Below are 247,541 nucleotides of genomic sequence, written 5' to 3'. Positions count from 1 at the left end.
GTGCAACCAGGACCATGCAACCCGTATGTGATATTAATACATTAGAGTGGAAATCGCAGCCGTCTGAAACCCAAACATTTAAACCTTCTAAGTCACTTATTCAGTAAGGTTTCATTCTTTAAAAATGTAGCATATAAATTCCTCTCCATACACTCAGGAAAGCAAATTAAAAAAAAAAAAAAGAGCACACAATTAGGGGACAAGTAGAAGTATAAAAGAAAGATGGGCTATTCAAGTCACTTTTTCACCCAAAGAACATAACAGGGCGACTTCCTAAGTTGATCTTACTCCCCAGGTATTTCTTTTTTTTTTTTTTTTTTTTTTGCAGTACGCGGGCCTGTTACTGTTGTGGCCTCTCCCGTTGCGGAGCACAGGCTCCGGACGCGCAGGGTCAGCGGCCATGGCTCACGGGCCCAGACGCTCTGCGGCATGTGGGATCTTCCCGGACCGGGGCACGAACCCGTGTCCCCTGCATCGGCAGGTGGACTCTCAACCACTGCGCCACCAGGGAAGCCCCCCACCCCAGGTATTTCTTATAATGTCTTTTTAAATTTATTTTATTTTTTTTCCCATGCAACTTAGCCCCATAAAACCAAGCCAAATGATTCATCTGGGATTCAATGGGAAAAAAAGCGATGTGTTTCCTTATTAGAGGAAAATGTTCTGGTGGACTCACTTGCTAATGCTTTGTCGCTACATTGTATGTTAGGAGTGATTTAAAGTCTTGTCAAGGGTAACTTTCACCCTCCCTGCTGACATTGGGACCACTGTCCCTTGTAAATCGTTAACCATCTACAGAGTCATCCTGTCCTGGATTTATGATCTTGAGAAAGACATTTACCTTCTTGGATATTAATTTCCTTATCTGCTAGAGGAGATAAGTGATCTTTTGGGTACCTTTTAGTGCTAACATTCTGTGATGCTAGGTTATACAGTTCAATGCAGGGAATGTATATAAAAACATTTTGCTCAATGAAAAATTACATAGTTGCATATTCTTATTCTCAGAGCCACTACCACCTCTTCTTACCTCATTCCCCAACCAGAGATTGAACCCATGCCCCCTGCAGTGGAAGCATGGAGTCTAAACCACTGGACAGCCAGGGAAGCCCTCTTGTGTCCTCTTCTTAAAAGGACACTCCAGTCACTGTCCTAGGGCCCACCTAATGGCCTCATCTTAACTTGATTACATTTGCAAAACCCCAATATCTGAATGTCACATGCCCAGGTTCCAGGAATTGGAGTTGAACCTGTAATTTGGAGGCTGCCATTCAGTCCATGTCGCACTAAGGCGGTGCCCCGGCAGTGGTCCTGGCCAGTAGGCCATGCAGCAGAGAGCAGGGGGAGAGGGGCAGGTGTTCCTGGGTCCAACCCCCCGGGGCCAAATCCTTGCTCTACCCGATTCCAGCCGGCAGGCCTGGCTGAGAGCCTGTGCCTCAGTTCCCCCATCTGTATAATGGGAACACTTAACAGCACCTGCTTCATGGGGCTGGGGGAGACTTGGAACAGTGCTGGTGAGCAGTCGCCTTGGTGCAGGTGTCTGTTCTGATGACCCCAGCCGCCTGGCACGGGCAGGGGACTCAGCACCTGAGGACACAGGGGCAGGGCGGGGAGTGGGTAACCTGCCCTTCAGTTCCTGCTCCCCAAGGCTTACCTCTCCTCCAAGGGCTCAGCCTGCATCCTGCCCCAGGTGATATCTGGTCCCTGGCAGCCCCAGGCCCTGGTGCTCAGTGGGGCCTGCACACTGAGTACGGGGCCACTCGGAGCCGCCCTTTGAGGGGCCAGAAGGGCTGACTCCTGGGTCTGCTTGTGGCCCAGACGCCACCTGGAGAAAGCAGGCCGGACCTGGGATGGTGGAGTCCACCTGTCCACACCTGTGGTCGTCCACGCCCCCTGGCCTGTCCCCTTCAGGGCTCTTACGGGTCTGGAGAAAGGCCCCTTTTGGGAGGTTGTGAATGATCTAAAACTCCTCTCTGTGCACATGTCCCTTTGTGGGCTCCTGCCATCATTTGGGTCCAGTCACCTCCTCTGAGGGGCCTTCCTTGAATATCCTGCCGCTGCCACCCCCGTGCTTATTACCATCAGGGCACCACTGCCAGCTTTCTTGACCACGGGCACTTGACGGGGAGCATGTTGATCCCCACCTCCTGCCCCATCCCCACCACTAGAAGGAGTGTATCAGGGAGGCTTCCAGGAGGAAGTGGTGTCCCAGCTGACACCTGAGAACCAGCAGGAGAGGCCAGGAGGGGAGCATAGCACATTCCAGGACCTGCAAATAGCTCAGGGTGGCTCACGGCCCTAACGATAGCACGTGGGAGCCCCGTCAGGAGGTGAGCCTGGGCAGGTGCCCCCAAGGTGATGCCTGGGCCAGGCTGCACGCCACGTCTTCATCTGCCCGTGGGCATGATGGGCGGGTGCCAGGCTCAGAGTGACGCCAGCATTGCCATCGCAAGCCCCCTCCCTGGGTCTGACGTCTTCTCGGTTCTCAGGCCCTGATTCCCAGATTCCCCAATGGAAACGGGAATAGGAGTCCCCTGCAGCTGGCCTCGTGCGGAGCGGCTCCTGGGAAGCTGCACCACGTTCTATTCGTATCTGCTTTGAAATCAGGCAACAGTCCTCGCCTGCCTGCAGTCTGACTATATTTTCCTGCCACCCCCCCCCATTATAATCACAAGTGGATTTGTTTAAATGAGGCATTAAGTCATATTAAACGTGTTTGTCTGTTCAAGAGGCTGAAGGTACAAGGGTGGAGGTCCTGTTGGTTTCCTGGGGCCGTCACGACGAAGTGCGCTAAACCACACAGCTTGAACAACAGAAATGTGTTCTCTCCCAGCTCTGGAGAGTCGCGTCTGAAATCGAGTTGTAGGTAGGCCCCGCCCCCACCCCGGAGGCTATAGAGGAGAATCTCTCCTGCCTCTTCCAGATTCTGGGGGCTCCAGGTGTCCCCGGGCTCGTGGCCGCGTCCCTCCAGCCTCTGCCTCTGTCCTCACGTGGCCTGTCCCCGTGGCTGTCTCCTCTTCTTTCAAAGATACCGTTCATATTGGAGTTAGAGCCCACCCTACTCCAGTGGGATCTCATCTTAAGTAATTACATTTGCGAAGAGCCTCCTGTTTCCAGATTAGCTCACACTGTGGACTTCTGGGTGGACGTGGATTTGCGGGGTTGCATTGTTCAGTCCAGTACAACAGGGCAGCTGCTGCAGGTGTCCTTGAGTTTCTGGAGCCTCTACACGATGTGAAGGCTGAGGGGCTTGGGGGGTGGCCTCCCACTGCCCACCTCCCACTCAGGGATCTGCCCTCACCCTCCCAGGCCCCGGCAGCGTCCCCAGGGACCCGGGGCGAGTCGCCCGCCCTCCGGCAGCAGACCCACTGGCTGCCTGCGCTTCCTGCCTTGCCATATCAGCTTTAAAAACCCACTCCCAGGGGACTTCCCTGGCAACCCAGTGGTTAAGACTATGCGCTTCCACTGCAGGGAGTCCGGGTTCGATTCCTTGTTGGGGAACTAAGATCCCGCATGCTATGGGCCAAAAAAAAAAAAAAAAAGAAAGAAAAAACCACTCTCAGCATGTGGGGCCTTGTGTCTTTTTTTGTTGTTTTGGCTACTGTTCCCTGACCAGGGATTGAACCTGCGCCCCCTGCATTGGAAGGGCAGAGTCTTAACCACTGGAACACCAGGGAAGTCCCTCAAGACACGTTCATTCTGACAAACACCCAGGCTTTGCTGACACCGGAGCCTTGCAGTGGCGTCTCTTGCTCTGTGGGCGCGATCCTTTCTGACTACCCACTGACAGCAGAAGCACCAGCAAACGGATCTCCACTGGGCTGGTTCCTCCTCAACCAGGAGGGTCCCAGCTCTTCACGGGCTAAGGCCACCCTCGTGCCCTTGGCTGGAGGTCACAGCCCGTCCTCCTGCTGCCCCATCCTCCACGCTGCCCGCCAGCACACTGGTGGCATTCTGCTGCCCAGCGTCCTTCCGTGATCCCTGCTGCCCCCAGTGAACTCAGAACGGGGCAGGCACAGCGGGCGTCAGTTCGTTGAAAAGTCCCCAGATGTGCTAAGTAAGACCAGGGCTGAGAGGTGCTGGGATTAGAACTCCAAGGCCCCTGGCCACCTCGTGGCTTTCGTTTTCCCACCGTCGTAACTTTGACGCCACCGGGCTCTGAGCTCACGCACACCTGTTAACAGCCCCTCTACGCAGGTCCCCAGCCTGGCTCGCCCTCTGGCCATGGGGAACTCAGGGGGTTACCCTCCAGGGGTGGCCCTGCCCTCGGTTTCTGCTCCTTGTTCGGCCTGAGCTCCCCCCAGACTGAGCTCAGGAGGACGGGCGCCCCGTCTTCCTTCCCACCTGGAGACTGTGCCTCATCTCGGGGCCACTGAATGCTGGCAAGGCCTTGGCTGAGCAATGTCCCACCTCCAGAGGAGGAAATAGAGATGGGCTGGATGACTCCCTCAGCCCCCCAGCTCAAAAACGGCTAGCCCACAACCAACCTGGCCCTGGAGGGGCCCTGCCCCTCGCCTCTCGTGGGCACTGCTCAATGAGTAACCCCCGGGGCTGGCAGAAGAGAGGGAGCCCGGGGCCCCAGAAGCACCCGACATCCCTCCCCAGGGCGGTGGCCCCCAGGTCATGATGCTCTAATGACAAGGACACATGGAGACAGGAGGAAGAAGCAGATGACATCAGAAAATAGCCACCATCTATTCCGTGCGGAGAGGGCCGCTATCTGTAAACTCAGAAGGAAGGTGTCGGGAGCCTATCCCCAAACTGTTACAGGCTCGCTCTAGATGGCCTTAAGGGGACACTCCGTCGTTACTTTAGTCTGGTAATCTTCTGCATGATTCGATTTTTAAATCGTGAACCTGTGATTTTTTTAATAATGAAAACATGAAAGATTTCTCTTTGGGGAGAAGCACGAAGACAATTTTGGCTCTTACCGCTGGAAAGAGGTTTCATGCACACACGCAGAAGAAACTTTTTACAGGTGAACTGACATTTTACAAGTTAAAGGAGTTTTCCACCCCATCTTGTTCCAGAAGGTTCTGCTGCAGCCTGTAACGGTGCAAAGGCCGAATGCAAAGGGGACAGTGAGGACGTTCCTGACCAGGAGCCCCCAGGCCACCCCTTGCAGGTGTCGCGACCCACCCCGGTCGTCCACTAAAGACGAGAGGGTTTCCTGGCGGCATGTTTTAAGCAACACTTGATCACGAAGAGTCTGGAACACAGGAAGGTAGAGAGGATGACCTGGGGCACAGGTAGACGCCGGCCACTCAGGTGTGACCAGAAGCATCTGTATTAATTTGCTTCATGAGTTTTCTTTGTTGAAGACTCAATTCCCACGCCACGTTGTCCCAAACCAAGGACATGTGTGGACACAACCGGCACGATCGCACGAACGAAATTCACCAGATTCCTTAGCAGCACACTACGCCCATGCGCACGTGTCCCCAAACATCTCTGTGGCCGGCTTGTTCAAAGCTATCAAGGTTCATACACGGGAGGTGGTGGTTTTGTTTCTCGAATCTCTCCCGAGTCCCGAGGAGGGCGCCGCCTCCTCGATGAGTCTGCCTGCCTCTCTGTGGCACCTGCCGCCTGTGTCTCGGTCCCCAGTACTGCCGGTGAGCAGGAAGTGAAACGGACAGTCCCTCCTCCAGGTGGGGCCCCCGACCAGAGGCAGGGGCATGACCCTGGGACCTGGAGGAAACGCAGAACCTCCAGCTCCACCCAGATCCGAGCCAGGGTCTGTGATTTAACAAGGTCCCGGGCAGCACGGCTAAAAGCTTCGTTCAGTACCTACTCCGTGTTCTTAGTGGAAAGACTCCTCTGTGCAGGTGAGGCCGGGCTCCCCCCTGCAGGCCACCCCTCAGGTCCACATGTCCCTCTCGGGGGATGCTGAGACTGAGTGCTGGGGAGAGGGGGTGATGGGCAGAGCTCCGAGCTGTAAGGTGACAGGCGTACCTTTCCCGGTCCCCTGTGACCGACAAGCCACCTGTGAGGGGACGCTTTGGCGTCATGAAAAGTCGGCTCCCAACTTTCAGCAGGGGTCTCGGCGTCCACTGCCAGCCCTGGCTGGAGTCGGGGCTGCACTCGGGGCCCCAGAACAGAGGCGTTCCAACTGTCCTGTTTCGTCCACTTCTACTCGCTGGCACTGCTGCCCCCTTCAGTAGGGACATTGGTGGCTCTGAAATAGTTTCCATGGAGGGTGGGAGACGTTTAATCCTGCCACCTTTTTTTTCTGGCCACGCCACACAGCTTGCGGGATCTTAATTCCCCGACCAGGGACTGAACCCAGGGCCATGGCAGCGACAGCACAGAGTCCTAACCACTGGACCGCCAGGCAAGTCCCAATCCTGCCACTTATAAATAACTAAGTCTGTGGACCAGGTGTCACCTCCAGTGGTGACCAGTTCTTATGTCTTGGTCTTCTTTGCTTTTGAGAATAAGTGTGGATGCCTGGATTTCAATGACCCCTTCTTTTCAGGGCTCCAGTTTTCGCAGACTCAGCCGGGAGAAGCTCCTGAGGCTTTTTACTTTGAAATCATGAAAGGTTCCCGGGAAGCTGCAGCAGAGGGGTCCCTGTACCCTTCACATGGTTTCCTGACAGCTCCATCTTGCCAAAGATGAACCCTGGGACACCAGCCCTGGTGTCACGTGGCCACGGGCATAGAGTCCTCAGCCACCACTGCGGTCGAAGGGTGAAGGGTCCGGACTGTCCCTAGTCGGCCCCCACCCAGCCCCTGGCACCGCTACGCCGCTCTCTCTGGTTCTGTCCTCTCGAGTCATCTCACTGGAATCTCACTGCGTGTGACCCTCTGCCCCGATGCTCTGGAGACTCTCCTGGCTGCTGTGTGTGTTCCTGGTCTGTCCCGTGTCCTTCTGACACAACCCCTCCGTCTGGGACGCTTCCCCTCAGGGTACCGGGATGCCCTGGGCCTCCACGTGCGCTCGCCCTCGGCCTGGAATTGGCCGCTTCTCCCAGGAGAGGGGATGGCACTCAGAGCCTGGAAGCTGGCCCTGGGGGTGCTCGTGGCCACCGGGGTGGTCCCCTCTCAGCCTGCATGGCGGGAAATACCTACTGTTTACAAGTCAAGCGTCAGTTCCTCCGTTGTCTCCTCCGTTCGTGTTTAACAGCACGTGATCCTCTGGCGCTTTTCCTCACGATGGATGAATGCGGGGCTGCTGATGTCGAGGCACGTGTCCACTGCCCACACAGAGCGGAGGGTGATGACCACGCCAGCACCATGCCCAGCGACACGACAATGGAACCAAGTTTGACTTCTCTGCACGGCTTTGGCCTCAGGACACACCCTCCAAAAGATGTGCGGCGAAGCGGCAGGTTCTCAAACCAACCAAAGGGGCCCTTTTCTCACCGGTTTGATTTGCGGTTTTGCGGCAGGTGGCGCTTCCCTAAACAGCTGCCGCCCTTTCCGGCTCCTGCCACTGCCGTCACAGGGAGGGGCCTGCAGGTGGGCCCTGGGGCAGCCTCCCCTCAGGGAGGATGGAGGGGGTCCGCGTGACCTCTGAGGTTAGATCCCAAAGGGCACGTGGTGCCCAACTCTCCTGGGACCCGCAGAGGCTGCCGACCTGGAGGCCACAGCCCAGCATCCCCCGTCCAGGACCCGGGCATGAGCACGCAGACCCCCCGCCCTCTGACCGCACCCGGTGTGGGGCCCTGACTCAGACCCGCCCAGAGGAGCCGGTCAACCTGGAACCCCCAGGGTCAATAATAAGCTCGTTGTCACTTCAGGCACTAAATGCTGGGGTGACTTGTTAGGCAGGTAACTGCCCTGGGTTTGCTCCACTTCGTTTTGGGGCCTTTTTTCTTACTGGCTTATTTTTTTTAACGTAGAACATTTACAAGGTTCAAAAGTCGAACATATGCAGGGCCTGTCCTCGTGGGGTCACAGCTGTCGTGCTCCACGTGTGGCTGGGTGGGTGGGAGCCCCCCAGAGCAGCCGGCACCGGCCAGCAGGCTGCTCCCCGCCTGCTCTGGGGGTGATGCTCCTACGAGCAGGCCGCGGGGATGAAGGGTGAGCGTGGCCACCACTGGACAGTGCCAACCCCGACCCCAGCCCCCTGCCTCGCCATCGCCGCGAGCGAGACCTGGATGTCGTCTCCCAGCCCTGAGGGCTCCATCGCCGGTTCTCGTGGATCTGACCTGGCCCCGCGCTTCTGCAGGTGGAGCCGGTTCCGGCTCGCTGCCACCCTGCTCCATCCAGGCCTGGAGCTCAGGTGGGGATTCTCAGCCCCAGGAGTAAGAATGCGAGAGCAGGCTGGTGAGGACACGCTCGCCTGGCTGGGACCTGGGGACATCGCTGCCCTGTGCTGCTGAGATCCCCCCTCCTCCCATCTCATCGCCAGCCGTGCTGAGCCGGCCCGCCCGCCCGCAGAATCGCTGCGGAGACAGGGCGCCGAGCTGACCCAGCAGGACCCGGGCACCCGGCCGAGCAGCCTTTGTGCGAGGCGCCAGCGGGCTCTGCCAGCTTGAGCCTGTCTTTTTCCTACTCAAATGCCTCCTAATGCGCCTACACACCAGAGATTAGCCGATAGCCATCTGCACGGGGGCAGGGGCGGGGGGGGACAGTCCTCAGCTGCAGCCGCTCAGTGGCCTGAGCTCCCGTGTCGTGACCTGCTGACCACGCAGCCCGGCCGGGCCCCCTCGTGTGCTGACCATGCAGGGTGACGGCAGACAGAGCCCGGCCTCGCGTTGGGAAGACTTTATTGCTGACGTTTCAGAGCCGGAGGTGGCCCAGCCCTCTCCGGACAGAACCCTTAACTTAGGCCCCGAGGGCGGGCGGCAGAGTCCCCGGGGCGGGGAGCTGGTGCCCCCGGGGCGGTGTGGAGCCTCGGCCCCACCTTCACGGGATGCTTCCATTCTGAACCAGCTGCAGGTATTCCTGGTGCAGCTTTTCCTGGGCCTCGAAGAGCTTCTTCAGCTTCTTGGCCTGCCCTTTGCTCAGCTCTTTGCCTTCCGTGTCGTGTGTGGGCAGACCCTGAAAGGCGAGAGCACGGGCGGTCACCGCCCACCGACCAGGCCAGTCCGCCTGCCCGGCATCCACTCCCCGCCACGCTCTGGACCCAGCGCACTGCTCCGAGGTGCCCGTGCTAGCCTCTGGGAAGCGACCATCCTGGGGTGCCCCCCTGCCTGAGGGGTGAGGGGCACCGTTCCCCACCAGGTCGACATGGTTCTGATACGAGCAAATACGTACAAGACCAGTGAGGGAGGCCTGAGGGTCTCGAGGCCAAGCAGCCATGAGTAGCCACGCTGAAGAGCCCCTGGAGCAATGGGCACATCTGTGCCATGGCCCTTCTGGATTGTCTGTGGGGTGAGTCCCTGCAAATCCATCAACCGGCCCAGGCCACAACACCCGGCACCAGAGCCGCTGGGCCGCGGTGAGGGAGGGGCGGCCCTGGGTACTGGGCTGCACGTGCTGGACCTGAAACAGCCCCACATAAGCCCGCCTTCCTGCAAACAGCACCCTGGACAGAGAATCTTCTCAGCCAAGTTTGAAAACCCCTGTCATCCCAATTTAATGGTCTAACAACGTTCTGAAAAGAAAGAAAGGATTTCTTACATTTTCATCGAACTTGGAATACTTGTCGCTTTCTGACAAGAACATCTCGCTGGGCGGAACCTTCATCTTGGCCAGCCTTGCCGCCTGGAACACAGACATGGGGTCGCTGCTCCGAGCCCGCGTGGGGACCCATGCCCGTGACCCATGCCCGTGACCCATGCCCGTGACCCATGCCCGTGACCCCGTGTCGGCTCCCACCCCAGCCCCCAGGTTCAGGGAGCGACGGCTGGGCAGAGGGAAGTGAAAGGAGGGAGCCAGGTGTTTTCTGCAGGAACAGGGGTACGGCCGTGCACGCAGCACAGCAGGATCAAGGCCACAGAAGCCGTCCTGGAGCTCGCGGCCACGTCTGTCCCTGCCCAGGGCTCCCGGCCTCCCTGGGGCACTGTATGAGGGGCCACCGCTGGGGACAGAGGCAGAGGGGGCGCCCGGCTGGGCCCCAAGGAGGCACAGGGGGTAGGGCATGGGGTCAAAGTGCGTTTCCGCCAGCAGCCCGCCCCTGAGCAGACGTTACTTCCTGCTCTTGTCTCTTCCTGGCGGCCTCCTCTTTCTTCCTTCTCTTTTCTTCTTCAGCCTGGGGGACAGCAAACGCCCCGTGAGCTGGAGCTGCCCAGGCCCCTCTTGGGTGGGAGAGGGACAGGACAAGCTCCCTGCCGTCCCCCCGCCCATCCCTGTGAGCTGGGCTCTGACCCAGCCCTGCTCTCGACACGGGGCGGTGACTGGACACCATGCGTGAGGTCACCTGCAGCACAACCAACATGAAGAAAGGACCAGACCTGCCCGGCAGCAGGGGGGCTGCGGTCGGGTGCGGGACCAGGGACAGCACGGCGAGGGCCAACCCTGAGGGGCCCAGGCACCTGGGGAGGGCGGGAGGGGGGCTGGCTGGAGGAGACGGGTGGGAGCCAGAGCCCACTTCCCACCAGGCAGGCAGCGTCCGGGCAGGAGGCAGGGAGGGAGGGCCTGGGGGCTGGGCTGGGCGCCCGTGAGGAGGGGCCCGAGGCTGCCTCGGGAGGTTTGGGCTCGGGCCACCATGTGGACGGCGTGTGCCCCGGACAGGAAGGAGGAACGGGTTTGGGGAACGAAGGTCACGCGTTCCCTCTTGGACGTCTTGGGTTTCGGGTGCTTCCTGGCCAAGCGGAGCCCTCAGGTAGGCGGCTGGACACAGGAGTCTGGGCCAGAGAGGACTCGGCGGTCACAGGCACACAGGTGGCAGAGGGGCCCTGGGACGGGGTGAGGTCACCTGGGTGGGGGGACGCCAGAGAGGCGGGAAATGCAGGCAGTGCAGTGGGGGAAGCAAAGGGAGGGTCCCAGAGAGCAGGGGTCAAGGGCGGGGCCGCCCCAGGATGCGCCTTGTCACCGGAGAACCTGAGCAGAGCAGGAGGGGCTGAGGGTGGACGGAGGAAGAGGGACCCGGCACGGAGCTTGGGAGGTGGGAAGACGGGTGCCGAGGGCTTTTGCTTTTCCACTTAGAGACCAGAGGTGCTTATCCCGCTGGGGGAGCAGAAGACAGCCTACGAGGCCGTGGTCCCAGGCGCCTCCACACACGGGGGTTGGGGTGGGATTCCCTCGACTGGAAACTCGAGCTACCAGGGGGAAGGTGTATGGCAAATCCCTCCCGCGAAGGCCTTACGGCCAGTGAAGACATGGGCAGGGGTGACCGATCCAAGTTCACTGCCCCGTCTTTACGCCCTGGGCCGCCTGGGGGGAGAGCGGGAGTGAGCCCCACGTCACCTCCGGGGAAGGGCCAGGGCGGCCCACACGCTGCGGTGTCCAAGGATGGGGAGAACCCGACCCAGGGGACGTGACGCCAGCGGGGGTGACCGAACGGGATGGAAGCGGGGGGAGGGGCCGAGAAGGGCCTGGACTGGGGTCAAAGCCCAGCTCCCGGAACCTCACACCAGCCTGACTCCAGCCAGACCTTCCCCGGCACCCGGGCTCCTTAATTCTCAAGCTCGGCCCCTCCTGGCGTCCACACCAGCGTCCCCGGCGCCCAGCGAAGCCCCGGGCCAGCCTCGCCGCTCTTCTCCCTGACCACCCACCCACCCGTCAGTTCTCCTTGTGGACACCTGTCGAGGCCCCTTCCCAGCCTCCCAAACTCCTCTCCCTGGGGTTTCTTCTTAAGGCCTCTCGGGCCCCGCACCCAGCGAGCTGTGCCCAGCAGATCTGACAGGCACTGCGTCTGTTCCTGCCTCTCTCTTTCTATGGGACGTTGAGGTCCCCGAGAGCAGGGACTGTCCCACTTCACGGAGTCCCTGGCTCAGCCGTGCTCACGGAGGTGTAGTAACATCTGAGGCGTGAGAAGGACGGTGCTGGGGGCGGGAGTGGGTGGAGGTGTGACTGTGACACATTCAACCCCAGGGACAGGGAGACACCACTTCAGGTGAGGGCGAGGTATGACCACACCTGTCAGCTTCGCAGTTTCCCAGAGGTGACAAGTCTTCCCTTGTACCCCGGGTCCTTCATCAGAAGCTGGATCTTGTTGTTGTTGTTGTTAGAAAATTGCCAAGTAGTTACCTATCTAGTCTTTTTACTAAGAGTATAAATGCCAACTCCTAAAGATGAAGTATAAAAACTCCAGTGATATTTACTTTTTCAATAAACACCCAGCTCAGGGAGTTCCCTGGTGGCGCAGTGGTTGAGAATCCGCCTGCCAGTGCAGGGGACACGGGTTCGAGCCCTGGTCCGGGAAGATCCCACATGCCACGGAGCAACTAAGCCAGTGCGCCACAACTACTGAGCCTGCGCTCTAGAGCCCACGAGCCACAACTACTGAACCCCGCGCGCCTAGAGCCCGTGCTCCGCAACAAGAGAAGCCACTGCAATGAGAAGCCCACGCACCACAACGAAGAGCAGCCCCCGCTTGCTGCAACTAGAGAAAAGCCAGCGTGCAGCAATGAAGACCAAACGCAGACAATAAAAAAAAAAAAATAAGAAGAAGAACAACTTAAAACAAAAACCAAAACACCCAGCTCAGGTCACTGCGGTTTTACTCACCCTTTTCTTCTCTTCTCTCTCTCTCAGTAAGGTATCTCTGTCCACCAACTTGACCACAGTGGGCAGTCCTGAAAGGCCAACAGCCGTGAGACGAGGCCGAGCCCAGCGCTGCCCACACCACTCCCGCCCACGGGGCCCCCGAGAGAAGCCGGGGCCTCCTTCCTGCTCGCATAGGTCAAATGTTAATTGTGCTGTGGGGAGGCCTTGCTGCTCAAGACCGAGCACCCAGGAGTCATAAAATAAGACATTCATCTGAGTGTTTAAAATCCAATAATTTTCCATGCAGCCCAAACTCCCACCAAGTCGAAACACAAGCTGTGAAACTTGCTGACGATCCACATGACACAGGCTGCCTCCCACGTGACAGGCCATGAGAAAAGGCGGCCAGTGGCCCCGCAAAAACAGGGCCGCCGGGCAGTCAGGCCGCAGGAGAGGAGGTGCTGGCAGTGATGCCCACGAAGGTACAACTACAGGTCCCCCAGGACCACACATCACGGGGGGTTCACCACGTAAAAGGCGGAGCGTCCTCGGACCCGTCCCGGAGTTCTTCCTCTCAAAAGCAATCTCCACCCTGTGTCCCTCCCCTGACCCGGTGTCACGCCCAGAGGACCCACCTTCATGGTCTTCAAACCGCACCCCCAGCTCAGGCAGGATGTCGTCCCGCAAGGCATCGCTGAGCTGCAGGACCTCGGGGACTGTGGACAGAGGAAGCGGTTCGGTCCACTGGGCCCGGAAACGCCCGGGCCCCACGGAAGAGCACCCCCCTGTGCCTCTGGAGGGGCCGGGCTATTCCACTGGCCACAGATGCAGGAGAAGCCGAGACACAGAGGTCGCGGCCACTGGTGAGCCCAGAGCAGCCCCTGGACCCGTGGCCTGTGCACCGGCTCAGGGTCCTGCTCAGAGGCGGGCACTGACCGCAGAGGTGCACGGACTGGGGAGAGCCCTGCGGGCGGCAGGCCCAGGGGCACTAGGATTCTGCTGCACAGGAATGAGCTCCCCGGTCACTCGGGAAGGCGCCTGGGAGCGCCGAGCCCCCGCGGCCCTGGCAAGGCGATCCTGAGAGAGGCGGCCGCGTCCCACCGTCCAGGGCCCCGGCCCAGCAAGGGATCAGAAGGGGTCAAAGGCCTGGGGGTGGGACCAACACCCCACCTCGGTGACACTCTGCCTTGGGCACTGGCGCTCCTGGCCAGCCTCGCCCCCGCCGAGGGAAGTGGTCGCCCAGAGCAGGGCTTGAACGGGCAGCGGCCCGGGGAGCCTGGCCGGCCCACTGGCTTTGAAGTGCCTCTTCCAGGAGAGATGGCACACACGCAGCAGCCAGAGTGGGCAGAGCTGAGCAGACGGCTGGCGTGGCCTCTGGGCCTGACGGGACGGGCCCTTCAAGTCTGGACAGTGTTAACCTCTGCACCACCTGGTTAGGGCCGGTGAAGGCCCACGAGCTCGGGGGAGCCTGGGAGAGTCCTGTAACGGCCATCACGGACGGCGCCCTGGGTGTCTGATGCCCAGCCAGACCAGGGAGAGGCCAGCCCGTTTGTACTTGGGCTTGAAGAGTCCATATGGGCTCAAGCCCAACTAAACACGTTCATGCAGACGTCAGGAGAGGCTCACCCGGACATTCCAGCTCTGAGACCCTGACCTCAGGGTGAAGCAGATTCAGCTCCGGGCTAAGAACTGGGCCAGTGGGAACTCCAGCTGGCGCCAGCAAAGCAGACCCCTCCCGCCCTGCGCTGTCCCTCCCCGCAGCACTGACCACGGCCCACGTGGTCACTCACTCACCTGTCCTGTCTCCACTGTGTCCCCAGAACCCGAGGTGCTCCCACAGCACTGTGCAGGTGCCCCGCAAGTCCACTCACGGGTGAATGAATGAACGGACGATGCCCCACACATCTCAGGGGATGCCCGAGCCCCGGCCACACGTGCGAGACGCACAGTCTCCCGCTTCCCAGCGCCAGTCAAGGAAAAGCCCCGTTCCAGCCCCGCAGCAGGGCTGGTGGGACGAGGCCCTTTGTATCTGGTCCCTCCCCTCATTCTGCCCCTCGGGGCCCCTTGCTCAGACGGGTCCCCCCAGAGCCCTGAGGAGACCCCAGGGCACCGGCCCAGGCAAGTGCCCAACGGATGCTTGCTCACCGTAACGGGAAGGGAAGCAGGCTGGCCCTGCCATCATTGCCACCAACTCCCCTCCACACCCTCAGGCCCAACCCCGCCTCCCCGCCATACCCCCAGGGGAGGGACACCCCTCCCTGGGGCCCCTCAGGCGCCATCCTCTAGGTGGCCTCCACAAGGCTGAGAGAGCGACCCTCACCTCCATCTGAGACCTGCTCTGGTCCACGGAGCTCAAACTTGGCCCCGGGATTTCCTTCCAAACCTTTTTCTCACTTTAGGAGCCGGCTTTCTCTTCCAGCCTCTCCCAACTTACATTTCTGAAGAGGGTCTAGTGCCCACCATAAAGAAAGAGCTCCTACAGCTCAATAAGACAAATGACCCAAGTAAAAATGAGCAAAGGGGGACTTCCCTGATGGTGCAGTGGTTAGGAATCCGCCTGCCAATGCAGGTGACACGGGTTCGAGCCCTGGTCTGGGAAGATCCCACATGACGCAGAGCAACTAAGTCCGCGTGCCACAGCTACTGAAGCCCACACACCTAGAGCCCGTGCTCCGCAGCAAGAGAAGCCACCGCAATGAGAAGCCCGCGCACCACAACGAAGAGCAGCCCCCGCTCGCCGCAACTAGAGAAAGCCCGTGCACAGCAACAAATACCCAAAAAACGCAGCCAAAAATAAATAAATAAAAATAAATAGATTTATTTTAAAAAATTATTAAAAAAAAAAAAAAAAAAAACGAGCAAAGGGCCTGAATAGACAACTCTCCAAAGGAGAGGTTCAGACGGCCAAGCAGCTCGTTGTCACTACTCGTCAGGGAAAATGCAAATCAAAGCCGCAATGAGATTCCCCTTCACACCCACCAGGACGGCTATTAACAATAACAGAAAATAAAAGGGGCTGACAAGGATGTGGAGAAATCGGAACCCTCGCGCGCACCGCTGGTGGGAACACATAATGGTTCAGCCACCATGCAAAACACTTTGGTGGGTCTTGAAAAAGTTAAACACAGAATTACCGTGTAATCCCACAATTCCTCTCCTAAGTGTGTACCCAAAACAACTAAAGCAGGGACCCAATCTGATGCTTACACATGCATGTTCACAGCAGCCCTGTTCACCAAAGGTGCAAACACCCATCAACGGCTGAATGGATCCATGGAAGCGGTACACGTATCTGGTGATCACTCTGCCCTAAAAACATGAAGCACCGCCACGTGCTACAGTGTGGACAACCCCGAAAACATTCTGCTGAGAAGCCAGAGAAAAGAGGTCACACTGTGTGACTCCATTTATGTGAAATGCCCAGAACAGGTCAACCCAGAGACAGAACACAGGTCGGTGGCTGCCAGGGGCTGGGGCAGGGGGCGTGACCCTGGAGGGTGGAAACATGCTGGGACCAGGAGACGGTGGCTGCACAACACTGGGAAGGCACTCAGCGCCACTGAAGGGTTCACTTTAAAACGGCCAGGCTTACGTTACACGAGTTCACTTCAATAAGTTATTTCTGTTTAAAGGAAAACCCCAGTTGGATATTTTCGAGGAATTCAATAAACCAACTCTTAAACATATGGAACAAAGGTCTCAGAACAGCTAATGCAACCTTAAAAGAGCACAGACGGGGAGCTTGCCTCCAGGGTGGGGTGCGGGGAGAAGCCCGTACATGGAGACAGAAGATGCCGTCCCCCACCCCGCCCACCTGCCATGCCAGCAGGAGTGAAGCCAAGGCTCTTGGGGTCTTCCCAATGCTGTGCAAATCCGGGTCTGAAGTTGCGGCTACTGAATCTGGGGCTGGGATGGAACCTCATGCAAGGCCCAGACAGGAGCGGAGGCTGCCCCGTGGAGAAGAGGCACTGGGACAGCAGTGGGGATGGGCGGATCTGTGTGGACTGGCTCCCAGTGGTGGGTGCACAGAGACGGGGCAGCCGGTGGCTGGCAGGGCCCCTTCTGGAAGGAAGCAGCTGCACCACCACGACGGAGCCCAGCAAAGGAAAACAGGTTTCCCTGGACGTGGGCCAAGGCGGCGACTTTCCCAGGGCACCTGGCAAAGCGTGCTAGCCCCGGGAACCTCACAGCCCTGCAGACGCCAAGGGGCTCTGACTCCAGGCTCTAGAAGGGAAAGAGCGTGTCTCTGTGTGGCCATCTGCTGGATGCCCCTGCCAGCACCTCCCCGTACCCTGCAACTGCGGTCCGCACCCTTCCCCGTGTGTACTGTCCATAGAGCCACAAGGCTCAGGGCGGGGCAGCCTGCATCCATCAGGGCTGGTTACTGTGGGGCGGGGCTGTGACACGGGAGTGGAAAACAGATGGGCAGTGAGCAGGGAGACCTTGTCAGGCGCAGGCTTGGAGATGCTACAAAAGGAGACGGGCTCCACCCACAGATGAACGGATGAGCAAAATATGGTCCATCCACACAATGGAATGTTACTCAGCCTTAAAAAGCAAGAGAGAGGCTTCCCTGGAAGAGCACAGTGGTTAAGAATCCGCCTGCCATTGCAGGGGACACAGGTTCAAGTCCTGGTCCGGGAAGATCCCACATGCCGCAGAGCAACTAAGCCCGCATGCCACAACTACTGAGCCTGCACTCTAGAGCCCGTGAGCCACAACTACCGAGCCCGCGTGCAACAACTACCGAAGCCCGCGCGCCTAGAGCCCGTGCTCTGCAACAAGAGAAGCCACCGCAGTGAGAAGCCTGCGCACCGCAACGAAGAGCAGCCCCCGCTCGCCTCAACTAGAGAAAGCCCGCGTGCAGCAACCAAGACCCAGTGCAGCCAAAAATAAATAAATAATTTTTTTTTTTAAGAAAAGGAAGGGAATCCCGACCCAAGCTACAACGTGGATGAACCTTGAGGACGTTACGCTCAGTGAAATAAGCGAGACGTAGAAGGACACATGCTGTCTGATTCCACTCACATGAGGTCCCTGGAGAAGTCACATCCAGAGAGACAGAAAGTAGACGGTGGGGATGAGGGGTTGCGGGAGTGGAGGGGAGTGCGTGTTTAACGGGGACAGATGTTTGGGAAGATGGAAAGTTCTAGAGATGGATGGGGGTGATGGTTCAAAACAATGTGAATTACTTAAGGCCACTGAACTTTACACTTAGAAATGGCTGAGGTGGAAACTCCTACATTGTGTACATCTAACCACAATAAAAGAACGACGACAGCTAATGGCTACCATCTCTCCAGTGACGCCCTGCCGGTCTCCCATTCTGACCGTGTGCCTGTCCCGGCCCTTCTAACTTCTTCCCAATTTCCCAAGCCTCTCCTGGTCACACACCCACACTCCACATCCCTGCTGGCCAGGCCTGAGCTCTCTGGCCAAATGGACTGTGGGCACTAAAGGAGAAACTGCTTCTTTCTTCTCTGTCAGTAGAGCCCCCCTGCTCTGCTGGCCCTGGGACAGGCCCCGGCCAGCTCCCGCCCCACCCCGGGGCCTGCCCACTCCCCACTGAGGCATAGCTCCCCTGGAGGCTCCCTGACCGCCTATCTGGCCTCTGCCGGCTCCACCCTTGGGAGGCCCCACCCGGATGAGCTCCAGGTGTGACTTCTCATCACACAGGGGACTGGGGGGGGGGGCACAGCACACCAGGCGACGACAGTGGGGGTCTGCCCCGACCCCCACGTGACCCCAGGCGAGGCCTCTACCTTCCAGGGGCTTCGCTGCCCACCTCTGTCCAATCACGAACATTAAAGAAGCAACGTGAGGACAGCAGCTGGACCAGGCCCGGAACCTCGCAAGGTCAGTTTTAGCCGTGGTGGTCATTTGTGAGTCCAGACCACCACAGTAAGAAGCAGACTGCCTGACTGAGGCCACTCACCGCCCGCTTAACAACTGCTCAAAACTGGCCCCAAAGACAACACGTTTGATCCCAGCTCATCCCAAGTCCCCAGGGCCGCTGGCGAGGCCCCGAGCAGAACCTAGAACTGTCCCCAGCAGAGGCTGTGCAGTCACCACGGAGCCTCTGCAGGGCAGGGACAAGGACACCTCCAGTCCTCACCCTGCGGACGCCCTAGAGAGCAGAACCAAGTCACCACAAACAAAAGAGGTGAGGAAACGCTGGCCCCTCAGTGTCCCCAGGCTCTGCTCGGCTGCCCTGACCGTAGGGGCACTTGGTCTAGACGTCTGCGTGGCTACCAGGACTTGACTGGGGCGGGGGGGGGGGGGGTCCCTGGATCTCGTGATCAGAGGCCAGGACTTGACTGGGGCGGGGGGGTCCCTGGATCTCGTGATCAGAGGCCAAGACTTGACTGGGGCGGGGGGCGGTCCCTGGATCTAGTGATCAGAGGCCAGGACTTGACTGGGGCGGGGGGGGGGGGGTTCCTGGATCTCGTGATCAGAGGCCAGGGACGCTGCTCATCGCCTACAGCACCCAGGACAACGTGCAGCAGAGGATCGGCCAGGCGTGCCCAGGCCACGGAGCGCGTGACGGCCTCACCTCTGTGCTCACGGGCGACCCTTCGCACTCCTTCCCGGAACTCCGACAACACCTGCAGGTACGGCATGACTGTGGGCTCGAGCTGCGGAGAGAACATTTTGGGTCACCGAGAGACCAGCCACCCTCGTGTTTATGAAGGACAGAGCCCAGTACACGCGCCGCAGGGCAGGGCTGCCAAGGGACGTGTGGCTGGCGGACGCCCCGTTGTGACCCGCGTCCAGGGTGCGCGTGCCCATCCCCGACGGTCGGCTCATGGACGCGGGGGCGTCCCGCGTGGCGGCGCGGACAGCACAGTAAGAGCGTCCCCTTCCCCCCAGCGAACTGAGTCCTGTGGGCGGCCCCGCCCAGTGGCTCACAGGAGCCCCTTTGTCTCAGGCAGACACACGGCTGTTAAAAGCCTGTCCGTAAGGTGACACTGAGCGTTCCCAGGAGGGATGGTTTTCTGAGGCTGAGGCCGTTCCTCCTGGGCTGGGGCCTCCCTTCCACCGGGGCCGGCACCACAGAGCCCGGCCGTGCTTGGGTCCGACCTGAGGCCACACACACGCCTGTGTACCATCAACTGTCTGCTGTCCACACGCACCCTCACGTCTGCGCAACACTGAACCACCCGCGGTGACTCAGAGGTGGCTGTGGGACGCAAAGCCCACTGGAAAAGGAAAACCCAAGAGGGCGAATCCAAACCAGAGAAATAACAATTTTATGGAAAACCTTTTTTGTTACATCTACCATATTTTTCCACTAGACTTTTGAGCAAGGTCTCTGTGCCTCCATGCAGCTCAGTGACCAAAATCCCAACGATCAAATGCAAAGGCTAGTGAGGCCACCAAGCCCTCAGTACGGCCTAAGCCACTTCAGGCCCAATCTTGCGCGTGGGCTGAGGACACGCCTACCCACCCACACACGTACACGGCCGCAGGGGAGCCTCGCTGCGGGGAGCTGGCCAGCGTGCCTGAGGTCGGCCTGGAGGAGGGTCTCAGGCCAGCACCCCCAGCGGCCCAGCTGACTACACTACCCGAGCACACGCTGTAGACCGCTCAGTACTAGGTGGTTCAAGACCTGCTCCTAAAACCATGCAGGTCTGGAAGTAAAGCCGTGAACTCTGGAAGGCGTGACTTCGGGCCTGTCCTTCGGCCCAGCCGGCACCCACCACGCTTCTCGGGGCCGCTTATTCCAGGCAGCTGTCTTCAAAGGGCGGGTGGAGGAGGCTTGGGGGCCAGAAACACCAGGCATCCGATGCTGGACGCATTTTTTTATTTTTTATTTTTGTGGTACGCGGGCCTCTCACCGCCGCGGAGGCTCAGCGGCCATGGCTCACGGGCCCAGCCGCTCCATGGCACGTGGGATCCTCCCGGACCGGGGCACGAACTCACGCCCCCTGCATCGGCAGGTGGACCCTCAACCACTGCGCCACCAGGGAAGCCCTGGACACATTTTTTTAAAGCTCAAAGGCAGACTTCCTTCCAAGGTGTTTCTAGTGTGTGTTTCTCCTTAAAGATAATACACGTCTAGTATTGCTTACACGAGAAAACAAAGCAACCGCGTGGGTTTCCTTCCTAAAAAGCACCAAGTACCACAGCAACAGCCACTTCCAAGGCTGACAAGGGGCCCGGGGACAGGGTCTGGCATTCTGTTTCCTGGGGTGCAAGTCAGCTCCTGGGGAAACACCCCTAAACTCCGTCCGCAGGAGAGAGTGCCTCACGCCGTCCCTCACTGGGTAACAGGACTTTTAAAAGGTTTTGCCTTTTTACTTTGGACTTGACCCGTTACGTGTAAGCATTTATATGTGCCTTCTAACCAAATACTTAAAGAGCGTTCCCAACCAGGGGAGGAGGGCGAGCGCGTCTCAGATGAACCTGAGTGTGTGCCTGTCCTACGTGATGTTCCTCCCGCAGCAGAAACCGTGTGTCTGCCCGGATGCCAAGTTCGAAGGAGACACCAACAACCACTGGCGAGTTTTCTCACTTGCACGGACCCACTGGACAGACGGTTCCACATGTTGTCTGCCTACAGGTGCACGCACACCGGGAAACGCGGGCGTGGGACTCCTGACGCCCTATGGCCGTAGTGATGCCCATGGCCGTGGTGATGCCCCGTGGCCATGGCTCAGATGCTTGGGGGCTGAGGACCGTCCCGTGCAGCCTGGTCTCCTGGGACCGAGCTCACAAAGACAACACAGCTGGTGGTGAGGACGGGGGCGGACTGTGCCCAACTCCCCAGCCAGGCCGAGACTCGGCCACGTAGGGCTCAGGCTGGAGGGCCCAGGGCAGGATGGGACCTACTGCTGGTCTCAGACGCCCCAGGAGGGAACACCAAATTGGCGGGGCGGCCAGCAGGGAGCTTCTCTGGGCCCAGGTGTGCTTTACTCACATTGAGGCTGGTTCCAGGTCCTCCAACGGGGAAACCCAGGGAGCTTTCCTCTTCTATGGCCCCGAAGATCTAGGGAAGAAAAGAGGCATGCAGGACAGGAGGTCCTGAGAGGTGGGAGGCGGGGACCGGTCCTCGAAACACGCCGCTGCGCCCGGGAGGGGTGGGCCGAAGTGCCGACGGCCTTGCCGGGTGGGGAGAGATGGAAACCTAGGCCTGGGTGCCCCTGCACCTGACCCAGGACGAGGTCTGGCTCCCGCTGCCCTTCCGGCCCCTTCCCAGCCTGAGCCGCTGGACCACAGAGCCCCCTGAAGAGGACCCAGGACTTGTCAGCACGAAGTGGGCGTGGTGAACAACATGTTAGGGCCACTCGTGGGAGAAAGTCCTTGTGCTTTTCAAACCTCCAGACAGGAGGGAAAAAGCAGAGGCAAAGAGGCGAAATTGCTCGGAGCGAGGGCAGGGGCGGGGGGCTTGCTGTCTCGGGCACAGGCGTGGCAGGACCTGAGAACAGAGCGGCGCGGCTCCCGTGACCCGCGGGCCCGCACTGGCACGGTCGCAGGGGGCTCACCTTCAGCATGTGCGTGAGGTACCGGGCGATGCTCTCCAGCAGGGCGCGGTTGGGCCTCCTCCTGGCGGCCTTCCGCGCTGCCATGTAGTGGTTGCACTGGCCGACCAGAGCCCGCATCTCCTCCAGGACGGTGCGCGTGTCGACGTTATCACAGAGCGCCTCGTGAACCGCGGCCTTCTTGTCGTAAAAGCTGAACGGGAAGCGGAAGAGGAAGGCGGGGGGCGTCAGACAGACGACCTTCCCGGGGCGGCCCGTTCTGAGCGTGGCTCTGCACGAGTGGGAGGGACGGCGCCACTAGCCTCCCCACTGGCGGGCGTGCTGCGGGGACCGCCCGTGGGCCCCAGAGAGAAGGCGCCGCCTCACCTCTTGTTCAGCTCTGTTTCCTTGTCTTCCCACTTCTCAAACTGACCGGCTACCTCAACGGGGGCTCGGAGGAGGTCTTTCACGTTTAAGAAAAACTCCTAAAATATGAAAATTCCTTTTAAGAGCATTCAGACCTTTCCATCCCAGAGAAACCTGGGAAAGAGCCGTTCTACTGACGTGCCTCCACTGCAGGTGCGATCTGAACGTCACACAGGTGTAGGAAGGGAAGGGAAAGGTTTTCCTTTGAGACAAGTGGGTCCGGTTTCAGCCTTGGGGGCCCGAGGTGCAGCCAGCGGGTGGGGCTGAATGAGAGGCGCCACACGTGACATGAGGTGTCTTGGGAAGGTGGCGCGGAGCTGGCCTCCCCCCAGAGCTTAGTGCCCTTGGCCACGTCCCGTTCCCTCTGGGGGACATGGGGAGCAGGCACCACCTCCCCCTGTGCTGGCCCAGAGCTGCCTCGGGGAGGCGGGACCCACGTTCAGGAGCTTCTCGTACTGCAGCGCCGACTCCATGGTGTTGGCCGAGTAGTCCAGCGCGTCCTTCCACGAGTGCATGAGGAAGGCCAGGCGCAGCTGCCGGGCTGGGGAGAGAGGCGCGGGGCTCCTTACCTCCCGAGCAGCTCCAACCCCGTGCCTCCGACAACAGAAGCGTCCAGGCCTCTTTACCTGAGTGCCTCTTCAGCGCGTCTTTAATGGTGATGAAGTTCTTGAGCGACTTGGACATCTTGCAGCCGGCGATGGTCAGGTGGCCCGTGTGCAGGAAGTACCTGACCCAGCAGTCGTTTTCAAAGTAGGCCTGAGTGGACAGGGCGGGCGCGGGGGTCAGGGGCGCCGCTGCGGGCCGGACAGAGGGTGCCGGCCGCTTTCTGGGCACCTGACGCGCAGAAGGAGTGCCGCCCAGCGTGAATCCGGGCCTGTGCTGCCAAGGGCCAGGCTGCTCACACGCGAGCCGGACTAAGTAATGCGGTTCAGAGCCCCTGACGTGGAGGCCAGGCTCTGCTGGGGAGCACCTCGCCGCCCCCCGTGTGTGCCCAGGAAGGCGACCTCGCCCCTACCTCCGACTGCGCCAGCTCATTGTCATGGTGGGGGAAGCGGAGGTCGAAGCCCCCTCCGTGAAGGTCCATTGAGGCTCCGAGGAGGGTGCCTGCCATGGCCGAGCACTCGATGTGCCACCCTGGACGCCCCTAGGGACCCAAACGTGGTGAGCGCCCTGACCGCCCCCTGTGACGGGCCGGGACTCGCTCCCCTGTCCACGACCCTCAGAACCCCTGAGCTCTATGGGAACGAGGGTCAAGTCCCGCACACGAAAAGATGAATAGGGCCCCAGGCTATAAAAGTCACAACAAGCTTCGCGAAGGCCAAGGAATCTCCCGCTCCCGACACCTCTTCCCACAGCTCTGGGCCACCAGGACTGTTGTCACAGGGGATGTCGGAGGGCAGATCCGTCCCCTAGTACCCCGGGTCAGAGACTGTTGGGACAGAGGGGCCTCCGAGGCGGTCCAGTGCCACCACCCCAGCCATGCAGCGGAAGACGCAAGTCCCAGGAAGGCAGGGAGGTGACGGCCCCAGGCCCGGGGCCCCATCCCGGGTGCTCACCTTTCCCCAGGGGCACGGCCAGGATGGCTCCCCGGGCTTGGAGGCCTTCCAGAGGGCGAAGTCGCTGGGGGACCGCTTCTCACTCAGGCGCTCGGCCGAGACGCTCAGGTCGCCTGCGGACACAGGGGAGGCGGGTACTCGGTGGATGGAATTGTCTCGGTCCAGGGACGATTCAGGTACTTGTTTGTTAACTTGGTCAAGCACTCCTTCAAGTTGACTGTGACCAGATTTTGGAGTTGCCCAGGGTCTAGATACAAAGCCCTAACCGCAAGCTCAGAAGCCACGGCCTCACAAGCCGGCGTCCAAGGGCAACGACCCCCGGACCTGGACCCGCACCCCCTGCCTCCACTGCCGCCCCACCTCGGCCCCTCGTCTAGGACAACGACAGCGCCTGGCCCAGAGTGTGAGGCGCTGTTCTCATGGGCTGCCTCGGGGACCCGGGCTCTTGTAGGCGGGATCTTGTACTAACACCCGGCGGGCCTCTTGGCTGTGGTTCTGCGGGGCGTAAGGGCGACCAGGCTGCTGTGTGTGGCGCCCCCAGCCTGAAGGTGGCAAATCAGGACACTCACTGGGCCTCCCGTGTCCACACAGGGCAGCTGCGGGAAGGAGGCTATGGACCAGTCTAACCCCAAGAGCGAACGGGAGCACTGCTCCCTGGGCCAAGTTCCGTTTCCTTGGAAGACCCTCCCCCTCTCCCTCCCCACACCCACTGAACGCAGATGAAGCCAGCCAGAACGGGAATCCACGGCCCCACGGGAGACGTCCCCAGACCATGTGCTGGGGCCACGGACACATCAGCCTCCTGAAAATGAACACCCACCGGTCAGCCCAGCCTGCAGGCGGAGCATCCCTGAGTGGGGAGGCAGTGGGGGCTGCCTGCTGGGTGATGGGGCCTGCCCGGCACTCAGGCCCTAGAGGGCCTCACCAGGGCGCCTGCTGGAAAACTCCAGAACAGGAATGACTCTCATTCTCCTGTCCAGGCTGCAAACGCAGGATGACTGGAAAAAGGCCACTTTGGGAGGGACACAGTGCAGACGGAGGCACTGCTGAACACAAAGACTGTGACGGTGAAACAGGCACTAAACGCAGAATACTTGGAAAACACGACCAAGAACCAGGAAAAGGTGCCACAGTTGGAAACGCAGGGGTAACTGCTATTAACATGTTGTTGGAAACGCAGGGGTAACTGCTATTAACATGTCGCTGGAAACGCAGGGGTAACTGCTATTAACATGTCGTTGGAAACGTAAGGGTAACTGCTATTAACATGTTGTTGGAAACGCAGGGGTAACTGCTATTAACATGTTGTTGGAAACGCAGGGGTAACTGCTATTAACATGTTGGTGTCTTGACTTGTGGGTTTGTGGGTTTTTAATCCATGTAAGAAGGACATAGACACATCCAGCAAACAGGACAAGCGCCACCCTGGTCTTGTATCTATTTTCTCACCGTGCGCATTTTAACCACGGCGTCGGCGACGGCAGTTACTCAAAAACGTAATCTGACCTGGCGCCGGGACCTTCTCTTTTACCCACCCTTTACCGGACAGATAACATACCTTGAGGTTTTAAACTTTTCTTTATAATGAACATGGTTACTCATGAATGTATCTAACTTTAAAAATTAACTTTGAAAAATTCTGTAACAGAGGATCTGCTGTCTCACGCGCCCTCCCTCCACTCTGCATTTGACACAAACGTCACTACCTGGTAACGCTTGCTATTCGCTCCTGATTCTGTACGGAAGAGAGAGAAACCACACGATCCCTCTGCTTCCCCCTCCTGGTGTCATTCCTGGTCCCCTGACGTGGCTCTCCCACCGTGAGCGCCATGATCTGAGTGGTCCGCCTCCGATGCCTGGCCCTGCTCAGCGGCCGTGAGTCTGAAACGCCGTTGGGTCGGATGGTCACGCTGTTAAACTAACTTGGTCTGTCTTTCCTCCATGTTTCTGTGTCGTCCTGTTTTAAGTTCTGATATCTCTTTAGAACAGAGCCCTTGAGGTAAAGATACTTGATCAAAACGTACGAACATCGTACAGTCGTACGTTGACGGCACTGTAACCTGTACAGTAAAGCTGCCTTTGTGTCCTGACAAAGACTCCTGACTCTGTCTAAGGCCTGAAGTCTGGGGAGACTCTGTCAGCAACCCAGGACTTCAGTTCAGTCCTGGACAGTGTCTCCTCCAACCGCAGCCCGGAAATTCACAAGTCTGCCTGGCCGCTGACCACGCAACGGCATACAGACAGAAGTTTACCACCCACTAGACCCTCTAATTGTTTAATATCTTCTACAACGTCTAATACATCACATCTTTACAGCTACCTGTCCATTTATCGTCACATTTGAAAATCTGGACATAAGGCTGGTATATACTTATGCTCTAAGTATACCTAATGGTGAAATTTAAATAAGGACAGGGACTTTGCCAGTGGTGCAGTGGTTAAGAATCCGCCTGCCAATGCAAGGGACACGGGTTCAAGCCCTGGTCCAGGAAGATCCCACATGCCACAGAGCAACTAAGCCCATGCGCCACAACTACTGAGCCTGCGCGCCACAACCACTGAAGCGCACGTGCCTAGAGCCCGTGCTCCGCAATAAGAGAAGCTACCACACCGCAACAAAAAATAGTCCCCGCTCGCTGCAACTAGAGAAAGCCCACGCACAGCAACAAAGACCCAACACAGTCAAAGGAAAAAAAAAAAAAAAAAGAACATCCTTTATCTTAAAAAATAAATAAATAAATGTAAGGACGATAAAAGCGAAAACTGTACCCGTGGTTAAAAAAAGATGAACATATTTATGGCCAAAGTGCATCCCAGAAACGCTGGTGGATAAACAGCGTGTGTCCGGCAGTGTGAGAGCAGCCCCTGCACTGCTCCCCCCGATACACTGAGGGGGTGAAAGTAAACACTTATGAAAGACAAGTAGAATCCCGCCTGGCCCAGAAAAGGCACTGTGTCTCTGTTTAAAATGTTTGGATCAAGATGGGCCCGGGGCTGTCGTTATACATGGTCACACTCTCTGCGCTGAGAACACAGCCGCTCTGAGCTGCTGCCCGAGCTTCTCACGGCAGGACAGCTCTGCCCACAGCCACAGTCTGGACTTCCAGATAAGGACCGGGCTTCAGTTCCCACCTTCCTTTTCCCACAGCCGCCTTACAAGTAACAGCTGCTCGCTCCTGCCCTGGGATGGGGGACTGCCCTTCCCCGCCCAGTGCCCACCTCCGGCCCTCCTCGTGGGATCGGTAAGTAAACAATCTTATGTCTACTCCCTCACTGGGGGTACTGCACGCCTTCGACCACAGCACCCTGGGGTTTTCCCTCCGCAGGCTCCCCGCTGCCCCGCGTGGTTCAGCACCATCTGATTCCTCTCCACACACCCGCCTGGGTGCCCAGCACAGCCCACCCGACCCTTGGGTGCTCTGGGTGCCGAGAGACCAGCAAAGTCCAGCCCCATGGCCGAGGCCCCGAGGTCTGTGCGCTTCTCAGGATGGCACTGCAGCCACTCACTCTTCTGTTTCTTAAGTAATAATACATTTCAGGGGCTTAGTGCACAGAGCTCCTAAAATCCGTTTAGGTGAAAAACCACGGTCCCCGTGAACCTAGGTGACCCCGATCGTGTGCGGTGAGGCCGCGGCTCCACTTGGCTCTGACTTCGAGCCGGTCCGTTTACCTTCCCCCTCCTGCAGGGCTTTCTGATCCCCGACGGCCTCAGGCACCAGCTTCCCGTAGCAGTGTCCCTCACTGTTGGCAAACTTCACCGTGTCGAAGTAGACGGACCCGTTTGAAACGTAGCTGGAAAACAAAGCCATTGGGGGAGGTGTGATGAGGGGCGCGCGGGCCGGCCTGGACACCCGCAGGCCGTTGGGGCATCTGCTCCAGCTGCGAGCCTCCCCTGGTTCAGCCACGCTGCAGGGAGGCCAGGAGGCTGTTCAAACAGAGCTGCTGTGTGGGCTGAGAGGGGCCGGGACAGGGACTCCACACTCCCTGACAGCCTGTCCCTCCGCCCTGCCACCCTTGCCTCTGTCTACACGCCACCACCTGCCCGGCCCGCCAGGCTCTGCCTCCTGGGAGCGTGGGGATTACTCCAGGCCGGGATGCCCTGTCTCCTCTCACCGTGGCCCTGCCCATGTCACTCAGCTTGGCAGTCTGGAGTTGCCCCACGGTGACCGTGTGACGGGTGGGGGTGGCGGTGGTGGTGGTGCAAGGAGCTGTTGTCCTTTCGCGAGAACCCACGGCCTGGTCCCTGTGCCAGGCACTTCCTGCTGCTCCGAGGCCCCCGCCCGCCTCACCTCGCGCGAGGGGGATCGCAGCTCTCCTGGGCGGGGGCCTGGCATCAGCACACAGACGCCTGGCCCCCGTCCACAGGTCCACTTGCTGCCTGTTTCTGAAAACGCTGACTCAGAGACATGAAAAGCGTTCCACGCAGGCAGATGGTGAGGACGGTAACCTGGGGCCAAATCCCGGCCCGGCAAGGATAAAGGCCACCCGCCTTGGGACCCGACACGAGGAAGACTCTGAGTGCCCACACCATGTGGCCTGCGTCTCCAAAGACCTGGAGGTGCCCAGGGCAACAGCGTGCTGCTTTGGGGACCTGGTGACGCGTGGCCTTAACTGGGAGCTTCCCAGTGGACCAGGGGCCAGGTGGTACCTACAGCATCTCTCACTGTGGTCCCCAGGGCAGGCCACGGGCCTGGGCAGAGGTGCTGGCCAGCCCCTTGGGTGGGGGTGGCCCCAGGTCCTGGACTAGGCCCCAAGCTGTATGACCAAACCTGCCGGGGGCTTCGGGGACAGGCTGGGTGTAGCCAGCACCACCCTCCTGCTTCCCCTTCCTGCCTGGAACAAAGACATGGCCTCCGTACAGCTAAATGGTTGTTTGAACAGCCGCCACTACCAAGGAAAACCCAGAGGGTTCTCTTACAAAACAACTGGGAAGCTGAGAACCAAGTGGCACAGAGGAAAGCGGCTGCCGATAAGGCGAAGTTACGGCTCGACCGTGTACTCCAGATCACACGCTGGAGCCCCGACCCCTAGCACCTCGCAGTCTGACTGTATTTGGAAAGAGGGTCTTTACAGAGGGAATCAAGTTAAAATGAGGCCATTAGGGTGGGGTCCTAATCCAGTACGACCAGTGTCCTTATAAGAGGAGATCGGGACACAAAGGGAGGGACGAGCGGCACGTGTGCACGCACAAGGAACCCCTGGAGCTGTGCACTGACTCTTCTGTGGTTTGAGCTGCCTGCCGCGTGGTGCTTTGTAACGGCAGCCCCAGGGCACCACCACCCTGAGCAGCAAAACCGTGCACTTCCCTGCCCCTGGTCTGGAGCCAGAGGAGAGCCGCTCTCCCTGGAAAACCTGCCTGGAATGCTGCGCAGCCCCGAGCAGGGCCCCAAGCTCACCCATAACCGTTGTCCACAATCTTCCGGACGAAGTCCACGATCTCCGGCACGTACTCACTAACGCGGGTTAGGACATCTGGAGGGAGGACCTGGGGACAATGACAAAGTCCTGGTTCAAGGGCAGCTGCAGCACTGCTGGCGCCCAGAAGCCCCCTCACCCCCCACCCCACGCTCATCTTTAACTGAATTTACTTGCAAAGCGAAATGGTCTGGATCCCACAAGGCCTTCTGGTCATGGGGGATCCTCAGCCCAAGACAGCAAGGTCAAGACAGTCGGCGACACTTACGTTCAGGGCTTCCATATCTTTGTGGAACTCCGCTTCCCAGAACTTGGGCAGTTTGGAGAAAATAGAATTGTCGCTCACTTCACTGCCATGCATGGAATCCAGCCAGTCAGAAAGCAGGTCCTTTGCTTCTTCCAACAGCACCTGAAGAAACAGAAACAACATCCTCACACACATGCAAGTTTCACGGGCTCACAGCTGGCGCGGTCAATCCGTGTCGCTCAAGGCCTCGGATGCACAAGACGCGGCCCCAACCCAAGAGACCACGGCGCTCCCACGGATGGCCTGGCGGTTAAGAGGCCGGAGTGTTCAGAGCGCTGACCATGTCGCCGGAGGGTCAGGGTGGGCTTGGGGAGGCCCAGCGGTGCAGTGGGGCTGCCTGGGGCAGGGTGGGAGAGCACGTGGTGTGGTCACCCACAGCCTGGACACTTGAGTGCTCGAGGGGAGGGTCACAACAGGAGGTGGAGCCACGTCCCGGTGGGAAGTCTCCAAGGCCACGCCGCCCTGCCGGCCACATGCCATTGACCAAAGGCCCCGTGTTACGACCACAATGGTGCAGCATGGGTACGAGTCGCGTCCTGTCGCCGCAGCACTCACGCCACACGCAGGAACGTCCATCTGAGACATGATGTGACAGCATCAGGGCTGCATCCGGAGTCCTGAAGGCCAGGGGGACCTGGAGCTCTGCCCTGGAGGAATCTAGTGTTTTTGCTCATTAACCGGAGCCGACAGACGTGGGGACAGGCAGGCGGTCTGCGGTCCACTGGCAGGGGCGGAGGCAAAGACCAAAGGGTGGAGGGAGAGGGCGCAGGGAAGCTGGGCGTGGAAGCGGTGGCAAGGGTACCCCCTGTGGCAGCTCCCAGACAGAACAGAGCCGCTCATGTGCTGCTGCGCTGGAGGGCAGCAGGGGAAACCTCCCAGGACCAGGCTGGTGCCCAGGGGCAGAGCCTGCCCCATGCGGAGGGGCAGAAAGCCCACCCCCGCCCTCGGGATCGACACAGATCATGACCAAGCAGAAGAACGAGATTCCAATCAAACAAACTTCTAGATAATTCTTGGGTTTCCAAACAAGAAATCAAAATGGAAATAAAAAACCGTTCAGAAGCAAATAATGTCAAAATACGTGGAAGTAGCAAAAATGATACTTAGAGGAAAATTTATGGCCTCAAATGCTTAAACCAGAAAATGAGCTGAAGTCCTGAGCTGCCACTCTGTCCCGACAACGAGCGAAAGGCTGCGCAACTACTCCTCTTAGATCCGTAAGGGAAAGAGGCCCAGGGCAAACTGCCGCCCCTTGAACTGCAGAGAGACGGGCAGGTACAGAGAACCGCCATTTACCGGGGCAGAAAGCGCCTGGGACCCAGTGATGGGCAGGGAGGCCGGAACTGAAACTGACCACCCGCTGGAGGCTCGGTGTGGACGAGTCTGAGATCAAAACTCCAGGGCGACCCAGCCTTTGGGGCCCCACAAATTTGTGAGATTTACCTCTAGGCGCCCTGACGGTTACTCACAGTAAATACTGGAGAAGAATGCCCTCGTGCTTCCAGCAGGGGGAGAGGAAAAGGAACTGCCGGGAAACACGACGACGGCTTCTGTCCCGAACGAGACCGCCCTCGGGAGGAGCCAGCTAACCAGAGCCGGAGCTGCCGGGGTTCTGGCAGAGCCTAACTGACCTGCGGGAGGAAAACGTCCACCTCCAGGCCCCCCCCATCCTGCCCCACCTAAGGGGGAGGGGAGGAGAAACCCAGAAACACCTGTGATGTTCACAGGCCACGGGCACAGGCCACTGAAGGACTGAGACCCATCACAAGACCACAGAGGGCGTCCTCCCCACACCTCGCCACACGACTACTGACAGCAGCTCCTTCTACCCAGTACATCATGTACTAACTATCATGGAAACAAATCACAAGGCGAACCGAAAGCCGGAACGCCACTTTTCTGAAAAGACAGAGAGAGCAACAGGACCAGACGTGGCAGGGATCCTGGGATTATCAGACCAGGGATTTAAAACAACCGTGACCGATATGCTAAGGGCCCTAGTGGACAAAGCAGGCAGCGCGAAGCCAGGTGGGGAATGTAAGCAGAGAGACGGAAATCCCAAGACAGGACCAAACAGAGATGCTAGAGGGGAAAGCACCGAAATGGAAATGAAGAACGTCTCCGATGGGCCTGACTGGACGTGACTGAGGAAGGAGTCTCAGCCTGAGGAGATCTCAGTAGCAGCCTCCAAAACTGAAAACCAAAAAGCCTTTGTTCTCAGAGGCTGACAAAAAATAACACAACAGAGATCTCACTTGTCGCGACTAAGACTCGGCGCAGCCAAAATAAATACATAAATAAATAAGTAAATAAATATTAAGGGTTTCCCTGGTGGCGCAGCGGTTGAGAGTCTGCCTGCCGATGCAGGGGACACGGGTTCGTGCCCCAGTCCGGGAAGATCCCACATGCCACGGAGCAACTAAGCCCATGTGCCACAACTACTGAGCCTGCGCTCTAGAGCCTGCGAGCCACAACTACCGAGCCCGCGCACCACAACTACTGAAGCCCTCGCACCTAGAGCCCACGCACTGCAACGAAGAGTAGCCCCCACTCGCTGCAACTAGAGAAAGCCTGTGCGCAGCAACAAAGATCCAATGCAGCCAATAAACTTATTTTAATAAAGTCACAACCACAATACCCATTTAAAAAAAAAATATAGAAACAGATATATACTGAACCATAAAATCTGAAAAAGAGATATATAACTGAATCACTTTGCTGTACACCTAGAGCTAACACAATACTGTAAATTAACTTTACATTAATTGAAAAAAAAATGGTTAGGGACTTCCCCGGTAGTGCAGTGGTTAAGAATCCGCCTGACAATGCAGGGGATGTGGGTTCGATCCCTGGTCTGAGATCCCACATGCCGCAGAGCAACTAAGCCTGTGAGCCACAACTACTGAGTCTGCACTCTACAGCCTGCGAGCCACAACTACTGAGCCCACGCGCCACAAATACTGAAGCCCGCACACTCTAGGGCCCACGTGCCACAACTACTGAGCCTGCGCACCTAGAGCCCGTGCTCCGCAACAAGAGAAGCCACTGCAGTGACAAGCCCATGCACCACAGCCAAGAGTAGCCCCTACTAGCCGCAACTAGAGAAAGCCTGCGTGCAGCAACGAAGACCCAACACAGCCGAAAAAATAGTGATAATAAAAATAAAGATAAATAAAGTTAGCTTGTTGCCAATTAAAAAAAATTCAAAGTAAGCAGAAGAAAGGATATAATAAAAAATTAAAGCAGAGGGACTTCCCTGGTGGGCCAGTGGTTAAGACTCCGCGCTCCCAATGCAGGGCGCCCGTGTTCGATCCCTGGTCAGGGAACTAGATCTCACGTGCGTGTAGCAACCAAGAGTTCGCATGCACAACTAAGGAGCTCACGTGCTGCAACTAAGGAGCCAGCGAGCTGCAACCAAGGAGCCCTTGAACTGTAACTAAGGAGACTGCCTGCTGCAACTAAGACCCAGTGCAACCACACAAATAAATAAATATTTTTTTAAATTAAAGCAGAAACCAGGAAATTAATAGAGAAAATCAACAAAACCAAATGCTGGTTCTTTGAAAAGATCAATAAAATTGATGAGCCAAGTTAAGAAAAAAAGAGGACATAAATACTAATATCAGAAATGAAAGAGGGGACATCACTACAGATCCCATGGAAGTTAAAAGAAGAATAAAGGAATATTATAAACAACTCTGTGCCCCTAAATTTGATAACCTGAAGGGACCAATTCTTTGAAAGACATAATCTGCCAAAACTCACACGACATGATACAGAGAATCTGAATAAGCCTGTATCTATTAAAGAGATTAAATCAATAACTAATAACTTTCCAAAATAGAAAGCACCAGGCCCAGATGGATTCACTGCTGAATTCTGCCAACACTTAAGGAAAAAATTATACTAATTTTCTACAGTTTCTTTCAGAGGACAGAAGCAAAGAGAATACTTCCCAGTTCCTTCTCGGAGGACAGCATTACCCTAATACCTAAACCAGACGAAGACATTCCAAGAAAACCACAGATCAATATCTCTCGTGGGGGCTTCCCTGGTGGCGCAGTGGTTGAGAGTCAGCCTGCCGACGCAGGGGACATGGGTTCGTGCCCCAGTCCGGGAAGATCCCACATGCCACGGAGCGGCTGGGCCCGTGAGCCATGGCCGCTGAGCCTGCGCGTCCGGAGCCTGTGCTCCACAACGGGAGAGGCCACAACAGTGAGAGGCCCGCGTGCCGCAAAAAAAAAAAAAAAAAAAAAAAATCTCTCATGAATACAGATGCAAAATCCTTAACAAAATATTACCACATTGAATCCACAAAAGTATAAAAAGAATTATACGCCACAACCAAGTGAAATTTATCACAAGTATGTAAGGCTGGTTCTACTTTATAAAATCAATTCATGTAAATCATCACATCAACAGACTAAAAAAGAAAAACCACAAGGTCATACTAACAGATGCAGAAAAAGCATCTGACAAAATGCAACACCCATTCATGATAAAAACTCTCAGTAAATGAATAGAGGGGAACTTCCTCAACTTAATAAACAAACAAACAAAAAACAGCTACAAAAAGCCTACAGCTAACATCAGACTTAGCGGTGAGAAATCGGAAGCTTTTCCACTAAGATGAGGTATAATGCGAGAATGTCCCCTCTCTCCAGTCCTTTCCAGCATCATACTGGAAGTCCTTGCTAACGCAATAAGGCAAGAAAAGGGCAAAAAAAGAGGAGTATACAGGATTATAAGCCCATCGTAAGCTGAAAATATCATTAAGCTGAAAGTGCATTTAATACACCTCATCTACCCAACATCATAGCTTAGCCCAGCCTGCCTTAAATGTGCTCAGAATACATTAGCCTACAGTTGGGAAAAACCATCTAACACCAATCCTATTTTATAATTAAGTGTTGAAATATCTCATGTAATGTATTGAATACTGTTCTGAAAGTGAAAAACAAATGGTTGTCTGGGCACAGTGTAATTGTAAGTGTGTCAGTTGTTCACGCTGGCGATCTGAGGCTCACTGATGGTGCCCCGCATCCCGAGAGAGTACTGGACTGCATATCGCTAGCCCAGGAGAAGATCAAAATTCAAAGTATGGTTTATACTGACTGTTTATTGCTTTTGCACCATCGTAAAGCCAAAAAATCCTAAGTCAAATTGTCAGAGGTCGGGGACCGTCTGTATATTGACTGGGAAAGAAGACAAAACTACAGGCCAGGAAATAAGAAGTGGAATTTGAAATTAAAACCACAATACCATTTACATCAGCATCCGAAATGAAATACATATGTGTCTTACAAAATACGTACACGATCTACATGAGGAAAACTACAAAACTCTGATGAAAGAAATGGAGAGACATTTCATGTTTGGGGATAGGAAGGTTTAATACTGTTGAGGTGTCAGTTCCTCCCAACTTGATTTGTAGATTCCATTCAATCCTAATCAAAATCCTATCGAGTTATCTTATGGATATTGACAAACTGATTCTAAAGTGTACATGGAGGGACTTCCCTGGTGGTCCAGTGGCTAAGACTCCACGCTCCCAACGCAGGGGGCCCGGGTTTGATTCCTGGCTGGGGAACTAGATCCCACATGCATGCCGCACCTAAAAGATCATACATGCCACGTCCAAGACCTGGCGCAGCCAAATAAATAAATAGATAAATATTTTTTTAAAAAAAGTGTATATGGAGAGGAGGCAAAAGACCCAGAATAGCCAACACAATATTGAAGGAGAACAAAGGTGGAGGACTGACACTCCCCGACTTCAAGACTTACTGTAAAGCTACCGTAATCAAGACAGTGTGGCGTTGGTGAAAGAACAGACAAACAGAGCAATGGAACAGAACAGAGTCCAGAAACAGACTCATATAAATATAGCCAACTGTTCTTTGACAAAGGAGCAAAGGAGCAAAAACAGTTTCCAACAAACTGTGCTTAACAACTGGGCATCACATGCAAAAACCATGAATCTAGACCAAGACCTTACGCACTTCAAAGATGACCTTGGCTTTGACAATGACTTCTTCCACACAATACCAAATGCATGATCCATGAAAGAAAAGAATTGATAAGCTGGACTTTATCACCATTAAAAACTTCTGCTCTGGGAAAGACACTGTCAAGAGAATGAAAAGACAAGCCACATACCGGAAGAAAATATTTGCAAAAGACACATCTGATAAAGGACTGTTATCCAAAATATACAAAGAGCTCTCAAAACTCAATAAGAAAACAACCTGATTAAAAAAAAGTCCAAAGACATTAACAGACACCTCACCAAAGAAGACATAAAGATGGCAAATAAATATCAAGAGATGCTCCACATCGTGTGGCATCAGGGAAATGCAAATTAAAACGAGATACTCCGTACATTATTTCAATGGCCAAAATCTGCAACACTGACAACACCAAAGGCTAGTGAGGATCTGGACCAACGGGAACTCTCATCCGCCACTGGTGGGAGTGGAAAATGGTGCAGCCACTTTGGGGGACAGTTTGGCGGTTTCTTCAACAATTAGGGGCTTCCCTGGTGGCGCAGTGGTTGAGGGTCCGCCTGCTGATGCAGGGGACACGGGTTCGTGCCCTGGTATGGGAGGATCCCACGTGCCGCGGAGCGGCTGGGCCCGGGAGCCATGGCCGCTGAGCCTGTGCGTCCGGAGCCTGTGCTCCGCAACGGGAGAGGCCACAGCAGTGAGAGGCCCGCGTACCGCAAAAAAAAAAAATTAAACCTACTCTCACCACATGATCCAGCAGTTACGCTCCTTGGTATTCACCCAAAAGAGGTGAAAACTTGTGTCCACACAAAAACCTGCACATGGATGTTTACAGAAGCTTTATGCCTAATTGCTAAAACTTGGAAGCAGCCAAGATGCCCTTCAGTGGGTGAGTGCGTAGATACACTGTGGTCCGTCCAGACAATGAACTAACCTTCAGTGCTACAGAGAAGTGAGCTATCAGGCCATGAAAGGACACGGAGGAACCTCAAATTCACATTACTAAGTGAAAGAAGCCAATCTGAGCAGGGCACATACTGCATGACTCCAACTCTGTGATATTCAGAAAAGGCAAAACTATGAAGACGGTAAAAGGATCAGTGGTTACCAGGTGTTGGGGTGAAGGAGGGATGAACAGGCGAAGCACAGAGGATTTTTAGGGCAGGGAAACTACTGTGTGGAAGACTCTAAGGGCAGATACGTATCACTATACATTTGTCCAAACCCACAGAATGTACACCACCAAGACAGAACCCTAATGTAAACTATTGTGTGGGTGATGACAACGTGTCAGTGTAGTTTCCCCAGTTGTAACAAACATACGGCTCTGGGGGGGGGGGATGCTGACAGTGGGCGTGGCTCTGTGTGTATGGGGGTGGGGTGGGGGGTACACAGGAAACCTTTATTTATCAAAACACGAAACCTGTTTTGCTATGAACCTAAAACTGCTCTAAAACGATAAACTCTTTAAAAAAATTTTTTTTGAAATAGAATAGAGAGGATCAACACATTCAAAGGTGGAGCTCTGAAATGATCCTTCAATATATAATATTGAAGGGCTTCCCTGGTGGCACAGTGGTTGAGAATCCGCCTGCCAATGCAGGGGACATGGGTTCGAGCCCCGGTCTGGGAAGATCCCACATGCCCCGGAGCAACTAAGCCCGTGCGCCACAACTACTGAGCCTGCGTTCTAGAGCCCGCGAGCCACACTACTTTGCCCATGTGCCACAACTACGAAGCCCACGTGCCTAGAGCCCATGCTCCGCAACAAGACAAGCCACCGCAATGAGAAGCCTGCGCACTGCGATGAAGAGCAGCCCCCTCTCGCCGCAACTAGAGAAAGCCCACGCACAGCAACGAAGACCCAACACGGCCATAAGTAAATAAATAAATAAATAAATAAAGCCCCAGCAGTATCTTGTATGGGACTCGACAAGCAAGGAGCATTCAAAACATACCTGGAGGGACTTCCCTGACAGTCCAGCGGTAAAGAATCCGCCTTACAACGTAGGGGATGTGGGTTCAATCCCTGGTCAGGGAAGTAAGATCCCACATGCCACAGGGCAACTAAGCCCGCGAGCCACAACTACTGAGCCCACACACCCGGGAGCCAGCGCGCCACAACTAGAGAGAGAAAACCAGCATGCCACAGCTAGAGAAGCCCACGTGCGGCAACGAAAGATCCCGCGTGCTGCAACTAAGACCCGACGCAGCCAAAAATAAATTAAATAAATAAATATTTAAAAAAGAAAACCATACCTGGAGAACAAAAACAAGGTGAGGCTTCCTACCTCTCCAGGCATTGGTGACAGACGCAGTGAGACTCACACAGAGTGGCTAACCTGATCTATGGAACAGAACTGAGACACGACACACGACAGAAAGGGGCTAGGAAAGGGGGGCCTCCCGTATCTGTGTGGGGGAGAGGGGATTGGATCTCTACTCACATGACTTACAAAAACTAATTCTGGGGGATCAAAGACTTAAATGTGAACTGTACAACTTTAAAATCCTCAGAAGAAAATACTGAGGAATATATTCACGTTTCAGGGCAAGAAAGATTTCTTAAGACACAAAACTGCCAAGTATAAAAGGGAAAACAGATAAAGTTGAATACATTAAAACTAAGACCCTCTGTTATTAAAAGGAAGTGAAAAGAAGAGCCACAAATTAGGAGAAGGTGCTTGCAACACATTTAAATGAGAAAGGATTAGTGTCTAGGGAAAACCTAAGGATGCTTACAAACCAGTAAGAAGACAAACAGCCCAGTGGAAAACGGGGCAGAAGATGCATGTGCAGAATTATAGCCAGCAAGTGAACATGTGAAAAGATACTCAGTCTCAGGAGAAGCTGGAGAAATGCAAGTTCAAACCACAGTAATTACCACTTTACAGTATACGTTCCATTGATAAAAAGGAACGAATCCAGCAACACAAAGTGCTGGTGTATAGGCAAATTAACAGGACACTGGCAGCATGTTAGTAGGAGGATACATTTACATGTAAGACATCTGGTCCATAAGACGTTTGGTCCACACCAAAAAGCCTTTGAAGTGTGGTCCTATCTAAAACCATTTGGCATGGACCAGATATAACCATGGACGTTTTGGATGGGACCAAATTTCAAGGACCTCTTGGCACGGACCAAATGTCCTGCAAAGTCAGGAAAACAGAAAAGCACAGGGGTTGACAAGGTTGTGAGGACACTGGAACCCCTGTGCACTATGGAAAACAGCACGGCAGTGCCTCAGAATATTAAAAGTTGAGCTGGCGTACAACCTGCTTTTGGGGGTATACCCACAGAAGAATTAAAAGCAGGGACTCGAACAGATACTTGCACACCCATGTTTATAGCAGCATGATTCACAAGAGACAACGCAAACGTTCACCAAAGGATGACAGGACACACAAAACGTGGTCCACCCACATCACGGAACAGTACTCAGTCTTAAGGAGAGGACATTCTGACACAGGCTACAGCGTGGCTGAACCTCGAGGACAGTTTGCCGAGTGAAATAAGCCAGTCACAAAAGGACAAACACGGTGTGACCCCACTTGTGTGAGGTCCCTGGAGGAGCCAGATTCATGGGGGCAGGAAGCAGACGTGGGGCCCAGGCTGGGGGAGGGGAGGGGAGTGAGCGTTCCATGGGGACAGAGCATCCGTTTCGGAAGATGAAAGAACTTCTGGAGATGGACGGTGGTGACGTTTACGCAACCATGTGAACACATGTACTTAAAAATGGTTCAAGTGGTGAACTGTATGTTACGCGTACTTTACCACAATTTTAACAAAAAGGACCTCACTGGAATCGTTGGGAAGAGAATTCCCAGCGTCACTGCTGGTAACACGGAAACGTAACCAGCTTCTCAGGAGAAGAAATAAACGGCTGGGCCCGAGGCGTCCACTGCAGGGAGGGCGGGACCTCGTGTGGCCCGTCTCAGAAGCACGCCAGCGGGATAGCCCTCGTCCCCAAGACCCCGTGCGCCTGACTCCTCACGAAGCTCAGGACAAGCACACCAAGCATCCTGCCCCGCGAGGCCCCAGAAGAGGGGGGCCCTGCAGGCGGCCACCCCCTTACACGTCCGCGCCCTCGGCCGCAGCCTCCCTGGTTGCGTCCTTCCCGCGGTTCTGCAAGCGGCCAGCAGGGGCGCCGGCGCAGAGGAGAAGGGCCGTCGGGACCGGAGGAAGGCCGGGCACCCGGAGCCCGCCCTCAGGGGCGGAAGGCCGCCGCGGGGAAGGCTCAAGCCCAGCGGGTCCCCGCGGCCCCGGAGCTCAGGCCCACCGGCATCTGTCGCTCCGCCTGCCCCAGGTGCTGCCAGTGCCAACGCTGGACAGAGTCCCCGGCGAGTGGGAAGCACCTTGAGGAGCCCGCTCCGCCCCGAGAGCGCCTGCTGTTTCCCTGAAGGCAGTGGGGCAAAGGCGAGGGGCCGGCGGGACCCACCTCAGCCTCACCTGCACGCGGCCGTCCAGCTCCTCCCCCGCCAGGCCGCGCCGCGCCGGCTCCTCCAGCGGCTCCGCCGCCAGCCTCACGGCGCGCTCCAGGCGCTCCAGCATCTGCCTCTTGTCGGGATCCGAGGTCTCGCGTAACTTTGCTGAAAACGGCTGCGAGCGTGAGGAGAGGCCACAGCTGTTATGCCCGCTCAGCAGAACCCCGTGTGCAGAGGTGACTCCACGCACGAGGCCAGTTCTGCCCACTGCCCGTGGCGACCCAGAGGTCTGTGTCTGTGGAGTGTCACCCCAGAGGGACCCTGGCCTGCGGCCCAGGCTGTCCTGCGCTGCCTCGTCTGAGTGAGCCGGGCTTGGCAGCGTCCTAAGGCTGTGCCCGGGGCCACGCGGGTGTCACCTGCCACCACGAAGGCACCACCGCCCAGTGGGCCCCCCTCGTCCGCCTAGAGGATTGCTAAGCCCTAATTTTATTCCTACATTTTTCTTCCAGAGATACATGAAAAGCACAACAACAATCGTTACTGCAATTACTAAAGATAACAATGATGGAAAAGAAGAAAATGCCTTTTCCTGACCTCACTGTCTGACACCATCAGTTGTAATACTGTTTATTCAAAACAAAAATATTAAATTGGAAAGAACTAATTTCTTCAAATAATTCCAGAAATTTCCAGCACCACCCATTTGAGAAGCTTAGCACAGCTTCTGCGTCTTGGTCACACGCGTGTCATCTGCTCGTGAGCTCCACGTGGAAGATTCACAAGTCGGCGCAGATCGCCGCGACCGGTTCTGAGGTTCTCCCGTAAGCGGCAGCAACGGTCACCCACCCCCACCCCCCGCCCCACCCGTGTGCGTCCGTCCTGGCGGCTTCCCCCGTGGGCCAGGGGAGCACTGCGACCGAGACATCATGACCCTACACGTTATGAAGCGCGCTGAGGACAACCCCTGCGCTTGGGACGGGGACGTGGGGACGTGGGGACGTAGGGACCCAGGAGCGGCCGGGGGCCCACCTGCAGGGCAGCGTGCACGTCCTCCAGGAGCTGCACTGCCTGGGGCTGCTTCTCCCGATACCGCTCAAACAAGTAGTTCTGCCGGGCCCTCTTGATGATCTGCGAGCAGAGGAGGGCAATGGGGTCAGCTCGGCACCTGCCGGGTCCCTGTGCAGAGTGCCGGGCGGTGCCTGAGCTCACACCCACACACACCGCCCCGCCACCGACGCTGGAACTGTCCGAACATGTTGAGCCAGGCCCGGCCTCCCCGCAGCGCCAGACACTATAGCACGTGCCTTCCCTGGAGCACCGGGTGTTATTACATTTCCCCAGGTTTCCCAACAGCATCCAAACAGCTGAACACAGGACATCATCATCTGCATAAACCGTGATACAAGTCCCAGAGGGGATTCAAACAGCATGTGTTGGGCTGAGGGCACTCAAGCCCACGTTACTTTATTAACTTACCCAAAGTCATTTCTTCCCTCGTACCGTCCACTGTATTTAAAATTTAACCTTGAAAACTCCCTTTACCTTATCATCAATGTCTGTGATGTTCATGCAATAAAAGACGTCAAATTTGAAGTAATCTCTCAGCACTCTTCTCAAGATATCGAAGGAGATGTAGGACCTAGGACAATAAAAAGACAAACCTTTCCACACAGCACATCACGCACATCACCTTGGCTCTGCAGTTAAAACACATACAAGGAAAAAGATCCCCCGCATTTCCCCCCAAAACCGCTACTCTCATGCCCACCCCACTCGTGACTGCGGGGCAGGGGGCACTGCACACTGGCCACGGGTGTGGGTGTCAGGGATCCCAGCACCGGGCACCCCCCACCCCCACCTCCAGAGCCTCGGATGAGGAGGAACTGCCAGGCACACGGAGGAAAGTATCTGGTCAGAGTCCAGGAGAGTGATAACATCGGGGCTGTGGGCTTTTTCTTTCTGGTTATCTGGTCTCTCTAGTTTTTCTACAGTGAATATGTAGTACTGACGGAATAAAATTTTTCTTCTTAAAAATAAGAGGAAAGGCTGGGCGTTGCGCTTCCTCTCAGAGCTTGGGTCCCTGTAGCGGCGCCCAGGTGCAGCCCTACCTGGCGTGCCCCATGTGGGAGGCGTCGTAGACGGTGGGCCCGCAGCAGTACCACGTCACCCTCCGCCCGTCTTGAGGTACAAACACGTCCTTGGTTGGAAATGAAGGAATGACCGTCACAAAGGATGCAGGAGGCACCGTGCAGGACCACAGCCGCCAGAGACAAATGGTTCCTACACATTCCACGAGGACTGCTTAGCTTTACGGGAAAGTCACGGTCATCTGGGATGGGGGCAGGCCCCTTCCTCCCTGGGATCCCACTCGGGGACGCAAGCTGGGGGTCAAGGAGACGGACGCTCCTGCTTTTGCTGCTCTTCCGTTCATCAAGCACTGCTGCGAGCCAGGCCCCGTGCTGAGCGCAGGGACTGCCCTGCCTTTGCCCCCAGGAACGACGTGAGCAGGGATGCTTCCTTTCAGATGCCCAGGGGTCCGCAATCCCAGAGGAGCCGGCCTAGAGAGCAAGGCCTCCCGCCGACGGCCCGATGGTCTCAGACCAGTTCAGGGGCCGCTGTCACCAATTAAGTCCATGAGGGGGACCCCGTCTCCCATCTGCTCAGGGTGCTTGCTGATGGCAATCCAATGAGCCCTCGGCCGGAGTCCTTTTCAAAATCTCTGGAGCCACTGGCCCTGCTGAGCGGCCCCAGCCGATACTGCCCTCGTCCCCACACCTGCTGGGCCCCCGACAGCAACAGGCCCTGCTTGGCTGGCACTGGGACACCAGCTGCCACCACAGGTCCCCTGCAAGAGCACGCTGGCTCCTGGCCTGGCTCAGAGCAGCCACGAGCATCTACACTCGGGCCTGGCCCCGAGCACAGCCAGAGCCAGAGCGCCAACGGGCAGGCCCCTTGAGGCGTGCCAGGTGTGCTTCTGAGGACAGTCCTGCCCCGGCCACACAGAAGACGCTCGCTAGCTAAGAGCTGCCGCCCCTGCCCCCAGGGCCCCCCTACCTTCCTCCGGGTCAGGCTGTTGTACAGGCGGAGCTGGCACGGCTCGGACCCGGCTGGAGGAGACCACGGGGGCTGCGTGCGCCGGCCTCTGCCTGCCAGGGAGAGAGCACAGCTGGGTCACCCGCGGGACAAGGGGAAAGCGGACCCTGAGAGCGTCACCCGCGTCCAGCGCTCGTGCCCCCTCTCTGCCTGCTCACGTCTGAGTGGCGGCGCATCCCACAGTCCCAACCCCACGGGGCGGGAGAAGGCCCATTACACCCAGCCTCCCCTCCACCGGCTCCAAGCATGAGGCGCCCGACCCAGCCTGAGGGCGCACGGGAGGCGCGGGCCCTGCACACGGGCCGGCCGCATGCCTGGACCGCAACGCAGCTGGCCACCCCCTCAGGAGGACGGGCTCCGTGGAGGCTTCCCAGGACGTGGGCCACCTCCGGGCGCAGAAGCCAGGTCAGGACGGAAACAGCTGCGGGCCAGTGGCCGGCTCCCCGCGCAGTTCCTGTCCCCGACCCGGGCGACATGTAGGCTCCCGGACACGGTGCTGATGCCGGCACTCATGGCTCCACATGGGCCCCGGAGGCCTTTGGGAGCAGCTCCGGGTCCTCCCCACGCCCTCACGGAGCTGAGCCTCTCCAATCACAGTCCCCCGGCAGCCCCACCTCCTCCTCCTCCAGCCCCACCCCCTGCCCCTGCTGCTCATGCGCACACGCCTCCCGCTGGGTGAAGGGCAGGCCTTACACAGCCTGCGCCCCAAGAGCCTGGCGGGGTGCAGCTCCGTCCCTGGGCCGGAAAGAGCCACCAAGCTGAGTCTTCACAGGCCCTGGGCATCTGGTGACCTTCCAGCTACCCCCAAGGCACTGCTCCTGCACCCAGAACCCAGCTGTGCTCTGCAGCCCTCTCCTGGCGCCAGCGCGGGCTGCACACCGCCTGCACACCTGAGGGCACAGGTGCCCACTCTCGGCACCACCCCCAACCCCGACCCCTGCCTCTGTGTCTGCAAAGCGATTCTCCCTCCTCCCGGCACAGAATCCACGTCCAGCGTGGCCACCAGGCAACCACCTGCTGCTCCCTACTGAGGGTCACGGAGCACTCAGCCCTGGGCCTGGCCACGTGCCACCCAGAGGATGCACGTAACTGACCGGTGAAGGGGGTGGGAGGTGGCTGTGTGTGTGTGTGTACATGTGTACAGGCAGGCAGAGAGCGGCAGACGGGGAGGGGGACAGACAGCGCTATCCAGCAGCTCCTGACCCCAGGGAGCGCCAGCAAACCCCCAGGTGGCCAAGCCCAAGTCCCCCTGACACTTCGAATGCCTCCTGAGGTCAGGCGTGGTCTAAGGGTTCACTGTAAACGCAGCAAACGATTCGATGACGCTCCACCTGCCCCTTTATGACTCCATCAACCCCTCCCCTTGCTTAGATGCTGCGGCTCCCAACACAAAGACAGAGCTGCCACCTGGGACAACAGGGGACGCCGGCGAGAGCTGCCCACACACTGATGTGAGCCTGACGACCCCCGTGCTTGCCCTGAGCCAGGGGCCGGGGTGGGGGGCTCGGGGTCTGGGGGAACGAAGGCTCATCTGAAAAGACGGCAGTGACAGGACACAGCTGAGGGTGCAGCCAGGGAGCCCGGCCAGCGGGACACTGTCCAGGACACCGGGTCACACCTGGGTTTTCTTGCTCCCCGAAGCGTGGCTACAGCCACACAGCCGGTGACAGTTCAAGGCAACCAGCACACACGACCCCCATCTGCCACAGGGGAGAATCGGGAGGTTACCTCGGTTTACCAAGAAGGACGCTTCACCAGAGCCCCTCCGCGGTCCCCTGCCCGACAACGGCACTGACAGCACCCTCCCCACCCCGACACAGACTCCTGAGGCGGCTGCCCTTCCTCTGGTTTGTGCGAAACACTGTGCATGCCTTTGCTCGCTAGCACCCCCAGTCCTGCCCTGGCTCTGCCCCAGGCACGTGGCTGCTGTGGGGAAATGAACTCCTGACCTTTGACAACATAACCTGCACGTGCCGCTCAGGGACGCCCTGAGAACGAGGCTCTAGGCAGGGAGGGTGCCGAGGGGAGATGGAGGGAGATGCACCAGCCAGGTCCCCAGTCCCCTGGGCGCAGCGCGCACCTCAGCCTCGGAGGAGGGGCAGCAGAGAGGTTCACATCCCTGAAGACCCCACCCAGCCGCAGACAGACCCACGCTCCGGGGGACTTAACACGCCTTCTTCAGTGAAGGGCAGGCCCTGAAGATCCTTCCCAGGAGGGCGGGTAGGGGGGTGAGGGGGGCCCAGTGGCAGAGGGCGCCCCGGGAGGAGGAGCCGTCTGGACTGAGCCCCGCTCTGGGCGAGGGGCACTCCAGACACAGAGCACAGCAGGGCTGAAACCCTGAGCACAGTGGACCCTCCCTGCTGGGGCCGCAGAGAGGAGGCAACAAGATGGGGAGGGGGTGAGACAAGGAACAGAGAGGTGGGGAAGGGGCTTAGGCAGAGCCCTGGTCCACCTCCTGTGTCTGAGTGGCTCCCCGGGGCTGCTGAGGCCCGTGGCCACGGCAAGAGGCACAGGGACCTAGGCTGGGCCAGCGCAGAGGACGGTGACAAGCCAGTTGTGGGCATGTCGGTGCTGAGATGTCCAGCTGGGGGTCTCAAACAGGAGTGGGACATGGAGGGAAGGCCGGCGGGGCACTGTGGATCGAGGGGCTGGGAGAGGGGGCACTCCCGCCCAGGACAGGCTGGAGAGATGTCTGAGACGGGCCAGCAATGCGGGGAGGCGGACGCTCGGCCACTGGCATCCAGGACGCGGCCTAGGACACCGGCTCTGGGGGTTCTGGGCACCAGCCCATCCGCCGTCCCCGGCCACTCAGGGTCCCTGCCGGCCCCCGGGAGGCATTGGTGACGGGGGACTTGGAAATGGAAGGAGGTGAATAGTCCTGTTGGCGCTGTCCAGGTGCCTCCCTCACCGCCCTGGTGAACCTGCAGGCCCCCCGACTGGCAGGGCAGAGACCCGCCTTTCCTTCACGTGTGTCTGCATCACTCTCCCCACAAGTTCCCCGGACGGAACACCAGACAGGCCGTGCCGAGGCCGTGCCCCCAACCCACCCTGACTTCCACCCCCAGAGGCCGTGCCTCGGGAGGGGGGACCTGGGGGACAAGCTGACAACTGAGCCCTGCCACCGCAGACACCCCTGGGTCACCGCCTGGAAGCACGGGGAGGAGACGCTCTACACAGCAAGGCTCCCACCTATGCCGGGGAAGGGGTGTCTGCTGCAGGATCACCGAGAAAACCAAAACACACCCCACGCTTGGAGAAACGACATCCCACCTCTGCCCCGTTACAGAGGGGGACCCAGCAGAGACCAGGCAGAGGTGCAGAAGCTGGGAAACGGTCCAAATGTCCCAGCCGAAGGGATCTGGAAAAGGCCCCCGCAGGCTGCCCAGCCCAGCAGGGACGACTCAGACGGCACTGGACCCCTCTCGCTGCTTGGGTGCGTACTCGAAGCCCCCCCGGGGGGGCCGAGCCGCTTGAGGGCACTGGCGATTATGGGAGAAGCACCTCGATTCACCGGAGGAGAGAGACCACCCAGGAACCATGCGCCCCAGAGACTTTCCAGAATCGCCCCTGAAATAACAGGGTCCAGACACATCACACCGACAGGTGGGGGCCAGAGCTGCAAGACTGGTCTTATCTCAAAGCCCAGAAACGCCTTCTCTCTGGTCTCCAAAGAGTTCATGTCCATGAATACTTCCTTAAGATCCAATAATTCTAAATCTGGTGGACACACACCCTGCAATCTTAGGGAAAGAATAAAGGAAAAGAAGCCAATCAAATCCGAGCCAGGTCGGGAGTGAGCTGACGGCCAAGGCGGCCCTGAGAGGGGCACAGGCCTTCCGCCCTCCCAGAGGCTCTGCTACAGCAGCTGCCGGAGTCGTGATCCTTGGGGGCTGACCTCTCGGCGTTTTGTCCTCATCTCCCCTCGGGGGGCGCCGGCAGGCCCCCCAGTCTGCTTGCTTGAGTGCGGGGACAAGTGCCAGCCCCGCGGGCTCCCCCGTGGGCGCCTCGCACCCTCAGGGCCCTGACCTCAGAGGGAGGTCACACTCGTGGGCTCCCCTAGCCCACGAGTGTGAACAGAACTTCGAGGGGAGGTTTTCACGGCCGGGGAGCCGCTCTGCTACTCACTTGCTTGGAGCCCACAGGGCGGGGCTGGGGCGCGGGGGCTGCCCAGGATCGCGGCCACGTGCCTGAACCACCGAGCCACGTGGAAGAGCTGCGCGTCGGCAGGAGGGCCTGAGAGCTGCCTGAACGCGTCCACGTCCGCCTGGGACAGGGAGAAGCCCTGGACATAGCTACGCGTGCTCAGGTGCTCGTTCAGGGCCCGCACCCTGGCTGCCTCGTCACTAATGCTCAGGACGGACCTGTAGTCGGGAGCTGCAAAGACAGAGGCACACGCGTCAGTGGGGCTGGAGGCCTGGGTGAGTCCAGAGAATGGGGTCCCAGGGTCACCCTTCTGGCTGGGAAATGTCCAGAACGGGCGGGTGCCCAGGGCTGGGGGATGGAGTGGGGAGTGACTGCCAGTGGGTTCCCATCTGGGGACGAAAATGTTTTAGAACTAGAAAGAGCGGGTGGTCGCACAACACTGTGAAGGTTCTAAACGCACTGAACTGTGCACTTTAAAATGGTTAGTTTCGTCGTTGGTGATTTTCACCTCAATTAAAGAGAAACGCACACGCACACACCCTTTTGTGCACTGGGTGCTGGGAGGGCAGGTGCTGACCCGTCCCTGGGTGGGCGATGGGTGGCGCCTAAGAACTGCAGAGCTCTCCAAACCCGGCACCAGTGAGGCTTCTAGCAGCCAAGGCCCAGCTCCTGGGAGGACCACGGCCCCGCCCCCGGAAATGCCTGCCAGAGGGGGCCAACCGTCCAGCCAGCACCTGGCACAAGCCTGCCCCCCTTCAGGGACCTGAGGCCACTCCTCTGCCTTGGAATCCTCAGGAAGGACGTGGGAGGACAGAAGTCCAGCCCGAGCGAGGACCAGGCAGCAGGCACAGCCGGCAGACGGCACTGATTCCACTGAGCCCCTCCTCCCCCCCTGCTGCCCGAGACCCTCACCTCCTCCCTACGTCCCCGATCACTGCTCCAACTACCCTGCGGATGCGTTCATCACCTGCTGGCTGGGGGGGCGCAGTAGGAGATCGGGGGGAGGGGCGCAGACCAGTCCCTGAAGCTGCAGGAGGGAGCCTGGTCCCCTAGTCCACGAGTGTGAACAGGGCCCAGCGCCTGTTCCCTTCCACACAGACACACCCTGAGCCCCGGAGTCGGCTCCGAGTGGGAGAGCACAAGCCCGGTTTCTCACTCTCCCTGGGAACGGGGCAGACACCCTGACACCGCAGCCCTTCGCGGCCAGCTGCCTGACACCACGAGATCCCTGGGTCACCGTGCTGGAGCCAGAGTGGGATGGCTCCGAGCGGGGAGGAGATATGGGCCGACACCGGCCAGGCCTGGCACAGAAACAGGAACTTCGCCCCGACCAAGCCCACAGGACGCCTGCAAACAGACAGCAGAGCACACGTGTGGGGAAGCAGCTGTGCACACGAGACCCTCCTGCACCGTCTCCACCGTGGGAAACCCTTCCGTCAGGGCCTACCTGGAGCTGCCTTCCTGGGCACGGGGGTGAGACGGAAGGAGCCAACAGAAGGGCCAAAGCCGGCAGCATCTCCGGACGTCCTCAGGTGCCCCACGGAGGGGCTGCGACCATCCAGGGCCCAGCCTCCCGGAGGCTGGCTTCTCGGGGACCTCCTGAATCCCGACCTCTTCATCCCCAGGACAGGCATGGGCACCAGGGAAACGTCTTCCCTGGGCTCTCAAGCCCAGGCTTTCCAGGAAGACCGGCATGCTTGCCTGCCCACCGCACCGCGGGGGCGCCAGCCCAGGGTGGCCCTGAGGCGCACGGCTAGGAATACCCTTCTGCCCGTTACAGAATACCGTCAGAGCACCCCGCGCCATGCCCTTGGGTACTGCAGGCCTCCACCTTTAAACGTACCCGGAACCCAGCCCTCTCACCCCAACTGCCATGGCAGGTCCAGCCCTCCTCTCGCCTGGCCCCCGGGATGCAGGCGCCCCTGCTGGTATCCGGGCTTCACAGGACACCGTGGCCAGAGTGGCCCATGCTCCTTCTCTAGACCCCCCGTCCCACCAAGAGTGGTCCTCGCGCCGGCCAGGAGGGCCACCACACCCTTCTGACCTCAGCTCCCGCCCCCGCCCCTCATGCCCCCTGCCCTGCCTGCCTGGAAGCCTCCCCCAGACACAGCCAGCCTCCCTCCCTTCCTCGGGGCTCCACGGGTGTCCCCTTTTCTGTTGGGTCCTCCCGGGCACTGTTCCAAGTGAGCCCCCGCCCCCCGGGGCCCCGACCCCTTCCTGCTTTATTTCTCCACAGCGCTTATTTCTAACACACACACTTCCCTGCTTTCTTTCCTTTACTGTCTGCCCCACCCCCCGGGATTTTATCCGATTCATGCACTCAGCATATGCTCAGCCTCTAGAACCAAGCCTGGAACGTTCTGAAGACACTCAGTGAATTTGCTGAACGAGTGGATGGGCGGCAGATGCACCTCGAAGTGCAGGCCTGCCCGCGGGAGGCCGGCATCACCTGTCACTCCAGGGCCTCGTAAGCCCCCTCCCGGGAAGCACCCGGCACCCAGACACCAGGGTGGGGACCCGGCTGAGTGTAAGAAGGCTTCTGACCCGTGGCGGGCTGCGCTGGGGCCCTGCTGCCCGAGGGCGCACACCTACAGGGGGCGCTGCTTTTGTTCCACACCTGACCTAGCAGGAGAAGCAGCTGCTTTCCACTCCAGTTCCTGGAAGTGTCGGAGGAAGCAAAGAGAGACACAGAGGCGGCCCCTCCCGCCCAAGGTGCCAGTGGGAAGCCTGGGGAACCCACGAGGGCCCTGGAGCAGCGCCAGCCAGCTCGCCTTCCTTCCCGGGAGCAGGTGGCTGGCTCTAGGGACCCAGCCTGAGGGCTCAGATCCCCTCTGAGACAGTGAAGGAAGGCCAGGCGGGCCCGTGCCCCCCACCCCTCTCTGACAGGACCGCTCTGTCCCACCCAGGGAGAAGGAAGCAGCACCTGCCGGGGCGGCCCTGGGCACCGGGAAACCTAACGCTACAGAAATTCCTTGGCACGGAGTCTTCCTTCCAGGGAACTTTACTGCACCTGGCACGGTTCCCTGGCAGCCCTGCCAGCCCGTCAGGAGTCGGCAAGCGTGCTCCTTTCTCGTGATGGAGAAAGTTCAGTTCACGAAAGCTAAGTCAGAGGACCTGCCAGAGGGTGGACAGAGCCGGGGCGGTGGGTGGGGGGACGCATCCCGGAGCGGGCCAGGCCATCCTTCGGCAGCTGGTCACCCGACACCGACCCTCCAAGCTCCCTCTGCCCGTCTCCGAGCATCCCTCTGGTGCAGCCATCTATGCCAGGACACAGGAGGGAGGGGAAGGAAGCCCCTCTCTGAGAAGCTGTGTGGTCTCCCAGCTCCCCCTGCCCCTTTACCCCCAGGACAGCACTGGACAGACAGACTTCCCTCACTCCGGAACTACTCCAGGGAACACAGACCCCCGGGAACTTGCCTGGCCTTGACGTCGGCTACCCTGGAGGAGTGCGCTCACAGGGCATTTTATTTCCCTCTCTTTTCTTCGCTGTGCACATTTTCTACAATAAGCGTATGTTACTTTTACAATGAGAAAAACACGTCAACCATTCTACCAACACGATGGCTTTAAAGCACTAATGAAGCAGTTCAGGGGACAAGGGCTCAGCGGGGTCTGCACCCCTCCCTCACCCGGCGGGCTCCTCTCAAGGGCAAATCAGGCTCACACAACACACGCCTGGTAAAGCTGGTGAGCGTTAGTGAAATCACACTTGTAAACTGTTTGAAATATGCCGGGCACACAGCCGGCGCCCGGCAGTTGCCATTACTCTTATTTTAATCGCTCCTGTGTTACTACTATTGAAACTGCCTGGAGGCGTTTACCCAGGGGTCACACACGCATTTAAAAAGCCCCGTCTGGAGCAGGGAGCCCGCAGGGCAGAGCGGGACAGTCATGGGGTCACCGTGGCAGCTGTGGCTAAGCGTGACTTGAGGAAACAAATTTAAAAATTGGTCAGCTTTCAAGTGGCCCTGGGTTTGGGCCAGACTGCGGTCTGGCTATCAGCCCGTGATGCCAAGATGAGAGGAGATGGTTCCCGAGCAGGGCGCCCACTGGCCACGCTGGCCCTCCCCAGGGAGCCCCACGCACACGCCACACCCACCGCCAGGTCCACCGCAGGTCCATCCAGAAATGCATCGCAGGACACACACCTTCTGACTGTGGGAAGGCCCTAAACGTGGACCGTGGTCTTCACAGTTTAGAAGACGCTTACTGAACTCGCACAAACGCAAGAACCAGCTAAGGAACCGAATTCACACCAAGCCGTCACCTCCCCTGGCCCCTTCCCGTCAGCATTCACACCTGCTGGACAGCAGTCCGCGGCCTGCTTTCTCCCACCCCCTCCTCCGCTCCAGCCAGGCTCCCGCTCAGTGAGGCTCCAGCGCAGTGGCAGCAGGGCCAGCTCCTGGAAGCACCCGTTCCAGGCCCACCTGAGACCTTTGGAATCGGAACCTGGGTGGGGCGGGTGCAGAGCTCAGGAGCCCCCAGGCGGCTTGCTGAAGCGCAGGCCCCTTCACCGCAGGTCTGCCCTCCTCCTAAGCTCCCAGGCCCAGCGCAGCGGGGGTCTGCACCCCTCCCGCACTTGCTGAAGGCCTCTCGGGTCCACACCTTGCAAGGCCCCGGCGGCACCCGGCCCTGTGGATCAGATCCTTTCTGCAAAGGCTCCTCCAGCTTCCCTGGCCCGCCTCTGCAGCTGCCCCTCCCCCGGGTCCCTCTTCAGGCCCACTTTTCTTTCCTGTGGGGCTTCCCAGCCTGCCCAGGTGGCTCTCAGAACGGGGACTGGAAAAGCCTTCTCAAACGAATGCATCCCCTCCTCACACGAATCTCATAAAGGAGAGAGGTGCATGCACCTGGCGGCAATGCCACCCACTCCCGGCACCCAGGACCTCCTCCCACAGGCCCTCTCTAGCGCCCCCTTCCGTCCTGAGCACCAGCCCTGGAGGCCCAGCGGTCACGTGTCCACAGGGTGCTCCCAAGCATCATGTCTCGCCCTCCAACTGGGGACAAGTCCGGGAACGGTACAGCCACCTTCCCCACTGGGTCTGAAGCTGGGTGGCTGTTTCTTTCATCCCACAGCAAACCCAGCACCTGCCCCGGTCCTCCCCAGACTGTCCACTTCTCACACCCACCACCGCCACGGGCCCAGGCCGCCGGTTACCACCGTCTTGGGTTCTTCCTGCTCTCCCTGCCTTGGTACACGCGGGGGAGGGGGCAGATATCTTGCCAGAACGCAAAGACAAGACCCAAATTCCGCAAATGTGCGCAAGGCCCTTGCAGACCTGGTCCTGTGGCCCATCTCCAGCCCCCTCCCCCCTCTGGCCTCAGGAACTTGCCGGAAAGCAGTGCTGCTGGCCCTCAGGTCTTAGTGCACGAGGTGCTCTCTGCCAGGACTCCCGCTCCTCTTTTTTCTCTAGGATCAGCTTCCAGCCTCTCTCGGGAGGCTCCCTACCTGCCCTGCAGCCAGGCCCTCCCTCAGGAGCAGAGCACAGGGGGCTCCCCAGACCCAGGCTCTCTGTCTCGGGGCTCCGGGGCTGGGCTTGGCCAGGAGGCTAATGCCCACAGCAGCGTCCGGACCTGCCCCAGCAGGGCCTCCGGCGTGATTCCCTGCACTCCGCCCTGCCCACAGGGCAGCTGGCAGAGGAGGACCCGGCCAAGTTTCTGGCAGATTGTGGGCCCTGAACCACCTCCGTAGACTCAGGCCACCCGGCAGCACACGCACTGGGGAGTGACCAAGAGAGGAATGGCCCATGCAACCTGGGGAGGCATTGGGCTTCTGGGCTCCGGCCACCCTGCCCCGCTGGACGGAAGGCCCAGGAAGGCCGAGACGCTCCTCCAGGCATGCTGCATCTCCACGCCCAGCAGCGTCCGGCAGAGCCGGTGCCTGAAGCAGATCTACTGAATAAATAAAGTGACAGATCTATTTAAGGAAATTATTTTGAACCACTCGGGCAATTTCCCACAGAAACAGCAGATGTGAATCTTTCACGTGGGATTTTTAGGTCATGAGGACCATCGTGACCTGATGCCCTGAGGACACGCAGGTGATCAGACGGCACCACTGCCCGGGGACAGCAGTGTGGACACTGGGAACGGTTTAATCTCCCCCCGAGGACACTATCTCTCACAACTCTTAAGGCGTAAATACCAGGAGACTGTGGGTTCAGGGATGAGCAAATGTCTGTAGTCTATAAACATGTACGTTTCATTTTTTCTCTGGGAAACACAGGAAAGTGTTTCCTCCTCTGGTCTGCCTTGACGCCCTCTGGAATTGGGGTGCTTGCTGTTCATCTGAATAGAGTCATCAAAGGCAGCAAGGCAGCGCAGTCAACATCCCTGCTGCAGTCACACAGGCCCTGGCTAGCTGTGTGACCTTGGACAATCACTCAGCTTCTCTGAACCTCAGGATTCTCGCCTGCACAGGAAGATAAGGGCAGTATCGACCACAAAGGGCTGCTCTGAGGATTACAGGCCCCCCGCAGATGCATTTAGCACAGACTCATGCTAAGAAAAAAAGCTAGCTGCATTGTTATTACGAAGAACCTTTGAATTAAACTGCATAAAAAATTAAACTGCAAATCTGACCTAACACACAGCCACCAAAGTGGCCCGATCTGCAGGGCAAAGCCTCTGACACGTGCTCCATCCACCCCGGGGTCCTCGGGGATGAGACTCGTCTTTCTAAAAACACTGGGCCCTGGAACAGGCTGCACGTTCAAGCTACAAAGGAAAAGCTTTAACCCCAGTGGCAGGGAACCAAATGGACATTCTGAGCCAACTTAAGGAAGATGACCAGAAATGGGAAGAATATTCTAGACGAGGGTCTCCTTAAAAAGTCCGGAACGATGGTCACTTTCGATAAATCCAACCTTGAGAATGAAAAGCATTCAGAACCCGGAAACCAAGAATGTCTAGAACTCTGGTATCAATCTCCAGAAACAGGCCAGTTCTTACCAAGGCTCTGGAAACCTCAAGTTCCTAAGCGATTAAAAAACCAAAACCCCAAAATCAAATACGTCAGTTGTGTTCACAAATGAAGAAGGAAGGAAAGAAGGAAGGAAGACAGAAAAGAAACAAGCTCGGGCTCTCAACCCGGACACAGCCCCCATTTCATGCCAAGTGTTCTTCTCAACCCTTAACCTCTACCAGCCCCTTTAATGCCCACTACATCCTCCGAGCGGGGACGTGTTACCCTGCTGCGCGTGAGGAAGGGGCAGAGGTGGGCCCCCAGCCCGGCTCGCTCAGAAGACTGGGGTGTCAACCACGCTGCTATGTTACAGGAGTCCGGGTGCACTTCTGAGGGCCGAGGGCCGAGGCTCCAGGTGGGTAGAGATGGCGCTGGAATCCAGGCACACCTGTCGGGTGGAATGCGGGGCGCCCGGAAGGTGGGTACCACAGCAGCCCTGTCAGCAGGGGCCGCCCACGTCACTGGGTTACCCAGGTGGTCAGAGCTCCCGCCTGGAACCCCAGGAGCAAGAGGGATCACAGGGCTCCAGGAAGCCTGCACAGCCTAAACCCGTCAGCCCGGGGAATAAATACTACACACTCAGAGTTCTTCCTGAAGAAAGTCTGCTCCAGACGAGGGAATCCAGGGACAACCTCCGGTCTGTCTGGCACCTACAATCTCGCCTGAGGGAGGGGAGCAAGGGCCCAGCGCTCCCTGGAGTCTGCCTGTGGGCGGCGTGTCTACCGGCTGGCGACACGAGTGACTCTGGTGGGCAGAGCCAGAGCTGCTCACGGAACCTCGGAGGGGGCAATAAAGTGGGGCAATAACGCTGTGACCACGCAGGTCCCAATGGCCACTGTCTGCAGCCGCAGATGAAAGCCTTCGTTAAACCCCAAGCCCTTTCCTGTATGTCCGCGTACCCTGTTTCCTCGGCCTCATTTTCCTAAGTGCCAACCCGGGTGCTGCCCGGGCTGGGCGGAAACGAAAACCACCCTAGGGCTGTGCCTGTCCTCCAAAGTCCAGGGGACAGGAGGGGCGAGGTCCGGCCCAGGGACCGGCGGGGGAAACGCAGGGCCACGTCCTGGGGTCAAGGCGCAATGGAACCTGGAGGACCCAAGGAGGGAACCGAGTCTGGGGACGGGGTGGCCTCGGCAGTTCCGGGTCCGGAGTCGGGTCCCCGCGAGGTTGGAGGAGCGGGGCCTGCCGGGGGCGCCCGGGGGTCGCGCCCCGCCCTCTGCGCGCCCTCAGACCCGCCCCTCAGGGACCTGGCGCCCCCTCAGATCCCCGGTGGCCCCTCCGCCCCTCGGCCCGGGGTCGCCCCCGCTGGCCCGCCCGCCGCGCGCACTCACCGTGCTCCGCGGAGGAACCTGCCATCGTTGGAACGCCGCACTCGCGGCCGCGCCGACAGCTTCCCAGAATCTGACGCAACCACCGCCCCGGAAGTCCCGCCGGAGGCGGTGCGCCTTCCGGGACACGCCCAGTCGCTAGGCAACCGCCGCGGGCTCGAGACGCCGCAGGCCGGGGCATGCTGGGAGTTGTAGTTCCTACTGCGCTGCGGCCAGTGCCCTTGAGCAGGGGTGCCCAGCTCCCGGGTTGCGGACCGGTAGCGGTCCGCGGCCTGTTAGGAACCGGGCCGCACAGCAGGAAGTGAGAGGCGGAAGGGCGAAGCTTCATCTCCCGCTCCCCATCTCTCGCATTACCGCCTGAACCATCCGCCCACCCACCCACTTCCGTGGAAAAATTGTCTCCCAGGGTCCGGGGAGGGAGGACCAGTTGGAAGGAGGCTTAGAGGAGGGGATTGGGAATGGGTGGGAAGTGCATTCCATGCAGAGGGTACTGTCCTGCAAGTGATACCAACAGAGAGCATGCCACTGAGAAATTCAGCCTGACCGCAGGGCAGGCTGGAGCAGCCCTGGCGAGAGTTGGAGCCTGGGGCAAAGGCTAGGGCTGGCGCTTCTTGAAGCATCTTGTAAGCAAAGTCAGGAATGGCAGAGACCCAGCAGGCTTGACTGGATTTGTGCTGTAGACCTCTCATTCCAGCTGCTGTGTGGCGGTGGAGTGGATTAGGGAAAGCCAGGAGGAAAGCAAGACTTGGCAGGAAGCCTTTTCGATAGTCTGTAGGAGAGGAGACGGTGCCCTGGACCAGCAGGGTGAGCAGGCAGATCTGGGAGAGCCATGAGGGGCAGCAGATGCTGGGATGGGGTGGGGCGGGTGAGCGAGGTGAGGGCCGGGGATGACACCCACGTTTCAGTCCTGAGAGAGACTGGTGGTTATGGCATTTCCTTTAATAATGAACTTGAAGACACTTGGTGCTGGGTGGAAGAAAGCAGCTGGTTTGTCAGCATTTCCAAGGACTGATGATGTTTGGGGTGAGTGAGAAAGGGGGGCAGGGTGGAGCACACACTCTGTATGGACAGGGTTGTCATTCCCAGAGACAGAGGCCCCGGGGGGAATAACACAAACGAGGAGAAGAGGCTTCTCTGGCGTTTAATCCCCATTCTAGAGTCCCTCAGCCCACAGATCACATCCTCAGGGCCTGTGCCTTCCTCTGTGTAAGATACCATCTCCCAAGGACATCACACTCAAGCTTCTGCACACACAGGGAATGAAAAGAAACACTTAGGATGGAAATTTTATTAGGTAAAGAAAAAGTATAAAAGCAAGTATTGCTAAATTGTACAACTTTTTGGCAAAAGCGTATCTTTGGCATTAAAACTTTAACAGTTTAAGCTACTTTTCTAAAGAATTATGCTAAATGCAAAGAAAAAAATCTCATAACATTACATACCGTGTGATTCTAGTTATTTGACATTTTGAAATGGCAAAAATCATAGAAATAAAGACAAGTGAATACCAGAAGTTAATGCGGGAAGAAGGTGGATGCGGCTACACCTGAAACAAACACAACATTGTCAATCAACTGTACTCCAATATAAAATAAAGTTAAAAAAAAAAGATGCAACATTAAAAAAAAAAGGGCAACATGAGTGGTCCTTGTGATGATGGAAAGGTTGGGTATATTCACTGTGTCAGTGTCATTATCCTGTTTCCGTCTTGTAAATAAGTTCATTTCTATTATATTTTAGATAGCACATATGAGCGATATCATATGATATTTCTCTTTCTCTGTCTTACTTCACTCAGTATGACAATCTCTAGGTCCATCCACGTAGCTGCAAATGGCATTCTTTTTTATGGCTGAGTTAATATTCCATTGTATGTATACCACATCTTCTTTGTTCGTTCCTCTGTCGATGGACACTTAGGTTGCTTCCATGTCTTGGCTATTGTGAATAGTGCTGCTGTGAACATTGGGGTGCATGTATCTTTTGGAATTAGAGTTTTCTCCAGATGTATGCCCAGGAGTGGGATTGCTGGATCATATGGTAACTCTATTTTTAGTTTCTTAAGGAACCTCCATACTATTCTCCATAGTGGCTGCATCAATTTACATTCTCACCAACAGTGTAAGAGGATTCCCTTTTATCTACACGCTCTCAAGCATTTGTTATTTGTAGACTTCTTGATGACGACCATTCTGACCGGTGGGAGGTGATACGTCGTTGTAGTTCTGATTTGCATTTCTCTGATAATTAGTGATGTTGAGCATCTTTCCCTGTGCCTATTGGCCATCTGTTTGTATTCTTTGGAGAAATGTCTGTTTAGGTCTTCTGCCCATTTTTTGCTTTGTTTTGTTGTTTCTTCTGCCCAGTTTAAAAAATTTAATTTATTTTTTATATTGGAGTGTAGTTGATATACAACGCTGTGTTCGTTTCAGGTATACAGCTAAGTGATGCAGTTATACATATACATATAAGCATTCTTTTTCAGATTCTTTTCCCATAGAGGTTATCACAGAATACTGAGCAGAGCCTTCTGCCCATTTTTGATAGGGATAGTCTGGTCCCAGGGCCAGGTATGGACCAGCGTCTCTGACTACTCAGAGTGGCCTGTGGGTTGCCTGTCACCAACTTCCTTGTGCCTATTCATGGAGCACCTGCTCAATGCCACGCCCTGTCCCAGGTCATGCAGACGTCATGGTGACTCTGAGATCAAGGAGTTGGTGGGGGCAGAAGGACAACCACCAAACTCTCCTGGCCGCAGAGCCTAGGGAAATGCTCCGAGGAACGTGAGCCCATCCAGTGCAATCAGCCGTCCCCTGGGATCCCATCTCTGCCACACTGGCCACAGGCAGTGCCCCTGACGGAGAAGCACCTTTGCTTGTGGGCAGAGCTGATGTCCCCATTGGAAGTTTATACAGAATCCATTTGGATAAGGACCGCAGTTCCATCTGGGATTCATGAAGTTTCTGGTGGGATCAGAACTGGAAAAGAAGTTCAGATCCGGGCTTCCCTGGTGGCGCAGTGGCTGAGAGTCCGCCTGCCGATGCAGGGTACACGGGTTCGTGCCCCGGTCCGGGAAGATCCCACATGCCGCGGAGCGGCTGGGCCCGTGAGCCATGGCCGCTGGGCCTGCGCGTCCGGAGCCTGTGCTCTGCAACAGGAGAGGCCACAACAGTGAGAGGCCCGCGTACCGCAAAGAAAAGAAAAGAAAAAAAAAAAGAAGCTCAGACCCTACCCATCCAGGACACTGCGTAAAGTAACAGCCCTGTGTCAGAAAAGAGTTTATTGGGAGCGCTCTGCATGCACCTAAGATACCTTCTGCAACCAATTTGTTTATAATTTGCGAACATATCTGTAGCTCCATGTTGTGGAGGGCAGCCATGAGTTAAATACAGAAATGTCCCTCCCTAGCCCATTCCTCCGCCTGAGGAGCTCTTCCAGATTTCCTGGATGTTGGGGTTCCCATATCTCATCATTTTCTTCTAGTCCAGTAAACCCCATAACATCGTCCAGTTACTTTCTGGAACCTCATGTCTGAATTCACAATAGATCTTATTGATGGATGAAAACAATAAAAGCAAAAAGGGAGAGTTTGTTTACGTTCCTGGGAGGCCCGTGGAGCATCCTCTGTAACTCGGCTCCCAGGAGTGTGGCCCTAGAGGTGCTTCCACCTGCCCTGAGCCCACGACCTGGGAAGCCCTGCGCCAGCCCAGATGATCCCACAGAAGGGATCAGGCCCAGGGGCCAGGAGGCCAAGGTCTGGCCATGACCTGCTGTGTCTCTTGACACGTCTGTTGCTCATTCATTACTGGTGCCAATGAACCTGGGAGAAGGAACCCCAGGCAAGTCAGAAGCCCTGTGGATAAAGCATCTGCTGACGTCCGCCCTGCCCTGCCCCTCTCACATGCCACGCAGCCATGGGCTGTGAGGTGCTCCGGACGGGTGGGCCTCCTGGCGTCAGCGGGGGGACCAGGTTAGGCCTTGAGACCTGGGGCAAGTTTTGTAGCCTCTCTGAGCTTTGGATTGTCGTGTTTTAAATCTGTAAAATGGGGCAGCCTCCCAGAGCTGTTAGAATAAGATCATAAAAAGCACCTGGCACGCAGCATGTGCTCGATAAATCTTGCCTTTTTTGCCCCTAAGCCCGTAGCATCCCAGCCATGGGGACCCACTGATCTAGGGTTAGATAAGTATTCCCATCACCCACTCATACTTTCTCTTAAAAACAGGAATGTATAATAAAATTAAAACAACATCCAATCCTTCTTTATGAACCCCACAAAACTTATATCTGGCAAATATCTGTTTCTCTACTGTCATTGGTGAATGTGAAAAAGTGGATCTCAAGTCCACAGGAAAGTTCCCTAAGCTTCGGGTAGGCAGGTGGTCCCCCGTCTCAAAAATAAAGACGTTAGGCCTTAGCATTCATGTCAAAGAAGGAAGACTTTTAAAAAACATATATTTATTTATTTGGCCGCACCAGGTCTTAGTTGCGGCACACGGGATCTCTGTTGCAGCATGCGAGATCTTTAGTTGTGGCATGTGGGATCTATTTCCCCAGTAAGGGATCGAACCCAGGCCCCCTGCATTGGGAGCCACTGGACTATCAGGGAAGTCCCAACAAGGAAGATTTAGCCTAAACAAATAAACGAGAAAAATTTGTTAACAAAAATTTGTTAACAAAAAAAATGTTAACAAATAAAAAAAGAAAATGAAGAATTTAGACTGCTTACCAACACAGGAAACGTCCTTCAAAAACTACTTTTGTTCATATTCCTGCAGAGAGAAGAGAATGAAATGGTTCCAGGAGCAGAAACCTGTGCGGCCTCTTAGAGGAATTCTACGGAAATAGAACCAGAACCTGGTTTCTTGTGGGAGCTGTGGGTGGGGCCGGTGGGCCTCTATCAACATGATAAGACCCCTGAGTCAGCCCGTGGGGAGTCACCCCCACTCCATCCCCCCACGGGTAGCAGAGAGCTCACAGCCCAGCGTGTCCTCTGGGTCACGCTCCCCCAGGACACGGCCTGGGCGTGCGGGTGACACCGTGCCGTCACGGCTGCCCCTGCTTGGGCGGGCGGGGGTCCCTGATGCTCTGCATGTGCTCCTGACTCTTCCCAGACCCAGGCCCTGCTCCTTCCCCCCCGGGGGGTGCGGGTAACAGCTGAACAATGTCACCTGTCGGTGACCTGCTCTCTGGATAAGACAATGGAGAGGACACAGGTCTACAGACATGCACTGTGGACAAATATTAGGGACTTATCCACACAGCCTCCTAGTTCAGGGAAATCCGAGCATGGACGGGACACCAGACAGATGAAAGCTGACCACCCGTCTGAAGGAGCTGCCACGAGCACGGGGTTCTCCCTGGGTGAGGCCAGGCGTTCCTTGAGATGCCCGGGCCTGAGGCCAGGAGCCTGACCACGTGGTTCAAATCTCAGCTCTGCCTCTGCCCACGGCCGGCAAGGACTCACTGCTCTGTCCCATGGCTGGTAAAAAGGGTAAGAACAGCTGCCCTGTTACAGCACAGCCCCAGAGGGACACCCAGGGACCGGCACGTCACCCTGACCTGACCCTCGGCAGGGGCCCCAACTTCTGCATTTTATTCGTCTCAGGAGCCCTGGAGAATCCGACAAAAGTCACAGGCCGGCTCCCTGAAATGATGCATGAGGGCGCAGGACCCATGGAACCTACAGTCTCCGGACTTCTCAAGCCCCGTGGCTGTGCAAGGGTAGCCCAGGGGTCCATGATCTCCTCCCAGTCTCCCCTTTCTTCAACCCCTGACCTTGCCCTGCCTTAGGGTTGCTCGTCACTCAGCAACACTGGCCCTCCCGCAGGGCCACTTAGTGGGTGTCTGATCATTTGTCAAACCCCATTCAGGTGTCACCCACTCGGGAAAGCCCCCAGCAGCCCCACAGCGGAGGATAGGAACCGTCGCTTCCTGCTGTGCACGGCTGGACACGGCCCACCGGGGACAATCCCACCCATCTCGGGATCCATCCCACACCCTGCCCCTGCAGCCCCGTGTTCTCCAGATGCCAAGCCCGGCACCCAGGGGGTGCTTGGCCCAGCTCTGCTGACAGCGCAGGAGGCTTCAGGTCCAGCACCAGCGGGCTGTGCCTCGTCGGTCCTGCTGCTTCCCAGCCCTGGGGCCCAGCGAGGACACACGCTGAGCCTCTGCCCCCCCCCGGGTGCCATGGTCCCCTGGTTACCGAGTCCAAGCTCGTGCTGCTCACCGCACACAGGCCAATAAGTCAGACATGAGGTGTTGAGACAAGGAATACTTTATTCGGAAAGCCGGCAGACCGAGAAGATGGCAGACTTATGTCTCAAAATAACCACCTTATCGGAGTCTGGGTGCCATTTTCTTCTATAGAATCAGGGAAGTAAAGTAAAAAGGCAGAATAGAGAGGGAGAGGCGGTGGGGAAGTAAAGTAAAGAGGGCCGTCGGTCTTGCAAATCATCTCCTGGAATTGAGGAGGGGATGCATGAATTTCTTCTTTCTTGCAGCCATTCACAGGTGGGCGGGGTCAGATTGTCTCCCTGTGAGCTGAACAGAGGCACTTTAGTTTAATATTCAGGCAGGGGGGCAGGGTTCCCCGAGGCAGGCCGTTATCGATGATTATAGTAACAAAAGCAATGAAAAGCGAAGGCTAAAGTCAAAGAAGCAGATCCAACGTGGAGCCAGAATTGGCTCTTCCCTGCTACACCCTCAGACAGCAGGTAGGGTTGGGGAAGGTTATGGGTTGAACTGTGTCCCCGCAAAGGTTCTGAAGTCCTCCCAGTACCTGTGACTGTGACCGTATTTGGAAACAGCATTGTTGCTCACGATCAAGTTAAGATGAGGTCACTAGGGTGGCCTCTAATCCAATATGACTGGGGTCCTTATAAAAAGGGGAAATTTGGAGAGGGACTCACACACAGGGAGAAGGCCACGTGAAGATGAAGGCAGAGATGGGGGGATGCTCCTTCAAGCCAAGGGACCTCAGATTGCCGGAAACCACCAGAAGCTGGGAGAGGCCTGGACCAGCTTCTCCCTCACAGCCCTCGGCGGGAAGTGACCCTGCCGACACCTCGATCTCCAACTTCCAGCCTCCAGAACCATGAGACAATAAAAGTCTGATGTTTAAACACCCTCCTCCCTACCCCTGGGCTGTGAGACTTCGTTATATCAGCCTCAGGAAACTCAGACCTAAGAACTCTGCAAGAGCGCCACACACAGCCCTGCACTCAGCACTCAGCGAGCAGGGGCTTGGTCATCAGACCCTCCCAACGGTCCACTTACCAGCTCCAGGCTGTGGAGGGGAGGGGACACCTCTGCTTGGCCTGGGGGCCTCGGGAGCTTGAGTCTGTTGTAGTGTCTGCTCTGGGGCTGCTGGACTTCCTTTGGCCCCCAGCTCCTGTAGCCCAAGGATTTCCCCAGCGTCCTTGGAGGGTCCTGGGTGAGTCCTGGCCTCGGGCTCCAGGGCTGAGTCCTCTACCTCCAACATCGGCCTGGTCTCCACACCAGGGGCTGGTTGGCCCCTCTCAAGGTCCATGGGCATCTGCATCTCCTTGGGCTGGCTGCTTCTAGGCGACTAAAGAACAAAGTCATTTCTTCTGCTGACAGGAGCCTGCAGGACAGGCCCTTCCCAAGCCACTTTCAGGGAAAGAAATGCCAACTGTCTGATAGGTAAGCAAGGCCTGTGCAATTTTCGAGAGGAACACTGCACGGGGTCAGGTCCCTGCTCTGCCACCGACTCCTCGGGGGATCCCAAGAGAAGCCTGTGGTGGGTTGAATGGTGGGCACCCAAGGAGAGACCCACATCCTAATCCACAGTACTTGTGGATGGGACCTATTTAGAAATAGGGTCTCTTCAGCCGAGGTCATACTGGATAAGGGTGGGACCGGTATCCTATGACTAGTGCCCTTAAAAGGAGAGAGATTCAGAGACACACGGGGAGAGGCTGTGTGAAGACAGCAGAAATCGGAGTGACGCGCCCAAAAGCCAAGGAGCGCCAAGCACGTCCAGCCCCAACCAGGGGAAGCGAGGAAGCACCTGCCCCTAGAGCCCCGAGGGGACCAAACCCGCCAACCCCTTGATTTCGGATCTCTGGCCTCCAGAACTGTGGGACAGTAAGCTCGTAATGTTTGAAGCCCCCCGTCTATGGGGATCTGTCTCAGCAGCCCTGGGATACCAAAGAAAGCCTTTTGTCCCCTGTGCCTCAGCAGAATTTAAATCTTCCAGCACAGATGTCCCAGGGCTCTGCTAAGGTGGGCGCAGACACCACTGCACAGGCTAAATGTGGACGCAGCGGGGAAGGCCTGGGGCTGTCCCCCACCCCTCCACCTCCTGGGGCTTCACTGGACAAATCCCAGGGTGATACTTACAGGGCTGCCTGCCTCCTTTGGATTTTCTGCAAATCAAAAAGAAGAGAGAGAACAGAAAACAATTGATATTAACTATTACAGCGACTTCTGTGAGGAGAGGAAATGCCTCGAATTCACAGTCAAGAAAGTGGACTTATGTTTCCCAAAACCACAACCGACTGGAAAAACCACGCAGCTGGGAAAACACAGGAGGGGCACTTACTTGGTAAGCTTCCCCAGCACCCAGGGACCGCCTCCTCCAAGACCCCCTGGCTGGAGCTGCACCCGTCTCTCCTGGCTTCCCGGCCCCCGGTGCCCTGGACGCCTGTCCCCAGCAGCTGCCCTGCAATTTTGGTCTCAAGCCCTGCACATCGGGGAGCACGCCGCGGGCGGCTCCGAGCCCAGACACATGCAGGGCCCCCGAGATGGCAAGTGAGCAGAGCTGTGTTCAAACGACAGGCTCCCGTCGGGAACCACTGACCCCAGGCCCCCACTTCTGAGCTCCTGGTGCCCTTGCTGACCTGGTTCCCTCAAGGGTCAACGTGACTCTGCTTTACCTTTTCTTCTACAGTGGCAAATGATGAGGGACGCGGCGATGCAAAGGACCACAATCACAGCAAGGAGGATGCACACCCGCGTTCGGTTCCCTGCAAGGAGGCGAAACAGAGAATGCTGTCGCAGTGTCAGGCACGCTTACCCCATCCAAGTGACGCGCAGCTCTTGGGCGTGGTGGCAGCACCGCCATTCTCCAGGCCCCGAAGTGCTCTCTTGACGACTGTCGCCACGAACCTCCCCGGCAGGAGGCACGACAGGCTCCTCCTTCCTGCTCAGACAGGACCTGGGCTCAGAGGCCCTGGGCTGTTGCTCACATCCTTGGAAGCAGCAGGAGGTCTGACCGGCCAGCAGAGCAGCAAGAGGCCCTGGCATCCCGGGATGGGGCTCAGGTGTGAGTGGTCGCAGCTGCAGGATCTACTACCGGGTCAGCAGCAGGCAGAGCCTGGAGGAGGCTGGGAGGACGGAGGGGATGGCCAGTCCTCATGGCAGTAGGGCCGGGCCACGCTGGCCCAAGGGACAGGGCAGGGTCCACCCTGGGGAGACCTCTGGCGTGACCACTGGGGTGTCTCCGTCTCACCCTGCTGAGCTCCCAGCGCCGACAGGAGCCGTGGACACACAGACACGGGGGGCGGGGCGGGCCATCAGAGCCGTGGACGCTCAGCCACCCTGATGCCATCTGTCACCAAGGACAGAGGAGGAAGGAGCGAGTCTTTCCCGTGGTGCCACTGTTCTGCTAAAAGGCTCTTCTTTACTCTCTGATCAGGCCCTTCCTCATTCTGCCTTCTGTTTTGGTGTTATAATAGCCTTTAAAAGTGTTTGCGGGTTATAGAGGGAACCTACCTCAACATAATAAAGGCCATATATGAGAAACCCACAGCAAACATCATACTCAACGCTGAAAAGCTGAGAGCACTTCCTCTAAGATCAGGAAGGCGACAAGGATGCCCACTCTCGCCACTATTATTCAACAGAGTCTTGGAAGTCCTCACCACGGCAATCAGAGAAGAAAAGGAAATAAAAATTGGAAAAGAAGAAATAAAACTGTCACTGTTTGCAGGTGACACGATACTATACATAGAAAACCTTAAAGATGCCACCAGAAAACTACTAGAGCTCATCAATGAATTTGGTAAAGTTGCAGGATACAAAATAAATATACCGAAATCTCTTGCATTCCTATACACCAACAATGAAAGATCAGAAAGAGAAATCAAGGAAACAATCCCATTTACCATCACATCTAAAAGAATAAAGTACCTAGGGATAAGGAGGCAAAAGACCTGTATTCAGAAAACTATAAGATGCTGATGAAAGAAATCAAAGACGACACAAACAGATGGACAGACACAACATGTTCTTGGATTGGAAGAATCAATATTGTGAAAATGATTATACTACCCAAAGCAATCTACAGATTCAATGCAATCCCTATCAAATTACCAATGGCATTTTTCACAGAACTAGAACAAAAAATTTCACAATTTGTATGGAAACACAAAAGACCCCAAAGAGCCAAAGCAACCTTGAGAAAGAAAAACGGAGGTGGAGGAATCAGGCTCCCTGACTTCAGACTATACCACAAAGCTACAGTAATCAAGACAGTATGGTACTGGCACAAAAACAGAATTATAGATCAATGGAACAGGATTGAAAGTGCAGAGAAAAACCCATGCACCCATGGTCACCTAATCTATGGCAGAGGAGTCAAGAATATGCAATGGAGAAAAGACAGCCTCTTCAATAAGGGGTGCTGGGAAAACTGGACAGCTACATGTAAAAGAATGAAATTAGAACACTCCCTAACACCATACACAAAAATAAACTCAAAATGGATTAAAGACCTAAATGTAAGGCCAGACACTATAAAACCCTTAGAGGAAAACACAGGCAGAACACTCCTTGACGTAAGATCTTTTTTGAGCCACCTCCTACAGTAATGAAAATAAAAACAAAAATAAACAAATGGGACCTACTTAAACTGAAAAGCTTTTGCCCAGCAAAGGAAACCATAAACATAACAAGAAGACAACCCTCAGAATGGGAGAAAATATTTGTAAATGAATCATCAGACAAAGGATTAATCTCCAAAATATATAAACAGCCCATGCAGCTCAATATTAAAAAAAAAACAGCCCAGTCGAAAAATGGGTGGAAGATCTAAACAGACATTTCTCCAAAGAAGGCATACAGGTGGCTAAAAAGCATATGAAAAGATGCTCAACATCACTAATTATTAGAGTAATGCAAATCAGAACTACAGTGGGGTATCACCTCACACCAGTTAGAATGGGCATCATCAGAAAATCTACAAACAACAAGTGCTGGAGAGGGTGTGGAGAAGAGGGAACCCTCCTACACTGTTGGTGGGAACGTAAACTGGTACAGCCATATTGGAGAACAGTATGGAGGTTCCTTAAAAAACTAAAAATAGAACTACCATACGATCCAGCAAACTCATTCCTGGGCATATATCTGAAGAAAACCATAATTCAAAAAGATACATGCACCCCAGTGTTCGCTGCAGCACTAGTTACAATAGCCAGGGCATGGAAGCAACCTAAATGTCCATCAGCAGATGAATGGATAAAGAAGATGTGGTATATATACAATGGAACATTACTCAGCCATAAAAGAGAACGAAATAATGCCACTTGCAGCAACATGGATGGATTTAGAGATTGTCATACTGAGTGAAGTAAGTCAGACAGAGAAAGACAAATATCATATGATATCACTCATATGTGGAATCTAAAAAAAGGGTACAAATGAACTTATGTACAAAACAGAAACAGAGTTACAGATGCAGAAATCAAACTTATGGTTACCAGGGGTAAGGGGGGGAGGGATAAACTGGAAGATTGGGATTGACACATACACACTACTATACATAAAACAGATGACTAATAAGGACCTACTGTATAGCACAGGGAACTCTACTCAATACCCTGTAATGCCCTATATGGGAAAAAAGAGTGGATATATGTGTACGTATAACTGATTCACTCTGCTGTACACCTGAAACTAACACATTGTAAACCAACTGTGTTCCAGTAAAAATTTAAAGAAAAAAGGTCCTTGCATGTTATTTAAAACAGAAGGAAACTGACAAGCTGATTTTTAAGTCTCAGTGGATGTGCTGAGTCCAAGGGTGGCCTGACGACCCTGTGGAAGGAGGCAAGGGGGACTTCAGCTCCAATGGCAAGGCTGGCAGGAAAGTGGCACTGGCCCCAGAACAGACAAACAGGAAGCCCAGATGGACACGGCGCTCAGTTATGACCAAGTAACACTGAGGGCGGGGAAGGGATCGTCTTCAAAACACAAAACGGGGTAGTCGATATGTGCAGTGGGAAAACATACACTGAACCTAGACCCCTGCCTCACACCTCGCAAAACACCAATTCCAGGGTCGTGTAGAGTGAAAAAGAGAAAGGTAAGACCACGAAGCTGCTGGCAGATCACAGAGCAGAATACTTTCTCCGGGTGAGCAAAGATTTCTCACCCGGGAGAGGAAGAGTACCAAACATAGTGGAAAACAGCCACAAACTTGACCTCATTAAAATGAAGGACCTCTGTCCACAAGAGACCCCATAAAGCGAGTAAAAAGGCACCCTCGGGGGCAGAGGTGGGGGCAGAGGTGGCTGCAGATATCCGATACAAAGGGCTTGTATCCCAAGCTTATAAATAATTACCAATGTTTATAAATAATCATCAAAAATAAGAAAATGAAAACCCCAGACAACCGAGTGTAAAAATGGGCAAGACATCTTCAGGGACCTGGATGGACCTAGAGATGATCACATGAAGTGAAGTCAGTCAGGCAGAGAATGACACATACCGCATGAAATCTCTTATGTGTGGAATCTAAAAATATGACACAAATGAACATGTTTAGTAAACAGAGGCAGACTCACAGACGTAGAAAACAAACTGATGATTACCAAAGGGTAAGGGGGGATGAGGGGGGGATAAATTAGGAGTTTGGGATTAACAGATACACACTACTATATATAAAATAGACCAACAACAAGGTCCTACCGTATAGCACAGGGAACTATATTCAGTATCCTGGGATAAACCATAATGGAAAAGAATCTGAAAAGGAATATGTGTATGTATATATATATATAAAACTGAATCACTGCTGTACACCAGAAACTAACACAATATTGTAAATCAACTATACTTCAATAATAAAAAAAAGAATGGGGCTTCCCTGGTGGTGCAGTGGTTGAGAGTCTGCCTGCCGATGCAGGCGACGCGGGTTCGTGCCCCGGTCCGGGAGGATCCCACGTGCCGCAGAGCGGCTGGGCCCGTGAGCCATGGCCGCTGAGCCTGCGCGTCCGGAGCCTGTGCTCCGCAACGGGAGAGGCCACAGCAGTGAGAGGCCCGCGTACCGCAAAAAAAAAAAAAAAAAAAAAATAGTGCCTGAGCCGACACGGCCCCAACATGGGGACAAGGATGGCAGAGCCACCGCTTGTCCCCAAGGATTCTATTTGCTTACTCAAGACAGGAGTGTATGAACGGTGACCCATGGGCCAAGTCCTGTCCACTGCTATAAATAAAGTTTTATTCACACACAGCCAAGCAACATCAGCAGAGTTAAATTGTGACAACAGGGACCTTAGGGCCCACAGAGCCTCAACTTTTTACTTTTATGGATTTAAGAGACAGAATCAGACCTTACCAGCCTCTGGATGAATTTTTACGGCACAAACTGTATCCCTTGTGGCGTTGCAGGGTTGAAGGATGGTGCTGTCTTCACACCTGAGAGGAAGAATAAAGAAACCCTGAGCATTACTTCTCCCCGCCCAGGCCCAGCCCAAAGCATCCTTCTTAAAACCCACCCGTCAGGGGTTCGAGGGACCAGCCCCGGGTCCTGTGCTGCCCCACCAGGCTTCAGGCCATCAGTGTCTGGCATTTCCTGGGCTACCTGGCCCAAATTGGCTCAATGAGAATAAAGCTTGGGGATTCTCTGATATATAGGGGAGGGGCCTCCCTCTGCCTCTGCTCCCGGATAGAGATGTGCGTGGCTATGAGGACTGCACCTGCTGTAGCCATATCTCTACCAAGAGGGAACTCAGCCTAAAGACGAAGCTCATGGAGAAGGGGACAGGCAAGCAAGTCCAGAGAAGCCAGAGCCCTGATCAGACCGGACCCGAGGGCAGTCCTTACTCTGGACTTGTCCGGTTCCCAAGCCAACAGTTCAACATGGTCTGAGTTGTCTTCCCCAAAGCCCCCCCAAAATCTGCGCCCACTCGAAACCACAGAATGGGACCTTATTTGGAAATGCGGTCTCTGCAGATGTCATCGTGTTAAGATGAGGTCATACTGGATCAGGGTGGACCTGAATCAATGACCGGCGTCCTTAGAAGAAGGAAATTGTATGCAGGCAGAGAGAAGGCCACGTGAAGATGCAGATACGCAAAAGCACACAGGGAGAAGAGCATCTGGAGGTGGAAGCAGAGATTGAAGTGATGTGTCTACAAGCCAAGGAGCGCCAAGGACTGCCGGCAACACGGAAAGCTGAGGGAGCGAGGGAAATTCCTCCCTGGGAGTCTTCGGAGGGAGCACGGCTGCTGACACCTTGATTTCGGACTTCCGGTCTCCAGAACCGTGAAAGAATACATTTCTGCTGTTGATTAAAAGCCACCCACTTGTGCTTTGTTACAGCAGCCCCAGGAGACTCTTACCATGACAGTGGGCATCCCACCCTGCCTCAGGGCGTGGTACTGCCGTCCTCTCTGCCTGTGGTTTCCTTTGCCTGGAGCTTCCTCCCTCCCTCCCTCACGGGGCATCTGCTCTAGAGAGCTGTCTCTAGCATCCCCTCTGTCCCTCATGGGCTTGTCACTGTATAGGTGTTGGGATGGTCTCCACCATGGCTGGGGGCGCCAGGCCTGCCATAAGACCTGCAGGCCACGGCGGGGCTCATGATCACACCTGAAGGAAGGAAGGGAGGAAGGAAGGAGCATTGACTCCAGTCCAGGTGGAAACATCCAGGTGACTTGTCTGACTTAATTTCAGGACACCTCTGTGGGGCAGGTGCTACCATTAGCCCCATTCTACACATGGGAAAACGGAGGCTCCGGGAAGGGGACGGAAGAATAAGTGACCCGAAGCCAAACAGGCAGTAAATGGAGGAAGGGAACCCACGCCCAGGCCTGTTTGATCAGCTCACACACCCCAGGCCAACACCTTTTGCACCGGAAGCAGCTCTCTGTGCAGTCCATGGAGTCGCAGTAGAAGTGGCCCTGCTTGCACTGGCATAGCCGGTCGCTAGTTGGGAAGCATTCAGTCACCACCTCCTGATCTGCTGGAGGGAAGGCCGAGGGTCAGGCACAGGGGCCTGGACCCTGTCCTGCCCACGCCGGCCACGTCCAGGTTCGTAGTCAAAGCCTCAGAATCGTCACCCCCCTCCTTCCCCAGCAGGGATGGAGACAGGGACCAGCCAGACCTCATTCCCTGCATCCGGAGTGTCTGTGGAGGGGCCCGTGGGTGCCCCTGCAATCTGGGCTGGGGCACAGGGCCAACTGTTCAGAAACACCCCCAAATCATTCTGTCCATCTCGTTTGCCCCACAAAGATCAGAAGAGCACTACTCAGTGTGGACACTGAACGGTCTCTCCCAGCATCACTGGGGGATTCCGCCTTTCGCCTGTGACGGGCTCGCTCATGGGGCCACACCCCACATTTCACATCTACGGGGCTATTTCCACGGGGCCCACTGTCCACCCCCACGTGAATATCACACTGCTGAACTGTCTCTCTGTACAGAGTCCTAGTACTTGGGGGAGCCAGTGTGCTATCTTGTTTTCCTCCTTTAGGAAAGAAGGAAGTTGTTTTGGCAACTGTCAGCATAGCCAGTTTTATGAAATCTCCTATTGGGATAGTTTACTTTTTAAAAATAAAAATTGTATCTACTTAAGGTGTATGGCATGATAAGTTGATACATTCTGTTGGGATTTTCATTGGGAATGCACTAAACCTAAGAACCATTCCTGGGAAAACTGATACTTTTAAAACACTGAGGGAGTTCCCTATCAGTCCAGTGGTTAGGACGCAGCGCTGTCACTGCTGTGGCCCAGGTTCGGTTCCTGGTCAGGAACTAAGATTCTGCAAGTTACACCGTGCGGCCCAAAAAACCCCCCAACAAAACGTTGAGCCTTCCTGCTTACTACCTTGTGGTACTCCTCTCCGTATTTAGATGTCCTTAAATGTTGTTTGTTCACTTACACATTTATACATGCTTTGCTAGATTTATTCCAAAGAATCTTGTTTGTTTGGGGTTTTTTTGCTAATGGAAGTGGCATTTTTCAATTACATTTTAAAAAACAATGTCACTGATATACAGAGATTTGGAAGAACTTCTGTATATCATCCTTATACACAGCAACTCTGAAATCCTAATGACCTGTAGGTTGATTCTTTAGCCAATACATACAGCATCATGATAAAAACAAGCACTTTGGGGCTTCCCTGGTGGTGCAGTGGTTGAGAGTCCGCCTGCCGATGCAGGGGACGCGGGTTCGTGCCCCGGTCCGGGAAGATCCCACATGCCGCAGAGCGGCTGGGCCCATGAGCCATGGCCACTGAGCCTGCGCGTCCGGAGCCTGTGCTCCGTGACGGGAGAGGCCACAACAGTGAGAGGCCCGCGTATCGCAAAAAACAAAACCAAAAAAAAAACAAGCACTTTGTGATGTCTGCTCTAGCAGCCCCATCCCCGTGTTCCTCTGTGATAATTTCCTTTGGGGAGGTTCCCACAGGGCCAGTCGACAGGGGCACGTTGCCTGGACGGCAGCCCACTCACCCTCCCGGCACTGGGAACACGGCACGCAGCTGCTCTCCTTACTGGGGTGGGCCCGGAAGGTTCCAGACTCGCACTTCCTGCATTCTCCAACGCTGTGGTCCTGGTCTATGTATTTGCTGACGTAGTAGCCTGTGGCAGGTGGTACACGGAGGGGAGGTGGGTGTCCAGGGCTGTCCTGCTCTGCCGCAGACCCCGCCTGGTCTCTGAGGCCTCTGCATGAGGAGGTCCCAAGGCACCTGGAGGCCAGACGCCCTGCACAGTACCCACCCCTCTCCTCCCATCTCCTTGGAACATTCTGGACTGATCCGAGGCCACAGGTGTCCCAGAAACCGGGGACCTGAATTGCCCCTGGGCTTTTACTGATGACATGCAGTATGTGGGTGCTGGGCAGAGGTCACAAGATTTCATGTTGGACCAACTGTGTCCCTTTCTTTCCTACATGTGGTTCATGTAGGTGTGCGTGTGAATGCATGGATGTGTGTGTATAGATGTATGTAGTGTGTGTACTGGTGGGTGTGCACGTGTGTGTGTGGGGAGGATACGGGGCTGAGTGTCCAGGTTTTGGGTGTTTGGTCTCTGAACCTGGAGCCCCGGAAGGCACACTTTCCCGGGTAAAATGAGGCACGTGTGCAGGTGTGTGTGAGTAGACGATGCCCATGGTGATGGTACAGGTGTGTGGCTGGACCCTTACAAGAGGAGGCCATGAAGGGACTTTCATTGATCACGTGGGCACACCTGTCTGAGTGTGGATGGGGTGCGGGTGGGAAGGTGGGCGTGTCCAGCCTGGGCATGGGTCCTCACTTCTGTCCTCCAAGCCCTGCTGAACTCACCTCACCCATCTCAAAACAAGCACACACCACTCTGTTCACACGAGAGCCCCCAAGGTGGGTGCAGAGGTGGGGCACTGGGCAGCTGCCCAGGAGAGGCCCTCCCACCCACAGACAGCCAGGTACTCCCCACAGGCAGCCCCCAGCTCTGCTCGAAGGGACTGCGGCCTCCCTCCTCCCAGGCAGGGTCTGCCCCGGAAGGCTCTGGAAGTGGTCCCAGACTCACCAGCCGGGCAGAGTTTGCTGCAGCGGCGAAGGCTGGTAACCTCATACTCACCCGGGTTACACCGGGTCTCCCCGGTTGCCATGGTCACCTTCAATCAGAAAGAGGATATTGACATTATCAAAAGATGCCTCTGCTGCTGATGGAAGCAGACACCGAAACCCCTGAGCAAGGAGTGGCAGTCACCCCCCAACCTGGAGCACTGCCTCCCTCGTGGAAGTGGGCTTCCTCGGGGGAGCATCTCCGTGCTGTTCCACTCGCGATACAGAGCAGTATTATTTGGGGGGAATATGTTCTTCGGTTCCCAAATGCATGTGGATTTGTTGACTACTTAGATGGTAGGAGCCTATTTTATTTGCATGGCCAGAACTAGACCCTTTGTGGTAGTAAACCTTTGGAATTTAGTATTTGATTTTTTCTAGTCTATAGTTAATTGCTTCACCTGTTGCATATAGACTGTGTTAAGAAAGGATATTGTCTATGGGTTGGGAACGGGGATCTGAGTGTGTATGTGTACATCTTTGTATTATATATTTGAATGTACACACACACACACACACACACACTCAGCCCCCCGCAGCCCCGGCCCTCCGCAGTCCCGTCCCTCGCATGCCCCGCCCCTTCCACTGGGGCTCCCCGCGCTCAGTCACCAAGGATGTGCAGCGGGCTCGGCCCCGCCTGGGCCTTTGGGTGCAGGAAACTTCCCGTTGAGACCTGCTCCGGATGGGAACCCGGGTGCGGGATGTCCCGCCGCCCGCGTCATCCTCGCTCCGGACGCGCGCCCAGGCCACAGCCCCCTTCCCGTTCTCAGAGTCCTCCCTCCCCCGAGCCCCTCCGCCGCCGTCCCACCTGCGCCGCGAGCAGCAGCAGCACCGCCAGGACAGCGCGCGCCCGGGCCTCCATCGCGACGCCTCTCCGGACGAGCTGACAACTGCGGTCACACTTCCAAGCCTGGCTACCCGTCGACCCCCCGGGCCCCATTCACTGAGGAGTTTCTGACTTCACAGCCAATCGGAGGGGATCTTCTGACCAAAGTACCCAATCGGAGCGGACGGTCTTCCCCTCGCCCCACCCACGGGCTCCGCCTCCCAGTTGCCGCGCCTCCCAGCTGGAAGCGGTACTTTTCGCTTCTCCGAGTTCTCGTAGGTCGGCCACGCGGAGGAGACGCCTAGGACCGGTGGTCCTAGACTCGCGTTTCGGCCCTGCCCGTCCCTGGACCCCGCGCCTCCCGCCTCAGATGCCGAGGTCTTCAGCCCAGGCCGTCGCCGCGCCGGGGCCACCGATGGGCTTCGGGCTTCGGTGCCCCCGGGACGGCCATTCCCGGCCCTCCCCCCAAGTTTAACTTGTTGCCCAGTCGCTTCCGAGGGGGCGGGGGAGGGCAGGGTGTATGCACAGACCCCGCTGCAAAGGAAAGGACGGAGCGCCTCGCTTGCCGCGCCCCCCTCCCCAGCCCCTCCTGGGCGAGCACGCTGCCGACCGCCGGTCCCCCCTCACCCGCCCCTCCTGCGCCCTCGGCCCCAGATGCCCCAGGGGCTCCGACCTGGGCTCAGGTGGACGCCGCACACCGAGCGTCTGTCTCTCCCTCCCCGCCTCAGCCCACAGCATCTTTTGAGCTGCCCGCGGGAGCGACGTTGATGAGGGAGGCGGGTGAGGTGGATGAGAGGGATTCAAGGGGAGGAGACCCTTCCTTCGTGGGGAGAGCAGGATGCAGCCCAGGCACATCCACAGGGAGCTTCGCGCCCCTTCATCTCCTCAACCTCCTCCAACGTCCCCCGCCCCCACCCGGAATCCCGTACTCCAGGGGACCCGCTCAGCTGCTTGAGTCTCTCTGCCCTGTCTGGGACCCAGGTCGCTTCTGCTAGAAGTTCTTCCTACTAGAGGTTGCTGGCTGTTCACCCAAGGAGGTGACAAGGTGAGGTGACTGTCACTGTGTCCCCAGGAAGTGCATCTCCTCAGCCTCTCTCTTTGCTGCTCTGAGTCTCCTAGAGGGTGAGGTGGGGGCCCCGCACAGGCCCTCCTGAGCTTCCACTCTCCTAGTCCAGCTGCAACATCCTCTTCCCGCCCACATGCCCTGGGAGCCAAGCCAGGCACACTGTCAGTGGGGCGGGGAAATGGGTACTGAGTGGACGTGAGGGTGGGAGGCCCAGCTCTGGACCCTACATCATTCTAGATTTAACCACCAGCATCTGGACACCCAAGAGTTGGCTGATGGACCCTGAAACCACGTCCAGGTTTTTACTGCACGGAGGGGCTGCGTGATGCCCTTGCAGCCACCCCTCTGGGCATTGGCCACCTGTTCCCCTGGGACGATGCCCACCCAGCTTTCTTTTCCTCGTTATTTAGAGTAGTTCTTGGCCTACCAAGGACATAAAGAGAATTCTGGAGGAGATTCCGAGGCTGCAGGGGTCAGGGGTTGGAGGGGCTGGTGGATCAGGCTGCAGCAGGGTGGCCCCGTCTGGCTCTGAAGGGGTCAGGGTGCAAGATAGGTGGCCCAGGGCTTTGGGTCCAGAGCAGCCTGCCTCAGTAACAAGGTGCAGAATACTTCCACCTGGAAAGCACCCACCCTCAGCAGGGAGGGACAACCACGTGGGATCCAGAGCCAGTCTAGGGGGACTGCCCTCGATGCGGGATCCTGGGAGTCCCGTCTGCTTGGTGCAGGCGTGAGGGCTGGGATGGCAGTGCCCACCTGCCCCTTCCTCGGCTCCAGTCCAAGTCCATCCTGTCCTGTGGCCTCTCCCTCTGTGTCTTTCCTCCTTCATGTACTGTCAGGGCTGGGCTGCAGTCTCCCTGTACTGTGGTGCATGGGGTCTGCGGTCAGCTGTCCCCACCCTCCCCTTCAGGGGTATCCTGGGCTGTCCCAGAAAAGGGAGGCCCACTCACCTGGCCCTGGTGTTTGTGAGTACTGGCAATGGTGGCCACAGTGGAACTGAAGGGCTGGGCTGGGGGCAGCAGGGCAGGGAGGGGGCTGTTACTGTGGAGAAGGGACCAGGCCAAATGGGCTTGAGGGCCACCCTGGAGGCCCCGGTGGGCAGCGCCCCTCCCGTGTCCTCAGCTGGCTCAGCGGCTGTTTGACAGGACCCCAGCTTCCTGGCGCTGGCTCAGCAGGGTGGGCAGCTTCTAACTGCTCCCTGCAAACTGCACCCCCATCCTTCACGGACCTCCTCCCTCCATCCTCAGGGCCTCGGACCCTTCCCTGGGCCCCTCCAGCCCCAGACAGCTTCTGCTGGCATTGAGCTTCTCCCCTGAAAGACATCCCACCCCCACCAGTTTCCAGAAGTTCCCCAAGAAGACAACACACACAATATGTGTGTCTTGTTTATTTCAAGGGATGGAGCAAAGACATGTCCCCAAACTGGGGGAGGATAAGAACATGGGTACATAAACTGGACAATCAGCTCAGATGACACCGTCACAACATAGTTTAAGGCTCCGTGTGTATCTATATGTGCAGATGCTCACACACACACACACACACACACACACACACACACACACACACACACACACACACACACACCCTGGCATTTGACACAGGAATGGAGGCCAGACGCCAGGCGCTGTTTGCAGCCTGCCTAAAATATTGCGATTGCGTTTATTAAAAACGTGTGGGAGGAGAAGACCGTGCATCAGTCTGAGCAAAGTGTCCAACTCAGGCTCCGGGCCGGGGACGCTGTCCCCAGGCACGCCGTGCTCATGTGTGCCCGCCCCAGCTTGGCACGTCCTGGCTGAGGGAGGTGGGGCGGGTCCTGTAGGTATAGGAACTGGGCTCTGTCCAGACAGCACAAAGGCAGAATAAAGCCCCAAGCGCCCTCTCCGAAGCAGCCCACCCGTGGCCCCTCCAGGGCAATGTGGGCAGGGTCTCAGGAAGGGCTGGCCTGTGTGTCAGGCCCAAGGAGGGCCTGGGGTCCCGGCTTGCTCCTCAACGCCCCCACTCACCCCTGCTGGGGAACGACATCCAGAGACCTGCAGGCTCTCCTGCCCCTCCGCCATCAATCCCCTGAGGCTGACCAGGGAGGATGGGACGAGGTCACCAGGGGGTGCAGTGCACGACGAATGTGGCATTTGGCTTCAGCATTAAGGCCAGCGCCTCCCCGGGAGGACCCCGTGTGGCCCCCCAGGTCCCTCCTGCTGTTGTGCCGCCCTGGGCCCCTCTGTCCACAGAGGCCGTGCTCGCTGAGTCTCTGCCTCCACGGGGCTGGCTTAAAGTGCTAGGTGCCTGGGAGGGAGGCTGGGGCTGCCCGAGTTCTGCAGGCGATGCCCACGCCGTCCCCGAAGGGCTCTTATTTGAGGATGTAGTTAATGAGCAGCTGACACGCCAGGAACATGCAGAGCAGGAACCACGAGCGGGGACTGTGCAAGAGGCCTGGGGCTGGTGCCTGCCTGGCCTGTGCCGTGGAGCTCAGCACGGCCGAGAGATGCCTGGAATGATAGGGCACCGCAGTTCAGCTGGGGCCAGCCCAGGCAGGGTGGCACGTCCCTGCCCCGGGGTGCAAGGGGGGGAGGGACCCAGGGCCCAGTGGCTGCACTGCGCTTCCTGGGCACACATTCCGGGGGGGGGGGTCAAGGCTGGGGGAGCTGGGCCTCTTACATCCTCCCTCCCACCTCCATTGTTATGGGCTGAACTGTGTCCCCCAAAATCCTCTGTTGGAATCCTGACCCCCAGCGCCCCAGAATGCAACTGTATTTGGAGATGTGACCTTTAAAGAGGTGAATAAAGTAAAATGCGGCCACTAGGATGGGCCCTAATCCCGTAGGACTGCTGTCCTTATAAGAAGAGGAGGTCAGGACACAGACACACACAGAGGGACGACCCCGTGAGGACCAGGGAGAAGACGGCCGTCTACACGCCGAGGAGAGGCCTCAGGAGGAACCAGCCCTGCACTGATCTTGGACTGCCAGCCTCCAGGATTGGGAGAGGTAAATGTCTGTGGTTGAAGCTGCTTCCCTGTGGTACTCTGTATGGCAGCCCAGGAAACCCATAGCCCCGCCCTGGACTCTGACGTCAGTGTGTGTCTGGACCTCAGCAGAAGCTTCCGGCGGTTCTCCCAGCCACCCGCCTCGCAGCTAGTCTCCTCCTGTGGTGCTAGATGGCCACCCCGACACCCCCCCCCCGGCTCCCACGGCCTCTGGGCTCAGCTCCACCATCTCCGCCCCCTCACCTGACTCGCCCTTCTCCCGACAGCGGCCCACCTGTGGTGCCCTCTGCTCTCAGTGCTGGCCTCTGCTCTCCCCCTTTGCAGCTCCTCCCTGCCCACCTGCATCCTCCTCCAGGAAGCCCTCCCTGACCATGGAGACAGCATTCCTCTCCCTCTCTCAGCCCCACACAGCCTGCAGTGGAGTGGGGTGCTAAAACGGTGTGAAACGCCTCTATGCCGCATATGGGTGGGTCACAGGCATGAAATTCTAGGCTTCCGAGGGTGGCTCCGATGCTAACAGCTGGTTAAGTGCTCGCTGGGTGCCAGGCACAGAGCTCATCCCTCTGCTCCATCCTCTTCCCGCCCCAGGGCCACTGCTGTCACTCCAGTTCACAGATGGGGAGACTGAGGCAGGGACAGCCCGAGGTCCCACAGGCCGGGAGTCCTGCAGCCCTGCTGGAGCCGGGAGCCTGGCTCTGGGGCAGAGCTGGCAAGCAGGGCTCTGCCTCCTGGTGCCGGCAAATAGAGTGTGTTCCCAGTCTTCCCCGCGATGACTCACCCAGCTGTTCCCGAGGACCCACTATTCTTGGAGCTGGGGCCACCGCGGGGCGGTAGGAGGCATCCTCGGGGGAGCCGGTGCTGGCAGCACCTCCTTCCAGCTTGTCTGCTCCACCCGCCACAAGCACGGGCAGCCCTGCCCTGGTTCACCTGGACTCCATCAAGCCCCCGCCAGACCCAGCATCCTCCTTGCCAGCTCAGCCTGTTCACACGCCGCGTTCTGCCCTGCCCGCCCCTCGCAGAGGGCAGAACCCAGGAGGTCCCCTGTCCTCGCCCAGTAGCCAGACTGGCTGAAGTCCTGAGGGTTCTAGCCCAAGTGACAGTGCAGGTGAACGCCTGCCCTCACCCCCCGCCGGCTCTGGCTCTCCTGCTCTCTGACCCGGAGCCCCGGCTGGACCCCCGAGCATGGCCCACCTATGTAGCTCCTGCTGGGCCTCCCGGATGGACAGGATCCCCTCGTGCAGCAACTGCAGCCGCCACGCTTCCTTCCCACACCGAGGGCACGGGCTCTTGCAGCCTGGGACGCAGGACCCGGGGGACAAGGGAACACGGGGTGGGGGGGAGAAGTGAGGATGAGCGGGGATGTCTGGGGAGCCGGCAGGTGGGGTCGTGGGGCCGTGTCCCACCTCACAGGAGCCTTCAGGTGAAGCTAATAACACAGGGAGGTGGTGCCGAGGGATGTTTCCAGAGGGAACCCCGGGCTCCGCTGGCCTCTGATTCGCCCAGAGGCGGGGACCAAGCTGGGGAGACAGGCACGCCCTTGAGGGCAGGGGGCAGAGAGGCAGGAGCCAATCCGGAGAGTCACAGACAGATGGACAGGTCACAGCCCCGCCCCTCGCTCTGGCCCCGCCCCCTGAGTGCAGACGCGGGAGCCCTGCCCCCTCCCACACCCCCCTCTGCCCTTCGGCTTCTCTGTCCTCCCGCCCTGAAGCGGGCCTGGCCCAGGAGGGCTCACCGGGAGCGAAGTCACGGTCCTCCTCCTCGTCAGAGAGCTCTGGGCAGGACTCGGGCGTGGAGCCGCTGCTCTCGGTGGCCTGGCTGTGGCCAGACGGCTGGTCGCTGGCCTTGCGGAGCCGCCGGTCGGGGCCAGACCCCTGGAGGGAGATGGAGCGGCTGTGGCCGGGAGCTCACCCACACCCACCGCACCCTCGTGCGCCCGCCGTGCCCTCGGGGACCTGCTGGGGTGTCGCTGGCCTTGGGGACGTGGTGGTGGGCTTATGCCAGGGCAGCTCCGGAGGAGGTGGCCGGCGGAGGAGGGAACTGCTGGCTCTGGGTGCACAGAGGAGGTCTGGCCCTGCCTGGACTGGAGCCTCACTCCCCCCGGGCCTCAGGGTCCTCAGGGGTAATGCAGACTGCTGGCCCCTCTGCGGCGGCCTGGGGACCGTCACGAGGTCCTGCCCAGTACATGCGGAGATGATGGGGGTGGGGCCAGGGACCCGCTCAGTGTGTGAGCTGAGGGCTCCCCCATCATGGAGGGACCCCCAGGCTGGCCGGCCTCAAACAAACCCCCTGAGTACAGGAGTGGCCAGGTGACAGCAGGCCTGTGTCCAACAGACGGGCCCAGGATGGTGCCTGGACGCTCTGCATCAGGGCCCTGTGGCTCTGATGTGTATCAGCGATGGGGGTGGGGTCAGTGCTGGGGGGTGGGGTCAGCGATGGGAGGTGCAGACAGAGATGGAGGGTGGGGCAGTCCACCCAGGTGGACTTTGCTGCAGGGACAGGTTTTGGGGTTTGGTGGGGCCTGAGCCGACTGGAAAGGCTTAAGTGAAGGAGGACGATACAGAGGGGCATCAGGTGGACACGTGTGCGAGGGGCCGGGGCCATCTGGTCGAGGTCGAGGGGCCGCGGAATGTGGCGGAAGGGTGGGTGGGACACACATGGCTAGTGAGATATTGTGGCCCCTGTTTGCTGGGAAAATTGGGGCCCCTGGGCAAGATGGGGAGTCCTCCCCTCCCTGCCCCGGGTGGGCCGTGCCCCCCGGCCGTGTGCACAGTGGGTGCCTAGCTGGTGTAGCGTGTGCTGTTCCACACGTGGAACCTGCCCACGTGGTGGGGGCCACTCCAGGCTTCCCTCAAAAGGCATCTCTGTCTGGAGCTCTCCTTCCTCGTGTCTCCTGGAACCTCCCACCTGCCCTCGCCCGCGCCTCCCACCCTCTCTCCCACACTTTTGAGGCCCAGGCATCTGGGTAAATGTGCCGTCTCCTGCTCCTACTTGGGCGAGTCCCTGGACTGCCCAGAGCCTCCGTTTTTTCATCTGTGGAATGGGATAGCATGCTGCCCGCACCGCAGAGGGCGGCTCTGGGGGTTGATGGGCCAGGACCATACACCCTGGCACAGTGCCCTGAACACCAGGGTGCCCTGGGAACTGAGCGTCCTGCAAATCCAGGCGTCCAGGCCCCATGCTGGGCAGGGAAGGGCAGGACAGGGAGGCAGGGGGATGCCAGAGGAGACCCTGCTAGGACGTGGGTCAGAGTGTGCCAGGGTGGGGGACCCAGAGGAGGGGGGCCAGGCAGGTGGGTGTGAGGGTGGGCATGGGGCCACACCTGGAGGGACCCAGCAGGGGCCCTGGGGGTGGTGCTGACCTGGTGCCTGGGCCCCGGGCTGCCCAGGAAGGTGGTCTGGCCGGCCATGGTCTCCCGCTGCAGGGTGTGCAGGACCCCGTCTTGCTCAAACTGGGCAATGTCCTTCAGGGGGTCCCAGGGGCTGTGGCTGGAGGGTCCAGAGAGTGTCTGTTGGCAGGGGCGGTGGCCCTCGGAGTGAGGGGGCCCCAGCCCGGCCCAGCCCTCAGCCTCCCAGCAGGACCGGAGACCCCCAGGGGAGTGACCGTTGCCTGCACCTGTGTGCAGCCCCTGTGTGACCCTCCCTCCCCATCACCCAGGGCCAGGATGGTGGGGGTCTGCTACCCAGCCCACCGCGGGGCCCAGGCCGCTGTCTGCCAGCGCTCACTCCTCGTATCGGTAGCGCCACTCCTGAGTGGTGGGGTCCAGGTGGAACAGCTGTGGCGTCCAGGGCACCAGGTTCTGCTGGCGCTCTCGGGCCTGATGCCGCTGTGCCTCCTCCAGGGCAAACTTCTCCTGTGTGGCTTTGTGCTGGTCACCCTCGCTGATGGCCCTGGTGACGTGCTGCCAGAGCCTGCGAGCGGAGCACACGTTCTGAGCTGGGGGACCTGGGCAGTCCCGTCCCCTCACACTAGAGGGGAGCCTCAGAGCAACCTCCGCTTGATTGCCTCCAGTGACAGGGAGCTCACTGCCTCTCAGGGTGCCCGGGTCTCCTGGGCACTGTTGATTTACCCTGAGATGGTTCTTTCTTATGCTGGACGCACACCTGCCACCAGCAGGGCCCTCCCTGTGGACTGCAGGTCATCTGCCCTGGAGCCTGCTCTTCCCCAGGCCTCCCCTGCTCTCTCTCCAGCTGCCCACAGCTGGATGTGTCCTCTGCCCAGAAAGGTCCACTCAGGTCCATCCTCCCTGCCACAGACATCCAGGGGACGTGCACCCAGGAGACAGCAGCTGCCGGCCCGGCCACCCCAGCCGTGGTCAGGGGTCCTGCGGCGCCCGGGCCTTACCGCTCCGACTCCAGCTCTGTCTGCTCCTCCAAAGGCACCGTGTGCCGCTTCAGCCGCTGCCCGCGGACCTCCTCGCTGGGGTTCCAGAAGAGCTCGGCGCCTCCTCTGCCCTCCTCCTTGATGAACACTTCCCTGTCCTGCCCCAGACAGCCGGGCAGGTCAGAGGTACCGGCCGTGGCCTCTGCTGCCCCCGGGCCCACCCGCGCCTGCCCGGAGGCGGCCTCTCACCCAGTGTCCCGTGAGCCGCGCCAGGACCTCCTCGCCCGATGTGATCTTCCCGGAGATCTGGTTGATGCTCGTGCTGCCCCCGAAGAAGGGCTGTGGGGACACACCCGAGACGATGCCCTTACGACGCTGGTGAGGGCGGCAGCCACGGCCCCCTCGTGGAGCTGGGGAGGAGGGGCCCCTTCCTCATGGGTGAGTGGGAGGTGAGCTCCCAGCCCCAGTGCATGGGGGGCTGGCTGGGACGGGACTGAAGCTGGAGGTGGCCATGCTCGCCCACGGTCCAGCCTGAGCTCAAGGGTGCTGGGTCCCTGCCAGGGCTTTGTGCCCCGTGGTGGGGAAGGGGCCTGGGCCTGTCCTAGCTCTGCTGTGTGGCCTGTGGGAAGCCCCTTCCCCTCTCCGAGCCTCGCTGTGCTACAGGGAAGCCAGGAGCTGCTCGTCCATGTGCACCTGTCAGGAAACCATCCCTGGGGCACTGAGAGGGCAAGAGGGGGCCACCCAAGGCCTCGCCTCTCCCCGGCCCAAGCCCCACGCCCCCCAAGGCCCCTGGGTGGCCGAGGTGCTGCGGCCAGTGCTACCTTGAGCTTGAATTCCAGCTCAGCCTGGAAGTTGTTCTTCTCACACTCGACGGTCACTCTGCCGCCCAGCTCCATGGTCATGGTGCCGTAGAGAATGCCTGGAACACAGCCGCACTGAGGGGTCAGGGCCACCCCCTGGCCAGCCGAGTCCCCAGACCTCTGCTGAGTCCTGACCCAGCAACACTGAGCCGGGGAGGCCCCTGTCAGGGCTCGGAGGGCGAGACGGGAGCAGGGAGGGGGCAGGCGCTCTGGGGGCAGTGCTGCCAGGAGGGGGAGAATCTCGTTAGGTGAGCAGAGCCCGTGACCGGGCCTGATTCCGCAGTGACCAGCTCCCTGCAGCGAACGGGGTCTCTGGCCCCAGGGCCTTTGCTCATGCGAGTTGCTAAGTCTGGGAGACATCCCCACCCTTTACTAGGTCACCTCCTCCAGCAGCCCCTGTTCCAGGCTCCCAGGAGCCCCACTGCCCCCGGGAGACCCTTGTCAAGGCCTGTCACTCCGTTCCGCAGATCCTGCCCCGATGTAGGTGGCTGCATCTTCCCTGCTCACTGCTGCGCCCAGGACGGGCCCACGTGGTTTTCTTTTTTTTTTAACTTAATACATATATTTTTTAATTACTGAAGGAAAGCATGAGTCTTCTATTTCTGGTCTTACGGAGGGCTTACTCTAAAAGAAAAAAAGAAATGAGGGAAGGAAGGAAGGAAGGAGAAGGAAGAAAGAAAGGATCATTCTCACTTGAAAACACTTAGAGATGTGGGATAAAATAAGTCTTCCAAAAATTAAAAAAACAGACTTCCCTGGTGGCTCAGTGGTTAAGAATCCGCCTGCCAATGCAGGGGACATGGGTTTGAGCCCTGGTCCGGGAAGATCCCAGATGCTGCGGAGCAACGAAGCCCATGTGCCACAACTACTGAGCCTGCGCTCTAGAGCCCATGAGCCACAACTACTGAAGCCTGCGTGCCTAGAGGTCGTGCTCCACAACAAGAGAAGCCACCGCAGTGAGAAGCCCATGCACCGTAACCAAGAGTAGCCCCCGCTCACCGCAACTAGAGAAAGCCAGCGTGCCGCAACTAAAGAAAGCCAGCACGCAGCAACGAAGACCCAACGCAGCCAAAAATAAATAAATAAATAACTTTATTTAAAAAAAAAAAAGATTTAGCACTAATTAAAAAAAAATTTAAAAAGACAAGCTAATTGAAATCGCAAAAAGGCTGGAATCACCCCCAAATTCCCCTGTGCACAGGGTGGAAAAGCTACATGGAAGGGAGTCGGGCCTCTGAGCTGCTCTGGTGTCTCTCCAGGACACACTAACGCAGAGTCAGAGAAGCAGCTGCAGGGCCGCGTGTGCAGGGCCCGATTCTCTACTGCGGGGGGTGGGGGAGGAGGTCTGAGAGACCCTAGAACTGTCTATACCTTGTTATGTAGTTTTGACTTTGGAACCGGGTACATATTTCATTTACAAAATTATTTAAAAAACGAAGTTAAAAGAGCAATTCCTAAAAATCCAAAGTGAAATGAAACAAAAGACCAGAGTGGGCGTGATCCCAGAGGGGTATATCTGATGACCTTACAGATCCCAGAGGGATCCACTCAGGACAAGAAGCACAGACATCACAGCCCACGCTGCCTTCAGCCATCGCGGGGAGGGAGAGAGGGGGGAGGGGGGAGGGGGGAGGGGGGAGGGGGAGGGGGAGGGATGAATAGGGGAATTCATCTATTCAGATTTTTTAGGGTGGTGAAACTATTGTGATACTGTAGCGGTAGAAACATGCATTTGTCCAAATCCATATAATTATACAACACAAAGTGTGAACCCTAATGTAAACTATAGACTTAAGTTAATAATAATGTGTTAATATCAACTAACCAATTGTAGCAAATGTAGCATACCAATGCAAGATGTTAACACTAGGGGATCCGAGTGTGTGTGTGTGTGTGTGTGCCTGTCTGTGTGCATGTTGGGATGGGTGGGGTATATGGAACTCTCTGCACTTTCTGCTAAAGTTTTTGTAAACCTAAAAGCACTGTAAAAAAGAAAGTCTGTTAATTAAAAAATAAAAAAGAAATCCTATAACTGAATCACTTTGCTGTATACCAGAAATTAACACAACACTGTACAGGAAAAAAAAAAGAAATCCAAACCTTGAACTACTACAGTGAAATTGCAGAAAACCACAGACAAGAGACGATCTTAAAAGCAGCTACAGAGAAAAGCAGAACATGTAACAAACAGGCCAACAGATGATTGATCACCAACCACAATGGAAATTAGAAGGTGGTAACAAGCTTCCAAAGAGGACAGAAGGACAATCTGCCTGGAATTCCATACCCAGCTAAAAAGTCATGGAAGAGTGAGGGTCAAATAAGACACCTTCAAATAGACAAGAACCAGGGTGCTCTCCCTGAGGGAGCCGGCCTGGGCTCTGCCCTCCAGGGTGGGAGTACCATGGCCTCTCACCTTTGCAGTGGGCGTAGGGCATGGTAAGGGTGTAATCCTCCACCCGGTTCAGGAAGGTGAGGGTGGCCTTGCCATCCAGCAGAGCTGACAGTGAGTTCCCTGCAGAGACGGGGCAGTGGGACCAGTGAGATGAGACCAATCCTCGGGACCTGGGCCCCCACCTCCACCCCAAGTCACAGGACCTGAGCTCCCTTCCAACAGGTGGAAAGAGTCCTAGGCACCTCCAGCTGTGTGACTTGGGCGGGTTGCTTAACCTCTCTGAGCCTCGGATTCTGTAAAGGCCCCATCCAGGTCGTACAAGTCATTCATCCTGAGGAGTTACCTAAGTCGCCATGTGTTCATGTTTATTTCACTTACTAAAGCAGGGATTCTTAGGGTGGAGCCTTCAAACCTTTTCAAACTAGGGCCTCTGCTCTGATTTTAAACACCAGCGGAGAGGGGGTAGGGCCCGCTCAGGGCTGAGAGTCAGCCACAGTCAGTGACGGGAGCACAGGGGTGGAAAAGGTGGGCCGAGCCTGTACGCCCTCTGCAGTCTGCTGGGCACGCAGAGGCACTCAGAGCACCTGCCCACCAGTGAGAACAACAGGAAGGTCGACAGGACGTAAAAATGCAGACAGACCCACGGTGCCAGGCTCTCGAGGGGTGCTGCCCGACAGCCTGTCCTGTGATGATGGCACTGTTCTATCCCACGCAGCACGCGGATACTTGCACTGCGGCCAGAGCAACCGCGGAGCTGCCTTTTAGGTTGTATTTCGTTTGGATCAATTCAAACAGCCACGTGTGGCCAGTGGTGCTGAATTGGACAGCCAGCTCGAGATGGTACCTTCACATGGCTCTTCCCGTAATCCTCCCAGCATCAGTGCAGCTCTACGGCTGAGGGATGAGAGGCCGGGGGGAGGGGGCTCTGCCTGACCCCAGGCTCTGAGCACTTTACCCCTCGTAGTCCCTGGCTAGGAGAGGCGGAGAGGGACACGAACATGGCCACCGGGGGAGGTCTCGGTGACCACCGAGTGCGGCAGGTCAGTCCTCCCCCCATTTCCTCGAGGTCCAGGGGAGCCCCCCTCACCGTAGAACCGGGACTTGGCTGTGATACTGCCGCTGATGCAGAAGCCGTCCTTTCGGTTGCTGACGTGGAAGGCGGACACGGGGGGGTGGTGGGACACCTGTGGGTGGAGAGGTGGCTCCTGCGGCAGCCCCAAGAGCAGGCAGGCCCGGTCCCCCACCACATCCCTCCCAGTGCCAGGCGCAGGCGCGAGGGCAGTCCCCATCTCTCAGCCCCAATGTCCAGGGAAGCCGGGCCTGAGTCCTGGGGCCCGGGGGGGAGCTGAATGCCATCCCCGCATCCCCCCAGGAAAACGGGATGTGCTGTCCCCCTCCCTAAGGAAACACTTTCTGCTGTCACAGCCGGATGGTGCCTGTGCCTCCTGGGAGAATCCCCGCTGGCCGCAGTGAGGCCAGAGCTCTTCCAGTGGTCGCAGGTGGAGCCACCCAGAAACGTGCCTGGGGGTCAGACGCCCCCTGCCCCCTGCCAGGGCCCCATCCGCTGCAGAACCCAGCAGCCAGCCCAGGGTGGCCGGGCCCTTGCCTGCTCAGCAATGTAGAAGGTGTGGCTGTGGTTCTGGGGGTGGAACCAGCAGCAGCGGAAGGTCTCCCCCAGAATGGGGTTGTAGGGCTTCTTGATCCCCTGCAGGCAGTGAACAAAGAGGCTTGTGTGAGAAGCTGTGGGTGGGGCACAGATGCCAGTTGGGACGGGGTGTGGACCGAGGGACAACAAGAGGGGCTGCCTGCTGCCCACAGCCCCGGGCACCTGCAGGGAGGAGGTCTCTAGAAGGGATGTCTAGTTTCCCACCAGCATCTGGGAACAGCGCCCCACTCCCGGTCTGGGGAGACTATGCTTTACCCTTGGTTTACGCTCTGGGCGGACGGCCTACGAGGTGCCCTGTCCACTTCTTGGCTCTGAGGGGCACGTGAGACCCTAACCACATCAAGCTCTCCCCGGACCTCAGGGGAAGCCAGTGCACAGCCCACTCAAAGCCCCCTGTGGCTTCTAATGACCTCTCAAGTTAAAGCCCCAATTCTCCAGCCCTGCTATTTCAGTCGCTTCCCTGGGTGGGAAGTCAGGGCTTAGTCCCCCATCTCGGAGGACCCGGGACCACTGTGGGGACGACCAGGATCCTTCAGGGTCACGCAGGGTAGGGGATGGCCTTGGACTCTGGGTGGGGTTGGGTGCCAGGGCGCAGGGCTGGGCTGTAGTTGCGCCCTCCCCGGACGGTGCTTCTCACCTTGGGCTTCTTGTAGAAGCCGGACAGGTACCACTGCAGCACAAGCTTGATCCGGCTGTAGGCGTCCTCCTCCAGTGCGGCCCTGCGATGGGGTGGGGGAATGCCCTCACTCCAGATTGGGGGACCTGGGCCGCCCTCTGCCCTTTCCCGGCGCCCTCTCTCCTTCCGTTTCAACCTCCATCCACTTGCTGAAAACCCAGGCCCCTCCCCGGCTGCCCAGCCCCCAAAAAGGAGGTTCCCACCCTCCCCCGACACTCCAGGGAATCGGGTTTTCCACGGAACTGGAAAATGTCAGGGTGGCTCCAGTGCTGGGGCAGAGAGGGTGCTGCTGGCTCGAGGCCGGCAGGGTGCCGCCTCCAGGAAGCCCCCGGGATGCTCTCGCCCTCACCCAGCTCCCTCTGCGTGGGCTGCTGAGCCTGCAGCCCCCCTTCCAACCTCTGCCTTCTTCAGCTTGAGGGAGCCAATGCCAGGGCTCAGGTGCACAGAAGGTGCTGGGCTCACCTGTGATGGTGGCCCTGACCGGACGTGGGGCTGCCCCGTCCTCCCTGTCTACCAGCTCCTCCCATGGAGGCCGGGCCCCTTGGAGGCAGAGGCTTCAGGGACAGTTTCCTGGGGACCCTTAGGACTCTCTGTGGGGCAGGCAGGGGCTGAGGGAGCCTGGGGGGGGTGTCTCTGGGCACCTCCCCGTCGCTCACCTGGAGAGCAGGTCGGCGTGGTAGTAGTAGTCGGAGAGCTTGTTGAGGAAGGAGCGGGGCTCCAGGACGAAGGTGGGCAGCACCACGCGGGACAGGTCCATGCCCGGCCGCAGCTGCTTCAGCAGGACCCACATCAGACTCTTGTTCTCGTCAGACACCGTCTCTACCTGCGATGCCTCGCCCAGCTGCCGGCAGAGGGACCGCGGTCAGGCTGCAGCCAGAGCTGGGCGGGGAGCCTGGAGGGGGCGGGATGGGGGGTAGGGCGGCCACGCGTACCCCCTGGCCGGGCCGCCACACCCAGAGGGCCTGTCCCAGCCCCAGCTGAGCCCTGCGTTTTCCAGCAGACCCGAGGGGCAGCTGCTGGCCCAGGCCGGCTCCCGTCTGCCTCTGCTCCTGGCCAGCCTGGGCCCTCCCCGCGGTTGGTTCCTGGCCAGCCTGGGCCCTCCCCGCGGCTGGTGCACGTCCACCGTGGCTGCTGACACCTGTCTGTGGACTTTGCATGACCTGTGCCGCGGCAGCAGGTGCCACGTGCTCGAGGAGACCTCCTCCCACCCCCAGCCCATCTTGTCTTCATGGGGTGACACAGGTGCTTCAGGCCTGCACCCCCTTCAGAAGGGGGTCTTCACCTGTCCAGGATTGCACGGCTAGAGGGGGCCGCCCTGGGCCCCTCCTCTCTTCCCTGAGACTGTGCCACAGAGAGACTGAGCCCCGGAGCTTTGGGCTTTGTCTGGGCAGGGGGCGAGGGGGCAGGGTAGGGGGGTGGGGGGCTCCATCTCCCAGGCCGCACCAACCAGCAAACCCTCAGGTGGGCAGAGTGATCTCAGAAAGGGTCATGCAGCTGTGTACAGACAGCTGGCTGGCGGGGCAGGTGCTCCCAGGCAGGGCTGTGCATCGGGGACCCTCCCGTCTCGGGAATTGCCATCGAGCTGCAGTTCTCGGGCCAACGCCAAGCCCCCCTCCCCTCCCCATGGACCCCCATCTCCTGACCCCAGGGAGGCAGCAGAATGGTGTGCCAGCAGCCAGCCCTGCGCCAGGGCCCATCACCACCCTGCTGGGCCACCTCAGGCAGCCACTCTGCCTCTCTGTGTCTGCACAGCTGTGGCGGAGGCCTAGTGGCACTCGCTTGGACAGCTCGCCTGGGCACCGAGGGGAGGGGAAGCCCCCAGAGGCACGGTCATGTCTGACCCCCATGAGGCTGTGGCTCCCTGGCTTTGATGTCCAGGCCAGCTTCGGGGCGCGCGTGGCAGCTGCCGCAGGTGGGAATCCCCTGCACCCCCTATCCCACCCACACTCCCTCTAACCCTCTCCCTCTGGCTTCTGCCCCTCCTCTCCACCAAAAGTGCCCTGGTGAAAGTCACCACCACCCCCGTGTCACCCTGTCTCTCCTCCAGCTCCCAGCACAGCTGCCCCTGAGGCCACCCCTCCCCTCCCTGCCACGCCTCCCAGGGTTCCTCTGCGGAGCCCCGCCTGTGCTCAGCCTCTGAAGGCTGGGGTGCCTGGGCCCCTTGGGCTGCCCTATGTCCAGACGGCCCCCTGAGCCCCAGACCCTCCCGTGCAGCAGCGTCTCCCTTGCACGTCCAAGCCTGGGACACAGTCGGGTCCCACCCCCAGCCGCCAGCTCTTTCTTCCAGAGCACCGGTCTCACAGGTGGCATCGCCGTCAGGCTGGGTCCTGCCCGTCTGCCTCTGGACGCGCCCTGAACCCCTTCTCCCTTCCCCACCCCAACCCGGGTCCAGGGCACCGTCAGCTTTGTCCAGACAACAGCTCCTCCTTAGCGGGTCCCAGGCTCCACCTCTGCCCCTTGACCTTCTGAAGGTCTCACCTGGACCCTGGCAGGCCGCCACCTGAACCTGCCCTGTGGCCCCCCCAGCACCCTCACTAGAGCCCCGCGGCCCTCCCGGCTCTCCCTGAGGCCCGCCATCCTGGCCTTCCCGTGCCCCGGCCCTCTGGGTGTAGCAGACCCTGCGGGCTCTCCCCGAGGGGATGGCCAGGCGTCGCCTCCATCGCTTCAGGGATGCAGGGTGCTGGGCGGCGCCTGAGCTCCAGGCAGGGCGGGCTCTCACCTCCCCCAGGTCCTCGTGTTCTTGTACCACGTACGTGGTCCCTCTGCGCGCGGGGCGCCCCGGGGCCTCCGACGGCTCGACCCCGCTCTCGGCCTTCCGCCTGCGGTCCTGGGTCTCCTTATCTGAGTCCTCAGCGTTCTCTCTCTCTGACTTGTCTGAGAAAGCGTCGTTCTCCAGGGAAGACCCGTTCAGTCTGGAAGGTGGACGGCGCCCGTGGGTTGCTGGTCACGCCCACCTCTGGGCACACCCCCCAGTACCCTCACCCGGGGCACCCTTCGCTGCCGGGCGCCTCAGCCCCATCCCTGTGCTGAAGAGCCTCAGCGATGGGCATTTGACACTATAAGCCCCAGTTCACAGGCGAACACCCTGGGGCTCCCCGGTCCACCTCGAGTGGAGGAGGCCTGCCTCCTGGCCTGGGGTTTGGGCAGCCAGACCTTGGTGGCGTTTGCCCCCCATCTTCTCCCCACGTACAAGGAGACCCCGTGCGGTGGTGCCAGGGAGGGCCCGGGCCCAGGAGTCCCCAGCAGGCTCCCGGGAGAGGCTGGTCCCTGCCCGCCACGCCCCTGCTCACGGGAACAGGTCCTGGTCGTGGACGGCGGCCGAGGCGGGCAGCCCGCAGAGCGAGGAGGGTGATGCATCTGGCGAGGACCCGGGCTCCCCGTCGCGGCCCTGCCTGCATGTGCTGAGTCGCAGGAGGCTGGAGCAGCGCAGTGCCAGCTCCAGGGCGTCCAGCCAGCAGCGGCCTGTAGTGGGGGGGGGGGGGTCAGGGGCGATGAGCAGCCCCCAGCTGGGGAGGCACCCACTGCACACTGGGGAGCTTCCTGTCCCTCTGTCAGGGAGCCTGCCCGCCCCCATCCCTCCGTTCTTCAACAAGGAGCACCCCACTCCCAGCACACTGTCAGTCACCCACGTCACAGACAAGGGCTAAGGCCAGGATGGGTAAGTGACCCCCCCCAAGGTCATACGTGTAGCAAGCTCAGGCCACTCTGCACAGAGGCCCTGTGAGCTCCCACCTGTGGCATCAGGGTGAGGGCCCTTCCTGATGGAAACTGGCCCTGCGAGCTCCCACCTGTGGCGTCAGGGTGAGGGCCCTTCCTGATGGAGACTGGCCCCCATGGGTCGGGGCAGGAGGGCGTCTCTGCGCTGAGGGCTTTCCTGGCCTGGAGCACAGGGCGGGAGGGGGGCTGGCAGGCTGGGGAGGGGCTGCGGAGCCAAGGCCGCAGACAGGCAGCCCCTGGTGTTGGAACAGCTCCGGGGGGAGGGGAGGGCCAGGCGGGCGGGGAGGCGGGGTGGGGTGGCCAGAGCCAGCCGCCTCCAGCCCCCAGCCCTTATCCTCAGCCCCCTGCAGCCCTGCTGGTAGAGGCCGCCCGCGGGCTGGACCTGGGATTGAAGGACCTTGAATTCGGTTCTTTCCTTCTCCAAAGCCTCAGTGTCTCCCTCCTGGAGACAGTAAATTTCCCTCCCTAACTCTCCGTGGTGCATCCCGGGGCCTGGCGTTGGGAGGGGCGCTGGGGATCGTGGGGGAGGGGCCTGCAGGGGATCGTGGAGGAGGGGCCTGCAGGGGGGGTGGCTCCTGGTCATCAGGAGGACACCCGGCACCCTGCGGGGGGGGGGGGCTTCACTGCAGGCTTGGCTGGATACCAACCTTCCAACTTTCAGCCAGGGCTGAAAGGTCATGGTGGTGGAAGGTGGGGTGCTCATGGGAGCAGAACCCGCAGGCGAGAGCTGGGAAACCCACACCTGCTGAGTGGGGCCCGGGGCCCTGACGTGCGTTTTTTGTGGTTGCCCCAAGGGACTAGACATCCTGAATAGCACGCATCCTTCGAGTCCATTCTTCCTCCTCCTCCAGGAAGCCCACCCTGATACCCACAGGGGCTGTGGATGCCCTTCCTCCCTGACCACGGCCCCCGACCCCATCAGGGACTCAGCTCATGCTTCAGCCCAGTTGGCCTCGTCTGCTGGTTTGCTGGTGTTCTCTCGCACTAGATTGCAGGCTCCATGGGAGCACTAGCTGCCCATCCCGTCCCAGGGCCCACGAGGGGCCTGGCACCGAGTGGCGGGCTGGGGAAATGAGGGTGGCATTCAAGGGACTCAGGACGGCCCCCTGGAGCGTGGATGCAGCGTCTGGCCACCAGAGGGTGGCATGGCACCTTAGGGACGGCCGCCTGCCCCAGACTCCCAGCCGGGAGGGCCGGAGCCCAGTGGTCAGGCCAGGCTGCCTCGGGCAGGACCTTGCCTGCCCTGAACTGCTGGTGGGGTGGGAGTCTTCCACCAGATCCCTGGGAGGCGCCGGCCCTCAGGGCTCGGCGATGGGTCGGGGTGTGTGTGTGTGTGTGGGCAGCCGCGTTTACTCGGGGCAGCCACTAGAGGGCGCTCCAAACACGTGCGCTGATTTGGGAACCTGGCTTCGTCCCGGCTCCAGCACTTTCTCACCTGCAGTTCACCCAACCTGTCTCCGCATGTGTCAAACGTGGATGGTAACAGTAGCATCTGCTGATTCAGTGGTGCCTGGCACGTGGTTGGCACCCAGTAACTGTTATCTGGTTGCTTTTAAATAAGGTCATCAGATTCGCATAGCAACGGGGGAGACAGTGCTACTGTTCATCTTTTGCCCACGGGGAAGACTGAGGCTCCAGAGAGGGGGCTGGTGAATAGCGGGCTCGTCCCCTGACACCAGGCTGCCTCCTTGGATGGCGGTGAAGGGGTCCGAACCGGGGTCCCATACACCCGGCCTAAATCCCACCAAGGGGAGGGGTGCTTCAGGTGGGGTCACCATGGAGACCAGCAGGGCAGGAAGGTACTCACCGTCCGACTCGGAGGCGGCCCTGAAGATCAGGTAGCTGCTGGGGAGGGGCTGTGTGATGGAGCCCACGCTCTCACCTTTGGGGCCCTGGAGAGGCAGAGACCCGGCGTCACCCAAGGGATGGGCCAGGGATGGGTGGAAACACAGGTTGTGCGGTCATGTGGACCCACACTCAAACACGCGTGGACGCTTCCGGAGCCTCAGGACCCCTAGGCAGGGTCAGGCACCTGACCACGCAGACGTGGCAGGCGGCAAGAGAGGTGAACGGGCGCGGTGCTCGGTCCCCCTTCTTAGCTGGTGGTCCCACCCTTGGCTTTCCAGCTCTGAGCCCCCCACTTTAGGGTGGCCAGAATTAGCATTGTGCAGATCCAGGACACCCAGTTAAATCTGCATCTCAGAAAGATTACATACATAGTATAAGTATACCCCGTGAGAGATTCGGGACATAGTGTGGTTTGTTTTAGGTTCCATATATATGTGTTAGCATACAGTACTTGTTTTTCTCTTTCTGACTTACTTCACTCTGTACGACAGTCTCTAGGTCCATCCACCTCACTACAAATAACTCCATTTCATTTCTTTTTGGGACATACTTATCCTAAAAAAACTTTTTTTAAAAAAAGATTTATTTATTTTAATTTATTTTTGGTTGCGTCGGGTCTTAGTTGTGGCACGCACGATCTTCGTTGAGGCACGCGGGATCTTTCATTGCAGCGCGCTGGCTTCTCTCTAGTTGTGGCATGCGGGTTTTCTCTTCTCTAGTTGTGGCGCGCAGGCTCCAGGGCGCGTGGGCTCTGTAGTTTGCGGCATGGGGGCTCTCTAGTTGAGGCACGTGAGCTCAGTAGTTGTGGCGCGCGGGCTCGGTTGCCCTGCGGCATGGGGGATCTTAGTTCCCTGACCAGGGATTGAACCCGCGTCCCCTGCATTGGAAGGCGGATTCTTTACCACTGGACCACCAGGAAAGTCCCTAAAAAAACTTTCTGATCTTCCTCTGAAATCCAAATTTAACTGGGCATTCAGGATTTCACTTGGCAACCTGACCCCCTTTGGTCCTGGGCTGGGCAGCCCCCAGGTTATGAGGGTGAGGTCTGGGTTCAGAGAAGCTGCCCTCACATGGCCGCGTTCCTCAGCCTCTGGACACGGCTCGAGGTGTGATCTCATCCCATGGGGCCCCCAGGCCCTGAGCGCCCCCAACCTCCAGTGACCACATCTGATCCCCTGGCCACTGAGTGACTTAACCCTTGGAACTGTCCGCCCATTTCTGGACTCCGTGCCGCTGGGGCCCCAGGGTGAGCCTCCTGACTGCCCATCTGTGCTCTCCTCCCACACAGCCACCTGCCCCCGGGGGCTCTCTCCTCGCCTGGCCCTCCCGAGCCCCAGGGCTCGCACTGCGGTACCTTCACGGCCCAGACGGACTGGTCCAGCGGGTGGAAGAGCTTGAAGCAGAAGCCGTCCTTCTTAGAGGGCCTCTCAATGAGTTCGCAGCAGTGCAGCAGGACCGTGCCCACCCACTGGCCCACCTTGGGCGTCTTGTAGATGAGCAGCACCCCCGGCTTCAGCACGCACCACAGTTTGGTCCAACTCTTCAGGGTCCCACGGATCTGGGGGGAGGGGCGCTGCCGTCCATGCCTGCCCGGGACCCAGGGGCATCTGGACGGCTCGGGGAGGGGCAGGTACACAGGGCTTTGCGCTCCGGGCAGAGTTCTCTTTTAGGATTTAACAGGAACTCTGAATGACGGTGAATCCAAAGGAGGATGCTGTAGCCAGATTTACTGGTGAAGTCCATGGAGCTCAAGTTCAAGGCCCTGCCAGGGCCCTGGGGGAACTGGGAATCGGATGTGACTGTTGCAATTGTCCGCTGTGTGATTTTGAAACCTGTGATCATTTCTTTTCTCATCCTAAATATTCACTTTTGTACTTAATTTTTTATTCGTGGAGCAGAGAAAAGGAGCCACGCGGGCCCAGGGCTCTGTAGAAGCCCAGGCTCCCTGGTCCCCTTGTCTCCTCTGCCCCTCGTGGCAGCCCCGGGATACAGCAGCTTTACCCCCTCTGTACGGAGGGGGAAACCGAAGCTTGGGAGCTGAGGGACTCTCTCGCTGCCTCAGTGAGGTCTGAACACAACCCTGGTCCTTTCTCCCAAAGTCCGAGTTTCACCTCCCTCCTGTATCCCAGCAGGGGGCTCTATGGGCACTCTGGGACCCCCGCCAGCAGGTCAGGGCCCCCCACCTTAATTAGAAATAGGGTTTCTGCAGATGTGACCAAGTGAAGATGAGGCTGCACTGGAGCAGGGCGGGCCCTGGTCCAATGACCGTGTCCTTATAAGAGGAGAAGAGGACACAGACACAGGAGGAGGCCAGGTGACCACAGAGGCAGAGGCTGGAGGGACGCGGCCACAAGTCCAGGGATGCCTGGGGCCCTCAGAAGCTGGGAGAGGCAGGAAGAACCCTCCTTTAGAGCCTCGGGAAGGAGCCTGGCCCTGCCAGGACCTTGAGTTTGGACTTTGGCCTCTGGACCTGGGAATCATCTTCGGTTGTCATAAGCCACCAGCCTGTGGTCATTTGTCAGGGCAGCCCCAGGACACATACAGTTTGCAGCAGCCAGCATGCCGCACCGTCTCCCGAGTGGCTGGTGACCCTGCACTGTCCCTGGGGGAGGCCTCCCGCGGGAGCCTGGCCAGTGCTGGAACACACACGCGCTCACCTTCAGGCTGTCGGCCATGATGACTACGCTGGGGTCTGTCAAGGCGCTGAGCAGCTGCTTGGTGGCGCGCTTCTTCTCCTGGCGGTAGCTCTCCTTCTGTGCCTGGGCCCAGGGCACCCGCAGGTGGGTCAGGGGAGAAGGCCCTGGGCTGGCCCTCCCGGGGGGCCTTCTACTCGCGAGGGCCTCCACGTCTAGCCAGGGGCGAAGAGGGGGGCAGGGAGAGGACAGGAAGAGGGGGTGTGGAGGTGGCCAGGGTGCACTCTGTCCCCCTCCCTTTGGCAGGCTGGGGTGGAGGTGTGGCCTCACTGGCTGGGGTGCCCATTCATCCAGCAGACGACACACCGTGCCCCTTCCCCAGGCCTGGGCCCACCTTGAGAGCTTCCTTCTTGGTGACCTTGGCTGTCGGGGATACACATGCCCTGTCGGACCCATTGCACAGCCTGTACTCCGCCTGCAAGAGAGACTCAGGTTGCTGGAGGGAGGGGAGAAGAGGACAGGTGTGCGGCGGTGAGGGGTGGTGCCGGGCGCAGGAAGCAGGAGGTGGGAGAAAGGCGTCCCTCCCCCTCCCTGCCCCGGGGCGCGGGGGTGGGGGCCGTGAACAGGCCTCAGGAGGTGGGCACGTGAACACGAGCTGGGGTGGGTCACCGGGGGCGTGTCTGTGGAACCCCTCCCTGGGGGCCCGCATTGGGCACACAGCAATGACCCTCCCCGTGGTGCCCAGGAGGCGTCCATCTTAGCCATCACCTGGCGCCCAGCCTCTGGTCAGGGAGGGCGCACGTATGCAGTGGGGACCCCCATCCCTAGTGCCCTGACAGCAGCTGCTGGGTGGGGCAACGCCCAGGCCCTCTCCCGACGCTTGCAGGGAGGAGGTGCAGCCGGCCACACCCACCAGGCAGCTGCATCCAGGGATCTGGGAGTGGGTGGGGCCTCGGTCCTTTAACAGACGGGGAAATGGCAGCCGGGGTGGGGGAGTGGGGAGAAGAAGCCAGGACTAAAGGCTATGGGCCTGCTTCTGTGGGCCTGCGAGCCCAGAATGGGGTTCACAGTTTGTTTGGGTTTTTTTTGGCCATGCTGCACGGCTTGCGGGATCTTAGTTCCCGGACTGGGGATTGAACCCACGCCCCCTGCAGTGGAAGCCCACAGTCCTAACCACTGGACCGCCAGGGAAGTCCCGGGTTTTACATTTTTAAGGGGATGGGGGGGAAAAATCAACGTGAGATGTGAAAATGATGAAATTCAGATTTCCGCATCCACCAATCAGGTGATCGTGGCCACCGGACGCGCCCATTGTTGGCCTGCTGTCGTGGCTGCATTGGCTCTAACGGCCACGGCAAGTTCTTGCGATGGAGCTCGTGTGGCTGCCGAGCTTAAAACGTTCCCTTTCTGGTCCTTTGCAGAAATTTGCCTGCCCTGCTCGTCCTCTGGGCTGAGTGCCTCCACCCCGAGCCTCCAGGCAAGGGAGGGAGGCCCGGAGGACCAGAGGCCAACGGCCCTCAGCTTCCTCCCTGCGCAAGGCAATGCTCTTGACCGCTCTGCCGTTGCCAGGTCCTCTCAGGTCTTTACTGCCTTTGCTCACCTACTTCTCACGACCACCCAGGAGGCGGGCCCAGTTACTACCCCCATCCGATGGATGAGGAAACTGAGGCACAGAGAGGTGCAGTGACCCCCGAGGCTGCAGAGCCAGGGGCAGGGCTGCAGCCGGAACTGTCCTGGGGACCGGCTGTCCCCACGGCACTACGTGCCAGGCATGGCTTCGGGTGCTGGGGTGCTGGGGTTAGAACAGAGGGACAGGCCGCCCCCAGGGAGCAGGGGCTGAGAGAGGGGGTTGGAGAGCATGTGTGTGCACGGGAACCAGCGCAGCTTCAGGCATTCTTACTACCCACGCCCTGCAGGTGAGGAGGCTGTGGCACAGAGAGGCTCAGAACCTGCCAGACGTCACACAGCTCGCGAGGGGCCGAGCTGGGGCTGAACTCAGGCAGGGATCCCAGGAAGACAGGGACATGGGACGAGGCACCTGGGGGACTCTGCTCTAGAAGCACCCTCTGTGTTGAAGCAGGAGTGGTGAGAAGGAGCTGAGTGACAGGCCTCTGGGGGCCGGGCTGACCCTCCAGCTCCCGGGGAGCTGGGATTCTTATGCCTGGTGCCCTCAGCTTCCTTAGCACGTGCTGTTCCCCCAGGCTGAATGCTCTTCCCTGTTGCTGAGCAACCCGTGCGCCTTCCTCAGGCCCCGCTGAGCTGCTTCCCCGGGAGGAAGACGGCTCTGCCCACCCTGCTGGCATCAGACGCTGATGACACCAGCCACCCCTGGCCGGCTGGGCATCTCCTGCAGTGACAGCCACACAGACGGTTCTGCTTACTGTCGAGAGCTCCACTGGGCTCGGCTTCATCCCAGCATCCCCTTGGCACCAGCGGCTGGGAGCTCGGTGAGCATCTTGGATGAATGGATGAATGAGTGAATGAGTGAATGAACCCTCTGCCGATTCCCTGCCGCCCAGCTTTCCACCAGATGCGGCTGAAAGGAGCTTGTTGGGGGCAACAGAGGAAGAGAGAGGTGCGATTGGGGACAGCGGGGCTGGGGGGTGGACGGGATGGGGCGTCTGTGCCCTGCAACCCTCTGCTCCTGGGCCCCCCAAGCCCCACCGGGCTGGGTCACTGCAGACAGTGCCCCTACTCCTCCATCCTAGAGCCATGCTGGGGACCCTGCCAAGGCCCACCAGACCCCTCTGCTTGTTCCCGAGGGCCACTGAACCTCAAGGCACAGTGGGGCGATAATGCAGTACCCCCAGGAGTGAGACATGCTGCTCAGAACCATGAACGCGGGAGTCTGACCAAAAACCTAAAAATGCCTTTAAAAGAGTGATTTAGGGAGCTTCCCTGGTGGCGCAGTGGTTGGGACTCCGCCTGCCGATGCAGGGGACGCGGGTTCGAGCCCCGGTCCGGGAAGATCCCACATGCCGCGGAGCGGCTGGGCCCGGGAGCCATGGCCACTGAGCCTGCGTGTCCGGAGCCTGTGCTCCGCAGGGGGAGAGGCCACAGCAGTGAGAGGCCCGCATACCGCAAAACAAACAAACAAACGAACACAGTGAGACATCACTTCACACCTACTGGGTTTAAAAAAGAACAGAAACAAGTGTTGTTGAGGAGGTGAGAAACGGCAACCCTTACTCTCCCCCAGTGGGGCTGTAAAGTAAAATGGGCAGCCGCTGTGGAAAACATTTCGGCACTTCCCCCAAAAGTCAACTATAGAACTTTCTAGAATTCCATCTTGCCACAGAGTTACCATGATGGCCCAGAAATTCCACTCTGAGATATAAACCCAAAGAATTGAAAACAGGGACTCAGATACTTGTACATGCGTGTTCGTAGCAGCTCTGTTCCCAACAGCGGAAAAGTGGAAACGGTCCAAATGTCCTCCCGCTGACGAGCGGACGAGCTGCCTGTGGTCCATCCCTCCAGGGGCACGGACACCTGCCACAGCCTGGATGAGGCTCAGGGAGAGGAGCCCGGCACAAAACCCCACACATCGCAGGGCTCCGTTTATATGGAATGTCTGGAAGAGGCAAATCCATAGAGAGGGAAAGCACAGGGCTGGCTGCAGGGATGACTGCCGCGAGGGTGTCTGTTTGGGGTCACGGAAACTAGACAGAGGTGACGGTTGCACAGTACTGTGCATGCACTAAGTGTCACTGAATCGTTCATCAAAAATGGTTAATTTTGTGTTATTTGAATTTTATCTCATGGAAAAACTATATAATATATATACACATATGTGTGTGTATACATAAAGAACTGCTGGTATATTACATATCTGATATGTTACTATACGTGATATTATACTGTGTTATGCTATATTCTATTGTATATGATATCTAATATTAATATATTAAATACTTTATATTTATCATATATATATTAGAGTTTGTATCTTTCCCCAAGCTGTGACTTTTAGAACAGTCTCAAGTCGCTCTTAAGAGTCTCGTGGGGGGGGGGGTGGGCTTCCCTGGTGGCGCAGTGGTTAAGAATCCGCCTGCCAGTGCAGGGGACACAGGTTCGAGCCCTGGTCTGGGAAGATCCCACATGCCGCGGAGCAACGGAGCCCGTGTGCCACAACTACTGAGCCTGCGCTCTAGAGCCCACGAGCCACAACTACTGAAGCCCGCGCGCCTAGAGCCCGTGCTCCACGACAAGAGAAGCCACCACAATGAGAAGCCCACACACCGCAGCGTAGAGGAGCCGCCGTTCGCCACAACTAGAGAAAGCCCGAGCACAGCAACAAAGACCCAACGCAGCCAAAAATAAATCAATAAATACATTTAAAAAAATTGTTAAAAAAGAAAAGAACCTGGGGGTGTCCAGAGCTGTCCTTTCTTTCCTCCCTCAGCCTCTGACATGTTCTAGACCTTACTTGTTTTGTCTGGTGCCTGTCTTCCCTCTAGAACACAAGCTCCAGGAGAGACGGACTTTCTTTTACCAATGACTCCATCCCCAGCACCTACCGCGGTGTGGGCCTTGCCCAGAGAGGATGCCCAGACATCATTTCTGAATGGGTGAAATCTGAAATTTGAACCGAGTGTTCCTGATAGCATTTGATGTGGTTTTATCGGGTTTAATGTTTTATTGGGTTGTAGAAGGAAGAGCCATGTTTTCATGAAATAAATCTGTGTCTTAAAAAAATATATGTGTCCGTACACAGATGACTGAATAAACAAAGTATGGTCCAGCCACACAGTGGAATATTATTCAGCCTTAAAAAGGAAGAAAATTCTGACCCAGCTACAACCTGGATGAACATGAGGACATTATAGTAAGTGAAATAAGCCAGACACAAAAGGACAAATACTGTGCGATCCACTCACGGGAGGTCCCTAGAGGAGTCACATTGATAGAGACAGAAAGTAGGACGGCGGGGCCCAGAGCTGGGGAAGGGGTGGGACGTGACTGTTTAATGGGGACAGACTGTCAGTTTTATAAGATGAAAAAGTTCTCGGGGTGGATGGTGGTGATGGTGACATAATAATGTGAACGTACTTAAACTGTAGACTTAAAAATGGTTAGGATGGTACATTTTGTTATGAGTATTTTACTGTAATCTAAAAAAGATTTTTAATTAAAAAAATTCCACACACACAAATGCAGGCGCTCCAACTGCACTCCCAGCAGCCGGCAGCCCTGGGGACCGAGGCGGGGAAACGCTGGCTGAGGGGGGACCCACGAAAGGTCCGGTTTCTTCCCTGCCGGAAGTGGACACAGGGAGGACCACCACACACTCCTTGTTGGACAGAGGAGGGCGTGGGGTCCCAGAGGACCAGGCAGTTGTCACTCTGGGTCTCACGGGGCAGCCAGGGTGGGGAGAACTGGCCTCTATGTGCCCCCAGCTCCCCAGCCGCACCGCCAGAACCGGGGCCTCCAATCCGGGGGCCGTGGCTCCCCTGGCCTGAGGCCCTTGGGGGAAGGAAGGGCGTGTCTACAACCTGGCACCTGTACCTGGGGCCCCACACCCTCCCTGGACCAGAGCTTCTGCCTGGAGGTGCACGGCTGGGCCCCAGCTGAGAGGCGCTGGGCTGGGGAGCACGTGGGGGGTGTGTGTGTGTGTGTGTGCGTGTGTGTATCTGTGTGTGCATCTGTGTGTGTATATCTGTGCGTATATGTGTGCATCTGTGTGTATGCGTATCTGTGTATGTGTATCTGTGTGTGCATCTGTGTGTGTTATGCGTGTGTACATGTATGCATGTGTGCATGTATGTTGTGCATCTGTGTGTATCTGTATGTGCATTTGTGTGTATGTTTGTCTATCTGTGTGTGTACAGCTGTGTGCATCTGTGTGTGTAACTGTGTGTGTATGTGTGTGTGCCTCTGTGTGTGTATCTGTATGTGCATTTATGTGTGTGTGTCTATATCTCTGTGTCTGTATGTGCATGTGTGTGTGTATCTATGTGTGTATCTGTGTGTCTGTACGTGCATGTGTGTGTGTGTACATCTGTGTGTATGTATATCTGTGGGTGTGTCTGTATGTGCATTTGTGTGTATCTGTGTGTATGTGTATCTGTGTGTGTGTGTATATCTGTATGTGCATTTGTGTGTGTATCTGTGTGTGCGCGTGCCCTTTCCCCGAACTCGGCGTTGCCCTGAAGAGGGTGCACGGGTGGAGGGCGCAGCACAGACACAGGCAGAGGGAGGATGCGCTCACACCTGGGTGGGTTCCCTATGACAGAAGAGCCCGGGGCCTCCTTTTACCATGATTTTCTGTCCCTGAGGCCCCCCGGCAGCCCCAGCCTCCTCCGGGCCCTGCATCCCCGACCTGTGTTACTCAAGAAGATGGCTTTGATAAACAACTCACAAGCTCTGTGACTCCGTCCCCGGCTCCAGCAGCCTCCCTGATTCAGAGCCAAGGGCTGGCAACGGTGGGTTCGGCCGGCAGCCCTGCTGTCCCCTCCCTCCAGCCACTTCCCATCGTCCCCAGGGCAGGCTCCCTGCCTTGCGTCCTCCCACAGCCGGGCTCCTACCGGTGGCACCTTCGTGGCAGAGCCTGGGGTCGGGGGCCCTTCATCTCTGGGCGGCGATGGGCTGTTGGGCTCCATGTCCTTCCCTGCAAGAGAGTGGCCGGCATGAGGACCGGGGCATGGCTGCCGGGCAGCCCCTCCGCCGCTGCCCAGTGTGTGGCAGGCGAGGCACGGGCACCGGCACGGGTGGCCTGGGCGGGGCAGGAAGCCAGCCCAGGCGGTGGCTGCGGGACCAGAGAGCTAATGAGCACCAGTCAGCGTCATGAGGGGGTGTCACCGCTGGGAGAAGCCCGGGTGCCCTGGGCGCTGGTGTGGCACACCCTCTGGGGTCTGTAAGACAGGCCCCCTGTTTTCAGTTCAGGGTACCCAGACCTCGCCTGGCTTTCCCCCACGCCCCAAATCCGCTGGCTGGAATTCCATTGCTCCCCAGTGCTGGGCTCTCGGAGGGAGGTGGCCGGACACTGTCCCCGCGCCCCTCCCAGCAGGCTTCCTCTGCAGCTCGCTTGAGCGGGTGGGGGGGCGTGAGGTGTCTGGATTCGACCCTGGGGGGAGCGGCTGCCCGTGCCCGGCTCCGTTTTTTTTTTTTTTAAACATCGTTATTGGAGTATAATTGCTTTACAATGGAGTATTAATTTCTGCTGTATCACAAAGTGAATCAGCTATACGTATACATACATCCCCGTATCTCCTCCCTCTTGCGTCTCCCTCCCACCCTCCCTATCCCACCCCTCTAGGTGGTCACAAAGCACCGAGCTGCTCTCCCTGTGCCATGAGGCTGCTTCCCACTAGCTATCTATTTTACCTTTGGTAGTGTATATATGTAAATGTTACTCTCTCACTTTGTCCCAGCTTACCCTTCCCCCTCCCCGTGTCCTCAAGTCCATTCTTTACATCTGCATCTTTATTCCTGTCCTGCCCCTAGGTTCTTCAGAACCATTTTTTTTTTTTTTTAGACTCCATGTAGCTCCGTTTGTTTTGAAGCGGGTTTCTAAAGCTCAGGAAGAAGAGGCCATGGTCTCAGAGGAGGCCTGAGGCCGCCTGACGGGCCACTCCCGCCCGCTCCCTGTGGCTGGTGGTTTATTGCCAGGTCCTTGCAGGAAGTGGAGAAGCAATGACTAGGGGAGAGCCATCCTGACCGGGAGGCACCAGGGGCTGGGGTGTGAGCAGAGCAAGGCCGACGCCCTCCCTCCCCAACCCGGACAGCACAGAGAGGGAAAGGGACCTGCCTGAGGCCACACAGCTGGGCTTCGAAGCTGAGGAGGGCCCAGGCTTGGCTGTCCCCACCCATGGCCCACGTGCCAGGTGACCGGGTTCCCATGTGGACGCTGACCTGGACCCAGAGAGTCGAGCTCATTCTCTTCACCCAAGAGCAGGTTGCGGCTGAGTTTCCGGGGGTCGACTTTCTGAGGGGTGGAGGAGGGCGGACACAGTGAGAAGCGTCGTCGCAGAAAGGCCTCCTCCTTCATGGCGTGGGCACTGGGGGGCTTCTGGAAGGAAGGAGGGGAGAGTACTGGTCACGCCTCACGCCGAGGCTGGGGCAGCCTGGGGCCTGGAGGGGGTATCCTCCACCCGCCCTGGCAAGGGGACCAGAGACCCGCCAGAGAGCCAGGGCCGAGTGGCCGGGGCCACCGTGTCTTACAGGCAGGTCCCCACTCAGGGGACGTCTCAGAAATGGGATGAGGGCCCGAGGGGCCTGTGGGTCACCCAGGGAAGGCTTCACGGCCAAGCTCAGGCTTTCCAGGGCCCATGGCAGAAGCCAGGCCTGGACCGGCCCCGCTGGAAGTTTGGCTGTCACAGCTGTGGCAGGACCCCCTGCCCCCCAGGCCCGGCACTAAGTCGGCTCTGTAGGACCTTGGACACGGTGAAGTGGAGCTGAGGTGGGCCCCTGACCCATGCCGGGCCACCAGACTTCCCCCGCTAGGGGATGGAGCTCCGTGGTGGGAAGACAGCGACTGGTGCACGCAGGGGAGGGGGCCAAGGGCTGCCCAGACAGGTGGCCACAGAGCCCCCGGGGGAGCTGGCATGGGGCTGGGGCCGTCCCTGAACATGGCCTGCCCATCCCACCTAAGGGCGCCTCGAGACCCCGCCTCCTGCCCTCCCTGGCTTCAGCTCCCGGCTGGGTTTCTGATCCCTGCACCCAAAGCGCCTTAACTCGGAGAGGCAGTGCAGGCGTGCTTACGGTGAGGTGCACCCGAACCCACGCTCCACCCAAGACATCACCTTCCTGCCCCACAGCACTGCCCAAACCAGCGTCCGGTCCCAAAGGAAGCAGCGGCCCCCGGGGAGCCCGACGGCCAGTCCTTCAGGTGCCTGCCGCGCCCTCCCAAGCCCTGCCGCTGCCCCGGTCTGCCCAGATCAGGAAAGAGGCAGCTCCCTCTGTCTCCTGCCCCCTCGCAGCCCCGCCCTGCGTGGGGCTGGGGCAAGCAGTTCCCAGTGGACGGCACCCCGCCACCGACGTCGGCCCATTTTATGGATGAGAAAATCATGGCTCCAAGAGCTGATGACCTCGCCTTGTGGTCACGGCCTGGCCGATGTTGGCAGAGCAGGAACTCCGGCTCGGAATCCTGGGTTCTTTCCACTCCCTGAGGACGTGCTGCGTAAAGGCCCAGTGACCGATTTCTAAAGGCCCAGGGGTGCCTCCTGCCGCCTCCCGGGTGGGCCGGTGGCCTCCTGCCAAGCCCAGGACAAAGTTCCCGCTTTCTCCCCTGGCCCTGGGCCTTCCTGGGCGGGGCAGCAGAAACACAGAGCCTTTCCTGCTGTGACAGGTGGGCCAGTGGACCCGGGCAGGGCTTCAGGAGTAGGCAGGGTGGCCCAGGGTTCCGTCGGCAGCCCCGGAAACTCCTCTGTGTTCCCTGCCCAGGGGTCAGAGTGGGGGGGCTCCAAGGCTGCAGTGGGCCCAGGGGCCCCACCCTTCCTAATCACTACCGTGTCACCTGGCTAAGCTTGTCACCTCTGCCATTTCACAGAGGGGGAAACTGGTTTCAGAGAGGTTGGGATTTGGGGCCCCAGGTCGCACAGTTGTTCATTGGCAACGGCTGTGTTTGAGTCAAGTAGGCTGACTCTCAATCCTGGCCCGAGTCCCCCCCTCTCACCAGTTCAGCTTAGCTTCTAGCAAACCCACTGTGGGGAGGAGCGGGCGGGAGTCTGGAAGCCCAGCCCCTGCTTGCAGAGTCTCAGTGCTCGCTCACTGACTCCCCAGGCGTGTCTCAGGCCAGGGAGCCAGCACCTGAGAGGAGGTCCGCCGCGTCTTCCTCATGTAGCTGAGATCTTCCAAGCACCTGGCTGGCAGCCGCGGTGAGTCAGACCCGCTCCTGCCCTGGAGGCCCCAGGACGCGTGAGGAGGGATGACACAGGTAGGCCTTCCTCACCTGGAGCTGCATGTCTCTTAGGGGTTGAGTCTTGCAAACTTGGGGCAGGGAGAGGGGCTCCTGCCCACACATCTCAGCTCCCCCATCTGGCCATGCACCCCGGCTCTACCAGGGCAGGGTGGGGAGGGCACAGAGGTCACTGGCTGCCTTTCTCCTCCCCCAGCACAGCTAACCACCAGCGGCCAGTGGGACTCATTAGTCTGTGAGCCCCACCATCTGCTCATATATACCATCCTCCGTTCCACCTTCCCTCCCTCCTTTCCATCCATCCATCCATCCAGCTAGCCAGCCACCCATCTTCCCACCTGCCTATCTGTCCATCCATCTAACTGCCTAGCCACCCATCCATCCATCCAAACATCCAATCATTTAACCATCCATCGATCCATCGATCCATCCGTCCAAACTCTCTCCCCTCCCTCCTCCGTGAATCTCTCTTCTCAGAAGAGCAGCCTGATTTCCCTTCCCCCCTTCCTTCCTATTTGCCCAATAATCAGGTACATCAGAGGTGACATCCAAATGGCTGAACAGCTGGTCCAGAACAGACCCCCACAGATCCGAGTGCAGTGCCGGCGGGCACCCGTGGATACCCCCTCTGTGTCCTGACACCCCAGAGCAGGCGCGGGCCCCCAAAGGCCCCCCTCTGACCCACTCGGACAGCGAGGTGGCCCCTCTCCTTCGGCAAGGCCTCAGGGTGTACACGCAGCCCCTCGGCCTTCCCAATGCCCACCCCTGGCTGCTGTCTCTGATCTCGTTTGGGGTCAAGGAGGGAGAGATGCTGCTTCGTTCATTTCAGAGCTAAATCCAGGGCCCCTCTCGCCAGAGGCTCCACACTGTGTTTAGAACACAGTCCGGCCTCTGTCTCCTTGTCCCTGTTTTCCAGGCCGTCAGGACCCCTGCCCGCTCCTCCCACCTCATTCCCTGCCTGGCTCTGTCACCCACTTGCCCCAGACACACTGGCCCCCGTTATGTTCCTTGAACACGCTAAGCCCGTGCCCACTGGGGCCTCTGCTCTGACGTCCCCCGCCACCGAACGCCCTCGCCCACATCTCCGTCCGTCCGTGTGGCTGGGTCCTTCTCAAATTCCACTCTCCGCTCAAATGTCCCTTCCCAGAAGGTTGCCACCCCTCTGTCTCGCACAATGCCACATCCCCGTGGAACAGTCCAAGTCACTGGACCGTTGCTCCTACATTCCTTCTTCTGTGTCAACTTTCTTCCACCCCAGGATGCAAGTTCCAGGAAAGGGGACAGCACTGTCCCTCCCGTTTGCTGAGTCTCCCCAGGGCCGGGAGCAGGGACTTGCAGCGGGCGTGGGCGCCACTCCGCTCCAGGGCTTGGGGACCCCAGAGCCTGGGGTGAATGAAGGCAGCGGAGCAAACGCCCCTGAGCTTCGTCCCTCCTCTGCGGGTTAGGGGAGGAACCTCTGGCCAGCGTCAGCTTGGGGGCCGATTTTCACGGTAACCCTGGTGAGGTTCCTGTCCCAGGCCTCCTGCCATGCCTGGTGCGGCCGAGGACTGAGGCCCTGCCCTCCAGGCACTGGCAGGAGGCAGGAGGAATCCGGCACCTGGCGGGTCTGCGGACCCTTGGAGGCTCCAAGCTGGGAGGACCGTCAGCCCGATGCTGGGCTGACCATGACCTTGTCTGCTGCTCTGCACCTCACAGGGAAAGCTGAAGGCTCGTAGCCCAGGGAGCACAGACCCGTGAGGATGGGAGCCAGTCCATGAGGATGGAGAGAGGAGGGAGGGAGGCGGATGAGGAAGTAGACTCCCAGGCTGAGCCAGCAACCAGGGACCACACCCGCGGCGGGCAGCTATCTCCCTCTGTCCTGGCCTGGGCTCCAGCTGCCCAAGGGCTCAGGGCACGCTGTCTCTGGGCCCAGCCCTGGGCCCTTGGAGCCTGGATTCTGCCCGCCTGAGACATCTCGGGCCACCATGTGCCTTGCCCTCACTGGCCTCCCCAACCTCTGACGGCTGGCCTGTGCCCCGACCACAGTAATAGCCCTCCGTTACCCTTGGTTACTGGGGCTCCGTTACACTTGGTTACTGGGGTGACGCTTGCCCGTACACAGCTCGCCCTCGGCCTACAGTTGCCTAAATTCTTCCCCCGCTGCCATAAATGAGGCTGCCGTGGCTTCACCTGGCCCTCGTTATTATGAAGTCCAGGTGTCTGAGGGGACACCGTAGGGTCTGGAGGAAGGAGCCCAAGGGCACCCTGACACGGTGAGACGGCCCCCGACACAGCACGTGAGGGGGCCTGAGCGTGAGGGGCCCTGGCATCCCTGTGCGGGAGCCTCGGGTGTTTCAGCAAGAGGGGGCCCCCAGCCCAGAGGCCCCCGGGCCCCCTAAGGGGGAGCTCAGGAATCGGGAGGAGGGGCGGCGGCTGGGGAGAAGGTCTGTGGCCTGGGACTGCCCAGCCCTGGCCAAGCCTCGGGGGAGGGCTTTGCAGGCCTGAGCTCAGCAGGGAAGCCGCTGCAGCCCCTGCTCAGACCCAAGACCAAGCCAGCCTCGGGGCTTGGGAAGGCGTGGCAGCGTTTCCCACGCTGACCTGCAGGGTTGAGGGCGCAGGTGTGGTCAGCTTCCTGCAGGCCCTGGCAGTGGTGGCACCTCTGGGGGACGGCGGGCTGTGGTTTGCTGCCGGAGCCCTCGCGGCCCACCCAGCAAGCAGGAATCCCAGCCCTGGAGGCACACGTGCCCCTGGGGACAAGCACCCCGCCCCTGGGACCGCCAGGTTTGTCCGTCTGAGCAAGCTCCTTCCCATGGAGGCAGGCGTCTAGGCGGGCCCACCCCTTGGCCCGAGAAGCTCCAGGACAGGCAGGGCTGGCCTCCCACCACTCCTCCTCCCGGCTGGTCCCCGCAGAGGAAAGGAACCCTGACCCTAGCCCTCTCGGGGGCAGCACGTCTGCCCGTCTTGGGGCCCGAGGCACACACCCCTCGTGTCTTAGTTCGGTCCATGCGTTAACTCCCCGCCGGGCTGGGCTTCCGCCGTGGGGCACATCCCAGCTGATTCCTCGACTGCCTGAACCCCTGGGTACCCACTCAGGCCGGGCACCTGTAGGGCCGATGCAGCATTTCCAGAATGAATCAGCTCACGCTGGCAAGGGGGCTTGCGAGGGGTCAGGGCTGTCGCGGGTCAGGGAGTAGCCCTGGGGGCCCAGAGCAAGGAGCGCAGGGGCCCCTCCTGCAGCCCTGCTCTGGGCAAGGTAGTGGCTGTCCAGGCATCCAGGGATGGACCCGCCTCCCCGGTGTCCTCTGCGTCCCAGCAGCCTCCTTGCAGCCTGCCCCAGACTCCTGTGCCCCGCCTGCACCCCAAGGATGCAGAAGGTCCGGGCTGATGGGCGCCATGGGGGCCTCGAGTGAAACATCACTGCCAGGAGCCATCAGGGTCCTGCAGCCGCAGGCGGGACGTATCCACGGGTGGTGTCTGGGTGCAGCCCTGCCCGGCAGCAGGGGCCGCACAAGCTGACCTTCAAGCTCTACCCCGGCTCAGGAGTCTTCCTGTCAACCGCAGGAGCCTCCTGGTCTGCTTCCTTAGGGCTCCCCACTTCCTCCTGCCCCACTGCCACTCCCGGGCCACCTGGGAGATGAGGGGGACAGATAGGGGAGCCCAGGACGGGAGGCAGCTCCGACTTCCGGCTTGGCCGCCTTCACCCCGCACGGCCTGAGCTGGCTCCTCGGCTTCCGTTTCCCTTCTGGGGCACGAAGGCCCCCCAGCGTCGGGGGCAGACGGGTCCCACGTGGTGCTGGCCCAGAGTAGACGGGGTATAGGTCAGGCTCGGCCCCGCCCGGGCCAGCCCCATGTCCCTGAGCTCCAGCACTTGCTCGGGCACCTGGTAGGTGACAAGCTCTCTGTCCCTAAACAAGGCCACCTGGCCAACATCAAGGCCTGGAGAGCTGCACAGAGCCCACCCTGCCCCACCTGGGTGCCTGCACCCTGCCCCTCCCCTCCCCCACTGGAAGCTGCCTTCCGAGCAGTTATTTGCCTCTAAACACTGTCCCCTCCCTCCACCACCAGAGGCCCACCTTCGGGCCAGAACAATGTGATCTTTGTAAGGAAAGGTCTTCTGTGCCTTATCTGCGAGCACAGACAGGATGCCCAGCCCGCTTATCTGGGGCCAGAATCCGCGGAGCCGCCTGCAGCTCTCGGTGGGAAGGGCTGAGGCTCTGAGAAGGAATCCAACAGAATCCTGGACTCACTTCGCATCCCACCTGCAGGCGCGGAGGTGGGGGGGGCAATTCTGAGCCTGGGAAAAGGTCCAGTCCTGCCTGTGGGACTGGCTGTGTGGCCTCAGCTGGCCATGCTCGTCTCTGAGCCCCTATTTGTAAAGGGGGGGGTTCCTCTGAGTGGGGGTGGCAAAGTCCCCTGCAGAGGCCGAGACGGTGAACCCAGTGTGAGTTCCTGGCTGCCTGGTTAGCTTTCTCACCAGTGGCTGAGTGTCACAACTGGCCTAACTGTGCTAGAGGGCAGGAGGGCAAGAGTTCCTGGGCAGGGGAGGTGCGGCTCGGGCCACGGGGGGCTCCTCTGTTAATTGGTGGGTGCAGGAGTAGCAGGCACTGGCAGCCCGGCCACCGCCAACGTGCCTGCACTCACAGTGCACTCACTTCTGCTTGAACAAAACGGATCGTAAAAGGCGAGGGGAGAAATGCTCTGAAATCACAGATAAGCTCAGGGATGAAGCCTCGTGAACCCACCCGCTTGGCTCTCTGTCTGCACACCCAGTGGACAGGTCAGCAGATCCCAGGGAAGGACAGCAGCCATCAGTTAAAGTACAGCAGCCATCATGTCAACACCACACGTTTGCCTTCCAGAAACTCGCTAAGGTCCCAAGGCTAGTGGCCATGAAGTCCCTGCCAGGAGGCCCCTCATGAGGGTCCAGAAACATGTCCTGGCTACCGTCCCCCAGCTGGACCTAGCATCTGGGCTCAAACTGGGCAGCCTGAGCAGCCCCCATGGGAGCAGCAGCCCCTTCAGCGCACCGTGGCCTGTGGGCGCATCCCTGACGGGTCCAGACCGGTGTTCAGAACTTCGGACCTGTGCTGTGGACCCCTGACGCGTCCCAGGCCCTTTCATAGGTATTATTCCACCTGATGTGATTCTTATGATATCGGAGAGCTGAGGGTAGCAGATCTCATTTTAAAGAGGCCCCGAGAGCAGAAAAGACCAGCCTGAGGTCCAGTGGCTTGAACCGTGCCCGGGTCCCCGCGAGGTGGCAGAGCTTTACGCCCCCAGTCCCCGTGCACCTTGAAGATGGCTGAGGGCAGGGGCAGAAAGGAAGTGGGGTACGGGATCCTGGGGGAGGTGGTGGGAGCCGGGTCTCCCCCAGAGAGACAGCTCCCAGACAGGCCACCTCGGAGGGCCTGAGCCCTGCGGAGAGGGGCAGGAAGTGGCCTGCCCTGCTCGAGGCCTTGCCTGGGTGTTCTCGGCTGACTCAGCCAGATCACATGGCCGCGGGTAGGGCCAGGCCCTGGCGCCCGCCCACCTGGCTTCCTGACCGACACGGGGCCAACTGGCACACTCAGTACCACGATCGGCTGGCCTGGGCACCGCCCACTTGCCACTTCCTCTGCATCAGGCCACTGCCGCCCAGTTCTGGGAAGCCCGGGCCACTGTGGCCTGATCGGATGTGGTCCCCGCTGCAGGCCTGACCCCACCCTGTCCTACCCAGACCCTGCCCGCCCACCTGTCCCAAATGAGAGTTTGAGTTTCTGATGCAAACTGCATCCTGGTCGCAGTGCTCTGGGACAGGGAGGGGGCGGTGAGAGGACGGGTGCTGTGCAACCAGGCGGGAGTGCAGGGCAGCGGGGAGGACGACGGGGAGGGGAGGCAGGAGCCCCCCAGGAGAGGGGCTTGCCGAGGGTCAAGGGTCGGGGCTGCCCACCCTCAGGTCCAGCATCTGAACCAGGCAGCTGGATCTGGGCCCCCGGGGTGACCTCACGCCCGAGGCACTGCCCGTGCCGCGGGGCTGGCTGCTGACATGAAGTCCTCCGCACACTGCGGGGCTCTCCCAGGGGTGCTGATGTCTCCCGGACATCCCCTGTGGCCTGGCTCTCCCAGCGGGGCTTCTGCTCTGCGTGCCCCCTCCCCCGGGAGACACCCCCCAGGCCGCTGCCTGGCTGGGTGGTGGTGGCTGACGGACAGCAGTTAGGCGGCTGCCCTGGGGGTCACTCGGCCACAGATGGCCACCCGCCCATCTTCCCTCATTGCAGGGCCGAGCCTGGGAGGGAAATTCCAATAAGAAATTCCAATAAGAAAAGGAGAACAAAGTGGGCCAGGGGCTGCTGTGGCCCAGCCTCCCTCCCAGCAGGCAGGGAGGGGCATGGAGGGGGTTGGGAGAAGAGGGGAAGTGGTGGGTCATCGCCGACCCTGAGAGGATTCTGGGGGCTCGAGTGAGCCTGCACTCTCCTCCAGACCCCTCCAGCCTCAGCCTCTCCCCCTGCCCACCCGTGCTCCCCCCATGGGACCTTCCGCAGCTGCTCCTGTCCTGGTGGCCCTGGGGCGGGCGCTGAGCGGGCCTGAAAACTAGGTAGGTAGGAGCCGCGGCCCCTGGAGGCGCAGTCGTCCAGTAAACAGAAGGAGACAGGCCAGGAGGGCTGCCAGCAGATGGGTGGGGCCGAAGCCTGCTGGGGGTCCCCGGAGGGGGGCACTGGCCCTCAGCGGTGCAGGGCGGGAATGGGCACAGCCAGGGCTCTACCTCAGGGCATCTCTGTCAAGGATCTCCCTCCGCAGGGGAGAAGCTGGCCCAGGTTCCCTAAGCAACACCCACCATCTCGGACTGTGTTAACCCAGAGTGAGGCCCCCAGAAAAAGGGAGGGGATGATTCCAGCGGGCCCTCCTTGGTCAGACTGCTGGGCTCTGCCCTGCACGTCTCAGCAAGGGGTGGCCCAAAGGAATGCTCTGTGAAGGGCCAGGGCCGTGCCACCGGGGAGCGGTGCCACCTGGGAAGGGCACACACAGCCCAGCTCTCCTCTGTGTCCCTCCGGTGATCGATGGTGTGAGCTCCAGGCAGGGCCGGGCTCATGCGGGCCTCAGACAACTGCCCTCTGGGGAAGGGGAGTTGTGGCGCCCACAGCCCAGGAAAAGGCAAAGCGTGTGCGGAGGCGGGTGGGCTCCTGAAAGCACCTAGAAGCTCCCTAAGAGACTCAGCAATGTGGCCCCCCAACTTGGGTGGGGGGCCCCCGCCCCCGAAAAGGCTCAGGTCTCCCACAGAGGTCATGGTGGTGGGATCCAGAGGTGTGGGTGCAGCAAAGTCTTCCTCTCCCCCAGCCCCTGCCCGTGCCCCAGCCCTGCAGCGTCCCTGGAATTGGGTCGGGCGCCCCTCATCCAGCACCTTGGCCACACCTGAGCAGGCATCACTGTAGCTCCTGCAGGGAGGTGGCCGCCCCGCCTGCTGGCTGAGAACGCTGAAGCACGGCGCGGCAGGGCGCCCCCAAACCTGCTCAGGACCCCACACGAACACCAGGATCTCAGCCTCATCGGGTGGGGGGGGTGCAGCCTCCGTCTCCTCCTTCCTACCCCAGCCCGGCTGACCCGGGCCGGTTCTGAGTGCGGAGAAACCCTGCCTCTTGCCAAGAAGAGGCGCCCTCACTCACGTGCCACCTTCACAGGCTCGCTGGTGGGTCACCTTAAATGCCAGCCAGCCTGGCCCCCGGCTGCTCAGCGCTGGGTCGGGGGTGCACGCTGGCTCGCTCAGGGGAGATGAGGGCCTGATCTCGCAGGACCCACTCTCAACAGCCCCTGGTCCTGTGCTCTTGGGTGCGTGAGGTCCACGGAAATCCAATGCCCGCTTTTCCCACAAGTCGTGCAAAGCACACCCCAGCCGGACTGTGCCCAAGGCTGGTTCTGGGACATCGACAGAGCGTAATCCCCGCACGGTGTCCACCAGCTCGGCCTGGCCTCGGGGCCCTCCCCCACCAGAGAGAGGGGCACCGAGGACCCAGAAAGCCTGGACCCCCGGGGACGGGCAACGTCTCCCCACCCACCATGCTGTACAGCATCGAGCCGGAGACTGGGGGCCTGGCTGGGGCGTCCAGGCTCCCTGATGCCCAGGCTCGCGGCAGCCCAGGGTTGGCTGTGGGCACCTCGTTTCTGAGACCAAGGAGGTCACAAGGAGGGCACCTGGTTAATTTTATGCATCCACTTGACTGGGCCACATGGGGGCTCAGACATTTGGTCAAACACGATACTGGGTGTGTCTGGGAAGGTGTTTCTGGATGAGGCTGAACATCCGAATCGGTGGACTCGGTAAAGCACGTGGTTCTCCGCAGTGTGGGCGGGCCTTGTCCAATCACTTGAAGGCTTAAATAGCACAGAAGGCTGAGCCTCCCCGACTAAGGGCATTTCTCCTGCCTGGTGCCTTCGAACTGGGGTGTTGGATTTTTTCTGCCTTCAGACCTGAACTGAAGCATCCGCTCGTTTCCTCGGTCTCGAGCCCGCTGGCGTTTGGAGCGGAACTAAACCACCAGTGCCCCTGGGTCTCCAGCTTGCGACCACCCGCAGATCTTCAGGCTGTGCAGCCTGCGTGACGGTACGAACCGATTCCTTTTTTTTTTGCGGTACGCGGGCCTCTCACTGCTGTGGCCTCTCCCGCTGCGGAGCACAGGCTCCAGACGCGCAGGCTCAGCGGCCATGGCTCACGGGCCCAGCCGCTCCGCGGCATGTGGGATCTTCCCGGACCGGGGCACGAACCCGTGTCCCTTGCATCGGCAGGCAGACTCTCAACCACTGCGCACCGGGGAAGCCCCGAACCAATTCCTTATCATAAGTCTCTCCCTCTCTCTCTCTATATATATGTGTTTATTACGTATAGATTATACGTCTACAGATACACACACCAGAGAACACTGACCGACACACCCGGACGTCAGGCTGCCCTCTCCTCCTGCTATGATCACTGACAACACGGCACAGGGGCCCGTGATAAGAGCACAGGTGTAGCCGGCGGGGAGGCAGCACCATGGGGTGGGGAGGCCAGCCACGCACCTACTCAGTGCCTCGGTTTCCTCGTCTGTAACAGGCTGATGGCAGCACCCGTCGTAGGGTTATCGTGGAGTCGAGGCTCGCAGAGGGTTTAGAACAGCAGCACCAACAAACGTGAAGTACTACCGTTTGCAGCACCGAGCCCTGAAGAGACAAGCCTGGCGTCAGGAGTGCAGCGATGGCCGGGGCCGGGGCAGGCTTGGCGTGCGGCCGGACGGAGACAGCACAGGCCCCTCTCCGGGGAGCCGTCCATGGGGAAACCAAAGCCCTCTGGGGGACTGAGGCTGAGAGGTGGGCTCCCGACAGAGCTGGGAAGACCAGCGTGACTGCGAACACCGCCACGGGGCCACGGAACACAAACATGAGGGTCAGGCATGCACGCGTGGGCCCGTGGCCGGCTCCCCAGCTGGTTTGCTTGCTGGCCCCGGGGATCCGGGTGGGCAGACGCCGTGCAGTAATTATACTCCAGTCTTGTCCCAAACCAGCCTCGGCCACACTGCAGGTGGAAAACACTTTGCACAACGTGTGGGAAAACCGAGCACGTGATCTCAGGGAAGCGGACCCGCCTCCCTGCTCCCCACACCCCATAGGACGTGCAGCCCGGCACGCGGCTGCCAGCCCTTTATTTGGTGTCGACGTTGTAGCCCCCGGAGGGCTGAGACAGAGAAGCGTGATCACGGTCTGGGTTAAAATAACTGAACTGAGGCCAAGAACCAACTAATTACAACACACACTGTAACTCACAGAGAGAAAACAAACTTATGGTCACCAAAGGGGAAAGGGCGGGGAGGGATAAATTAGGAATTTAGGATTAACAGATACACACCACTCTGTATAAAACAGATAACCAACAAGGTCCTACTGCACAGCACGGGGAACTCCACTCAATATCTTGCAATAACCTATAGCACAAGAGTCTGAAAAAGAATATATATGTGTATAACTGAATCACTTTGCTGTACACCTGAAACTAACACAACATTGTAAATCAACTATACTTCAATTTAAAAAGACGGTCTGAAATTTACAAAAAAAACAAACAACACTTACTATAGAAGCTGCGCCACCTGGCTTAACATACAATTCTATTGCTTCCTCTTTAATGCCCAGCTGGCTTCGGACTCCACAAAACCCCTCCCTGGCCTTGTCTGAGTGGAGGGTGAAACCTCCTTTCCTAACTGTTCCCCCCGGAATCTCTTCTCTGAAGGAAACGAGCTCCAGATCCAGGGCCGGGGCCCCCTCTCTGCCCCAGATACAGCGGAGCATCCTCGGGCCACCCCCTCTGCTCCTCGAGGCCGGAGGGGGAAACAGAGCCTCACTGGGAATGACCTGTCTCTCGGGACCCTTGAGAGCCTTGGTCCCATTCCTGTGCACCCAACCTGCTCGCTTAGGGGAAACTGCTTCCCCTTGAGCCTTCAGACGAGCGGGTTCCCCGCTCACGGGGAGCCCCGGGGGGACTCACTGAGTGGGACTCACCGCCCCTGTCATGACTGCTCCTGGCGAGGACGGGACATGGCTCTCAGGACCCAAGTACCAGAAGGCGAAGACCCCGGGTTCCCTGCTCACCTGGGAATGGCCGGCACCCAGCTTCCTCCAGGAGCATCTGCACTGGGGGAGGACATGGACCCCCGACACCCTCCCACCCAGCACTGGGCCAGTGGGGTTTCCAGTAGGGCTGGAGCTCATTCTTACATAGCCCTGGGGTGCAGGGCTCACCGAGGTTTCCAGGAGTTGGGTTCTGGGGGGTTTCGTCATAACTTGAGTGCGTGGAGAGGGCAGGAGGGGGCCCAGCTTCTCTGACGTCCAGGGCGAATCCTTGCATAAACTGAAAACTCCCTCTTGCTGGACGGTCCCAATCCTCACACAGCGGCAGCTCCCCCCGGGGCGCACGCCCCCCTGCATCACACCCTGCAAGCACCATGCCCCTCCTCCCCTCCTGCCGGCCTCCCACCCTGTCCAGGGGCTGGGAGGATCCTAGGTCTTGGAAGCAAAAATGACCACAAGCAGTGCTCTGTTTTCCCGCCTTTTCTGCATTTTACAGATACAGTAACTGAGGCCCCAAGGGTGAGCTGACTCACCCGGGGACATGTGGCCAGGTGGCACCGCCCCCTCGACTCCCAGCTCACCCGGGGCAGGCGTGCTTGCCCCCCGACCCCCCGCTCGGCGTCAATCCCAGGGGAAGGGCTGCCCACATCTGCCGGGACTGTCCTGAGAGCCAGAACAGGAACTCCAGGGAGAGAACGTTTATTGGGCTGCAGGTCCGTACGGCAGGGAAGCCCACTGCCTCCTTGCCATGTCCCCAGCTTTCCCGGCCCCGCCGCCTGCAAGAGCCCAGGACCCCTCTGGGTGGATGGCCTCCCTTCTCTCCCCCACGTCCCGTGCTCCTCCAGCCACTTCCCCTGCAGCCCGATCCGTGAGCACCTACTGTGCGCTGTTCCGCCGCCCTGGCCCTCCTGCAGCCCAGCCCGCAGGTTTTAACTCGGGGAGGGGCTGTCTGCACTTCCGGCTGGAGCTCACGGGGTCTTCCTGCATGGCTCCTGGCGCCCCTTCAGCGTCCAGTTCAAGGCCTTGTTCAGCACTGACCCGCTGGGCGGGCAGCTGCTGGGGCGGGAATGGAAGCCCTGCCTTCCAGGCCCTTCTGGGATAACCAGTAGAGGCAGCCCCCCGACCCAGTGACCCCCCAAGTCAGGCTGTGGGCGCCCGGTCACAGCCTCCACCTGCCACTCCCTGGTGGTTTCTGGGGAAACCCGTTCTGTCAGCTGTCATGCGCCTGGCAGAGAAAGTGGCCTTGCCGGTCAGGTAGGACCAAACTGGCACCGGGCCGAGGGCCCCTCCTTGTCCTGCCACGGTAGGAACAGTCCAGGAAGGTGACCTGACATCTCAGCAGGGATGTGGTCACCAAGCTTGCGGACCCCCAGCCCTGCCTCCAGACCCTTTTGCTCACTGGACCCTCCAGCCCACCATCAGGGGCCAAGCAAACCCCACTTGAGGGCGTCCGGCTTCCTGGTGCCAAAGTGTCAGTGTGACATCGGCCTGAACCACGAGACATTGGGGGGGGGGCATGCCAAGGGCTCACAAAGAGGCCAAAAGAGAAACAAGGAAGAAATGAAAACCTCTATCCACAAGCAGCGTGCACACACGTGTCCAAAAAGCAGAAGCAGCCCAGACTTCCATCAGCTGATCGACGGCTAACCAAACTGTGGTCCATCCATGCCACGGAATATTATTCAACATGGAAAGGAATTCACGCTGAATTCATTAAGAGGAGCCGTCTAGAAGGCACTATGCAGAAGTGATGATGGATGCTGTTTCTTTAAAAAAAAGTCAAAATTGCAGGACTTATCACACTTCCATTGATCATAATCACAGTGGCCAGTGGCCCTGCCAGCCTCTGGCCAATCCTGAGCTCCGTGGAGTGGACCCATGGCCCTCTCACCAGGTGTGTAGTCAGCACACCTGACCCGTTCTCCAGACACTGAAGCGGCGGCCGCCCAGCCCAAGTCCCGCCACCGTGTCTTGTCCAGTGGAGATACTGAGGTTTGGAGAAGGGTCCAGAGACCCCCGACGACCCCCGAGGTCAGGGCTCCCTGAGGCCCCTGGGGCTGAGAAATGGCCCCGTGGGAGAGGTGAGAAGGCAGGGCTTGTCCTCCAAGCTCGGAGACCTAAATCTGGGTCTGTCCCCTGACATGTTGGTCACGCCATGAAATGACAAGTTCTAAAGCGTGACACTGCATCGGCGCCTCGTGAGCAGAAAGTGACAGCTATAAATGAGCCCGCGAGTGACGGGGACACAGCGACCGCTTGGAGGCCGGCTCGGGGTCAGCCGTGTCCCTCTGGCTCAAGATGAGCTTTACAGATACCTGCCCAGACAGCCTGCTGCCCCTTCGTCTATGCCTGCCTTTGGGGACGCCCCAGGGAACCCAGCCTGCCAGTCGGCGCTCCCTCCGGGCCCCATCATTCGCCCTAAAATACCTTCCCTTGGTTTCGAGAGACAGCCCCATCCCAGCGCCCGGGGCGGCGCCCTCTCTGGCCCCATGAGAGGTCAGGCTCCTGGATCATCTGATGTGTGGGAGGCGCCTACATGCTGAGACCACAGGGCCACCCCCTCCAGTCTGTCCTTTCTGACTGGGGAGGAGGTTTGACATCTCCCCTCTGCGCCCCAGCCAGTGAAGGCCAGTCCAAGGAGACAGAGGGACTGGTGGCTTCACACATCAGGGCCTGACCCAGAAGGGCCTTCTCCTTCTGGAGGTTAGAGGTCACAGCAGCCAGTGTCCCCTGTCACCTGCTGACTGTAGAGGTGGCCGGTGACAGCAGCAGCTTCACTGCGTCCTGAGGCTTTTTGGAGAGAATTAACAGGTTTCCACAGAGAGGGGCTGTATCAGTGTCCTGGGGCGGCCGGAACAGAGGACCACACGCTGGGCAGTTTATAAACAACAGAAACGGATTCTCTCCCAGTTCTGGAGGTCAGAGTCTGAAATCAAGGTGTCGGCAGGGCCACACCCTCAGAGGCTCCCTCCTGCCTCTTCCAGCTTCTGGGGGCCCCAAGAACTTTGTGACTTACAGAAACATCCCTCAGTCTCTGCCTCTGTCTTCCCGTGGCCTCCCCTGCATGTCCATGTCTCAAACCTCCCTCTCCTTCCCTTTCTCCTAAACCACGGGATTTAAGGTCCACGAGATAATCCAGGATGACCTCGGTCAAGACCTTTCCCTTAACTACCCCTGCAAATTCCTAAATCCAAGTAAGGATGCATTCACGGCTTTTGGGGTTAGGACTTCAACATATCTTTTGGGGGTCACCATTCAACTCACTGCAGGGAGTTTCAGGGGCACCCAGCCCAGCAGAGACCTGGGGTGGGGATGAGGCGTAACAGCACCTCGCCACCCACGGGAAGGTACGCAGTGCCCCCCTCGGCCTGCAGGAGTCCCGGCGGCTCTCGTCCCCTTGTCCCCTCCGCTTGCACCTGCCCCTCCCGCTCACCTGGGTCAGGCCGACACCCATCAGCTCCTCCCACTGTCCCATCACCCTCAGCAGAGCCACCTTTTACCCTGTCACCCCCTTGACTAACCTCCTAGGGCTCCATCCCCGGATGAGGATCCCCGCCCCCGCCCCTCCACATGGAGCCCCCGGGGAGCTCCTGGGAGGTGGCAGCTCTCCTGCCGTGCAGGCGGCCCTGGTACCAGGTCCCAAATGCCAGGCAGCTTCACGCATCCCTGCCTTTGGCCGCCCGGGTCCCTGGGCCAGCGGTGCCTCCCCGCTGCCCGACACCCCGCTCCAGAGCTGGGACCGGCCCCAGCACTCAGCTTAGTGTCACCCCGACCCTGAGCCTTCCAACAAGCTGGTCCCGCCCCCCAGCTGCCGCTTCCTTTTTTTTTTTTTTTTTTTTTAAGTATTTATTTATTTGGCTGCGCCGGGTCTTAGTTGCGGCATGTGGGATCTAGTTCCCTGACCAGGGATCGAACCCGGGCCCCCTGCACTGGGAGCGCGGAATCCCAACCACTGGACCACCAGGGTTCTCGAGGGTTGCGAAGATCTGTTCTGGCTCCGGCCCAGCACCGGCTGGGGACCCCGAGGCTGGGAAGGGCTGTGTCCCCTGGGGCCCGAGCCTCCCAGGGGTGTGTTCTCGGGGGCCGACTTCTCAAGGTGCTATCACAGACTCGAGCCCCCCACTCCGACCCAGCAAGAATCGAGTATCATTTTACAGGCGAGGCCTGGGCAGGGAGGGGGCCCGAGGCTGACGGGGTCTGAATGGAACCCAGGCCTGTGGTCCTTCTGGGACGAGCAGTGGTCCATCACGTGCTTTCTTTGTGTCATCACTGGAGGAAAGCCACACTGCCCAGCGGTGCTCCCCGATGATTCGGGTGGGCTGAGGGGGCTGTCTGGGGAGTCCCCGTTAGAGAACAGTGGAGGGGGCTGCCCGCTGCCCCCCTGGGTCACGCCAGCCCCAGCAGCATCGGCCCCAGAGCCCAGAGCAACCGATGATCATTTCTAACTGACGCTTACATCGGGGAAACCCGGACGGACATCTGGAGCTGGTGGAGGCCCGGGAGGTGAGCAGTGTGCTCTGTGGGAGGGTGGAAAGGGGTCCCTAAAGACCTGAGGGCCCTCGCAAGGGAGGGGGAGAGAAGGTATACGTGGAGACCCCAGCCTGAGAGGGGGCTGGGCTGCAGCAACGTGGTGGCCGGGGCCCCCGGTGGGCATGGCTGCTGGACCCGGGGGCAGGGCGTCTGGCTGATTCCCACCGTCCGGCTGGTTTGGGCCCTGGGTTTCCGCTGCACTTTGGGTTACGTGTCTTCGGCAGGACCGCTGAGCCACCGGCACGTGGTGCTGGGGAGCAGGTAGGTTTCTCCTCGGGAAGGGGGCTGATCTTGGGGTCCCTCCAAGGCCCGGGAGAGGATGGCGTTCGCCTTTGCAGGGCCTGGCACAGAGAAGCACGGACCGCGAGAGTATCGGGGGCGTGGAGCCCATAAACCGAGGGGGCCTGGTGCCTCTACTGCTCACGCGTCCCCCGCGCCTCTGGTCTGCAGGGGGAGCTGAGAGTTTAGACGTGGCTCGGCTGGGGACAGAGGGGTCTTGTTGCCCCAGTGCCCCCCAAAGCCCGGTGATGAGTAAGGACCGTGCTCCTCAGAGAGGGGACGGGCACGGCTGGGGGAGGCCAGGGGGTGGGGCGGGTCCAGGCCCCAGCTCTGCCCCCGGGGATCCTGCCCAGGCTTCAGTTTTCAGGGAGAAGGACTCCACGGGCTCAGCCCTCCCCCCAGCTCCAAAGTGAGAATGATGAGTCGCGGTCACAGGAAAGGTGGCTTCTGCGCAGACCGGGCGTGAGTGACCAGGTGTACGACTCGCTGGGTCCCCAGGGCACGGGGGCGGGTGTCGTCCTGCAGCCGAGCCTCAGGCAGCCTGCCCTCGTGTAGCTTCAGCGAGCCCCTCCTTCTCCAGTGGCAGAGGTCTGGCCAGCCTGGTCAGGCCCGCTCCAGGGGCTGGGCTGGACAGCGGTCTGGAGGGGTCCAGGTGATCCTGGCAGAGGTCCCAGGAGGAGGGGGCGCTCGGCTACAGCCCTCGGGGTCGGATGTGTTTTACACTCTGTGTCCCCAAGGGCTGAGCACAGCACCTGCCTCTGCTGGTCAACCTGACCCGACCTTGAGCGCTCAGACAGGGCCAGTCACAGACCGAGGCCGGCCCAGGGCGACAGACTATGGCCTGCTGCTTGGCGGGAAGCCCCCTGCTTTCAGGCTGCTCCTTTGTGCCCTATGGGTCAGCCCAGCGGACACCCCATGAGCACACAGCCCTGAGGAGGGACGGAGGGAGGGGAAGGCGCACAGCCTCTTTGGAGGGTCGTTTGTGAGCGTGAATCAAAGTGTCAAGCACGAGCGTCCCTCGAGCCAATGATCCGACTTCCAGAAATTTACTATGGGGCGTGAAATCCAAATAATCAATATCTGTGCCAAGAGACACGTGTGGGAGGATTTGCTATTTTCAGGAGTGAAAATACCCATTGACGGTAGGTGGTGAGTAAACGAAGGGATGTGGGTGCAGCGGATGCTAAACGTGGCCACGGAGACCACGCTGCGGACTCGGAAGGGATACACCAAGGAGTGGGCTGTGCCTCGGCGACTCCAGGGTGCAGTGACGGAAGCTATCAGCCCGTGAGTGTGTACATCGGTCCATACGACTTTCTCCGTCTTGTCTGCTCTCCACGAAGAGCGCGCGCCCATTTTACTGCGGAGCACGCCCCCAGCAGAGCTGTCAGCAGCCCGAAAGCAAACAAGAAGCAGCAAGAGATGCCGGGCCTCCAGGGGGACGGGAGGAGCTCTTGCCCCAGACTCGGGAGAACGTGGTCTTGCAAAGGCAGGTGGCCCGAGGGCCTTGGAGGAGCGTGGGGAAGCCTGGGGTCCCTCTCGCCCAGCTGGACCCCCTCTCTGGGAGCCAACAACCCCATACTCCCCCCACTTGCACGGCCCCTCCACCTCCAGGCCGGAGTGGACCAGAGCCTGCTCTCCAGATGCCCACGGCCGCCCCAGCCTCACCGAGAGGCCCTCAGCTCCTAGCACCTGGCAGGGCCGGTGTCTGGCCCAGGGCCACTCCCCTGGGCTGTTCCCCCGATCCTAGCTCTTCGTCTCCTGTTCTTCACACGCCCCCACCCCCCACCCCACACCAGGTCTCAGAACCTCTGCTGCGGCATCTCCTCCATTCCTGGGAGCAGTACCCCAGGTGGGGCACCCGGCTTGTCCCTGCAGCCCCAGTGCCCAGGGAGCATTCAGCAAGTAGCAGGTACTAACGGTGATGCTCCTGGGGGGGGGATGGAGGTGGGGGTGATCTGACCGAGTGGGATGTGTATCCATTAGGCGCTCAGGAACCAGACTCGGCTGACTAAGGAAGTAACCTCTCCACCTTCAGAGCTGCTCCAAGGGGCCGTGAACAGACAGGAGGCAGGGGGGACGTGGGGGAGCACAGCAGAGACAGAGGCTGGGGACGCACGGCCCAGAGGCCCATCCCGGGACTCCGCCAGGCAGGGAGGAAACAGCACCTAGAGTCTCTCCGGAGGGTCTTCGGGGAGGGTGGGCTTGACCTCTCCAGGAGCTCCTCGAGGTCACGGGGGCTGTCCGGGGTGTGACCTTCCAGAACCTTCCCCACTGCCTTCTGCTCCCCAGCACTGTGTGTGGATGGCCACGGGGCCCTGCCCTGGAAACCCCGCACAGACAGACCTGGAGGGGAACCTGGGGACACCTCCACCCTGAACACGCGCTCTGACGGCAGTTATGAAGGCCGGCGACAAAAGAAGGAGGAAGCGGGGGCTAGAGGTCAGGAGGTGAGCACGAAGCTCTATTTTAAACCCGAGATCAGGGAGATGAGGTGCAGCTGCGTCCGTCGGGGTCGGCTCTGGGGACCGCGGGGCGTCGAGGAGCCTCTGTTACACCGTCCTCTCCGCCTTCGTATTTCACATTTTCCGCGACACAGAGGCAAACAGGAGAGGCTCAAAAGCTCTCTCTTGAAAGCTTAAAGGGAGAATTTAATAAAAGCCTTGAAACAGAGAAGAAATTCACATAACATTAGAGTCCTGTCCTCACCCCACCCCCCAAACAAGGCTCAGCGTTTAAAAGACTAAAAACAAGCCAGGTGCCTCTGAGGACACTGGAAAGGTGACAGCCAGGCGATCAGAGTCTGCACCCCGGGGAAACGCCAGTGCTCCCTCCCCAAAACGGGGGAGGTTAGAGCCACGAGGTGATCCAGATTCGGAGTCAGCCAGGTAACGAGTGGGAAGAAGAGCCGCTAGGTGGGCTGCAGCGTCCCGAGAGCGTGGACCCCAGCGGCTGGGCCCCCGCCTCGCCCACTGCAGAGCGGCCTGGGGCCCTCCGGCCCTGCCCTAGGCCTTTCACAGGCTCCGGCCTGATTGTGTGGGTCTCCCGGCTGTCCAGGACGTATCCCCTGATTCACAACAGCCCCCCAAGATCAGCAACACCCACCAGAGGCCCCGAGCCGGGAACCTGGCAGAGGCTGGGAGCGGGGGCCCGGGTGCTGCCCTCAGCGCCCACCGGCCTGGGCTGGGGGCGGTCACCCCTCGGAGGCCACCTCTCCAGCAGGCTGCCCTGCCAGCGGCCCAGACAGCGCTGCGACACGTGCCGGGGCAGGGGACTCTGGCAGCAAGCCCCTCGTCCCTTCCCTCCCCACCACCACCGCCGCCGGGACCCCGCTCCTCGGCCCCGCCCGCGGGGCTGCCGTGTGGCCGGTCAGCAGGCTCGGGGCCCGCGCAGCCTGTACGGATGGTTCACGGCCAACAGCACGCTTGTGCCCACTGTGGTCGGGCGCCCACCGCAGCCTCTCCCAGGCTCCCGGGTTTACGTCCTCCAGGACCTCCTAGGAGGCAACCCCACCACCAAGAGGTGAGGCCAGGCGCTGACCAGAGCCGACGGCCAGCGGGTCGGGTGGCTCGAGCCCTCGGCCCCCGCGCTGGCACACGCCTGTGTGCCCCCAAGGTGAGGGCAGCGCCCAGCCCTGCTCCCTTTCTTCCTCTTTGATCATCAAAACGACCCGACTCTCGCCGACGTGTCAGCGGGCAATCACTGCCCTGGCCAGGCTCCAGGCAGCTTGGGGTACCGCCAGCCTGGCCACTGGACCCTGCCGAGGGTGCCCCAAGTGCCGGGTGCTGGTACACAGCTGTGCAAGGTCCTTGTCTCCCTTTTCCACCCTGAGCGCTCACCCCCGCGCCCCTACGTGATGACGCAGGCCTCTGAACCCGATCTGCTGGCACTTCCCCCGCTCGTGTCACCGCAGCCTCCCGAGTGGTCCCTGCGGCCCGGGAGCCAGCGCCCCAGGTCTGGGAAGAAAGGGCTGCAGGACCAGGGAGAGGCGTGCCCAGGGCAGCTCCTACCGCAACCAGGCAGCCAGGAGTTGCCCTCAGGAACCAGAGTCTCAGGGCCCCAGGGAAGGAGCTGGCATGTTTCTTGCCTTCTAAGAGGCTCTTTTGAAAGAGTGTTTTTCGGTTCCCAGGTAAACACAGGTGACACAAGCACAGCTACTCTCCCCCGGTTCACTCCCCAGGGCCTGGGACCCGCTGAGAGTCTCGCAGGAGGGGAGGAACCAGGGGCCCTTGAGCGCGAAGCGAGGACCTGGCCCGGGGGTGAGCATGCCTGGTGCCCCCAGGCCTGGCCGATCGCTTTAGTAGGACACAGGGAATTGTGGACCTGGAGGGGTTCACATCTCAGGCGCAGGTCAGCAGCCAGGAGGCCAAGGACCACGATGTCCCACCTCCAGATGCCGGGGCCAGCTACCTGTGCCCCGCGGGTGTGGGTGCTGTGAGAGCTCACTGGACGAACACTGGTCCAGGGTCAGCAGGACACATCCCATCCCTTGGCGGGGAGGCCTCCCCAGCAGTCACACCCAGCTCAGCCAGGCGCCCGAGCGGTCCTTGCCTCTCCGGAGGCCCAAACGATCTCATCTGTATAATAAGGCAGCCCCCTGACCCCGCATCCAGGATCGCTGGGAGAACAATGTGGCCACATCCGTGATGTCACCCCTGTCTCCAGAGTGCCATCCCCTCTCCTTCCCACCGTTCGGTCAGTCAGAGCCCAGCTCTTAACCACCACGTCTCCAGGAGTCCCAGCAAGCTCCTGGCCACTGCCCACTGTGGCCACCCACTCCTTGGTGCGGCGGGTGGGATGAGGCCCCCCCAAAAGGTATGTCGACATCCCAACCCCTGGGACCTGTGAAGGTGACCTTCTTTGGAAATAGGGTCTCTGCAGATGTGACCGAGTGAAGATGAGGCTGCATTGGAGCAGAGTGGGTCCTGGTCCAATGACTGTATCCTTATAAGAGGAGAACAGGACACAGAGACACAGGAGGAGGCCAGGTGACCACAGAGGCAGAGGCTGGAGGGACGCGGCCACAAGTCCAGGGATGCCCGGGTTCCCCAGAAGCTGGGAGAGGCAGGAAGCTTCCTCCCCCAGAGTCTTCAGAAGGAGCGGCACACCTGCCCACACCTTGATTTCAGAATCTGGCTTCCAGAACCAGGAGAGAACAAGTTTCTGTGGTTTTAAAGCCGCCCCGCGAGCGCGACCTCCACGCGGCAATGAAGATCCTACGTGCCGCAACTAGAGACCCGATGCAGCCAAATAAATAAATAAATATTTTTTGGAAGAAGCTGCCCCACGAGTGGTCCTTTGTTACAGCCGCCCCGGACACTCACACTAGGGGTTCAAAACTGGCCTGAACCAAAGGTGAGTGTGTGGACACTGAAAGGACGCCGCCGAGGGACCCTGTGCCCCTGGGCGCTGCTGAGACTGCAGGAGAGTCACTGCTCCATGCAGCAGATGTGCAGACCTCGAGTGAAGCTGACCTGGGCGCCTCTTCCCTGTTCCCCATCGGGGGCACGTCCACGCCAGCCCCTGCCTTGTCCGTCCCGCACGAGAAGCGAGGCTGAGGGGGAGCACACCATCCCGGCACGAACCCAACAGAGGAAGCCGGTGTTCCCTGGAGAAGGGCCCACGACTCAGCAGATGCCAGCCCATCCCTGGGGAGGGGTCTCCAGGCGACGCGGCGACACTGTGCTGGGCACCCTGGTGGCCCCGTCGCTGAGGTCACCTCCCAGTCTCCGAGCAGCAGGGTCTCCGTCCCACCCTGTCCACTCCTAGGAAAAAGCCAGCTCTCAAAGCCCCTCGAATCGGCCACCGAAGCCCCCTCTGCGTCCTGAGCCAGACCCGAAATAAGCACGTCACGCGTTTCTGAAACGTGGGCAGACACCGGATGCAGCCAGGTGACGCCGGGCGCATTAGTCATCACTGGTCTCAGTGCGAAAGCGTCTCTTTTTTCATTTCTCTTTCCAGCCTCCTGAGGGTGTCAAGGGAGAGAAGTCTGGGTCTTTACTGCAGCTCCATCATCGCGAATCTCTCTACTTAGCAGAAGCAGGGCAGCCTCGGGCACAAAGCTACGGCAGACAAAACGAGGAGAGCGACCGCCGGTACAGTCTGGTGTTTCACGCTCGCTTGTGCATTTTTATATTACCTGCTGTTTATTACGTGGGAGGAAGCCTTTCTAACTGCAGCAACGGCTTAAAGTTTCCCTTAGATACACACTTATTTAAGTAAAAATAAGTGGGTGGACTTAACCATGTTCTAAAATACCAGCATAGGTGGTTTTGGACCACAGAGGTGGGACTCGGGAAGCTGTTCCGAAAATGCTGGGAGCTGCTCCGAGTGGCCCCTCCTGGTCAGGAGGCCCCCGTGGTCCCTTCACCCAGAGCAGGGACCCGGCCTGGGTTGTCACGGGTCCCGTTCCCAGGGCTCCACCCAGAGCAGCTTCTTTTCTAAGCTCCATTTATTATAAAATAAAATGTAAATACAGAAAACCACACAGATGTTTGGCCTCATGAGCTCCTCTAGACAAGCACTCTGCAACCACCACCCAGGTCAGAAGTCAGCGCTGCCCAGTCACCCCAGGAGCCCATCCGGCACGAGTCCCGGCCACGGCCCCGCCACCGGTCCTCCCAGACCCTCACCTTCACCTTTACGATTTCATCGTCCAACTGTGAGGCCCCCTTCTAAGTCTCTTAATCTGCGGTCCCCCTCGTTCCCTTCCTTTGCCTTTCAGTTGATCTGGGGCACCCGGCGTCCGACCTGCGAGGGGCTCCTGGACTCACCAGCTGGCGGCGCGGGCAAGGCACGGACCGTCTCTGAGCCCTGGTTTCACACCCGAAGCTGGCGCTGCCAGGCACCTCACAGCTGGCCCTGAGTTTGAACAGAGGGGGTGCCTGTACTGTACCCCGAAATTCTGGGTTCCAGTGGGCACTGGATACCCATCGGTTATTGCGAACAACCCGGAAGAGCCCTACTGGGTTTTGAACGAGATGCAGAACACGGACAGAAGCAAGTCTCTCAGCAGCGGTGAAGGGAGGCGTCACATCACAGAACACCCCGGCTGCGGTTCTGCTCACGGCTCCCCGGCGCATCTCGGCCCTCCTTCAGCTCCTGCTCGCTCTTGGCTTGCACACACTTCGAACAACCTCCTTCATCAAGTCCATCCCAGACACGGGTGGACCAGAAGCCGAAACAAGTTGTGTTTTAAGGAAGGAAATAACTGACAACCCCTCCGACAAGCAGTTTAAGAAAAGGTGTCTGGGGCCTTTTAGCACAGGGACAAACAGCCCCGCACGAGGCGGCATCCCTCCAGGGCTTCGGTGTCACGGCAGCGTCGTCAGGTGAGCTGGCCTAATCCCGGCCTGTCATGTACCACGGTGAGGGCGGGGGGTGACTCTGGCAGGCTTCCTCACCTCTCTGAGCCTCAGCGTTCCCACCTGTGAACTGGGGGTGGTAACACAACGCACCACATACGGTGGTTTTAAAGATTAAAGGAGCTAGACCATGTCAAGGGCCCTCAGCAAAATGTTAAGCATTAGAAAAAAATTAATCGTTGTAATGACCCAAGTCACCAGGAAAAGGGTTAAATTATTTCTCGTTTATACCTTAAGCCTGCAAGGCATCACGTGGGTAAAGCAGTATAGAAAGATTTCCCCTGAACACGATAAGGTTTTTTTTTTTTATTTTTTTGCGGTACGCGGGCCTCTCACCGTTGCGGCCTCTCCCGTTGTGGAGCACAGGCTCCGGACGCGCAGGCTCAGTGGCCACGGCTCACGGGTCCAGCCGCTCCGCGGCATGTGGGATCTTCCCGGACCGGGGCACGAACCCGTGTCCCCTGCATCGGCAGGCGGACTCTCAACCACTGCGCACCGGGGAAGCCCACGATACCCGGCAGCTGAGCCGGGTAAGCGGCCCTGGTCGGGGAGAGGCCCCCATGGCCTGAAGGAGTGGGTGTCCGGGATCCATGGGTTCTGCGGGGTTATTCCTGCCCATCAGGCCAACTGGGGCCCGGCCAGAGGCGGGATGCTCCAGGCTTGGCCGGGAAGTGGTGAACGGTCACGTCGGAGAGAGCAGGCTTGCCGGAGATAAACAGCATGTTCCTTGTGCCTTTGAGATTTAAAAATAAACTGAAAAGCAGACACAGTTTAAAAATAATGAACAGGCAGGAGGGCAGTCATTTGCCTGTGTGTCTTCCTCCCATTATTTGTTAAACCGCAGTTTAAAAACTGACCGCCAGCCCAGCCTGCAGCTCCGGTGGCCGGGGCCGGGGTCGGGGGGAAGTACGAGCTGGCGGGCGCTCAGCGGGGCTGGTGGTGGCCGCACGTGGGGGAAGCCCCTCAGGGACCCACCTGGCGTGGAAGAAGCCGTTCTTCCCTTTTCTGCTGTATCTGGAGCTTCAGTAGGAAGCCCGTAAGGTCAGGCCTAGTGGGCACCCCCGGGACCACCTCCTGAAACAGCATCTGCTACCAACAGCTGAGCACCTGCTCCCCCTCCTGAGTTCTGGGTGGAGGTCTCCACAGGCCCTACGCGGCGCCCAGAGGGCACCCATCAGGTCTGGTAACAGGGAGGGGCAGGGGACCCCTGGGGACCCCCGCCAGCACTGCAGAGAACAGGGCAGGAGAGCACACTCGGCCAGCTCTCAGGACTCTGCACACAGCTGCTGGCACAGGAAGGTCTGTGAGCGTCAGAACGGATGGCCCACTGCTGCAGCGTCCCCTTGTCCACCTGGCCCGAAGGAAAGGCCACATTTGGTTTCCCAAGGGCCACTGCAGAAGGTGTCTGCTGAACTGGACAGCGGGCAGTGGTGATGGGGAAGCTGACCCGGGCCTGGGATGCTGTGGCCGGGAGAGGATGGCCTGGCAGGTGGGAAGGCCAGAGGGCAGCAGGACCTGACGGCCACAGGCGTGCCGACCCTACGAACGCCCACAGGTGGAGCTCAGACCCAGGGAAGCGCAACCGGGTCCATGTGTGTGTGAACCTCGTACCGTGTGGTGTGGGCCTCTGGCTCCATCCCCGGTGCACGCGCTGAAAATGCTGGCCAAGGGCACCCGGGCAGCTACAAAACAGTCGAGATCCAAGGGAGTGAAATCTGAAAACATTTCTGCACATTTATGGGTGTTAAAGGTTCTGATGGCCTCAAAATCCTACTCCCTGCAAACATGTGGGCTGCACAGGAAATAAAAATAGAATCGCAGCCCAGGAATCTGTTAATGAGCCCTCCCACTGTGCTGGGCGCCCAAGGTTATGGCCACCCCACTACCCACGGTCAGGGCTGAATTGTGTCCTCCAAATTCATTTGCTGGAGGCCTAACCCTCCGTCTCTCAGATGTGACTGTTTCTGGAGATGGGTCTTTAAAGAGGTGATTAAGGTAAAATGAGGTCACTAGGGTGGGTCCTAATCCCACAGGACTGGGGTCCTTATAAGAAGAGGAGGTCAGGGGACTTCCCTGGTGGTGCAGTGGATAAGACTCTGCGCTCCCAATGCGGGGGGCCCGGGTTCGATCCCTGGTCAGTGGACTAGATCCCACACGCATGCCGCAACTAAGAGTTCACACGCCGCAACTAAGGAGCCTGCCTGCCGCAACTAAGGAGCCAGAGAGCCGCAACTAAGACCCAGCGCAACCAAATAAATAAATAAATAAAAAGAGGAGATCAGGACACAGACACACACAGAAGGACAACCTCGTAAGGACACAGGGAGGAGAAGCCATCTATACGCCGAGGAGAGAGGCCTCAGGAGGACTCAGCCCCACCCACGCCTGGATCTGGGATTCCACCCTCCAGGGCTGGAGACAATGAATGTCTGTTGTTTAAGCCGCCCCAGCTATGGTGTTTACTATAGCAACCCTGGCCGACCTATACACACACACAAGCAGGCTTCCCCGAGATGGATGGGTCGGCAGCCAGCACCCTTGGGAAAAGGGGCATCTCCCTGGCCATACCTGGGGGATGGAGGAGATGAAGCTTCTCTCCCAGGATGGATGCCGCAGAAGGGCCCAAATCCTGCCTGGGCCACTTTCCAGCTGGTGGCTGTGGACCAGAGTGGCCCCGAGCACCCTAAGGGCTGGTGCACCAGCATCACCAATGGTCTCTGCACCCAGGCCCCAGGAGACCAGACAACCAGGCAGCAGCCCTCCCGCCAGTGATCTGCTTCTGCGTAACAGCCACGTGGAAATACCGTGGTCTGGGACTTGGCCGCCATCTGTGCCCCATTTTTGGCATGGGGGGGTGGGGCTGTGTTTCAAGCTGGGCACCTGTGTGCTCTAACCAGCTCCAGGCAGGGCCCGCAGAGCCTCAGCCAGACCCGCCCTCCCCGGACCCTTGCCGTCTCAGGTTCAGCCTATTTCTTTTCCAGCTTAATTGAGGTATAATCAGCAAATAAAACGGTAAAATATTGAAAGTGTACGTCACACTGATTTGATACACGTTCCACTGAGAAAGGCTTCCTCCCACCTAGTTAATTAGCACATCTATCAGCTCACACGTTATTTACTTTTTCTTGGTGAGAACATTTCAATTCTACTCTCCTAGTGAATTTCAATTATACAATAGAGTCATCAACTACGGGCATCACGTTACATATAGTTCTTGTTTTTAATGAACAGAATGTGCTGGTCGCTGAGCGACCCCTTGGGAGACCCTGGCAAACATCTTGTTCCGCGGGCCCTTGGGAGTCGATGTTCAGCCGGCAGCCCAGGCAGAGGTGGGGAGAAAGACCTCCGTCCAGTGGGATTCAAGAGGTGACACAGCAGGCGGGTCCCCAAGGCCAGGAGAGTCTACGGACTGGCTTAGAAAGATTGTCTCAACCCCAGAACGGTGAGCCGAGGACCCCGCCCTACCGGGAGACGCAGCCCCTGCCCACCCACCTGGGCCAGGCCCTGGGAAGAGCCCCCCACCCCACGCCGGTGCTGGGAGCTTTGTGACTTCTCGCTCACTGGCTGTCCTCCTTCTCCATCTGCTGCAGGGGAAAGGCCGGCTCCCCCCACGTGTGCTGGGGCATCAGTGGCAGCCACTTGGCCACACCCAGTGGGCTGCTCACGTGCTCACCCTGGGACCCCGAGACGCCACCGCAGGCCAATATCCCAGAGAAGCACCCGTCTACGTGCCCCAGGAGACCCAACGCAGGACACGCTCCAGGGATAAGACGGAAACCACCCAAAGTCCTTCGACAGAGGAGTGGAAATAAGTCCTGACTTATACATAGAAAATAAGGATAGGGAACGAGGCAGAGGCACTCATAACTGCACGGCTCAAAAGACGTTGCAAAAGGCTGTGTATACGGGTTTTTGCAACTTCTCCGTGACTCTGAAGTTATGGGAAATAAGCAGGGGCGTGAAGGGAGAGCGGCAGTCATGCGACATCTGTCAAGGAGCCAGAGGGTCCTGTATTTGTTTGTGGATTCATCCATATATAGCAACAGCACAAAAGCACTCTGCGATGTCAGCTTGGCAACCCCCGGGGGGAGGGCGGTCAGGGGCCCGTCCTGCGCCGGAACTTTGGGCTCCCAGCCTGAAGCAGGCAGAGCCAGAGAACAGGACCTTGATGAGGCGGGATCGGTTTTACTCTTTTCTGTGGTTTCTAGGTGTAAATCTTTCCCACTCATTAATCAAAGCTTTAATCAGTGATAAGGAGATGGTCCCTCCCTGCTGGCAGAGCCTCGGCCAGATGAGGGCCGGTGGCTGCAGCATCTCTGGGGGCCGGCTCTGGGCTTCGAGCACATCCTCCCCCTGCCTCCGAGGCCGGCGTTGCCATGCCCATTTCACAGATGGGAAAACTGAGGCCTGGAGCTTAAGGGACTTGTCCAGGGCTCCCTGGCTAGTGACGTGTCCGAGTGGGGGGGACTCCCACGGAGCCCACGCTCTAACCACCACGCCACTCGGCGTCCACGTGGTCAGACGGGGGGCTCCAGAGCCCCCACGGCAGGTCAGGAGCGCTTTTCCAGGGGTGCTGTTTACAGACTCGGGCATCTGGCTTAACCGCGCTCCCTGCCTCCGCCTGAAAACGAAACACCCAAACCAACGAACAGAAGCAGCAGCTCGCTGACTTGCCAGGAAAACAAGTGACATTTCCCCAGCAAGTGGAAGGAGGCGAGGGCTTGGCCTGGGGCTCCGGCTGGAGACCCAACCCCCAGCCCGTGAGAAGAAGGCTGAGAGGACAAAGAAGTGGTGTGTCCACAACGGAATGCTACTCAGCCACCAGAAAAGACGAAATCCTGCCCATTTGAGACCACACGGACGGACCTCTAGGGCACTATGCTACGTGAAACAAGTCAGACAGATAAAGACGAAGGTTGTAGGGTCTCATTCATGTGGAATCCAACAAACAAAAAACCCAAAATGAACGATAAAGCAAACCAAACCCAAACAAATGAGTAGATACAGAGAACAGAGCAGTGGTTGGTAGGGGGGAGGGGCACGGGGGTGCAAAGCGGGTAAAGGGGACCAACAGTATGGGACCGGATGGAGACCATTTTGGTGGTGAGCATGTGGTACTGTATCCAGAGCTCGAAACACAGTGTACACACTATATATACACACGAAACTTATGTGCTGCTTTAAACCAATGTTACCTCAATTTAAAAAAATCTTTAAAATATTACATATAGTATTTTCTAGCAAAAAAAAAGAAGGGCAGATAAGGGGTGAGGTGGACCCATGCAGGGCCCACAGACAAAGTGCTGGCCAGGGCTGCGCTGGCCAGGCACCTGGTGTTCCCTGCACGACAGCCTGGACGCCGACCCCACTGTGCCCGAGAGTCAGCGCCCGAGACAGAGCCGAGGGAGGGCTTTCCAGGCAAGGGATCAGCGTACGCTAAGGCACAGAGGTGCTAAGTCACATCAGAGCGAACGCCTGGCGATCTGCGAGAGCAGAGCAGAGGGCGGGGCCCTGCCCCAAGACTGAGAAACTCTCCCCTCTGATCAGGCGAAGAAAAGCTGGCCCAGCCTGGCCAGCTCTGGGCAGCTGGAAGGTTCTCCTGCAGGACGGGCCTTGCAGTGGCTGGTGGTGGATGCCCACTGCCAGGGAGAGAGCGCTGCACGGCTGCATGCAGGGCATGGAGGGGGTCCCAATGGTCAGGCCCAGCACTGAGACTGCCCCTCGGAGGGGAACGCCTCTACCCCCCTCCCTGGGAGCCTCCGGAGCCAGCCTGCTGACCAGCAAGGATGACCCACAGTGGCCGCTGGAAAGCAACCAGGCCCTGTCCCCGGGCGGCCTCACGCTCAGGATCGCACCGTGGGGCTGCAGTCTTACATTCTGAGTCAAGGTGTCATCTTCTTGCAGACCCAAACTAACCCAGCCTCCCGGGACCAAGGGCTGGGTCTCTTCCTGGCAGCCTTTGGGGTCCTACCCTTTGGGTTCTGCCCTTCCAGGGGTCCTGCCCTTCAGGGGCGGCTGCAGTCCAGAGGCAGCATGGAGGCCTCAGAGCAGGGGCCACCTGTGCTCTGTCGCGCAAAGCGGAAACAGCGTGGGTGGGCTGGAGTGGGCGAGGGCTCCTTCAAAGTGGGCTGCTCTCTCTCTGCTCCAGGAGAAGGGGGTGGAGGATGACAGAAGCGGCAGCAGGTTCTACAAAGGGCTCACGCCGGGTGGGTGGCCCACGTGGGCGGACTGCAGGGAGGCAGGGGTGAGGGGCCAGCAGCAGGCAGCCGCTTTGGTGACGGGAAGTCATGTGTGGTGCCCGAGGGAGAGGGGGAGAGTTTTCCAACCATCGGTCTTGTGGCTTTCACCCTGGTTTTTTTTTTTTTTTTTTTTTTGGCCGCACTGCATGGCCTGCAGGATCTTTGTTCCCCGAAAAGGGACTGAACTGTGGCCCCAGCAGTGAGAGCGTGGAGTCCTAACCACTGGACCGCCAGAGAATTCCTGTGGCTTTCACACTTTTAAAAACTGGTGGAAACTTTTTTCCATATAAAACTTGCTGTGAGACGTGGATGGAGCTAGAGACTGTCATACAGAGTGAAGTAAGTTAGAAAGAGAAAACTATCGTAAATAAACGCATATATGTGGAACCTAGAAAAATGGTACAGATGAATCGGTTTGCAGGGCAGAAACAGACACACAGATGTAGAGAACAAACGTATGGACACCAAGGGGGGGAAGTGGTGGGGTGGGATGAATTGGGAGATCGGGATTGACATGTATACATTGATGTGTATAAAATAGATAACTAATAAGAACCTGCTGCATAAAAAATAAATAAAATAAAATTCAAAAAAAAAAAAAAACACACCAAAAACTTGCTGTGTAACTTCAGGCTAAAACAGCTGGAAGGGCAGGTGCTGGGGACCTGAGCCGTCCAGAGAACCTGGGCCTCGGGCAGTGAGCTGGGGCTCAGGGTGCCCCTTCCCTCCCAGCTCCTGCCCCATCACCACCTGTCTGGGGGACACAGGAATGTGGAACACAGGATGTCAGGGATCGGGGAGCCTTACGGACGGGGAAACGGAGGCCCGGTGAGGACAGCACGGCGATCTTGCCATGTTCTGGGCTGCGGTCTCCTTGCCTCTCTAATAGAAGCTGGGTGGACCCTGTGAGCCCCTGGACCTCAACCTCAGCTTTGTTTGGGGAGGGGAGACAAGAGGGCTCAGGTGAGAGCTTTGCACTCACTCTGAAGCCAGAGAACAAAGCATTAGGACCGAGGCCCCTTTCTGTGGGTCAGTTTCCGCCCAGGAGATGGGCACATGCTAAAGGTCAGCTGGGGACTGGAGCTCTCAGTCCTGGGGGTGGGGTTCTCACTCCACCTGAGCTCATCTTTGGGCATTAATGTGAAGCTCCAGCTCTCCCTCCCCACCTCCAGCACCCCCAGGCCCTACTGCGCCCCTGGCCTCCGGCCTACAAGGAGGTCTGGTTCCTAACCCACAAGGAGCTAAGGCAGAGAACCAACACGGGGCCAATGGTCACCCGTCTCATGACTTCTCATGGGACTGCTGTGGGCCCGGATTACAGATAGGGAAACAGAGCTTTAGGGGGTAGAAACTGCTGGCCCCAGGACTTGGGGTTAAGAATCCCTGAGCCGCTTCCTTGGCCTGGCCTCCACATCCACCGTGATCCCTGACACCATCAACCCCTGGGACCCTGGCCAGCCTCTGCGCCGTCCTCCAGCCCCAGGCCTGTACCAGGGCTCCAGGGGCCTGCTCAGTTCAGCCCAGGCCGGGCCGGCAGAGGAGGCGGCGGGCATCCAGGCTCCCCTCGGGAACAGGGTTGTGCAGGAGAGCCTGTCCTGTCGCTCTGGGTTGGCTGAGTGCTGACCCGGAGAGGGCCCCGGTCAGGGCCACTGCAGAGGTGGACGCAGAGGCGTCCTGAACGGGCGGGGGCTCCGTGCACGGCCACCCCTGACCACGTTCTCAGAGCCCTGCGCCAGGTGCCACACTGGCCTTTAGGTTCCAACTGGGAGGCGTGGGGTTCCCCCCATCCCCTGTCTCCTGGGGCTGGGGTGAGAAGCCCACAAGCCCAGGGTCCATGGGAGGACCTGCAAGGGCCCCCGACCCCTGGGTGTCACCCCAAGGGCGGCTGAGGACTGACCATGAAGCCCGCCCCACCCCCGGTCCAGAGACCCTTCTTGTCTCTAAAAGCAGCAAAGGGATAAAAACACATTCGGTAAACGTGTCGGTAAATAACAAAAAGTCTGTCCCTGGTCTCTCTGACCCAGAACGTTCGGTCCTCAGGTCTGCAGACCTCAGACACAGTGCGCACTCCCCGCCCCCCACCCCGATCCCGCTGGATTTGGGTGACTCCTGAGTGGGGTGGGTGGGGATGAGGTTCATCCTACAGGGCAGGCAGTCGGCCTTCCTGTCCCAGCTGCTCACCCTCCGGCCCCTCCCTCTGGCCTCCTGGGGAAGCGGGAGAGGACACAGCCACCTGGAGCCGCCCTAGCAGCCTCGGCGCCGCCCCGGTGACAGACCCCGGGGAGACCCCCAGCCCTTTAATGGCCTCTGCCGTATTCACCCCAATAGGCGGGCACCGAATCCCCCACCGCCCCATCCTCCCCACTCCTGCGCCGCTGCGCAGGCCTGGCCCTTTAAGCCACCTCCCCTGCGCCGCATTCACCCCAATAGGCGGGCACATCAATACGGCCGCGTGATCCCTCCCCTTGGCGGACTGCCTTTCCTCGAGTGGAAGCCACTGAAAACGGGTTCATGGTGGCTGTGGCCAAGCCAGCCACCGCCCCTGCCCACTGTTGGCCGAGGATCGGGCGGCCTCCCTCCTTCCTGGTTCAGAAGCCTGGCCCGTCCCTGCTGGGCCATCCCCTCCCTCTGCCTTCCTGGGCGTTTGCCTACTCCCGGTCTCCGCCCCTCCTCGGCCTTGGACAAGAGAAAGTGACCCCCAGCTGGTCACAAGGGTCAGCAGCCTGTGGGACGGGGCGGCCCCAGATCCCCTCCTGATGTGCTCATTAAGCCTGTGAGATATCCCTCTCATTGGGATTGGGGCAGCACTGCTCCGTTGTGAGGCCTGAACACCCCCCTGCAGCCCTTCATCCCAGCCAGGGCCAGGGAGGGCCCGGACAGTCCAGGCCACCTCCATTCGCCCAGTGAACTCTGCACACGATACTTCTAATCCAGAAATGGCAGGACCCTTGGGAAGGCGGGCAAGCTGGGTCCATCCCTCCTAGGACAGAGGGCACGGGCTGGTCAGGTGTCCTGCCTGTCAACGCCGGTGAGGTCCACAGACCCGAGGTAGATGCAGGATGGGGCATCCCCGGGCGAAGACGATTCTACAGCTTCCCATGAGCACCCACTGTGTGCCAGGCCCGGGGGCAGAGCCCCGAGCAGACATCCAGGCAATGAGTGAAGGGTGACCCAGGTGCCAACAGTGCCCGCCCGCTCGACTGAACAGATACAGGATGGAGATGGTTCCAGAAATGCATGGATCACGGCGCTGAGAAAATGAAACCCAGCACCTTCGAATGGAGGCTTCAGTCAGGAGCAGAGGCCAGTCTGGAGAGAAGAGTGGGTGTGAGGTGGGCTTGGGAGTTCAGCAAAGTACTAGCTCTGAGGTTTTCGACAAAGGCCCTGTGAGTCCCCTGGCGCGGGCCAACCAGGCTCCTGTCCTGAGTGGTGGGGACGGTCTCTCACTGGCTGGATGACCCAGATAACCTTGGCAATTCTCTCACCTCCCCAGGGGCCTGGCCTGGTGGTTCCGAGGCCCTTCCCAATGGTCCTCGAGCCTCCCTCTCTGAATCCCAAGGGTGTGTGATGCTGGCGCAGGGATTCCCTTCTTGGGTATCCCTGGGGCACTTCCCGGCAGCCCCACGTCTCGGTCCTGCAGCATTTCTTAACCTTGACGGCTCATTCCCCAGCTACCTCACCGGACAGAGAACTCTAAGCCAGAGACCTCGTGTCCCAGACGCAGTCCCATCCAAGCCTGGCCTTCAATGGGGCAGGTCCTGACCACACAGCGGGTGCCCACTGCCCTCAGCACAGACGCCAATATATGCCAACTTCACACCCACGGGCACACAGGAGCCCTGGCCTGGAGCAACTGTGATGCTAAGAGGACACATAATCCAAAGTCCAAGTCCTTTGTCCTCGATCACCATTACCATCCCTGGAGAAGTTTATCTGCTCACACGGCTGGGGAGCTGGTGCAGGTTACCGAGCCACCAAGGCCAGCCATAAACCCACAGAGAGCTCATCCCCCGTTGTAAGTTCTGCTTCCTCAACCTGCAGGCAGCTGGCAGCTCAGGGGCGTCAGGCTTCAAGCGCCAGGTCCGCGATCCCATTGTCTGCTTGCGCGCGTGTGGGGCAGGGCCCAGGGCGCCAGGAGGGTGGGCACTGAGTGTGTCTGTCTGGTCTGTCCTGCCAGCTGTGTTTAGAGATGGTGACAAAGCAGATGGGCCAGGCAAAGGCCCTCGAGTCCGGGCCTCGTCCTGGGGAGGAGGTTTGCCCCTCGTCGTGGGGCAAATCCGGCACGGACAGCAATACTCTGTTCCTTGGTGACAGCTGCGAGCGGCACGCCTGGTGACCGTCCTTCTGCGCCTCCCAACCCCTGGCCCCCGACCCGACAGTGCCCACCTGGGCTTCTGCCTCCTGAGAGCCGCCAGGTGGTTCCATCCGACCCGTGGACCCCACGGTGGGCCCTGCACTTGACACCTCCCTTCAAGTCCAGACGACGGGGATCCTTTTGACGCACACCGTGCACCCCTGAACAGTCCCCAGTCCTGGGGTTCAGGTCTCACCCATGTAACCGTGAGCTACACTGCTTCCCAGCTGTGGCTGCACACCTGTCCCCTGAATGAATGGGAAGGGGGCAAGCACGCTCCCATCACCTTGGGTGCGTTCTCGTCCACCTGTGCATTGTGTGTGTGTATGCACGCACGCGTGCATGCGCGCCCACGCTGACTTAAGCACAGAATCATCAGAAAGTGCAAGTCCCCCAAACACAGCTGCCGAAGACACACCACAACCTTCAAACCACTGGCCTGTCACGCAGTCTTTCTTCCCACCCCCAGGTGCAGCTTGTCAGATGACTATCACAGCTCAGGGAGCTTCCAGGAAGAAAGATTTCAGGAGAGAAACTGATCCCCGAACTTCTGAGCACAGTAACGACCATTCTAGGGGAGGGGCTGCAGCCGGCGTTCTGAAAAGAGCCGGGAGCGAACCTCTGGAGACTTAGCTGATCCCCGGCCCAACTCAGGCCAGCCTGACCCCCGGGCCCAGGAAGGAGGGGCTTCCATCTGGCGTCCAGGAAGCACCGCCCACGGGTCCACATCTGCACAGCAGCCTCCACAGGACGAGGCCCGGACTCGAGGGCCTTGGCCTGGCCCATCTGCTTTGTCACCATCTCTAAACACAGCTGGCAGGACAGACCAGACAGACACACTCAGTGCCTACCCTCCTGGCGCCCCGGGCCCTGCCCCACACGCACGCAAGCAGACAATGGGACTGCGGACCTGGAGCTTGAAGCCTGACGCCCCTGGGCTGCCAGCTGCCTGCGAAGCCTGTCAAGTTCAAGGAGCGGCAAGGCCTCGCAGCCAAGAAAGTGCGTAAAAGCCACCCGACAAACCACGCGAGGGGAGGGCTCCTGCTGTCCGGGGCCCGGATCCACCTGGCGCCCACATCTGCAAGGGCGTCCACATCCAGCCCAAAGGCTGTGCCCACGGCCCAGGCTGTGACAGCCCGGTCCTGCCTCTGGACCTGGCCTGGGGGAACACCACAGGGGTCGGCCTGTGAAAGGTACCTTGAAGGCTCAGGCAGACGGGCAGACACACATATAAAAGATCTCTGGTGTAGACGGACCCCCAAATGGCAAAAGCGCAGAAATCCAACCAGCTGCTTGGGCTGGGCCTGGCTCAGACCAAGGATGAGCGGGGGCAGAGAAGCCCACCTCCCCGTGGTGGGCCCTGTCCACACCCCCAGGAGCCATTCAGAATCCCAATTCCAGGGTCTTCCGACGGCACACGGCCCAGCTTGGGGGCTCCAAGTAGCAGTGGCTGGCCCCCCCCAGCTGCTGACAGCCCCCTACCCCCACGTCCCACCTTCCCTTGGCCCGCGGGAATCGTCAAGTGCACGGCACCCTCGTGTAGACTCATGTCCCCTGAACAATTTCCAAGGCTCCCTGTCTCAGGGGCTCAGTGGCCTAGAGATGGAGGGCCCGGGGGGTGGGTGACAGCAGAGGTCCTCCCCCTCAGCTCACGCAGCCCCTCACTCTGTGGACACAGACCAAGCCCCACGCTGGAAGGCCAGACGCTAATCCCAGACCCCATCCAGAGGCGGCAGGTCCCCTTCCCGCAGACCCTGCCCCTTCAAGATCCCCTGGGTCTGGGCTGAGCTGGGGACACAGACCCGGCCACTCCGCGCAGATGGACCCAGCCACCCTCCCTCCCCTCCCCGCTCCTTCAAGCCCCGAAACTGGGGAGCCCGGTTGCCCGCCGCTTCCCACACTCCGGCCCCACCCGCGCCCCAACCCGCCCGCCCGTGTCTGGGATCGTAGCCGCATCACCCCGGGCTCCCCGAGCGACGGCCCGGGTCGGGGCTCCCCAGCTCCGGCCACTGTCGGGGTCGGCCGGGCTACGCCCCAGTCCCCGGGGTCTGCGGGCTCCGGCGCGGGGCTCCCCCAGCCCCCTCAGCAGCCCCCCCCTCCCCCCCGGCGGCCCCCTGGACGCTCCCAGCCCTCTGGGCCGCGGCCTCCTCCCCGCCCCCTCCTCGGTCCCTCCTCGTCCCCTCCTCGTCCCCCGCCGCGCTCCTACCGTGAGAAGCTGGGCCGGGCCGGGCCGGGCCGTGCCGGGCGCGCGGGGGCTCAGCTGGCGGCGCGGCCCGGCTGCAGGAAATGCCAGAAGACTGATCCAACCGCGAGAGCAGAGGGAGGGAGCGGAGGAGGGAGGAGAGGAGGCGGGGAGAGGGACGGAGGGCGCGGCGGCCGCAAAACCCGGGCGGGATCGGCGAGCGGAGCGGGCGCGCCGCGACCCCAGTCCCTGCCTGGCGCGGCCTTGCCTCGCCGCCCTCTGCCTGGCGCGCCCGGCGCTCGGACGTCCCTCCCGAAACGGGGTGAGCGAGCGCTGGTGAGTGGGGTCAGCCTCCATGGGTTAGGGGTGCGGGAGGGCACATGATCACAGATTCTTGCAGGCCTCCAGCCCACCCTAGCCGGAGTGGGGGGGACCCCCTCTCTTTCCAACCCCGAGAAACTGTCACCATTTCTCCCCCAGGCGGAAGCCACCGGAACACAAGAGGAAACCCAGACACCCGAGCCCTTTGTCCTTGTCCCACGTGTGGACCCCTGCCTCATACCCATGTTTCTCAGTGCATCTCTTTCTGAGGATGATTTTTTTGAGCCAGGAGCCCACCTTCTTGTGGATTTCCTCCTGTGTGAGTTCCCCTCACCCCTTCTGCCCCCAGGGAGCTTTTTAGACCCCTGAAGCCTTCCTGTATAGATGAGACACTCTAATGCCAGCCCCCGCTCCAGCTGAAGCTGGGTCCACCCACTGCCAGCCACCCCAGACCAGGTAGGGTGCGGGGACTTTTCCAAACGGAATCTGTCAGTTGCTCCCTTCCAAGGGACAGGACTGACCCTCCGCAGAACCCCAGCACCTTATGTTGGGTGGAGCGTACCTTAAGGGCAGCCCTGGAGACTGGTGGTCAGCGGGGTGCAGCTTGACCACCAGGCGGGGCACGGAGCCACGCAGGGAGGCCCCTTCCAGACCCTCGAGCTGGAGCAGGCTCTCAGGGGAGCGGCTGCTGGAAGTCCTACCTTAGCTCTGCCCCAGCCGGCCGAGTGGTGGCCCCGGCCCACACTGCCCGCAGCCTCAGCATCGTGCCCACCCCGTTGGGCCAGGTGGTGGTTCCTCCAGGGCACCAAAGCACCCCGGGTTAAGGGGTGTGGTGTGCTGCCTCGGCAGCCCTGGGCTCACCCCCGGGACCGGTCCCGCCCCACAGTCACCTTGCAAGGCCTTTGGATGCAGAACCGCTCAGACAAGATGCTCAGGGCCAGGGTGGGAGCCCTCTGCCTCTTCAGGGGAGGGTCTGTGCAGCGCGGGGCCAACGAGACCCGCCCGGATGCTCTTTGAAGCCTCTGCGTGGAGCTAGATGCGGCTGCTGGCAGCCTGGCCCATGGCTGGTTGTCAGGGCCAATCCACAGGGAATTTGGGGAAGAAAACAAAGCCTCTGTCCGCTGGGGTGGAGGTTTCAGGGCCCAACTAGGGAAAGTCTCAGTCATTGTTGATGCTGGCTGTTTGAAGCGAGCTTGAGTTTATGCAATGACACTGCTGAGGTCAAATGGACACGTGGCCAAGTGCAGGGATGGGACAGAAAAGACACAGAGATGGGCAGAGCCGGGGGCCGTTGGTGATGGCTCTGGGGACGCACTGGGTGGGCTTCGCCGTCTAGGAGCTGTCGGGGCTTGGGCAAGTTCATGAAGCTGCGTGCTCAGGTTTCCCCACCTGTCAAGGGGGGCGGGGCACAAGAGCATCTCACCCTGCAGGCTGCCGCGAGTCCCCGGGGTGAGAGGACTCCCCTAGTGAACCCAGGGGAAGAAGTGGCTGGTACCGTCTCTGAAGTATAGCCACTGGCTTCTCACTCGGTTCTGAATTTATGCTAATTCATATGATCTGTCTGTGAGAGGTAAGTTTTTTTTAAAGTGCCTTTACAAATACGGAGAACTTTACTCTTTCTCAGGCGGGATGTAATTAAAGTTAAGACTGTTTCCATCCAAGTCTGGAGAACGGTGGTTCTCAGCGGGGCGAGTTTTGCCTCCCCTCTGGAGGTGACATCATGTGCTGTCCAGAGACATCCTTGGTTGTCACAGCTGGGGGTCCTACTGGCATCTGGTGGGTGGAGGCCAGGGAGGCCACTGAACACCCATCCACACCCAGGACGGTGGCCCACAGGGGGAAGGATCAGGCCCCAAACGTCAGCAGTGCCGAGGCCGAGAGACCCCGCTCTAGAGCGAGTGCACTTGTCACCGTTAGGGTCGCGCCTTCTGGGCGGTCGGTCCGTGGGGATCGCGGGAGACCCACAGCCTCCTGTTGATGGATCCCCCACCCTGTCCCCGATTCCATGGCAAGGGGCTCTAGACATATGGACTCGAATCCTCCCCACAGTCCCAGAGGGCAGGTCCTGACAGGCTCCATTTTACAGGCGGGGAAACAGAGGCACAGAGCGGAAAGTAAGCGTCCCCCGGCAGCCTGCTCCAGAGCTGTGCTCCGACCCACAGGCTCAGAGGGGAACCCCTGGGGGGCCCTGCCCCTTCTGCTGCACCGGCTGCCCCACTGGGAAGGGTGGGTAGCCAGAACACGCTGGAACACACACGCCCGTCTCAGAGAGGGCGCCTCCCGGGTGGGCTGCGGGGGCTCGGACCCCTGCAGGGCCAGCGCTGGCTGGGCCGGTCCACTGGGGTGGGGGGCCCGAGCCAGGCAGGTGCCAGGTGCGTTCACACCTGCTGAGCCAACGGAAGCAGCAGTGACTATTTCTCCCGTTTCTCAGATGAGGAAACTGAGCCCCAAGTAGTAAGGGGTGCAGCCGAACCCCTGACTCCTAGTTGGGCCCAGGGTGGCAGCAGGGCGGCCCAGGGGTTCAGCCAGGGCAGGGGAACCTGGGCCCGCTGTCCCCTGCTGGCCCGAGGGCAAATCCATCCTAATGGTGTGACTAGACTCAGGGACAACTCCAGAACATCTCGGCGCCCGGGTCCCAGTTTCCTTACCTGTGCAGCAGGGCTGAGGTAACATCCCCACAAGGGGTATGTGGAGGTGTCCAGAGCACAACAGCTAATCGTAAAAACAATCACGGCATTTATCCATCGCTCGTCCTGTGCCGGGCACCATGTCCCCACTTTCCGCGCCTGCGGGATTCCATCCCCTCCTCCGCCTGGTGGCGGGGTCACCATTCCCCGCCCCGTGGAGGTTAAGTGACCGGCTCCAGGCCAGGCCGCTAGGGAGTGGCCAAGGCAGGACTAAACACCTGGAGTTGTAACCTCCCCACACTTGGGGCCGGGCACATGGGGAAGAGCCGTCCTCCAGCCCTGTCCCTGTGGCTTCAGCTCCCACAGGGAAGCATCGCATCCCCAGACCTGTCCCTCCGCCTCTGGCTGGGGAGACGCTGTCTGGTGATGTCTTCCCGGGCTGAGTCACCAAGCCAGGTGTGGGGACCAAGCAGTGGCTGTTTTCTGTCCTTTCTCAGAGGAACCTGTGATGAAATTCAGCTGGAGAGTCTCTCTTTGGAATTCTGAGTCACGTGGGCACCCGGCTGCCTGGAGGGCTCCATCTCTCTGTCTCTGTCTCTTTCTCTCCCTGTCTCTTTGCTTCTCTGTCTCTCTGTGTCACACACACAGACATGCACGCACACACACACCTGTCCTCCAGAAGGTCACATCCAAACCCCTGATTCAGGCAAACCCCTGATAGTAAATAAAGATAAAGGCATGGAATTTCCCTCTCTCTTGGTCCCAATACTTGTTCTCCTACATAGAGGGACAGGAAGGTGTTATCTACAGGGCAAGTCCTCCAGGGACTTTACAGGAAGCACTGAAGCGGCCATGGGGAGCGCATGGTGCCGGATGCCGTTGGACATGCCACTGTGCCCGCACCCAGACCTCCCCGTGCTCACGGAGGTGAGATGCGGGCCATCAGCCTCTGCTTCTAGCCCTCCTGCGTGGGCCGTGGTGGGCACTGCCGTGAGTGGGGGTGACGTGCCTGGGGTGCCCTGAGGTCCAGTGAGGTGGACATTCCCCGGAGAGCAGGTGCAGCTCGCTCCCGTGGTGTGGACAGAGAATGTCACTTGCTATATCAGCAAACAAAGGGTGTCGCAGCCCCCAAGCTGTCAGCCACTGCAGCCGCCCGACTGCGGGGACTCAGGATGGAGAAAAGCGGGGTGCTGGCCCCAGGTGGCTGAGGTGCACGTCAGGGGAGCAGTTCCAATGAGCCCAGGCTCTTGCATCTTCCCATACATAGAAAAGCGCTAAGTTCATTACTTGAGGTGTCTGGTTTTTCTTTCATTAACAGCCATCTTTTGATGTTCCTGCCGCCTGGCTTTTGTTGCAAAAACCCCTGTATATCCTCGTTCCTCCCTTGCCTCTTCAGAGCAGCTCCTCGGAGCCATCTGAGGGGCTGTCTCCTGGGCTTAAGTCCTCAGCAAGTTCGCCAAATAAAACACAATTCTCTCCTTCTAGGTTGTGCATTTCTTTTCGGTTGGCGCCGGCCCCTCTACACCCAACCCCCTTCCCTGGCTCACTGACACACTTGCTCTACTGCTGTGTGTCCCTGTCTCGAGTGTTCCTTTCCTTTCTCTTAAAAGGATACAGTCATTGGATTTAGGGCCCACCAGGATCATCCAGGATTTCGTATGGAAGTCCTTAACTTAATGACACCTGCAAAGACCGTATGTCCAAATAAGGTCACACGCACAGGTGCTGGGTTTGGACACTGATGTATCTTTGGGGGACACGACTCGCCCACTGCAACAGGGGCCCTCGGGCATCCTGCATCTGCTTTCCCTTTGAAGACCTGCGGTCTGCTTTGCTGAGCCAGACCGAAGTCTGTTGAACGTCTTCCCTGTTCTAAGTGCTTTTGTTCCGGGTCTTCATTTGAGGACACGGCCTCGGGGTCCTGAAAGCTGTGGACTGGAGCTGATCCAGGCTCTGCCCCTTCCTGTCTCTGAGCCCCAAGCCAGAAGCCTGTCCCCTGCCCTCAGTTACAGAGGATGGAAGGGCGGTGAGGGCTTTCCCCCGGCGCCGATGCCCTGAGCGTTGGCTGGGGGCTGCCTTTCCGGCCAGGCTGGAGCACCCTGAAGCGCAGGGTTTTGGCAAACCCACACTGGGGCTGAGGGCTGGCTTTCTCCAGCCTAACTTTGGGAGGTCCATGAGGACTCTGGCACATTCTCCCAGTATCTGGGGGAGGGTCCGGGGCTGCTGCCTGATGCCACGGAAACCGAGGAAAAGGAAAAGATTCCACGGCAGGATCTGCTTTCGGGAACCTGCATGCGGGGCGGCCATGCTGCCCTTTCTTCTCAAGATGTGGAAACTCGTCCCGGAGGGATGCTCTGCAGATTCGCAGGGCTGGGTCTGGCGGTGGTCTCAGACCCTGCTCCCACTCACCGGCCACCACCAACTGTCCCTCTTTCGTGGGCTGGGTTTGGTTAGCAGGCAGAACTCAGAGAAACCCAGCAATGTTATGCAAAGGTGACCGAGAGCTCGAGGTGGGAAGCGCATCACCCAGGCCACGTGGCAAGTCTGCACTGGAGCGTGCATGGGCCCCGGGGTGCTTCTGTCGCCCTGCAGGGACACCGGGACACCTGAAGCTGAGAACGCCTCCACTTCATTTGGAGGGTCTTAGAGCAGCACTTCTCAAAGTGGGAGCTTAAAACCCTGCTAGGGGCCAAGACGTGAAATCTCCTGCTATCAAAATACTAGGATGCTTTTTTCCTTTTCCACCTTTATTTTTTCACAACTTAACAGTGGAGCTTTCTGGAGACTACATATGTGTGATATTGCAATAGATGGAATACAGAAACAGATGTGAGAATCCAACTGGCTTCTGTGAAGCCAGACGTTAAAAAGACTCCAAAAATGTAAAACAATGCTACTCTTTTCACTAAATAGTTTTACTTTGGAATAGAGAGTTGGTTTTCATAAATAATGTGTTATTTGTGTTAACAACATAATGGGCTTATCGTTGTTCTTTTTAAAGGAATAAGTAAATAAATATTTTTTAAAACTCGGAGTAAATATTGATAGACTAAGCAACAGAAACAAATAACCTTTGTGGTCCCCAATAATTTTTGTTATTAATGGAAAGGATCCTGAGACGAAAAGTTTTGAAAACCACTGATGTAGAGCGTGCCAGGAGGTGGAGTAAAACGATTCCGGAAAAAGCTGGAACGGGAGTGGAGTCAGAACAGGGTGTGACTGTAGGCTTTGCCATCCTCACCTATTTGTCTACTACTGTCACATCTTTATCACCACGGCCACCATCACCACCACCTCCACGGTCACCACCACCATCACCATCATTATCACCACCGAACCACAAACGCCACCAGTGTCGCCACCACCATCACCATCATTATCATCACGATCGCGTCTACCCTTAGTTGAGCATCTGCTATGTGCCGGACACTGTAGTAAGTGATTTATAGTCATTATCTCCACTTGCCAGAGACCTCTATGAAGTCGGTATCATTATCCATATTTACAAGAGAGGACACTGAGGCTTATACAAGGTAAACAAAATCCCCTGACGGAGCGGGCTCCGAACTCCAATCTATTTGTCTCCATGGACATCCCGGGAAGTTGCTCAAGCTTGCTTAGTCCCCAGTTGTTAGTTGCGAATATTTGTAACGATACTAGTTATGATTACTGACCACCCACTAAGCCCCAGGCACGGGGAGAGGTGCCTGTCCGCACTCTCTTAGTCGTCTCAGTCATGTAGAGCAAGCGTTGAAATAACGCCCATCTTGGTGCAGGTGAGTTGCATGTGAAAACATTGCCCCAGTGCCTGCAAGAGGGCCACCAGATGAATGCTTGCCCCCATCAGCATGGCCCCCTCCTCCATGTGGGCCCGAGGCTGCTGGGACTGAGACTTGGCGGCGGAGGTGGGGGGATGAGCCAGACCTGTGCAGGAGACGGCAGAGGTGGGCGTGGCCTCTACCACCGCTCAGCTCTGTCTCTTGGACTCGGGACGCTCCCAGTGGGCCCCTCCATCCTTCCTCTCCCTCACTGAATATTGATAGCACATCTCTTAAGTGTTAAATAGTGTTCCAGGCACAGGGGAGTCCACTGTGAATGGGAAAGCAAGGCACCTGCCTGCAGGTAGCTCACAAACAAAGATGGAAAACAAGTGCGTGAAGGCAGCCCCTAGCAAGGCAGCCCCTGCTCTTACCCATGCTATGAAGGACAGGTAGTCGTGTAAGGGGCTGGTAGGAGGCATGCGATGTTGGGGGCTCTCTGGAGAGGATGGCTAGGGAGGACTTTCTGAGAACAGGACCTTTGAGCGGGAGACCTGTGTGGAGTGAAGGACTGAACCCTGGCACCTCGGGGCTGAGCATCTTCCAGACAGAGGAATAGCAGGTGCCCAGACAAGGGCTTGGTGTGTTCACATAATGGCCAGACGCCAGTGTGCCAGGGGGTAGAGTGATGGAGGAGGGGTACCAGGTGCGGCCATGCAGACTGGCGGGGGCCCCCATGCATGGCTTTCTGTGCCATGTGTGGAGTTTTATTTTAGTCTGATTGTGATGGAAGCAACATTGCAGGGGGCGTTCTGAGAAGGGAATGTGACGATCTGATTTAAAAACAATATGTCTCTGGATATAGAGGTTCAAGAATGGAGGCCGGGTGTCTTTTAGAAAGATTTTGTGTCGTCCAGTCTTACTTTAGGATGGTAGAAGGGGAGGTTGGGAGAGGTGGGTAGATTCAGGTATATTTTGAAAGTAAGTAAAACAGTTATCCACCCAAGCCTATGGCCTTAGGGATAGGGTGGGAAGGTGTCTTAGCCAACTCAGGGTGCTGTAACAATACACCACAGATGAGGTGGCTTCTGAACAAATGTACTTACTACAGTCTGGAGGCTGGAAGAATGAGATCAGGGTACCAGCATGGTCAGGGTCAAGTGAGGGCTCTCTTCCTGGGTTGCAGACTGCCGCCTTCTCTTTGTATCCTCACACAGCCGAGAGAGAGAGCTCTCTGAGGTCATTTTTATAAGGACACTAATCTCACTCATATGGGCTCCACCCTCACGACCTCTTTTCCTCCTAAAACCATCACATGGGGGGTAAGATTTCAACATGTGAACTTGGGAGGACATAAACATTCAGTTCACAGCAGAGGTTTCCGGTCAAAGGCAGTTAAGTCAGCAGGGGCTGGGATAGGAGTTGGGGTTCTCGCTGGCTCCGCCCACAGCTAGATGTCTTCGATCTTTTGGTGCCTCAGTTCCCCCCACCCCCACCTTGTCCTTAGGTGATAATGTACCTCTCAGCTCTCAAGGGAGTACTGAGACTCCAAAGAGATAGCCGATGGGAAGCACATTTTTTTCTTTTTGAACCACATCATCTTCTGCAATGAGGTCAGACAATCCGTGTGACCCTGGGGCTCAAGCATGAGCTCTTTGAGGTCAGAGTTGACCTCCTCTCCAGTGGGTCTCCCCACACCTTGCTCAAGGTAGGTGCTTCACAGGTGAGTGAAACTATGGACTCTCATGCATATAGATGCAACAATCCGCAACACACTATTAGCAGATCCAATCCAGCAACATATAAAAAGGAAAACCTAGCACCGCCAACTGGAGCTCATCGCAGGAACGCAAGGCTGCTTCAGCATTTGAAAATCAATCAGTGTACTTGGCCACAGCAACAGACCAAATGATCATCTCAGTGGAGGCAGGAAAAGCATTTGACAAAATTCAACATACATTCATGATAAAAAGTCTAAGAAAATTCGTATTAGAAACTTCCTCAACTTGATAAAGGGCATCTGTGAAAAACCCACAGCTACCATCAGACTTAATGGTGACAGACTTGGTGCTTCCCCCCTCAGACTGGGAACAAAGTAAAGATCTCCACTCTATCCACTCCTATTCAAGAGCAGACTGAAGTCCTAGCCAGTGCAATAAGACAATAAAAGGAAACACAAGGTATACAGCGTGGGAAGGAAGAAATAAAATTGTTTGTGTTCACAAATGACACATTTGTCTGTGTAGGAAATTCTACAGGACAGATAAAAAACCTGTAAGTGAGTCGTACAAGATGTCAGGATACAAGGTCAATACACAAAGAGGAACTGTATTTCTATGTATTAGCAATGACTACTTGGAAGTAAAATAAAATAAATAAAAACTCAGTACTATAATACCATTAAAATAACACTAAAATACATGAAATACTTAAATTTAATGTAATAAGATATGCAAAGAATCGCTGAAGACACAGAACGCTGATGAGAGGAATAAAATAAGACCTAAATAAATGGACAGACATACTATGTAACCAAAAGCGGGGTCCGGCTGCTCGCCGCTCAAAAGCCAATAGAGAGGCAAGGCTGGTGGAAAGGAAAGTTTGCTTTGTTTTGGAGGCTGGCGACCGGGGGGCAGGGGAGGCGAGGGTGGACTCCTGTCCAAAGGCCGACTCCCCCCGCAGACAATCAGTGGGCAGGAGCTTTTGTAGGCGGAGGGAGGGGGCTACATGCAGAAACAAACTTATTCTTTGGCTGAGGGGAGGGTCCTAGGACAGGCCAGCTCTGTCAACACCTGCTGCTGCTGGCCAGGAGGAGGGGCGTGTGGTGGCCTGGCAGGGGCACAGGAGGAAAGGGGGGCTCCTCACCAATTCATTTGCTGAAGAAAAAGGTGGGGCCTTCGAGGACGGTGTTTACTCGGGCGGGGGGCGGGCAGGGCCCGGGTCTCCTGACCTGGCTGCACGAGGGGCTGCGCTGGGCCTGCAGCTGCTGTCTTGGCCTTGATGGACTTGGGGTGGGAGGGGACTGGGGAGGAGGCCCTGCCCGGACACCACCAGCCCCCATCACACCCTCTCCTTTCCACTCCCTGTAACGTGTTCCCTGCAGTCCACACCCATCCAGCACTGCGGCTCTGCCTTCCCACAATGGCCTTGGTTTCTATCTGTGGCCATATTTTGTGGGAACAATCCCAGCTCGTTCAGATTCGGGACCTTTACGTTTCTGCTTTAGGCCTCTTGCCCCTTAAAGACATCTAGGGTGGCACCGTTCAACCGAATTTTCTGAAATGAGGGAAATGTTGATACGCTATGTGACCTAGGTGGGAGCCACTGGCCACAGGGGCTGCCGGGTGCTTAGAGTGGCTTGTGCCTCTGGGTATCTGAAGTTTACCTCGTGAAGGTGTCAGTTTACACAGCCCTGTGTGGTCAGTGGCTGCTCTGATGGACAGTGCAGGTCTGGACTCTGAGAAGTACTTTATCTGCTTTTCCGCGGTGACCTGTCTGCCTTCAGACTCTGTGCCCGGTTAGCAGGTGGAAGGGGTCCGGAATTACCCACTGAGATGTGAATGCTACCTAAAGCAGTCCACAGATTCAATGCAACGCTATCAAAATGCTTTTTTCCAGAAATAGAGAAATCCATCCAAAAATTCATATGAAATCTCGAGTGACCCAGAATAGCCAAAGCAATGTTGAAAAGGAACAAAACGGAGGCCTCACACTTCTTGATTTCAAAACTCGCTACTGAGCTACAGTCATCAAAATACTGCGGTACTGACAGACACATAGACCAACATGCTAGAATAGAGAGCCCAGAAATAAACCCTCACGTTTATGGTCCAAAAACTTTCACCAAGAGTGCCAAGACTGTTCAAAGGGGAAAGGACAGTCTTTTCCATAGAAAACAAACTTATTACCGAAAGGGAAAGGGGGTGGGGAAGGGATAAATTAGGGGTTTGGGATTAGCAGATCCAAACTACTATATATAAAACAGATGAGCAACCAGTTCCTACTGTAGAGCACAGGGAACTCTATTCAATTTCCTATAATAAACCAAAGTGGAAAAAAATATGAGAAAGAATATATATACGTATGTGTGTATAACTGAATCACTTTGCTGTACACCTAAAGCTAATACAACATCGTAAGTCAACTAGACTTCGATAAAAATTTTTAAAAGAAATAAATGAAAGGCAAAAGGGCAGTCTTTTCAACAAAGGGTGCTGGCAAACTGGATCTCCACATGTGAAAGAGTGAAGCTGGACCCTTACCTCACACCATATACAAAATTAACACAAAATGGATTAAAGACTTAAGTGTAAAAGTTAAAGCTGTAATAGTCTTGGAAGAAAACGGGGAAAACTTCATGACACTGGATTTGGCAATGATTTCTTGGATATGACACCAAAGGCACAGGCATGAAAGGAAAAAAATAAACTGGACTTCATCAAATTAAAAACTTTTGTGCATCAAAGGACACTGCCAACAGAGTGAAAAGGCAATCCATGGAACGGGAGAAAATATTTGCAAATTAGAGAAGGAATTAATATTCAGAATAGATTAAAGAAACAAAAAAAATCCTCTTACAACTCTGCAGGAAAAACCTGATTCAAAAATGGGCAAAGGGGACTTCCCTGGTGGCTCAGTGGTTAAGAATCCGCCTGCCAATGCAGGGGACACGGGTTCGATCCCTGGTCTGGGAAGATCCCACATGCCGCGGAGCAACTAAGCCCGGGCGCCACAACTACTGAGACTGCGCTCTAGAGCCTGCAAGCCACACCTACTGAGCCCTCGTGCCACAACTACCGAAGCCCACGCGCCTAGAGCTCATGCTCTGCAACAAGAGAAGCCGCTGCAATGAGAAGCCCGCGCACCTCAACGAAGAGTAGCCTCCGCTCGCTGCAGCTAGAGAAAGCCTGTGCACAGCCACGAAGACCCAATGAAGCCAAATAGTAAATAAATAAATTTATTTTTAAAAAGCGGGCCAAGGATTTGAACAGATATCGCTCCAAAAAAGATATACAAATGGCGAATGAGCACGTGAAAAGATGCTCAACATCACTAGTGATCAGGGAAATGCAAATGGAGGCCATGCGCGACGCCGTGGAGCGCGTGGTGGGTTTAACATTGTGACCACACCTTCACGCACTCACGTGTTCGTCCGTTCCTTTGTTCATGAGCTCTTTGTTCTATACGCACTTAGGAGCGAGACGCAGCTGCGTCCTCAAGGTGCTCTTAGGCTGGGGGAGGTGGGGAAGGAAAGCTGTCACGAATGCCCACCCTGATGACTGATTTTCTGTGTCAGCTTGGCTGGGCTAAGGGCTGCTCAGATAGCTCGATGCAGCGGTCCCCAACCATTTTGTCACCAGGGACCGGTTTTGTGGAAGACAGTTTTTCCACGGCGGGGGGGTGGGAGGGGCGGGGGAGGGACGGTTCAGGCGGTGATGCGAGCGGTGGGGAGACGCAAGTGAAGCTTTGCTCGCTCACCTCCTGCTGTGTGGCCCAGTTCCTAGCAGGCCACAGGCTGCTACCGCGGGGCTGGGGACCCCTGGCTGGATAAATGTGTGTACATATGTGATGTAAGACATGACTTCTAGTGTGTCTGGGAGGTGTTTCTGGAAGAGACTAGCATTTGATTCTGTACGCTGAGGGAAGATCACCCTGACCGATGTAGGCGGGCGTCATTCAATCCATCGGGGCGAATGAAACAAAAAGGCGGAGGACGGGTGGAGTCACCCTCTTCTAGAGCTGGGATGGTCATCTTCTGCCCTCGGACACTGGACCTCCTGGTTTGCAGGCTTTCAGGCTCGGGCTGAATTACATCACTGCAATTGATGGTGCAAGACTGGGCTTCCCTAACCGCGCGAGCAGATTCCTACACTCCGTGTCCTCTTACGTGGACCTACACACATCCCACTGCTTCTGTTTCTCTGGAGAACCCGCAACACAGTGAGCATGCGGGTGAGCCTGGAGGGGGCCCATCAGGGCCTTCCTGCGGGGTGAGGGGGAAAAGCTCCCTGGGAGGAGGTCACTCGGAGCCGTGCGCCTCCGGGTGTGGATATCAGGTCTGGGTAGGGGTGGCGGGTCCAGCAGGGTGGTCCCCGGCAAGGTCCTTTGAGGGCACACGGAGGAGACTGGGAACCTGGCTGGGCCCCGTCGCCGCCTCCCTGCAGCTGTGTCTGATGATGACACCCTGTGCGTCTGCTGTGGCCTCCTTTGCTGTCGTCCTGCCTGGTCAATCGCTTTTAGCTCCGGGGGGAAGCGGTTCTGCCCTGTCACTGGGCAAGGACTGCTGGCCCAGGCAGTGCCACGCATCTTGGTGGCGGTGCAGTGGGCTTCAGAATTCAGCTAAAGCGCCAGCTACCTCTGGCCCAGGCGAGCATGACGGCACAGCTGAAATCCCCAGTTAGATCAGCTGCTGGAGACACCGTGACCCCAGCATCTGTGCCTAGCTGCCCGGGGTCTCTCTCTTGAACCCCCTTCCCCACAGAGGAGTGGGTGACAGCTGCCTTGGGCTGCTGGGTCGTCCCTGGCAACCGCTGCTGCCGAGAGGTGATGAGTGGTCAAGTCTACGGGAGTGACACTGCCTGGGAGGCAGGAAGGACAGGCCACTTACAGGCAGCATCCTGTGCGGTGAAATGCAATTTTTGGAGTAGACGGCAATTTTATAACATAATGGACAAATCATACAGAAAAATTAGCTCATCTGCTACGTTAGTGTTTGAAGACTGTGGATGTCCCCCAGAATAAAGAGGGGGCTGGGCTGGGCCAGGTGGGCCAGCTTAGGGTCTGCTCCCTTGCTTTAACCATAAGAACTCCAGTTTTATTCACTGTAAGTAGCGGAAATTTTCCGTACCTTGGGGAGGTGTGTTGAGGCCCTAGGCTCTATTACAAGCATCTGTGATCAGTGGTGGGGGCAGTATTGGCAGGAGGGGACAGTATTGGCAGGAGGGGACAGGTTTTGTTCCATTTGCATAACCACCTTGGTAAATATTTACACGTGGGCGGAGGCCTGGTGGGGCAGCTGTGTCCATCCACCAGTCTGGCTTCCTCAGAAGGGCTGATGCCCATTGGTAACCAGACACGCTCCCACGTGGGGCTGCAGAGATGCGGCCTCGGTTATAAGGATCTGGGGGCCCACCAACACAGAGCCACAGAATGCAGATTCCAGGGTCCCTGGGGAGACCCACTGGTTTCTGGAGGGGACCAGGGTGTCAGTAGCCTATGCTTAGTCAACCTAAGATCCAGGGCTCCAGAGGGCAGCTGACCAGAAAGGGAAGGTTCTGGAAGGAAGCACCGTGCGGGGCTCTGGGAGAGGAAGGGAATGGGCAGAGCTGTTTGGGAACCTGCCGCTCCTAGAATGAAGCCAAGAGGTGTGAGTGTGGAGCTTAAACGCCAGGGCTGGTTTGCCCGTGAGCCAAGAACACACAGGGAAAATGAATTATACAACTGGAAGGGCGCGCCCCTCAGCCCTGCTGGCACCTGGTGCCCCCCTCCACGGGGCCACACAATTCCCAGCCTGCACCGCTTCTACTAGTAAGCCCACTCCTCCTTCAGCCCACTCTGCTCCAGCCTCGCCTCCTCCTGGAAGCCCTCCTGGACATCCCGCAGCTCAGTCACCTCCCCCAAGCCTGGAGCTGAGCGGATGTGGCTGTGAGCCCCAGGGAGGCAGCTGCCTGTCTGTCTGGGTCTGTCTGTCAGGGTCCGAACGGCTCCGCGTCCAGCAGGCATGGGGAAGAGCAGAGGGGACCCCAGTGTCCTTGGGAGTTTTTACCCTCCTGCTCTGGTTGGGGAGGTTTTGTTCCATTTGTCCACGCCTGTTGTGTAAATATGTATCTGCCCTCCATGGGTGGGCAGGCACCAGCACCCACGTGCACGGGGATCACGTGGGGCGGGGAGGGGGACCTCTGCACATCTTAGCTGTGCAGCATCCCCCCAGCACCTGCCTCCCCCCGGGGTCTCGAGAGGAGGTGGGATGTGGCAGGGTGGTGGCCTGTGTGGGGAAGACCGGCTGTTCCCTAGAGCCCCCCAACCCCCATGGTTGCTTCTGCCCCCTCCTCCTTATTTTCGGCCTGTTTTCCAAGTCGGGTCATCGTCCTCCTGTGCTCTGGGAGCCCCTGCCTTCTTCCATAAAGCCCCTCCCCTCAACAGGCTCAGCCCCTTCTACAGGCAGGGCCCAGACCCCACCCCACCCCCCCCACCCCCGCCCCTCCTGGGGCTGCAGAGGGAGAGGGCCTCCCTCCCGTCCCTGGGGATTCCTGTTTCATTGGCCGTGGGGCAGGCAGGGTCCAGGCCTCAGGAGTTTACAAGCGCCCCAGGTGAGGCCACTGCACAGTGGGGTGGAGAACTTGCGAGGATGAATTGGGTCCCTTGGGGCAGCTCCTAACCCCCAGACGTGGCAGGCAGGACCCCAGTGACTCAGCTCATGTGGTGGGCTCCTCTGCTGAGCCGGGGCCGCAGCCCAGGGGACCGAGCGCTGGACACTCAGGTTCTGGGCTGAGAAGTCTCCCCGACCCCTAGAGGGTCGGGTCTCAGAATGGAAGGGGCAGGGGAGGGGGGTGGCCTGGTGGCTCTCCTTTCACAGAAGCAGGAAGTCCCGTGGGTGAGGGCACGCGGCCCCTGTCCCTAACACATGCACCAACGCCTGCCTGTCTACCAGATAAATAGGTCACGTGGAGCAAAACACTTGCGTAGTGATCTCTGCCACCCCTGGGGCCACTGGGATTTCAGCTCCAGACCGAGGCGGGGAGGGATTCCTGGAGGAGTCAAGAGACCCATCGGGGGTCTGTTGTCCCAGAAAGTCACTGCCCTGGAATCTCCGGGGGCCACACGGCCCCGGTGCCGTGTGGACAAGGGGGCACGGCCGGGGCCCCCGACCAGGCAGCTGGGAGGGAAGCCCCCAGGCCTGCGGCCAGCTCCACCCTTTCCCACCCGCCCATGCGGTCTCTCCAGCACTTTCTGACTAGGGTAGGTCTGTGCGGACCCTCGGTGAGATCCTTTCTGACAAACAGGAGGCTGAAGGAAAGGTGGGCAGAGGTCTTCTTGGAACTGTTAGCCCTGCCCGCCCCCCACCGGAGGTTAGGCCTCTGCATTTCTGGTGAGCGAGAGGGGCGGCAGGAAGGGGGCCCTCCCGTAGGTCACCTGCACCCCAGCCCCAGGTGCAGGGCCTTGGGGGATGGAGACGGCCTCCTCGGAGGGCATGTGTGTCTGTGAGGACCAGGGTGGCCCAGGCCCCTTGGAGACAGGGGTGTAGGGAATGCTTAGGGCAGCACCAGGGGTCCAGCTCGGCGGCCATGGCAGGTACTCGTCTCATGGTGGGCAGGGTTGCGGGTGGACATTCCTCTTTCTGCTGGGCCAGCCGGCTGGGCTTTTGCTGCTTCCTGGGGCTGTCTTGCAGGGGGTACCCTTTACCTAGAGAGCCCTCTCTGAAATCCAGGATGGGGTTCCCTGTTTATGCTGAAGGGCCTCTGGATAGCCACTGCTCTGATTCCTATTCTGCTGCAAACTGGTCCTAACAGCACGTCCTCCTAATTCATCCTGGGGTGTGAGTGATTGCTAGTGGCGTATCTCAAATCTTTCATTAAGAAGCTTTGCATTCTTACTGGGGAACAAAAGCTGAATCATTTTGATCCAAAAGCAATGTATGATCACCAGCTCCACGTCCACGGGCGGTCACATCGTGGACATGGTAGCCTCTGGCTCCAGCGGGGACAGCTCGGGTCTCAGCTCTCCCCACACCTGTCCTCGCATCCTTCCGTCTGTCCACCTCTCCCTGTGCTGGCGCCAAAAACGTGGAGATGCGACAAAACCCTCGCTCCACGGTGACCCCTGCTGGGAAGAAAGGAAGATGCTCCGGGGAGAGATGGGGAACCAGGGAAAACTCCTGGCACATCCCCTGGGCCAAGAACAAGGAAGGCTGGTCCTGCCTGGGTGTCCAGGGCTACGGTGGCCCGAGCCTGGACCACTCAGAGACTTCTCAAAGGGCTCGAGTCTTTCGGTTTTGTTACAACTGGCCGGAAGTCTCCCTGTGGGTGTATGGGTCTGGGTCTGGTAGAGGGGAGCCCCACTGAAAGACCAGGAGGCAACTAACACCTGCCGGCTCAGCTCACCCGCAGGAAGCAGCCAGCCTGGGACACCAGGTGGAGATCAGGTGATCCCTCTACAAACCACCAAACCGCAGAGATCTCCAGCAGACCGCCGGGAGCTGGGGGAGGGGCCTGGACCAGAGGACCCAACCCTGCAGATGCCTTGGTCTTGGACTTCCAGCCCCCAGACAGCAAGAGGATAGATGTCTATTGTTTAAGCTCCCATCTGTGGTGCTTGGCTACGGTAGCCCCTGGAAACTGATACATACCCATCGTGCAGGTGGGGAGATCGAGGCATCCCAGGGCTCTGACAGGGGTCTCAGGTGGCAAGCAGGTGTCCCAAGGGCACTGATGCTGGTGGCACAGGAGTGATTCTGGCCTTTGACCCCGTGGCCTGTGATTGGCCCCTTTTCCGTCTTGGAGGAAAGCGGAATCGTCTCAGGTGCAGGAGAAAAGGGGTGGGGGCTTATTGGGATCTGCTGGCCTTGGGCCGCCCGCCTCCTCCAGGGAGGTCTCCTGGCAGCCTCCTGTTTGGCCTGCCTTCCAACCCCCCCAGCCCTCTGTGGTGGTTTTGCTGGTTTTCTGTCTTGACTGGGGCGGGGGGGAGCGGCGCTCCAGGCTGGCATGCTGCCCTTGCGGTTCTGCAGTCCTCCTCCCACTGCCTTGTAATGTGGCTTGCAAGGGCCGGTCAACCACACGTTCGGCGCGGCGCGTGTGGGAAGCCCTGGGCCGGGGGCCTGGGACACTCGTGACTTCCACGTTGATGCGCTGACCTCCACCTGGTGGGTGTTCCCCGCACGCACCCCTGCTCGAGAAGGGGAGGGGGCTGGCTTCCAAGGAGTGGGGAATGGTCCACACCTTGTGCCCTGTGCCCTCGGGACACCGCAGGGAACCCCGTCAGGGCAGAGAGGAATGAGCGAGAGTCCCTGCAGGAAGAGGAGGAGGGGCCAGGTCTGGCCGGCTGGGTGGGGTGAGCTGTAATTTAAGGCAGCTGACAGGCCGCATCTGTGCCAGGAGGCCGCCCGACCTCCTTTCCCCTTCACACACCCACAAGGACGGCTCAGAGCAGGCCTGCGGCTGCAGAGGGCTGCAGGGCGCCGGCGCCAGCGGTGGGGACAGCCCCCAGGCCCGGGCAGGAGGCGCTGAGCCCTGTGACGGTGGCCTCTGCTGTCCCAGGGTGTGCGGGCCGTCAGACCCGCGGGGAACGGCCAGGCTGCTGGCTTTCCTTTGCCTTGGAGGAGCCCCTGGGAGCCCCGCCCGCTCTGCAGGTGGGCTGCGGGGCGGTGGCCTGGCAGTCGGTCAGTCCACCAGGCTGTGGCATTGCAGGGCAGTGGCATTACCAGGCTGCCCGGTGGACCTTGGGAATCCTGCTTGCTCCCAAACTTCAGGGGCAGCAGCAGCTGCAGCTGTGCTCTTTGTGACCACTGTAGACCCCCGGGGATTCGGCCCAGGACGGGGGCCTCTCCCCTGCTCAGCCCCCGGGGGTGTCCGGCCGGCCCCTCACTGTGCAGCCTCCTGTTGGGTCTGAGCTGGGGGAGAGGGGAAGGCCCTGGATGCCCCCGTCCTGTGGCAGGGCCCGGCGCCCTCTCCTGCTCCGATGCTGCCCCCGGGGTTCTGTCACACACGTGTCATCAGCCCTAGTTCAGGTGCCCTCTTACCTGGGAAGAAGCCCTCCCGTCCCTGATGGCACGATTCCTGGAGCCAGACCCCCTGGGGGCGACCTCAGCTCCGCCACTTACTGGCTGTTTGACCTTGAACGTTACTGAACCCCTGGGATGGGCAGAATTGCAGGTCGACCCAACGCTCCCTCCCATAATAACCTGCCCTTGAGTGTGGGTGGCACCTGTGATTACAAGCGAGCGAGATTGTACCGTGATGACGTCACGTGACCCGGCAACGGGGATCTTTGTGGACGTCACTGAGGCCCCCGGTCCGTCGACTTCGGTCAGTCAAATGATGAGTGTGGTAGGTCTGCCTATTGGGTGCAGAGGTCAGGGACTGGGGAGGCTGGGGCAGGAGGCAGGCTTCCATGGCCGGATCGGAGATGGAGGAGGCCACGTGGTAGGAAACTTGGGTGGCCCTGCTGCTGGCCAGCTAGGAAACAGGGACCTTAGTCCCACAGCTGCAAGGAACCAGGTTCGGTCAACGGCCTGAACGAGCGTGGGCGCAAGCTTTTCCCCAGGGCTGCAGAAGGCACCGGCTGGCAGGTGCCCTGATTTCTGTCTGTGAGGCCCTGAACAGAGGCCCCAGCTGAGCGTGGGCCGCTGGCTCCAGGACATAACAGCGGTGGCAGGAGCCACTTTAAGCTGCTAGGTGGCAGTAGCTGCATAACCTCCCATGCCTCAGTTTCCCCAGCTATGACAGGGTCGTCACGGTCTTTACAGGGGGGTGTAGGGATTAAGAGGGTGAGGACACGAAGTCCCTAGGACAGCTGCACTCAGGAGGTGGAGGTCGGGGGGTCTACTCTGATGATCACAGCACCTCGCGCGCAGCTCACGACGGCTGCAGCCGTTGAACCTGCTCACTTCATGCCTCCGTTAATGACTGGCTTTGAGTCTTTCCTCCTCCAGGCCTACGGCTGGGGGTGTCCAGCTCTTCCTGTATCTCCTGGGCCCCCAAGGAGGTTTAACACAGAGTGAAGCCTGTAAATGTTTGGTGAAAATACTCATGGCTGGACAAGTGAGCTTTGGTCAGAGCAGGGGTTTGGGTCCCTCGTGGGGTCTGGTGCGCCCCGTGCATTAATGCCCGGCCCCAGCCTGAGGAAGACAGTGCAGATCTGCGACGGTTCTCTTACTGAGGTGGGGCCTCCTTCCCTGGCACGCGAGCTGCCCTCCCACTGAGCTGGTCCTCAGGGCCCCTCCAGGCCCGTGGGCTCCCGGGCTGGACAGGGGTCTGGAGGACGACAAGTCTGTGACAAGGACAAATTACGGGCCAGCCGAGGGCTGCCAGCCAGGGAACGCTGGCTCCTGACTCAGCCAGACAGCTGAGATGCGAACGTTGCCAGCTGGAAACGAAGGCCCAGAAGGGCTCCAGGACACACCTGGGTCACCCCGGCCCTGGGCACTGGCTGGCGGGGTCTGGCGCATCCTTGTCCCTGGCCCGGCCTCCCCCAGGGCAGTGTGAGGAGGGGCGAGCCCTGCTTGACCCTTGGTGTGTCGCAGGGCTGGAGAGCAGGAGGCGGGGAGGGTCTGGTCTGGGGGAGGGGAGGGAACCCCCGGGGCTGGTGAGGTCAAGCGATTCGGGACATTGCACTCAGACTGTCCGGGCCCAGGGACCCGTGTGGGACCTGGGGGCCCCATGGGCGCTCCTTGGGAAGGAAGGCAGGAGCTTAGCCAGGGGGGCTTGGTTTGGGGCTGCCCAGCCCCCTTCACTGTCCCATCCCCCAGTAGCCCTGCTCCTTCCCCCCACCAGCCCATCTGCACCCCCAAAGTATCTGGTACGTGGTCACCACCCTCTCCCAGCTCCTGTCAGCTCCCAGGCCCCCCACCCCTGCTTATCACCTCGGGTTTCCCTTTAGGAAAAGAGGGTCTTTCACCAAAAATCACCAGCCAGTGACTTCAGCCAAAGCTCTGGAAGGGCATCTCTTGTGGTTCTGTGATCCCTCCTTGCAGCGAGAGGCCCAGCATGTGGGGGGCCCCCGGGGGAGGCCTGGAGGGACCCACCACCTGCAGCCCCTGCCTCGGGGCCCCCGGAGTGTGTGCTCAGCCTCACCCCCCCTCCCTTGGCTTCGGGAGGAGAGCTTGAGTAATGAGTGTTTCAATATTTCCCTCGGCCCAATTAGTATTCCTCTCCTTACTTCCTCTGCCGCCCACTAGGAGTCAGCCAGAGGCAGTGGGAATGTCCAGGACCTGGTTGCCCAGGCCCCCGAGGGGCAGCGGGCGGCATCTCTTGGGAGGGTGCTGTCCAGCCCAGGGCTCCTTGGGGGGCAGGGGGGCAGAGCAGAGCTGCCGTCCCCTGGCTGCAAGGGGTGGGGGGGCTGGTCCGTAGGAGGTCTGGGTGCCTCCCCTGCTGGCCTGGGGGGGTGGTGTCCTACCTGCCCGGGTGGGAGCCTCAGATCCAGGGCGGGCTGCTGCAAACCCTGGTGGTTCGCACCCTGTGGCAGAGCCCAGCGGGACAGACGCCAGCGCAGCTCTGTGCTTACTGAGCTCTGCCGGGGGCCCCCTTATGCCCCGAGCCAGGGGGCTTTTTGCTGCCTGGCCTGTGGGCACAGCCTTTCAAGAAGCACCTACTTATCTGAGACTTCAAGTACATCTGTTGGCTCTCAAAGATGAGTAGAAAAATGTAACGTCAAAATTAATGAGTGTTCCATTAATTTCTGGTGGCGACCAACACACCTACAGCATCACGTTATGCTGCGCCAGCCACCCCACGCCTGGGAGCTCATCTAATTCTCATAAACGCGGCGGTGAGGCGGGCTTTATTAATACCATAGACGGGGAAGGCGAGGCAGAGGAAAGACACAGGCCTAGGGACATGCAGCTGGGGAGAACCAGGGACTCGAACCAGGCACCGTGAACATCACCTTCGGCCCACCGTGCCTCCGCACAGGCCTCCCTGGTCAGCTAGCCCGGTCTAGGGCTGCCTTCATCCAGCTCCGGGGCTCTCCCCAAGGCCCTGAGCCGCCGCTACTGCCCCCGCTGCACTGACAGAGCCTTCCTCAAACACGTTCTGAAACAACAGGCCCAGGGCTGCAGCCTCGTTATGCAAATGCTGGAAGACAGAATGCAGCGGTGGCCACGCCCCTCCTGGCCTCCGATCCCCATGGGGGCGAAGGCGCCGACCGTCCCAGGCACCTGGTGCGCACAGGCGGGGACTGGGGAAGCCGAGCCCTGCGGACCCCACCTTCTGCTCCCAGGACCCCTATCTGCACCCAAAGTTCTGGTCAAGTCCTCCATCACTACCCAGAGGACCTCTCAGCTTTGTCCTCCATTCTGCCAACGCAACGTTAGGTCAGAAATTCAGACATACCCCTTTTCAAGTCTGGTTTATAAAAAAGAAATTGCTGTGGGCAAAGAGGCCAGATGTCCAAGGCCCTGACGGGACAGAAGCTTCTTCACACGCGGCCGTCCCAACGCTCCTGCCCTGCCGGACTTCCCCTCCAGGAGGTGCTGGCCGGAGCTGCCCGGGGAGGGACGCGGGAGCCCGGACATGGGTGCAATGCAGCACTGCCCGCTGTGTCCTGGGACCCACCAGCGCTCCCACTGGGGGGCACAGCTGGGGGCCGGGAGGGGGGCCAGAGCCGGCCCCCACCCGGCCTGTGTGTCAGTTCCCGGGGAACTTGGAGGAAGTCAGCAGAAAACCGCTGCACTCGGCCACCTGCCGCTCTCCGGCCCCTCCCCTCGCAGCTCCAGACGCCTCCTTCAGCATCCAAGGCAGCCCTTCCTCTGGGGCCCAGTCCCTCCCCAGGCGGGCAGCACTCACCCTGCAGCAGGGCATGAGGGCGTGGGCTCGCTGCCTCCTCCAGGCTGGTCCTCTGGAGTCTCCACTGCGCTCTGCTGCCCCCGCGGGGGGGGGGGGTGGGGACGGGGTGGGGTGCTATGCTTGCCCAGCAGACGGCTCAGCCGATGCCACGGACGCTGGCCGCCCCCAGCCCAGGCTCTTCTTGATGGGCACCCTGGAGCACTGGAGCTGGCAGAGTCGTGAGGGGAGTGTCTGAGTGGTGGCCGGGATTGGGCCACGGACAGGTGTGGCAGGCTGTGCAGCGAGGGCCAGGGGGTCACTGTGGGGACCGGCGACTCCCAGGAGGTGTGCAGGGGACCGGCATCCCAGCTGCCCCCAGCGCGCTCCTCTGGAGACTGCAGCTGTCCCCTCCAACCCCGAGCCGCCACCAGCAGGACTAGCTGCGGCAGCTGCATCCGGGCGCCAGGGAGGTCTGGTTCCAGCCTCTGCTGTGGTCTGAGGTGCAGGCTGGGGTGTTACCTAACATCCCGAGGCAGCCACGCCTCCTCCTTGGCAGGTTTGTTTAGGGATTACAGTGGGAAACAGACGGTTCATCATTAAACACCAGAAAATCCTCCCGACACTGCCCTGACCTCGTGTGCTCTGTTCCTCCGGGGAGAGGTGGGGCAGCGCCTGAGGCACAGAGAGGGTGAACGACAGCCTGGGGTCACACAGCAAGTTAGGGGCACCAGGAATTCAGCCCCGTCTTCCTGTATTCTAGTGTCATCCTCCATCCCCTTGGGCGCCCAGCTCCCTCCCAGCACCCAGCCCAGCCCAGCCCAGCCATGCTCATCCCTGCTTTGCACCCCCCGGCCCCCTCCCCAACCCAGCACAGGTTTGCTCACCCCTCCCCTGCCTGGCTCTGCCCAACAGAACAGAATGCCTGCAGCACTGCAGGAGCAACAGCTGACAAGCCTTTTTTTGGAAGCTGGGTTGGGAGAGTTGCAGGTCCCCAACATACAGGTGACTCCTGGGCGGGGGCGTGGCTGGGGGAGAGGGCAGTGGGATGCAGGTGACTCCTGGGGGGCTGAGGGGGAGGGCAGTGGGATGCAGGTGACTCCTGGGGGGGCTGGGAGGAGGGCAGTGGGATGCAGGCGATTCCTGGGGGGCTGGGGGGGGGAAAAGTGGGATGCAGGTGACTCCTGGGGGGCTGGGGAGGAGGGCAGTGGGATGCAGGTGACTGCTGGGGGACTGGGGAGGAGGGCAGTGGGATGCAGGTGACTCCTGGGGGGCTGGGGAGGAGGGCAATGGGATGCAGGTGACTCCTGGGGGGCTGGGGGGGAGGGCAGTGGGACGCAGGTGACTCCTGGGGGGCTGGGGGGGAGTACAGTGGGATGCAGGTGACTCCTGGGGGCTGGGGGGGAGGGCAGTGGGACGCAGGCGACTCCTGGGGGGCTGGGGGGGAGGGCAGTGGGATGCAGGCGACTCCTGGGGGGCTGGGGGGGAGGGCAGTGGGACAGACACTGGGATGTGTTGGTAATGCCATCCCTGGCCCTCGGCTGGTCTCTGCCGCCGAGATGCCAGCCTCTCCTTAACATGCTCAGCTCTGCAGCTGACCCCGAGTGCCCCATGGGCTGCAGGATTCAGGTCGTGGGCTCAGAGGGGCGGCCTGGGCAGCTAGAGCGGCCCCTCCTGCCTCTGCCCTGAGCGGTCTTATAAACATGACCCTCGGACCCCTCCTGTGCCCCAGCGTATCACGTGGAGGTGGAGGCTGGATACCCTGCAGGTCCATGGCCTGGGTTTTGTTGGCACACCCACCACCTGCCAGGCAATTCCCTCAACCTCTCTGGCTGTAAAGTGGCCTCTCAGGACCCAGGACAGCTTCCGGTCAAGGCAGGGCTCTGCGAGCTGCCCCGCCCTCAGCCTCCAGGCCCTGGTGCATGCTGGGACCCCAGGGGAAGATTCTCTGGTGGATGCTGGTGCAGCGGGGGGCAGGGGGGCTGCTCCAGGCTGGTCTGCAGGATCCCTGGCATCACAGGAGCAGGGGTGGGCAGCCCATGCCCTACCCAGCCCCGTGACAACTCGACTCCCAGACAGACATGAGGCAGCACTGTCCCTCCTCAGAGATGCTCGTCCTGTCCATTTTCAGGTGTCACAGTCACAAAGTGGGGTATGGGACCATCACCGACATCACCCTCCCAAGGGAGGGGGTGCAGCCCGAGCAGGTTTGAGGGGCTGGGATGGGACCACTGCTCCTGGGCTGGACCAGAGCAGAGCAGCCACGTCCGTGTCCAAGCTCACACGAACCATCAGAATTTTGCAGATTATCCAAGGCTTTCCCTAGGACCCAGATCTTTTTGCGACCCGGTGAAAATTTGATCTGTTCTTCAAGTATCAGTTCCTCTCTCCCTCCCTCCCTCCTCTCACATGCCCTCCCCAGTCTCTTCTATTCAGTGTTTACCAAGCACCTACCAGGCCCGGGCCCAATACAGGCAGTGCCGAGTGAGAAACAGCTCCTGACGCCCATGCTCACCCGAGCTTGCAAACAGGTGCATATACCTGCAGAGGAGGCTGGTTTCAGGCTACAATTTAGAGACTGATGAGGTCACATCAGGGGAACCTGGGGACCTGTCCGATGGAGGAGGCTGAGTGTGCATGGGGCTGGGGAGGGAGCGAGGAGTGTGGAGGTGGGTGTAGGGCAGGCTGTGAACTGAGATGTGGAGCATGGAGGAGGTGAGGGCTGGCTCTCTTCCTCCTGCCTTCCTCTGTCCTTGGTAGGGAGCTGGGGGTGCCTTGAGGAGGAGGAGGAGGAGGAGGAGGAGGAGTGATGGCGATGATGGTGATGATGATAATGGTGGTGGTGGTGATGGCAGTGATGATGATGACGATGCTAATGGTGGTGACGGTGGTGATGGTGGTGGTGATGATGGTGATGTTGATGGTGATGGTGGTGATGATGACATAATAAAACAATAGAAACAAGTGCTGTGCCAGGCACCTGACATGAGGTGGCATCTCTGACCCTGGGCTCTCCTGGAGGCCTAGTGGGTCTCCTACTTCCTCTCAGCCTGACAGTGGGGGCCATATGTAACCTTGAAAAGCTGCTCTCTCCACTCCACGTTTTCTGGCCAGCCGTGGTCCCTGCCCTGCCCTGGGAGTCGATCTCCACTCTGCTGTTTCCCTCTCTAATTCGGCAAATCAGTTTATCCCCCTTTACCCCCAAATTGTGATGCTAAGGGTGGAATTTCAGGCCCTGTGGGGAAGGTGGAGGCAATATTTTGGAGCAGGGAGTTAACCCCTCAGATCCTCTCCAGAAAGACTGCCCTGTGAGGGGTTGGCCTTCACTCTGCGCACAGGTATTGAGAGATCTCCTACTGAGAAGCTAATGAGGAGGACGACTGCCCTGCGGCCTTGCTGGCTGCACGGGGACCTCTCCGTCTGTCTGCTCCCGGCTCCCTGGTCTCTCTGTCCAGACGGGACCTGGCTCCCCCCGGGAAGCCACCAAATGTCCTTCATCAGTGTCTCTGCAGCCACCTCCCCTCCGCCTGCAGCCCATCCTTCCAGGACATTAGCCTGGCGCAGGCCACCTGCCGCCCCCTTGCTGGAGGGTGCGCACGCCTGTCTGCAGGAGGGTGGGCTGGGGGCCTGGGACATCATCTCTCACAGGCCTGCGCCCGCCCCGTCCGCAGGCCCTGCGGGGCTGAGACACGAGGGTCCTCATCGCGGCTCCCAGGGCCTGGGCACCAGCGTCGCAGATGTGCCCACCCACCTGTCAGAGGAGGCCCGGCTCTGCCGTGGCCCAGTTGGGGGACTGGGGACAGCCCCCCTTTGCCTGGGCCTCCCTCTCTCCATCAGCAGAATGACGGGGTCCCATCTGGGCAGGGGAGGGGGGAATCTTACCCTTGCAGGGGGTTCAATGACACACACGTTTTGTTGCACATTATACACAAAAGATTGTTCGTCGCGTCCACAAGGAAACGAGCTCCCTCCCATTTTTCTCAAAAAGGGGGGCTCCCTGGGTCTGTCTTTCCCCACATTTCACTAAAAACGGGAGCAAAAAGACCCATTCACTTTCCTCTTCAACCTAGGAAACAACAGTGTGATGTAGCGGTGTGGCCTGGTCTCAGGGTGACAGTGGAGAAGGGGACTCCAGGAGGCTGGCCCCTCCCCACCCCTCCCTTGTGGGCCAGGGGCAATGTGGGTGAGGTTTGCCAGTCTCTGACATTTAGGAGAGGCTAGAAATCTGTATTTTGATGAGAAATTTCCCAATTGTTAAGTGCTGGAAACTAATTCAGACTTAACCCTTGTGAATGCCAGCAAAGGTACCTGACCTCAGGCTCTTGGGTCCCCAGTGGCTGACCTCTGGCCCAGGGATGACCGCTGAGGGCCTGCCCTGTGTGGTGTCTGATGAGCTCTCAGGCCAAGCAGGGCCCTGATGCCCGCTAGAGGCGCAGGGCCGTCTGAGGCTCTGAAGCATCCTTGTCAGCAGCTCCACACTGTGAGTTTGGTCTCTCCTCAAAGCCCCCGCCTTGGCACCGGGGGCTGCTGGAGGGTGATCATGCGGACAGACGGGCCCCTGGAAGCTCTGGCTAGCAAAGGTCAGCCTGCAAGTGGGATGTCAGGGCACTGCACGAGGGCAGAGAGGGAAGGCAGACAGGCTGAGGGCCTCCCTGGACTTCAGAGCAGTTTTCCTGGAGGTCCAGGAAGCATCCACTCACTCTGCAAACTCTCAGCCCCTGCGGCCTGCAGGCTGAGGGGGCACAGAGCTGAGGGTGGCAGACTCCATGCCTGAAGGGACAAAAGCCCTGCTGGGAGGTGATGACAGCCCCGGGAGACTCCTTCCCTGGGAGAACTGTATGCTCACCCACGAGCGTCCCATGGGAGGAAGAAACCGACGCTGCAGCCCTGTTCAGTCTGTTGCTAAGTCCAGCTGATTCACCCGTAAGTCATGGGTCCGGGTCCTGCCCTTTTTCATTCTTCTGACCATAACCAGCTCCTCTGAACTGGATTCATACTTTGAAGCTCTGACCCCCAATGGGATGGTATTGGGAGGTAGGCCTTTGGGAGGTGATTAGGTCATGGGGGTGGGGCCCCGTGATGGGATTAGTGTCCTTATGAGAAGGGGCAGGGAGAGACATCTCTCTCTGCTGTGTGAGGACAGAAAGAAGGCACCACCTGCAAACCAGGAAGAGGGCTCTCAGCCTCGCCCTACCATGTCAGCACCTTGATCTCCAGACTGTGAAAAATGCATTTCTGTTATATAAGCCGCCCAGTGTGGGGTGTTCTTGTTATGGCCGTCTGAACCTACAAAGACATTAACATCGCTGGAGGCATGATTTATGCCAAACCTCATGTAACGTGCTCTCTGTGCAGTGAGTCACCTCATTTAATCCTCATGCAGCCCCAGGAGATGGGTATGGGCCCCCAACCCTTGGGGACATACATGTTTTGGAATTCAGAACTATCCTTATTCTTTTCATTAAAAAAAGTGCGTACAATGAGAGAGCTGGAAGAGTAGCTGAAATCAGACGAACCCTACTGCTTTCAATAATCAGAAACTGCCAATGCAGAGGATACAGGTTTGATCCTTGAGCTGGGAAGATCCCACGTGCCACGGAGCAACTAAGCCCATGCACCACAACTACTGAGCCCACGCACCACAACTACTGAGCCCGCGCGCCTAGAGCCCATACTCTGCAACAAGAGAAGACCCCGCTCGCCATGATTAGGGAAAAGCCCACGTGCAGCAATGAAGACCCAACGCAGCCAAAAATAAAAATAAATTAAATAAATAAATTTAAAACCAAAAAGCGACTGTAGGAAGACACAGGAGAGTAGATAAGTGCAGGCAGAAATTGGAGGGACGCAATCGGGATTAGTTTCTCTTCACCGCTCTGACAAATGAGCATGACCTTGGTGGCTTAAAGGAACAGAACTTCTTACAATTTTGGGGCAATTAATGAATTAGTTAATTAATAACTTTATTATGAATCATAGAGCCTATAGTTCTGGAGGGTGGAAGTCTAAAATGCTGGGCTGTACTCGTCTGTGGGCTCCAGGGGGAATCTGTTCCTACCTTTTCCAGCTTCTAGGGGCACCTGTGTTCCTTGGCCTGTGGTCCGCTCCTCCATACTCACAGCCACTGGTGTAGCATCTTCTCTTTCTCTGACTTTGCTTCCCTGTGTCTTCCTTCTGCTCGCTATACCTTCTCTGGTCTTCCTGTCTCCCTTTTATAAGGACCCTTCTGATTCCATTGGGCCTACCTGGACAATCCAGGGCAATCTCCTCACCTCAAGATGTTTCACTTAATAACACCTACAAAGTCCCTTTTGTCATACAAGGGAACACTCACAGGTCGCATGGATTAGGGCATGGATATCTTTTACGGGGCATTTTCAGCATACCACAAGCACAGGTGTTTATAGGTGTTGTGTCTTTTTGATGGGCTGATCCTTTCATCATCCAAAAAAAATGTCCTGGTTTATCTCTAGTAACAATTTTTTACTTAAAGTCTGTGTTGTCTGGTATTAGTGTAGCCACCCCTGCTCTCTTCTGGTTATTGTTTGCATTTTATATCATTTTACATTTAGACTATTTGTGCCTTTGAATCTAAAGTGTGTCTCTTATAGGCAGCTTACGGTCGTATCATTCAAAAAAAAATCTGTCTGGCAACCTACGCTTTCATATGGAGTGCTATTATGACAAAGGGTGTAGACACCTTTGGGGGCATTATTCAGCCTACCACATGATTCTGGGGGGAAGGAGACAAATTGGTGAGCTCCACATCTATCCAGCTTTTCTCCGGTGGTGCTTTGAAGATTGGGGGCAAGCAGAAAGTGGTCAGTCTTACTGAGATGGAAGACAGAGTTTGGAATTTGGGGCTGCCAGAGGGACTGGAAATTGAAGGAGAAACTCCGAGAACAGAGAGATACACAGAGAGGAGAGCCCCCCCAATTCTGTGTGCAAATACCCCTCAATTCCTTGGGAACTCCCATTGGATTAAAAAAAAAATACTACCCAATAATATGCTGTTTACAAGAGACACACTTTAAAGATGCAAATGGACTGAAAGAAAAGAATGAAAAAATATGACATGTAAACAATAATCGCAAGATAGTCAGTGCAGCTAACTATTACCTTCGGATAAAGTAGACCTCAAGGCATGAACTATCACCAGAGACAAAGAGGAACATTTCATGATTGTATTACTAATCTATCGCTTCATAACTAATTACTCTAACATTTAGCAACTTAAACAATAAACTTTTATTATCTCATAGCTTCTGTAAGTCAAGAATTGGGGAGTGATCTATCTGGGGTAGTTCTGCTCAGGGTCTTGAAATCAAGATTTTGATCACAGCTGTGGTCATCTGCTGTCTTGACGGGGGCTGGAGGGTCTACCTCCAAGATGGCTCCCTCACATTTAAGTTAAATTCAAATGGTGAAGTGGAAAAATTCCCTGAGAAATGAGACTTTCTAAAACTGATGCAAGAAGAAAAAGAGAATCTAGGTAGCCCTGTATTTTTCAAAGAAACTGAAATTGTATTTTACACTCCTCCCACAAAAGATGGTTTCTCTGGTGAAAGAGTACTGGTCTTTTCCAAATTCTTACAGAGTAACCGGGGATAACTGATACTCCAAACTGACAAGGGCATTATGAGAAAATAAGCTAGAGAACAGCATCTCCCATGAATGTAACTGCAAATGCCATTATCAAAAGATTAGCAAATCAAACCCATCAATATATAAAAAGGATAATTAATCTACTATGGCCAAGCAAGGTTTATCCAAGGACTACAAAGTCAGCACTGGAAAATGAATCAGTGTAATTCAACAAAGTAACAGACCAAAGGAGAAAAACCATATGTCATCTTAATAAGTGAAGAAAAAGATTTGATAATGTTCAATACCCATGCATGAGTAAAAAAAAAAAACCAACTCTAAGAAAACTAGGAATAGATGGAAATTATGTCAATATGATAACGGGCATATACAAAAAGCCTGCATATAACATCATATTTAATGGTGAAATATTGAACACTTTTCCCTGTAAGACTGGGAATAAGGCAGGGATGCCCATTTTTACCATTTATTTATTTATTTTTTATGTGGACCATTTGTAAAGTCTTTACTGAATTTGTTACAATATTGCTTCTGTTTTATGTTTTGGTTGTTTGGCCCCAAGGTATGTGGGATCTTAGCTCCCAACCAGGGATAGAACCTGCATCCCCTGCACTGGAAGGTGAAGTCTTAACCACTGGACCATCAGGAAAGTCCCCATTTTTACCATTTCTATTCAACATTGTATGAGAGGTCTTAGCCTGTGCAATAAAGGAAGAAAAGGAAATAAAAGGAAGTAGTAAAATGATCTCTATTTACAAATGACATGTTTGTGTACATAAACTAAGTAGACTTCAAAAACACTATTAGAACGAATTTAGTAAGTTGACAGGAGACTTATTCAATCCTATATAAAGGCAAGATCAAACAACTGGAAAATGAAGTTAAAAGATAATTTTGCATAGCATCAAGACACCTCAAATACCCAGGGGTAAACTTTCCGAAATATGAACAAGATACCTATGCTGAAAACTACAAAAAATACCTGACAGAAGTCAGAGACTGAAATAAATAGGGGTTAAACATGCTTATCAACGGAAAAACTCCATACTGTTAAGATGTCAGTTCCCCATGAATTTTTTATAGAATAACTGAATAGATTCAATGCAATCCGAGTCAGATTTTCAGTAGATTTTTGAAAAAATTGTCAAGCTGATTCTAAAATTTATATAGAAATGCAAATCTTGAAGAAGAAATAAAAAATTGTAGGACTTAGACCACCTGACTTCATGATATACTTTAATGCTGGTAATTAAGACAGTGTGATGCTGGTATAAGGACAGACAAATAGATCAACACAGAACAGAGTTCAGAAATAGACCCACCACATACAATCAACTGATTTAAAGTAAAGGCGTCCATGTTATTCATGGGAAAAGGGAAGTCTTTTCAACAAATGTTACTAGAATGACTGGTTAGCCACGTGGAAAAAAAAAATAAAAGAAAACAAAAACCAGCTGAAACTTGACCTCTGTTTCACACCATCTACATTTTAAAAAAATAATTATTTATTTATTTATTTATTTGGCTTCATTGAGTCTTTGTTGCTGCATGTGGGCTTTCTCTAGTTGCAGTGAGCGGGGGCCACTCTTCGTTGTGGCGTGCGGGCTTCTCATTGCAGTGGCTTCTCTTGTGGAGCACCGGCTCTAGGCGTGCAGGCTTCAGTAGTTGCAGCACATGGGCTCAGTAGTTGTGGCACATGGGCCCTAGAGCGCTTGGGCTTCTGTAGATGTGGTGTGTGGGCTCAGTAGTTGTGGCGCATGGGCTTCCATCGCAGTGGCTTCCCTTGTTGCGGAGCACGGGCTCTAGGCGCGTGGGCTTCAGTAGTTGTGGCATGTGGGCTCAGTAGCTGTGGGGCACGGGCTTAGCTCCTCCGAGGCATGTGGGATCTTCCCGGACCAGGGCTTGAACCCGTGTCCCCTGTACTGGCAGGCGGATTCCTACCCACTGTGGCACCAGGGAAGTCCACACCGTCTACATTTTATTTGTGATGAATCACAGGAAATACAGACCCGGGAGGAAGGTCACATGTGTGTCTCATGCCCCATGCCCCCCTGGGGTGTCCTCTGTCCCGTGTTGGTGCACACCTGTTCCCATCCCGGGATCTAGCTGCCACAGCCTCCTCTGGGGACCCCCGTCTTTCTTTTCTTCTCAGCAAGTGCCCGTGTTTGGGGCCTTTCAGACCGCCCCCAACGGATGGCAGTCCTTTCCTTACACTACTCTGTAAGGCTCAGTGCAGACACCCCTCCTCCAGGAAGCCTCCTCTGCTTTCTGAGTGAGGGACATGAGACCCTCCCTCTTCTGTGCTTCCCTAACACTAAGGTGATGTGATGATTTGTCACCCACACTGGGACACGTGTGGGTAAAAAGGGGCAGGTAATGATTGTCAAGGGTGAGTCAGGACAGAAGGTGCCTCCCTAAACCTCTTCACACGCCGTCCTTGGATTGTGTCAATGTGTCTGTCCCTTCTCCAGACGCTGAGCTCCTTGGGGACCGGGGCCACACCATGGCACGACCCTCCCTCGAGCTCCCGCCTAGTGCCTGGCCCCGAGTTGGCTCCGTTGGGGTTTGCTGGCTGAAAGGGGAGAGTGTGGCCGAGAGCAGGTGACAGACTGTGGTGGCTGGACTCGGCCGTGAGAGCAGATCCCCTCCCTTCTTCACCCCCCTCTCAGGTGTCGGGTCAGTAGTCAGGGCTCTGCTGGCCTGGAATGTCCCAGGACCCAGGACAGACCTGGTCCGAGTCCATTTGGTGGTGCTCCACTTCGGCCATGCCCTTGATTCACTTGACCCCATCTTTCGCGCCATCACCCGTTCACCCAATCACAGGTCCATCCATTCCACAAATACTTGTCAGGACCCTCCACCCAGGCCTCCGGTTCTCGGCCCAGGGAGACAGCTCCCCCCAGGAGCCCACCTTCCCGTGAGACACACGGACACTAACAGGGGTGCAAACATGAGTGCAGGAAATGCAGTGCGTGGTGGGTGGGAGGCCGCTCTGGGCAAGGGGGTCCCCTTGGGTGCTCAGCCAGGGCAGGTGAGCACCAGAGGAGCTGAGGGCAGGGCGCCTGCTGCCAGGGAGCTCCCGGTGTCACAGAACAGACCGGCCCAAGGACAGGTCCTGATGGCCGAGCAGGATGTGCCAGGAGCAGTGACGCCAGCAGGCAGCGTAGGCGGTGTGCCGAGGTGAGGCTGGGCTGGGGCCATCCGGAGGACTGCCCTGAGACGGAGGCAGAGACGGGGGACGCAACGCGGTTGGCCTTGAAGGTGGGGACGGGCCCCAGCACTGACCGCCCTCTGCCAGCCTGGCTGCCTGCCTCCTACCTCTGCGTCCCGGGAAGGAGATGCTGTTCCCTCTCCTTTTGCAGACACGGCTCCCCGCTATTCGGTGACTCGCTGGAGGTCACCAAGCTGGAGAGGTGCCAGTGGGATGGGAGCCCAGCCCTGCGACAGCCCCGTCCCTCCAGGTGGCCATCACTCCTCCAGGACTGGGAACACGCTGGCTCTTTGGGCCCAGGCTGCCGCCGCTCGCCCCAGCGGCGGGTTCCAGGGCCAGAGGTCCCGCTCTCCCCATCTGTCTAGACTGGGCTGTTTATCACGCGCCCCAGGGGCAGCTGACCGTCTGTCCCCAGTGGCAGCACACAGATGGATGGCCCCTCAGGGGGCCTCACAGCTATTTCCTGGGGCTGGGAGGGCGGGGCTTATGCTGGGGCCCCTCTGAAGCTGCCCTCACCCTCATCCCATTTCCAGGCGTTCCAGGGAGGAGGCCACACCCCTCCTTGGGGTCCAGCAGGAAGTGGTCCCACGAATGGATGGCCCCTCGGCACCCTACCCCCCAAAGCCAAGGCTGGGGTCCTCACCCACCTTCCTGAACCTGCCGAACGGGATGGCCTTTAGGCTGCCAGAGCCCTGGCATCCCTGGGCTGGAGTCATCCAGTCGTAAGGGCAGTCTGGGGAGACCAGGCAGGGCAACCAGGACTGGCCAGAACCTTGCCCATCCCAGGGAAGGATGGACAACCTGCAAAGGTGTCTCGGGTTGGGGGGCTATAGGTAAGTCTTTCTTCTTTCCATTTCTTAATGTTCTCTGAAGTTCCCATAATGAGCAACACATACATTTTCTAGTGAAAAAAGGACTTTTTAAAACAATTCTCCTGGAGTTATAAAATGCTTTATTATAACAGGTTTCACATAGGATATATAGAATGTTTTCTTTTTGGTAAAAATGGAAATTTCTGTGGGTCTCTATTAGAAAAATAAACACAGCTGGAGGGTTCTATGCCCAAAGTGTCTCCCTCTAGGTCCAAAGAGTTTTGATTTATCTTTTCAATATTTTCTGTAGGACTTGAAAGTCTTGACAATGACTATGAACTGTCATTTAAAAAAAAATCATCAGAGGGCTTCCCTGGTGGCGTAGTGGTTAAGAATCTGCCTGCCAATGCAGGGGACACGGGTTTGAGCCCTGGTCCTGGAAGATCCCACATGCTGCAGAACAACTAAGCCCAACTAAGCACAACTACTGAGCCCACGTGCCACATCTATTGAAGCCCACGCGCCTAGAGCCCATGCTCTGCAGCAAGAGAAGCCACTGCAATGAGAAGCCCGCGCACCCTGGTGAAGAGTAGTCCCCGCTCGCCACAGCTAGAGAAAACCCGTGTGCGGCAACGAAGACCTAACACAGCGAAAAGTAAAAATAAATAAATTTATTTTAAAAAATCAGAGACACATACAATGATTTGTTCTTTGAAAGCTAAAAGGAATGGCTGCAGTTCCCTCCCTCCCTTCCTCCCACCCTTCCTTCCTTCCTTCCCAAGGGAAGCCCAGGGGAGTGGGAGGAGGGTGATGCAAACACTGGCTGGGCAGGGTCTGCAAGGAGTGGGCAGGGATGGGTGGGGGTGATGAGTGAGCAAAGGATTCCTGGGAGGAGGGGAAGTTGGAGATGGGGGTTGGGGGCAAGAGCACCCTCTAGGCAGCAGGTGTCCAGGACCCCCGTTCCGGGCGACAGGGCTGGAAGGGGCAGGGGAGGGCCCAGCTGGCGCCAGGCTCTGCAGTGACCCTGCTTTGGCGGGCACACTTATGGGTGCGTTTGGTGAGGAAGCAGCGCCATCTGGTGGCCGCTGGGGAGACTGCTGGGCAGGGGTCACCTGGGCGCTGGGAGCCTGCGGGTGAGGCAGCCGGAGAACTCTATAGTGGAAGGATCACAGCACGGCCTCAGCGAGGACAGGCCCCGCCCAGCTGCCCACGTGGGCCTTGGGGGGCGGCCTCCCCTCCACCCCAGCCCTCAGCTGGTGGCGGGGGGGAAGGAGGCGGGAGCTGGGGTGCCCATCCTCGCCCCAGTCCTGGGGACTCCCCGCTTAGCTACTGTGCCTCTGGCCTTCTCCTCAGGCCTTCCTTGTACTCCACAGGCTGGGCATGTGGGAGTCAAGACCACGGCTCTCCTGATGCCCCCGGCCCTTGGGTCCCCAGGGCCAGTGAGCTGGGGGGGGCTGGGATGACACATGGTCCTGGAGGGTCTGGAAGGGTTGGGGGGACCCTGGCCGGCCCTGACATGCGGCCCATGGGCAGGGACAGCCTCCCGGCCCCCAGCTGGGCCCCCTCCCCCAGGACCCTCTGGAGGACCACCCGGAGTGGCTCCCGCTTGCCCGGCTGCCGGCCCGTCGCGAAGTAGATGAGCGGCCTGGCGCTGCAGGGGACACAGGCCAGGAGGGTGGCCAGCGGGAGGAACACAGGCAGCAGGAGGTTCAGGATGGGGTGCGGGGTCCAGTAGAGGATGTAGGGGAGGCCGCAGAAGAAGAGCAGGAATCCGGAGCCCAGGAAGATGCCATAGAACCGAGGGCGCGGGCGCTGGGAGCAGCACGTCACCCAGACGAAGAGCGCAAGCCCGGCCACGCGGGCCACGCAGGCCACGGACAGCAGCCACGTGACGCTAGCCACGTGGTACCGTGGGCAGGTGGACAGGCGCACGCCCTCGCGCAGCAGGCCGCAGGCGTTGGCGGGCAGCAGCACGGTCGGCAGGGTCAGGGCCCAGATCAGGCCGCAGACGGTGCCCGACGTGTGTCTGGGGCGGCAGCCCTGGTAGCAGGCGGGGAAGATGTCGGAGAGGCAGCGCTCGGCACTGAAGGCGGCCAGCAGCCAGAGCCCCGCAGAGAAGGCAACAAAGGTGACGGCGAAGTAGAGGCTGTCCTTGGAGCCCAGGGCCGCCTGGACGGCCGAGAAGTCCAGCGGGCAGCCCAGGAAGAGGAAGTCCGTGGTGGCCACATGGAGGATGTAGACAGAGAAGGGGCCCTTCTTGATGTGGAAGCCCAGGTGCCAGAGGACCAGCCCGTTCCCCACCAGCCCCCCGAGGCCCACAGCCAGAGTGAGGTAGAAAACCACGCCGGTGAAGGTCCTCCAGAGCCCGAACATGCTGGCCGGCTCCGCGGCCGGTGGGAAGGACCCTGGAGGGAGGCCACAGACGTTGCCGTTATTATCACCGCCCGGGAAGGTGGGTGGCATCGCGGCGCAGCTGCACAGATGCAGCCAGCCCGGGGCGCCTTCCCGGCCAGTGCCCAACCCTTCAGGCCTCATCACCTCTTTGTAAAAGGAGGATTAGGTAGGATGCACCCAACACAGGGAGATGAGGATGGCCGAGCAGGTGGGCAGGCCTGCCCCCGGCTGGATGTTTAGATTAAATGCGCCAAGATCGATTGACACGGCTACACCGCGGCAGCCGTGTCGCAGAGGTCAGTGATGGCTGGACAGGTCTCTGCAGGCAAAGGGGGCTCTCATGAGGACACGACTCAGGGACTCCGCGGGGGCCCTCCCACCCTGGAGGGCCAGGACCACACTCCTGCTGGGTCCCCGCCCCAGAGGGTCTGCTGAGCACGCTCTGTCCTGCACTTGCCGTGGATAAGGGTGGGTGCAGATGTCCTGGTGGGGGCAGTAGGCGGTTGGGCGGATGAGGGAAGGCTGGGGGACGTGCCCAGCCTCCCCTGCTCTCCCACCTGGGCAGGGATGCGACCCGGGGCTCCCGCTGCCAGCGGGTGGTGCCGAGTGCGGCTCTGAAGCTGCAGCAGGTGTGTGGACTTGGTGGCGGGGCCCCGGTCCTCTGGGGGAGAAACTGACACAGGTGTTTGCTGCCTGCGAGAAGCCAAGCCCTGCTCTGGTCCGAGGGGAGAGACGCCGTCACAGGGAAGCAGAGGCAGTGGAGGGTCTCAGAGCAACCTCTCCCTCCCCTGGGCCCCTCTCCCCGGGGTCCACATGGCTTTTGTTCTTAGCCTCAGAGATGCAGTGGGGGGGCCATCAGGGCCCTGTCTCTGGGGTGAGGAGTCAGGGGAGACAGAGACAGAGATAGAGACACAGAGACACGGTGGAGGCGGGGAGCCCACCTGCACACCTTGAGTTTTTCCCATAGTCACCCCTTCGCTGGGCTGTGCCCCTGCCGGGACCGCCCTCGCCCCCTCCCCACTCACCCAGGTCCTGCCTCCTGTAAGACCCTGGAGCCTCCCACAGACCCCTGGGGCCTCCCTGTCTTGTGCCTGCGCGCCCTTGCTGACACCCTTCTCTGTGGTTGTCCTTGTGCCCCGGTGGGAGGTGCGGGGGCAGGTCTCTCGCCTTTACCCCCTCCAGGCTTTCCCCTCGCCAGGCACGCAGTGACGGTGTCTCGGGCCCCAGAGAGCCGAGCTGGACTCTGGCGTCCCGGGGGCCCTGCATTGACCGCCCCCCTGTGCCCCAGCCTCAGTCTCCCCGAGGTACGTGGAGGGGCCGAGTTAGGTGGAGGTGGAGGGAGGGCTGGAGGAAGGCCGTCCTCACAGCTCTCAGGACAGGCACACCTGCCCGTACATTCAAACGAGGACCCAGAGCACCGGCTTTTAAATGCTGACCCCGCCAGCCTGCTTCCCCATCCTTGCCCCCAACTCCCAGTCCGACGGGAGCCTGAAAGTCCTCAGGGGTGTCTGGTGCAGGGGCCCCAAGCCTTCTCGCCTGCACGCTGCCGCCCAGGGCTCCCCCCGGGTCTGAAACCTCTCGTGTCCCCGGGGCCCGGCTGGCTGGACCTGGGCGCTTGGCCAGGTCGCTGGAAGTGGGAGGGCCCCTCCTGGTCACGGGATGAGCTCAGGTGGAGATAATATCCTCCATGTGGTCCAGCCCTTCTCTTCCTCAGCACCTGAGGGATGTGGGTGGGGCAGCAGCCTGGGGGCCGGTGTCCAGCGGGCCGTCGTCATTCCTGGACAGCTCGTGCCCGGCCTGGCGCTGGATCCCACACGGTGGGTCACTGGACGGTGCCGCTGGGGGATGTCTGGGGCCGCAGATGTTGGTCCCTTTCCCAAGGACCCACCCCAACCGTCCATCTGCCGGCCTCAAACCCTGGGGCCCCAGCTGCTGACAGATTCTTAGGGGTTAAAATACTTTTCTAAACTCTATTCCGCAGAGCTACGTGCTCTGAGCTGGTCCTGCCGAGGACTCGCCTCTTCTGTGGGCTGCTCTGTGGCCCTGGGGACTCAGAGTGCAAGTCAGAAGTTATGTGTAGAGATGCTGTTTGTTCTAACATTTTTCAAGTGGATTTAGCTTCGAATTCATTTGCGTAACAAGTGCCGCCCGTGGAATAAGTGTTCCGCGCAGCCTGTGGTTCCCAGCCACGGTCCCCCGGCTTCTCTGCGCTTCTGCACGTGGCTTTAAGGAGTGAAGAGTTGCCTGGCCTCCAGGCCCAGGGACAAGGTTTCCACCTGCAGGACCCTGTTGCCGCCCTGCCCTTTCTGCCTGCTGGGTCTTGGGACGCTCTCCCGCTGCCCCTCCCCCTTTCCTCAAAGGCCACCTTCCCTGTGAGCTGTCCCTGGCCTGGATACTTGACACCACACCCCAGCTTGCCCTGCCCTCCTGCCCCCTTTCGTTTTCTCCCCGCCATGTCCCATGCCAGTCCCCGGGTTCTCTGCCCACTGCTGCCAGTGGGGCCTCGCGCACGCCAGGCTCTCAGCACAGCTTCGAGAGGAGCGTCTGCTCTCGGTGTGTTGGCAACGACAGCGGCAAACACCAGGGTGGTGCGTGTCCTGGACTGAATGGGGCCCCCAAAGACACGTCCTCGTCCAATCCCTGGAACCTTACTGAGAAGAAGTGACGGTTTTGAGATGAGGCCATCCTGGATTACCCAGGTGGACCCTAAACACAATTACAAGTGTCCTTATAAGAGACAGGAGAGGAGAGACACACAGAGGGACTGCCACGTGACCACGAAGACAGAGACTGGAGGGACGTGGCCACAAGCCCAGGGATGCCTGGAGCCCCTAGAAGCTGGAAGAGGAAGGAAGGACCCTCCCCTGGAGCCCTGGGACACCTTGATTCCAGACTCTGGCCTCCAGACTGCGAGAAAGGAAATATCTGTTGTCTGCAGTCTGTGCCACCACCCGAAACACCGAGTGCGTTTGTTTGGACGAATCCTTCCTGAGCTTGTTCACAGCTGGTGGCCTGTGTCCAAGCCCGACCGTGCTAGCGGGAGCCTTGACTACACCAAGTGGCCGCTACTCAGCCGTTTCTGCCCTACGAAGTGGGCAGCTTCACACAGTGCAGCCTCAACCCAGCCCTGTGGCCCTGGGCAGGCCGGCGTGTCTCTGTCTCTCAGTGCCCATGTCTGCAGGCTGGAACCTGGTTTTGTCACATCTCGGGCGCGTCACGGGGACTCGGTGAGGAGTACACATTGGGACGAAAAGGGAGCGGGGCGGGGATCGGGGGTGGGGGGATACGGGAGGTCCTGTCATGAACTGTTCCTGTTCCTGTGGTTCCCGTGGCCACCATGCCATCCGAGGCTCAGGACACAATCGTCCGACTCTGGGACCCAGAGAAGGAACCCAGTGTTGCCCAGCCCCCCCCGGGGGCAGATGGGGAGTGGGGACCAGAGGAGGGTCTCCCCACTCCCCAGCAGCGGGGTGTCCCAGGCCGAGGGCCTGTCTGCGGAAGGCGTGTCTTAACGGAGGCATTATCATTAGCAGGAATGGCCAGGCCAGCACCTCAGGAGACAGCTGTCATTCAGTGGATAGAGTGTTACTCACTTCTCCAGCGGAGGGGGTGCGCCACCGGGGGCCACCGCTCAGGGAAGCGCTGTCGGGTCGGGGCGCAGCGGCAGGGGGCTGTGTGGTCAGGAGCCTTTGTGGTGGTTTCCGCAGGAAGGAACGGTGAGTCAGGGTGAGCAGGCTTAGGGTTGGCTGTTTCGCATCATCTCGGGGGCTCTGTGGCACAGGGGCGGTCCCTGGCTCATCGGGGCAGGAGCTAGTGGCCCTGAGTGCTAGAGCCCCATAGGGGAGGTGGGGAGGTGTGGGCTGGGCTTTGAGGGGTTTGCATCTGCAAAGCAGGCTGCGGGCAGTGGTTTGCTATCTAGGAATTGGCTAACCGTGGGAGGGGCAGCCCCTGGGGGCTCAGGAGGCCCCAGAAGTTAGAGCACAGGAGCACAGAAAATAAAAGAGGGGCTTGTATAGGTAGGTGCTGTGAACTGCTGGGGGCGAGTGGGCTCGGGTCTGAGGCTGCGCTTTCTGCTTCCTTTCTCCCTTCTCGTTCCTACTCTGGGGACCTGCATGGCGAGGGGCTCCCAAGGGGCTGCCCCGGGGAGAGGGGGCAGAAGATCCCGGACTGGGAGCTCGCCGTGCCCGGGAACCGGACCCCCTCGGTCGGCGCTCAGCTCTGTTGCCTCCCGTGTGGATCTGGTCGGGAAGTTTGCATGACATCACGCGTGTTGCGTGTTTGACCCCGTTGTTACATGTACAACGCGCAGCGCAGACGTAGCGTGTGTTGCCTTTCTTGCCTTTTGCACCGCTCCAATGACCGGAAAAAGGGTTTTGAAGAATTGGGCCTTTCCTCTCAAAACACTCCTTCATAAAATCACCAAGCCCACGATCACACGAGCGGAAGCCCCCAGAGCTGAACAGCCCCTCCAGCTGGTCCCTCCCTCCCCCCGGTCTGACTGGGGCGCAGGGGTTCCGGAAGAATGGTGCCATTCATGAAAACAAGATAAAACCCGAGTGGATTTCCTAGTTTAGGTTGAATATTTTTGTGGTGTTTTCCCAACTTCGGATGTAATTAAGCAGCTGAGGAGGGAGCGTGGCCTCAACACGACGAAAACAAACGATATTTGAAAACTTTCATCCAAGTCGGGGGTGGGGCCTGGTGAGGGGGCCTCTCCCTTGGCCCCGGGCTGACAGGTTGCCTCGGCCCGAGCAGCCTCCCCTCAGGTCCCCGAGGAGGGGGCAGCGTCCCACACCCTTCCCGGGAACGTCTGGCTGCTCAAGACAAGCAGGGACGTGCCTGTCGCCGGGAGCGCTGTCCTGGCCAGATAAGCCCCGGGGGTCCTGGGGTCCTGGAGGTGGGGCTAGGCTGGGCACTGGCTCTGGCTCTGGGGGTCCGGCCTCCTTGGACCCGGAGCTGCCTCCCCTCCCAGCCTGACTCAGGACAGGCTGAGGTCTGGCTTTGCTTGAGGGCAGAGGGGTGCAGGCGGGGCAGGGAGGTGAGAAATGAAGGTGTCCTTGCCTGGAGGGAGACTGGAGTCTCACCTGCCCGCTCCGCCTGGGGCTCCAGCTGGGAGGATGGCCGCCCCGGCCCCAGTGTCCTCTGGAGTTAAAGTCCAGTGTCAACCTCTCCCCAGGACCCAAAGGTCAGTGCCCCAAGGCAGGGGCAGTGTGAACTCAGCCAGAATGATGGGACTCGAACCGCACCCTGAGGAGGGATGCAGGTGAGCGAGGGTGGACCCAGGCTGGGCGGGGGAGAACGAGTGGCGTCCACCCCTGGCTGAAGATGCGTGGGAGCTCGTCCCGTCTGCACTGTGGCCAGCCTGACCCTGGGCTGTCCCGGAGGGGAGCCGCGCCCTGCAGACGCTTCAGTGCAAAGGGTGGCCCGGCTCGAGCAGCAGGTGGGGAAGGGCCAAGGCTGAGGCCCTGGAGGCCGAGGTGGGAGAGTCAAGGCCTTTGAGGAGGGGGAAGTCTTCTCCATCACCCCCTGCTCTGCCTCCAGTCCTGGGTCAGACCAGCAGTGTCTGCTTCTCCAGTGGCACCGGTGGTGGCCCTGCATTGTGCCCGAGTCCACACACTGGGACAGGCCCCTGGAGTCCCCAGGGCTCAGGGCTGAGACCCCCGTGCCCAAGCCCCTGCTCGCCCAGCCTGCCGCCAGCACTTGGGGGGCTGTAAGGAAGCCCCACTGCCCCCTCAAACTTCTTCAGGTGGCGGGGCCGTGTGCCTGGAAGGTGGGACTTGGGGTGCCAGACTCCCGTGAGCAGCGCCGGGCAGCCATGGGCTCCAGCTGGACCCCTGGGAGCCTGGCAGACTCGGCAAGGCAGCTTTCTCCCTCCCAGCGACCCGGGAGCGTTAGTGAGGACAGGTGAGGACGCACCGGGGCCTCCATCACAGCGCCGGGCTCTCCAGGGACTTGGTAGGTGGGTGTCCAAGTGAGGCCACCAGGCCCTGAGCCCACAGACCTCCTCAAGGTCTCTCGGACCACCGGACGGGGGCCAGGCAGGCAGGTCCAGCCTGGAGAGCAGCGCCGGCCAGCGGACCGCACACCCGCTGTGTGACCTGCTTCCACACCCAAGGCCGGGGGTCCATAGAGACCCCAGAGGATGCGGCATTTCTGGGGCTCCTCGGGGAAGGCGCACCTGTCCATGGAGCCCGAGAAGGAGGAATCTAGAGCCCCCCGAATCTCTGCACATGGGGTGTGGTCTCCGGGAGGGAGGGAGCTCCTGAGGGCTGCTGAGCTGTGTCTGTCCCAGACACGGCAAAGGGGTCTGGGGGCTGAGGGAGGGTCGGGGCAGCCCGAATGGGGCTGGGGGCACCTGAGCCGGCTGTGGTCCCGCTGGTGGAGGGACTGTGGTCTGGGGAGGGGGGGCGTCACTACTTGCCTGTCTTTCTGCTCCGTCTCGCTTCACCCCTCTGAGCCTCGGTGTGCTCACGTTCAAGATGGAGTGTTCCAGGGCTTCCCGGGTGGCGCAGTGGCTGAGAGTCCGCCTGCCGATGCAGGGGACGCGGGTTCGTGCTCCGGTCCGGGAAGATCCCACATGCCGCGGAGCGGCTGGGCCCGTGAGCCATGGCCGCTGAGCCTGCGCGTCTGGAGCCTGTGCTCCGCAGCGGGAGAGGCCACAACAGTGAGAGGCCCGCATACCGCAAAAAAAAAAAAAAAAAGATGGAGTATTCCACTTCACAGGGTTGTGACAAAGATTACGTTCGTATGCACGCGAAGCTAATCTACCACCATATGAGCTCGTGAATTTTCTCCTTCTCGTCTTCTTTGCTTTAGGTTGTTTTTGAAGGGCCCAGGAAGTGTGGTTTCTCTGCCTACCCCCTTGACACTGAGGGATACCAGTGGCGACTAGCTTTTCTGAAGCTCTGGGCGAAGCTTGCATCTCAGGCCTGGGGAAGAGTATGGGCGGGTGGGGGTCCCGAGGGACCCTTGAGCGGGGCAGGGCGGGCGGTGGGGATCTGCCAGTGAATCGAGTCTCATGGCCTTGAACAATGGATTGATTATAACAACAGACCCGGGGCTTCCCTGGTGGCGCAGTGGTTGAGAGTCCGCCTGCCGATGCAGGGGACATGGGTTTGAACCCTGGTCAGGGATCTGAAATCCCACACCCCTCATGGCTCCGTCAAAAAAAAAAAAAAAAAAAGGTGTGACTATTATCATGGTCTATACATCATTCTGCAGAACTTGATGTTTTCGGCTTTTCGTCTTTGGTATTTGCCATTCCAAATGTCTACTCATTGTAACAGTGGTGTAGAATTCTGTAGTATGGACGCGTCTGTGATTTACCCATCTTTGTTATATATCCGCTTTACTGTGTTTCACTGTAAGAAACAATCCTGCAACAAAACGTGAAGAACAAAGGAGGTGCCCGGGCCTGGGGAGGCGACACAGGAAGCTTCGTGGGTGCCTGGTAAGAAAGACGTGGGGGACTTCCCTGGTGGTCCAGGGGTTAGGACTGCACTCTCACTGCCAAGGGCATGGGTTCGATCCCTGGTCGGGCAACTAAGATCCCACAGGCCGCGAGGTGTGGCCAAAAAGTTTTAAAAAAAGATGTGAAATAGGTATTTTTAAATGCTAAAATGTGAAATAGGTATTTTTAAAATGCTAAAATGTGACTCAGCCTGGTGGTGGGTATGTGGATGTCCATTAAAAAAAAAAAGCTTTTCTCTACATGTGAACCATTTCATGTCACCAAAGCCCCTGCCTTAGCTCACTCTCGAAGGGGTCACCTAGACCAGCTGGTGGAGGAGAAGGAGATTTGGGTTTTGTTCACAGATAGGTTGATATACTGGTCCAGGCCCCAAATGAGCTGCTGCCACCCCGTGGTCCCACTAAGGAGTACACCTAAAGGACAGTGGGGAGGACGGAACTGCAAGCACGGAGGGAGAAGTGATCTGAAATCAGGAGGTATGTGAGCTCTTGAGCAAACAGTGTGGCTGGTTGCCAGGGCCTTGGAGGGAGCAAGGTTGGGAGACGGTGGGTGGGCCGCTGCAGCAGCCACGGCTCAATAACGGCTCAGATTAAACTCAGAAAACAGTACAATGGTGTCTACCAGGGGCTGGAGGAATTGGGTATACATTGTGTAATGGTACAGATCTGCAACTAGAGACTTCCAAATCCGGAAGCTTTTCCTTCACTATTCCTTTCACCTGCATGACACCTTTACGGTCCTGCGGTTCTTCTATTTCACTGGCCTGGGCATCATGACTGCCATAGCTTCCAGCGCTGTCTCTCCTCCTTCTTCCCTATTTGGTATCGGTGACGTCAGGCAACGTCACCTGTCAGGCAACGTGAGGCAACGTGAGCGCCCTGCTCGGGGCTCTGATCTTTCCGGTTAATATACTGAGAGGTCGTGCCTGTGGTCAGTTATTCGTCCCAAGGACAAAGCTCTGTCCTGCACGTATGACCGCCACCACCACGTGGGGCTTCCTTCTCCATCCTGGGCGTGTCCAGTGAGCTGTTGCTCCCCAAGTCCAGGCGAGCTCCCAGCAGCACTGGCCCTGGTCCTTCTGTTCTCGGCCCCGGGCTTCTTTCTCTTCGGCCTGCGCCTCTGCGTCATCAGGTTCCTCGTAGCTGACGTGCAAAACCACACCCTCAGCGACGCCTGCGTCCTCCCATCCTGCATCAACAGCACGGCTAACGCTGCTCTTTACTTTTTCACTGGGGGCCTTCAGAGACAGCGGCTGAGGGAGCCCCTCAAGCTGGTCCTCCACAGAGCCCTGGGTGAGGAAACAGAGGATGGTGAGGGTGGGAAGGTGCCCCTGACTGGCAAGGTGGAGAGGGTGGACCTCTGAAGGATGGGGGGCTCCCAGTGGATCCGTGTCCCTGGGGCACTGTCCCTACCATCTCCTGGTGGTACCTATGCCTCGCTGCCAGCGGCACAGAGCTCCCCAAGTCAGCACCCCCAAATAGTTCCCTTCCCAGCCTCCTCTTTGTGAAAAACGAGGACAAATAGCCACAAGCAGAATGTTTTTTTGTTTGTTTGTTTTTTTGTGGTACGCGGGCCTCTCACTGTTGCGGCCTCTCCCGTTGCGGAGCACAGGCTCCGGACGCGCAGGCTCAGCGGCCATGGCTCACGGGCCCAGCCGCTCTGCGGCACGTGGGAACTTCCCAGACCGGGGCACGAACCTGCGTCCCTTGCATCGGCAGGCGGACTCTCAACCACTGTGCCACCAGGGAAGCCCCAGAAGCAGAATTTTTTTGTGTGTGTGTATATGAAACCAAATGCACACATCTGAGCCTTTTGAAACCTGTTAAATTATCCTTCAGAAAGTTTGTGAACTCACACTCACCAACCTCAGAAAGTCGATTTTAACCTCTGACTTACTGTTAAAATTCTGCTTATTTTCAGTTTTGGATAACAAACGCTGCTAAACTCCTTTCGGATGTAGACTGGTCCTTGGAAATGATGCACCCTTGTCCTTCGTCCATTTTTCCGGCATGTTCTAGGGTCTGAATACAGTGTTTTTTTCTTCCTTGACTTTTAATGGATTGACCTCGTGGAATGTACTCTCTCTCTCAAAACTCTCTCCTTCTGTCTTTAGAATTCCAGTGAAATAAAGGTTTGTTGACCAGTGCTGTCCGGGGTGGGCGGGTGGGCACCGTCCAGCTGGCGCGGTTCGGCTGCGTCAGCGGCTCACGCTGCAGTGACGCTCAGGTCTCCGTGTGGCCCCCAGGCTGCTTTGACTGTTGAGGGAAATGTTTCAGCTGAAGCGTGTACGACCGTCCAACCGAGAGGAAGGTGCTGGGGAGTCTTTGCTCTCAGGAGCGACCCCAGGAGATTCCGAGTTAGCTCTGGGTTTGACATGAGGCTTTCACTGCCCTCTCCAGGAGCTGGGGTGGGCGGGCTTGTCTATGTTTGGGTCTCAGAAAAGAGCCAGGACCCCCCACGACGAGCTGGAGCTGCAGACAGGAACCCACAGCCCCTCACCAGCCAAGCTCTGGTGACTACCTTTTAACTGGGGGGACACTACCCTATAGCAGGGGGGACATTTCCTACAGCTGGGGGACACTACCTTATAAGTGGGGGACGCTACCCTATACCTGGATGACCAGCGGCCAGGGTCCTGGGGTCCCTGAGTGCAGGAGGCTCTCGCAGGACAATGCTCAGGACCCTGCCACTGACCCCACGACTGGCCGTCCTGAGTGTCCACGCTCCCTCCATCTCCCTTCCCTGGAGCAGAAGCCCTCCACCCCACTCCCAGCACACATGGTGCAGGAGCCGCGGCCTCAGGAAGGTGCATGTGGCTGGGGAGGGGGGCGGCAGACAGGAGGATGTCTCCTCCCCAGGGTGTCAGCAAGGTGCACGTCCCCCCGGGGGACACCCGTGGGGTGCCGACACCTGCACCAAGGGGCCTGGCCATCACCCTGGGTGGCAGCCATCCCAGAAGGTGACAGCACTGTCACCCCTAGGCTGCAGAACCCACGGCCACGTCCTCTTGAGCTCATCCGTGTCACCACCCACGAGGGCCAAACGCTGGGATGAGACCCACAGGTTCAGGGAGGGCTGCCCGCACGGGATGCACCCATCCACTCGCCGGCCGTCCTCAAAACTGTCCTCATCAGCATACCTGGGCCACATCGGCTCGAAGAACAGCTTCTACTGCTGTTCTGTTTTCTTTCCAGATTCTCCCGAAGGTGAAGGACTGAATTCTCCTTGAAGCGTAAACTTTTCCTTTGCTTTAGGAGAAACACCCTCACGGGGGTCTTAGTACGTACGTGCGGGCTGCTGTAACAAAATATTGATGCCACAGACCTGGTGACACATAAGCAAAAGGGCACTGCTCACAGCTCTGGAGGCCGGAAGTCAAGACCAGGTGTGGGCAGGGCCGGGGGAGGGGCCTCTTCCACGTCGGGTCAGAGACTTCTTGCTGGGTCCTCACGTGGCACAGGGGCCAGGGGCTGCCTGGGGCCTCCGTTATAAGGACAGCGATCCCATTCATGGGGCTCCACCCTCAGGCCCCCATGACCTCCCAGAGGCCACAACCCCTGACACCATCACATGGGGGGGTTAGAATTTCCCATATGAATTTTGGGGGGATGCAAACATTCAGACCATAGCACTGGGATTTGGGTCCACAAGGCCAAGACTCTCTTCTGGAAGGACCCCGGACGGCAAGCAGGATGTGGCTTTGCATCGTGGTTAAAAGGTTGTCTTTATGTCGAGTGACTTTACGTCACAGAAAAGTGGCCCTCGGTGGGGTGAGGGAGAGGGGGTTATTCTGTCCCCGAGCCTGCGGGAGAGTTTCTGGATTCCGGGGGTGGGAGATACAAAGGTGGCGGCAGCCTTCGGGGAAAGAGGGCGTGTGCCCTTGTTCCCTTCCCTCGGCCCAAGCCTGGCGTCTTATTAATACGTCCCTGGGTGCTGCTGTCACTGTGGGAAGTCGAGGAAAGGTCTGTGCACGTGCTTTGCAGGCCCAGGGCCTGCAGTAGCATTGCCAGGAAACGTGGGCTTAGACCCAAGGAGCCATCGTCCAGAGCCGGGGCCCGGGCCAGGGCCCGAGGGTGTGTGCAGCGGCCGTTCCTGTTTGGAGAACTCACCATCTATTCTTCCTGATTCTGATAACATCCGTGGTCCTCTTTGGAGGACCTCGGGGCAGTAGCTAACTGGTTCAGAAATGGGCATATGACCCAACTGAGCTAATCCAGGGCCTGTACTGAAGAAACGGGGAAGGCACATGTGCTAATCTCCTGCTGGATCTGAACTTGGGAGTTGGCAAGACTGCAGTCACAAGAGGAAGCCAGCGCACAGAGACAGGGTCAGGGGAAGAGAGAAACAAGTTCCAACGACATGGCACAAACCCTGGGTCCAGCCAGGCCTGAAGCCGTCACTCCCCCGGACCGCTCAGCACGTCCATCAATAAATTCCTTTCCTTGTTCCCCAGGTTCTTTTCTTGGGTAAGGCTTTTGGTAACACACGCGCAGGAAGTCCAAGCTGATGCAGTTTGTAAATACTCCTGGGGATTCTTAGGAATTCCTGGTGTTCCAGCAGCACGGGGGCTGAGCTGTCTTGCTCGGGCCCAAGGCCGGACCTTCCGCAAGGCCCGCAACCAGAGCCCAGCTCTCTCCTCCCGCCCACACTGGCATCGTCCCACTTAACCTGGGTGCTGACCCAGGATGGTGAGACCGAAATGGGAGGAGAAGGCTGGCAAGGATGGCAGGCAGCCGGCCCGCCGGGGGGGTCTTTCCTTAGGGCAGCACATGGGGGGGAGCAGGCAGCCAGCCCCCCAGGGGGGTCTTTCCTTAGGGCAGCACATGGGGGGGCAGGGATGGTGACCGCGCAGACTGCCCCGAGAGCATGTGAAGCCTTCCCTGGTGGCACAGGATGGAGGCGAATCTGCATCCCTGCAGGTTTAGGTCCTCGGAATGACAATGACGGTGACCAGGAAAGAGAAATCTGGGAAATGGGCCCGTTTATAGTGAGAAGAATCATACACAAGGACAGAGGCAGAAAAGGAGACAGGGCTGCTTTGCAAAACTACAGAGATTGCAAGGGTGGGTAACGGGCGGGACGGGAACCACCCTCCACCCCCCAGGGCCTCCTCCATCCCCACCTGGAAAATCCTCCTTCAGCTCAGGTGACACTCAGAGGAGATGCTGCGCAAGGGCCAAAGCGCTCGCGTCAAGAAGAGGGTTTATATATCGTAGTCTGGGTGTGTCCATCCCAGTACCTGCTGTACAGCACAGGGAACGCTACTCAGACTCTGTAATGCCCTCTATGGGAAAAGAATCTAAAAGAGAGCGGATATATGCGTGCGTGTGGCTGATTCACTTTGCCGCACAGCAGAAACTAACAGAACATTGTAAATCAACCATACGCCGATAAAAATTAATTTAAAAAAAAAACAGAAGAGGGTTTAAAATCGCATCCTCTTGCATTTCAGCCTTTTTTAAAGAAACTAGACCGAAAAGATCCCTCTCCCTGAAATATGTCAGACGGGGCTTGTCGACACGCCAGCCACTCCTGCACAGTCACCGGCAAGGCAGACGTAGCACGAGCATCCTCGCGGGAGGGGAGCCCTCTGCGCAGGACCCGGGCTCAGTCCACGCCGTCCAGGTCCTGATGCTGTCTGCTCTCCACGCCGTCCAGGTCCTGGTGCTGTCTCTTCTCCAGCTGGAGAACCTAGAAGAGAAGATGCAGCGTCACCACGAGGACCTGAACGGCGAGGCCGTCACGATGCACCGATTCACCCGGAAGAGGGTCGGGGTCACGGGACTGAAAAAGCAGGTCCTCCGACAGCATCTTCAGTGATGAGACGGGGGTGGATCCAGAGTCCGGAAGGATGTGCCTTGGCCCGGGCACGGGGGTCGCTGCTGGGCTAGAAGATTCCAGGTGAGTTCCATCTTTACCCACATGTGTTTTTCTCCATTTGAGGGTCTTGGCATACCCTCTGAACCCCAGGCCTGATGTGAGGGAACCCACTCCTGAGTGCGTACTGGTGGAAGCGAGGCCCCACGGCTGACTAGTACTTGGCGGGGGGAGAAGGCTGGGCTGTGCACTACGGGGTGTTTTGGCGGCATCCCTGGACTCCGCCCACTAGATGCGGCAGCACAGACCCCTCCCCAGGTACAATAACCAAAAATGTCTCCAGACATTGCCTGACGACCCCTGGATGAGGGCCACGGCCACGGACGTGCAGCGTTGCTTGCGTCCCATCTCGGTTTGCACATCATCTCCTCGTGGTTGCTCCCCGCTCCCCACCAGCTAGCTCCGGCTGCTGCGCTAGCTCGTCACTAAAGGGATCCTGCCTATAAGCTTAAATTATACAAAATGGCCCACCTCTGGCCCAACCCTGCCTCCCAGGTCATGAACATGAAGCTAAAATACCTTTGTTTAGCTCACGGGAAACATCCTGACCAGGCCCACCTATGAATGGCTGCAGGGAGGAAGAAAAAAACACATCCCCTCTGGGGCCAGGAAATGTTTGACTCTGGTCCCTCCCCTGTTAGGATAAAAGAAGCCTGAATTCTCAGGCAAGATGGCTCTATTATTAGGTAATTAGGGGAAAAAAGGAAGATGTGAAGCCAGTTGGATACCCTGGCAGTCTAGAAGTGACAGTGGTTGGCACCACACTGACACAGTGTTGTAGCCCTGAGTTTAGCATCCTTAGCACAGCCCAAAATAGCTCATGCTCTGATTGACCTGAAACGTACTGGATCCTCTGCAGAAAGACGGACGCTAAAAAACGCCTCCGTATATATTAAAAAGCTTCTCGGTCCTCAACGGAAATGAGCTGATATTCCCTCAACAGACCTTTAACAGGGAGAAGAAGCATCTCTGCCTGATTTACCTGAGCTTCTATGCAGCGGAACTGCCAAGGCCAGCGGGCGTTGTACAGAAACGGCCGCAGGTCGAACCTGTTGTCGTCTGGGCTGTAGCTCTCGGCGTGATACGCGGGGGTCAGTGTGGTCATCTTGTGTCTGTTCATGGAATACTTCGAGAAAAACCGCTTCACTTTGTCGGCCACCTGGGAGGCGAGGGATGCACAGGGCCTGATGCTGGCAAAGCCGGAAAGACCCCAGGCTGGTGCTCCCAGCAGCACTGCCCTGGGCTGTGCGAGCTAACAGCACCCACCCCCTGCAACACGGCTGCGTCTGGACCCCCCGAAGGCAGGAGTGGACCGGTGCCACTGCTCGGGCTGGGGCTGCGGGATGAACTTTGAAGACGCGGTCTCCTGACTCCAGCACCCCGGAAGCTGCATCAGGAGACCCGGTCAGGGGTCCCGGGAAGATGTATCTCACGAGGCTTCCAGGCGGGTCTGCGGGGACCGCTCTGTCTGTGGGCTTCGGCCCTGAGGAGCCTGACAGCTCGCAGAAAAGCAGCGATATTCCGACCTCAGAGTTCGCCCCCTGCCCCCCAAAAAGGAGGAGCTTGCGCGTTACGATGGGATCCAGCCCCACCCAGACAAACTGAGCCAGCATGGAAGGAAGGCCTGGGCTGCTGGGAGCCTGAAACTGGACCGTAGCTCCTTAGAGAGACAGACTGTTCATCTTAAGGTCACACCGTGGCCACCTGCTCCTGAGTCAACTCCACCCACAAGGTGACCTTACCTGCCGACTCCCTGAGGACACTGCACATGGCTTACCTGTCTGGGGGTGCAGACGTCCTTCCACACATAGAGGAGTTTGCAGAACATGCTGTAGGGCCCCATCTTGGCGATCTTCCGGAGCCTCCCGTAGACCGACAGCTCCGCGTAGGTCACTCCCATGTCTTCCTGGGGACAAAGGAGAGGCGTCTCATGAGTGACAGCAAGTCAGCGCTGGGGGACATGGAGATGGAACCGAGCCCCACCCCCACCACTCGCCTCATCACCTCCCTCCCGGCTCCAACCTCGAGAGACCTGAATTGAACACTGAAGGCCAGCCATGGATGACGCTGAGCCCTGGGCTCCCAGGCCAGGACCCAGCGATGGAGCATGGCTTGTTGGGGCAGAAAGGAGGCCATGAAGGAACCCAGCAGCAGGGAGGTGGGGGAAGAAGCACAGTGACAAAGCCACCGCCGTTACCTCGTCAGTCTGGGACACCCGTCCGTGGGCCAAGGGCTCCAGCTCGGCAGTGGCCGGCGCTACCAGGATGCTGCAGCCAAGACACACAGAGGTCAGTCACAACACCTGCGTATTAACTCAACAGATACCATGAAAGCACCAGGCAGTGCTCAGCCCGAAGACGGAGGGATACAAAGACCTCCCGGCCTTACGACAGCGGGAGAAGGGTGGTGAGGGGAAGAGGGAAGCAGCGGCTGCCTGATCTGGCCAGAGCCAGGGCAGCACTGATGGGAAGGAAGGGGGTGCCTGGTCTCGGGACCCCAAGCGCGCCTGCAGGGCAGGACTGTTTCCATCAGGAGATGGGAGCTATGGAAGGTGGCTGATGGGGCAAGGGTGGCCCGGGGCTGTGCCGAGACGCATACCCGGTGGCTCAGGGGCCACGGCTGAGGCCTCGTGGGCGCACACGCACCTCTGCAGGGCGGGAAGCTGGAAGCGCTCCATGCAGAGCTGGACGAAGGCTCTCAGGTCCGTCTTGCTGATCCCGCCTATGGGGTTGATGTCTGCGCTGGAGCAGTCGTACTTGGTCAGGTAGCCGAGGAGGCTGCAGCAGGAGAAAAACGCGCGGTTTCCATGCAGCAGACCCGAGGGGCTGCAGATTCCACGAACCTGGGGGCCTGGGCATCCAGTCCCTGGACATCCGAAGACTCGCTTCTTCCAGGGCCCTGGGGCCAGACCCTGGCAGATTCAAGGGTCTGGGAGAAGCCTGATGTGCTGGGGCAGACTGGGGAAGGGGCAGAGGCTACGGACAGCCAAGGAGGAGTTTCCAGCAAGCCGGACGAGACGTCTGGGCCGGGAAGCAGCTTGGGGACTGACCAGCAGCCACCTGCAAGCGGCCCGTCTGGGAGGGGAGGGCTGGGGCCAGCAGAGTGCGGAGCTGAGGGATGGAGGTCCTCGGGAGGGAGGGGCAGGACCTCAGGCATGGACGCTGAGTCCACAGAAGCAGGGCCACCTCCTCACTGCCAGACACCTCCTGCGGTGGGCAGAGTGGCCCCCAAATGCCCACATCCTAATACCCGGAACCCGTATACATACACATACGGGGTGAAAGCAACTCCGCAGATGAGGTGAGGTTGAGGACCCTGAGATGGGTGATTACCCTGGATTATGGGGTGGGCCCTAAATGCAAGCACAAGGGTCCTTAAATGTGGAAGAGAGAACTGGCAGGCGGGGGGCGTCAGTCAGCGGGAGCTGTGGCCACAGGAGAGGCGCACAGATTCTGCACCACGGGCTCTGCAGACAGAGGAAGGGGCCACACGCCAAAGGATGCAGGCGCCCCCAGCAGCTGGAAAAGGCGAGTAACAGCTTCTCTCCCGGAGCCTCCAGAAGGAACTGGCCCTGTGCCGCCTTGACTCTGGCCCCGTGAGACCCGTGTTGAACCCCTATCCTACTGAACCCAGAAGGAACTGGCCCTGTGCCGCCTTGACTCTGGCCCCGTGAGGCCCGTGCTGAACCCCTAACCTACTGGACTGTAAGATAATTCATTGGCGCCTTGGAGCCACCGACTTTGTGCCCACTTGTCACCTCAACCCCACGACACTCACCCCTTCGATGCGTCCGTCCCTCTCCACCCCGCCACCACCGCTACCATATTCTCGCTGGACCACTGGATGACCGCAGCTCTCCACCCGCATCCCAAGCTCCCCCCCCCACAAGGCCATTGCTGACCTGTGCTGTGGGTACTGTTTGGCCTTTGTCCCACCTGCACTCCCACGGCTGACCTCTGCCCACTTTTCAAGAGAAAGACCAAACACTCAGCCCTCCAGGCTCCCACGAGGGTGCAAAGCCGGGGTGTAAGACCCCCTGGGTCCCAGACAGGGGGGATTAAAACCTGCACCGCCCTAAGCGGGGCTCCTTCAAGCAACCCCGAGGTGGGTGTAACGTCACTCCCTGTCCCGTTAAACGGATGGCTGACGGAAGGAACAGGGTCCGGTCCGTGGGCGAGGGCCAGGGTTTACGGGCCAGAAGAGACCGTCGTTTTCACCTGACCCCCGTGCCCCTTCCCCCCCTCGGCTGCTCTCGAAGGTGCATCAGGAGCTAAGGGAGACATAGACCCTGCCGGAGTGGCCGCGGGTCGACCAGGGGACTCGTGCAGAGCAGGGCATACACACCTCTCATCCACGTTGGCAGATCCGAGCACGAGAAGCCTGCCTGGGGCGCCCCGGGACCAGAGGCTCAGCTGAGCGAAGAGGTAGGCCATGACCATCCTCACCCGCGCCTGGACCACAGGAGGGAACGTCATCCGCGTGGGGCGGGGGCGGGGCACGCGCATGCTAACGCCGCCTCCCTGCAGCTCGGGGCAGGGGCTCTCCCAGCAACCTCAGGAGGACAGGGAAGTTTAAGTGACGCAGGAGCTTCCAGCGTCCAGAGGGGCCGGGAGCCCGTGGTCCCCTCACCCACACCGTGGGCTCCTGCACTCAGCCACAGAGATGGAAGGACCAAAGCCCGAGGCCGCGGTGAGACAGGGCTGCAAAGCCAGCGGGGGAGACCGTGGTCCCTCCTGTCACTCCCTGCACTGCTCGGCAAGGTCACCCGCACCCGCAGAAAGGGGACAGAGAGACAGGACAGACCCAGGCAGCTGTAGCCCAGGCCCCCTCTTTCCCTCCACAGACCACACAGGGTCCAGCTCCCCCGCAGCCGCCTGGAAGGTGGGGCTGCGTCTGAGCCGCCCCCCAAAGACGCAGAAACTGCACGCACTTGCACACACGTCACGTTCCCAAACCCTCACGCCGATGCGCACACTCTCACGCACACGCACGCACACACACGCAGACCCCCATCCTGTCGCGAGGCTGCACACTCAGGGTCTCTAAGGCAGGCTGCTGACCCCAGTGCCAGCTGTCCCCCGGGTTCCCTGCGGCCCCCGTTGTGGCCCCATCTGGGAGGCACACCTGTACGTTCTGCAGGGCCAGGCTCTCCCGGCTGCTTCCTCCGTGAGCTGCAAACGCAGGGCTTTTACCCGTCACCAGGCTGAAGATGCCCATGACAGCCTTCACGGCCGGGTCGATGTTGAGACCAATGTGGTGGCTGGGGAGAGAAAGGGAAGGCGTGCAGACGGCAAAACAAAAACACAGAACTTACCATTTTCAAGTGCCCCATTCAGCAGCATCGAGGACACTGACGACGCCACCTCCAGTTCCAGAACTTTCCATCAGCCCAGAAGGAAACCCTGTACCCACGAGCGGTCTCTCCCCACTCCCTTCCAGCCCCGAGGACGACTGACCCACTGTCTGTCTCTGGATTTGCGTGTTCTGGAAACAGCAAAGAAATGGAATTCCAAAGAATTGGAATGGAAGAAATTCCATTCCAAAGAAATGGAATCCACAGATTCCATGGAATCACACAGATCTGTGCTTTGCTGACTGCCTTCTCTCACTCAGGATGGTGCCCTCCAGGCTGATCCACGTCGTAGCCTGTGTCAGCGCTGTGCTCCTTTCTAAGGCTGAATACCACCCCCTCGTAACCACCTCTTGGTCACCTACTCAGCTGTCGATGGACATTTGAGCTGTTCTGCCCGTTGTGAATACGCTGTCACGGACCCAAACGTGTAAATATTGGTTCACGTCCCTGCTTTCACTTCCTTTGGGCGTCTCCCTGGGAGCAGAAGTGCTGCGCGGGGACAGCTTTCAGCTGAGCTCCGCGTACAGAATGGGCAGCCTCTTGTTTTTCCCTTGGAGGCAGAATAAATGGGACATTCTGAATGGGGCCGAGTCTCCCTGGGTGGCAAGATGCCTTCTCTCCACCTTCCTCAGGCACAGAGGCCTCCAGGTGGAAGCGGGCAGAGGGCTCCCGGGACGGGCGAGGGCCTGCCTGTGCTCCCAGCTGGAGGGGGGTGAGGAGGGAACCCGCTCGCCTCTGGGGTGCTCACTGACCCACAAACGTGGCCTTGGGGGGAGCTGCCCGCCGTCACCGCCACCTGGCCGCGTCCGACGCCACTGACCAGCTACCTTCCGATCTGCTGGGCGAGATCTCTGGCTCTGTTGCACGTCTCCCGGGACGAGTTCTCACTGGCCATGTAGCAGGTGGTCAGGATGCGGCCGCAGAGCTCCCGGGGGTCCTGGGGGGTGTAGCTGGTCTGGTTCACAATGGTCCGGACATCGGCCAGCACTTCCTGACCTGAAAACCACCGGACAGAAGCGCACGTGCCGTGTGCCAGGTGCCTGCACCACTTAATCCCTTCTCCACCGCCCGGGAACCTCGTCAGATCGGCCCTGCGATGCCCGTTTCTCGGCCGCGGACACTGAGGGAATGGCCGATGTCACCGCACAGAGCGACAGGGCGTGAACGTGGGTTTGTTCTTTCCTTGGGGCCACACTGCCAACACACGGCAGCGACGGGCACCTGTGGCTTGATGGACACAGCCACGTGGGCCCTGGAAGGGACTTTAACGGCCTTGCTGTCCCCAGGCCCTGGGACTCAGGCGCGACGCTGTGACCTCTGAATACGACCTCCACCACGAGGCCCAGGACCTGGGTTTCCCCTCTGCTCCTCCCACAGGCTGACCCCCTGGAAACTGCTCGGGCCCCAGACGTCACCTACTTCCGCGCTTCACAGCCTCGCAGACCTGGTGGCACATGGAGTAGACGACACAGGCGGTGGCCCCGCTGTCCACCCCGCCGCTCAGGGGCAGGAAGAACCCCGCCTGGAACGGGCCGACCAGACGGGGGTGTGAGCAGGGCCTCTGGGAAGCAATGCGCCCCCAGATGCTCCCCCTGCAAAAATGAGCGCCCACAAAATACTCTCCCTGGGGGAGGGGAAAAGATGCCCTGCACGTTCCAGGATGGACTTTCTAGAAGGCAAAGGGACCTCCACTGTGGAGGGTCTAAGGCTGGGTCTCCACGGTGAATTACAACAGACACGCACGATCACGAAAGCGGCAGGAGACGGGGAGTCTCGTAACTCAGTGTCATCAGACAGGACCCCAAAGACGGAGCCAGAGCTCAGCGGGACCTCTGGGCTCTGTCTAGTGTAGCTGAGGCTCCCGACGGAAGCAGAGCCATGAAATGCTTGCATTAAAAAAAAAGTCACCAGCCTGCCGCAGGATCAAACGCAAACCAACTGGGAGAAGCAGAGGGAGGTGGTGAGACACTGATGCCTTACCTGTTGGCTACGTCTTAAAAAATCCCAGAGCCAGAATGCAGGTCCGAGGCTGGGGAACGATGGGAAGCATTAGGATGGGGAACTGCTGACCTGGTCCACAGCTCACCTGGGGGCAGGTGCCAAGGTGGGCGCTGTGCCCGTGAGAGCCGCCAGCACGACGCCCAGGTCTCTGTTTTAAGCACTTCGCGTGAATGATTTCATTTGAAATCTCAAAACAGCCCCAGGGGGCAGATGCTGTCATTGGCCCGGTTGTGAAATGGCACAGGAAGGCAAGAACAGCGTCTCTGTGCCCAAGGGCCCAGGGCAAGGAGTGGCAGGGCTGGGTGTGGGCCAGGGGTTCCGGCTGCAGCGTCAAGGGCAGGCTCTGGAGACCAGGACACGCTGGCCCCGCAGCGCCACCTGGCGGTGCAGCAGGGGATGGGGGGTTCCCCGGGGGACAACAGGACCACCCCCACCCCCAGCTTCCCAAGGGCCCCACCTGATCTCCTCGGCGGGACTGTGGTATTTCCACTCAATGGGCTCAGAGAGCGGCTCCAGCAGGTCCTCGTGGCAGGACAGGGCGAAGTCCACCTTCACGCGGGGGTAGGGGCTCACTCTGCTGGCCTGGGAAGGACAACCCCTCAGCGCTGGTACCCGTACAGGCCCCTGGGATGACTGCAGCCAGTGGGGAACACAGCTCAGAACCCCACTGGGGACCCTTCACGGCCGCCAGGACGGCCAGAACAGAGACGGATGTAGCAAACGCTGGCAGGGATGTGGGGAACCCAGAGCCCTTGCACAGTGCTGGGGGGACGTGAGATGGGCAGTGGCTGAGGACAACCTGGCAGGGCCTCCTACAGTCAAACAGGGAACCACCACAGGACGCTGCAGTCCAGTCCCAGGTATGTAACAAAGGACACGCAAACACGTCCACACGGACACCCGGGCATACGTCCACAGCAGCACAATTCATCACAGACAGAGTGGAAATGGTCCAGACGTGCACCGACAGACGAATGGACAAACAGCACGTGGTCTAGCCATTCAGTGGAATATTATTCTGCCGTAAAAAGGAATAAAGCACTAACACACGCTACAGCATGGACGAACCACAAAACATTATTCTCAGCGAAAAAAGTCAGACGCAAAAGGCCACATATGATATGATTCCATTTCTATGAAACGTCCAGAATTGGGAAATCCATAGCGACAATGCAGACTGATGGTTGCCGGGGGCCCTGGGGGAGGTGGACGGAGAGTAACAGCTCGTGGGTCCGGGTTTCTTTTGGGTGATGAGAATGTTTTGACGCTGATTGTGGTGATGCTGCTTGACTCCACGAATACACTAAAATCCACTGAACTGTGTGCCGAAATCAGTGAATTGTGTGGTAAGGGAATGACATCTCAATAAAGCTGTTATTAAAAAAAATTCTGGGTCTTTGATGCGCATCCCACGTGTGTGTCTATAAGCACTTACCGCCAGGTTTCGAGATGAAATCTCTGCCCTGTAGCTTCTGACATCCTCCAAATCCAACGTGGCGGTGAGGACTTCCTGGAGAAGGGAGTTTCAAAGAGAAATCGTGATTTCCTGTTCTGTTTTGTTTTTCACTCACACGTCTAATTTGTTTTCGTAGGTGTGCCAAATGGCACCCGGTGAGTTATGCCTTCTAAGGCAGGGACTGGGGGTCCAGGGAGAGGGGACAGCCAGTGGTGCTGCCGACCCAAAGCCCTTTCCTCTTGTCGTTGCCACGGGAACCTCCACTGAATTGCCGGTGATTCGTTAATCACGGCGCGGGACACAATCCTGTCAATAAATGTCTGCTGGGGCTTCTGAGACAGCTTCTTAAAAAGACACACGAGGAGCAAGGGCCCCTCTTCTGCCTTTGAATGGGGCTGCATGAAGATGCATGGCTGGAGCTCCTGCAGCCATCCTGTGACCAAGAGGCAACTGAAAATGAAGCCCACACAGAGGAAGGCCCAGATGGAGAGTGACGGAGGGGTGGAGCCAGAGCCCCGGCAGTCATCACGTTGGGGTCCTGGCCTGGACGTGCTGCCTGTGCTCTAGGAGATGATGCTTCATTCCTTCGAACCCAGATGAGATGGGGGTTCTGCCACTTGCAACAAATTACAGAAAAGGGAAAAGTTTTAACTCATAGACGTTACTCCTTCCCTTATGAAGAAAAAAACACTAATCAAATTATATTATGAGGACATTGTCTCATACACACAGGTGCAGGACAGCAAGAACTGCTTCTGGGCACCACTGGGGGACACAGGGTGGCTGGGCCCCCGCTCCTGCCGCTGGGCTGTGGACAGCTACCTGTGTCAGCAGTGGGCCTAACCCAAGCTGGAAACACCCGTGAAGAGACAGAGAGTAAAGAGCTGCCGCGTCCTTTGGTTCTCCTGTCATTTCCCAAGTGACGGGTCACTGAGGCCGCCGGGCTGCCTTGACAAAGCCACAGAAAGTGAGGAGACGCCGGAGGAGTGAACCCTTCCTGAGAAGAAGGCTCCAGTCCACTTTCCCCAGAACTCGGTTAGCCTTGCACAAAGGCTCGACCGAGGCTGTGAGAAGCATGTGCCCTCGAGAAGGTCAGCTGACCACGGAGGGGGTGGCAGGGCAGAAGGGCACGGCCCTGGCCGCAGGGCAGTGATGCCCCCTCTGTCCCCAACACTCAGGCAAAATCAGAGAGTTCTGGCTCGAAAGCCCCCTCCGGGGGGGCGGGAGACAACGGTCCCCAGGTTTCTGTCTGGCGAAGAATCACCTGTGTGCTTGCTGAAATGGGGGCTCCTTGGGGGGCCTGGACGGGGTCCAGAACGTGTAGTGACCTGCACGCCTGCTCATCCTGGAGCACGTGAGCCCCCCAACCCACCTGCCAGTGAATCCTGCCACCGGGTGCCTGAGGCTCTGACGTTTGGCTGAGTGTTTTGGCCAAGCCGACGTGCACTGAAGCATGTTTGGAGCTTCCGTCTTTAACATGGTCAATACTGAACAATAGGACGCCTTTGGGGACGCAGCCACTTGGAAAGCAAGGTCTGAGGGACCACGATCAGGACGACTTTTGCAGGGAGACGGAGTGTTCCCGCGGCCGGGGCCCAGACTGCCAAACCTCGGGCTTCCCTCTGGGCAAGAAAACACCATGGGATTCTTTTCAAAGTTCCTTTCCTCGGCCCATTTTGAAACCGAAGTTTGGTTTCATAACCACTTCCTTGCCAACAACCCCAAGGAGACTGCAGAAGGCATGAAACATCACCTCATCTGCGTGGATGCCAAGGAGGTGAAGTGACAGAAGTTACAACAGAGGGTCCTGGAGACTTTCTTATTCTGTGACATCACTTGCCTTTTGCTCCCGCAGAGCAATCCCCGGAGACTTTTTTTTTTTTTTTTTTTGCTACCACCTGCCTCTGTGAATGAGCATTTCCAACACTTGTTTCCAAAAAAAACCCAAGTTGGATCCAAAGACACGATGTGCGATGCCATGTGAAACCTGTACTGACCGTCTGAGCCCAGTAAGAGTGACCCTTCCCGGCAGCACTGAAAGTTACGCTGTGTTGCGTTTGCGGAAGTGGAATCTATTCCCATTTTTGGGGCAGTAACAGCCATTTTCCTTCTTGGGTGCTTAAAAAAAAAAAAAAACCAACAGGGAGAGCCACACGATTCTCTACAAGCACCTTTTCATCTCATCTTATTCTCTCTGTAAAGGAAACTAATGTCCAATCACATGGGAAAGCTCTGTACTCACGTTAATGTGTTTTCAGAAGCAGAGGGTGTGCAGTTTTCATATTTGTGGCTCCAGTGAGGTTACAACAACGTTGGGGGGACGTGCCCCCCCGCGCGCCCAGCTGGTCATCAGTCCAGTGAGACCAGGGCGCCCCCCAGAATGAGGAGGGTGGGGGTCTCCAATGCTGCTTCCAGAACCCACGGGGCAGGGCCCACAGGGAACGTGTGCTGCCTTGATTTCTGGGGAAAACCCCCTAATGGCCCACCTGCAAGCCCCCTCCTGGATCCGCCCCCACGGACGGGCTCCGCTCTCATCACGGGGACCAGGCGCGGTGCCTCCTCATTCCTGAGGACTGGCTCCAGTTCCCCGCCAGCCCCGGCTGTGGGATTCTTCAAACAAGCCCATCACATCCTCCCGGGAACCAGGGGTCACCCCTCTTGTCACTACAAAGCCCGCTCCTGCAGCTCCTGGCCTCTCCCTCAGCTCCAAGTGCAGCCTCGGGGGGACCCTGCAGGGCACGTGGGGCTGATAAACTGCTGGGGATCCCATCCGTCCAGCGTGCTGTGCGGGCGGTCCCCGTAACCTCAGGGTGAGAATCCCTCCCGAACCAAGGAGGTGAAGAGGAAGCAATCAAAACCAGCAGGACCCACCACGGGGGCCACGTCAGACCCCCCGTCATGGGGGAGAACAGAGAACACAGCCCCTGAACCAGAGACCCTCCCGCCATCCCACGCGGGCTGGTTCGTACCACGTCGTCCAGAGAGAACTGGGACCCCTGGGCAAAGATGCTGCCGTTCATGGCTATCAGGGCACAGCCGTCGTAGTACAGCCGGTCCCCGTCACAGCCCTTCTGATTGGCCAGCAAGTAAATCCCGCCGTTCTGGAAAATGCAGGGGACGGCAACGGTCAACTGTGGTCCGTCACCTTCACCCTCCTCCGGCCCAAACACACGAAGCTTCAGACGCCCCTGAGACTGTGTCATAATTAGCCCCCCACCGCAGCAAGAAAATGTGCGCCTCCAGGGAATGTCCGCAGCTATGGTGCTCTCGGCCTTCCAAGGTACCAGGCATCACACGAACCATTCATTCTCGCCTCCCAACTACCCTTCAAGGCAGGCGCTGTCACCTCCACCAGACAGGATGAGAGATGCAGCTTCAGAGAAGACAACCCCCCCAGGTCACGAAGCCGAGACTCTGTCCCAGGGAAGAGCAAACACGGCCCCTGGTGTCATGCTGCCAGCAAGAGGGGCAAACTCGTGGGCGTTCCCCGTGCCTTGCTGTGGTGCCAACGGGCATCCTGGTTCCCGGTCACCATGTCACTTGTCCTGAGACCAGTATGATATGATGGTCAAGAGCCCAGGAACCGGATGGCTGGGGTGTGAGCCCAGGGGCCACTTAACCGCCATGTACCGAGTGTCCTGCTCCAAAGAGCAGAGGTGTCAACAGCACCTGGCCCGTAGGGCAGTTTTGAGGGTTAAATGAGGTCAGGCAAGCGGGGCCTGGGAAGGGGCGTCACGCACACCGATCGGCTGCGGCTGTGACCAGAAGCACCGAGCATCCTCACGCTCAGGCCCCGCCCAGCGCTGGGCGCTGGGGTCACAAGCGTGAGACAGACACGCTCCAGCATCCCTGCCGCCACCTACCTTGGTGGTGGCCATGGTCACCAAGTCCACCCTGGCGTGGGCTTTGCGCAGCACGTGGTGGCTGCCTGAGGCATTGGTGAAGATCTCCACGCCGTCCAGGCCCATGTCCACGTGTGGGCTGTGGGCAGGGGAGGGCAAAGAGACCGGTGTCCCCAAACCACCCTCCCAGCCCCACAGCTCCCAGGGCATCTCCCCAGCCCCAGGCCATGACACCAGGAAGGCTGCAAACCTCCAATCCTCCGGGGCCCAGCGAGGATGGGATCTATGGCGCAGAGGGCAAGGCTGACCTGTGGGGTGTCCAGAGTTCCTCGCAGACCTCACTCCCGATGCACGTGTCCTGGGTGGAGAGGACAGCATCCCCAAAGGGCACGGTTTCCTGGGTCGGGAGACCAGAGCGCTTGAGACCCCTTGGCCATCCCGTCTGGGCCAGGTACTGAACCAGGACGCCAGATGTCACGCATGAGACTTGCATGAAGGCCACGATTTTGTTTCAAGTACTAATGAATTCCTCCTCGACCCGGAGCGTTCCCAGCCCAGGGGCCAGCAGGCAGCTCCTCCGCTGACCCAAGGGCCTCAGTCACACCTGGAAGCCGAGCTGAGCTGCCACAAGCTTGAGTGTGGCTGCCGCTAACTGTGACTCGGTTCCTGAAGCTTCCACGGGCCCAGATGGCCAGCGGCAGCAGCATCGGCTGGGTGCTCTTCTGACATCATCTGTGCTCCTGGGGGTCCCATCCCCATGTCAGAAACGAACGGACTGAGCTCTTACAAAGTTCACGCCAGCCGACGGGTCATCCAGCCCCTGAATGGCAGGGCTGGGGCAGGACGCAGGGTCCCTGTGTCTCTAGGAGCTACGTTCGTGTCCCCCGAGGGGTGGGAGCTTCCAGGGCAGGGACGGAGCTGCCCCTGAGGCTGCCGCACCGGTCTGAGCAGTCACCGAGATGAGCAAGTGCTGACAGGATCACCCGGGCGTGGGGCCCACCTTGGCCTCCTCTCTCGGGGACCAAGTTTCAGCTGCGCTGCCATTTCACTGAGCCAAAAAATCATCCTGGCGGGCCTGGACCGCATCCCAGCACTCTTGGTTGGGTCCCCTGACGTGTGTGTTAGTGGGTTCAACTCCCTTTATCACCAAGGGCAAGAACCGAGGGGCAGGCCTGGCATTTCCTGTTCTGATGCTTCTTGCCACGGACACAGCCCTCAGCCAGGACCCCGAGCTGGCCGTCCCGGGACCCCTGCACACCCTGCAACGGCTGCCTCGCATTCCTTATCACAGGGTTAGGGCTGGAATCCTGACCCCACCTTCCTGTGACAAGACCAGGGCTCGGGGCAACAGGGTGATAAACAAGCATGCAGGGGGGCTCTCGGTGACGGTCCCCTGACCTGAATTATCCAGGTTCCGGCAGTTACGGGGCTGGTTTGCCCTGTGTCTTGAAAACTCCCCTGAACTTTAATCCACTTGCACCCAGGGCCAATTTCTGCAACTTGCTCTCAACCAGGGACACCAAGCAGCATCCTTCCACCTGCAGGCGGCCCCCATGCTGGTTTAGGGGGGTCACCTGGCATGTTTTCTAGGATATCAAAGGGTCCTAGAAGAATGAAATGGAGGATTTCTCGCAGCAGGGGGACTGCTGCTGAAATGTTTGTTTCACACACACACACACACACACACTCACTGTGTCTGGATCACGATGCACTTAAATTGTTCCCATTGCTGCAATTCACGGTCAGAAAAGTTTCCAGGTCACATGGGAGGCGACCAGACCTGGTTGAGAGCCCCTGTCCCCAACCTCAGCTGTGCCCAGCCCTGACTGCCTCGCGGGGGGCACCAACCCAAGCTGGCCCCCCGGACATCCTCTCTTAGGGATCAGAACCGGTGCCAGTGACTTAATCTGGCTCCTGAGCAGCGGTGATCTTGGCCCAAGGGCCAGGGAAGTGAGAGGCAGGCGGAGACCCCTGGCATAAAGAGGAAAAGGGTCTGGGGGCTGGTGGGATCGGGGAGAAGGGCACTCCTGCCCCCCCCCCCGATCCATCCCCGAGGTCCAGATGCGTCCCTGCTGACCTGCTCCACTGCGGAGGTTCAGTGTGTCTCCATGAGCCACCTTGAGCGCAACAGTGAGGGGTGCAGAGAATTGGGTGTCATGGGCTAAACCGTGTCCCCGAAATTCATGTGCGGAAGCCCTAAGCCCCAGCACCTCAGATGTGGCTGTGTTTAGAGATGGGGATCTTTAAAGAGGTGATTAAGGTAAAATGAGGTCACTAGGGTGGGGCCCTAATCCAATGTGACTGGTGTCCTTATGAGAAGAGGAGTAAAGCACACAGACACACACAGAGGGACGACCCCGTGAGGACACAGGGAGGAGACGGCCGTCTACACGCCAGGGAGAGAGGCCTCAGGAGGACCCAGCCCTGCCCACACCTGGATCTCAGATTCCAGCCTCCAGGACTGGACACAGTGAATGTCTGTTGTTTAAGCCACCCAGGCTGTGGTGCTTGGTTATGGTGGCCTAAACAAACTGATACACTTGGCAACCAGAATGGAAACTCAAGCAGGAGCCAGAGAAATCAGGGCCCCCCGAAACACCCGCTCTGTGCCCCTGGCTCTCAACGCCCCGCAGGAAGTGGACAGCACCGGGTCCCAGCTGTCCCACCGCAGCAGCTTCCAGGACGAAGGGGATGGTCGAGGTCCCCAGATAAGGCTGCAAAGTCAAAGCTCTTCAGGCCTGGCCAGCCAGGTGCAAAAGATAAGACAGGACAAGACAGATTTCTGGTGCTGAGTTTTCACAGAATGAACAGGCAGCCAAGGAAAGTCCTTCATGAGTTTTATAACTAGAAACCCTCCAAACCCGGCTTCTTGAGCAGTCCCTAAGTCCGAGCCCCAGCCCAGCAGGGAACAGCCGGCCGGCCGAGGTGGGGCAGGAACCCCTTCCCCCAGGCTCCCCTGAGCCCTCTACCCCGTTGAGTGAGCCAGAGGAGAGGAGAGGGCAGGGCCAGGACAGGCATGACACAGGGGAAAGGAGACGCCCACCGTCCCCCCACCTCTGCTCCCGGGACCCTCCCCACTTGTTACAGACATCACCCCTTTGTCTGTGCTCCTTACACGGGCCATGGTGATGCCCGTTACTTTGACCCGACGGGTCTTGCCCCCACGGCCCACCCCAGAGCGACGTCTGACCGAGAACGGGTTTTCTTCTCTGAGACTCACCTGCTTTGTCAGGTCCTGTATCATCCGGGGGAGAAAATATTCCTCTGTTTGCCTGGAAAGGAAACCACCACAGATGTGAGAAGGACCATCCGGGAAATACGCAGAACGGCACCCAGACGCAGAGCAAAACGAGAGCTTGGAACGGATGAGCTGGCAAAGGAACCATCAATTTAAGGCAAAAAGGCAAGTATAAGCCTGCGCGATGAGGCTCCCAGGCCACGTGACAGCGAGACGCTGGGTGCTCTCCTACCATCGGCCTGGCTTCCCCACCCTTTTGTAACTGACCAGGACGCCATGGGGGCCTTCCTGGGACAGGCCTTCCCCCATAGCCTCTGCGTTAGCTCCTCTCTGAAGTACCTAGATAACAGTAGTTGATGCCCATTTCCTGAGTTGTTTTACAGATGTGAACACCCCCCACCACCACCGCCAAATGGAAGAACTACTCAGTGACCGTGAACACGTGGCCCCAGGTCTCCTGGAGCCTAAGGACTGATCATATTAACCCTGTGACAGCACCCTGCTGCCTCACCGTCAGCCAATCAGAGAACTGTGCACGAACTGATCGCGTACCCTGCAACACCCTCCTCTCCCGGCCTTTAAAAACGCTTTGTCAGAACCCTTCGGGGAGCTTGAGACTTCTCGGGGCCTGGGCCACCTCGTCTCCTTGCGCGGCCCTGCAGAAAACCTTTCTCTGCTCCGAACTCTGACATTTCAGTTTGCTTGGCCTCGCTGTGCCTCGGGCACACACTTGTGTGAACACGTTCACGGGCGGCATCGGAGAGGCATGTCACGGCGATTATCTGAAAAGAAGTCGTATTTCCCCACGGAGACATCCAGGTGGAATTCCTGTTCAAGGGTCCTGAATCAGAATGATCACACCGCATGAACCCAACGTACGGTGACAAACGGATATCATCACTGAAGTAATAAAATAACGTCCCAGATTGCATGAGCTGGACACAGAGTTTAATACACAACTTCAGTACAAGCCGTCCCACGGTCTACACGAAAAGGTAGAATTCCAACAATAGATGGTTTCCAAATCTGACCTCAGATAGGCTGTTACCAGATGCACCACTGAGACGTTTAATTAACTAGATTTCTTTTTGCTTTCTTGGAATTCACAAGAACCTTCTGGGAGATTTTTGTGGCTTTTACTTAAGTAAATTTTAAAAGCAGAGAAATGGAGAGGACAGTGCTGTTTCTCCCTCACTAATGAAGGGAAAAGAAACTGTAGACGTCCTCTGACCCCCGAGCTGCCTTGGCATCCCATAATGAGCTCACCATCGGTAGGCTCGGTGATGGCGGTGCCGCTGCGTCACAATTTGTTTTAGAGGGAAGAGCCGCCCCAAGGTTTCTCCCTTCACCCTCGCCTCTCCCCTCAATTTGCACGAAGATCCATTCAGAACCAGATGCAGGCAAGCCCACCAGGGAACGACGCAGGTTCCCCTTTGCTCCTCCCCACGCCCTGCTCCAAAGCCAGCCTACACCTAGCGGATGGCTCATGAGGTCCGCACAGTTCATTAAAGAACCAGAGTACCGACAGTAAACCCTCCGGATCGGCAGTGAGTCATTCCGAGCTGGCTTCACGCTGGCCCGACCCATCTTTCCAGCTGCCTCCACACCGGAGCCCCTCCTGCTCTGCACAGCTCCTCTGATGGGCTGTTCTTCTTCCTCAGCGAACATCCCCTGGAGAAACCCTAGCAGCATATTTCTGCCGAGAAACCACTCCTGGCCATGCTAATTTCAAGTCTTTTCTGGCCCTCTGGGAGCTAAAAGAGTCCCCTCGACACCCCCGCCCCCCAACACCCCCGTCTTGCTGGGCTCAGATTTGGGGCATCCACCTAAGAATCTAATGAAAGTGAACCTAGATTCTTAAGTTCTCTGCAGTCAAGAACTGGGCCTTTTTTCTGTTTTCCTACAAAAGCCTGAAATAGCATCTTGAAGCTGTGACGGACTCATTACTAAAGCAGGGACACAGTGACAGAACCATTTTATTGTCACCATTTTGGCACAACTCCCGAAGGGTAAAAACTCTGTTTTGTTTTTTAACTGCACCAGAATGAAAGCTTCTGGTTCCAGCTCAGTATCCACTGCCACCCTTTCTACAGGCACCATTAAATGAGTGATGGTCTGAAAGGATTCAACATTTCAACATTAGAAATGGAGGAAAAAAAAGTGAACTAGAGATCTACGCTGGCATAGAGTTAGAGACAACAGAAGCCAATGCAAGATAGCAAAGAAAATCAGACAATAGAAGATAAAAAGTGAGCTCAAAACTAAGAAAATAATTTGAAAAATTAAAACATTTGAAGATATGAAAACATATTAGGTGCATCAAAGAACAGAACAGAGAGGGAACCCTTGGGTACTGCTGGTGGGAATGTAAGTTGGTGCAGCCACTGTGGAAAACAGTATGGACGTTCCTCAAAAAACTAAAAATAGAGCTACCATATGATCCAGCAATCCCAATCCCGGGCATATATCAGAAGAAAACAAAGACGTAATTTGAAAAGTTAAATGCACCCCAATGTTCACAGCAGCACATTTACAGTAGCCAAGACATGGAAGCAACCTGTGTCCACAACAGATGAACGGATAAAGGACATGTGATACACAGACACAATGGAATACTACTCAGCCATGAAAAAGAATGAAATGTTGCCATTTGCGACATTGTGTATGGACTTGGAGGGCATTATGCTTCGTGAAATAAGTCACATAGAGAAAGATAAACACTGTATGATATCACTTACATGTGGAATCTAAAAAATAAAACTACTGAATATGACAAAAAAGAAACAGACTCGCAGATATAGAGAACAAACTAGTGGTTACCAGTGGGAAGAGGGAAGCTTGTTTCAGAAGCTGATCACAGGAATCTCTCTTTGGATGAAAATCAGAGGCCCCATGACCTGCAACCAGGGATTATACATACTAAAAAAGTCATCATTTTGGGCTTCCCTGGTGGTGCAGTGGTTGGGAGTCCGCCTGCCGATGCAGGGGACACGGGTTCGTGCCCCGGTCTGGGAAGATCCCACATGCCGCGGAGCGGCTGGGCCCGTGAGCCATGGCTGCTGAGCCTGCGTGTCCGGAGCCTGTGCTCCGCAGCCGGAGAGGCCACAACAGTGAGAGGCCCGCGTATCACAACAACAACAACAACAACAAAAAGTCATCATTTAAAGGGCTCTGTCTCCAACTTAGATGAAAGGACCCTTACCAGGTATTCATAAGTCGCTCAAGCACAGTGAAACAAGGGAACTGACTCGAGTTCATATTTCCCACTTACGAGGGGTCTCTGCACCAGACTGGTCTACAGAAAGGACTGCTGAGCCAACACCCACCCCAGGATGAGAAGAAGACAGCAGTTGTAGACAGCTGGCCCAAGAATCTGGACCAGACCCATTCTACTAATTCAATTTACTGTTTACCAAATACCTGTCTCCCCTATGAACATTAAAGTTATTGCTTTACTTCGAACCATACCTTTGCCCCCAAAGTTCAGATGGAAAGAAAATTCTCTAGTGAAGTTGTCACAGAGTATACGTACTCGTGACAGGTACCAGTGCTTGCTTTAAGTCTACTGCTAGAAGCACATGTAAAATGTTTCCTTGACAATTCAGTATAATTGGTAAAATGTATAGCCTATAAAAGGTCTCCTTGCTAGCATACTTCTGTGCTTGTTCACTGCGTCTGATTAGTTTCCCCAACGTGGATAACTAGGCATATATATTTGTTTATGTCTATGTTTGAGGGACTGGTTAAACTAGGTATTATCGTTTTGTGTTTGCTAGGATTTATATCCCTTTTTGTCATAACTCTCTACTTGCTGTTTGCCTTGTATCCTTAAGCCCAAAGTCTTGGCCTCCTCTTGGGATTTGTGAGCATTTGCTATCAAATTCGAAACAGTTTCATTCCTCAAAGCTTTGTTAGGCCTACATCCCTCTTCAGCAGGAAGCAGCCAGAGTGGTCATGGCCCCCTTCCCTCAAGACTGAGGAAAGTTTAGAAGGTTCGGGGGACTGAAACCACGCCCCCTAGAGTTCACAGAGTTAACAGAAGCTGACGGGGGGGGGGGGGGGGGGGGGGACTGAAACCACGCCCCCTGGAGTTCACAGAGTTAACAGAAGCTGACGGCTAAAAGGAGTGTTTGAGGTTGTCTTGCAGAGCAGCAGACTGGGGAACAGCTTGTTAAAACCCCTCTGCTTGTAAACCGCCTTTACTGAGGTAGCTCACTTTAGTTATTGTTTTCTTTCTTTCTTTTTTTCCTCTCTTTAATTGAATACGCTCCCAGCTTCATGTAGCCCAGTTGTTTTACAAGAACGTGGAGGTTGGCTCATCGGTTACCAGGGAAACCAGCAAAGGGGCATGTCCCTCACCGCCCCTTTGATAAACTGTCATAGATAGTTCTGATCTAAAGATTAGAACAGTCGTCACTAGCTGGGGCCAGGGGGCAAGTATGTAGGCATTTACTGATTAGGCTCTATGACTAAGAGGGAAGGTGAGTCAGGTGAGCGGGGTGTAGGTGAGGCAGGAACTGGTCCAGCAGGGATGTACAGAGAGCCAGAGGGCAGCCACCTTGGGTGGCCTGACCGCACAGTTGCAAACCTCAGCATCTCGGCATTTGGTTTGCTGCACGTTGGACAAATGGGTGTGTCCACAGCAACAGACTTGTGACTGGCAGTTCAGTGGGGCTGAGCCCTGAACCTGTGGGGTCAGACACTACCTCCAGGTAGACAGTATCAGCACTGAGTTCATTGCCTGCTGGTGGTAGAATCATAGAAAGCTACTGGGTGCTGAGTTTCAGCAAATGAGCGGCTGACAGGGGAAGACAGTCATCTAGGAGGCTGAGCAAACCCAGGAGGGAAGAGAAGTCCCAGAGAACTGTGACAGGGAGGGGGTGCCGGCTGTGCAGCCAGCCTGGGGGACAATAAGCAGACTGGGGCAGGAAGTGCCTGTCTGTCTGTGGGAGGGGTGTTGGGCGAGAACAGAGATTGAAAGCAAAGGAACTTGACACTGGTCGACTCCAGGCAGGAGAAATGAGCGAAGAAACATGGATTCAGAACACAATCTGCGGCTCAGCTGTGAGCGCAAATATCGGCCGATCGTGAAACCCTGAGCTGTGACTGGTTAGAGAGAAACAGCAAGCCCAAAATGGAGTCATCTGCACCAACACAGGAAACCAAGACTTCACTGCAGTTTCAACCTCTGAGAACAGTCAGTCTGACGTCCTGCTCACACTGGGGAGGCAGGCTCTGCACGACGAAGACCCTGCTGTTACTGTTCACAAGGGCCAAGACATGGAAGCAACCTAAATGTCCATCGACAGATGAACGGATAAAGAAGAGGTAGTGTATGTATGCAATGGAGTATTACTCAGCCCTAAAAAAGAATGAAATAATGCCATCTGCAACAAAATGGATGGACCTAGAGATGATCGTACTAAGTGAAGTAAGTCAGACAGAGAGAGACAAATACCATGTGATATCACTTATATGTGGAATCTAAAATATGACACAGGTGAACTTACCTACGAAAGAGAAACAGACTCACAGACATACAGAACAGACTTGTGATTGCCAAGGGGGAGGGGGGTGGGGGGAGGGAAGGATTGGGATTTGGGATTAGCAAATTAGACTATTACATACAGAATGGATAAACAACAAGGTCCTACTATATAGCACAGGGAACTATATTCAATATCCTGTGATAAACCATAATGGAAAAGAGTATTTAAAAAATGTATATATATAAAACAGAATCACTTTGCTGTACAGCAGATATTAACACAACATTGTAAATCAACTATACATCAACTAAAAAAAAAAAAAAAGACCCTGCTTGCTGTGTCCTCTGTATCAAAGAGGAAGGCCTGGCCTGAAACTTTTCTCTCGCTAATATCTTCTCGTCCTGTCCTTCTTCTGCCTATAAAAACCTTCCATTGTGTACAGCCCCTTCTATTTACTAGTGGGAGGCTGCCCGGTTCCTGAATCATTGAATAAAGCCAATTAGATCATCAAATTCACTCAGATGAATATTTGTTTTTTTAAACAAACTTAACCAGAGAACTGTGAAGTGCCCATGTTAGGAAGAGGAGGTCAGAGAAACTAACAGTGAGGGCTGAATTGTGTGCCAAGTCCTGTCCTTCCAGAGCAGGAGGCCACGAAATGGCAATGTTTGCACGAGTTATAAATACCAAGGCGGGGGCTTCCCTGGTGGCGCAGTGGTTGAGAATCTGCCTGCTAACGCAGGGGACACGGGTTCGAGCCCTGGTCTGGGAAGGTCCCACATGCCACGGAGCAACTAGGCCCATGAGCCACAACTACTGAGCCTGCGCGTCTGGAGCCTGTGCTCCACAACGAGAGAGGCCATGATAGTGAGAGGCCCACGCATCGTGATGAAGAGTGGCCCCCGCTTGCCACAACTAGAGAAAGCCCTCACACAGAAACGAAGACCCAACACAGCCAAAAAAATAAATTAATTTAAAAAAAAAGAAAAAAAAGAAAGAAATACCAAGGCGAAACCCAGAGGCTACAGGAGAAAGGAGAAAAATGGAAAATGGAAATGGACAGCTATGGGGAGCAGGGCTCGGAGACGGGGCAGATTGGGGGGGGGGCGGGTTGTGTATTTCTTTTTTGTTATCAAGCTTATAGAATTATTTATGAATTACAAAACCATATTATTATATAAAAGAGCAAACTATTTGTACTATGTATAAAGGAACAAACCATTGGACGAATCTCAAAAGCATCATGTTAAGCTAAAGAAACCGTTTCCAAAGGAATGTACATGGTGTGACTCCATGTGTATGAATCCTAAGAAAGGAGAAGGCTAACCCTGGGGGCATCCCCTGGAGAGGGGCAGGGGTGCCGTGGACATGGCTCTATCTCCTTTAGGGTGTGATTGCACGAATGCGCACAACGGTCAAAAAAGAAAGCTCCTAAAATCTGCATATCTTATTGCATGTTATTTATGCCTCACTGAAAAAGTGTAAAAGTAAACACTATTTGATACAACATTCCCAATTGTAAAGAGAAGTTCTGTCATATTATTACTTGATATTACATGATTTTTATAATATTTAAAGCATTCAGAGCACAGAAAAAAATGTTTTTAACTAACATAACACTGGCATATAAATTTAGAGAAGAGAGGGGCTTCCCTGGTGGCGCAGTGGTTGAGTGTCCGCCTGCAGATGCAGGGGACATGGGTTCGTGCCCCTGTCTGGGAGGATCCCACATGCCGCGGAGCAGCTGGGCCCGTGAGCCATGGCCGCTGAGCCTGGGCGTCCGGAGCCTCTGCTCCGTAACGGGAGAGGCCACAACAGTGAGAGGCCCGCGTACCACCAAAAAAAAAAAAAAAAAAAAAAAATTTAGGGAAGAGAGGGAAATCCTGAATAGATACTAGCAAACGGAAACAAAGTTTAACATTCCACATCCATTTGGAGCTTATAAAGACATGCAAAGACTTACCATGTTCATCTCAACATATGCTAAGAAGAAATTTGATAAATTCAACAACCATTCTCAATTAATTTTAAATCCCCAAAGTAAAAATAACTAAGGATGGATATAAATCTGAAACCAAATCAGAAACAGGAAGAGCTTTCCAAGTCAAGTTGGGAAAAAGACAAAAATGCCTGTTATCAAAGACATTTGTTCTAGAAATGATCTAGAATATTGTTCTAGAAACGCTGGCCAAGAAAAGTAGTTTCAAAAATGAACTGAGGGATGTAAATATTAGAAAGAAGTAAAATTAGTTTTCTATTATATAATTTCTACCTGAAAAAAAAACAAACTAAGAAAATCAATAGAATAACTACTAGACCCAATAAGAGAATGTAGTAAGGTGGCCAATTACAAAAGCAACACACAAAATCTCAACTTTTCCTACATAAAATTCCACTTGTAACAGCAGCAACAATAAACAGACAGGAATAACTCTAAGAAGAATATAGGGCAGGGGTTCTCAACTGGGGAGGATTCTGTCCTCAGGGGACACTTGGCCATGTCTGAAGACATTTTAAATTGTCACAAATGGACGTGTCTATCAGGTGGTGGGCAGGGATGCCGCTATACACCTTTCCATGCCTAGGACAGACCCCCACGACAAGAAGGATCCAGCCTAAACCGATGGGGCTGGAGCTGGGAAACCGTGATATACAGGATCACATGTAATGATGGAGGATGGGTGACTGGTGACTGAGAGTCTCATGTGGTCTCTGATAAGTGGGCTATAAATTGATCGGCTGTGTCAAAGCAGCTATAGCTAAGCGACAGGTACTGCGGGGCAGGGACTCTGCCCGGAATCCTTGTCTATCTCCCCCACGACCTGCACAAGCTACGCGCAGGAAGACGCTTCACAAGCGTTCAAGGAGCAGTCACAGACCTGGCTCCCGGCATCGGGCAGCGACTCACCGGCTCCGGGACCACGGGGTGAACCAGCGCAGCTCTCGGTAGTTGCCCTCGTTGGCCAAGGCCATTTTGGGTCTGATGAGCAGGATCTTCCTACAAGCAGGGGGACAAGGCCACGCCTGAGATGAACACGACCCGACGAGAAGCAGCTGCCGGTCCGTCCACCCCGACCGTCGACGGGCACAGGGCAGCTAAGACCCGGCAGGGGGGCACTTGCGAGCAGCTGATGTCCCGGGTCTGCGAGGGGACATGACAAGGCCTCTCTTCCTGGACTGACCTCCCAGCAATGGGGCCATGTGTCCCCACACCCAACCCCGTGGCCTCTCTCTTTCTGATACCTGAAGGTGTCCGTGGTGGTGGAGACCAGGAGCAGTGCCACTCGAGTCACCTGCCTGGTACCCCAGCCCCCACTAACGTAGTGACAGAAGAAGCCTCCCTGCACAGGGCCCCCAGGGCCCGTGCCCCAGGGCACTGGCACGAGTGCCCGCAGGCCCCTAGAGCTCAGCGGAGGCAGGCAGGTCACTGCTCCCGGCGGTCACCTACCTGTTGAGAAAGATCACCCTGCAGTTGTAGCGGACGTTTCGGTGCATCACGGGCCTGCGGAGAGAGGGGACGCGCGCGCTTGTTGGCAAAGAGCAGAGCCATGTGTCTGCTTGGGCCTGTGGAGAGAGGGGACCACGCGCTTGTTGGCAAAGGGCAGAGCGATGTGTCTGCTTCGATGTGAAGCTTCTCCGTCCTTTGTGAGAATCAGAAGGCTCCCCTGTGGCTTTCTCAAACCAAAGTTAACAACAAGCCCAAGTGTTTCTGCCACAGCGTAGGCCCTAAATGGGAGAGCGTCTTCTAAACAAAGCACCAGGTCCCTTCCTGCTCAGGGCTCTTCCTCTCCTCCTGGAAGGTTCTCGGACCTTCCAGTGGCTCCCTCCCTCCCCTTCTCACACCCCTGCTGTCACATCACCTCTTCGTCCCCTGCTGGCCTCAGGCACTAGCCCCTGTGCCTCCCCAATTCTCCCTCCCGGCACCTCTCCTGACCCGAACACCCCCCACCCCAGAATGCAGGCTGCAGGGCAGGGGCAGCGGGTCCGAGGGGCCGGGGCTGGGGTGGGGAGTGGTGGGCCCTGAGCAGATCTACTCACCCCTCTGTCTGGACCCTCCTCAGGATAGACATTGTGTTTACATCTCCTCCCGGACCACCTGGTACCTTCCTCCTCTGCAGGGGAGGGGATCAAAGCTCCAGAGGCTGGGGTGCTCTGGGGCCAGTGGCTGGGGCAGAGCTGGGGCACAGCTGGGCAGAGCTGGGCAGAGATGGCAGAGAAGGCAGAGCTGGGCAAAGCCCAGGTGCTGGAGCCCAGCTCAGGGTGAGAGCACAGGCGCTCAGGGCAGAAGGCATCAGGCACCACGGGAGGATGGCCTTAAGGGGTACCTAAGACGATGGGTTGTCAGATAAAATTAATAAGGCAAATAAATAAATGCCCTGGGACATGAGTGATGGAGGAGGAAATAAAACCAGCCATTAATAGTGTGCGCTATCAAATCAGGTGGCCAGGTCCCAATCCCGCTTTGCACTGGCTAAGTCTCGCTACCCTGGGTTCCTCCTCCCAGAGGGACTGAAGGACAGGATGCAGGCGGGGGTGCCCCCAGTTGTGGCCACGACACACGGATGCCACCAGCAAGGACTCCCACCGCTGTGGTTTCTAATCCTCCCCAGGCCAAACCAAAACCTGCCTGTGTTCACATTTATACAAAAATGTGTTCAAGGGCTTCCCTGGTGGTGCAGTGGTTGGGAGTCCGCCTGCCAATGCAGGGGACGCGGGTTCAGGGCCTGATCTGGGAGGATCCCACATGCCGTGGAGCAACTAAGCATGTGCGCCACAACTACTGAGGCTGTGCTCTGGAGCCTGTGAGCCACAACTACTGAAGCCCGTGCACCTGGAGCCCATGCTCCGCAAAGAAGGGTAGCCCCCGCTTGCTGCAACTGGGGAAAGCCCGCGCGCAGCAACGAAGACCCAGTGCAACCAAAAATAAATAAATAAGTAAATAAACTAAAAAAAAAAAAAAAATGTGTTCAAGGCAGGAGGTAAACTTATATTTTAAACAAAACAGAGACCCTCAGTGAATATCCGATTTTCAATTGGAGTAAGCCTCTTGAATAAAAACAAACAGAAAATTGAAAGCTCAACGCATAAAGTTAAACAGCAAACAACATACAAGTAAAAGTATTTTTATCGTATGTGGGGATGGGTTGATATTATTCACACATAAAGAACTCTTAAAATAAATTAGACACTTCAACTGTAGGCTAAAGAACAAGTGTCGCAAACGGCCAAAAACAAACAAGAGAGTTCACCTTCCTAAGTCATGAAAACAAACAAATAAGATCTTTTTTTTAAAAAAAATTGTTGTGCGTTTTAAGATTTTATTTTGTTTTTTAAGTTTTCTTTATTTTGAGCTAGCCCTTTGTGATCAGCGCTAAGGATAACACGCCTTCAGAAACAGGCAGGAAGGAGACTCAGCACCTTTTTCCTGGAGGATAATTTGTAAAGACAATTTCAGACGGAGAATATCCATGACATCATGGTATGACGGTTGTTTTCTTCAGTGGTGCTTACAGATCCAGATAAATGCTGGATTTCCAAAGAAAAATATCTTTAAATATGACTGTTAGCACTTCGAGGACAAAAAGCAGAAAAATTATAATCGGATTATAAGTTCAAGGCCAGCAGAGGAAAGTGGAACAAAGAAAACACACAAAAGACAACAGGAAAAACAAAAAAGAAAAAGCCATGATGACTAGGACATTTAATAAAGTGGCCAGAGGTGGGAATGTGAATTGGTACAGCCACTATGGAGAACAGTATGGAGGTTCCTTAAAAAACTACAAATAGAACTACCATACCACCCAGCAATCCCACTACTGGGCATATACCCTGAGAAAACCATAATTCAAAAAGAGTCATGTACCACAATGTTCATTGCAGCTCTATTTACAATAGCCAGGAGATGGAAACAACCTAAGTGTCCATCATCGGATGAATGGATAAAGAAGATGTGGCACATATATACAATAGAATATTACTCAGGCATAAAAAGAAACGAAATTGAGCTATTTGTAATGAGGTGGATGGACCTAGAGTCTGTCATACAGAGTGAAGTAAGTCAGAAAGAGAAAGACAAACACCGTATGCTAACACATATATATGGAATTTAAGAAAAAAAAAAAGTCATGAAGAACCTAGGGGTAAGACAGGAATACAGACACAGACCTACTGGAGAACGGACTTGAGGATATGGGGAGGGGGAAGGGTAAGCTGTGACAAAGCGAGAGAGAGGCATGGACATATATACACTACCAAACGTAAAATAGATAGCTAGTGGGAAGCAGCCGCTTAGCACAGGGAGATCAGCTCGGTGCTTTGTGACCACCTAGAGGGGTGGGATAGGGAGGGTGGGAGGGAGGGAGACGCAAGAGGGAGGAGATATGGGAACATATGTATATGTATAACTGATTCACTTTGTTATAAAGCAGAAACTAACACACCATTGTAAAGCAATTATACTCCAATAAAGATGTAAAATAAAATAAAATAAAATAAAGTGGCCAGAATCAGTCCATGTGGTGGGCTGCGTAAAGGCCCCCAATGATGTCCCCATCCCTATTCCTAGGACGTGCAAGCATGTCACCTCATGCGGCAAAGGGTACCTCGCCGATATAACAAAGTTACAGACCCTGAGATGGGAGATTCTCCCGGACTCTCTGGGGCCCTCATCATAACCACAAGGGTCCTTCTGTGAGGGAGGAGGGACAGTTGGAGGGCACGTGGCAGTGGAAGCAGGGGTTGCAGTGATATGATCGCTGGCTTTGAAGAGGGAGGGAGGGGGAGGGGCCACGAGCCAAGGGATGCGGGCGGGCCTCCTGAGCTGGACTCTTCCAAGGAAACCGATGCTCCCCCAACAGCCTCCAGAAGCCCAGCCCTGCTGACCCGTTTCAGACTTCTGAGCTCCACACCCACAAGGCAACAGATTTGTGTGGTTCTGTGTGTCGCATCTGTGGTACTCTGTCACACAGCAGCAAAAGAGGACACAAACATGGTCCGTGTGTCAAGAATGATAGTAAATGCGAACAAACGGGGTTAAAAATCTCATCTGTTCACTGCTCAAAAGAGACCTACTACACAGATGTCGCAGCAGGTTGAAAAGGCAGTGCAGCCCACGTGCAGGGCCGAGGAAAAGAAAGCAAACTCGGCCACATCCACACCACGTGACACAGAGTGAAGGATGCAAACAGAAACAACATAAAGGCCCACCAGTGGGCTCTGGTTACACAAAGCACATCACAGACACGCTCAACAACAGTCCTAGGCCAGAGCCCTACCCACGTGACCTGCACCCGTGGAAACTACACGCTATGGACCTACAGGCAGACCTCGTCTTATTGCACTTTGCTTTACTGTGGTTTGCAGGTACTGCTTTCTTTTTTTTTTTTTTTTTAATTGCAGGTCTGTGGCAACCCTGCATTGAGCAAGTGTACTGGCACCATTTTTCCGACAGCTTTTCCTCACTTCCAGTCTGTGTCACATTTTGGTAATTCTCGCAATATTTCAAACACTCCCCCAGGAAAAAGATTACAACTCCCTGAAGGTTCAGACGATGGTTAGCATTTTTTATCAATAAAGTATTTTGTAAGTAACGTAAGTACGTATATTTTTAGACATAATATTGCACACTTCATAGACTACAGTATAACGTAAATGTAACTTTTATATACACTGGGAAACCAACAACTTTGTGACTCACTTTATTGCTATGTTTGGCTTTGCTGCAGTGGTCGGGAACCAAACTTGCAAGGTCGCCAAGGTCTGCCTGTACACCACGCGGGCCTACAGCCATGGAACCTACATCACATACATCTATATTTACGGAACCTGCATCTAGGGAACGTACACCATACGGACCTACACTTACGGAACCTACACCTATGGATCTACAGCTATGAAAGCTATATACACCTACACCCCCTGGAACCATATGGTCAGCAGGTCGATATGGAGTGATGTGGAACCATCCCAAGACTTACCGTTAAGTAAAGAAAGAGCTATACATGTGAAAGGGAGACCCTGTGCTCCCAGCTGTGCAAAGCGTGTTCCCACATGCACAGTAGCATCTGGAAGAACATACAAAAAAAAATCTCCCAGGAGCGGCCTCCGCTGGGGGAGCTGGTACCTGCAGGGCTAGAGAGGGAACAAAGCCCACTCCTCCACAAGAGGCCTTCTGTATCTTTGAACTGTGCAGATTCGACCTCCCTGATGTTAGGATGGCTCCAGACATACGACGCCCTTGAACTTGCCTCTTTCCAAGCTGGCCTTTCCCCAAGCTCACGCCGGCACTTACATTCCCACATCACAGATGATATCCTGAGTGACTGGAGATTCCAGAAGGGCAGCCAGGACCTGGAGCGAATGCAGGAGGGTGTCCGACTCGTAATAATGATCCCAACAACCGTAGCCACTGCAGAGGGAGGGAGCAGGACAGTGAACCCCTGAGACACACCGGGTGGGCCCGGGGGCAGGGGTGGGGCAGGGGTCTAGGGGCCTAGGAGTCAGAACATGCAGGGGTGCAACCCAGGCCTTGGTATCTTTTTTTTTTTTCTTTTTTTTTGCGGTACACGGGCCTCTCACTGCTGTGGCCTCTCCCGTTGCGGAGCACAGGCTCCAGACGCGCAGGCTCAGTGGCCATGGCTCACGGGCCCAGCCGCTCCGCGGCATGTGGGATCTTCCCGGACCAGGGCATGAACCCGCGTCCCCTGCATCGGCAGGCGGAGTCCCAACCACTGCGCCACCAGGGAAGCCCCTTGGTATCTTTATAAAGCCTCCCAGGAGATTCTATTGTGCAGCCAGACTTGGAATCACTGCTACAAAAAAAAAACCCCAAAACGATGCTCTTTATTGGAAATTCATGGACTGGGCCCCATCCACTTCTCAAAGTTGTCAGTTACAATGAGAAATTCTCTCTCATGTCAAAAAGTGTCTGCTCTTGGATTTTTTTTTTTTAACCTTCAATGTAGCCCAAATCCCACTAATCTACAAGAAAGGGATGCGAAAGAAACAAAGCTGGACCCAGAGAAAAACATTCCTCGGGCAAAGGGACCATGAATAATCATTCGAATGCCACTCACACAGCTACTCCTGAGTTTCTTGCTAGAGATACGGAAGCTTGTAGGGGGCTGAATGGTGTCCCCCAAAAAGATGTGTCCATGCCTTAACCTCCAGAAGCTGTGGATGTGACGTCATTTGGAAAAAGTGTCTTTAGAGATGTAAGTGAAGGATCTGGAGATGAGATGACCCTGGCCCTAAAGCCAGTGACAAGTGTCCTTACATGAAACAGAAGGAGGAAAAGCCATGGAGAAGAGACGGGGCTGGGGCTGGAGGGATGCAGCCACAAGACAAAGAACTGGGAACCAGAAGCTTGAAGGGGCAGGAAGGACCATCCCCTGGAGGAAGCAGGGCCTTGCTGACACCTTGATTTGGGACTTCGGGCCTCCTGAACTGTGAGAGAATAAATTCCTGCCGTTTTAAACCATCCAGTTTGTGAAACTTTGTTACAGCAGCTCCGGAAAAAACTAATACAATGCCCAATGAGGTCCTAACAGGGGAAGTGGGTGGAGAGTAATTTCTCAGTCTGGGAGTCCCAGTAACGAAATGTACAGAATTTGTGAAGTACTATTTTATGTTGTTTTATTTATTTTACTATTTTATTTTATCTTATTTCACTTCCACACCGCATGGCTTGTGGGATTTTAGGTCCCCAACCAGGGATGGAACCCCGACCCCCGGCAGTGACAGCGTGAAGTACTAACCGCTGGACTGCCAGGGAATTCTCCGTAAACCACTTTTAAACCTTCACAAGGTCCTTCCCACTACGCATGGCCCGGAAGTGATGTTGCAAACGCCGAGCAAACTTTGCACACGTGAACACAAACCCCCCAACTGGCCTTTGCCACCCTTAATGCCTTGAAAAGCATTCCTCTCGGCCTCTGGTTCTGATAAGGGGGAGAACCTGATTCTTAGATGAAAACGGGGTCCAGACCTGGGATGCCCTTTCCTCTCAGGACAGACTCCTGCCTCAGAGGCTGTCACTTCCGTACCTCCCAGGCCACATGTGATATCAAACACCAATGCAATGCCAGACGTCCAGGCAGCTTTGACATCAGCCCCGGACTGGGAAAAGTCTGCCTCTCTACGAGCTCCTGTGTTACCCGACATAGGAACCTGGGATCACCCAGCCTTGCTGGGCCTGCTCTTGTTCAAGTGTGCCAAGCACGCACACTCACGGGCTTCTGATGGTCTCCTAGATGGGCCTGCATGTCCGCAGTTCTCAAGGCACGCCACCTCCTTCCTTGCACTTTCGGCGGAGGCGAGCTGATATAGACGCCTCTACCTGCCCACCCTGGGGTTTCTGTGTGTTCTGCTCTCACCATATTTCCAGTTCTGGTCCAAGCCTGTATCTTGCTCCTTTGTGCTTGGCAATTTCAATACCTACATGTACAGAGAGAGAGAAAGAGGGGCAATTTCAGCACCCACAACGGGTCCAAAGGCAGATCCAACTGTCTCGCTGCCATAGGTGTCGTAAAAAACAAAAGGGCATCTCCCAGACCCTGCTGACACCTGCAGGAAATGAGAGACACAGGCAGGGCCTGCAGGGCTGACCCTCAGCACCAAGAAGGAGCAGGGCGGGGCGAGGGGGGAGTCACACACTGGTAGTTTATTAACCAGCAGATGCAGAACACCCTGTGTAGGGAGAAGACGGGACCCAAAGGCACCAGCAGCAGGTACCAGCCGCCTCTGGGTTTGAGCAGCAGGCCGGGGAGGAAAGGTTGGCCAAGTGGAGACTCAGCCCTGGCCACCGAGACTGCCTCTCTTCACTCCAACCTGATTTGCTCTGAGCTCTGATGAGATGAAAGCAGGTTGAGATCGAAAAAAACAAAAAGGATGAAGGTCCGAGGCACATGGCTGCTAAGATGCCCTCACCTGAATCATTCTGTTTTTACTGCGGTTGGCAACTCTGCTGCAGTAACCAGCTGAGGACAGCCAGTCTGAGGCGGCCGAGCCTGTAGGGTCGCCCAGGGCAGCCCCACTTCAGGTGTAGATGTCAACAGTGCAAACTTGCGCTTTCAAAGGTGAGCTGGTGCAGGTGACAACTGTATGGGGACCCCCGTCACACACACACAAGGACCACACCTAGTCTCTAAGCTGGGGGGCTCACCCCTATTCCACTTCCCTCTTTGGGTCGGTTTCAGCTCTAGAAATGTCACATGCGACCCCAAAGATATTTGAGGACAGGTTCACCCCAGCCCTCCCACCTCCACCTCCACGGCCAGACTTTTCTTACCACGCGTACGTACCACGTGTCCCCAGGCACTGTAACCCACTCCGCACCCCCATTCATGAGGAGGACCCGGGCACTTACGGGCAAAGGCGTGGTCATAAGATAGCTTATCTTATCTGTCCCCATGCCAACGGCCGCGAGTTTCTCCAGAGCAAGGCTGCGTGCGCCACAGCAAGCCTGGCGGCCAGAATGGACCTTCGCCCCTCTGCCCCACGCCGCCCCTAGACTCACTCTTTAAAATCCTTTGCAAATTGCCCTCGAAGTCCAGGGCCCACTGGTTGAGCGCGCAGGTGGCCACGGTCACCTTCCGGCCCATCCTGGCTGCAGTCGCCTGGGCAAAAGGCCGGCCGGACGGTGGGTCTTTCTGTCCTAGGGAGACAGGTGGCCGCGGCTTGTGTCCTTCCGGGTTGCCCCGTCCCGTCCCGCCAGGCCCTGCAGGGACAGGACAGCAGAGCCCCAGCGTCAGGCCCCGCCGCGATCTCCCCGCCCTCGCCCCGCCCAGCCCCGCCCTCGCCCCGCCCAGCCCCGCCCAGCCCGCCGAGCTCTCCGCCGCGCCTGCGCAGGAGGGAGGCCCGCGGAGCCGCGAGTACTCGGCAAGGGTGCCAGCACGCTACCCCCGCCCGCGCCGCCTCGACTCTGACCGGGCAGGTGGGACGGTCGCCAAGTCCTGGAGCGCAGGTGGAGAGGGGCCGGCCCGCCCGCGTGCCCCCATACCTCCCCGCAAACTGCATCTTAATACGCTTGTGCAACTTTATTTTCCCCCGTGATATTAATTACGTTCTTTTGGTTATTTCTGCATTTGTCACTGCACTGTAGGAATAAAGCCCACTTTATCCGTTCATTTAAGTTAGCAGCGCTGTGCCAGCACACACGCGCACTGCTATTTTCATTCCTGTAATGCATCCCGTGTGAGGGCAGCTAGTTTCTCTACGCCGCCTACCGTTGCCAGTTTCCCCTGGAGCTGCACTCACCTGCGCGTCGCTCGCCAGGCGTAGGATATGCACACGTGCAACTTCACTAAATGTTACCCAATTTCCTCTCTGAAGCATTTGAACCTATTCACTACCAGCAGTTTTTCAGGTTTTGTTTTCACATTTCACCCTTTAGTCCCCTTAGGGTAGGAATTCATTTTTTTCCCCTTGTGAATAAGTAGCTGGCTGACCATCGTTGATGGAACAGGCCATCCTTTTCTACTGGTTTGCAATGCTGCCTCTGCCATACGTACTGTACACGTTTTCACATTTCAGACAAACGTGTATCCTGTTTATAAAGTAATGCTTGTTCATGAGCTTCCATTTGGAAATTTCAGAAAACCACAAAAATGTTTATATGTTCATTTAATCCTCACTTCGACCCTTTGGGGCAGTTTTCATTGCTAGAAATACCTCAGTTCTTTCCAGTATGCTCAAATATCTCCTGCCAACCATGGCTGGTTCTAGGCCTTGGGCAGGGAAGGAGCAAATCCTCCAATGTCTGGTTGGAGCAGAAAATAAGGGCGTTCTCCAAAAATGATGGGAACATGTTATTTGAAAAGGAAGAATCAGTTTGGAGGGGTTCCCACTGGCCAAGTATGGGACAATATGGGAACTTTAAAAAAAAGTAAATGACAGTACAGGATCGTAACTCAATGAGCAAAAAATCTATTCGTCCATTCTGACAAAAAATTAAGAGAGGGAAATTCTTTACAGAAAAATGCCAACGAATAAATATTGAAAGGTTGAGGAAGTTAGATCACCCTTTTTGCATCCAGTAGTTTGGTTCAGGCAAGAGTCATCATTAAATGCTAGATAATTGGACCGAGGGTTATTTGTGAGCAGTGTATTTCCAGTCTCAAAGTATCACTCCACAGCTTACGCGTTAATCATGAAAGGAAAAGTGGAGACCTTTGGCGGATACCACCTGAACCACACGATCAAACTTACCATCAACAAAGGGACAAAGTGACAGCATGTTGCCTCCTGCTAGGATGCGTGAAGATACGACATCTGGGTAGCATATCATCCTGCCCCACAATGCATAACCTAAAAGCAAGGACAACAGCCAAACCCAATCAAGAGACTTGCTGTGAAAAGCCAGCCTTGACTCTTCAAAATTGTCAAGGACGGAAAAGAAACAATAAAACAAACTAGAAAGTACTGCTGGGGCAGTGGTGTGGATGAAGGCAGGCTGGCGAGCTCAATGCACGGTGGTCGCCGATCGGATCCTGGGTTATTTAATGAGCAACAAACAACATGACTGGGACAACTGCAGGAAGCTGAACATGGGCAATATATTAGACAATAGCATGGAATGGATGTTAAATTTCCAGCGTGTGCTCATTCTATTTTGGTAAAGTAGAAGAGTGTCCTTGTTTTTAGGAGCTGGGTACTGAAATATTCAGGAGGGAGGTATCCTCTGTAGCTAATCAGTGGTTGGGGGGGGGAGGGGATACACACACCTACAGAGCGAGCGAGCGAGCGAGCGAGAGAGAGAGAAATTAAATACGGCAAACTGTTGACGGCTGCTGAATCTAAGTATGTGGGTGTTCACTTTACTATTTATTCAACTGGTTTGCACGTTGGACATTTTCAAAATAAAAGACTACAGGGGAAAAACATGTCTCTGTGAGGGACACAGAGATGGCCATCCAGATCCCTCTGCCAGTAAACCGATGCCCCAGATGTTGGAAGTTGGGGTCAGCAGCAGACACCTTCAGCTCCCCTCCCCTCCAGGGGCTGCCTGGGTTGCACAGCTGCCCAACCCGAGGTCATGCCCTTGCTAGGGCAGGGGTATATGAAGGAGGCTTGGCCATTCCTGCTGTCCACAGAAATAATCAATAAACCAACCTATAAGAGGAATAGAAGAGTTTTATTTGAGGCAAACTGAGGATTAGAGCCCAGGAGACGCTGATTCAAGAAGCGATTAAGGGCTTCCCTGGTGGCGCAGTGGTTGAGAGTCCGCCTGCCGATGCAGGGGACGCGGGTTCGTGCCCCGGTCTGGGAAGATCCCACATGCTGCGGAGCGGCTGGGCCCGTGAGCCATGGCCACTGGGCCTGCGCGTCCGGAGCCTGTGCTCTGCAACGGTGGAGGCCACAACAGTGAGAGGCCCGCGTACCGCAAAAAAAAAAAAAAAAGAAGCGATTAAAACTATAAAATGGGAGAAGCTTCTAAAGTCAAAACCCCCCAAAATGAGAAAAGTTGTTTGTTAAGAATTGAAATTGCAGTTGGCAAGAAGTAAGAGCGCTTGTTAAGCAAGGATTGGTTGGGGTCCAACATGGTTGCATAGTTACAAGAGGAGACCTCGAGCCTTTCAAGGTTACAGCGGGCAGCCAGCAGCTATTGTTCTGAGAACAGCTGGTGGTGTCCTTGAGGCTGACACAGTCCAGAAAATTCAGGTTCTCAGTGATGTAGGAACAGGCCTGAAACCATGTCCACAAAGGCCACCCAGATCCATTTCAAATGCCTGAACCATAGTCACCCCCTTTTGATTTTTAAACGCATTCTTTTCTTGAATGGTTAAAGCAGATGTACAGCGCACGTTTAATGGGCCACAAACAGGCTGTTTTGGTGAGCCTGGAGTTCAGGGTGAACCACGTGCAAGCCGGAATGACCCCCTCACACCTTGACCTGTGAACATTTCTCTTATCACTGCCCAGGGGACAACTCTGAGGGGCTGTCTTATTAGGGGGCTTCCCCACGTGGTTGACCTAAGCTGCTGCTCGCATCCCCACTCAGCTTCTCTCTCCACCCAGCCCTGCACACTGTGAGCGCACCCTAAACTCCACCTCCCGGTCCCTTCCTGGGGAAGGCCTGGGGTGGCCTCCTAGCGGCGGGCTCTCCCTGACACGCCTGAATAAAACTGCTACCCACACACCCTGTTTTGATCTCCACACCACTTTCCACCATCTGACACCCTATTTGCCTGCCCGATTGTTTATTGATTACGCACCACCACTACCGCGCGTGCGCCCCAAGAGCAGGGATTTTGGTCTGTTTTGTGGGTTGTTGTGGACCCGGCAATCTGTACACCACAGGCTCAGCGTGGGCTGCGCGCCTTTGAAGCCCCATTGGCAGAAGAGGAAACTGAGGCTGGGGATCTAAGCCGCTTGCCCACCACCACCGATGGGGACGAACCCTCTCCCCACCCCCCCTCCCCACCCCCCTAGCCTGGGCGGGGCTCCCCGGCCCTTAGGGAGGCTGTGCGCGGGACGGGCCCTCAGCTGTCAATCTCGTGCCCAGCGGCTGCCGAATGGAGCGCGCGGTGGCCCGGAGTCAGCCCAGGGGGTGGGGCGAGGCGCCGCGGCCAATCGCGGGGCGCGAGGGTGCTGGGCCTCACAGGGCCCGTCTCCGATTGGTCATCTGCCATTACGCCACATCTTGGGACGACCGGCCTGGAGCGCGCGAGTAGGAGCGGGTGGGGAGCCGGGCGCGGAGACTGGCGCTCAGGTAAGCGGGCCAGCTGCGCAAGTGTGAGACGCGCGCAGGGGAGCGGGGGGCGAGCAGGTCCGGGGGTGTGCGCAGGTCAGGGGTGGGATGGGTGCGCGCAGGAGCGTGGAGGGGGGCTAGTGCTCTGGCGAGGAGGAGATGCGTGCTCAGGTGGGCAGGGGTGCGTGCGTGCAGGTGAGCAGAGGCCGGAGATCTAGGGGCGCAGGTTGGCCACCCGAAGACGGCCTTTCGGAGATGCTCCGTCCCCCGGTGGTCGGGAGATCCCGGAGGAGCCGGGACGGAGCCAGGTGGGTGCTTCCTGCGCCGAGTGGGCCGGTTCCTTCTTCGGGTGCCCCGCGTGAGCGGATGCAGTTTTCTGTTGAGGAAACGCGGATAATTTGTCTTTGCTCACTGAGAAGGTGGGAGCAGGTAGCAGGAGACTCTGAATTGCTTTACTAGGAATAGATTAATGGGGGGGGGTGAGGGGGGGTCGATGCACGGCGGGCAGGGCAGGGAGTGCTCACAAAAGACCAAACGCTCCCTCTTTTCTTTTCCAGCTTTCCCGACTAACTTAAATAATGATGTATTGCCTCTTTCCTGGACATTTTATAATTTTATGAAAAAGGTTTTTAAGGGTAGGAATTGCTCTGGTGAGATTCCCGACAAAAGATAAAGAAAGGAGACAGGAAAGTTGGAAATGAGGAATCGTGTTTATCAAAAGTGGTGTGTGAGACCTGTTATTTACTGGGTGTTTCCTGAGTGTCCGGCAGTGGGCTGGGTGCTTAGACCTTAATTCTCAGAACAACCTGTGTACTTGGCATCGCCCGCATCTTACAGATGAGGAGACTGAGGCTCCCGAGAGGTGAAGTGACGTGTAGAGTCATGTACTTAGCGGCAGAGCCGGGGTTCAAACCCAGAGATACCGGCTACATGATGGTTTGGGGGGAAGAGCCCCGTCAGCAATGCTTGCATTTAGTAGGGGGGTGGGGGTGGGGATGAGAAGCTGAGAAGCTTGGGGTTTACAGAGGGCAGGTGGTGGTTGAGCAGCCCCAGGCACCTTGAAGGTCCCCAGGAAGGCGGCAGGAACAGGCCTGGGGAGGATGGAGTTACCCCACCTGCAGGACACTCGCCACTCAAAAACCAGGACGGTTTGCCAGGCAGAAACCCAGAAAAACCATGCACAATTAATTCTTGGAAAACTTCCCACAAAATCCTTTTATGTAACTACTGCTGCTAAAAAAAAAAAGTGGCAGATTTATGCAGCAGATCTACCTATTTACGTAGAAGATCTACCTAGTAGAAAGCTGCTTTCTAAGATCAGAGAAAGTGAAGAAGCAAACTTACAAAAGAATTTAGAGGTAAACGAATTTCGGGGGAGAAAAAGGAGGGAGAGTGGGTGTATATCGTGTGACAAGTAGCTCGTGAGACAATCCGGAGAATACACAGCAAAATTCAGTGACCCCAGGGGCTGGATTGAGGGGATTTGTCTGACTTTCAAACTTCTGTTGCAGCGATGGTGTTACAGTGAGTGTATATTTTGCAGCTTTCAAAAAACAGAAACCCTGTACCTGCAGTCAAAGCTGCAGTTTACCCTTTCGAATCAAAGGTCATCATTTCTGGAATTTCCTTCCAGGGCTCACATGTATTTCTGGAGGCCTCAGAAGCGCCCCAGGAGCGGGTTGCCATGCCCCAGCCAGGACCTCAACCCTCCCCAGAGAAGCCAGGCCAGAGCTGTCCAGTGCCAAGAGCAGCCTCTGCATTTGACCACACCATCGGCAGAGGGCTGGGGGGGGGGGGATGCAAAAAAGCTGCAGGTAAACCCAAGAATGACCCCCGAAATCACTCCCCTATGCCTTGAGAGCAGATGACCTCCCTGACCCCGGAGAGAGCCACAGATGTTCCCAGAATTGTGGCTCTAAGAACTCCAAGAGCTGTACCAACAACTCATTTCATCGTTGTTAAATTCTTTTATTATACAAGTGTCCACTAGACAAACTAGGAAAAGGCGGGGCGGGGGGAGGAAGCCCACGTGGATGTCCCACACTACTGAGGGTTTGGGTATACGGCTTTTTGAATAGCTTTTTAGTGATAGACCGTCTTGCGGCTTGCCCTTGTGCTGTAACATACCAGGGAACTTTCTGCCACGTTAAGCTCATTCTTTTTAACAGTTGCTGAGTATTCCCCTGCACCGGTGTGTCAGTGTTTCTCTCACCTGTGGGTTTACACAGCCATCTGTATGTGTCCCAGGATAAATTCGTACAAGTAAATGCTGGGTCAACCTGAAGGTCTACCTGGCCTCTGAAATTGTTCTCCCACCAGGAGAGCAGCTGCCCAACTCTCACCGGTTCTGAATTGTATCATTCCTTTAAGTCCAAGTTGGGGCATGTCTGTATTTTTCAGTGTCTACCACTCCTTGGACTAACAAATTTCCAAAACAGAACCCCTGCTGTTCCGATAACATTCCAACTAAATGTTTCTGTATGTGTGTTAGGATAGTACCTGATGCAGGACTCAGAAAGGTTGGCTCTTGTCATCACTACTCTGAATTTTACTCCACAGTCTCCCAAGTGTGTCACAGAGGGTGGCGTGCACGCAGACCCAGCTCTGTCCCTGTAGGTCTGTGCTAACAACTTGTTCCGCTTTCCTCGCCTCAACCCCCTCATCTGTAAAATGGGCCTAATGATGGCAACTCTCCAGGATTGGGGTGGGAATTCTATGAGCTGATGGGTGCTTGGAGCTTGGTAGATGCTCAATAAATAGTCGTCACCTATGATAGGTTGTATCATCCAGGATCTCACGTTCTTTTAATACCCTGCGGCTTCCCCATCAGGAGTCAGAGCCTGCTTCCCCTCCCCTTGAAAGCTGGTGGGCTTGTGACTCAGTGTAGCCAGATGAATGTGCTGGGCTGACGCGGGGCAGAAAAGGCAGCTCGGGCACCTCCTCCCACTGCCTTGAGTCCGCCATGCTGGGAGGAAGCCCAAGCTAGCCCACACCGAGCGAGCACGTGATGAGCCGCCGCTCCGGGACACCCCAGGCCATAGCTACTTAGTCAGCCTCCCCAGATTCCCAACCCACGGGAACAAAGGACGAAAGACTGTTTGTTTGTTTTGTTTTGACCACACCCCTCAGCTTGTGGGATCTTAGTTCCCTGACTGGGGATTGAACCTGTGCCCTTAGCCGTGAAAGCATGGAGTCCTAACCGCTGGACTGCCAGGGAAGTCCTGATAGATTGTTGTTTTAAACCACTACGTCGAGGAGTGATGAGCTGTGCAGTGGGTAACAGAACCCTCTGGGGTTGGGCCTTGCAGGTGCATCCCCCTTAGACCTCTGACAGGCCAAACGTCACCCCGATGCCCTGTGTGAGCCCCACTGAGCCTTCCTGAGGCCTGGGTGGTGCTGGTGGTGGTGTCAGCAGTAGCCGACTCTCTGGGGCGGACTCTGATGGGGCTTGGGTGGGGCTCTGAGCACTTGGCCCTGTGACCTCATTTACCCGACAGAGTAAGTTACTTTGCGGATGAGGAAACCAAGCCTAGCGGAGAACTTGCAGCCTTGAGGGTGACATCTGGGCCTCCTGGGGGTTCACCATGCCATCCCATCCCTGCCATGCATCTCCAAATACCAGACCCTCGAGATGCCGAAAGCACTGCCACGGGGCTTAAGCCTTCTGTTGTGTGCACCCCGAGCTGTCGATGGTGATGTTCTCAGCTATAGAACATTGGAGGCACTCGCCTGGACTGCTTTGCTGTGAGGAGCCCACAGACGTCTCCCCCGCCGGGCCATGTAGTGGCCAGACTGGCCCTTGAGGTTCTCACCATGATTGCAGGACGCCTTCAGCAAAAACCACCATGGAACGTTGAGGAACGAGATTTATTGCTCATGGGTCCTGTGGGTACACGCAGCCAGATTGTGGGTAGAAAGAGGGTGCGGGTGTGGGGCTGGGCTCTGCCTTTATGAGGGCGTGAGGGCCTGAGGGCGGGGTGTCTAGGGCTTCACGGGGTCACTCTTTATTGGTGAATTTAAAGCATAGGAACAGGAATTAGGGTGTGGGAAGGGAGCAGCGCGGTTACTCAAGCTGTCAGTCGCTAGGTTACCCCGGACTTCCTGAGTGAGGGCCCTTCGTGGGTTGGGGGACGCCTCGGTCCTTATCTGGTGGTTCTGCTGGTGGCTATGTGTTTATTCAAGGTGGAGGGCTTTTGAAATGGACGCTTACTGTCAGGCACTCACACTACATCATCCCAAACCCTCAGGAGAAACATCCCTTTATCTTTGGCCCGTGGAACTCAAAATCCGGCCCAGGGAGCTGAGCAGGGTGCCCCCCGGCATTTCCCTGGCTCCTTCCCGGGTGTGGACACGAAACCTCCTTTATCCAGCTTTAACAACAAGCGCAGAACCTCGTGTGTGTTTGTGGTGGGGGGGGGGGCTTTGATGCCCCAAGACACTCAGGAAGGTCCCAGGTCCGGTACGTCTGCTGAGAACCAGCCTCCGAGCCCAGATTACTGTCAGCGGTGCCCTGTATTCTTGGGAGCTCACTGGCTCCTAGAACGTGCGGTGGGAATGTGCAGGCTCTAGCGGGGCGTGATCCGGGTCACTGGCACAAATGGCTTGTAGAAACGGTTCAGAGGCACGTGTGCTGCCTGGCGTGAGTCTGCAAAGAAGCCAGCTTTGGCTCGTTGCTGTTCACCAGCTCTGTGTCTGCCGTGTTAAGGCTTGTCTGCAAGACAACTCCTCCCTGAAGCCCTCCATCCAGCTCTGCCCGTTGTTGATCAGTGCTTACTCTTCGGCAGGCGGTGTGGGTGCCAGGCGGAGAAGCTGCGCGATAAGATTGCCTTCTCCTGGGGGATCCCCACCCGCGGGGGCCTCTTGTGCTTTAGAACCCCTAGGCGCTGAGCTTGCGCCTTTCACTTGGTCCCAGCGGCGGGCCTCGAGAAAATACCATCTGGGTCCTTATCTCCCTTTGTTCCCCTGAGTCTCTTCGTGTCCCCTGCAGGACTTTGTTCAGCGGGTTGAAAAGGATCAAGCGGGCCTTGTGGAGCGTGGGAATCTAGCGACTTGAAAGGGGGCAGTTCGAGAAGGAAAACCTGCGTTCTGCCATGAAACCGCTTGGTAAGAGGTTGGAGGTAAGCCCATCTCAGCACTGCTGCTCCTGGGCAAAGGCAGGGACTTTTCAGCTTTGGAGAAGTAGAGGCAGCTTGTCCCTCAGCTCCTGGTATCAATTCTCGTCTGACTCTTAGCAAAACAATAAATTACATCCAGAATGCCACCCTGTGCCCTATTTTCAGCCATCTCCTGCCAAGGATGTTACTTACACCTTTATTAAAAATTCAGTGCTTATGACAGAGGGGTGAATGAACGCTATTATAAGCTCAGAATAATTATCTGGGCTTGTTTTAATCCCTAGAAGATACGCTTCTTCCTTTCGGCTTTCCACATTTCGTTCTCAGCCTGTACATTTCTGGCCCTTTTGCAACTTTCCAGCACGTTAGATCAGAGTAGCTGCTATGTACCAGGCTCGGTGTTCTGTGTTTTGGGGCTGTAAAGATGGGTGGTCCCCGCCTATAAAGAACTCTTCAGCCTGCCTTGTACATCGCAGATGCTCCACAAACTAACCTGTGTAAATTAACTTATGTGGCTGCAGTTTTCATTACTGAAAAATTGTAAATGAATACACAGTTGTATTAAAGTAATTCATGTTCCCATTTAGAATAAAATCAGTGTTAAGAGGCTTATATATGAAGTGAACAGTTCCGTGACTCATCTCATAGCCTCACTTCCCAGAAGCGAATACTTCTCATTCCCTTAGCTACTTTCGTGTGGTTTTCGCCTGCTTCTCTCTAAACCATTTCCTTTCAGCGCTCCCAGCTTTACACGTTTCCTTCTATACATCTAGTAGTCAGTCAGTCATCAGAGTTTACACGGTTCTGGCAAAGTTATTATGATTTGCTGTTAAGCTAAGTAATGTACTATCATATGGTTTGGGTGTTTTCCCCCCTTTGTATGGCTTTTTGATCTTTCTGGAGTCAATGGTCGCCTCCCTTTTTCCATACACTCAGGTTTCTGTGTATCTGTCACTAATTTTTTTTCTGCGTGTTTTAACAGAGCCATCGTACATATCAATGATTGTTCTACACACTCGAACACAACAAAATGTGTCATTTCCTCTCCTCCTCCCCCCGTAGCCGTTCGTCTTGTGCCGGTGTGGACCGGTTACTGTCTGGTCCACTGCACAGCTGTTCTCTTGGGACTTCCTCCTGTCCTTTCACTGGGCATTTCTTTGGCAACTTTCTTGGATCCTGTGTCTTCTCTGAATAATAGTTAACCTGGGAATAGAACTGTAGGTTGAAATCAGTTTCCGTCAGAATTTTGAGTTTTCCACCCTTGTTTTCTAGAATCCAGCCTGCTGCTGGTGTGACTCTTCATCCTGGATTTTTTCTGAAAGCTTTTAAGATCATCTTTTTTTTAATGCCTGATATTTGGAACCTTGACAATTGTGAACTTGTTCTAGACGTGGAGACGTCACTGCTTCCCCCATATTATGACCACTGGTTGGCTTGTATGTTGGTACAAGATGAGTGGCTATGGGTGGGAGAGAGGAATGGAAATGATAAATTGCGTTGGGAGTATGTCGAAAAATTATTAATATGTATGATAGCTCTGTTAGAGCATTCAGAAAAAAAAGTTAGTGATAGATGCATAGGGACCTTAGAAAATGGAAAAAGTGAGGCAACCATTAACTCCAGGAAAAATAAAAAGTCATATACTGAGGAGGGGACATTTTATAGGAGACCTGAACGAGGAGACCTGTGAAGCGTGTTCTAAGCTGAGAAGTAGCGGGTGTCATGAACAAGATAAACCACATTTAAGGATTGGTAGGGAAATCTAGAAAAACGGTACAGATGAACCGGTTTGCAAGGCAGCAATAGAGGCACAGATGTAGAGAACAAACGTACGGACACCAAGGGGGGAAAGTGGCCGGGGAGGTGGGGGTAGTGGTGGTGGAGTGATGAACTGGGAGACTGGGATTCGCATGTATACACTAATATGTACAAAGTAGATAACTAATAAGAACCTGCTTATAACAGATAAACAAATAAAATTAAAAAAAAATGATAGGTAGAGACCTCCTTGTGCCTGGAGCAGAGGGTATGAAGGGAGAGTGGGGAAGAGGGGAGGAAGGAGCACATTGTGGGAGGGTTCTGAGCCACAGGTGTCTGGGTTCACGTAGTAAGAAGGATGTTCTGCTGTCGTTGGAAAATGAATGGAGACAGGCAAGAGCAGAAGTAGGGCCATGTGGGAGGTTATTGCGGGTTCCAGGAGTGAGTCTAAGATGCACTGATCTCTTCCCTGCCTGGAATCTCCCATCTAGGACAAGATAAAGAATAGGTGAATGAAGGAGCCCAGCCCTGTGGGGCCCGTGAACAGTGGCAGTGAGGTGCAGTGTCCGTTTGTCACGGGACGATCTGAACGCAGTGTCTCCTTCCCTCAGGGCCCAATGGCTGCAAAGTCACAGTCCAACGATCCCAAAACCAAGAGTCCTGGCAGCGTCAGCAAGGCTGCGACCCACGGGCAGTGGGGCCGTGCCTGGTAAGGCTCTCACCCATCTTCCCAGCTAGAAAGTAAAGTGGAATCTCAGTGAGAGGTTGCCAGCCTTTGGGATTTCATGAACCTATTTAAAAAATTCTTTTTATCAGCAAGACTATCATTAGTAGCAGTTTCCCCTTTTAGAGAGTGAGGAATTACAAGAAGAAGAAACTAAAAACTGATTCCAAGGACAGCTGGTGCCCTTATACCGCCCTCACTGTGCAGCGCATGGGGGTCATGGTTGTCGAGCGATAGAGTGCTGGGGACTTGGTGAATGTCCCCCATGGCCCAGAACGGGAAGCCTCTGGCCACCTGGGTTGTGAAAGGCCTTCTGCCTTTCGTGCCCTGGGCCCTGGGCTTTCTGGGGGTGCCCACGGGTCTGTCGGCCTTCAGACTGCTTACAGTGGAGCATGCAGGTGGGGTGCCTTCCCCAGGCAGTGGGGGCCTTTGCGCTGCGAGCTGACAGCCTTCTCTTGGGAAGCGCTGGCGGGTTTGCACGTGGAGCAGAGCATCCCGTGCGTCGGGTCGGAGGGTCGGGAGGGCGTCACGTGACCTCCTACCGTCCGTCCGCCCCACAGGGAGGTGGACTGGTTTTCCCTGGCAAGCGTCACCTTCCTGCTGCTGTTTGCACCCTTCATCGTGTACTATTTCATCATGGCCTGCGACCAGTACAGCTGCTCCCTGACGGCCCCCTTGGTGGACATCGCCACTGGGCAGGCTCGACTCTCAGACATCTGGGCCAAGACGCCACCTGTGACGATGAAAGCGGCCCAGATCTACGTGGCATGGGTCACGTTCCAGGTCAGCCCTCCCGGCCACCGGCCACCATGGGCGGGGCTCCGCCTCTGCAGAGCGTCCCGTCCTGCCGGGACAGTCCTGGCCCCTTGTCAGGGGTGGAGTCCTGGCTCACACTGGCGTCCTCATTCCCGGGACCCAGCAGGGAATCACCTGCAGCCCGAGGGACTTAGCTCTGTCTTCAGATCAAGGGCACCTGGTGGCATTTCAGTGTCTGACTCGCTTTCCGCGGAGCCTCCTCGAGGTTCAGGGCTGTGCCCAGCCCTGCGGGGACCTGCCGAGCAGGAAGCAGGACCCCGTGGCAAAGCGTGAGGGCGTGGCCCACCAGGGAAGCCCCACGCACAATGGGGAGCTTATCCTAAAGGGCCGCTCTCAGTCTCAGCAAAGCCAAGGCTGTGTCCCCAGCAGGTGGTTGCACAGACCTGTCCAAGGACAGCCTTGGCTCTGCTGTGACCCCACTGGCCTCCCAACCAGGAGGAGTTCATCAGAAGGCTGTCTGCACCATGAACTTGGTGAGCAGGTGGTGTTTATTATCTGAACCCAGGAGGTTTCCAGGGAAACGGTGCTGTGAGATGCCACCCCCTCCGCGCCCTGGGGTTTCCTGTTCTAAAGGAAGACTTTGGCCGCTTCTAGCTGTTTCTCCCCACGTTCCCAGCTTTCAAGCTTCAGATTCCCTCTCATTTCAGGTCTCTTGGTCCCTTTGGGTAAAAAGTGATTCAGAGCAGCGAGAGGCACAGTAGCCTAAAGGCAGAAACAGCCCGCGTGTCCATCGACAGTTATGGACACACACAGTGTGATCCATCCACGTGGTGGCATGGTGTTCTGCCATAAAAAGGGATGAAGGTCTGACTCAGGCTACAGCGTGGACGGCCCTTCAGAACACGATGCTCAGTGAAAGAAATTAGCAACCAAGGGATACCTCCTGTCTGATTCTGTTTATGTGAAAAGTCCAGGATGGGCAAATGCATAGGGACAGAGAGTGGGTTAGTGGTTGTCAGGGGCTGGTGGGCAGGGGCCGAGGGGAGTGACTGCTTGTGGGTGTGGGGTTCCCTTTGGAGGGGGTGAAACTGTTCTCTAAGTAGACATTGGGGAGGGCTGCACGAGCTTGGGAGCGCACTGAACACTTCCGGCGAACACTTTCAAAGGGCGAGTCGTCCAGAATGTGAACTAGTGGGTTCTCCCGAGGGGAGTGGCCGAGTCCCGTGGGGAGGCGGCTTGGGCGCTCTGAGTAGTGATGAGTTTCCTGTTCAGGGCCCCCTTCAAAGCCCGCAGTCAGCCTGCAGCCAGAGCTCCCGGAGCTGTAGACTCTCCTGGAAGGAATAACTGGCTCTGAGTAGGCTCTCTCCCGTTCCTTCGGCGCCTCCCCATTTATCATCTCGGTTAATAAAGCAAGGCTGTGTCGAAGCACAGCGGGCCCCCAGCTCACAGGGGATTCAGCGGAAAATCTCTGTGTCTCAGGTGCTTCTGTACGTGCTGCTTCCTGACTTCTGCCACAAGTTTCTGCCGGGCTACGTGGGGGGCGTTCAGGAGGGCGCCATGACTCCTGCAGGTGAGCTGGGCCCCGCCCCTGCTGCCCACCGCCTGTGGCAGCTCTGCCCTCCCTTCATCTCACGGGGCCTCCCCCCAGCCCCGCCCCCACGCAGCTTCCATCCCAAAGGCTGCCCCTGGACAAAGTAAAAACTTTGCCTGAGAATTTCCACACCCCGGGACCGCCCCAGATTCGAGGTGGGAAGTCACCTTCTCAGTCGGAACGGAATGAGCCCTGCCCCACACTGGCTGTGTAGCCGGGCTCATGGAGCTTCTCCCCGGCGGCGACGCTTCGAGTCCCCCAGGGGCACCTGGTGGGACGGGGCTTTTGTTAAGGGGTCCTTGGGGCTGCCTGGCCCGTTCATTCCCCGCAGTCACTGAGACCCCACCCCAGCACACAGAGAGCACCTGGTCCCTCAGGGAGGCTGCTGGGTCCCCCACCAGGTACCCTAGGGGACGCTCGTCCGCTTCTGCTGTAGCTCAGCCCCAGCCTCCGGCAAACTGCAGGCTGGTGACTCAGCCTCTGGCTGGTTCCAGACATCCTGCACCCTCTCACCCTTCCAGGAACTCGGCAAGCAGGAGCGGTTAGTCCCCAGCTCACAGCGTGAGGTGTGCCGCAGGCATTTTGACCCTAGGGGCCCGAATGGCAGCAGCAGCTGACTGGCTATCAAGCCTGGGGTCTGGGGACCCCGGCAGCTGAGGCCCAGAAAGGCGGCAGGGCCGGAGCCAGGAGCTGTTGCAGCTGGGGGAACGCCTCCGATCTTCCCTCTTCCCTCCGCAGGAATCGTCAACAAGTATGAGATCAACGGCCTGCAAGCCTGGCTCATCACGCATCTCCTCTGGTTTCTTAATTCCTACCTCCTCGCCTGCTTCTCTCCCACCATCATCTTTGACAACTGGATCCCGCTGCTCTGGTGTGCCAACATTCTGGGCTACGCCGTCTCCACCTTCGCCATGATCAAGGGCTACTTCTTCCCCACCGATGCCCGAGACTGGTACGTCCTCAGCGGCCGGTCGAGCCCAAGATGGAGAGCAGGTGCCTTTTTCTGTTACCTTGGGCTGGGAGGTTGCAGAGCCCTGAGGACTGAGAATCCTTGAAGGAGGAGCTTAAGGGAACCTGATGGACTCTGGGAAGCATCCTTTCCAAATGTCTGGGTGGCTTCTCCTGCCTTAGGGAGGATGCAGTTGAAGACGGCCGAGTCCATCTCTGGTGGCCGAGCTGTGTCGTGTAGGGCTGTCAGGGAGCAGGGGGGTGGAAAAGGCATATTCTGGTTGGGTGGCAAAGACAGTCCATCACCTCTTTTTCTGGAACGTCAATGTGGCCTGAAACAGTCTTAGTGATGAGTCCTGTTTTCTCAGTGGCTTTAATGTAAGAACTTCCCAGGGAGAACCTTACTGATGGGTGTCCATTCTCATGGGGCCCTGGGTTGGATAGTTATCAACCATGCATCCATCTCTCCTTCATCTATCCATCTGTCCAGTTCTTCGTCCATTCATCCACCCACCCATCCACCCATCTGTCCATCCATCCACCCATCCAACTCATCCATCCATCCACCTACCCATGCACCCATCCACCCATCCATTCATCCATCCATCTCCCATCCCTTCCTCCACCCCTCCCTCCCTCCCTCCCTTCCTGTCTCCCTGTATCCATCCATTCACCCATGCACCCATTCATCCAGCCCATTTATCCATCCATCCACTCTTCCCCCCATCCCTCCCTCCCCACCTCCTTCCATCCGTCCATTCATCAAGAGATGTTTGTTGGGTTCCTCCTGTAGACAGGTGTAGGCAGTGGGGCTTTAGGTGTAAACAAGATTCTTATTCTCGGGGTGCTTACATTTTAGTTTGGGGGTCCAAATGAAAATAAAGTATGTTTCCTTTACTGTTACACCTAAACTCTTAGGTTGGTTGGTGGTACTTTGAGCTTGTGTGATTTTTTTATCACATAATGAGGCTGGTCTTCTAGGACTCATGGAAATCATTTTCTCTGCTTTATAATCACATCCCCTATTGTAGACTTTGTATATTTGGCTTCTTTCTACTTACCCTACCTGAGGGAAATGGACACGAAAATATGTTTCTCTGACTAGCACAGAAATCCCTGTGTATGTACAGCAAGTTATACTTAATGAAGGTCTCCACAAGGGTTACTATGGCTGATTCTCTGATCGCTCCTGGAGAGGGCTATAGGTCAGGTAACCAAGGTAACGAAACATTCAACTTGCCCAGCAAGGGATGGGTGTGGGCCCTGGAGCCAGGCGCCCGGCTCTGAGCAGCACGCTTTCTTCCACATCTACCTCGGCATCACGTATAACTCCACTTGCCCACGGGAGACCTGAATGCCCTGTGAGTCTTTCAGAATAAAATCTCTGTCCAGTCGAGCCAGTTGGGCAGCTCACCTGTGCTGTGCCTCCAGGGAGCCTGGAGTGGGGAGGGAGGACCCTGGGCGCTGGCCCAAGGGAGGTGCACAGATACAATCGCCCCACCTTCCCTGGAGCAGAGCGAGCAACTCAAGGGCCAGAGGTGAACGTGGAGTGAAGCTCTGAGTCTGCGGGGAGGGAGGGAGGCTGACGCGACCTCTGCCTGCCGCATCCCCGCAGTTCACGGCAGGTCTCCCCCCAGGTCGCCTCTCTTGGGCCTGCCGTACCCAGGCTGGGCTGGGCACCTGTGTCCGTGCCAGCCGCGTAGGCCACTTGTGAGATGCGCTCGTTAACGACACGCATCTGTTCTTTGTATTTTAAAGCAAATTCACAGGCAATTTCCTTTACAACTACATGATGGGCGTTGAGTTTAACCCCCGAATTGGGGAGTGGTTTGACTTCAAGCTCTTCTTCAATGGACGCCCCGGGATCGTCGCCTGGACCCTCATCAACCTGTCCTTCGCAGCCAAGCAGCAGGAGCTCCACGGCCACGTGACCAACTCCATGGTCTTGGTCAACGTCCTGCAGGTAGCCTCTCTGTGGCCCAGGGGGGTGGGAGCTCTGACACCCAGTGGGCGCTGGGGAAGCCTGAAAGCCAGACAGTTTTCAAAAGACCGTAATCTGCCGCCTTTACGTGGGGGTCGGCCCCCTTCCCACGTGTCTCTGGTCAGTACACGGCCGCTCCTGTGTTGCAGGCCATCTATGTGCTGGACTTCTTTTGGAACGAAACCTGGTACCTGAAAACCATTGACATCTGCCACGACCACTTTGGGTGGTACCTGGGCTGGGGGGACTGCGTCTGGCTGCCGTACCTCTACACGTTGCAGGTGAGAAGCAGGGGCAGGGAGCCCCCTGTGACGCATGCCCAGCACAGCAGCACACTGAGCTGTAAGGTCCCCGGGCACCCTCAGCGCTGCCCTCGGAGCAGACACAGCTGAGCACGTGCCGAGCCTTGTCGTCACCCAAGTGTCTGTTGTTTTGGGGGGTGTGGGGTGGCGCCAGAACCTGGAGAAGGGAGGCTGCTCCCCTGTTTTAGGAAGAAGAGAAGGCTTAGTGTACGAGTCAGCACAGGCCACTGTAACAAATACCACGGACCAGGCGGCTTAAACAACAGCGTTCATTGTCTCCCCGTCTGGAGGCTGGAATCCGAGACCCAGGTGTGGGCAGGGCTGGTCCTCCTGAGGCCTCTCTCCTCGGCGTGTAGACGGCCGTCTCCTCCCTGTGTCCTCACAGGATCGTCCCTCTGTGTGTGTCTGTGTCCTGACCTCCTCTTATAAGAACACCAGTCCTGTGGGATCAGGACCCACCCTAGTGGCCGCATTTTACCTTCCTCACCTCTTGAAAGAAAGACATGCAACTCCAAAGACAGTCACATTCTGGGATGCTGGGTGTCAGGACTCCGACATGTGAATCTGGGGGACACAGCTCAGCCCATAGACTGAGAGAAGAAGATGATACGGAGTAAACTTTGGGTCAAAAGAAATGCTTTGGGGGATCTGGGTGGATGGAGGTGGGTATTAGTATTCATGTGTGTTCAAATCTCAAGGCTGAAAGGATGAGAGGCCTTCTTTCCTTCCGTCATTTGCATTTAAGCTTTGAGTATGTACACGCAAGAGTGGAGGAGATGCAGGGGGCCCTGCGCTCTCGGAGCTCACAGCTGGGAGGGAAAGTCCCTGACACAGGCAGTCCAGTGCGGGGAGGGGGAGCTGGACAGGAAGTGGGGTGCTGACCCCTGAGAGAGGGCCAAGGAGGAGACCCCAGCCAGCAGGTGGGGGTCACAGCCAGGCTGAGAGCAGAATGATGAGTCTGAGGGTAAGAACATTCCAGAAAGGTGGAGTGGGGAATATATCAGGGTGGGGGGGGAGGGCAGAGGGGGACATTTAAGGCACAAGACAGTTCAGCGTGGCTGGGACACAGGACGTGGGGGTGGCAGGAAGCCTTGCCCAATTGGAGGCTGGAGGATCAGAGGCCAGCACCGGGTGGGAGGCCTACAGGAGGGGAGTGTTCCAGGCGAGAAGAGGATGCTGGGGGTTGGGGGGCACAGGCTCTGGGAAAAGTTCCCACGAGTAATGAATCAGGCCGGGTCCCCAGGAGAGCCTCGGCACACGCTGCAGAGCCGAGGGTAGAAAGCCTGACTGGGGAGCCTGAGGAACCTGGGTTTGCACCTCTGTAGGGCTGCCAGCCACGGGAGGGGGCCTTGAACTCGTCCCTGAGCATCTCTGAAAAAGTAGGGCGGACATCACCTCTGTTAGGGCTGGGCATCCTCGTTCCTGCACCCGCTGTGTTCTGAGGCTGTTGGGGAATAGAGGAGAGGCCTCATCATGAACCCCCCCGCACCCCTCCCAGCTCACAGAGAACAGCCCCGCTTTCCTCTGCTTGGCACGCGGGCTCCTGTGTAGGGTGGCTGCTTCAGAGGCCTGGCCAGATGCCCACCTGCCCGTTCTGTGAGCAGGTATGAAGAGGTGTGGCGGTGGGGGAAAGAGCAGGTTCTAGGGCACTTGAGTGGTTAGCGGTGGCCTGCCTTAAACAGGACGTGCAGGAGTGGAGAGGACCAATGCTAACAGACCTTGTCGGCTGGCCCGGATGTGCGCGGGCAGGTGGTGAGTGGTTGCAGCCAGTCCTGCAGGCGATGATAACGGGGCCCGTGGTACCTGGCTGACTACCCTGTGCAGCAGCGTGAAACAGGATCACTGGGAGAGGAGGAAAATCACAGCAGAGTGAGCAGGCTTGAGGGGAGAGAGCCCTGGGCTGGGGGCCACAAGTTCTGGACTCTGGTCCCCACGCTGGATCCTCTGGACGGACCCTCTGGACTCATTTCTCTGCTTGGCTGGTTGCAGGCTCACTGATTCCCTGATTTTGTGAACACCATTTTCCAAGCACGCAAAGCATTAGCAGTAGATCACACACACACACACAGACACACACACACACACACACAGACACACAGACACACACACACACACACACGTATGTGTGTTTATTTGATTATGTGACTGGTGCGTTCAAGTCCCAAATCTTCAGGGCAGCCAGCAGGCTGGAGGTCCAGGGAAGGGTTGGTACTGCAGCTGGGTCTGCAGGCCGTCCGCTGGTGGAATTCGCTCTTATTCCAGGGATTCTTTCATTCTTAGGGCTTCCGCCGATTAGACGAGGCCCACCTGCATTGCGGAGGGTGGTCCGCTTCATTCAGTCTAATTGGAAACATTAATCCCATCTAAAAAGTACCTTCGTGGGGCTTGCCTGGTGGCGCAGTGGTTGGGAGTCCGCCTGCCGATGCAGGGGATGCGGGTTCGTGCCCCGGTCCGGGAGGATCCCACATGCCGCGGAGTGGCTGGGCCCCTGAGCCATGGCCGCTGAGCCTGCGCATCCGGAGCCTGTGCTCCGCAGCGGGAGAGGCCACAACAGTGAGAGGCCCGCGTACCGCAAAAAAAAAAAAAAAAAAAAAACCTTCGTAACAACTAACGTTTGACCAAGTGTCTGGGTCCCGTGGCCTAGCCAATGTGACACATTAAATTAACCATCACAATATTATATTCAAATAATCCTTGTAATATTGTTATATAATATGTATACTATATATGATACACATGTGTATGTATGTACGTGTAGATAGACAGATAGGAAGGCAGCTAGGTGGGTAGGTAGGTGGACGTGCAGATTTGCATAGTTACCTGTCTGATCCCACAGCAACCCTCCGGGGCAGGCGCTTCTATTTGCAGGAGAGGAAACCGAGGCAGGGCACGGGGGCAGCCGGTCAGGTGCACAGCAGGGCTTTGCACCCAGGCCGTGCTCCCGAGCCCGCGGTCCCGCTCAGCCCGCTGACCTCTCCCGCTCGCCCTGCAGGGTCTGTACCTGGTGTACCACCCCGTGCAGCTGCCCACCCGCTACTCCCTGGGCGTCCTGCTGCTGGGCCTGCTGGGCTACTACATCTTCCGGATGGCCAACCATCAGAAGGACCTTTTCCGCCGCACGGACGGGCGCTGCCTGATCTGGGGCAGGAAGCCCAGGGTCATCGAGTGCTCCTTCACGTCGGCCGATGAGCAGAAGCACCACAGCAAGCTGCTGGTGTCCGGCTTCTGGGGCGTGGCCCGCCACTTCAACTACACCGGCGACCTGATGGGCAGCCTGGCGTACTGCCTGGCCTGCGGCGGCGGCCACCTCCTGCCCTACTTCTACATCATCTACATGGCCATCCTGCTTACCCACCGCTGCCTGCGGGACGAGCACCGCTGTGCTAACAAGTACGGCCGCGACTGGGAGCGCTACACGGCCGCCGTGCCTTACCGCCTGCTGCCCGGAATCTTCTGAAGGGCCGCCCCGGGAGGAGCCCCCAGCGGGGCAGGGAGGAGAGCTGGAGTCAGGTCCGCTGGGGCAGCAGGATCTCTGCGCCGCACTCCAGGAGCCTCTGCGTCCTCACCTGTAAGATGCAAACAGCCCGGCACTTGTCCTGAGTGGAATTCCGGGGGCTTACACCGACTGCCTTCTCGCCAGCAGAAGTGACCAGCTTTCTCCGTGCAGTGTCCCCAGGGTGGGAGGATGACCTGGCTGGCTCACAGATGACGCTGTTTCTTCTCTGGGGTCTGAGCTGCCCGCTGCCCAAACAGCAGGAGTCCGACACTGAACGGGATGTCTTCCAGCCCCCGTGGTCAGTCCTGCCCTTACTCTTGCTAAATAAAGTAGAAGTGGACACGTAAGCTGTGGCAGTTATCAATTGACAGCCTCTCAGCCCCAGGTGCAGTCCTGCATCACCTGCTCTGCGGTAGTGAGCTGTGCCCTTCAGACTTCTCTCCTTCGCACGTGCACCTCGTTACATTTGTCTGTAGAGGGCGCTAAGGGATGCTGCATCTTCTGGTTCTGGGTCTTGTACAGACTTGGCCCAGGCAACCCAGAGAACTTGGCCACACCATCCGGGGGCCTCACCCAAGCCTTCCCCAAGGAGACCTGAACCCCAGCCTCGGGGACGGGACACCCTTCACGTGTTTTCTTACCTTGGGCACACTCCTTGACCCATAGGTATTCTGGTTTTTTTTTTTTTTTTCAATTTACTTATTTATCTTTGTCTGCGTTGGGTCTTCATTGCTGCACGCGGGCTTTCTCTAGTTGCGGCGAGTGGGGGCTACTCTTCATTGCAGTGCACGGACTTCTCACCGCAGTGGCTTCTCTTGTTGCGGAGCACGGGTTCCAGGCGCGCAGGCTTCAGTAGTTGCGGCACGCGGGCTTCAGTAGTGGTGGCTTGTGGGCTCTAGAGTGCAGGCTCGGTAGTTGTGGCGCACGGGCTTAGTTGCTCCGTGACACGTGGGATCTTACCGGACCAGGGCTCAGACCCATGTCCCCTGCATTGGCAGGCGGATTCTTAACGACTGCGCCACCAGGGAAGTCCCCACAGGTATTCTTGACAGCTCTCTTTAGACGTTATGCCCTAGTCGAGTTAATAATTCTTTATTCAGGTGTATCTGGGACGTATTGCAGGTTTGGTTCCAGACCTCCCCAATAAAGCGATTATCACAATAAAGCGAATCACACAAGTGTTTTGGCTTCCCAGTGCGGAGAAAAGTTAGGTTTACACGATTCTGTACTCTTTTAAGTATGAAATAGCATTGTCTTAAAAGACAGTGTATACACCTTGATTTTAAAAAGCTTTATTGCTAAAACATGCCAAAACGGTGACCATGGTAACATCACAGGTCACTGATCACAGATCACCGTTAACAAACAGAAAGAAAAGTTTGAAGTACTGCCAGAGATGCCAAGATGTGACACAGAGACGCGAAGTGAGCAAATGCTATTGGAAAAGTGGCACCGGTAGACTTGCTGGATGCAGGGTCACCAGAAACCTTCAGTCTGTAAAAAGCGTGATTATCTGCGAAGCACGACGAAGCAGATGTGCCTGTTTTAAACTTTCCCTGTTCAGACTTCTTTGTGGTTTGTCTCCCAGTGGGGCCTGGACATAGACAAGGGCTCGATTTCTGGTGTGTAGAGGCGATGCCCGGGGAACTTTGGGTCAGATGCTTGGGTCCTGCCTCAGAGCTTTGGGTACCGATCACGGGATTCAGGGGAGGGCTCCACACTTTCCCCACCGTTGGCCCTCTGTTGGGGCCACTCTTGTGCTGGGTGTGAGAATCCATTCCGTTTGCCAAAGGAAGAAATTCCAGTCTGGCCACCTGCCCCCCACAAGAGAGCGGAGAAGCCACAAAGATGGCGGTGCTAGGCTTGCTTCACACCTGGAGGAACCGAGGACTGGAGTGTGCTGGGGGCCCCGCTCCCTGGGCAGGGAGGGCAGGTGCAGGGCAATGCCTCCCCTGCTCAGTCTACAACTGGTTGAGCAAAGACAGGCGGCCTCCTGAACAGCCAGGAGGGGACCGGAGCTTGGGGCCCACCTGGGCCGACTTGAGAGCCGTGATTTTCCAATGCTGGTGCCCCACCCCTGCCCATGGAGCTCATGGGTCAAAGGGGGTCCCAGGTGTTTGTATTGTCACCAGCCACACAAGTGGTTTGAGTACCAAGGCCGGAGCAGTGAACTCCCACCGGGATGGCGCTGAGTACGGTGGGCCCCGCCGTTTCCTCCCAGTCACTGTGTGAATTCATTTTAAGGAGGCTGGAGGGTGGTGGCTGTGAGCTCAGACCCTGGCTTCCCTATTCAACAGCTGTGTGACCACGGCCAGGCAATTTCCCTCTCTGTGCTTTGTTGTCCTTGTTTGAAAACTAAGGGCGATGATTGTCTTCTTGCCTTGTGTGAGGTTCCTCAGCCAGATTTCCTGGGACAGCTCTGGATTTGAACCTTGGATCTGCCCCTCAGTTTGCCAAGT

General features: G+C 57.5%; 6 protein-coding genes across 12 annotated transcripts; 1 reads left to right on the top strand and 5 right to left on the bottom strand.

Moving 5' to 3' along the window:
* Positions 1-8,696: 8,696 nt before the first annotated feature.
* On the bottom strand, positions 8,697-55,735 carry CARS1 (cysteinyl-tRNA synthetase 1). 2 transcript variants are annotated; one of them, XM_082660721.1, is made up of 23 exons: positions 55,662-55,704; positions 47,355-47,603; positions 43,191-43,282; positions 42,245-42,333; positions 41,679-41,775; positions 41,166-41,264; positions 40,162-40,311; positions 29,666-29,806; positions 29,379-29,467; positions 27,653-27,774; positions 23,983-24,095; positions 23,442-23,570; positions 23,053-23,182; positions 22,864-22,967; positions 22,388-22,485; positions 22,025-22,214; positions 21,460-21,528; positions 19,093-19,174; positions 13,175-13,255; positions 12,561-12,628; positions 10,081-10,140; positions 9,570-9,653; positions 8,697-8,987 (listed from the first exon to the last, which is right to left on the bottom strand). In XM_082660721.1, the coding sequence occupies exons 1-23, from the start codon at positions 55,684-55,686 to the stop codon at positions 8,853-8,855; spliced, it is 2,496 nt and encodes an 831-aa protein (XP_082516847.1). In that variant the 5' UTR covers positions 55,687-55,704; the 3' UTR covers positions 8,697-8,852. The 2 variants fall into 2 exon arrangements, with proteins under 2 accessions (XP_082516847.1, XP_082516848.1); XM_082660722.1 differs by lacking the exon at positions 47,355-47,603 and having other exon boundaries at positions 55,662-55,735.
* Positions 55,736-64,536: 8,801 nt separating this feature from the next.
* Positions 64,537-74,310, bottom strand: LOC309826179 (tumor necrosis factor receptor superfamily member 26-like; the record flags this gene model as incomplete). Its single annotated transcript, XM_082660140.1, has 7 exons — positions 64,537-64,646; positions 64,697-64,822; positions 69,239-69,318; positions 70,747-70,861; positions 72,358-72,486; positions 73,411-73,498; positions 74,257-74,310. The coding sequence occupies 7 exons, from the start codon at positions 74,308-74,310 to the stop codon at positions 64,537-64,539; spliced, it is 702 nt and encodes a 233-aa protein (XP_082516266.1).
* Positions 74,311-76,724: 2,414 nt separating this feature from the next.
* OSBPL5 (oxysterol binding protein like 5) lies at positions 76,725-141,923 on the bottom strand. 3 transcript variants are annotated; one of them, XM_082659700.1, is made up of 22 exons: positions 141,821-141,923; positions 104,293-104,449; positions 102,966-103,048; positions 96,833-96,913; positions 96,463-96,564; positions 95,160-95,363; positions 93,765-93,849; positions 91,531-91,702; positions 90,960-91,152; positions 88,897-89,081; positions 88,202-88,283; positions 87,505-87,603; positions 86,986-87,082; positions 85,920-86,018; positions 83,465-83,562; positions 82,893-82,982; positions 82,665-82,801; positions 82,046-82,231; positions 81,682-81,808; positions 80,056-80,194; positions 79,515-79,617; positions 76,725-77,826 (listed from the first exon to the last, which is right to left on the bottom strand). In XM_082659700.1, the coding sequence occupies exons 2-22, from the start codon at positions 104,426-104,428 to the stop codon at positions 77,688-77,690; spliced, it is 2,637 nt and encodes an 878-aa protein (XP_082515826.1). In that variant the 5' UTR covers positions 104,429-104,449; positions 141,821-141,923; the 3' UTR covers positions 76,725-77,687. The 3 variants fall into 3 exon arrangements, with proteins under 3 accessions (XP_082515826.1, XP_082515827.1, XP_082515825.1); XM_082659701.1 differs by lacking the exon at positions 141,821-141,923 and adding an exon at positions 131,590-131,750; XM_082659699.1 differs by lacking the exon at positions 141,821-141,923 and having other exon boundaries at positions 96,463-96,913; positions 104,293-104,431.
* A 35,069-nt stretch (positions 141,924-176,992) lies between these two features.
* Positions 176,993-177,976, bottom strand: MRGPRG (MAS related GPR family member G; the record flags this gene model as incomplete). Its single annotated transcript, XM_082660139.1, has 1 exon — positions 176,993-177,976. The coding sequence occupies one exon, from the start codon at positions 177,974-177,976 to the stop codon at positions 176,993-176,995; it is 984 nt and encodes a 327-aa protein (XP_082516265.1).
* Positions 177,977-190,450: 12,474 nt separating this feature from the next.
* NADSYN1 (NAD synthetase 1) lies at positions 190,451-224,427 on the bottom strand. Of its 3 annotated transcripts, XM_082659984.1 has the most exons (21): positions 224,240-224,427; positions 223,098-223,158; positions 221,015-221,131; positions 216,173-216,226; positions 215,633-215,722; positions 207,218-207,269; positions 204,306-204,394; positions 204,019-204,136; positions 203,125-203,256; positions 200,135-200,209; positions 199,157-199,281; positions 198,679-198,727; positions 198,118-198,220; positions 197,526-197,694; positions 196,470-196,605; positions 195,690-195,796; positions 193,991-194,122; positions 193,543-193,612; positions 193,123-193,251; positions 192,328-192,504; positions 190,451-191,159 (listed from the first exon to the last, which is right to left on the bottom strand). In XM_082659984.1, the coding sequence occupies exons 1-21, from the start codon at positions 224,322-224,324 to the stop codon at positions 191,076-191,078; spliced, it is 2,154 nt and encodes a 717-aa protein (XP_082516110.1). In that variant the 5' UTR covers positions 224,325-224,427; the 3' UTR covers positions 190,451-191,075. The 3 variants fall into 3 exon arrangements, with proteins under 3 accessions (XP_082516110.1, XP_082516108.1, XP_082516109.1); XM_082659982.1 differs by lacking the exons at positions 223,098-223,158; positions 224,240-224,427 and having other exon boundaries at positions 221,015-221,412; XM_082659983.1 differs by lacking the exons at positions 190,451-191,159; positions 223,098-223,158; positions 224,240-224,427 and adding an exon at positions 191,253-191,347 and having other exon boundaries at positions 221,015-221,412.
* A 3,936-nt stretch (positions 224,428-228,363) lies between these two features.
* On the top strand, positions 228,364-245,417 carry DHCR7 (7-dehydrocholesterol reductase). Of its 2 annotated transcripts, none has more exons than XM_082660605.1 (9): positions 228,364-228,433; positions 233,400-233,515; positions 235,896-235,993; positions 236,569-236,791; positions 238,244-238,334; positions 239,094-239,307; positions 241,062-241,266; positions 241,434-241,565; positions 244,579-245,417. In XM_082660605.1, exons 3-9 carry the CDS (start codon positions 235,902-235,904, stop codon positions 245,041-245,043), a joined length of 1,422 nt encoding a protein of 473 aa, XP_082516731.1. In that variant the 5' UTR covers positions 228,364-228,433; positions 233,400-233,515; positions 235,896-235,901; the 3' UTR covers positions 245,044-245,417. The 2 variants fall into 2 exon arrangements, with proteins under 2 accessions (XP_082516731.1, XP_082516730.1); XM_082660604.1 differs by having other exon boundaries at positions 233,400-233,529.
* Positions 245,418-247,541: the final 2,124 nt, after the last annotated feature.

Source organism: Grampus griseus, assembly GCF_964374135.1.
Source record: "Grampus griseus genome assembly, chromosome: 8".
Taxonomy (NCBI): domain Eukaryota; kingdom Metazoa; phylum Chordata; class Mammalia; order Artiodactyla; family Delphinidae; genus Grampus; species Grampus griseus.
The sequence above is the reverse complement of the archived record's forward strand: the minus strand, read 5'-3'. Positions and strand labels throughout refer to the sequence as shown.

Excerpts from the sequence above, each read along its gene's own strand:
- CARS1 (XM_082660721.1), bottom strand. The coding sequence starts at position 55,686 with ATGGCAGGTTCCTCCGCGGAGCACG. Across the intron at positions 40,312-41,165 it reads ACGTGCACGCTGCCCTGCAG|CCGTTTTCAGCAAAGTTACG; the intron begins GTGGGCCCCCGG and ends TCACGCTCGCAG. Across the intron at positions 24,096-27,652 it reads AGCCCTGCAGGAGGGGGAAG|GCGACCTGAGCGTCTCGGCC; the intron begins GTAAACGGACCG and ends CTGTGTCCGCAG.
- OSBPL5 (XM_082659699.1), bottom strand. The coding sequence starts at position 104,316 with ATGAGCTCGACTCTCTGGGTCCAG. Across the intron at positions 93,850-95,159 it reads AGTCCGTCTGGGCCGTGAAG|GGCCCCAAAGGTGAGAGCGT; the intron begins GTACCGCAGTGC and ends CTGCCTCTCCAG. Across the intron at positions 91,703-93,764 it reads GGCCGCCTCCGAGTCGGACG|GCCGCTGCTGGCTGGACGCC; the intron begins GTGAGTACCTTC and ends CCCCCACTACAG.
- NADSYN1 (XM_082659982.1), bottom strand. The coding sequence starts at position 221,388 with ATGCCGCGGAGCGGCTGGGCCCGTGAGCCATGGCCACTGAGCCTGCGC. Across the intron at positions 198,728-199,156 it reads AGTCCCGCCGAGGAGATCAG|CCTCGGACCTGCATTCTGGC; the intron begins GTGGGGCCCTTG and ends ATCGTTCCCCAG. Across the intron at positions 197,695-198,117 it reads CGAGGCTGTGAAGCGCGGAA|GTCAGGAAGTGCTGGCCGAT; the intron begins GTAGGTGACGTC and ends GGTGGTTTTCAG.
- DHCR7 (XM_082660604.1), top strand. The coding sequence starts at position 233,503 with ATGAAACCGCTTGGTAAGAGGTTGGAG. Across the intron at positions 233,530-235,895 it reads CGCTTGGTAAGAGGTTGGAG|GGCCCAATGGCTGCAAAGTC; the intron begins GTAAGCCCATCT and ends TCCTTCCCTCAG. Across the intron at positions 241,267-241,433 it reads TCTTGGTCAACGTCCTGCAG|GCCATCTATGTGCTGGACTT; the intron begins GTAGCCTCTCTG and ends CCTGTGTTGCAG.